Raw genomic sequence first — 288,358 nt, forward strand, 5'->3', positions numbered from 1 at the left:
TAGTTTTTTTTTTTTTCGTCCCTCAGTGAAGCTGCCAGTCTAGGGATTAGGTTGTGGATATTTTTTTAATTAGTAATTCAGTCTCTTTATTATACTGTTATTATAGTTTCTATTTCTGGTTTCAGTTTCACTAGGTTGTGTTCTTGAAATTTATCCATTTCATCTAGGTTATCTAATTTATTGGCATATAATTATTCATAATATTCCCTTACAATCATTTTTATTTCTGTAATATTGGTACAAATGATGTTCTCTCGAGTCTAGTAATTTTTCTTTTTCTTTGTAATGCCACGTGGCTTGCAGCATCTGTTTCCCACCATGGATTGAACCCAGGCCTCCATCACTGAAAGTGCAGAGTTCCAATCACTGGACCACCAAGAAATTCCCTGATTCTAGTAAGTCGAGTCTTGTCTTTTTTGGTTGATCAGTCTAGCTAAAAGTTTGTCAATTTTGTTGATCTTTTTAAAGAATTACGTTTTGGTTTCATTAATTTCCTCTATTTTGTATTCCAGTAGTTATGCTCTTGTCTTTATTTCCTTTTCTTGTCTTGGGTTTAGTTTGAGCTTTTCCTAAAGTAGAAAGTTAGGTTGATTTGTGATTTTTTAAAAATGCAGATACTTACAGCTATACATTCCCCTTCATGCACTGTTTATATGATGTCTTGCTATATTACTTGTTTCCATTCATTTCAAAATATTTTATAACTTCCTTAGAGATTTCCTTGACTCATTATTGATGTTATTAGTTTTCACATATTCATAAATTTCCAAGCTTTGTTACTGATTTCTAATTTCATTCCACTGTGACTAGAGAACATACTTTGTATGACTTAATATTTTTAAATTTGAGAACTTTGGACTTGCTATGCGGTCTATCCTGGAGAACGGTCTTTGTGTACTCTAAGAACATGTATTCTGCTATTGTTGGGTGGTGTCCAATAGATGTTTCTTAGGTCTAATTGATTTATAATATCCTTCAAATCAGTTTGTTGATCTTTTGCCTACTTGCTCTAATCCATTATGGAAAGTGAGCTATTAGTCTCCTACTATTATTGCTGCCTTGTACATTTTTCCTTTTAGTTTTGTTAGTTTTTCTTCATGTATTTTGTGGACCTGTTATTAGATGCACATGTTGATAACTTTTATTTTCCTGAGAGACTGACCCTTCAGTCATTGTAAAATGTTCTCCTTTATTTCTAGTAACATTTGTTTTTTTGTTTGTTCTCAAATCTATTACTCTTTTCCCAGTATAGATATTCTTATGGCTACTTCATACACATTGATATTATCATGTTATCTATGACAGATATGATCTAAATAATTTATACCTAAATAACTCACATATACATATAAATGTATGCATTACTTAGATTATGACCAATCCAACGCAGGCATGTCAAATCAGTGGAGAGGTTATACACTACACACTGCTAGGACAGTGCTTCTTTTTGGAGAAATTCAGATTCCTTGACAAAATAAACTCAAATAAGGGTCTATTTCTAATCTATTAAATTGACAAAGGTTTTAAAAAGTGGAATGAGAAAGCCCTTAAAAATATGAAACATTCTTTAATGGCATGGGAAGATATTAGTATGATATGGTAAATGAAAAAAGGTTACAAAGTGGCATGTACAGTTTGACCTTACTCTTAAAATATGTATAACATGTATATCCAAATAACTCAAAGGTTAGCAATTATGTCTGCATATTCAACATGAGATTTTTGTTTACTTTGTGCTTCTCTTCCTCTCCTCTTCCTCATGATTTTCTATAATATTGTCTTATTTTTAACTAAGAAAAATGAAGAACAATTTTAAAATTTATTATGATATTAAGATGTGGTTATACACACACAATTGAAATACTCAGCCATAGAAAAAAATGAAATTTTGACATTTTTGGCAACATAGATGGATTTGGAGGGTATTATGCTAAGTGAAATAAGTCAGACAAATACTGTGTGATATCACTTATATGTAGAATCTAAAATATGCGACAAGGATATATTGTACAACATGGGGAATATAGCCAATATTTTATAATAACTATAAATGGAATATAACCTTTAAAAATTGTGAATCTCTATATTGCACACTATAATTTATATAATGGGGCTTTCCTGGTGGCTCAGTGGTAAAGAACAAACTTGCCAATGCAGGATACATGAGTTTGACCCCTGGGTTGGGAAGATCACCTAGAGAAGGAAACCTATTCCAGTATTCTTGCCTGGGAAATCCCATGGACAGAGGAGCCTTGTGGGCTATAGTCCACAGAGCTGCAAAAGAGTCAGACACGGCTTACTGGCTGAACAACTGTTTATGTAATATTGTATATCAACCATACTTCAATTAAAAAATGTTATTTTTGCCTGTTAGTAATGGCTAAGATGATTTCAAATGCAATACACAGTATTAGTAAGAAATAAAATCATATATAAAATGTATGTTGCTAATGGTAGAATGACCTGTTAACTAATGTCATCACTGGCACTGGCAACACAAATGAGAAACCTTAAAAACAGAAGTATTTCAATTCTAGGGTTTAAGCAAATCATTAAAGGTGGATGCAAAAAACGAATATATAAACTCAACTGTCCATTTTTAGGTTTTTGGTTAGATAAATTCCATCTTTATAAGCAATATGTATTAAAAATCACATTGCAGCATACTTATTGACATACAGGCCTGTATATTAAAAGGCAAAACAGCAAACATTATGTCCTATATAATAGATTTAATATGAAAATGTTTCCTAAAGCTACCGACAAACTACCACAAACTACATGGCTTCAAACAATAGAAATTTACTCATACCAGAGTTTAGGCCAGAAGTACAAAATCAAGGTGTCGAGAAGGCTGGCTCCTCCTGGGGCTCTGGAGGAGAATCTGCTTCATGCTTCTCTCCTAGCTCCTCGTGGCTGCTGGCAATCCTTGGTGTTCCTCGGCTCGTAGCTGCGTTGCACTGGTCTCTGCATATTGTCTCATGGCCCTCTCCCTGTGTTTATGTCCTCTTCTCTTCTCATAAGGACACCAGTCATTGGATTTACGGCCCTCCTTAATTTAGTATGACTGCATCTTAACTGATTTTATCTGCCAAGATCCTATTTCCAATTAAGGTCACATTCTGAAGTTCTGGGTTGACATGAATTTTTTAAAGACACTATTCAACCCACTATATGTATACATGCTATGCTATGCTAAGTCACTTCAGTCGTGTCCAATTCTGTGCAACCCCATAGACGGCAGCCCACCAGGCTCCCCTGTCCCTGGGATTCTCCAGTAGAGAACACTGGAGTGGGTTGCCATTTCCATCTCCAATGCATGACAGTGAAAAGTGAAAGTGAAGTTGTTCAGTCGTGTCCAACCCTCAGCGACCCCACGGACTGCAGCCTACCAGGGTCCTCCGTCCATGGGATTTTCCAGGCAAGAATACTGGAGTGGGGTGCCACTGCCCTCTCCGATGTATATAATGTACATATAAATAAGATTGGATAGCTCCATGAACAGTATTTCAGAGTAGGTTGATGGATAATTTAAATAATTTTTTATTTTTCTGCATTTAAAAATAAATAGCTATGTTCTGGAGTTGCATTTATGTAAGTTCTAAATTTACTGTGTGAGTTGAACATCACTTGTAGCCAAAAATTACTCTCCCTGCAACTCACTCTTTTTCTTCCTACAGCTCAAAATATATAGAATACATCATTTTGTATGTAATGTATTGCAAAAACATCCAACATAGCCAATTCTTCCTCCAGCACTGAAAATATTACCGATCCTCTGGGTAAGCATCAGATGAAGCAGTTGACTTTTGTTTACCTTATTTTACAAAAATGAAAAAAAAAAAAAAAGATTTTCTAAGTATGACAGTATAATTCAATGTGGTCAAGTTAAATGAGTGAGTGATGAGACTCCACTGTTCCACTCTGACAGTGTGAGGGGAAACAAATTTCTTTTGTATTTACAAAAAGAAAAAAAACAGCCAAACACTACAAACAACAGTGATAAATTAGAAAAGCCTCTAAGACCAAGGGAAAAATAGTTACTGATTTCCAAAATGGATTTCTTTAAGAGGTTAGGTGTATCTCTGAGCCTTTCTGGATTTTTAAAGGTCCAGGAGAAGAGAACTTAAGGAAATAATAACATTGTGGGTATAATTATAGCCTGTTTCTGTCTCTTAAAAATTCTTCCAATGTTCACTTTCCTTTTAAAGATTTATGACTAATGTTTCTTTCATAACTGGAATAAACTACATATAAAATAATAGAAGTATTGTCATGTACAGAGGCTGACATCATGGGTAGTCAAAGAATATGTTTAATAAAAAATAATTAACTTCCATTTGCTCTATAGAACATCATAGAAAGTAATTTAATAAATTACAAATGACTTTTTAAGACGTTTGCTCAACTACAGAAAGCAAATTCAGACTACACAAAACACAACTGGTAAATATTGCAAATGTCCAAAAGAAAAATTGGACTAAGACTTGAATCATGAAACCTGAAACAGGGCTATAAATACAAGGCAATAACAGCTATAATTCTTTTAGTAACTACCAACACATACTTGGATATCCTTTCAACTGCAACTTTAGTATTATGTAATTCTACTGATTTCTTTTTTTCTTGTAACCCTTAACTTTACACAACCATGTTTGCGTGTTTTTTTTTTAAGCTGATAGCTGGACAACTTTTCCCCAATCAGTACTAGATAGAAGTATCTTGAATCCCAAGAGAATGTTTAAAGTTAATATTAGCCTTAATGCTTTGAAAACTGCAACTGCCTTTATTACATAGAAAGAGAATCACTAAGATGTTAACCAAATTCATTTGATCTAATTAGGAAAATACTTTATCTCATAAATTTGATATAAATTAGATTTTACTGACAAGATCTAGGGTTTTTTATTTCCCTTTTAAACTGGAGACAGAAAGGAATGAAGATCATGTGGGCAGGACTAGAGGGAGAGAAGGGAAACATGGATGGTGCTGAAATACTCCACCGGCAACCTAAGTTAACTGTGTTTGAAAACTTTGGCTATCTCATAGGTGTATTCTAGTTAAACAAAAGTGCAATACTGCAAAGGGAAGATACTAAATATGTAATATATCATTTTCATGATGAAGAATTACTACCCACTTCTCCTGGAAGGGCATTATAGTGACTATTGCTAAGACATTGCATAAAGGACTATCAATTCAAAGTACTATTTTGGGAAAATACAAAAATCAATACAATCCCAATGGAACTGATATAATTTTGTAAGTACATGTAACACTGTCTCTCTAATAAGGGATTATTTTACATACAGAAACATAATTTACTGGTAAAGGTCTTGGAAAATCTAATATAATTGCTTAATTCCTGACAAAGCAATAGAGTTGTATCAAAACAAACTGAAAGTTAATTTTTCTGTGGGAGAGAAGTGGGGTAGTTTTCCCCCTAGCAAAGTTTGTCACTGACTTATTTATTTAAGTACCAGAACAATGCTTATCTCTCCTTTGGATGTAAATGATATTTTATAACCAATTCAGCTCTGTTTTCAATGTATATGAAGGTGAACCTGGACCTCTACCTTGTCAGAATAATAGCAGCTTTAGCAGGAGAAACTGTATCATAAATCAAATATCAGACAAATTTTACATGGTAAAGGGTTCTAAGAAATTGATCAGAAACCTTAGGCTTCCTTTTTTTGTGGTTTACAGGAATAATGGATATATTTTTTGAGATTATTAAAAGTGCATTTTCAAAATGGGCAACTCAGTATATTTAATATAAACTGATAACCCAACACTGATTCTGGGTCAACATTTAGTCTGCTTATACCTAGAAACGCAAAATGAATTTAGACTATCTGCATATTACTTTACCTTATTATCTGTTAATTTTGGAATATTTCCATGACATAAAACACAAATAGAAATCTACACAAATAAAGCAAACAAACAATTTCTTTTACATGAAGTATGCTGTGTTGAAAAGTTCTTTTCAGTGGTATTTCATGATTTACCTTTTCTGAACCCTGGAAACAGACATTACTCATCTGAGACATAATTATTTCTAATAGGAGGCCAAACTTTGAAAAGTTAAAACTAAATGTGTCTAGAGGGTGTCAAAGTCACATGACACAGGATTATTTTATGACTTAATTTTACTGATTTTAGAGTTAAGCTCAGCAAAAAGCAAGTCATATTTCTTGCCCGATTAACATGATATATAGGATGTGTTTAAAAAACCCCTGAAAACAAGTATAGAATTAGAAACGAATGTAAACTTCCTAAACTAACTCAGCTGAGGTAACAGGTAGCCAGTTAAATTGGCCGATTGGGAAACTTATTTCTTCTTTAAAACACACTTGTACCTGAATTGGAAATATCAGCAGTGCATCACAACACTAGAGCATTTTCATGTAATTAAAGCAATGGATGGTGATGTAGATTCTACAGCTTTCATGACATTCATTAGCTGCCCAAATTATTGCTGAGTTTTGATCTGTAAATTATAGGTGTCAAGGAGGCTGTAAAACTATATTCAAATTAAATCAGTAATATGCATAAAGTATTCTGTGTTCACTGCAAATATATTAAATATACAACTCTTATTGAGCATAATTTTCATAAAATTAACCCCCAACAAAATTATAATGCCTTTTGTTGTAATTTTACACCTTTATGTATTTGATAGTACATACGAGTTCAGAAACTTATGAATCTTAAGAAATATTACATGCAAAACGTCTCTGAAAGCAGTTTGCACTTCTAAACAAATAACTGAAATGTTCGGTCAGTAAGTTATTGATGCACTCAACACTGGCGTATTTACAATTAATAATTAAAGGGGAAAAAAAAATCCAAAATCAGTTCATAATTTAAGTGCAGTCTGGGAATCAGTCTTCATTACTAGAATCTGAATCCTCGGATGACGATGATGTACTATCAGATCCAGATGAAGCATCGGCTTTCTCTGAACCCTCATCTGTGCTGTTTTCATGGAGAGGACTCGGTTCAGTTCCCCCTTTGTCTTCCTGATCTCTAACTCTGGAATCTTCTTCCTTTACTTCCACAGACTTAGATGAGCCTAAGTCATTGTTTTTGTTTTTCTGTACATCAAAAGTGTTGGACTGAGACAAAGTTGGAATATGAAGATTAAGGCCTGGAGTGAGAAGCATCCCTGGATAAAGAATATTAGATAGTAACAGTGGGTTCAGAGCTAATGGGCTGGCAGCTGCAGCTGTACTTAACGCAGCAGTAGAGGATGCAGGAGAACTCGACACAGAGTTTTCACCGCCGTTCTCAGGGTTTTGGCTCTCTGTCCTTTCTTTTCTCCCTTCTACCTCCTTAGAGTCATTTCCCTTTTTTTCTTCTGTTCCGGATTCTGTCGGCTTTGTCAGGAGCCCTCCCATGCCCAACAGATTTGGCAAGCCAGTCATTCCCGACAGCAGCATGGGGAACATGGCGGCCACATTTTTAGCTTCTCCTCCAGAAGAAAGGCCAGCAGGCATTCCCATCAGCCCTGCAGTCACTTGCAGTGATTGCAAGTTTTGTAGGTTTTGTTGTAAGGCCTGAAGAGTTGTGAGGTCCACACCTGGAAGTAATCCATTGGCTAACAAAGGATTGCCTGAAATACTGGTGGCAGTTGCAGCTGCTGCCGCCGCCGTGGCCTTCGCAATTCCACTTTTAGGTCGTCTCCCTCGCCTGCTTACTTCCTCTCTTACCACGGGACCAGTGAGAATACGTTCATACATACTTTCTGGAAGAAATCCCTAAAAAAAAAAAAACCATCAACAATAACCATTTTAAAATAAAAGCAATAGCTATTAACTTATGATACAAATAAGCCATTAAAAACATGAAACTATTCATAAACTTATTCTGGATTGATACAAAATAACCAATTATGAAAGAGATAACCCAATTTTATCTTATTTTTAAGTAGGGCTTGAAACAGTTCTTCCACTTCTCATTCTATCTTAAGAGAGCCTCTGGTTCTCTTTTATAACTGTGAGGCACAGGTTTGTAAAATAGTTCTGGAAACTGGAAGATCCAAAAAATTGTATTACTGCCATGCCCTTAAATTGTTCACATCACCAGAAGACTAAAGAAATGCCCTTCTAATCTGGAAGAACAGTGTGGAAAGGGACAGAAGTAAGAAATGATTAAAATGAGATGCTTCTGACTCCTTTCTGACTATCACTTTGGGAATAATGGAGATAGAGCCAAGATGGAAAAGATACTCAACGGGGCAAAAATCACTTGGCTCAGAACAGTAGTAGCACCTGCAGACTGGGAAGCACCAAGTCCTGAGTGGAGAACAACCTATGCTACTTTCTTGAAATTCCCCCAAGATTTTCTGGGGTTCAAAACTCCTAGAAGTAAGAACAAAACAAAACAGAACAACCCTCCCTCCCAACAAACAAACCAAAATTCCTAAATTTTAGGAGTTTAGAACCTCTAGATCGGCACTGTCCAACAGAAACAATGTAAACAACGTATGTAACTTAAAATTTTCTAGTAGCCACAATAAGAAAAAGGTAAAATACAAATATGACACCAGTTAGTATACACTGATTCTGCATTCTAATTCAACAAGTATCTGAGAAATCTGCAATATACTCTGTAAAATAAAAACTGTGAACTAAAAAATATTATCACATATTTATGGAATATTTTGTTAATTCTTAACTTAAAATTTAATCTAAGATATAATTAAATGATGTCTAAATTAGTATTCATGAAATACTCACAGACTGCTTAACAACATCTCCCCATTCAGGAGCTACACCATATTCTGCATTTTCTTTCAGGAACCGACACAAATCTTTCAAAGGGGGAGCAAATGCACCTCCAACCTACAAATGAAAAACAGATTCTTAGACACTTAAAAGCATATTAAATGTGAAGACATTTTTTTCTTTTAATCTGTGCTATACAGAGTTTATTTCTTTAAAACACATGTATTCTTTGAACCACCCTGACAATCTTTATTATACTGAAAAGGACTACCACAACCCATAAAAACTATCAATATGCTACATAAACATGCTAACATGAATTTTAGACGTTTCATGTATGTTCCTTGGACAGTAAACTAACTACCATGTACTGTGAAGTTGCTATGTTGGGAGGCAGTGTAACCTTGCTAAGAGTATCCTTTGGAGCCATCAGACTTACCACCTACATGAACTCGGGCAAATCAGTAAATCTCTTTGAGCCTCAGTTTTCTGACCTGCAGAATGGAGATAACAATAATACCTCCCCCATACGGTTTTATAAAAATGAGATAATTCAGCAAAGGGTCTGCTACTGCTGCTAAGTCACTTCAGGGTATGGCACATAATAAATATAAGTTGCTATTATTATATTGCCAAGTATTATGCTAAGGACTTTAAGTACATAATTTATTTTAGCTCTCACTATATCCATTTGAGAATGCATTATTTCTATTTTTCAAATGAAGGAATTAAGCCTCAGAGAAGTTATACAAGCTGCCTAAAGCTAACTAGTAAGTGTCAGGGTCAGCTCTTAAACTCATGTCTCAAAAACCAATGCACTTATCTTTTATGCAAACTGATACCCTAAAAGTTGTATTTGTAGGCATCACTGGAGCTTTTTTTTTTTTGGTCAGGCTGGATGCCAGGCTGAAATGCCAGGCTGGATGAAGCACAAGCTGGAATCAAGATTACCAGGAGAAATATCAATAACCCTAGATAGGCAGATGATACCACCCTTATGGCAGAAATTGAAACAGAACTAAACAGCCTCTTGATGAAAGTGAAAGAGGAGAGTGAGAAAGTTGGCTTAAGGCTCAACATTCAGAAAACGAAGATCATGCCATCTGGTTCCATCACTTCATGGGAAATAGATGCAAAAACAGTAGAATCAGTGGCAGACTTTATTTTCTTGGGCTCTAAAATCACTGCAGGTGGTGACTGTAGCCATAAAATTAAGATGCTTGCTCCTTGGAAGAAAAGCTATAACCAACCTAGACAGCGTATTAAAAAGCAGAGACATTACTTTGCCAACAAAAGTCCGCCTAGTCAAAGCTATGGTTTTTCCAGTAGTTATGTATGGATGTGAGAGGTGAACTATAAAGAAAGCTGAGCACCGAAGAATTGATGCTTTTGTGGTGTTGGAGAAGACTCTTGAGAGTCCCTTGGACTGCAAGGAGATCCAACAAGTCCATCCTAAAGGAAATCAGTCCTGGGTGTTCATTGGAAGGACTGATGCTGAAGCGGAAACTCCAATATTTTGGCTACCTGATGTGAAGCACTGACTCATCTGAAAAAACCCTGATGCTGGGAAAGATTTAAGGCGAGAGGAGAAGGGGACGACAGAAGATGAGATGGTTGGATGGCATCACCGACTCAATAGACATGAGTTTGAGTAAGCTCCAGGAGTTGGTGATGGACAGGGAAGTCTGACGTGCTGCAGTCCATGGGGTCGCAAAGAGTCGGACATGACTGTGCAACTGAACTGAACTGAACCCTGAAAGTATAAAAATAAACATATCCCTTTAAATATTTAAATGATTTCGACCTACCAATTTAATGTAACTTTGGAGTCTAAGGACACTTCTTGAATAATTCCTTTTCCCACAGCTTTTTGAATGAATACATACTATATCTTATTAGGATACAGACAGGGTTTAATGTGGCCAGTTATAATATCTATATTCTTATCTAATTATTTTCTATAGTTTTTACTTAGCCTCTCAATTTTCTGTTGCGATCTCCTTTTTATTATCTCCTTCACTAAGCTCCAGTTTAAACTAGAGGCCCTCTGTATGGTTTAAAGCCTGTAGTCTAGAAACTCAGAATAAAGAAATCTACAAACCAAGGGAAATTAACAGGTCCTTTACCAGGCTACTACAATTAAAAATAAAATTTAGGGTGTTTAATATTAAACCAAGTAAAAATTTCAAAATGGTTCCATTTCCTCAAAACTGGCTAAGACAAATTTATTCATATCTATAAAGGTTAATTTTTGTTATAAGATGAAGTGCAAAGATTTGTAACACAATCTGTGTAAGCACAAAATTTAAGTAAAATGCAACTAAAATGTCATCTTGTTCTTCCCCTAATACATCTGACATCATCTTAATTTACTAACAAAAGCTGAATAAACTTGGGGAAAAAATCAGTATTACTTTTAATGACTTAATACATATAATAATATTAAGATAACTGTTATTTTAAAAATGGTATTCTTCCAATTTCAATACTTCTGGGAAATTAAAATGATTTCATGTATTTTTACACTAGCAGTGAGGTCATTCAACAGAGAGCGAAACAGAAGTAGGGAATTAACTAGGGATCTATGTAGGGTAATTTAATTTGTGAGTGAAGGAGTTCAATGGGAAACTTGATGTTCTTACTTTGAAGGCCATTTCTTTCTTTTTTTTTTTTTTTTTACTTATTGTGCTGCTTGCTCATCAGAATAAAAAACAATAAAAGTGTCAAAGCTATAAACTTACAAAAGGGTGCCTCAACTGTTCTATCATTTACTTTGTGAGGTAAAAGAGACATATACCAATACGTACATAAAACAAAAACAATCTGGGGAAACAAATGTTGAGCCACATTTGATTCAGAAAAAGAAAAACCTGGAAAAACCTAGCTCTTACCATTCATCAATTAGTAAAGCAAGAAGATTAGCAAGGGGTACCATTTGTCTCTAAGATAAGATGTTTTATCTTTGCTTTAAGACATTTGATTTAAGATATTTAATTTCCATCTATCAGAAAATTATGTAATATGCCAATTTTGATAGAAGAAGACACCCCAAGTCCTAACGATGGAATTATCAATACATGATAAATATATATAAATCTGCAATGGCTATGATGAGAATAGTGTTCCCTTTCAGCAGAGTTTCTCAACCTCTGCACCACAGACCATTTTGGATTGGTGTCGTGGGGGCTGTCCTGTGTATTACAGGAGGTATAGCAGCACTCCTGGCCTCCACCCACCAAGGCCAACAGCATCCGGCCAGCAGCTCACCACCTCCTCAACACCCACCTCCTTCATCTAGAGCTAAGACTATCAAAAACGTCCCGATTGCTAAATGTCCCTTGGAGGACAAAGTTACCCCCTTTTGAGAACTACTGCCTTAGACGCAGTGCCCTGGTTCGGTGGCACTGCAAAGATACAGACATATAAAGTAACTTATTTCATTCGACAGCTTAGCCAAAGGTGTGGGATTTGAAATTAGACTGCATAAAATTGTAGTCCGTGTCTTTCCCCTCAAATCTTCTAGATTTAACCCAACTAGGTCTGTTAGAAAATACTGCATAATCAAACAGTGTTCTAGAAACCTCTCACACAGTGCATCAGTATGAAAAATTAACAACAAATATGCAAATACCTTTCTGGCATTTCTTCTGTTAATCAGCTGAACACGTTCTTCTCCAGTGAGACTATTAACATCTAATTTATTGGGGTTTCTGCAGCGATGCCTTTTTTGTTTGGGTCTCCCCTCATGGAGTTGCATTCTCTAAAATATATAGACAAAGAAATAGCTGTAAAATCTTTAACTATGCAAATGGCACAAATAAGCTGATCCAAGTAATTTAACCATGTAAAATTGTAGATATATGGTATATATAACATACAGTAATACAGCTGACCCTTGAACAACATGGGTTTCAACTGTGTAGGTCCACTTATACGTGGATTTTTTTCCCAGTGACTACACAATCCATTGTTGATTGAATCCAAGGATGTGTAACTGAGGGCATGGAAGCTAATTGTAACATTATACTTGAATTTTTGGCTGTGGAGGGTGACATGAGTCAGTATCTCTTAACTCCTGTGTTTTTCAAGGGCCAACTATTTATGTTATATATTTAAGGTATAGTACATACACCACGTTACAATCCTTTTGCTGTAGACATACCACAGTAGCGTGTGAGAGCCAAGAAACCATTAACATCAAGTGCCCTTGGGAAATCATACCAACATTATGTCGTATTCTCTACTCAAACAAATGTGGCTTATGCATTTGTTATAGCAAATGTCTTAAAGTTGTTTTATAACATTGTTATAAAATGTCTTAAAATTGTTTTATAACATTATATAAAACATTGTGATAAAAGGGTTATTTGCAGTGAAAATGATGAATGGCTCTAAGTTTAAAAAAGTAATAAAGACTCCTTTGCAGTAGTAAGAGAAAGCTCTGAGAATCTTCTGAGACGAGAGTATAACTGCCAAAAGGGCAAGGACTTTATATTGTTCACTGTTTTATCTTAAATCCCTTACAACAGTTAACTAGCACATAGCAGTTGCTCAATAAAAATTGACTAAATAAATGAATGTTATTTTCGAACGCATGTACACCTGTGGTGGATTCATGTCGATCTATGCCAAAACCAACACAGAATTGTAAAGTAAAAATTAAAAATAAATAAATAAATTTATAAAAAAAAAAAAAAAAGAAGTTACAGGGTTAAACTAATGATTCTCATTATCTTCAGAATTGCCATACTCATTTTATTATTGCTCATCTTACTGAAATCCTGTACCTTTTAAGAGCTTTATTTGGCTTTTTAATAAAAAGAATTAAGTGGAAGTTTGAGAATTAGTGGCATTTTCTGAAAAAACTAGGGATATGAAAGCCAAGTCTGAGGTTCTTGCACACACACACACACACACACACACACACACACACACACTACAAGTACAGTCACATTCTAGGGACTGGAGCTTTTGTGGTTCTTTTGTATGAAAAAATAAGGCAATTAAATTTTTTTCTGTTAATAAATCACTTTACCTTTATATGGTATCCTTTCATTTTCAAAAGATTTTAATTTACAAATCATCGACTCAGTAAATATTTACAGGGAACTAGATACCATTCTCTGTATCAGAAATTAGGTGCTAAATCCTGGGGCTACAAGGTGAATAGGACACAATCCTTAAGTAGCTCACAGGGTAGGGAACAACATTACTGGGTTATCCAATTAATCTTCATAATGGAGGCAGATAGAGTAAGACTACTAACTGGCATATAGGGGATATGCGACTACTCTTTTACCTTATAAAATACATAGCAACAACAAGGGAGACTGACACAATACCTAGTACATAAGCATCTGAGAGTACAAACTGATATAATACATTTCTTTTTTTTTTTTTTTAATAATACATTTCTATAAGTAAGAAAGCCATATGCCCATAAGATAGTGAGTAGGAAGTATTTACGAGGATAAGGAAAATGCAAATGAATAGACCTAATCTCGTCTTGACTAATATAACCTGTGTACCTGTATTCTTATAAGAACTTAAGAGCAGAGGTTTGGACAGTGGATTTAAGACTTATTAGCTGCGTGGCTTTGCACTATTTAAAATTTCAGTTTCCATTTCTTTATAAAGTTATAACAAGGCCATTCTGATAAAGTTTGGGAGTGTTAAATGAGATAATGCATGTAAGTGCTAAGTATAAAGCCAGGTACAGAGTTAAGTCTCAATAAATGTTTACTACGATCATTTTTATTATTTTAAAATAAACTCCTTGAGGGAAAGGAATGGAGGTTTTATACCTTTGTAACTATCCTTAGGTCTATGATAGTATTCTGTATATGACAGGTGACTTTTATTAAACACATTGAATAGAGAATGAAAAATAGAAAATGATATTATATCATAGGAAAGATGGTCATTAGTTTTTGCTGCTAATCTTTCCTAAATCTTGGGCAGAATACATATTTAATAGAAGTTGGTGAGAATTTATGCTTCATCATTACAGATGTAATCAATCACAGACATAAAATATACTAAGATTTATAAGGTATCACCTACAGGAATAAAAGCTCCTAAATCTTCCACATAACCTGGGTGCTCCTTAAGCCACTTTTCCAAATCCTTTCTCTTCGGTGCATCATCGCCTGCAAGTCTCGTCCCATCTTTAAGGTTAATAACTGGAACAGGAGTTTCTGTATCAGGAATTCCTTGAGGTTGAGTATAGGATAGTGCTGGATTTATCCCTGTAGAAATCTGTGAGGTGGTTAAGCCTAACGTAACCTGTAGAAAAACACCAAATGAAAATTTTATTTCCACGCTTTAGCATTCTGATTTTGGTCCAATGAAGCAGTTCTTTTTGAAGAGAAACAAAAATTGTTTAAAATTTCTTCTAAGTCTTTTAAATTTAAAATTTTCATGAATCTTGGCCAGTGCTGGACTCTACTGAGATACAATCTAAAAAACTATACAGTATACTCCTAATTTTCCAGTTATTTTTATTATTCACAAAAAATTCACAAAGCAGCAATATGTATCTTTACTAGGATGAATTTTGGACTCAAGGATCAGTAGCTTTTAAGCATTACTTTACTTACATGATTAGGTGGTTTATTTCTGTTAAAAAAGAGGATGTCAACACCTTCTACATTCTTCCTCCTTCCCCGCCTTTTTTTGACTACAGGCTGGTTGTCTAATAAAACTCCATTGGCACCAAGGGTTGATTGAATGGGAGTACCTAACAAATTAAAAATGCAAAAGAGTGATAAAAATCTAGTTCTTAGATTAAAAGTAATCACTTTTAGGGGGATGGACTGGGAGTTTGGGATTAACAGTATCATATACAGGATGGATGAACAGTCCTACTGTATAAGCACAGGGCGCTATCTTAGATACCCTGTGATAAACCATAATGGAAAAGTAAGAGTGAGTGAGTGTGTGTAGACAGATATAGACATAGTGACTTACTTTGTTGGATAGCAGAAATTAATACAACATTATAAGTAAACTACACTCCAATAAAACAGAATAAAATAATGAATGCTTGTAATGAGACTTATGATCAAAATAAAAGAAAATGTTTGTTTAAAAAAAAACACATACTTTTTTTTTTGAATTAAAAATACCACCCCACTTCTCATTTAGAAACCAGGAGAACTGCAATCCAGGCCTCTTTCAAGTTTTAACATGTCTCTTCAAAACTTTCCCTTGGATATCCACATATATTTTCTTTCGTCCCCTGTCAGAGAAGAAGCATGACTTTCCAATGTACGAGGCAAACCTTTCCACCTTTTTTGAATCCATTAATTCCTACTTTATCTATTAAGTATAAGTTTGCTTTACCATTTATCTTTGCTCTTTTGGTGCCAAAAAATCTTAATCTACATTAGATTTGTATCAACTTAAAATCATGGCCCAACACAAAAAATAAACTTATTTTGGCTTTTTCATAGCCTTCAAAACTTTTGAAACGTTAGTATCTGTCATGCTCCTCTTTTTCACAACAAACTTCACTCCTCAAATTCCCAAAGTCTGCCCCTGACCAGACTATTTAAGGTATTTTCCCCAAGATCACTAGTGTTTCTTGCCAGTTAAACACTCCTTATTTCAGTAGGCACTCCATAAAAAAAAGTTTGTAAGAGGTATGAATCAAACAGTTCCATGCATTCATTTTTTCCCAATAGATACATATTTTTAAACAGCTACGTACAAAGCACTAGGATGGTTCAAAGGTAAGACACAGTTCCTGTCCTTAAAGAGTACATCATCTAGAATACTCTTATGAGAGAAAATATTATTAAGAATGAAATGTTTGCTTATAATGGTTCAGCTTGTAGTGAGAAATACATTTTCAATCATCTGAGGAGAATCTGAGCAAGTCCTGTGTACTCATGAAAGACACTTCCCTTTCTTTCTTTTTTAAAAACAACAAAAACCCAGCTGCCTTAATTTCTTCTTAAGAGTGATTTTTACAAACATTATTGATTTATTTGGGGCTAGAATCCAAAATGGAAATTTTAACTTACTCTATTTCATAAAGCCTGTGTCTTTTGTAAGATGTAATTATAATAATATTAAAATTTTAAATAAATATCACTTTCTATTGAGTTCCTACTAGGTGTCATCATAAACTAGACTAAGTCTTACAAATGTCTTCTTAAATTACCAAAAACAGAGCAAACAAAACAGAGCGGTATTAAGCCAATTTAATAAATGTGATCAGAAATGTTATGTTGCAAGCCCAATGTCACAACAGTTGATAAATGACAGAATTCAACTCCAGGCTGTTTAGCTCTACCATCTTTTGATTACTATTCCAGGTGGTTTCTGGAATAAACTAAAGACTTATAATTTATGCTATTTTACTTTCTTTCATTAATTAATTTACACTACACAATATCTCTTCATTCAAAGCTTTTAGGTAAAATTCAGACGCATACTCATATAAACATAAAAGGGCTTAATATGAAGAATTACAATAGCATTTATTCAATATCCAATTCTAAAATCTATTTTTAACATCTGTTTAGCATCTAATTATGTGCCAAGTTCCATTCCAGTCACTTCACATGTATTATTTAATCTACCTAACAATGCTACCTTTCCTCTGATCCCACCCCTCACTTCACAAATAAGAAAAGGCTCAAAAATGTTAACAGATTTCCTAAAAGTCCTGTAAGAAGACAGAGCTAGATTTCACATTCAAGGGAATTTCCCTGGTAGTCTAGTGATTAAAACTTTGTGCTCCCAATGGAGGGGCATAGGTTCAATCCCTGGTTGGGGAACTAAGATCCTTCATACCGTGTTGCATGGCCAAAAGAAAAATTTCACATTTGCAATTATCAAGATGAATGAGATATAATTCTTAAATAATTTTATCTAGTTTTAATGTTTTGGCTTTTTAATATTTTGTATAGGTGCCAGTTAGCATTATAATTACTATTGACACTATTAAAACAGTATTATTTACCAAAGTATTACTTATAGGCAAAGGCTGTAGTCTTTGAAAGTCTTCAGCTGCAATAGTAATAAAATGTTCAGATGACAGAAGTTATCAATCCCACTCTATAGTTCTGGCATTATGAAGGTACAAGCAGCAGTATTATTAAACACACTTATGTTGGACAAAAAAATCCCAGAACTTATCTTCCCCATCTCTTCCCATTTTCTCATGGGAAAAAGAAATAATAACAACACTGCCCTTGTAAAGCACAATTTGGGGGATTTATACTTCAGTAAGAGAACTATGGCTCATTCATACTTGTCTGAAAGTCTAGTAATTAGAGAATTACAGTGAATGGTTAATGAAACTATGTGACAAAGTTCTGATGACTCTAATTCATTTTTTAATTATAATTTACAATTAGAAAGTGGTAACAGTAGCTACTGGAAACAGCAATCAATTTAACATCTATAATATAGCATTATTTTCCCAAATTTTAGGAAATTATAAGCACAGGAGTTTTGAAATGTTTTCAAGTATTGGATGGCAACTGAAATAGAGTCCTTAACTTTATGTACACAGAGGTACAAAGGAAATTCCAGTCATTCATCTGCTTTTAAGTGAAAAGATACATTTTTGTATGATTAGTATGTGTGGTCCATACATTTTAAGACTCAACTACTCTTAACTAAAATTCTCAATTGTTCATAGGACACTTTAGGAGGTACACAGACAAACTAAAATACAACTAGATCAACAGAAACAAAACAAATTCTCATGGATGGATTCCTCAGTACCTTTAGAGTACAGAACACATGGGACTAATTCAGTATTTAATAATTACTGATTCACATTGCCAAAAAGTTAGAACAAAACATGTCTCAAGGGGAGATATTATCATTGGTTTCAAAAAGTTAAGATTATCATGCAGACATTTGACTAGGTTATTTCTGTAATGCCTTTAAAGACAAAAATACAATCATTGAGAAGAACCAACTGTGGGCAGAATGTGCTTCCAAAGAAGAAATTTTGTGATATTTTAGAGCTTTCTTATAATAAAAGGGCTGTTTAAAGTATTAACAATCTTGTTCTTGCAAGTATTCTGTGAGTCAGTGAGGATTTAGGAAGGATTTAGGAAGAATGGACTATTTCATGCTGAGGCAGTGATTACTAGCATATTCACCTGGTAGTGATAGGGATTTGGGGAAACTGGCGAGGCTGCTCTCTGACGCACCTTGAAGGTCCCGGAGTCGAGTGAGGTACTGCTGCTGCCCAGGAGCACAGTCTTCACTGTCCAGTGGCCTTCTCTGAGCGAGCCCTTGCTTCTGAAATGTCAACTTCAAACCACCTTCCTGTTAAACAGATGCCATTATCAAGAAAGAAATGATTAAAATCATTGCAGTATAGTAAGAGAGATTTTTTACTTAGAAAAAGTGAGGTAAAAACCCTGAAAAATCAGTCACGTTCTCTTCTTGTTCATACATCAACTAGAGAAAAACATTTAATTAATTTCTATAATGAATATTAAAATTTCTATCTTTAAGTGAAAAAAAAATCTAGGTATTACATACACTTTTCTGAGCAAAACCAAACTTTTCATGTGACAAGTACATTGTAGCCCTTTCAGCAATTGACATATATCTGTGTACATTATTCACATGACATTTTAAGAGATATTACCCATGTTTTAGGCATCAATTCAGCTTCAAAATCATACTGAACAATGAAATGTTACTGATAACAAGGCATGCTAAATATTTAAAACAGAAAGTGCACTGACATACCATTCGAACATTATATAAAAGAACTAAATAATAAGAAATTGTCAGACTGTTTAAGAAAGCATCTTGATCAGCAGAAGGACTATTTTCAGAAGTATAGGTAGAGAAACATATTTAATGATGATCCCTCTAGTAGAATATTCAAGTTTAATAACCTGGATATCAAAAAGAAAAAAACAATCCAAATACCAGAAAACAAGTATGTGAAGGAAGTAAGAGTAAGAGCAGGCAGCCATTTGCAGGAAAAGCATGCTGCACACCGCAATCGCAATCAGGTCCTAGGGCAATAAAAATAAACATACGTCTTTGATTTTCACTGTAAACTCCTTTTCTCGTACATGCTTCTTCACCTTTGACATCTGTGCTGACTGATCATGTTCTTCTTTGACTGCAGCACCTGCAGGAGGGGGCGCGCTGGGCTCGCTATATTCTGTGGCTGCACCAGAGCTGTCCAGCAGCTTTGTGGTATAGAAAGAAGCCACTGCGTTGGCATCGTAACTTCTTCTAGCTGAAGGCCACTTCCCTTTCAGGACTGTTTGACAAATACTGTCCAGCCGGTTGATCATCACACGATCCTACAACAGCATGAACATCAAAGGGTAATTTCAATAATTGAGCCAGACCTTCAGGGATCACAGCTTTGATGGATTTATCCCTGGTACAATTTGTGTGTACTTGCTATGCATACATTTTCTCACATACATATTACAATTTTGTATAAATTTCCATTGGTGAAGTTAAAAAATATAAAGATATTTTGCTGTTCTTTTGTTTTTAAAAGAATAATACAGGGTCCTCATAAAAAATTCAAACTCAGAAGTATACAGAAGAATAGAGAGTTCTCTTCTCTCTCATTTCTAAAGTTAAGTACTCTTCTACTAATCCAGTCACATACTGGAGGAAGGAAGAACTGTCTGAGCTTCCATCATTATATGTACATGTACTTAAACATTTTTCTAAGTCACAACTGGTTTGTAAATTTTCTTAGAGAAGACCCACTTAAAAGCACTTATTTCATAAAGAAGCATCTGAATTGTATGTGAACATAAGCAGTCATTATCTTTTCTTCTGAATATTCTAAGGTTGAGAACCATATACATCTAAGGACATAGATCTAACAGAGTAATAGTTGACAGTAATAGTTGTTACTTTTAATGCTAACACCAAATGGTCATCCCACACATGATAGTGACTCCTTTTTCCTACATAATAAGAATATCTACCATTAAAGACAGACAGAAAAATATCTTTAAAAATGACCTGTATCAGCAAGAAATGATTTACTTACCTTTGGCCAGTATGATGCTGCCAGCATGTATCCACCCTGTAGGATGTAAGCAGACTCTGCGGTCCCGTTGTTCATCTGGAAACTATCCTGGGTCTCATCCTGGGTAGTGCTCAGTGATGCGACGCTTTCTTCATCGTAGGCTTTCATGTGAGGGGTACCTTCTGCTAAGAATAATTATGACCAATTATAATTGTTTTAAAGACTGAGTAACACAATTTTGCATATACTTCTCAAGTTATAGAATTTGCATATACTTCCCTAATTATATAGGATTTGAAAATGAAAAGTTGAGAAGTAAAAAAAAAAATCACCTAGAATACAATAAAGTACTCATTATTTTTAAACTTATAGCGAAAGCTAAATAAGTGGCATTACGGAGTTTGAAGGAAAAGGGTTAACCAAACATCCCTTTCTGCAAGAAGATCTGACCTCTGGTAACTCTCTAGGTCTATTTCCCTGAAAACACATACACTCGTGATTGGTAAACTCAGGAGTTTATCAATCTGGACTGGGAAGGGCACAAATATCTGCTGGGGAGGCTATCATTCTTTCAGGAGGGAACTCGTAATTGGGCATGTCCTGTGTGAAAACCCAGAAAGTCATGCTTGTGGAGTTGTTATAGGAGATGCTTGCTATTGTGGGTGTCAGGATGGCTCCTATGCCCATTTGAAGATGTAAAGACTCATTCTTTACAGTCTTCCTTAGTGGCTCAGACGGTAAAGAGTCTACCTGCAATGTGGGAGACCTGGGTTTGATCCCTTCGTCGGGAAGATCCCCTGGGAAAGGGAATGGCTACCCACTCCAGTATCCTTGCCTGGAAAATCTCATGGATGGAGGAGCCTGGCGGGCCCCAATCCACGGGTAGCAAAGAGTTGGACATGGTTGAGTGACTAATGCACTCACACTCACATTTCCTTACACCTGAGCTGTAAGACTGCAACAAGGACACCCGCAGAAGAGGACCACCTACGACTACTCTATGGACAGGCTGGAGTTCCTCCGCTAGACCTGTATGAGTAGGGCCAAGCAGGGTCTTATTAGTTGGACTGGTGTCTATTATAAAATTATTATCTTTATTTGCTCACTGATGAACTTGTTTTAGGAAAAATACAATACTAAATTTAAGGCAATCACAAAGAAATAAAATTACTGTGCCAAGTCTTTAATCCTCTGACTAACCCATTTTGCAATGTGAATACTGAATACAGAGTATGAACCAGTAATCTAGTTGCATTTTCAGCAGTCCTTTAAGAAAATCTGTACACGTAAAATTTAAACTAACAATTTTAAGCATGCTTAAGCAGTCCGAATCACTTCTCATTTGCATATGAAATGTCTTAAAATAGCAAAAGCACTTTATGCATATACCTCGCTTTTGGACTTCCTCTTCTTCACTGTCACTTTCTTCTGACGAAGATGAGGAGGAGGATGAGGAAGAGGAAGATGAGGATGAGGATGAAGATGATGCTGAAGAACAAGAGGAGGAGGAAGAGGAGCTAGAGCCTGATCGAGAGTGGGAACACGAAGAGGAGGAAGACGAGGAAGAAGATGATCTGGAAGAACAGGATGATCTCTCAGAATCAGAGTCAGAATCAGAACTAGACTCTGATCCTCTTTTGTGGACTCGCTGCTTCTTAGAAGCCGGATTTGGAGTTAGAGGCTCTGTTCTGGCTGCAACCATGCGTCTGTCTGTTTCACCTTTTCCACCAGATTTCTGGTCTCCAGTAGCCTGTGGTAAAACACCATTCTTTGGACTTACAGGCTCAGACTTTATTAGTGTCCTGGTTTCCTCAGAAGACATAGACTCTTCTTCAGAAGACTGAGGCTCCTCTTTAAGGTTTTCACTTTTAACTTTCACATCCTCTAGAATAACAGCTTTAGGATCTAGGAGCCTAGGTAGAGAGGTAAGAGGAGAAGCAGAAAGTGCTACTTGATATTGCTGTAAAAGTGGGGTAGAAGTCCTTGAATGAGCCATCTTACTTTGACTGTAGTTCCTCTGAGCGGCCATAAATGAGAGTTCAGGGTCCCGAAGAATGTGATAGTCTGTTCGGCTCACCCCGTGTTTAGCAGCTCCAATGAGCAAGTCCCTATCATGAGAGCCACATTCCCACCAGACTGGTAAGTCTGGATTTGGATGGCAAAGCTTCAAGCGCTCAAACAATTGTGGATGTCGGAGGGCCTGTTCCCTTACTTTCCTTAGAAGTTCAATGCGATATAAAGTCCGAGAAGCACGTTCTTCTGTGATAGGCTGGATAAAAATACTTGGATCCACCAATTCTAAATTGAGATAAAAACAAACATATTACCCTAAAAAATACTTCATTATAGGTTTAAAACAAATAATGCAACTTCTAAAATATATGTCTACTCAATATCATTGTATAGTTTCAGAATTTCATTTTAACAGTTTTAAATGAGGAGAAATTTAAGGTTTAGAAAGAAGTATTAATAACCATGTAACACATAACACTGGATCTAACTTTCAATTTAACTAGAAAGTTAAATAAAACATTAAGATTACTTTGGAAGTGTGTTAATATAACTAGGAAGAACTTTTAAGAAATTCTTTATGAGCTAATGTCATACTACTCCATTTTAATCAAAGAGAAAAGCACTCAAACTCACTTATAAATACAAATTAAAAGTTAAAATTAACATCCCATAAGCAAACTTAAGTCCGTATATTTTTAAGTGCACTTGACTCACAGGGACACCAAAGTCTTTCTTAAAATTTGATATAAACATAGGAACAACTGTCAAACAGTGTATGACTACTAGTCTGAGACAGTTCCATTTCAACATCAGACCACACTCTCTTCTTTTTGGTGGGGTCATATTTTTATCAGACTTCCCTGATGGCTCAGATGGTAAAGGGTCTGTCTACAATGTGGGAGACCTGGGTTCGACCCCTGGGTAGGGAAGATTCCCTGGAGAAGGAACAGCAACCCACTTCAGTACTCTTGCCTAGAAAATCCTATGGACAGAGGAGACTGGCAGGCTCCTCAGTCCATGGGGTCGCAAAGAGTTGGACACGATTGAGCAACTGCACTTTCTTTATCAGCAGAGATACTGGCAGTTGGGAAGTACTCAAAAAAAGATAGAAGTGTGTTGGAATAATGTAGAGACTACCTAAAGAGGTACTAATGGCCAGATTTGGAACAATCTGAACACCAGAATTAATACGGTCAGTATTGGATTATAACCTACAGAATAAAAAATAAACACTCATTTGAGTGAATATGAATATGAATAAATAATCGAGTAGACTAAGGAGAAAGAACAGCTTTTCCTTGCAGCAGAACTGCACAGTTAAAAACTGCCGCAGATAAGATCTACTAATGTTCACTAAAACCAACGGGTGAGAGTTTGAGGAGAATAGGATTTTGGTCTCAAAGTATCTTCTTAAGACATCTGCTAACTACAGGGGAGAACCTAATTTTACACAGGAGAAACGCAGCACAAACTACCTAAGCTTAACAAAGAATCAAGGGCTACTTCATCAGTAATAAGACACACTGACATCATGAGCCCCTTGATGTTAGGTTCTGAGAAAAACACAACATCAATTCTAAGTTATTCTTGCAAAAAAAAGGCATAACCTCAACACAATCATGTGAAAACACCAGACAAATTCAAACTGAAGGGTTTTTGGCAAAATTGATCAAAGGTATCAGGGTCATTAAAGACAAAACAAACAAACAATCCCAAACTGAGGAACTGTTACAGACTGCAGGAGGTGAAGGAAAAATAACAATGGAATACCACGTGGGCTCTGGGAACAAAAAAGGACATCAGTAGAAAAACAGATACAGAGAAGGCAATGGCAACCCACTCCAGTACTCTTGCCTGGAAAATCCCATGGACGGAGGAGCCTGGTAGCTGCAGTCCATGGGGTCACTAAGAGTCGGATACGACTAAGACTTCACTTTCACTTTTCACTTTCATGCATTGGAGAAGGAAATGGCAACCCACTCCAGTGTTCTTGCCTGGAGAATCTCAGGGACAGGATAGCCTGGTCGGCTGCCGTCTATGGGGTTGCACAGAGTCGGACACGACTGAAGTGACTTAGCAGCAGCAGCAGCAAGATGATTAGTGATACAAGATTTTAACATTACGGGAGGAAAAGTGAGGGATATACGAAAACTCCTCACCTGGGATTCAAAATCAATTAAATTGCCTGAGAATTAGCAGCTCTGATTAATTGCTCTTGTTTTGGTTCTGTTTTCTGAAGGCCTGGGTGGTTTTTCCTACTAAAATGTCTTTTGAATGGAGGCCTCATTTCTTACGAAATCATTTGTGCTAAATAAGCCCTCCAGCACAGTTCCTATCAGACGGACTGAAAATATAGGTTAGTTCTATTTATCAAAAGCTATCCTTTATTTTCCCACCCCTGACAATCATAAATCTAATTCTAAATAAAAACACTGACTATTTTCTCAAAATTAAATGTGCACCTGTATTCTCTTTAGCTCTCGTTTCAATAGTAGAATTAAGGAATAAAGGACTGTTAAGCAGTTTTTACTTACAATTCAGAAAAACTGGTGAAATGTTGAATTAGATGATACTGTATTAAAAAGCTGGGAATTTCTGAATTTTAGTTCTGTTTCTTTGATTGAAACAAAGGGAAAAAATTTTCTTATACATACCTTCTTTGGAAGGAAGACGACAAACCCTCCGACACATAGACATGAATGCGTACAGATATTTCTCCAAGCTATCGTCAGTTTTCTTATGTAGCCGAGCCATAGCCCTAAATTTTGTCCAATCAAACTGGCCTCTGTCAGGATCAAATACCACTCCAAATGTAGATACAACTCTGTAAAAATCAGCTTCTTCTCTCCTTGTCCATCTATTTTGAATTAAAGAAAAAGTCATATTGCTCATGAAATAATGTTAATGCTGAATATAAATGACTATTGTAAAATTCAAAAACATTTCAAGTACCTAACACTTTAAAAGATTAAATCCAGGGTTACTGCCTTATAAACACATTTAAAAATGCTAGTTGACTCATCTCTATCCATGCTTCTTTTCCTTCAGACAATAATGGTTTTTTGCATACTTAACTGTGTGAAAAAATATGTATGGGATACAAGAATGTATAAGACATGATGACCCTCCCTTTGAATAAAAGATAAAACATTTCAAACATATTTATAGTATAAGGTAGTATTTTATAGTTGTATGTATTATAGAAACCACAAGTTTAGGACAGCACAGAAGATGGAAGGATTTGTTCAAACTTGACTAACCAAGAAAGACATCACAGAGTTAACTGGCATTTGTTTACAGCTTAGATAAGACATGGAAAGGAAAAGATGAATGTTATTACAGGATCTTTTATCATTTTTAAAATGACTAGTTTTATTTAGGTAAGTGCTATATGAGTGCAGAAAACAAAGAATACTGTGAGCTAGTCTAGTGCAGGAAAAAACCAACAGAAGATAAAGAACCCATGCTGAACACTGAAGGGATAGTAGGGCCATGTATGGACCAAAGACTTAATAAGAATAGTTTTGGTGACAGAACAACTTAAGTAGAATATTGAATCAAGACTAAGTGGGGCATTCAGGCTGAGGAAATAGTAGTGAATAAAATTATAAATGCATGCTAAGGCCTAAACTAAAAAGACTCTTGAATTAAGGCTTAAGAAGTTAGACTTTATCCTTGTACGAAATAAAGGGCACTGAATATTATGATATTATGAATATTATGATAAAACTAAAACTTTAGGAAGATTATCTAAATCTTCCAGACTGAGGCAAAATGTTATGTGGCAGATTGAAGACAGCCACAAATTCTTTGCCACTCTTCCATTTGAGAGATGCAACTCATTTCCCTTAAATCATGGTTGGCCCTGTGATTCTTTTGGCCAACAGTAGGGTGGCAGCTGTGACACTCTAACTGCTGAGGCTGGGCCATAAAACCCTGCAACTTCAGCCTTTGCCATTTGGAATGCTCCCTCTTGGAAACTGCCTGCAATGAAGGAGACCCAGGTTTGATCCCTGGGTTGGGAAGATCCCCTGGAGAAGGAAATGGCAACCCACTCCAGTATTCTTGCCTGGAGAATTCCACAGACAGAGGAGCCTGGTGGGCTACAGTCCATGGGATCGCAGAGTCAGACGTGACTATACAACTAACTTGATTTTCAAACCCTTCCCACACTCTGGCCAACACCATGGGAAGCAGAAGAATCACCTGGTCAACCCACAGAATTGTGAGAAATAAAAAACTGATGTTGCTTTACATCACGGTGTTATGGGATGGGTGGTTATGCAAGGACAGATAACTGAAACAGTGTATTTACATAGGTGGCGGCATCTAGGATAGCTAAAATCTTAAATGTCAGAGTAAATTCTGGTTACAATGAATGTGCCTCAAGTGAAACAAAGGAACAATGATTTTACTTTCAGAAAAAAAATCCAAAGATCCAGGTTTAACAAGGAGGGCGGGTTATTGCTAAACTTTCTTATTCTTTTCCAGGGATTCTATCCTTTTTAAGAAGTTAAAGTTTTGGGGATGAGAGAAATGTGCCTGTCTTCCTAACAAGATCTCTTGCAAGAAGTTCTACTACTATTTATTTCCCTTTGACATCAGTAGCTTTAAGAGTTCATCCTCTGTAAAAAGCAGAGACAAACTTCTCTTTCATGAATTCTGTACTTCACTAATGCCATCATGTGAAATAAGACACAATGGAATTTATTTCATATAATTTAAAAATACATTTCATTTATAATTTAATTGTTGAGTTTTCACCTTCATTTCCCTTACACCTCACTGTTCATAAACATGAATTACACATAAAATAAGACCTAGTAACTATAAAATGCCATCTCTATTAGTTTAACCATCTTTGTGTGTGCATATGCACATGTGTGTGTGCATAAAGCATTTTGCTGTGACCAACTTTTACCTAGATATGTTTTTAACAAAGTAAGATAATCATAGCCTAAGAGACTTCAGAATGAATAGTATATTTAGATACTATATATTAAAAACTTAGTCTTACCTCTGCTGTCTTTCTATCTTGGCTGCCATTTTAGGGTTAAGGGTGGCTTCTTCATAAAGAGGCTGCATAACACTGGCAGGCACAGGGAAAGTAGGTTGTATCTGCTGGATTTGTCTGTTTTTATTGGTACGCTGATATGCAGTAATGAGACGCCTCAAACGGGTAGTTAAAGCTGACTGAGTAGGCCAATAAATTTTATCACCCTCCATCAGCTGACCATCTACATTTAAAGAAACTCATGTCAATTAAAAAAAAAACACACACAACTAAAAAAAAAACACACACAAAAACTAAATAGATACTATCATGAAGCTCACAAAAACAGCAAAATTTCCTTACTTTTTTCTTTTAATCCAATTAAGTGAAACGCAAAAACAAATCTCTTTTAAAAACTCTTTAATTAGAGCTCTAAAAACTAAAAATATTGTTAAACTTTCAATCAACTATGTTTTATAATGATTGCAACTGTAAATAAATTTCATGTACATTTGAAATATATAATAGTGTACTAGTTTACTTATCTCACGGTATCATGGGAATGCTAATTTACAGTAATACTAAAAGAAAGAAAGAAATGTTATTTACCTCCATCTGCTATAACAAGATCTCCTGGTGAGGAAACATCATCCTTTCAAAAGAAAACAGAAATCTGTCACAGGGAAACTGGGTCAAGATACAATAAGAGAATCGATTTTGTTTATAATACTTTGTTTTGCAATAGAATTTTAAAAATCTATTTAAACTAAAAAAACCCAAACCAACCCATTTCCACCTCATCTCTAACTCCAGCCTCTGGCAAGCACAATCTGTTCTCTTTATCTATCAATTTAGTTTAAAAATATGTTCTTTTTTAGATTCCACATATTAAGAGAGCACACAGTATTTGTCTTTCTCTGACTTATTTCACTTAGCATAATGTTCTCAAGGTCCATCCATATTGTTGCAAATGAGAAGATTTCAGTCTTTTTAAAGACTGAATAATGTTCCATTGTATACATATACACATAAACATATACATGAAAATGTGTGTTATGTATATTTATCTCTCACAATCTCTTCACCCATTTTTCCATCAATTGACACTTAGGCTGTTACCACATCTTGGTTATTATAAATAATACTTGAAACAACATGTGATGGGGGTGCATATATCTTTTCAAATTTGTGTTTTTCTTTAAAGGCTAAGTACCTGTAGTCTGGCTGCTGGGTCACATGACGATTTTTTAAGGAACCTCTATACTGTTTTCCATAGTGACCACACCAATTTACATTCCCGCCGACAGTGTGCCAGGTCTCACTTTTCTCTGCACCCTATCCTTGTTATTTCTAATCTTTTTGGAAACAGTCCCCTGCTTACCAAGGCCATACCCTTAGCCCTAGTGGGGACAGGATCCTTCCCTGGGTGCTGTATCTCAGCCTCAGGAGCAGTGCCTCTTCTTACATTCTTTAGGTTCTCAACACTTCTTTCTAGTCTGTCTCTCATTATTTCAATTCCTCTATCACAATCAGTAAGTCTTTACGTCAAGCTTGCCCTGTTGAAATTACTATGTAGTTTCTCTCTTTTTGGCTCAAACTGATTCATCTATGCTACATTATGGATAATTTCTTCTATATTGTAAATAATTTCTTCTTTCATGAACTGTGTCTAATTTGCTTCTCCAGCACAAGGTTTAACTTATTTGTTGAGTTTTAAATTTCAAGGTCAATATTTTCCACTTCTAAAGTTACATATAATTCTCCTTCACATGTCCCTTTTAAAATCATATGCTTTCTTTTGTTCTTAGTTCTTTCTTTAATGTGTTTAATCAGTAAAAAATTTATTTATTTTCTATTTCAGGAGATCTATTATTAGAAATTCTTAGAGATCTAATCTTGTTCTTTGTTGTATTTGCTAACATACACTCATGGTGAAGTGTTCCTCATAGATGAAGTTTGGGATCTTGACCTTATTTCATGGAAGGCTTTTATCTTTAGGAAGCAAATATAATCTCAACTGAAGTTGTTTCTTCTATTAGTTCTTTATCTTTGTTTGTTTTCTTTCACCAGGTACTTCAAGTGTATTACCAGCTTGGGATCTCTTTTTATATTACATTTTTTGTCTTGAGAATTCCTGAACCATGCAGATTAAATTAAAAAAAAAAAAAATCAAACCATAAACTCAAGAAAAGGTAGGCGTATGGTTATGAGTTCTCAGGGGAGATAATTTTCTTCTTACCTGAAGCCCACGCTGAGATAAATTTCTATGTTTTTATGTGCAATTTGGCAGAAAGTACTACCCTTTAAGGGTTCTGATTTTACTGGATATCATTCTCACTGGTACATACTGGCCTAAACCTCATCTTTCTTCCTCATGTAGGCACCACAGCAATATCCCATTCCCCTGGCAACCAAGGCCAGCAAATCCTACCTGACAGCCATAGCACTTTTAGTCTTTACTATGTTCTCAAAAATACTGGAGAAATTCCTCTCCTCTTTTAATATCATTTCTCCAATCCAACAGATTATTTTCTGTACTTTCAACAACTCTTTTTCTTCCTTTTGACTTTCTATAAATAGAACACTTAGAACTGTGCTTTAGCAGCTCAAAATTCCTCTAGGCTCTACCCTCTATTTCAAACTGTTTTATGGAGGCACAGTTTCTACCTGTTGCTGTGTACCTTTAGTATCTAGTTTTCACTCTGCTTTGGGATTTTGTTCCTAAACACTGTGTTTTTTGGTTCCTAGCAGTGTAGCATGTTGGCAAGTTCCATTTCATCCATATGTCCAAACCAGTCCCAAGCTTGTCTAGAAGGGGAGATCAAGCAGATTCTAAATGCTTATTTGTGATGTCTGGCAACCTAAGCTGGTCACTAACTTCTGAGAAATGATGCATAATAAAAACATATGAAGGAAAAACACACAAAAGAAAAAGCAAACAAAAGAAAACATGGATAACTAGAATTGATGACTTAAAAACATGATCCAAAGCATACCTCTATATCATCTTTAAAGATAGCTGGGGCAGGTTTGTATTCTGGATCTTCCACATCCCTGTTAAATACCAACAAATGCCATAATTATTGTTCCCGAACTTCAAATTTACCTTGGCTGGACAAACAAATGGGGTAGTGTTGGAAAGACTTTTTAATATGTTTTAAAGGTCAGACTGAAGTCTCTGTTCTTTAGCCAGAGGAGCTCAAGTCTATTAGCATGAAGGCAATTACATGGCAAGTCAGAAGAACGCTAGTTCTAATTTACTCTAATTACCCCCAAGTTCACTTATAAATGTGATATTAATCTTAACATAGTCTCCTACTTTTCGCTTTCGGTGAGAAAAGAAACAGGTATAATGAACATCATATTTCTCTTCAATTGTGTATGCTTAGCCTTCTTCTTCCCTCTTACACCTTCAAAATTTTATGGTCTTAATTGCTGTGACTACCAAGAATGGACAAGTGAAGAACTCATCAAATGAATGGGTGTGGGGAAGTTCCAGTCTCTTTCTTCATTTACACTCTGTTTGACAAGTGCTGATTTATTAGACTATCATTAGCTTGTTTGGATTGTAAACTCCAGAATCTCTTACTACTACTTTATTTAAAGAGAAACATCACTGACATAGAACATGCTGATGTTGACAGAGATATACAGAGAACTCATGCTTCTGAAATGCACGTACCCATCCATATAATCATTTGCCCTCTGTTCTGCAGCAACTGCTTTCTCATCAGGTTTTCCCACTCTTTCCAAGAAGCACAATGCTGGGTCTGCTCGGATAGTGTTATACTTTTCATAACCTAGAGGGACCACCAATTTTGTAAGTAAAAAGGATAAAAAAAAAGAAAAACACATATGTAAGTATTTCTCATATTTATGATGGGTGATGTTCCTGGACTAAAGGGACCGTATATTAAAATGATACAGGTTAAACATTTTCTAGAAATTATCACAAACATTTCATGGTCTGACAATAAGTATATTTAGGAATCTAGATTAAATTTATCAGTTAAACTGCAAAAGAGGAAAAATTGATCACATGCAACAAATCTCACATAAAAACTCTTCCTGAGAGGGAATGTTACATGAGACATGTCCGGGAGAAGCAGTTTATATATGCCACCCACTCATAACAAAATGTAGTGACTGATGCACAGTTTGAGAGTGCATGCTTTATATAGTGTGTTCAATGGGTGTTACTGAAATAAAGCTGTAAGTGGAAATCAATAAATTAAGACATAGCTGACTTAACAGTACACAGAGATGAAGACTCTACCTATCTTACTTCTCACTTACCATGTTTAAAAACTCCAATGAGGAGTGACTTATCAGCATCAAAATCCCACCACTCAGCTGGAACTTCTGAGTGGTCTGGTTCTGGGACCCAAACATCAATGTCACTTAAAAAAAAGCATGATATGACTTTATGAGTTACTATAAACAAGTCTAAAAGGAGGCAAAATTTTACACAGCTTCTAAAAAAGCATTGTGGTTTTTAACAAAAAAAGGATATAACTATTACTTCCCACAATTATCACCAATTAAAATTATATATATAATTTATAATTAAAATTATAAAACTGCACAATAACTACAAAGATATCATAAAATGAATTAATACTCTTAAGCACAACAGAAAAAGTAAGTTTCAACAGGTTTACTTTATCCTTAAGGAATAATATTCTTTCCACTGATTTCCTTCAGTTACAGAAAAAAAGGTTCTATCTGATTATGTCAGCAAACAATGTGGCCAAAATCATCTGGTTCAAATATTTTATTTTGTATATGAGGAGACTGAGCCCCTAAAAAAGCAAATCAATTGCTCTACGCTGTAAAACAAGTTATGTCTTTCTTAGACTACTATTGCTAGGAATAGGAAATCAATCCTGAATATTCACTGGAAGGACTGATGCTGAAGCTGAAGCTCCAATATTTTGGCCCCCTGATGCGAAGAGCCCACTCATTAGAAAAGACCCTGATGCCAGGAAAGATTGAGGGCAGGAGGAGAAGGGGACGACAGAGGACGAGATAGTTGGATGGCATCACCGACTCAATGGACATGAGTATGAGCAAGCTCTCGGAGATGGAAGGACAGGGAAGGACAGGGAAGCCTGGCGTGCTGCAGTCCATGGGGTAGCAAAGAGCTAGACATGACTGAGTGACTGAACAGCAACAGCAACAATTGCTAGGAAGTCACACTGAAAAATGAAGCACTGCTTATAACTAGAGAAAAATGCAAGTTTTTGATTAATAATTTGATGAAACCACTCAAAGTGCTATTTTTATGCTGTTTATAATACCATGCCACAAAATGATAATATGATAAGTTAATAAAAACACAATGATAAAGCCATGATGCTCTGGTAATTTGGTGGTTTTCACTAATATAAAGCAACTACAGCACTTATAATTTTATAAATATAACTTTCTCTTCTTTTATCACTTGAAATTATCATTTTCCCAGAAACATTCTGTGAGTAACACACCTCTAAAGTAATATATACCTCTGAAAAGGGAAAGATGCCATGCATAAAAGGACTGAAATGTTCACTTCTTTACCACAGAGATTCAAGCCACTGTCTCCTTCAGCCTAGCACAGAGTTAATAATGTTTGATAAGGATTAGCAAATATCACTAATTTTTATATAAATATATGTCATTCTTTTATTGCATTCAACAGCCAAAGGGGCAGAGATTGAATAGGGCTTGCCTAGTAGCTCAGCTGGCAAGAATCTTCTTGCAATACAGGAGACCCCAGTTTGATTCCCGGGTTGGGAAGGTCTCCTGGAGAAGGGATAGGCTACCCACTCCAGTATTCTTGGGCTTCCCTAGTGGCTCAAAGGGTGAAGAATCCACCTGCAATGCAGGAGACCTGAGTTCGATCCATGTGCCAGGAAAATTCCCTGCAGGAGGGCATGGCAACCCACTCCAGTATTTTTGCCTGGAGAATCCCCATGAACAGAAGAGCCTAGTAGTCTATACTCCAGCAGGTTGCAAAGAGTTGGACACGACTGAGTGATTAAGCACAGCATAATACCCCAGGGAATCAAAATTCTACTTGAGAATTTCTCTATGAAATTGATGAATTATCAGTTTTCAAAGAATCACAGATATGACTTAAAGATACAACACATAAAAAACCCCACAAATTTAGTTGCCTTTCATCTCTTCATCTTAGCATCATAAATTTTATAAATTAACAAAGGACTATGGATGTAAGTTGTGTGACAAAAGTTCATCTATAAGTTGGTTATCTTTGGGAACTCAAAATAAACTTTCATACAGATATAAAATAAGTGATCAGTGTTTCTGGTCTGGTTCACAAGAACCTAATACTTAAACACTAATATAGTTGAAATAAAAGACACTGACAATGAAAAAGAAAGAGTTATAAATTTAATAAGTAAATAAAACATAAGGAAATAACTTTTTATTTTTCATGTTTTGCCAGGAGACTGAAAGACATTTTTCAGCATTCTAAAATGCACATCTCATTATATCTTATTTTGCTTAAAAACAGAAGTGTCACAATCACAGTATTTTTTAGTTTAGTGCAGAAAGAGGAAGAGAGGTTTTCCTGTGATATGGCAAAAGCTGAAAAACAGATGAGAAAAAATACAGTTAAAGAAGAGATTTAGTTTTGATTACACTCCTGGTCAGGATTAATCAAAGCAGAAGCACAGAATGATAAAGGAAAAAGAGGAAAGAACGCTGGAGACAGGATACCCAAAGGGGAATTATCAAGTGGGTCAGATACTGTATTTCCCTATACAAACCAGCAGGTGGCACTCTAAGCTCAAATCACTGACATCTGAGGTGGAAGGTTTTTTCCTTCTTTTGAAGAGTTAAGGAGGCTTCCCTGATAGCTCAGTTGGTAAAGAATCTGCCTGCAATGCAGGAGACTCCAGTTCAATTCCTGGATTAGGAAGATCCCCTGGAGAAGGGAAAAACCTACCCACTCCAGTTTTCTGGCCTGGAGAACTCCATGGACTGTATCCATGCAGTTCTGAAGAGTCGGACAGGACTGAGTTACTTTCACTTTACAGACTTCCCTGAAGCTCAAACGGTAAAGAATCTGCCTGCGATACAGGAGACCAGGGTTCTAGGGTGGGAAGTTCCTCCAGAGAAGGGAATGGTAATCCACTCCAGTATTCTCGCCTGGAGAATTCCATGGGCAGAGAAGCCTGGTGGGCTACAGTCCGTGGGGTGACAGAGTCAGACACGACGGAGTGACTAGTAAAGGGCACTCAGTATATACCTCATGGTTTAAATGTGCCCTGTGCATGTTAAGTGTTCGTAAACTGCTGGGGAAAGGAATACAATAAGGTGCATATACTCCTGTTGTTAATGTCTACAATCTCTTGCATAAAGCCTCTGACTTCCCCTGGCCAGATCATCCATTCAAAATAGATTTAAACAGTATTCACTAGGTGCTAACAATGGCAATAATAAGATAGACAGATCCCTGCCCTTTTGAAGAAGTATCTGCAAAACTTCTTCAATACCTGTGATGAGTGCTGTGACAAGGCACCCAGTTGAGAAGACAGGGAGGCTGATTTGATGTTGCCTGAGGAGTAAGAGAGAGAGAAGGGAGGAAAATGGGAAAGAGAATGTTTCCCCAAGAATGCAAAGGCCTGGAGGCAATGAGGGAGTATGTTGAGATACGTTAAAATCCAAATAAAACCCAAATGAGAAACCAGTGAAGGAGAGAATAATGAAAGAGGATAATTCAAAGATCACAGTTCCTAGGAAATCACAAGGGGGTTGAATTCAATCAGATCAAAGAAAAAGAGGAGCCGATCAGTCAACAACAAATTATATTTACTGATTGTTACTATTTCCCAGGTTCTTGGGGCTAGGAATACGATAATCAATAAGACAGATAGCAGATGTCACCTTCAGTCAGCTTAAACTGTACTGACAGGAGAAATACGATTTAAAAATAAATACAATTTTTAATACTAGTAGGCATCATGAATGAGAGAAAATAAGGTTAAGTTATAGTCAGTGACCAGTGGGCTGCTCTAGCTAGAGTGGGCAGGGAAGGCCTGTCTGCAGAGGTGAAACCTAAGCTGAGACCTGCATGATGGGAGTAGGCACTTCTGTGGAAAATGAGGGGAAAGAGTATTGGGAAACAGCACAGAATGAGCCTAACATGCTGGAGGAACATTGTGGATGAAGGACAGAGTGGAGGTAGAAGGCCCAGACTTATGTAGGTCACTACAGGATAGGTCTTTATTCTAAGAGAAATGAGAAGGTTCTAAGAAGAGGAGTGCCTTGGCCTGATTTTTGCTTTACAAAGATCACTCTGGTTTCTGTATCAAGGTACAACTGTAGAGAGGCAAAAGATGTAAAAATGGGAATTCCCTGGCAGTCCAGTAGTGGTTAGAACTCTGTGCTTCCACTGCAGGGGTCCTGGGTTCAATCCCTGGTTGGGGAACTAAGATCCTGCAAATTGTGGGGCTGTGCCAAAACAACAAAAAAATCCAACTACTCTGGTGGTGCAGAGGTTAAAGTGTCTGCATGCAATGTGGGAGACCTGGGTTTGATCCCTGGGTCGGGAAGATCCCCTGAAGAAGGAAATGGCAACCCACTCCAGTATTCTTGCCTGGAGAATCCCTTGGACGGAGGAGCTTGGTGGGCTACAGTCCACGGGTCGCAAAGAGTCGGACATGACTGAGCGACTTCACTTTCACTTTCACTTGAAAAAGAGGCAAAGAGACTCAATAAGGAGGCCATTGCAAAAGTCTAAACATGAGATAATGGTGGCTTGGACTAGGGAGTCAGAGCAAAGAGTGAAAAAGTGCTCAGACTTCGCATATACTTTGTCAAGCTAACAAGTCTTCCTGTAGGGTTTGAGGAGAAGAGAATAATCAAGAATAATACCAGAGCAACTGGGTGGTAGATTTACTAGGATGGAGAAGGCCCGAATGTGGGAAGGTGGGGAGGGAACAAAAGGAGACAAGATTTGGAAGATGCAGGGGAAGACTGAGATGTTAATCAGATATTTCAAGTGGAAATGTTTGAGGCAGCTGCTTTAGACTTTGGAGCTGAGGGGAGGGGTCTGGGATGAATATGTAAAGATAACAGTCATCTGTGTATAGATCATATTTGACATGATGAGGCCGCATAAGTTCACCTAAGGAGAAAGAACAGGCAAGAAAGCAAGCTGAGGACACCACTCTTGACCAATCCAACGTCTGGAGCTCTATCAGGAGCTGCTGTCATTCAGTCTCTCAGCCACATCTGACTCTTTGCGACCCTGTGACCCTGCCAGGCTCCTCTGTCCACGGGATTTTCCAGGCAAGAATACTGAAGTGGGTGGCTATTTCCTTCTCCACGGGATCGTCCTGACCCAGGGATCGCACCAGCGTCTCCTGCATTAGCCGATGGATGCTTAAAAGCTGAGCTACCTGGGAAGCCTCTATTAGAAGAGTAAGAGCTAGCAAAGGAAAATAAAAAGAGCAACGAGGAAAAAAGAACCACCAGGTGGGTGTAGTAGCATGAAGTCTCCTGAAGACCTCATTTCAAGAAGGGAGAAACAGAGTAAGTTCAGAGACATCTAAACTTCACACTGTAGGTTATTAGTGGCCTTACTAAAAATCATTTCAGTCAAAGAGTGGAGATATAGGATTAACTGGAACAGGCTGAAGAGAAAATGCAAAGCAAAGAGGTATAAGATTATCACCCCACACAGTTCTCTATTTTTGTGAAGGACAACAGAGAAATGGATTAGAAGGATGTATGTATATTATAGTAGGTTTTTGGTTCTTTTTAAAGTGAATGATATTAAGGAATGCACATATGCCAAGAGCATGATTCATTAAAGAGTAGGGGAAATGATGATTCAGGAAACAAAGGTGTAAAATCTTTAAATAGCGGGACACATATGACAAGTAGAACTGAAGGTGGCTCTTGTCTGTTTCTATTTTCTTCATGAAATATATACCAAAGTCATTATTGGAGGGGATGCTAGTAGGATAGGAAGATGGTTTGAGGAGAGAGGTATGGAATGGTCCTCTTGAAGAACTGGTAAATGAACTTTCTGGTCATGTTGGTTAAACAGCTTATTTGTCTTTAATGATCATAAATTTGAAGTGAGTCATTTGGCAGAGTTTGTGTTATTTTCTCCAGCAACATTCAACTGCTCAGATATAGGCAAAAAGGTAAATGGATTTTTAGGTTTAACATGAATTGGGGTTGTGTCAAGTATGTGTCAAGAACAGAGGGAAAAGCAGGCAAAGAATTTTAGTGAGTACAGTGCTGGACTACAGAATGCTTATTTATAATGAGGAAAGTGGGGGATGAAAGTGATGATGAATAGTAAGTGGTAACACGGGGACACCAACACCATGATGAAACTAGAGAATTACAGTTTTAGGGCTTAGAGATGGCAGTAAGAGCCCTAAAACTTAAGTTTCCTCCCTCTTACTACAATGAGGGACTCGTGCATCCTCATGTGATCCATCCAATAGTTGGTCTCTCAGATCCTTGACCTTTACATCATCTTTTTTTTCTCTCTCTACCACAGCCACACATGCACACAGTCATATACTTAATCTTACCATCACCAATAGCAGCATTATCTCTTCAAACTGAATTCTACCTGTCAGTTCCTTCCAACTCAATTAACTTGGGTACTTTTCACTATAATTCTCTAGCTTCATCATGATGTCCCCCATCTTACCACTTACTATCCACCATCACTTCTTCCCAAGTTTCATCCCCCACTTTCCTCATTATAAATAAGCATTCTGTAGTCTAGCACTGTACTCACTAAAATTCTTTGCTGGCTTTTCCCTCTGTTCTACACACATGACATAACCCCAATTCATGTTAAACCTAAAAATCCACTTACCTTTTTGCCTATACCTAAGCAGTTGAACATTGCTGGAGAAAATCACACACGCCCTGCCAAATGACTCACTTCAAACTTGTGATCATTAATCTCAAATGTGATTAAACACAAATAAGCTATTTAACCACCACGACCAGAGAGGGCTTCCCTTGTGTCTCAGCCAGTAAAGAATCCACCTGCAATGTGGGAGACCTGGGTTTGATCCCTGGGTTGGGAAGATTCCCTGGAGAAGGGAAAGGCTACCCGTTCCAGTATTCTGGCCTGCAGACTTCATGGACTGTATAGTTCATGGGGTCGCAAAGAGTCAGACATGACTGAGCGACTTTCACTTCACATGGTAGTAGCAAGCTACTGCTACTGCTATTTTCACTCTTCTTATAATTTTCGGTGACAGAGCCAACAACGAGATTATTGACGAAAGGCAACAAATTGACGAGGATTACTCTAAATTTGGTAGATTTTCCTTTCTGTGAATTTCACTGAATAAAGAGCCACTTAATATACAATTTCCTAGTCATTTAACTTTTGCCTCATCATATTGCTAAAAACTAAATATAAACATGTTATTTACCTTGCATCAACTCCATCAAAAACTTTCTGACACTCATTTCCAATGACTTCTTGCTTTAGATAATACAGCATTCTTACACGAAGCAAAACTCTAAAAATGAAGTGAAAAAATAAAAAGATATTAATCATCATTAAAGAAAATTCATCCATGGGGTTAAAATTAAAAAAGAATTTGTATACAGAATTTTTATAATGAAATAATAATAATTACTTCTGATAAATTAACCCCATTACTACCATATATATATAATAGGTTTCTCCAAAATCTTCACAATCATCATTATTTAAGAGCCAAGAAAGATATAACGAGATCACATGGAGGTCAGTTTTCTCTCTCTGTTGATGAAAAGTGGCACAAGAGGTACCATGATTTGCTGAAGGACACCTTGTAAGATTAAGATTAGGATTGGTCCTAGACCACACTGTCTCTGTACTCCAAATCAGCATGCTTTAAGATTGTTAAAATTCAAAAAAGTAAACTCTTAATGAGTTGTGTTGAAAATACCCTACTACCTACTTATTACAGTGGTGTTTTATATGTTTTTTGTAGCCTTCATCTTGAAGTAGTTGCTCAGGATTGTATTTTCGAAGCCATTCTGCTTTTTGTATATCAAATGAGCTTGTTTGAGTCTTTACTTTCTTCCCTTTTCTACCTCTTGGTACCGGGGCTGACAGGCCTGTTGAAATGAGGACAGGTGAAATCAGGGATAATTTGTATAAAGATTTTCAGTTTGAAACATTTTTATAATACAAGCAACTTCTGGAGGCTTTCAGAGGTCTGTGGAGGCTATACAGAGATCTTTGAAATGTTAATGGTATCAACATTAACTCAATTACAAGATAAGTCAATACAATGACTCCACACATAACACAATTTCTGCCAAACACCCAATTTAATATCTCTAATTAATCATCCTGATTACCCCTATATTCCAAAACATTTTTTTTCTAAATGTAAAAACTGAAAGATCAAACCTTTCCCTGTGCTTTACTTTTTGCTTCCTTAGTTACAAAAGTGTAAGTTGTGGCTAAAAGATCTGTTTTGCAAGAGTGTGTTTACTCTTCTTTCAAAATCATGGTATACTTGAAGTATCTTTTCAAATATTAGTATTTAAAAACTTTTCTTTTTATAGCCTGTTTCCTATAATTACATTTTAGCAATTTGTTTTTAGTCTCTCATTCATGTTGGAGACTTTCCTCAGATGTCTGATACTCTTGGTGATTTGCTCATATTTAAGAATGAAAGGAAAACTGACTGGCCGTCTGAATGAATGGAGTTGACTGTGGACTCTTTGAAGGGTAATCTGGCTGGCTTTTTCCTGTCATTATCTTTAGGTTTTGCTCTGGTCAGATCAGCCAAGGAAAATTTCTTAGTTTTCTTCCTTGAGTATGATACTGTCCATTATACATATTAATTCAATAGCCATTTGGTAAGTCCATGTTGCAAATCCCAATGAAATACACACCGTATTTTATTTTCTCTAGAGAATAAACATTCAGTCAGTCTTCATATCATGGGTACATGGAGCTGAAGAGGGTATTTATGGGTCTGATCTCCCCTTCAGACAACATTTAATCAAAGCCCCTGTTTTTTATACCCACTTTCAGAGGTCATGGATGTCACAAACTCTTGAAACTTTTGGATAATCTATTAAGCAAAATCAGCTGGTTGTTGCCCTTTCCTAATGTTGACCTAAGATTCAGTTCTTTCTGGTTGGTTAAGTTAGTTACCACTTATCTAACACTCCAAGATTCCAAAATTTGTTTCCCACCCTGTCTACTTTTAAAGGTTTATTATTTATTTTTAAATTATGGTAGGCATACACAAAAATAGATAGAATAATACGATGGAGCATCGGGTCCTATCTTCCAACTTCATTATCAATTCACGGCCAGTTTTACTTCATCTATGTTTGCTCCCGGACATCCAATACTATTTTGAAATTAACTGAAGACAATAATCACCTCTAATAAATGTCTGCATATCTTTTAACACATGTAAAAGACTTCCTTAAAAAAAATAATTACAATACCCTACAACATGTCAGCCAAGAAATGCAGTAATACTTAATATTTAGTATTCACGTTTATAATTATCTAATAAAAATAACAGAAAAATTTCCCTGGGCTGCTATTTTCAATCAGGATCCAAATAAGGCTCATACATTATGCCTGGCTGAGGACATTTCAATCTCTTTCAGATTATAGCAAGCTTTTCAATCTTGGCACTACTGTTATTTTGAGCTGCACAGTGTCTTACTGTGGGTGCTGCCTGTGCACTCATGGCCTCTACCCATTAGATGCCACTAACATCCTCAAAGTTGTAACAACCCAGAGTGAGAGCAAGACTGGGGCACAAAATCATGTCTGGTTGAGAACTACTGATTTATAGATACCCTCTCCATTTCCTTCCCTTCTACTATTTAAGAAACTAAAATTTTTACCTGTATACTTCATCAAGCTTAATGCCTTGAATTTTTTGCTCTTTACTGACATTTAAGTTGGGTTTTAAGGAAGAATGAAATTATATTTGTGTAATATACACAATCTTCCATCTTTACCAGAAATCAGTTCTTCACATTAATAATTTCATTCCCTCTTATTGAGATAGAACCCCAATGACCACCCCAAATCTAAACCATGTGCTTTCTGTTGTTCTTGATTTCAGTTCCTGGTTTATTTCCTTCACAGTATTCATCATAATCTAAAAGTATTTAGGTAATTTCATTTTATTGGGCTTCAAAATCACTGAGAATGGTAACTGCAGCCACAAATCAAAAGACACTTGCTCCTTGGAAGAAAAGCTATGGCAAACCTAGATAGCACATTAAAAAGCAGAGATCACTTTGCTCACAAGGTCCATATAGTCTTAACTCTGCCTGACCAGAATGTAAGGTTCATGAGCTCAGGGATCTTGTCTGTGTTGTTCCTTCTCATTTTCCCAGTACTTTGCAAAGAAGCACATGACAGGTGCTTTGACAGGTATTTGCTGATTAAAGGGAACAAAACTGTAACACAAATTTAAGGGCTACAGTAGATGGGGTCACTAAGAGTCAGACACGACTGAGCGACTTCCCTTTCACTTTTCACTTTCATGCACTGGAGAAGGAAATGGCAACCCACTCCAGTGTTCTTGCCTGAAGAATCCCAGGGACAGGGAAGCCTGGTAGGCTGCCGCCTATGGGGTCGCACAGAGTTGGACACGACTGAAGCAACTTAGCAGCAGCAGCATCTTTTTTATCTTTATAGAAAATTCAGTTATTTTATGCAAAAAAGAATGCTCTGTTACAAAGATTACAAAGAAAAATTTCCAGCCCTTTAATAAGACTGTAAGTTGGCATAGCCACATTTGATGGCAAATTAAAATATCAAAAAAAATTTAAATGGATATCACTGTTTTCCAAATTTTAATGTACATACTAACTGCTGAAGACCTTGTTAAAATGTAGATTCTGATGCAGTAAGTCTGTGGTCTAAGATTCTGCATTTCTAAAAAGCTCCTGGGAAAGGCTCACAGACCACATTTTAGATGCTAAGGATCTATATATGCTGTAATTCAACAATTCCATTTCTTGATATTTACTTTAGTGAAAGATTTGTTCCTGTGCACAATGAGCAATGTACAGGGATCTTCAATGATACCTGTTTCTCAATTGTCTAAAACTGGAAATGTCTTAAACGTCCATCATTAAAGGAGATGCTAAATGAATTAAGAAATACCCATACTATGGACTACTAAGCAGGAGTTTAAAAGATAAAATAGATCTACATGGATACAGATGGACAATCTCTAAGAAATACTATTGGGTCAACAACTTGTAAACCAATACATGTTTGATAGCAATATATAAAACTCAGACTAGTCTTTTCCAACTTGGAACTGGTATTGAGAGGGAAGGTTAAGAGTTCTTTACCATTATCTGAAATACTTCAGTATTTTATAGGGTACTATGTTAAGTGCTACAACTAGAGCTGAATTTAAAAAGGAAATAAAGTATGCTCCTACCTAGATGATTCTGTAGCTCTCGTGTCTGCCCGTCTTCAGTTGGAGTAATGAGATCCCATATGAAGCCTTTAATTTTCTCATCTCCTCGGTAGTGAACAAGGCAATATGCTAAGAGGGCTCGGCAAATTATTTCTACATCATGCTCGTTTAGCTGCCTTTTAAAACGGCCATGAGACAGAATCTCTCTCCATCGGCCCCATCTATTTAAAAAAAGGTATATTTACATTAATATTGGATGAAATCCTAGAGAAAAACGTAACTCATGGATAAGGCCTGAAAACTGCAAAACACATATCTTGTCATTAACAGGATTTACCTAATAAAGTTTTTTTGTCCCCACTGAATAAAATGCAGCATCATGGTAATTTCTAGTATATTTTATTCTATAATGGATAACAAAATTATCCGTTTTGTTACTGAATATGCAAATCTGAGAACAATAAGGAGTTTGACATTAGTAATACATTTATAATTTTAAAATTTAAGGTATCTCATCATTCTACTAAATATGTTAAATATATAAATACATGATACTTTAAAAATAATTTTATTGATTCTAACAAGACAAAAAGTATACTAGAATATAGTATATGTTTCCTATAATTTATATACCAGACTACTAACAGTAAACATTAAAAATAATATTTTACCCATAAACTAGCAGATTTTTCTCTACTCTAAAGCATTCAGTTCTTCCATAGCCATTCGAACGCTCACAGGGTCTCCGAAGTTTGGGCTTTTCATCTCCTTCACTTTCGGGTTCAGATAATTCAGCTAACTCATCTTTTGTGGCACTGAAGGGTCTTGTTTGCTTCCTAATTCTTGGAGTGTCAATAACCAAGCTGTTCTGTAAAATTTAACAGCTATTACTTGAAGGTCCTTTTACTATTTTGCTTGTAACAATATTTTACATTTTTACCTTTCAAGCTGTACAAACAACAAAATAATTACATAAAGCCAGAAGAAAGAAAATACTAACATTCCATTGACCTACCAAATCAACTTAAAATTTTTAGTATTTCTTTAAAATCCTTATTACCATTTGTCATAAATTCATATTACAATCATAGGATAAAAAGAATTTGGTATATTACATTATTAATCTGAAAATTATTATACTGTGCTTCTACAACAACCATAAACTATATTTTAAATTGAATTTATGCATCATAATCATTTTCTCTACCTAATTCATAATTTAATTTAGATTGTCTTCAATTTTTAAAATATACAATGCTAAAGTAAATCTTTGTACTTTATCATAAAGATAAGTCCAAAGAAGTGGAATATCCAGAAATACAAATACTGGTCAGAGGGTACACTTTTTTTAATGGATCTGGAATCATGTTTCCATGTGTTCCAAAAGACGCATACTAATCTGCACACTGCAGTCCCTGGGGCCTCAAGGAGTCGGACACGACTGAGTGACGGAAGTGAACCGGATATACAACAAGCAAGGCAGTAAGTGTATGAACCTCACTACGTTCAATACACTTTAATTCATTCAAATCAACTTAAGTTGACAAACTTTTATCTTTATTGAACAATTTCTCTAAGTTAGGCACTATGTTATGGGCTGTAGGCGTAGCTGTGACTAAGACAGTTTTATGCTCAGGAGAAACTGATAGTCTTGAGGATCAGACTAATGTGTAAACAAATGCTTTTTCAGGATACAATACATTATGATACAAGATGGGTTCAAAAAAGTCAGAATGATTTACAAAGTAGTGATTCTTGAAAGAGATTTTCAAGAATGAGAAGTAGTTTGCTAGGCATCCAAGAAAGAGATGGCATTGTAAGTGACGAAAAGAGCAATGGACCTGAAGAGGTATTCTCTGTTTAAGTCCTAGAGCAGGAGAGGGTAAAGGGAGGGGGGAAGCACAGCAGGTAGGTTCTGCTATCTCACAGTAAGTTATGTACACAGGGCACTGAATAATGGATTATAGAATGTTAGTGTGTCATTACTCATGACACTAACCTTATCTATTAAGTTCTTCGACTGCAAACTTACTAGTTTTCCTTGTGTAATTAATAAATATTTTGAAAGATATATAGAAGTTTAGCTTCTCCTTATATTTTAAACTAATTTTAGAATTTATCAAAAGGGTGGATTGAGATATTCATCTCTTTTATTCCTTCTACATTTATTAACTGGCATCTTCTATGTGAGAAAAAGCTGACAAGGACCTAGTGTATAACACAGAGAATTATACTCAATATTTTGTAATAACCTATAAGGGAAAAGAACCTGAAAAAATATATATGTATTTATAATGGAAACACCTTGTTGTGCACGTGAAACTAAAACAACACTGTAAATCAACTATACTTCAGTAAAAATTAATTAAAAACAAAACAAAGAGTTGTATCTTCCTCTGTCCCCACCCCCCGCAAAAAAAACCTTAATTTGACTTTCTTCAGTAAATTTTCAAGCTTTTTTGCCCATAATCTGTAAAGATTTTGATTCATTTCTACCTGTGATCAATTCTCATTAGCACTTTTAAACTGTTTTACAATGTTGTGTTAGTATCTGCTGTATAACATGAATCAGCTATAATACATCAGCTTTTATATACTAAATATACTTTCATATATACTTCTGTTACAAGTAGTCACCAGTCAGCACCTTTTGCCATTACATAATTTTTTGTCATATATTTGAATATGCCAATTATTTCCTTTGTGATTTCTAATTCAGAATGTTTTCCCATCAAATATTTGATAAAATAGAAATCAGATTTCCTATTTTTCATGTGTTGTTTCAAAAATATATTTACCACAAATTGGAGTTTACTTGGTATAGCGCATATTATTAAAATGCTTCACCAATGCTAACTGAATATTCTAATCATGATTTTTACATGATTACTTTTCCTCTAATGCTACTAATTTACATCCTATAAATTGATTTTCTCCTTATTCTATTCTTTGCTCTCTATATATTTCTTTCAATATCTTAATTCCTTTATTATATGTTAATATACTTTTACATTTTAAACATATATACCCATCTGTCTTCATGATACTTCTTGCTGGAAAACATAAAAAACTTTAAACAATGTATAAATCAGAAAACATAACTGCACAAGTGTTAAATGACTATGCTGTTGTTTAGTCGCTAAGTCATGTCCAACTCTTTGCAACCCTGTGAACTGTAGCCCACCAGACTCCTCAGTCCATGGGATTTCCCAGGCAAGAATACCGGAGTGGGTTGCCATTTCCTTCTCCAGAGGATCTTTCCAACCCATGGACTGACCTGTGTCTCCTGCACTGGAGGGCAAGTTCTTTACTATGGAGCCATCTATATGCTTATATACATTTATTTATAAAATCTTGACTCCATAAGATTATCTATAAGGTACTATTGATTTGAGCCATATCTATCATCTCCGACCTAAGCTGTCACCACTCTCAACAACTCCCTATGTTCTGACACAAAGCCTTTCTATTTCTGGAACACACTAAGCTTATTTCAACCAATGGCTCACTGCTGTTCCCTCTACCTTGCAATTTTATTTCTCATGTCTTTACATTGCTGCCTTGTTCTCATCATTCAAGTCTCAGGACAGATGTCCCCTCAGAGTGATCTCCCTTGACCACTTTACCTAATGCTATTCCTTCAGGAGTTCTCTACCATCTTATGATCTCAGAAATTATCTTATGTATTTGTTTACATACCCACCAGAATTTATAAACCCTATTAAAGCTGTGGTCCATCGGTCTCATTCATTTTAGTCATAGCACAGGAATGGTACTTACTTCACAGTGTGCTCTAGCTGGAGCCAGCACAAATACACAAGTGTCTGTGTATTATTTTTACCATTATATACTTTTGAAAAATCATAAACCAAGATCACACTGCAAGTACTGTTCTCTCTGACTCTGAAGTTAACTATCTTATCTTAGGGGCTTTCCAGGTGGCTCAGTGGTAAAGAATCCACCTGCAATGCAGGAGATGTGGGCTTGATCCCTGGGTGGGGAAGATCCCATGGAGGCTGAAATGGCCACCCACTCCAGTATTCTTGCCAGGGAAATCCCACGGACAGAGGGGCCTGGTGGAAAGAGTTGGACATGACTTAGTGACTAAAACATCCTGTTTCAGAGCTCTAAGTGAGTATTTAGGGATTTACATGATGATTTTTACTTACTGCATTAGATAATCACTAATTCATTAATTTTATAGTGGTTTGCAGATGCCATTGACTTTTTAGGCATATAAACATGCCAATATGCAAACAGTAATATTTTAATAAACATCTCTTTTCTAATTTACTTATTTATAATGTTTCACACATAATTATACATATTTCCAAAACATTAAACAGTAATGATTATTTGGCAGTCGCATTATTCTTCATCGTACAGTTTTACATTTTAAAAGGCTATCTATTAAAATGGATCCCATGCATCAATGCTTAATATAAATTTCTTTAAACCATTTAGCAGTTATTTTGACAGTAGTTAAGACTTAGGAACACTGATTCCTATATATAATTAGATAGGTGTCTTTCGAAATGAACAGTTACATTATCAGTTTCATGAATTCTGTGTTAGCTTTTGGCCCTTAACCCCAAAGGGTTTGAAGTTTAAAAAGCCACTTTCTTTTTTCTTTAAATTTTGTAATACTTATTAAGCATAATAGATTCATGTACATAAGCAGAACTGGATTTTAAATTTTTTTAGTTGTCAGAATTTGAAAATGCCACTTTCTTGATTTCTTTTTTCTCCTTTTATGGTTGACTAGATCATCATTAATGAGATCTAACACCAAAAAAGCAAAATGAAGGTTAAAGAGTGAAATAAAAGTAATTCATTATTTGAAGACAATTAGAAAACTTAAAAACACATTATAATTTAAAGACATAAATAACCTCCAAAATTTAACTCTCCCTGTATTACGACCTATCATGTCAGGTATCTGAAGAATTAAATTGAAGCAGTGCCTGGTAAAATATGTTATCATTTAACTGCCTTGTATCAATTTATTTATGCAGATAAATTTCAGTAAGTACATAGCTGAACACCTTAAAATAGTATAATAATAAAGTATTCCAAAAGGTAACTTTTTTTTTAAGGGATGGAAATACTTACTCTACCACTGATGGCATCTATATCTATTTCTGCCTTTTTCGCCCATTTTTGCCAGAAGTTGGGATCATCTAATGAAATATCTGTTCGGTTTCCAGATGCCACAAAACTTGCCTGAAATACATAATGGTAATTTTTCAAAATCTTTGGAGGTTAGAGGAAAAATCTATTAAAGTATATCTAAAATCTTGTCTCCTCATATTTATTGTGGACAGAATCTGAATTCAGCATATACATAACATGTACACTCAAAGGATGTTCCAAACTGCAATGATCTGAAACACAGCACAGCATCTGCTTACGGCAAAAAGCTTAATACCAACAGAGGCTGGAGTTTTAGGAGTAAAGTCAAAAGAGTTATTTAACTTTGGGTAAGCTGGGATCAAATCTTTTTGGTCAAAAAAACCACATGACACAGAATTGATTTTTAAAAATACACAAATATAAAGAAATTCAGTTCAGTTCAGTCGTTCAGTCGTGTCCGACTCTTTGCGACCCCATGAATTGCAGCACACCAGGCCTCCCTGTCCATCACCAACACCAACTCCCGGAGTTCACTCAGACTCACGTCCATCGAGTCAGTGATGCCATCTAGCCATCTCATCCTCTGTCAGCCCCTTCTCCTCCTGCCCCCAATCCCTCCCAGCATCAGAGTCTTTTCCAATGAGTCAACTCTTCACATGAGGTGGCCAAAGGACTGGAGTTTCAGCTCTAGCATCATTCCTTCCAAAGAAATCCCAGGGCTGATCTCCTTCAGAATGGACTGGTTGGATCTCCTTGCAGTCCAAGGGACTCTTAAGACTCTTCTCCAACACCACAGTTCAAAAGCATCAATTCTTCGGCACTCAGCTTTCTTCACAGTCCAACTCTCACATCCATACATGACCACTGGAAAAACCACAGCCTTGACTAGACGTTACAAGAATTTCAAACATATTTGCCCTATACAGTTCATTTTCTAGTATTTCTCCTCCTTTATTTCCATCCCATTTTTAAGTAGATATGTCTCCTTAAAAATGCAATACAGAAGATGAGAAATAAAGAAAAATGAGTCACTGCCTATTTTTATTTTAAAAACTCTTTTCCTAACAACAAAAATACTGCATAAGCACTGCAAAAAATAATTACAGAGGAATAAAAGAAAATAAAAATGATTTATTTTCTTAAATATTATAGAAATTATATAAAATCTTTTAACTAAATCAAACTTTAGACATTATAGTTTGACACTGTGATTCATGAACTGTGATTATCTGCAACTTAAGTTCCTAAAAATAGATATGCTGCTTCAGAGAAAAGTCATCACAGTGCTTTATAAAAATGAAATATGCAGTAAAGATATATAATACTTTAAGAAAAGAGCCTAAACAGTGGCAGATTTTATTTTCATCCTCCAAGATCACTGTGGATGATGACTGCGGCCACAAAATTAAAAGGCACTTGTTCCTTGAAAGAAAAGCTATGACAAACCTACACAGTGTATTAAAAAGCAGAGACATCACTGTGCTGACAAAGGTCTATATAGTCAAAGCTACGGTTTTTCCAGTAGTCATGTACAGATGTGAGAGTTAGATCATAAAGAAGGCTGAACGCCGAAGAACTGATGCTTTTGAACTGTGGTGCTGGAGAAGATTCTTGAGAATCCCTTGGAAAGCAAGGGAGCAAACCAGTTAATCTTAAAAGAAATCAACCCTGAATAGTCACTTGGAAGGACTGATGCTGAAGATGAAGCTCCAATACTTTGGCCACCTGAAGCAAAGAGCTGACTCATTGGAAAAGATCCTGATGCTGAGGAAGAGTGAGTGCAAGAGGAGAAGGGGGCGTCAGAGAATGATGTTTGGATGGCATCCAAAATCAATGCACTTGAGTTTGAGCAAACTCTGGGAGGTAGTAAAGGAGAGGAAATCCTGGCAGGCTGCAGTCCATGGGGTTGCAAAGAATGGGACATAACTTAGCAACTGAACAACAAAACTTCTATGAAAATAAATGGAAGAATATAGTCACATAAAATTATTTTCAAAGGAGAATATAATTAGTGAATGACTGTAGGATAATGGCTAATTATCTGAGGTATAATTAAATGATAAAAATATTCATTTGCATTTCAATGGAACTTTAAAATGAAAAAAATTACACATAGGTAATAAAACTACTACAAGTAAACAAGCCATTTATGAAATTCAAGATAACTGAAAGTTTTAATACTGAAAAACTGATGGATGGTTTCAAGGAATTAGTGGTGGAAATTCCCAGGCAATCCTGTGGTTAGGACACTGCACTTCCATTGCTGAAGATGTGGGTTCACTCCCTGGTTGAGGAACTAAGATCCCAGCCCCCCACACCCCCCAAAAGTGTTTACTATATTTAACTAAGTCTAGTTAGTCTTATTATGCACCCCACTCCATATATGTAGTGAAGAAAGTCAAAGTGTCAGTCACTCAGTTGTGTCCAACTCTTTGTGACCCATGGACTGTAGCCCACCAGGCTCCTCTGTTCATGGCATTCTCCAGGCAAGAATACTAGAGTGGGTAGCCATTCCCTTCTCCAGGGGATCCTCCCAAACCAGGGATCGAACCCAAGTCTCCTGCATTGCAGGCAGATTCTTTACTGTCTGAGCCATGAAGGAAACCTGCTCCGTATATGGAGCTTCTTATCAAAAACTATTTGGTAATGCAAAGAAACATGTATTGGAATTACAGTTACCAAAACCACTGAAAACAACTGAGGAACTGAAGTTCTGGAAGTTCTAGGGAAAAGCCAAAAACAGTACCAACTTAATTCCTTTGGTGCCACTACATAGTAGTGCCATAGCCTACTATGCCAAATGTCCATCATACAGTGGCATTTCCACACAATTATGAAAATGAAAAAAATATAAGTACAGGCTTATGAGGTACCTCTTCAGCTACTGTAGTGTTACCTCTTCAGTAAGCTCTTTTTTCAAATGCAACAATTACTATCTGGTCTGAAGGTTTAAAATAGATACTTAAGTATTTCACATTCTTAGAGTACAGCTGGTTATGATTAGACACCTGAGGAAAATAAAAACTCACAGAGCGCTTTATAGTAAAGAAGGAAAAGGTCAAGCATGATATTATGTTCTCCTTTCAAGACAAGAAAAACTCATCAATGTTAATTGTCCAGGGTCACTAAGCTTATGAGCCAGAATTCAAGTCTTGCTGTTCTGACTTTTCATGATTATTAGAATTAACACTCTAAATGAAGATATGCCTTCATTAATTAAAAAATAATTAAGGAGAATATCCCTATGCTTAGTTTAACTAACAAAGGTGATTTCTATGACTAATACCTTTTGGTTAAATTAATTAAACTTCAGATCATTTCAGGCAAGAGGGAGAAAATACATAGTGTGTACACAGTATGTTGACAACATGAGTAAGGAATCCAAAGCAAACAAGATTTCCTAGGAAAGAAGCTAGACGCAGGGTATATGTAACCAATCATGACTAGTTTTAGATCTTAACCTTATACTTTTACAGTATTTCTTGTTTCCACAATACTACTTTCTTCTGCTTTTTTCTCTACTGACTCCCAAATCTGTATCTGTAACTTAGGCAACTCTCCTGGATATCTCCACTTGGATGCCCTATAAATGTCACAAATATAGCAGCTCCAATATTTTATCTTCTCCATATGAACTTCCTCTTCTGCATTCTCTATTTTACTTTAATGACAGCAGAAATAGGGCTAGAAATTTACATTAAAGTTATTTTTGACACCTCCTTCCACATATTTCTAACTGCTCATCAATTCCTGTTGATTCAAATGGGTCTCCACTGCTCTGGTTAGCCCATCGACACAGCTTACAGAAGTCTCTTATCTGGTCTCTATCCTTTCAGTCTTTCACATTTCAATCTCATTCTCTACACTGCTGCTAGAGTCAAATTTATAAACCAGACAGCATTATGTCCATTTTCTGCTTGACGGGATTTAAAAGCTTTTCAACTGCCTCACGATCAAGTTCAAATTCCTCAAAATGGAATTTTTCTGAGCTTCTCACAATTTAGGTCCAATCTCCCTAACCTTCACTTCATCTCCATTTTAATTTACTCTGCACATCCATACACACCTGCACCACAGTTTTTGAAAACTTCCTTGTAGTTTAGCAACATATAGTTCATTTATGTGGCTTTCTCTTTTTGTAACACAACTAAATTCAAATTTCCTTCCAGAGTCAGCTTAAATGTATTTCTTCTGCAAAGACTTTCTTGATTTGTTGTTCTCCCTTTTTATGCAGAATTAATATTTTCTCTTTTACTCTTTTTCAGTGACCAGAATCCTTTCATTTTAGTATTCCCACCACTTAGTAAAGTACCTGACAACACGATTACATTAGTTTGCTTACTGAATGCAAGAGGAAAAATTTCACTATGAAGACTGATCATTACTTTTGATGTAGCACCTGGACTACCTGCCATACTACACTGATCTCCATAAAGATGTACAAAGACTTCTGGGTTGGAAGTGGAGAGGGGACAAAGGAAGAAAATGCAGAAAGGAAATAAAGTGTGAAGGAGAAATCTGTATGAATCACTATAGGTGGGACAGAATCCTGCAATAAAAAACTCTTTAGAAGAACATAAGATATATGTTTACCAGCAGGGAGGTGGGGGAGGGAAGAAGGGAAGAGGGTGGGCGTAAAGGCGGCTAGTACATTTTTAAAATGTTTTCCCCAAATAGGAATGTTAAAATAATATTTCTTTTGAATACACAAACTTCATCTTACTCTCCCTAAACTTCATTTAAACACTTAAAATGAAATCAGAAATCCTTTCTCTCCTTGAAGTACTCTAAATTATTCTAAGTTAATGTAAAATGATTTAACCTCCTATGCTATGTTACTTATATTTTGCTCTAATTTTCACACGTATGTTCTTTCATTTCTTAATTTAACTTCAAATGTTCTACTCTAATTAATACTTAGAATCATTTCTAGTTATGAACCCTTATTCCATCCATTTCACTAGTGTAAGAATACATGTGAAATACGATATGAGCGAGCGGATAAAAATGAAGGAAAAGAATATGTTACCTACTTCTTTTGAGTAATTCTGTTTATTTAAATATTAAGTAGGTGCTCCTCAAATAATAGTAAAGTAAGAGACCATTAAATTTTTTTTTAGGAGAGAACACTACAGGTATAGTTATAAAATATCACTCACTGTTACCTTGGCAAATGTTGACCCACGTCCTTCTGATTCAATTGTAATGGTTTTTGTACGACGTAGTAAAATCTGATCAATATCTTCTTCACAGAATTTAGAGCCTTCATCTTCTTCTTCCATAATGGCACCATAAGCACCTCTTCGAAGCAGATCTTCTATTTCCTTTTTGGAAAGCTGTTGAATCTAAAGAGTAAAAATTTTGGTAATAATTCTGTAAAGTTCATAAAATGAGAAAGTATTCCTAAAGAACATTAAAAACCACAGAAGTCATGTTTAAATTGCATTTTGGGCTCGGGGAATACCCAGAGAATTCTCTGAAGAACATATTGAAGTTGTTGACTCTACTATCTTTAAACTAAGATCTGCCATTTGCCCACAATAACTTCAGTTAAAACAAAGCCTCTGGGGCAGGTAATCTTTCAAGGTTCTTTTTAGTACTAGAATCCAATAGTTGTTATAATCACAAGGTACAAAAAAGATTTTGAGGGGAAAAAATGCCAAAAACATCATTTATAACAAGACAAAGCCAATGGTTAGTAGTTTAGCCCTAAAGAGACCAATTTGAAAACTTTTTTATAGAAAAAATGTGGAAAAACAAGAAATTCTATTTTGGTGTGTCATAATACAAACATCTTGAAAAAGGAAGAATTTCTTCTTTTCAGAGTAGTGAATTCTACTCTTAGGATTCACAGGTATTGGAGCTATATAGACAGAACAGGTTCCAAAAGTGTTAACTAATAAATACAGTTCTATTCTGAAATTTCTCCTTAAATAAAAATATCTACTTAGTGTTCAATATGGATCAAAATTAAATAATATGCTATCTGGGGTTTAAGTTAAATGTAAACAAAAGCAGGAAAACTCCAAGTAAAGAAGAAAATATACATACACCACCAACATTACTTTCTCTTCCACTCATGCTCTGTAACACAGCCTTATCTAGACCCAGTTTCAGACTGGCTCGGTCAAACATCTCTCTTTCATATGAGTTACGAGTCACTAGTCGGTAGACTTTAACTGCTTTATTCTGACCAATTCTGTGGCAACGAGCTTGGGCCTGTAAAAAATGAAACGTTATAGATTCAATTTATTTTATAAAATAGCATAAAAGGCATTACACATTAAGCTACCTTGAAGGAATATAAAAATATGTGTAAGAATATTTTAGACACTCCTGCTACCGAACTGCATATAACCTTTCTCTGGAAATGAAGGCAGAGCTTACTAAAATGAGAAATGATTTCAAAATCAGGAATAAATTAAAATTTAAATGTATATTTCAGAGAATATGAATCCACGAAGAAATATCACAATCAGCAATGAGTTAAAATTTAAAATATGTTGGAGAACATAAATCCATGAAGTAATACTATTTCTTAAAGAGTGTGTCATCAATATAATTCTAGACATGAACATAAATTCTATGAACAAATTTTTTTAGCTGCTGGCTTTAAACTTAAACCCTAAATTTCTAGTTTTTTTTCTCCCTACTACATTATCAACAATCCTTTCAATATATTTTAGTTAAGCTGGGTAATTCTGAGAGTGCTAAAAACTTAAGGTGAATAACTCTGGAGGCCTAAATTTTACTTAAACATGCAAAGAACAAATTATCTAATATGTAGACATTTTGAAAGTAAAGACAGCAGAGATTACATAAGAGCTTCATATATTATCTCAAATTCCTACTGAACTTAAAATCTGTCTGATAAATTTTGAACTAGATTACACAAATGAAAGGTTAAAACATTATTGCTTATTAAGTCAGGTATATTCAGGTATATTCTCAAGAATAATATCAATTACAGTACTACTGAGACTACTATGAACAATAAAAGAAGAATTTCTCCAATACTTTGTTCTCGTCTAGTATACCTCCTAGAAACACATTTTCTGTAAACTCTAACTCATTATAACCACTAATTAATATTCTCATGCTTCTATAGTCAAGTAGAAGTTGACTTACTTCAAGTAGTCTTAATTTAAATGTGTACATTAATTTTCTCTAGTATTTCATAAAAAGAAAATTCAATTATGTCTCCATTCTATGCATAATATATTATGTAATGATTAAAAAGATGAAATCAGGAGAAGTAAGCACTTATTTTTAAAGAAGTAAAATAAGCTATTCTTAAACTTATTCTAAGCATTTCACAAATATATATGATATACTTTAAATAATTAAATATTATACTCAAGTAAGTAAGCCATTTTTAGAAGATATATAATCTAAATACGTATATTTTATTATATTTTACTGTCATTAAATTAAAATAAAATAATCTCATCTGTTTTATTTGGCACTGATATTTCTTAAGGAAGCATACATCTTAATTGTCCAAATAAAAATAAAACAGGTTGGTTATCAAAGATAACTATGGAAATTTAAAAAAATTCTCTTAGGGAATTTGTTTACCTGAAGGTCATTTTGAGGATTCCAATCAGAATCAAAAATTATACATGTATCAGCTGCAGTTAAATTGATGCCCAACCCACCAGCTCGGGTACACAGAAGAAAGACAAATCGATCTGAATCAGGTTTACTAAATCGATCTATAGCAGCTTGTCGAAGATTTCCTCTGACTCTTCCATCAATTCGCTCATATAAATATCTACCAAGTGAAATGCAATAAATTTAGATAGATAGATATAATGAAAATAAAGTCATTCTATCAAATTGACAGACATATAGCTATCAGTTTTGCTGCAACATTAATGTTTACTACAAAATTAAGAAGCGATATTACCCCAACTAGTTTCTATGGTTTTATAATTCTCAGTGTTTGTGCTAAACAGGAAACACAAAATAATATAAAGTTACAAAATCTCTGCATTACTGGATATATAGGTAAAAAACTTTACAATTAATATACTTTACTGATCTCACTGGGCTTCCCAGGTGGTGCTAGAGGTAAAGAACCTGCCTGCCAATGAAACGTGGGTTTGATCCCTGGGTCAGGAAGAGACCCTGGAGGAGGGCATGGCAACCCACTTCAGTATTCTTGCCTGGAGGATCCCACGGACAGAGGACCCTGGTGGGCTACAGTCCATAGGGTCGTAGAGTTACTGAAGTGACTCAGCAATGTACCAATGTACCAATCTCACTATAAAAAGTGATTTTTTTTTTTGGTGGGGGGCAAGAAGCAAAGGTTTAAATAAAACTTGATACAAGAAGCTTAAACATTTCTCTGTACCTCAATCATGTTACTCTCTCAATTGATATACTTGCCTGTAAACTATAATTTATTAAGAGCAAACTAGAATGCTAATTCTTCAAAGTCATCACTGCCAAATAATTAAATTTTAACTTCTTTTATCCTTCCTCATTTAACATAAAACTGAGAAATTGCTAAACATCAATAAATATAAAATACATAAAGACTTTAGAACTAGAAAAGGAATACACATGACTCTTGCCACACCTCTTTTGGTTTAAGACACTTCTTTCCACCTATAATTTAGTCTTATCAGCAGTTGTACTGTTATCTCTGGAGCCTCTGAAAGGGGGAGTATGACTCCTAATAGTGTTACTTCTGGATCAAAGAAATCTGAGGTTTTCTATGAAAATCATCTTAAGTCAAATTTATCTTTATCTTATAAAGTTCTTTGTGTAAAGACATCAAGAAAATGCAAGAATGGCTATTTTAATACTATTGCAATTTAATCCTCCTTCTACTTGGTATAAAACGGAGAATACAAATTTTGGAATAAGACTAAAGGAGAGAACACTGACACTAAAAGTGAAACTGAAAACAAAATGAAAAATAAAAATGTACTATAAAACATCTGAAAATATAAACTAGCATAGGCTGATCTCTACTTATTAATAAGGGTCAAAATATCATAAACTAAAATTACAGCTAAATCTTCAGATTCTCTTTGATATTAACATGTTGATTTCTAGTTGGCCCACAAATACTCTGATAAATATCCTACTTATCTAAATACTGATTAGATATTATTGCAGAGATTATCTTACTGCCATACACCAAAAAACCAAACCAAAACAAGAAACCCACATTAAACATATGAGAAAAGGTGAAAGCAAGAGCAAATATTATACAGTGTACAATAATTCAAAGTCCAGCAAGTTCAGGTTCTAATTTTAACATCAAAAAAGATCTGAAAAAGGATCTTGAATCATTTACTACAAGGTTAACAAACACATCAAATAAAATGTAACCTAATACACTCATCAATAGGTCAGCAAATATCTGTCAACGTGCAAAATTTTGTTAGTCTCATTAGCCCTGTCTACTATTGCAAAATATGTAGGTTAGGAAAACCTGATACATAATCTTAAACAATCTTTATGTACAGATTTAAATGGATTCTTATCTACGTAAAAAGGAAGACTTGAGTCAAGTTGGGTTACAGTAAACCGTTTTGCAGAAACCTTAATACCATACACTTAGCATAACTTTATAGTTTAATTCATGGTGAATTATATGCTTTACCTTTTATGTATAAGATAGTCCTCCAGGATATCAAGGCAGCGTACCATCTGAGAGAAGATGAGCACTTTATGACCTCCTGCTTTCATTTTGGGAAGCAATTTATCAATAAGGACCAATTTACCAGCAGACTGGATCATTGCTTGAAGATGAAAATCAGAAGCAGCTGGGTTATATGTATCTCTAAATTCTCCAAGTATTTTCTCCTCAGCACCTGTCCAAAAAATATAAGAAGATAGCATCAACTCACAAATGCAGATACTCTGAACTACTTTCTTTTTAAATTAGTGATCTTCTGTGCTTCTTTAACACATTAAAATTTTCTAATGTAGGTACTAGAATTATTTATGTTTGTGGGTAAATCCCCACCAACACCAGCCTATAATTCCACTGAGGATAAAGACACTGTCTTAAGCATTTTTTTAATGTCCCAAGACAACTGGCATAATGTCTTACATAAATTTATGTTTGCTAAATGTTGAATTTAGCAAATGGATGTTCTTAGGATAAGAATTAGTGAAAATACAGTTCTATCCTAAGTGAGTAAACAAACTTTCAAATAAATTACTAGTATTTAAAAACCAATACAACAGTGGTCACCACTGCAAGGTGATCATAACCTAGATGTGTCTATAGGGATCATGCTTGCCATCAAAACAAGCAAACAAGAAAAATTAAAAGGGAAGTCAAGTTATAGTTCTTTGACCACACTTCTCCTATAGTCTAGATCAACATTAAGGGTGCTCTCCTTTCTTCCAGCCTGTCTAGCCATGAGTACCAGAACTGCAAGTGAGTCAGTTACTGGTCTAAGAAATAGCTTGTCTTGCATAAAGAGTATATTCCCAAGAATAAATAAAAATACTCAAATGTACAGACAGATCATTAATAGAGAAGCTAACAAGACCCTAAAAAGTAATGTTATCAGAGCACACAAATTTAGAGACAATAACTAGAGTATCCAGACTGAAAAGAAATCAGGAAGAAAAATGTAAATTCAGAGATTCAAACATGGGCTTTACTGTCTTTGTCCATAAGGAGGATTAGGCTGGTGGAGGAACCGCACTCCACGTTAGACTGAACACATCTCCTGCTTTTGTAATCTGGTGATGCTAACATGGGACACTGTTAAGAAGTAGCTCACACTGCCCCCGACTCTGGAACAACTGTGATCCCACAGAACACCAGGGTGGAGAGTTACAGGGTCAGTGCCTTTCCTTGTAGCAGCTACTACATCTGTGTTACTTTTATTGAGCATTTGTTATTTTTTCATGAGTATTTGTTGAAAGCAAAGGGTTTCTTTGCAATCCTTTTTGACTACCTTTGATAAGATACGGGTGATTACAGCACTTCCTGAGCTCCATCATGGTATTGACTAAGTTGGGTACATTAGTCTGCCCTGCTCCTTTGGATAAAAATGAAAAGTTCTTCTCCAGAATAGCCCGGTAGTATTTTTTCTGAATGTTAGTAAGTTCTACTTCAATGATGGTTTCTTCCTTAGGTGCCAACTTCTTTTCTACATCTTCTTTCAATCGTCTCAACATCATTGGTTTCAAGATAGCCTGAAGTTTCTGCACCTGCATAAAAAAATGATGGAAAATATAGGTAGCATACACATGCATAATTACAATGAGAAGAGATTTAATGTACCTATTTACAAAGACTAATAGGATACCTGTTCTTCTGTTTTCAGATCCCCAAATTCTTGCATAAACGTTGATTCAGAAGGAAACCTTAGGGGCTCCAGAAAGTGAAGAAGACTGAATAGTTCTTCAACTGTATTTTGGAGAGGTGTGCCAGTCAAAAGCACCTTGTGTTCCTATATAAAGAAAGAATAACATGCCAATAACATATACTATCAGGTCCATGTCAAACACCATTGTGCTAAGATGATATGAAAGTTGACATAGATTATCAAATATTTCCATGTTTTTGAAAAGCAAACATTTTTCTGACCATAATTTTCAAGAATCAACTCAAAATATATCTCCACCCACTCATCTTCATTAATTGACTCTGCATTATTCTCATAATAGCTTCCTTTGTCTGCTATTAATTCTTACCTATTGCTTTTAAAAGAAAAATAGTAAATAATTAAAAGTTTATTTTTAGGTTTTTATTCAAGGAAACAGACAAATTCTTGGGGGGGTACTTAGCCATTCTTGGTATGGTAATTTGTATACAAAACAGTGCTCATTCTTTACAATTTAGCAGATAATCACTTGACTTCTTAAAAAAGAACAAGTTTGTACATCATTAAAGTAACAATCCAACAATGTGAAAGGCTGACTGGAATATGTCTGAGCTAGAAATGCATTACAAATTAAACATAATAGTAACAAAAGGAAATAAAAATATTTTAGTGATAATAGTATAACGTATTTAAAATCTGATTTGAAAATACCTCTAAATTCTTAAGCAAAATATTTATATATGTATCTGCATGTCTACATAAGTATTTGATGTTAGTAAATAGTCTAGACTGATATATACCAATCTGTAAATACTAGAGTAAGGAGTGGAGAGTATGAGTGGGCATGGATGAAGACTACGAAGGAGCACTTTACTGTTTTACTTGATGTAGTCCTGTACTTTATGTAGTTCTGTACAAATGTACTTGAGTCACTTGTTCAAGTGCTCATGTACTAATTATGTGATGCTAATTAAATCGAAATGTTAAAAAACACAAAATACTTTGATTTGAAAGCAAACACACTAATAAGATGACTTTCAAAAATCCCATTAACTATAATAAATACATGCTAATTGTGCAGAAACTTTATTCCTCTATGATAAAATGATCTGAATAATATTTGAACTTTGGTGAAAGGGTTTTTTATTGAGGAATTTAGCCTTTAAACTTATACTTTTATTTCTTTTCAATAGGACACTCTCCCAAGGTTTTCCTCTCTTTTTAAATTACAAAATTACTAAAGCTTTTAAGAGAAAAGTACTAAAAAATTTAAGTCTTAGAAAACAGGTGAGATTTTTTTTCCCCTTACTAATTAAAGCAAAATACTCTTAATTATCAGATAGAAATTAGAAATCTGTATTTTAAAATTAAAAAAAAGGAATAAGTTTTTGGCACTAGCTCTTTTTACTATGTAGCTAAGAAATGGAAGTCATTAAAATGACATTAAGTCACTTACCAGATTCATGAGTTTCAGACCTTCTAGAAGTTTACAGTTTTTATTTTTTAACCTATGTGCTTCATCAATAATTACACATCGCCATTCAATTGCATTAAGCTCTCCACAGCCTCCAAGAATCATTTCAAAAGTGGTGATGATGGCTTGGAATCTGTAAGCTCCTCGAATAATACGCCCCTAGAAATTTATTACCAAATGTAATAATTTGCTAGAATGTCTTATTCATAATTTTTAATTTCTATCAAGCAGCATACAAATCACTTAATGACATTTGCTATAAAACATTTTCCATAGAAATTTTTATATATGCAGAGATACTCCTTAAAATGAGGAACCTTAGCATTAAAACTATTAGATTGTAGTTTTCAAGAATGTTGTCAAAAATTTCGCTAAAACAATGATACAATTAATTATATCCAAAAAAGTATTCCTTGATAAGACATTTGATAATTTTTAAGAATCTTATTAACAATGTTAAGTCAAAAAACAAATGGTTATTATAAAATCTAGCCAAATAAATTTCAGTGTTTATTTTTATTATTTATATCCATGACTCCACACATATAATGGCAAATAAGTAGTAAACAGAAAAACTGGCCACTCATGTCATTTAGTTAGCAAGTATTTATTGGGTGATTATGAGCCAAACTCTGTTCTAGCTGCACGAGACAGAGCAGTAAACAAGACAGACAAAACTAATTATCCAAGTGGAACTTACGTTCCAATTATTCAAATATAGAACACAGCCATTAAGGACAAAAGAAGCCCCAAAATTAAAAAACAAAATCAAAGAAATTATGTTAGAAAGTAATAAAGGTCACAGACTCAGATAACACAGGGATGTGTACGGGAAGTATGGCCTTGGAGGTGACCATTCCAACTCTATTTACAATGGCTGGGAGGCCATCACTAAGACGTGTGAGCCAAGTCCTGAAGATCAGGGAGGAAGGCATGTTGATATCTAGAGATCTGGACCAGGAAGCATTTTATTGGTAGAAACAGAGAATGTGAATGCCATAACATGGGAATATCTTTGGCAGTATTCAAATATTAGCAAGAAATCCAGTGAGACTAAAATCCAGTGAATGGAGGGGATGAGGCTGTACAGGGTCTTGAAAGCTGTGGTGAGGACTCTTGGCTTTTACTTTGAGCAAGAAGCTATTAGAGGGTTTTGAGACAAGAAGTATCATGATTTGACATATTTTAAAAGAATTCTTTGGCTGTTCTGGTAAAAAATAGTCTGAAAAAGGCCAAGGACAGGATCACAGAATTCAGTTAAGAGGCTGTTGTAGTAATTCAAACAAGAGATCATCAATGGAGGCCATGAGATTTGGAGGCCTCCATCATCAATGTAGGCCAGTTCTGGATTTAATTTGAAGGTGGAACCAACAGGATTTACTAACGGATAGGAATGGAGTGAGTTTAAGAGAGGATTCAAGTTTTGACTAAACTTTTGGGATCAAACAACTAGAAGCTGGGGTTGCCATTTACTACCATAAGGAAATGCAGGATTTCAGTTTTGGACATGTTATGTTTGAGATGTCTATTAGATATTCAAGTGGAGTAACTGAGTAGGCATTTGCATATGACTCAAATTTAGGAAAGAGGTTAGAATTGGTGATATAGATTTGGGAGTTTCCTGCAGTACAGATAGTAATTAAGTTGTGTGACCGAATGAAATCTCTGATGAAATGAGTATGGATATAAAAAGTAGAAGACTGAGCCCTGGGTCACCCCCAAGTTTAGATAAGACAAGAAGGAATCACTTAAAGGGGGCTTCAAAAGGAAAGTGATACAGGACCAGAATAAAGTCCTAGAATCCAAGTGAAGAGAGTGTTTAAATGGCATTGAAAATTATAAATTATTAGGAGAAATTAAGGGTTAAGAAAGATCATGTGATCTGATTTAGATTTTCAATTCCTATCAACTTAAATTACAGTAATTTTAGAACAATTCATATTGATTGCATATACTGGCCATTAAGCTGAACAATAACTCCAGCAGAATATTAGAATAGTACAAAATATAAGTCTATACAGCTCTAAAAATCCGGGATATGATGCATTCAGTTCCAGTGATATTGTACTGTTTAAAAACAAAGGTTCTTTAGTCTGACTTGGGTTTATTAATACCAGTTTTGCTCTATGATTCTAGGGAAAACAGTATCACTTCTTTTTACTTCGGCTTCCTCATTTGTAAATGAGGAAGATCTCACCTATTTACAAGGTAGCTATTACAAAGATTACATGAAATACTACACGTAAACTGTTTAGCATAATGCATGGCACATGGTAAATACTCAATAAATGTCTGTAGATATTAGTACTATTATCTGTTACTTTTTCCAGTGCAATTCAGAAAATTATAGCATAATTTTGCCACTTCTATGATTTCAAATTATTTAATAATTTGGAAAAAAGCAAAAGTTAAATGTTCATTTAATTAAAAACATATATATATTTGAAAGAGTTAACTCTGAAAGTTATTTCTATATTTAAAGTATAGATCTATTTATCTCATTACATGAGACATCCTTAACTCTTGAAATTTTAAACCCTCCACACAATATTCTAAAATGTATAACATTTACCATAAAATATAATTTAATACATACTATTCAGTTTATAACACAACAGGAATCTTTCAGCTTTCTGGCTATCACATTTATACCAAACTCATGAAATACATATTAAATCTTAAACTTCTAATATTTTAAAAATACCTTTAAAAAGCTAGAGTAAATGGTTTTAATGATATCATACAGCTCTAAAATTCTACAAATGTGCAATTAAGAATAATAAAACACTATGGAAGGAAATCGAACAACTTAAGTTGTCATAGGCTCCAAAAATGCAAAGTTGATAATTTTCAATAGAACTGATTACAGATATGCCTAATTTCATAGAAATCTAATTGTTTCAAACATTAAAGTAGAAGAAAGTTAATTTTACTGATATTCAGCCTTAAATAAGTAGAAAATCAGTTATAATTGGTAGGCAAAGGTAAAAGGTTATGCACTTTATCTTACCTTAACCTATATCATATCTCATGACCTGGCCATATGTTATCATGATACTTATAAAATGTTTAAGAATCAGTAAAAGAAAATAAAATATTAAGGTAGTATATTGAGGCAGAGTGCCATAATCTTTTCTAATGAAACAGCACAATTTCGTGTGAAATGTGTTTCAGTTAACTCTGTTTCTTATTTCTTAGTAAAAGTTTCACCTAAGAAGAGTCCAACTACTACTCAAAACTGCAACTTGGCATTTCATGTTTTCTAAACTTAACTTTCTGCTAGGAAATTCTTTCATATAATGTCATCTCAATTTTATGATCTGTATATTTAGCAGAAAAAGAGGTATCCCTTCCTAAAGAGTAAGTGGTCAAAATTACCACTAGAATATGGAGAACAAAACCATCAAAGCGAGGGAAGGAAGATACAGAGGTATGTGTGTACCAATATACAAAACAACCCAAAATGTCTAACATCAAAACTCACTGAACACACAAAACAACCTACGGTTTCACCTCAATGGGCATTCAGACCCATGGTGGTCAGTGAAGAAGTAAATTTTTTAAATGGAGGGAAAAAACTGGAAGATGATCAAAGAGACAGTTATTATTTTTAAAATAAATTTAATGTGTATTTAAAACAATTAATAAAACAATTATTCTAGCTAAAAAATTAAGTATAAAATAAAATTTGTAACATTTGTATAAATCAGCATACTTCCTTCCAGTAAACTACAGTGTGAACTTGCCTACTTTTGTCATTTCTTTCTTCAGCTACTAAAATTTATTGTAAAATAAATATGATGAATAAATAGATCAAACTAAGATCTAAGGAGGCAATTAAAATCTATCACAAATTTGAAAGTAATTAATATGTAATGCTTATCTTTTCAAAATCTGACCTTTCAAACAACAAACAAAATCACCAATAACACACCTGTGAGTCCCTGAAGTACATCTCATATTGCTGTATCATTTGTCTGCTAATCAGGCTCCCATGATAAACCACAACATTAATATCAGTCCACGTACGAAATTCTCTCTCCCAGTTTGCAATAGTAGAAAGTGGAGCAATAATCAGGAAAGGTCCTCTTATACCAGTCAGAAGGATTTCGTAGAGGAATGTAATTGATTGAATGGTTTTGCCAAGACCCATTTCATCTGCTAAAATGCAGTTTCGTCTGAAATAAACAAATATATTACCCATGTATATTTTGGGTTTTCTGTATACTACAATGTTTTAAAAGATAAAATATAAAAAAAGCAGAGCGATCAGGTTAAAATATTTGCATTTATAAAAACGTGAAAGTTTCTGAAGTGCAGATTTGGTTAAAGATTATAATTTTATTATAGTATTGCAAAGGGAAAACTATAGTTGTTTTGTAGCTCCAAAATAAAGATACCACCTGTTAGATACTTGAGTTTCTAAAAGAACAATATGGCAAGAACAAAGCAAACTAAATGTTATTTATTCAGGAAACATTTATTAAATGCCTTCTTATCTCAGGGATATATATATAAAGAACATGTTCTCTGCCTTCCGGGGGCTTGCATCTATTAGAAAAGCAGACATAAATAAATAATCATGCAACGTGCTATCACAGAAGCACAAATTAAAGAACTGGTTTTCAATTCTGGCTATGTACTGGAACAGCCTAAGAAACAATTACCATGGCCTTGTCCTTTAAATTCTGATTCAATGTGCAAAGCAGGATAAAAGCAACTGAAATTTTTAAAATAAGCTGCACAGATTGTGATATATGGCCAATTAAGAATCATCAGTGTTAAGTTCATTATGGAAGCTCAGGTGAGTATCTAACTGCATCTAGAGAGAAGTAAGACTGCCTTCAGAGAGGAGGTCAGTAATGAGCAGGGTTTTGCCAGAGGGCAGAACAAAGGGGTACAAGTGTCAAGAATACGGTTAACTGGAAGGCAACAGTGGTTTAATATGGTTTTGAGGGAATGGTAAAGGAAGGGATATTACTAAGATAAGCAGGGGTCATAAATAAAGGTTATGGACATCATTATATTGAGAATGGGAGTCACTGAACATTGTTAAAGAAACCTGAAGAGATTAGGTTTGTACTTGAAGTTGACTCTTGTGCCATGGGAATACTAGAAGGTAAGGTGACTTGAAGTTGGGACAGTAACTCAGAAAGTACCAAAACAATAGAGCAAAGAATAGTGGACCTTTGGACTAAGGTAGGAGGGATCAAGAGAAAACTAATTCTAAAGTTAACTACATGTTAGAACGATCTGGACTTAATGATCAATCAGATATATGGAGTGTAGGATGACAGTCAGATTTAAATTTGGGTGACTAGCTAAATTGCATTATTCTTAACCAAGATGTAAAATACGGAAGAGTAAGTCTGATATGGAGGAAACAGGAAATAATAAGGTTAATTGTGAATTTGTTGTGTTGAAATATCACTGAGATAGACATTAAGGAAGCAAGAAGCAAACAAATATGGGCTTGAATTAATGCCTTAGAGATGTTACTGATAAGTGAAGACACGGGGGGTTGTATAAAGTTTGGCTTGGGCAGAACAAACATGTAACATGAGAAGACAGCAAAAAATCAGATGTTGGGAAAGAAAAAAAAAAAACACTGAAAGGGTAGGCAGAGGAAGCAGAACCAGGAAAGACTCCTGAAAGGAACAGTTACAGAGGTACTGGAGAGCTGGAGTGTTAACCCTATGGAAGCTGCTGGAAGTGAGAATGGGAGAAAAGTTTAAAAAAGGACTAGAACCACTATCCAATGCAGCAGAGACAGCAATTTATGGCTGAAAAAACACTGTGAATTAGAAAATTAAGAGTTTCAGAGATGATACAGAACTAAAATCCAAACAACAGGTTTAAGGAGAACTGGAGATAAGAAAACAGGAAGAGTTCATGATGGCTATACTTCCTAGACCTCTACCTTGGAAGTTACAAAGAGGGATCAAGGTAGTTAGAAGGAAAAACAGAGCTAAGAGAAGATTAATCCTTTCCTTTAAAATTTTTATATACAGGTTAAACCCAAATTTGTTCACAGACTGAAGGGATGGCATTAGTCTTAATGGAATAGTTTGAAGATATAACAGAGAAGGCTGATAAGTGATTGAAGTGAGGTTCTGAAGACTGGATGCGATGCCTATCAAGAGTTGAGGTTGTAGCGTCAGTCTTGGTTCTGGGGAGGCACTGTTTAACTTCTGATAGGAGGACAGAGGCATGAATGGCTAAGGATGGAGATACAATTTTAGGCTTGGGTGTGAGGGCAGGCAACAATCTGAATGAATTCAACTACTGGTCCTAGACTTCTCTAAGAAGCAGTCATATATAGAGAGTGAAGGGGGTAGGATTCTGATAAAGTGCTTTAGGAAGATAGTATAGTTTAAAACAAGCAACTGAGAAAGGGTACTGATAGAGAAGACAATTAAAATTTTGTTGACTATTTTACCAGGAGGATTCTCTTGGGAAAAATGATAACACTTAGAAAATATAAACAAGGGGAAAGAGCACTGTGTGGGGTAACAGATCCCCCTCACTCCATCTGACGGAGTTGATGGATGCACCATTGCCGTGGACTCATGACTCACTGTTACTTAGTGAAACAGAAGAATCACGTGACAAGTAAAAACACAGAAGAATGATTCTGAATAAGTGTCATAAGATTTCGCTACCATTACTAATAATAGTACCTTCATTTGCTCTTTTATATACATAATCAGACTTTTTATCAATCAAGATACCATTTTTTACTTCTTTTGCAATCAATTTTCCATCTCACTAAAAAAGGTGACATAATATGAGTGAACTCTGAGAGTTGGTGATGGATAGGGAGGCCTGGTGTGCTGCGATTCATGGGGTGGCAAAGAGTTGGACACAACTGAGCGACTGAACTGAACTGAACTGAACTGAAATATGCCAAAAGATTTTTAACCAGTTCGGAAAATTAATAATAAGTGGAGGTAATTCATTACTAGGTTCTTGTATTTTGTATTCTATTCCTTATCAATTACTGAAAATTTGCTTCCTTGAAGATGTACATTACAGACTTATTTAACTGTTTAGATGAAACTGCTCACACCTTAGTAACTAGATTCAATTACTGGCAGACAGTAGTGTAAGTTGAAAAACATTTGATAACATAGTTGATGTTTGATGATGTTAAGAAAGCTATCTCAAATTTGATTAAGAATCAATATATCAACTTTCTTCTATTCTGACTGCTACATGTTTAAGGGAAGCAACTGTAGTCAAAATTCTAAATTATAATGTACATTATCTTTCAGAGGTAACCACAATTTTGCTGTCAATAATGAAGACTCCATGACAGTAATAATGTAGCAACATTAGTATCAATTTCACTTAATGTATTTTGGAACACATTTTAAAAACACACAACATACCTATTGTACCAATTGAATAAGAGCCAGTTGAGTCCTTCCAGTTGATATTCCCTGAGTTGATTGCCATTTTTATAATCCCTGGATTGATCTATTTTTTTCCAAATATTAGGAGGAGGACGATCCTTTGTGGAAAAACAAATGAATGATGTATTTCAGACTTTTAAATTTTCCATACATCTCATACATGGTAAAAGCACTGTTTTTAAAATAATCATGAAGGGTAACATTATATGGCATTATGATGAAATTTTATAAACATCTAAGGACCAAATAAGTTTTACATAAACTCTTCCAGAAAACTGAAGAGGAAGGCATAGTCTCAACTCATTCTGTGAAACTCTGATATTGAAATTAGACAAAGGAATTACAAGAAAGCTAGAGACCAATATCCTGCATAAACAGAGATAAAAAATTCATAACAAAATTTTAGCAAATGGAATCTAATAACATATGAAAGGGGTAATACAGCATGACCAAGTGGGGTTTTTCCCAGGTATGGAAGGTGGATTAAATTTGAAAATTAATCAGTGTTGATCTGGCTAAAAAAACCTATGATAATCTCAGATTGATGTAAAAAAGGGGATTTGAAAACTTCAGCATTTATTCCTAATAAATAAACTCATTAAATTTTGAATAGAGGGAAATTTCCTCAACTTAATAAGATGCATCTATGAAAAAGCCATCTATCATATGTCCTGGTTAAAAAATGAATACATTCTCCCTAAAATCAGAAAAGGCAAGGATGTCCACTCTCATCACTTCTGTTCAACACTGTACTACAGGTTGTAATAGGAGTAATCAAGCAAGAAAAAGAAATAAAAGTCATCAAGATTAAAAAGGAAGAAGTGAAACTTTATCAATTTCCAGAAGATATAATTTGACTATACAGAAAATCCTGTGAAATCTAAAAAAATACAAACTAAGTGATTTTACCAATACTGCATAAGATCAGTACACAGAAAATTGTATTCTACATTGCAGAAACAACTATAAATAAATTTTAAAAGTACTATCTTACAATAGCACCCAAATATGAAATATTCAGGGTTTACTAAAAACAACAAAAAAAAATTTCTTAAATAGTAGCCAATGAACTTTAAAACAATTAACTATAATGTATTTTAAATTATTGTTTAAAATAATTTCCATATTAAGTAATATTCTCTAATAATTTTCCTTTCAGTAATCCAATCACTATTTCCTTAGTTTAGGAACAAATTTCACTTGTTCAAAAATATGTTTATATGCTGTTTTATTTAATAATAATAGACTGGCAAAAAAAAAAAAATCACTTACCTCCTATATTACTTGACTTTGATTGATTTTACTTTAACTGAAGGGATTAGTTCTATTGGCTACATTACCAAAGACTACAAATGTATCTAAGGCAGTGGCTCTTCCCACCATGTGCATCAAAATCGACTTTTAACACCTGGGGTCCACTCAGAGATATTCTGATTCTGGAGCCAGGATACAGAAATTAGGCACCTCTAATTTTTGAAAAGTTCCAAAGTGGCTGTGATAAGCACCTCTGATGGACAACCACTGATCTAAGAAACAGCTTACTTAATAAGGCTAAAGATCAGGTTACCACTGAAATACGGACCCCACTCCAAAAAGAAAGTTCTTCCTCTTCATAATATCCTTTAGACTGCTCCTCCCTGAATTAATTAACACTTTTCTTTCCTGGCTCAAGAAAAGGCACTTGGAAGACAAAAGGAAAAGAGGTGAGCTGTTATCCTCTTGGTAATAAGCTATGGGTATTATTGGGAGACAGATTAAGAAGACCAGAAGATAAAATGACAACCAGAAAAAAAACTGTTATAAAAACAATATGGTCTCTTCCACAGAACAATTAACTTTCTTCTTTTATTTTACACCTCCACATTTTTCATAACAGCCTTCCTTAATTCTGATTCTAATTGAAAAGTGATCTCCTCTAGTCTTTTCATATACCAAATCCCTCTTCAGTGAAGAAATTTCTATACTCAAATTACATTTGAAAGAGGACTGGCCAAAATATTTAGTTAAAATCATAGTATATCTCTTTGTGAATTTCTTTTGGTTGGTTCTGCAAACTGGATTCACATGGTAACAATCCTATGCTTTAAGTAAAAAAAAAGGTAATTATTAAAATAACACACCTTGCCATATAACTTTCTAGAATTCTGTAGTCTTTGTACTACAAAAATCAATAACTGATTCAGTTTTTTTTTTTTTTAAAGCAAGGAGAGACAAGGATGAATCAATAAGAAACCAGTGTACTTAATTTACGTGGATCTTTAGTAATATTCTATACAAAAGGTTTTCCTAAAAATAAAGCTACTATGGAAGTAGAAGAGCTATTCAGTTATAAAGAAATAACCGGTTTACAGAAAGCAAGGGAAAGGTGGGTATATTAAAGATTTTTCTTTGACAGAGAATTAATAACTTAGGGATGAATTAATGCTTAGAGCTGAAACTGATACCCTTGACATTTTTATAAATGACCTGAATAAATTCAAGATTAAGTAGAAGTATTTGAAACTTTTCTGGAGGGAAATTTAAAAGGAAATACTTATTAAAAAATTTTAAAATATTTTTTAAAATTTATTTGGCTGCACCAGTCTTAGCCGCAGCAGCATGTGGGATCTTTTTAGTTGTTGTAGTCATTGCAGCATGCGGGATCTTAGTTTCCCAACAAGGGATTGACCCAGGCCCCTGAATGCAGGGCCCCTTCATTGGGAGCATGGAGTCTTAGCCACTGGACCACCAGGGAAGTCCCTTCTTACCAAAAATTTTAAATGTACATATGTTCCGACCAAACAATTATATTAATACTTCTGATTTCACTTATAAAGGGTTCCATGTTTCAATGTAGCACTGTTTAGAATAGGAAAAACTTGGAGTATCCACTAGAGGAATAGTTAAATTAACATATATACAATACTATGTAGTAATTTTATTTACTATGTAGTCATTTTAAAAATACAGTATTAATTGCACACCAGACTAAATTCAAAATTCAAAAATCACACTACACCTCTTGATTAAGGAAATGCTAAGATTTCATGATGATAAGGCATATTCTTACCAAATGTCTTGTGTCAGGCCTTGAAGCTTGCAATTGCTCAAACTCTTCTATTTTTGCAAGATCTACATCTTCTTTTAGTTCCCAAGTACTATCTTCATACGGTAATGAGCACCACTTTACTAAATAGTAAATAACAGGCTGCAAAATAAAATTTTTTTCACTTTATTAACTTGAAAAAGAATAGTAAGAAACAGTTTAAACTGAGAATCCCCAGAAACAATTTAAATATATTAATCTTTACTGGTAAAAACTTATGAAACTTTGTTTAGTGTTTTTAGATCATTACCTCTAAAAAAGTAATGTTTTAATACCTGGAAGGTTTTAGATTTTTCTTACTTACTCAAAAAGTATTTCTACCAAATATTTACCTCGCCAGTATCTTTATCTTCACAAAAAGAGACTTCTAACACTCTGTCTACTTCAACGTAGTCTGGGTTAAATGGTTCTTCTTCCATCTAAAATTAAAAGTAACTTAATTGATATTTGACAAAGAAGTAGAAAAATAAAAGTGAATAATGACAAATTTATTACTAGCTATTCACTATAGAATAAACACTTCAGTTTGACTGTAACTGAATTTCAAAAAATGGAATACTTCCATTTTAATTTCTAAAAGATTTCTATGATTTGTTTGTACTATGAATCACCAAGTTATGTATATAAAAAAACTCAACTAAAAAGCACTGAAAAAATGAGGCACCTCAGACAAGTAAGTTACTCTAGAAGGTGTATCCTTTAAAATTTCCTACTTGGAAAAGAGGCTTTCCTTTACCTTTCTTGTGCTACTTTCCTCAGTAGTAACCAGGTCCAAGAGTTGAAGACCAATCACCTAACCTGAAGGCTCCTCTCTCGTTTGTATCAAACGCTATCTGGTGCTGGTTCTTGTGCTCAAGACCCCCTTACCTAACTAAACGCAAACTGTCTGAGCAACCTCACACTCAACTGCATTCATTTACACTTCAACCTGTACTTCTGCCTGTAGTTTCTAATTGGGCTAATGGCCAACCCAGCACCAACTTCATGCCACACTCTACTCCCAGTTACACAAGCCAGCAATGGAGAAGTCGTCTTAGATTCTTTCTCTTCTTTCATCTCCCACCTCCCTTAACTCATTGATTCACACAGATTCTAATTTTGTTTATAACTCAAATTGGTTCCTCCTTCCTCATTCTCACTGCCTCATGTCTTATTTGGATCTTTACAAATAACTTCTTAACTAGTCACCAACTACTGTTTTGCCTCCCTTTATTTTCACACTTGTTGTTCAGTAGCTATGTCATATTTGACTTTTTGCAACCCAACGGACTGTAGCACGCCAGGCTCCTCTGTCCTCCACTACCGTCCAGTGTTTGCTACTGATTATCTTGATTCATGTCCCCACTCTTTCTTAAATATAAATCTTACATTTTGTTCCCTTGCTTCAAATTCTTTACTGACTCCCCTATTTGGGAACCAAGCCCACATTAGTTTCTGTGGAATAAACAGGCTCAAACATTTTCCTCTAGCCTCATCTCCTACTGCTTGACACAGCCATACCCAAGATATTATGCTTCAAAAGTACAAAACCACATGCTTTTCAAATTACATGTTCTGTTACACCTTCATGTTTTTATACTTATTTTTCTCTCTTCTGAATAGATCGCTGTACCTTCTCTTGTCTGCTTAGCTAATTCCTAATCATGCCTGAAAGCCTTACTTCCAAAGCCCATCTCAGTTATCTTTGCTGCATCTGTTCCTCTGTTTAACCGCTAAATGTTACAGTACTCCATGGCTCTGCCTTTAGTTCTCATTATCTTAATCCATTCCTGATCAATACTATCATCTCCATGTACAAGACATGCTTGGTAATAAAAGCACATTTCCCAATACTAGAATGGTAAAAAAGGACTCTAAGAAAATCTGCATAGCTCTGGTTTATCTTGTACCCGAGGCACATTAAAAAAAATTAGCCTTCAAGAAAAATTAAAAGATTATTAGTTAGGTACTTCTAAAATCTTTTGCTCATTGTGTGTGCTCAGTCACTAAGTCGTGTCTATGGACTGCAGCCCACCAGGCTCCTCTGTCCAAGGATTCTCCAGGCAAGAATACTGGAATGGGTTGCCATCTCCTTCTCCAGAGGATCATTCTGACCCAGGGATCAAGTCTGCACCTTCCGCATCTCCTGTACTGGCAGGCGGATGCTTTACCACTGAGCCACCTGGTAAGCCCCATCAGCTCAATAGAGATTTACCAGAGTGAGGAAGAGAGAAATTTTTGAGGACCTCCCAGCATCCATAAGTTGATAGGTCATTTCAATCAACAAATTTTTGAAGTAGACTTTACAATTACAAAGAAATAAAAATAGCTTCAAGGTGGAAAAATCTGCCATCAGATATTAACATAATCTAGTGATTAAAGTTAACACTACCAGTAATTGGGTTAATAGGTATCATATACCTCCTGACACGATTCACTGAGAATGCTGATGCATCATTTCTGTAGTGTTCATTTAAAAAAATGCATGACCTGAAGCTGAGGAAACATCAAGTCAACCCCAAACTGAGGGACACGCTATAAAATAGACCACCTACGTTCTTTAAAAAGAAAAAAGTCCAAGGGATGGAAAACAAAAAATACTGATTAAAGGAGACATGCCAACTAAACGTATTATGCACAGCAGAACTAGACTTTGGATCAGAATAAGCATAAACATACTTAAAAAATTTTTTTCTATAAAAATACTAGTGGAACAATTAGTGAAATATGAATTCAGGTCTATAGATGAGATAATATTACCATGTTTGTGTTAATTGTACTATTATTATGGGAAAATGCTTCTAGAAAATACTGAAATTGAGAATTACCAAATAGTTTAGAAAAAAAATTATGTACATGGGAGAGAGAGGCAGAAAGAGGGAGAGAGGTGCACAGAGACAGAAGAATTAATGTGAAGGACAAAGCAAATGTGGTAAAATGTGAACATTTAGGGAATCTAGTTAAAATATATGTGGGAATATCCAGTACTAACATTTTCAAATAAAAAGTTAAAATAATTAGATGAATCTAAAACTGCTCTAAAAAAGTCTATTAAAAGAAAAATTAAAAAGTTTAGAGCAGGAAAGGATATCCGACTTTTTAAAAAGGCCTGGAAAAGTTAATGAATTTTTCCAATGATGTTCTGTTCATGCATACACAAAGCTGATATAGAAAATATGCAGTATCTTATATACTGAAAAATCTTCTTTTTCATTTATTTGCTATGTCACCATTACTTGAATAAGTTTGCTGATAAAATACTTTAAGATATTAATATACTCACATTCAACTCTCAAAGGTATTGAAATAAATGTTAACTATAGAATACACAAGACAGCTATCATTCTCATTTATTAGTGTTCCTGCCTTTAGCTACTTTCCAAGCTAAATTTAGGGCTTCCCTGGTGGCTCAGACAGTAAAGCGTCTGCCTACAATGCGGCAACCCGGGTTCAATCCCTGGGTTGGGAAGATCCTCCTCTGGAGAAGGCAATGGCAACCCACTCCAGTACTCTTGCCTGGAAAACCCCATGGACGGAGGAGCGTGGTAGGCTACAGTCCATGGGGTCGCAAAGAGTCGCACATGACTGAGCGACTTCACTCACAAGCTAAATTTAGGGGGGAAAATATGCAGACATCATTTATAGTCAAATATCAAAAGTAGAAGCCTAAGAATTAAAATGAATAATACTTAAGTTTTTGATACATAATACAACATGTATTCAGAGTTCAACACGTCTTTTTCTTCTTACGTCTGCAAAAAAATGTGCTCTTTGTGCTTGTCTCAATTTGAATCGTTTGATTTTCTGCTGGATCCTTTTATCTTTCAGCAGCTGCTGTTCTGTGGCCCATTCACAGTGAAGATAAGAGCTAAAATTTTATAAAAGTAGTATATTAGAATGATATAGAAATCATGTTTTGTTTTTAGATTTATTTTAAATCATGGCCTCTAAAAATATTATCTTCAACTTTCTAAATAGGCTGTTCATCATTTCATTTAATGTCAACAGACTCTCATATAATTTCTAAAATAAAGCCACTGTGATCACTGCACAGAATGGTAAACTGAATCATAAGGATAACAAAGATGTGACTTTTCACTTATTTCTTCATTATAACAGTTTTGTCATGACCAGAAAGCAAACTTGTTTTGAAAGCAATGTAATTTTATTTAAATACTTTCTTTCACCAAAGCATACGAAAAAGCTGAACAAAATCTGAAAAGTTTAACAGTATAATATGATGGAAAACATCTATTATTTCCAAAAGCATCATTTATAAATATTCCTGCATTTTGATGTTAGTAAGTAGTTTTCTGGGAAAAAAACAACTCAATTTCAACATCAAAGTCTATTCACTTTTTAATGATTTTTAAGTTCATGCAGTAACAAATATTTTAAAATACAGATAAAAGAAAAATAATTTAACTAATATATTCAAAATATTAATTCATATTGAAATAATATCTATTATTTTTCTAACTCAAATACTTACTAATTCTTGTATTTTACAAAAAATTCTTCTGTATCAATCATCACTCCAGGTGATATCTAAGAAAAAGATTCAATAATTATGAGTTTTACAATCAGGCCATGGCATATAAAGTATAGAATGTAATGATGTATCACTACCTACTTCCTTTTTTATAGTTCTAGAAGATAGTATCTTGTCCACAATTGCAGCATCTTCTTCACTTGGATTCTCCTGTGTGAAGGAGGAAAAAAGTATGATGATACATTCTGAAAACATTTCAGTTGCCACTCTGTATGTCTATAAATATACTGAAATCCAACAAACACTTATTTAACATGTCAGGGACCATGTTAAATGTTAGAAATACAAAATGAAAAAAATCAATTGTTGTTACTGTCCTCATCATCACTGGCATCACCACCATAGTACATATTGGGCTTTTTAATCTCTTATGCATTATTCTCAATAGTTTACATTTTGCAGATTAGAAAGCTCAGGCATAGAGAAGATTAGTACTTGTTCAAGGTGTCAGATGATTCAGCAAGGAAATGAGTAGCTGGGTTACAGTCCAGATAAGGGAGAGTGAAAGAACTCTACAAAGAGGAAAATGCGTATGTAAAGACATAAAGGTGTCAAAATATGGCACTGAGACAACTATGTTCATCAAACCAGAGGACTGAGAGTTTAGAGAGAAGTGGAAGGACATAAAGCCAAAAAATCCATACGAAAGGCTTTATAAGCTGTAAAAAAGTGCATTTTCATTTGTTTCTGATTTAGGACACCGTTAGAGGAGTTTTCAAGAAAAGAAATGTAATTAGACTTGCAATTTAGAAACACTCCACAAAAAACATAGAGTTTGGAAGAGTCACAGGAAAATATATTTAGGAGGCAAAAAACTGAATGTCAAGAAGTAAAGATAAAAAAAGAGAGAACAAATACCTAGGTTTCTGATCCAAATAACTAATGGTTCTATTAACTATAATATGGAACCTAGGAGGAAAAGTTGATGTAGGTTTTAGGAGGAAAGATAATGAAGATTTTTAATTTACACTGGTTTAAAATGTTTTTTATCATATAACCCAAAATCTGTCTTACCACAAATAACTGTAAAGGCTGTTCACCAGGTAAAGGAGCTGAATTCTTTTTTATTTTCACAGAGCCTTTAATCTCTTCTTCAGATTGCTTCCCTTCTGCATCTTCTGCATATTTTTTCCTTTTAATTTGTCGATTTGATCTTCTTTTCTGTAATGAATGATAAGGATCATATTTGCATGATTTAGTTTAAAGGGTCATGTGACAATTTTGTACATTAAATTTTCAAAACTGTATTCTGCATTCATCTTTTCTCATTTTTACTTTTAATTAAAGGAAGATTATAATTTTCGCTTTGCCAAAGATTTGCAATCTTTAGTTATCTTTAGTTTTATTTCCTAAAATGTCAAGTAAGAATGATTAACAATAATACCTTTATTAATTTTCTTTTGAATTTGTTAAGAATAAAAAGGTCTTTTTACTTAACTATTTTACAGACTGGGAAACATGTATTTTAAAATATTAATACTAGCACAGTTTTTGCTTCAAACCTAGAAAGTCATCAGATGAATACTGGTTTAATATCAGGGTTGTAAAACTGAAAGAAATTAAAACTTTGACACAAAACCCATGAACCTGTGTTTAAAACAGAAAAAAACCAAATAACATAAAATGTTTTAAAAGAGATACACAAAATAACAAAGTATGAAATCTACTAAAAACTTAAATGTGAATGAAGGAGGAACCACTGTTTTACTGCCTTTACTAGCTTCCCTTAGAAATAAATAACAGCACTATCATAAAAATGGAAGAAAGCTTTTTAGAAAGTATTCTCTGTAGTAACATAATTTAAAATAATCTAAATAATTTAAAAGCAAGTATCAAATGCACATGGCTTTACTTACCTCCCTAAAAATCTAATATTTGATGTTCCCACTAAAAAACAAATTACACAATTGCCTGAAAATCCCAAAGGACTTAGGTTTAATTTTGTGCACCTCCCTAAAATCTCATGGATGGAGGTACCTTAGTCAATTGTTCTACTACTCAACATTCCTTCTTCCTTTTACTATTCTTCTGTGTATTTAGTAGCTCCCATAACATTTCCCCAAAATGCAACTAACAGAATAACCCATGTGGTCTCCTTTTGGTTTCTGCCAGTGTCTTCAATGTGGTAGGTCTTTCACACTACCATTGCCATAACAAAACTCAGTCAGTGCCGCAGTGTAGGGACAAACTTCTTTGTATTCAGAAAGGCTGCAGTGCCTCTTCTCTTGAAAGTAGTGGAATATTGAGAGAAAGAAAGGCACTACTGTGGTGAGGCAGCTCAGGCAAATGTAGTAGAAAACTCCATGCTTCAATTAGGATGGGTCACCATCTCTTAGCCATGAAGATATTTATATTTTCAAAACTCAAGGTGACAATTGTCACTATGGGAGGCAGGAAGGTGGCATACAAAAATTATATAGAAGGGACTGAACATGGGTCTCCTGCACTGCAGAAAGATTCTTTACCATCTTAGCCACCAGGGATGCCCATAAAGGCTGGGGAGTTCACTCTAAGAAATATACTGTCTTTTGTTTTGTTTACTTGTTAAATCGTTGACCTACTCTTGTGAACTCACGGACTGTAGCCTGCCAGGCTCGTTCGTCCATGGAATTTCCCAGGCAAGAATACTGGAGTGGGTTGCCATTTCCTTCTCCAGGGGATCTTCCTGACCCAGCGATCGAACCTGTATCTCCTGGGGGCTCCTGTACCACAAGAGGATTCTTTACTGAACCACTGAGGAAGCCCAAGGGACTTAAAGACACCCTATTCTCCCACATCCTCTTTTGGAAAAGATATGAAACATTTATTATTCCCTGGGAGAGAAAAGTCTACGGATCTCTAATACCAGGCTAAAGAAATGTGTGGAATTCTATTACAGGCATCAGTTCTTAATGCTGAAAAATACCTTAATTTAATACCATTCAGGACACTTATTGTTCTAACAATAACATATATTATGAATGTTACATCTCATTAGGCACAAATAGTTTATATAATGAAGTCTGGTAATAATTTGGTACACTTTTAGAAGATTCTATAGATGATTTCAACATTAAAGTTTCCTTTCTGATCACTTAGGTCAGGTACTTTGAAATGCCATACACAATCCTTAGTAAGTAGTAAACAAGTGGCCTGAAAGAATCGTTTTAACTCACAAAAATGCACATTCAGGTAATTCTTTATAAGAAGGAATGAATGAGAGCCACATACTGTAAACTGCTCCCTCATTCTATGAAGATTTTTATCAGTCTATGAGTAATTTAAAAACTGATTTCACCAAAACTTACATTCCACTACAGCATATAGATACATATTCAGCAAAGAGAAGTAAGAGAAGTAAGGTGCTACTCTTACCAACTAGCTTTCCCTGTTACATAACAGTTTCACTACCTTAAAAATCCAGAACTAATTTGAATGTCCATATTTTAGGCCAATGTGGGTTGCTTTGGCTTTCTTTTTCTCCATAGTATTTTTCAAAGGACAACTTAAAAGTGACAAACTATTTCTTCAGATTTCTTTTTTCTAACTTTTCATTAATGTTTTAAAGGCTTCAATCAACAGCACTTTACATAAGAGGTCAGAAACATTATGTTCTTAAATGACTAAATATTTCATTATGATAACATACCATTTGTTTCCTATCATAGACCTAATAAAATGTGCTAAAATGTGCTATAGGGGCTTAAAAAATAATTTAAGTCTCTAAATATAGTTAGATTACTGAATTATTCTCTATCAGGTAAAAAATTAAATATCATAACCATATTTAAAAATTTTTCACTTCACTCTAAACCTTCAATTACTTTTCAAGCCTTCAAATCTTGACAATCCATTGTGGTTGAAAACTACTTTTAGATATTTATACATAATTTATATATTAATATATTTAAATATATCAATAATACAGATTTATGATTGTTTACCAGAAAATATTTCTTTCCTTCTCCATTAAAATTTTTGTGTTAAAGCAAAACACTTGTCGAAGCAACCTAGTTAAGTACTGTGAAAGGCATGGAAGAAATATGCATGTTAACCTATTCTACCATTTCATTGTTTGGTAATTACATAATGGAAAAATGGCCAGCATTATTTTGGTAAAAATTTAACTACATTTTCTCATATTGAATAATGATAAGTTTGCCTAAGTTAAGGATAACATATGAAGAAAAAGCCAGGCCATATAATATTAGGAGCTTCAGTCACTGCCCTTACCTCAACTCTTGCAGCAGCCCAGGAGCCTTGAGCCACTACTCTCCCATTGGATAAGAAGCTGCATAAGGAAGAAGAAAGGCCATTCAGGGGCTTTCTGGCCCCATAATGCAACAACTGCCACCACCCCTACGGCCTAGGGTCGTACTTTAATTATTAGGGAGCAGAGGGTGGCCTGAATTATTATGACCTTCACTATATAATTTTTTAACTTCACAAGGTTATTTTGAATATACAGCTATTAAAAAATAAAAAAGAAAAATGCACAGTATTTTTGTCTGCTTTAGGGGATTTTTAATATACCTGTTTATCTTTTCCTCAGTAGAAGCAGACCAAAGAAATTATCTCCAAGAATTATTCAACCCATTTGCTTTATCATTTGTATTTGACTTTTAAAATTAGTATCTCCATCATTAAATTCATTTAATAATGCTCTATAAGTACAGGGTAATAATATCACTAGATACTTGCCATGCTAAAAGCCACCAGGGTCTTTGGATTGTTACTTAAACTCTCTTGGGCTTCAGTCTCATTATCTGAAAACTGAGAGGGTTTGAAGAAGATGTCTAAGTTTCCTCCCAGGTCTAACACTGTAGGACCATACTGTAATAATGTTTTGTCATATAATTTCTATGAAAATAAAATGTACTTTTACCACTAAACTACAGTATAAATATCCATAAAACAATATTATGCTATCTAAATCTGCCAGTGCTTCATTTCTCAGAAAAAAATTTTATACTCACTTGAGAGTCTTCCTCTTTGAATGCATGCTGTGTCATCTGCTCTGCATCAGATATTTCATCTGAAGACTCATTCTTTCTCTTTTGTTTCTTACCCAATGTAATAATGAGTTTGCTGTTTTAAGAGAAAAAGAGTAAACACTAAGATCTCTTTGAATTTCTCCATTTTTGGTCAAAGTAAGATCTCAATGATCAACTTTCTTCTGTTTTTTATCCCTTGAATGTTCAACTTTCAAAGATGCTATTTATCATGAAATAAAAAATGATATTTTCAAATGATAAACTCTATTCCAATGGAACAAATAGAAACCAATAATACAGTTAACATATTTCAAGCTTAGAAATATAGTTAAATTCTATCTCTGTTTCTTTAGGCTCACGATTATTTTTCATGAGAAAAATGTCAGGTGATTTAATTATTTAATAATTAACATAATTCATTTATTTTATTATCTTGGATAGATTTGCAATGAGGGATTCTTTTTCCTTCTACTTCTTTTTATTTCAAATTCCACTTAATTTCTTTGAATCCCACCTATTCTTCAAGTCTCCACTTGTTTCTACACTATAGCAGTTTCCCCCTTACTTAAACAATTAATTGTTCTTTGATTATTTCACTTAAGGCTTTTCTTAGCTACAATCTATCTTTCTAAAGAGTAAGAATTTTTATATTTCTACAGTATGCATACATTTACCTGTCTCTAATATATACACATATATATGTACATTAACACATACTGAATGTAAATGTCTAAAATGAAAATGTGTTTTCTATGTTTGTTTCCTGATAAAAGATGGAAATACATAAGTACAGCCCACATTTTCTTATCTAGTTCAAGAGATGAGATGACATGATCACTATTAGGAAAGTTCTATTTTAGATATCTATATTCCAAACATAGAAAGCTTCCCAATTATATTCAGGCATGATATATTAGAAATATATCAAAATTTTTTTCAATAGTTATTTACTAATGTGGGAAAACTTGAAGGTTAAAAGCACCTACTTTGAAATCATAATTTCAAACATATAAAAGCCTGATGTCACCATTTACTAACTGTCTTGTGTGACACTGGGGAAATTACTTGATAGTGTCCTTGCCTGTAAAACAGGGATACTGCAGTATCTGGAGCCATATTTTTGTTGAGAATTAAGTGGGATAATGTATGTCTGAGCACAGCTTTTAACACATAGTAGTTCCTCAACTAATGGGGAACTACATCTAACTGTAGTTCCTCAACTACATCTAACTGTGACATGCCAGGCACTTTCCTGGGTTCTAGGATTTGAAGGTAAAGTCGATAAGGTTCCTAACTTTACATATCATTGTTAGAATATGATCTCAGCTAAAATAAAGAGGAAGTTAGAACAAGATGTAACGTGAAGACAAAGGAAGAAATGTTTATATTTACTGAAGAGTAAAGAAGGCTTTACAGAAAAGACAATGTTTGAGACAGCGAACTGAAAAATGAAAGGGAGCCCAACCGGGTACATTCCAGACAAGGGGATACCATAGGATATGTGAGAATATGCAACAATAGAGCATGTTCAGTTCAATTCAGTTGCTCAGTCGTGTCTGACTCTTTGCAACCCCATGAATTGCTAGGACCACGCAAAGTATACTACAGGAAGAGCTGGGTCAAGGTCATAGAAGACCCTGTCTTATACACAAGGAGTTAATGTTTTAGTTTAAGGCCATCTTTAAGCTCCATAGGGCAGAAATTGAAAAGAAATCTGTCTTGCTCACCACTGACAACAAATGGCATGGAGATATTTTGAATGGATGAGAAACAGTAAAGCAAACGGAAGACGTAAGAATTTTAAACAAATTCTAGGGATGTAATGTACAGCCTGGTGACTATAGATAATAATATTGAGTTAGATATTTGACAGTCACTGAGAGAGTAAACCTTAAAAGTTCTTATCACAAGAAAAAATATATATAACTATGTGAGGTGACAGATGTTAATGAACTTATTGTGGTAACAGTTTCACAATATATACACACATCAAATCATTGTATTGTACACCATAAACAAATACACTGTGATATGTCAATTACATCTCAATAAAATTGGGGGGAAAATAATTTTAAACAAGGAAATAATGCAACTAGAAGGAAATGAAATGTAAATGAGGGAAACCAGCAATAAGGCTGCCAATTCAGGTGAGAAATGAAGAATGAAATACAGGACCATGGTAGGGTGGATGAAGAAGTCAAGAAAGATACATAATTTTTCATTTTGGAAGCAGAAACAATAGACTTGGTTATTGATTGGATAATGAGATATGAGGTGAGGAAAAATTCTAGAATGATTAATTCCCAGGGTATTCTCATATTGGTTTGATCACCACTTTCAACATGATAATGGTAATTTTTACTTGGTTATCTCACTTGTACTTTTCTGAGTATGTGAAATAAATGACATACAGTAAACATACAGTTTACACTGAAACCAGGAAATCAGAGAAAGTATAAAAGGATACTCTGACACAACATTAAGGAACTACCCACAGTCATACTCTATCCCCTCTGTTTACACAGGTCATCTCTCTAAATTCCAGTCCCTCTTCCTTTACTCTGGTTTCTCTCCTAAAATAAAAATCTCCCTTGAGGTAATATCTACTATTAGTTACCACATCATCTTGTTCTTCCCTCCTTATCCACAGCTCTCGAGTCACTTATACTGTTCCTTTCACTCGTCAATCCACTATAATCAAAACTCTTAAAACAACTTTCCATATTCATAGCTTCCATTTACTCAATGTTTACTGAGTCAACCTCTGCTGACTTTATATGCATTCTCTAACTGTGTGTTCATATAGTTCTGAGAGGCAAATTATACAAGAAGAGGAAACTGAGGCTCAGAGAAATTAAATTACTTGTTTAAAGTCATATCGATAGTAAGAACTGAGATAGAAATTAAATATGCCTCACTCTAAAGACTGACCTCCTAATGTTTAAGGCCACCAATGACCCTTGTAATGCTAAATCCGACAGATTTAAAAAAATTTTCTCTACTAACACATAACCAGTTTTTCCTTGTCTCCACCCTCAGATTCATGACACATCATTCTTCTGGTTCTCACTAAACTTCTTTGGCTCTTCTTTACTTTAAAGAAGTAATCCATTTTTCAGCAGGATTCAGTTTTTTTTTTGCCAGTCCCTTATCCACATGGATATCCCACAGATATTAAAATCTCAAAATGGTCCCAAATGCAATCCCTCAGTTCCCCTTAAAAAGTGTACTAATACTACAATATAATGTAAATTCAGAGAAGTGCACATATCAAGAGAGTATATAGCACAGTGAGTTTTCTCAAATTGAACATAAATGTATAACCAGCTCCTAGATCAGGAAACAAGACACTGGTTTCCCAGAAGTCTCCTGTCATGCTTTTCTCTTCAAGTAACAAACTCCTTCTGAGAGTAACCTTTGTGTTACTTCTGATTATTTAACATAACCTAAGGCACTTGGACAGGTGATCTTCAATGGCAAGGTAAGGGATAACTCAAACTAAAAATGATTCATAGAAATACAGTTTTCATGCACTCCCTTATCTGCTCTCCATCGCCAAACTCAAACATAATTTAGACTGGTTTGTAGATGAGGACAACACTAGCGGCAGGAAAGCTGTTAATAATGACTTCCCATGAAATGCAGATCAAGGCCCATAAATACCCTTCCGTACAGTGTTTAAAAAGGCATTTTATTAGTGTTTGGTATGCTAAATAAATTCTGTATGTGAAATATATAATCTGATATGGTATCTATATTGCTGCTTAAAGACTCAAATCCCACTCAATAAAAACTTTAATGAAATCAGGAGCAGAGAGATTTAAAACTTTATATTTATGACTATGAAGAGATTGTACTTTGCCTTTCTAGTAGATAAAGTAAATAAGTTTCACTCTAAGGACACTGAACTAAGCTGCTTAAATAATATTTTTATAAATAAACATTAACTAAATACTAAGTGCTAAAAAAAATACTAAGTGCTACCAAATTAGTCTTGAACACTCACTCTTTTTGGTGGAGGTGGATAAATTAGATATAAGTGTTTTAATACCTTATATTAAAAAGCAGAGACACTCCTTTGCCAACAAAGGTCCATCTAGTCAAGGCTATGTTCCAGTAGTCGCGTATGGATGTGAGAGTTGGACTATAAAGAAAGCTGAGTGCCAAAGAATTGATGCTTTTGAACTGTGGTGTTGGAGAAGACTCTTGAGAGTCCCTTGGACTGCAAGTAGATCAAACCAGTCCAACCCAAAGGAAATCAGTCGTGAATATTCATTGGAAGGACTGATGCTGAAGCTGAAACTCCTATACTTTGGCCACCTGATGCGAACTGACTCATTTGAAGAGACTCTGATGCCAGGAAAGATTGAAGGCGGGAGGAGAGGGGGACAACAGAGGATGAGATGGTTGGATGGCATCACCGACTCAATGGACATGAGTCTGAGTAAACTCCAGGAGCTGGTGACAGACAGGGAGGCCTGGTGTGCTGCAGTCCATGGTGTCGCAAAGGGTCGAACATGACTGAGCGACTGAACTAAGCTGATAATACCTAAGGTAAACCTTCATTACATTATTTGAAAAATGTACTTACAAACAAAAATAACTTCAAAATTTATTTTTCTTATATTCTGCATTTTCTTCCGATATTATTGTACAGGCCTGGAATAAATCTTAATTCATAAACTAATTAACTATCATTAACCCATGCAAAAGTATTTTTCAAATTCTAACTTTGCAAGAAATATTTCAAATACAATAGTTTCCTACTAAACTTCTGAGGTCCAAATACTTACACACATGGCCATTCTGTTCAAAAAAGCTACATTTCTTCTGTAGAAAAAAGGTTTATTCTAAAACTTGAAGTCATTCTTTACTGACATAATTTTGAGTTTAAAAAATATATTTTTTATATAAAATATACAGTTTATATATATGTACACACACAAATATCCTATGGTTACTTACATAGAACATTGGTTCTTAGAAATAATGAAGTCATATCAGTTAAATAAACATTCTAAAATGGTATATAAGGGATATTACAAAGAACAAACATTTGGTTAGTTTTGATCAGTATTCCTAAACATGTGAGTCAGGTTTCATTAGAAGCTTGTTCGTTAACAATAAAAATTCCAAATTGAGAGACACTCTGCAAAATAAAGGGCTTCCCAGGTGGCTCAGTGGTGAAGAATCTGCCTGCCAGTGCAGGAAACGCGGGAGACACAGGTTCAATCCCTGGGTCAGGAAGACCCCCTGGAGGAGGAATGGCAACCCACTCCAGTGTTCTTGCCTGGAAAATGCCATGGAGAAGCCTGGCAGGCTACAGCCCATGGGGTTGCAAAGAGACGGACACAACTTAGCAACTGAGCAGTACGAAATAACTGCCCAGTAGCTACAAAGAGGAAAATGTCAAAGACTGAAGAATCATTCTAAAATGGAGGAGTATGAGGAGATAAGACAACAAAATGAAATATAAAATCCTTAACTGGATCCTGGCCAAAAAAATGGAACTGACACAATTTGCACTGAGCTGTAACTCAGTTAACAGGATTGTGTTAAGTGTTTACTTCCTGATTTTGATCATTGTGCTTCAGTTAAATATTATTAACATCTGAGGAAGCTGGGTGAAGAGCCTAAGGGAACCTTAACCTATTTTCACAAGTGTGAGATTAGTTCAAAATAAAAACTAACAAAACAAAACTCCAGATTTGTAGGTTCCAATTCCAGAATTCTGATCTAGTAAGTGGGATCCCTCATCAGACTTAGTAAGAATTTCCACCAGGTTTCAGAACCACAGGCTCAAAATAATTAGTGAAGAAAACTCCAGGAACAAATATTCAGCATAATAAAACTATTCTATACTTATAGAATACTTAAAATTTCAAAGTGCTTTTGTCTATAATACCTCAGCTGACCCTGAGAAAAGTTCATATATAGGTGAGGCGGTCATCAGTCCCACTAAATAGAGAAACTTTGATTTCTGAACAACCAGGGATATCTATTGCCTGTACAATGACAACTGATAGCCGTAAATGTTATCTGAAGGAAATCAGATGATCCAAAAGCAGAAGAAAAAAGATAAAATCAGTTAAGTAAAATATCCAATTACTAAAGATCATTCCATTCCTCCATGATGAATTACAGAAAGTTTACTATGTTAATTCTAAAATAAAATGTCATTATAGGTACAATTTTCAAATAAATTGATAGTCTGCTTTTTAGAAATGTCACAAAGTAAAGCAACAAAGTAATACAGACTATAATGATAATAAAGACTTTAAGCAAGTTTTGATTTTTAAAACATTAAAAGGATCTGTTATTAATGTTAGCAAACTGCAGCAACAAGTATCCAGGCATGTAAAAGAACTAAGTATCAAAACATAGCTTGTTTTCAGACAGCAAAGGGCAATTTCAAACTAAGTATAAATCTGAAATGTTAATTCATTTGAAACACATACTAGAAAACCTCAGTGTTTATATACTTGACAGTTATATTTGATTTTCAGATGTAATTTGTGCACTCATCTAAATCCTGCCCACGTGTTATTAGCAGAAGCTGTGTAACAAGCTACATTCTACATGGTGTCAATCTGTAATTGCCCCCTGTAGAGCCTCTCATTGCAATAATTGGACAAACAATGAATCTTATCCAATTTAGTCCATTTGTTGTAATTAATGCATCCAATTCATCAAACATAGAGGAAACAAGTAAAACTACTATTTTACATTTAATTTTCTTTTCTTTGTAAGCCCAGTTGCAGGCACTGGGGCTATTTTTAAAATCATCAGATATATACATGTGTATTTTTTTTAAGAAGAAACATATTTAACTTGATGAAATTATTCCAGTTTAAAGTTCAACTCAAGACTCTAGCTTAAACTTACTTGGAAAAAAACAATCAAGTTTTAAAATGGTTTTTAGTTAATCTTTAAATTTATGAAAGGAGGACTGTATTCGAGGTTTTTAATAACGTGGATTATAAATTACTTCCTGTTTAGGGAATTCCCTGGAAGTTGAGTAGTTAGGACTCTGCACCTCCACTGTAGGGGGCATGAGTTTGATCCCTGGCCGGGAACTAAGATCCAGTACATGATGTGGCATGGACAAAAAATAATACTAAATAAAACAAATAATCACTTCCAGTTTAAGACTGGGCATCAAGTTTTTCAAAATGTTTATTTCACTGCGTTGTTTCATATAAATAGTCACTAAGGTCCAAGTATTAGCTAATCATAGTCAGTATATTTATCAGCATAGTTTAATCTTTATTCTTTAAAAAATTTACTTCCTTTCTTTTAAAAAACATTTATGCTTAAAAATACTGACAAAATAGGAAAATTAAAATCAAATACTATAGTGCCTCTAAAGTACACCTTTCCCCTACATATTAACATCTATGAAATCAAGATTCACCTAATAATCAAAGGTATGCCATAGTTTTAACTGTTAATATATTTTTTCTGACACATAAAATAAAAAAAATAATAAGTGTGTCATAATCAATGACATTTTAGATTAAATGAAATAATCACACACTATTTGCTAGTGATAAACCTTATAATACATCTTATATAAAGATATATATATTAAAAATGGACTTGTAAATCTTAAATTCATAATATATAAAGTATACATTAATTCTTTCTGCAGATGAATATTTCAGATTTTCATTGAACTTAAGTTTAGAAATAGTCAAATCAATAAAACATTTTATCTTCTTAGCATTTAAAAATTATAGAACTTATACAGTCTACTAATGGCATGATTAACAATTAAAAATACATAATAAATTTATACCACACATTTTTGAAAGTGCTTTCTTAATCATATACTGAGAAACATTTAATTAATACATCTATATTTTATCCGAACACACACTAAATTCCTCCTACTCTGAATGTTTGCAATCAGGGTCTCAGTTATTACTTCCTGTGACATGTGATGTAGCTGACTGAGCAGGCATGAACACCTAGCCCTTGGCAGTAGAAGGGTGGAGTATTAACCACTGGACCTCCAGGGAAGGCTCTCATTTGTTATTTCACTAACATGCAATATAAAGTGATAATTCCCAATTTCTGCTGATTCCTCTTATTTTCCCCTCGGATTTTGTTCATGATTTTCCCCTTATATTATTATTTAAATGTGTCTCTCTCTCTAGACACACATATGGATATACTTACATGTTTGTTTTGTTTAAAAATACAAACATACATATATATGTATATGCATAATAGGTAATTAATAAATGTTATTTTGCTTATCCCTTCTTGGACCCTCAGAATGACAATCGCAAAGAAGGGCACAATGTAATTTCCAAATCTAATTAAATGTTTTACTGTTTTTCTTTATAACATGACACCCTTAATTCCAACTTGCTTTGATAAATATTTCCTAATTTAGATGTTTTCTGCTTTAACTAAAGAGAAAAGCTACTCCGAGCACTTGTTAACTGCCACTCGTAACAACAGAAAGAATAATTATGAGTAATACAAAATAGTTTTTTTTAACCTTTAATTGTGAAGGTTTTACCTCTACTGATATAATTTACAGGGCTATAAGAACATTTTTAAGTGTAAAAAGCATTCTACTTGTCAGTCTGATCATCTAAAGCAAAGAAGTAAATTATAATTGACAACATGGAAACAGTTTAAATGTCAAAGCTATAAAACATAATAAACCTAAAAATGCTTCAATCAAATCTAAAAGCAAGCTATAAGAAAATTCTACTAGAAGTCTTAGAATGAATTTATTTTAGAATTTACTTTATCACTACTAAACCATTAGATTTTGTCCCTGTGACTTAGTGAAGGATTAGCTTGCCATTTCTGATTTTAACAAACCAAATGCAACCATTTGGCATCATTTAAAATTTAATCTTCAATTCATTCATTCTTTTCATAAAATTCATTCCTTTCCATTCATGGAGCCTCTATTATGTAGCAAAGATCACTAAAGAAATACCCACTCTTCTATTTGAAAGGTGGCTTGTTATAACCTGACTGCCAAGATCATGAAAAATGTCAAAGCAGAGAAAGTCCTATACCTCACTCTTCATTTTACACCTGCCATTTCCATTTTAACTCACACCATCCCTTCCATATAACGATGTAATTCCTTTCAAACTCCAAGCATGTGTCAAAACAAAATTCACCTGTCCTAAATGCCACTCTAGCTAATCTGATAAACAGAGGCATACAAATAAGAAAAAAATATTAGTAAGTTAAACTACTCTCCTTCTTATCAGTTTTAGCAACTGTTTCTGTTTTCATATTGTCTGCTTGATTTTTAAACTCATCTTATTCAGGAAAAGAGCCTTAATAGAAAGAGAACCTAGGCAGATAGGTGAGAACTTAAGTTCCAAATAAGAGGCATAGCTCCTGGCCTTGGGTTTTTCCTTAAATAGCTAAATGCTATTTATGTTTTCAGAAAATAATGGCTAACGTTATTTACAGGTATTGTTCTATATGCTTTAAATGTCATTAAATCATTTCACCCTCAATATAACACTATAAGGCAAGCACTACCATTATCCTCATTTTATGTATGAGTAAACTAAAACTTGGAGAGGTTAAGTATTTGTCCAGGGTCACACTGCTTTATAAGTGATAAAGGGGGAATGTGAATAAGTAAACCTGGTTCCAAAGTCAAAGCACTTAACCTCATTATCATACTGCATGCCCAGTCTAACTCAGAATTGCTGTAAAGATTAAATGACACTATATCAAAGTCTCTGAAAAGGAAACTCTATTCCTCGTATTTAAAAAGATTAATCTATGAAAGTGAGAGGAAAAATACAAAGGTTTCACGCAAGGAGAGGCAGTATTGGTCTTCTTCAGATTAGTCTTAGTATATAATAATTCCTAGATTATATGATATCACATATGTGCATTAAATGAACAACTCTGACTATAATCATAACTTATTGTTTACAAATTTAGTTATTTTTGAAATTTATGTTTCATTAATGAGCATTCATTAATGCTCATGGTTAAGTTGCAGCACACACTCCCTTTAATTTTATCTGATATAAATCACCTGATACTAGCAAAAGTTCGATTCTTTTAAAACGAAGAAAAACAAAACCTTTACAAAAAAATATTTAATATATCATGAAATACTACTAAAATGATGCAAATAAACTTAACTATTTAAAGGATGGTTGGTTCTTCACAAAAAACAAAAAACTCAGCAAATTCAAAATAATACAATGTAGTGGGCTAACTGGAAAGCACAGTAATGAAATATTTCAAGTGACCAATACAGAACTCCAGGTTGTATATGAATTTCATTTCCATCCACGCTTTTTCTTCCAACATGAAAGTAATCTTTGGTTGTCTAATAAAGATGATCAAAAAACTGTTGCACTCCCAATACTCAATAATATATGGGCAAGCTTCAGTTCTACTTGTCTGCAACTTATAAATTCCTCACCCACTTTCAGCAAGTGATTTTTCTACCGCTTACTCAATACCTGACCATGGAAATATCTTTCCAATATAATTCTGACCTCTTCTCACAAATGCTATCTCTAAAAAACAAGTACTAAATTGATCATGCTGTGCAGTATTAAAATAATTTATCGTTACTAATCTATTTCTAACAAAAATACAAATATCACAGACTAATATATTACTATCCCCTACCATATTAATCTACACTTTGAAAAAAATCCATGTTTTTCTATTATAATTTATTATTTCTAATTTCCCTTTATATATTGTTTTTTTCTTGAACCAGGTTCACCTCTGTTATCTTTTCCTTCCCTCTAGTTATCCTCCCATCCCCCCATTTAAACTTACTGTAACTCTTGAAGGTTCTCTAAGGTTTCCTCTTATGATTATTTTAAATATCCTTTCAAATAGTGCTACTACTTTGTCCATATCCCTGTACAAGTTAAAACTGGAAAATTTTAATCACAGTAACTTTTAATACATTAAAGGATTATATAAGGGGTTTCCTAAATTAAAACTAGACAAAATATTGAAATAAGATACTTTCATACCAAAACCTTTAAACATAAAAGGAACAAAAATCTAAACTTCAAATTTCATGTTAGCTATCTGCAAATAAAATATAAAATCAATAATATTAATTATTTCTCTATTATAACAAGAGAGCCCATATTATTTAAAGATTTGGACTGAAAGACTTCATGACCTAATGATATAACTTAGTTTGATGGTTGCATTTAAAATGCTATGAATAAACTGTTATAAAATTTAGTTCTGAATATCTATATAATATATAAATAATTTCTTAAGCAAATGAAGATTTTAATAATAATGAAATTTCTCCTTTATTGTGTACTCTTTTATGTGGACAAAAGAAATTTAAATACTTTATTAAAATTTCATATAAAGCCTTCAAAACTAACCAAATATTCCCATAAAAACAAATCTAAACTCTGTTGGCCTTAGATTAGTTTTACCCTTGCATCCCTTGCATACATAAAATAAACATATACATAAAACAAATAATAGTTATTACGTTTTCTTTTTTGAAAATAAGTAGTCAAATAAAAAACACCTAGGATTAATGTACCCTCCAAAAGCAATTCTTTATCCTTATAATTCTCTTGGAGCATTAATCCTCACCTGGCCTCTTTATTACATAAAGTAAATCAGAAAGACTATAAAAAAGTAAGTGTAAGAATTGAGAGCTGCTTATTGTTGATTTAAATGGTCTTAGTTTCATTGCCATTCCATTATTTCAAAGTTGTGGGTTTATGAGAAAATATTATATTTCATGTTTCCAAACTATAAAGTACTCAGTGAAGTACAACTAAGAGAGAAATAAATCTATAATTATAAAGTATTTCAAGGCGCTTTTAAATTTTAAATAAAGTAAATTTGGAACTGGCACAGCAATGTGGATTTTTTTTTCTTTTTCTGTTTTATATATAAAATATTTTCCTATTCTAAATTCTTTTTACTAACAAAAAGGTATGTTCACGTATCAGTAAATTTAGTAAAATTCTGGAATATTATTAATACCTAGTTCATTCAAAAAGGCAATGAGGTACACAACTTAAAACTCCAAAGTGAGAGTAAACACATCACACGCAAATCAAAAGTAAAAGATTAGACAGACTGTGCTTTTACAAAAACTTCAAAGGAAGAAGATTTAATTCTTAACCAACTCACCCAATTTTTGTCTTCTCTTTTAACTTAGAACAAGTTTTTGTTTTTTTGCTCTCTTTGTCCTTTGGCTTGGATTTCATCCTTCTTCCTTTCTTTTCCTCTTTTCCTTCAAGTGAAGCACTAGGAAAGTTTTCAGGGCTCATTACTCGTGGAATATTGCGTTCCCCTCGCTCCTTCGCTTTTGCTATGGCCTCCGATATTATACGATTAGCCTTTTCTTGCTTGCTTTCTGATTCCACCTTTTTTCTCTGCTTCTTCTCGGACATGATCCTCACCTGGGTATTCTGCAACTTAGTGTATGTCCCAGAACCATCACTCTTCTTGGAAGATGGAGGCTAGAGAAATCAAAATAATTTTTACACAATATATAAAAGTACATTTAAACAATTAATACACACAACCAAAACTTTAGAATTAAGCTTAAAGAAGTAAAATACATAAGCAAATATGTGTGTTACAGTTTAAAATTCAAACACTTTGCTGATTTAGATATTAGTCTAGGTATAAAATAAAAAGCCGAACTATTGCTTTTAAAAATGAAGATTAAAGAAGGGTAATATAGATTCACTGATATTTTCATAGCATTCTTAATTAGCTGATTCAAATTTTGTCCTATAAATACAGCTAATCCAAATTAAGTCATATAAATATTCTGGGCATTTGGAATAAGTATCTTCTTTCCTCTTCATTCCAGAACTCTGAAAATTATTAACAAATTTAAAATATCAATTTTCATTTAGAATGACTACTCCCCATAGTTTATTATGATTTTTAGAAAAACAAAGCCTTTCTGCTTTACAAGAAACTGGAACTAGAACCTGAAACCATTTAAATCATTTTAATGTGCAGTCTATGCAGCAATATAGCTAGTTAGTAAACAGACAAAACCATACTAAAAATTAGAGAAAGTTTTAGTCCTTCTGTGAAAGAGTTAAATGAGGATTTTTTTCTCTTTCTATATCATAGTATTTTGCTCAAGCAATTCTGGAAAAAAACAAATTTATAGTTTTACGTTAAAATTATTAATATTTTAGCAATATCACAGGAAGCAAATCAACAGCATTTTAAAAATAATATCCTCTTCAAACACACATACATCCACATATTCTTAGATCACAGTTTTGTTACATTCTTACCCGTAAACATGCCTCTGACTACAGCCAGGGAAAAAACCACCAGGAATTTCCAAACACATTTTCATGCTGATTCCAGTGTGCTTCACTGGATATCTTTTCTATACCTGCCTCATCAAAGGTTTCATAGCAGTGCTACAGCACTGAGAAAGGAAGGAGGGTTTAGAATCACTCACTAAAATGCCACCTTAAGGCCTACAGGCTATAACAAATAACCAAGACGCGAGAAAACAGCAACAAGCTCAAGATGGCGATGCAGTACGACTCCCGCAGCAGCAGCCAGTAATAAGGAAGGTTATTCAATCCCATTAGCCTTTTAGCCCAAAGAACCCCTCCTCCTCCCACTCATTCAGGCTTTCACTTACCCTTCCTCTTGGCCTCTTCACTGAAGACATTTTTGGCGTCAGACAAAGGCTTGCCCTCTGCTTTTTCACCACCCCAGGCAGTGCTCAAGAAAAAAGCATTGAAAGAAGATTCCTAAATGGCCTATTTAGCAAGCTGCAACCAAGAGATGCACAACCCTCCACAAATACACACTGTGATTTATCAACACATTTCTGCCTTGGCAAGTTTATATCCACTGTTCATCCTAATTAGATATGAAAAAGGCGTAAACCCCTCCTAAAAAGCTGAGTTTCCTCAATAGCTGTAAGCAGATAGCCAGATTCCAACAAAGCACAGAAAGAAATGAATGCACAAAGCATCAAAATGCATCAGCATGAATATTAGAGATGTCGTTAAAAATACTGACTCCTTCTGCGGAAGTAGGCCAGCAGATGGTGCTACCAGTTATTATTCCATTAGACTCTGCAATTTAACCCCCAATGGACTGTTCTTCCCTCCATGTAACATATTTAACTCTCACTCTACCATTTCCTGTAGTAAAGTTTTTAAAAAATATACGTAAAAACTTGATTTCAAAAAATTATTTGAAAACGAAAACAGTAGTAAAGTGGCTTTATGTAGCTATCATCATTAAAAAAATAAAGTCCAATGCAATTTTTACCAGAGAAAAATACTTTTCTCCATTGATACTCTAAAATATTTAAAGCATAAACACAGCTGAAGAGGAGTGAAGGGTTAAAGAGGAGGTCATGCAAATGAACACATAATAAGTCACTTCTCTTTAAGAAATTAGATAAGGTCTCTCATTATTCTCCTAACAAAAAGCTAACAATGTTATTTTTAAAACAGAGAACTGAAGCTATTTTCATTTAAATTCTAAAAAGAAGCTTAAGATTTTGAAATGAACACATAAGATCTGTCTATAAAGAATAATCCTACTTAAAACTTTCTCTTACTTAAACCTGAATTCATACATTAATTTATTTTCCTAACCTCAAAAAACTCCTAAAACATTCCTGACCTTTACTCTCCACATTCTGTTTCAACTAAACTGTTGAGTTTTTCATATAACAATTTGAGTTTTGGTCCATTGCTAAAAATAAATAAGTAGCAAGTCCTCCTGAATTTGATAATTAATACCATTTTTCTCCTATAAAATATTGAGACTATTTTAGTAGAATGAAATACCTAAAACAAAATTTTCACTGTTTCAAAATTCACATTTACCTCTTTCATTAATGCCATTTTTTCAACTGGTCTTGGCAGATCATCTGACATCTGCATCAAATAACCTGTTTTTAGTTGTTTTTTTTTTTCCTTTTAGGCATCAAAGCTCCCGAAATGTAGCTACATTATATGAATAGTATCCTAGAAAGACTAAAGTAAAGAGCAGGAAAGGATATTAAAGGCATAGGATCATTAATGGCAAGAAAAGGATCTTAGTAACCTGAGAGGTCATCTATGTAAAAATCATAATATAATAACCAATAATAATGGCTAACACCAAATGCTTATTAGGTGACAGGCACTATTCTAAGCATTTTACATGTAATAATCAATTCAATCCTGAATAATAGGGTAATAGTGATAATGGAGAGGAGTAGCAAATGGGAGAGATTCTTACAGTAGTATTTCAAAATGAGAGACTTAGGGGCACAAATAATTTTTTAAAATAATAATAAGAGCTAACACATTTCATCCTTACTATGTTCTAGGCACTATGCCTAATATGACATACACATGAACAATGTGGATTTAAACTGCCTGGGTCCACTTATATACAGATTTTTTCCAATAAATACTACAGTGTTACATAATCCACCACTGGTTTCATCCAAGGATGTGGAACCACAGATATGGAGGAATCACATAAAGGGAAAACTGACTATAAAGTATAATTGGATCTTTCAGTGAGTCTCTAACCCTACACTGTTCCAGGATCTACAGTACAGTAACTCAGTTAATCTTAAAAACAACCCTAGAAGAAGACCAAAATTCAAAGAGATGCATGCACTCCAATGTTCACTGCAACACTATTTACAATAGCCAGGACACAGAAGAAACCTAAATGTACATCAACAAAGAAATGGATAAAGAAGATGTGCTACAAATATACAATGGAGTATTAGCCATAAAAAAGAACAAAATAATGCCATCTGCAGCAACACAGATGCACCAAGAGACTGTGATACTCAGTGAAGAAAGTCAGACACAGAAAGATAAATATCATGAGATTGCTTATTGTGATCTTAAAAAAGGGTACAAGTGAACTTATTTACAAAGCAGAAGTAGAGTACATGTTAAAACAAATGTATGGTTACCAGGGGATGGGAGGGAGGAATAAATGGGAGACTGAAATTGACATATACACACTCCACTGCGGCTGCTTAGTCACTAAGTCCTGTCTGACTTTTTGCAACCCCATGGACTGTAGCCCACCAGGGTCAGGCAAGAATACTGCAGTGGGTCACCATTTTCTTTTCCAGGGCAGATTCCTGACCCAGGGATCAAACCCGCATCTCCTGCTTGGTAGGCGGATTCTTTACCACTGAGCCACCTGGGGAGCCTCATATACACACTACTACATATGAAGGAAGTAAACTAATAAGAACCTGCTGTATAGTACAGGGAACTTGACTCAATTCTCTGTAATGGCCTATATGGGAAAAGAATCTTTAAAAAAACTGGATATATATATATAAATATATGTATAATATTTGCTGTACACCTGAAACTAATGCAACATTGTAAACTAACTATACTCCAATAAAAATGAAAAAACAAAAAATACTCTGTGAGATATATCCTCATTTTATAGCCAAGGATACTAAGGCATAGAGGCTTCCTAGGTGGCGCTAGTGGTAAAGAACTTGCCTGCCAATTCAGGAGATGTAAGAGACACAAGTTGGATCCCTGGATTGGGAAGATCCCCTGGAGGAGGGCATGGCAACCCACTCCAGTATTCTTGCCTGGAGAATCTCATGGACAGAGGAGCCTGGCGGGCTACCGTCCATAAGGCTGCAGAGAGTCAGACATGACTAAAGTGACCCAGCAAGCACGCACTAAGGCACAGAGAAATAACTCACCTGAAACCACACGGTTACTGAAAGACGGAGCAGGGATGAGGAGGCAGAAAGCCTTATAATGGAAACCATGCTCTTAACCACTGTATAATACAAGTAAGTTTTGTATTTGTATTGTAAGTTACATGGATTGGTTCAAATACCAATATATTACAGAGACTGGTTCAAATACCCTAAGTTATAGAGATTAACTTGAATACAAAAGAAAGTAAATGACTTTCTCAAAATTGCAGAGATACTAGTAATGAAGCAAGAAACAAGTTCAGTTTTTTCCAGTCCTCTTTCCAAGATGCAGAAATAAACTATACATGGGTGGGTATGGCTGACAAGCAGGAAGAGTCAATACTTGTTTTCTAGACCAAGTACTAGCACAGGAGAAGATAAAAGAAACAGGAAATCTAGTTGAGAAAGGGTGCATATGGGTACATGATTTAATTCTTTTCACACTGAGCTTGAAATGGAAAGTTTGAGTAATTGGAAATTTGGGACTAGATCCTCAGAAAGAAGTAAGGGTTGGAATATAAAATATAGATTTTTTTGCCATTTTCTTTCAATATCTTAACTCACTGACACTATTCACAGAACAGAGGGTGATTTACAAAATATCTCACTTCTTCTACAAAGCTTCTCAATAGATTCTATTACTCCATTCAAAATCCCATTTAACGATGAATCTTAACAGTAGACAATCAAATATTTATAATCAAACATTCCGTCTACTATTCAGTTCAGTTCAGTCAGTCATGTCCGACTCTTTGCAACCCTATGAACCGCAGCACGCCAGGCCTCCCTGTCTGTCAGCAACTCCCAGAGTTTATCCAAACTCATGTCCATTGAGTTGGTGATGCCATCCAAACATCTTATCCTCTGTCATCCCCTTCTCCTCCTGCCCTCAATCTTTCCCAGTATCAGGGTCTTTTCAAATGAGTCAGCTCTTTGCATCAGGTGGCCAAAGTATTGGAGTTTCAGCTTCAACATCAGTCCTTCCAATGAACACTCAGGACTGATCTCCTTTAGGATGGACTGGTTGGATCTCCTTGCAGTCCAAGGGACTCTCAAGACTCTTCTCCAACACCACAGTTCAAAAGCATCAATTCTTTGGCACTCAGCTTTCTTCACAGTCCAACTCTCACATCCATACATGACCACAGGAAAAACCATAGCCTTGACTAGATCAACCTTTGTTGACAAAGTAATGTCTCTGCTTTTTAATATGCTGTCTAGGTTGGTCATAACTTTCCTTCCAAGTAGTAAGCATCTTTTAATTTCATGGCTGCAGTCACTATCTGCAGTGATTTTGGAGCCCCCCCAAAATAAAGTCTGACACTGTTTCCACTGTTTCCCCATCTAGTTCCCATGAAGTGATGGGACCAGATGCCATGATCTTCGTTTTCTGAATGTTGAGCTTTAAGCCAACTTTTCACTCTCCACTTTCACTTTCATCAAGAGGCTCTTTAGTTCTTCTTCACTTTCTGCCAAAAGGGTGGTGTCATCTGCATATGTGAGGTTATTGATATTTCTCCCGGCAATCTTGATTCCAGCTTGTGCTTCTTCCAGCCCAGTGTTTCTCATGATGTAATCTGCATAGAAGTTAAATAAGCAGGGTGACAATATACAGCCTTGACGTACTCCTTTTCCTATTTGGAACCAGTTTGTTGTTCCATGTCCAGTTCTAACTGTTGCTTCCTGATCTGCATATCGGTTTCTCAAGAGGCAGGTCAGGTGATCTGGTATTCTCATCTCTTTCAGAATTTTCCACAGTTTATTGTGATCCACACAGTCAAAGGCTTTGGCATAGTCAATAAAGCAGAAATAGGTGTTTTTTTTGGAACTCTCTTGCTTTTTTCATGATCCAGTGGATGTTGGCAATTTGATCTCTGGTTCCTCTGCCTTTTCTAAAACCAGCCTGAACATCTGGAAGTTCATGGTTCACGTATTGCTGAATCCTGGCTTGGAGAATTACTTTACTAGTGATTTTAAAACTATATTATATATTTATAAGTATATAAATATATTTAAAACTATACTTTAAAACTATATTCTCATGGAACATCAACGCTGAAGTGTTAAGTAACTAATCATTTTTAATGTAGGCAATTTCCCAATTTATACAAATATACCAAAGGGTAGTTAATAATAACTTTTCTCAATGTTACAATTTTTCTTTTTCCCTCACATAAGCATTCAACAAATTCTGTCCAATCTGCTTAATTGTGCTGTTATCTTTCTCTCAGTCCCAACAGCTCCTGCTGTACTAATTTCCCACTCATTATGGTTACAGTTATATAAGAAAATATTATCTGTATAATATTTATTATCAATAATATTTATTAATACTTATTGTGTGTTAATTGCTCAGTCGTGTCCAACTCTTTGCAACCCCATGGACTGTAGCCCGCCAGGCTCTTCTGTCCATGGGATTCTCCAAGCAAGAAAACTGGAGTGGATAGCCATTCTCTTCTCCAGGTGATTTTCCCAACCCAGAGATCAAACTCCGGTCTCCTGCATTTCAGGCAGACTCTTTACCATCTGAGCCACCAGGAAACCCAAATATTTATTATTAAATAGGAAATATATCAAGTCTTTGGGGGTGATAGAACATCAGGTTTGCAGTGCACTCTCCAATTCTTTACAAAGTAACAGATTTTTTTTTTTGTATTTCATTTGTGATTTCTCTGTAGGTTTGTCACAGTTTCAAAATATAACTTACAAAAAATAAAGGCAAAGGTCTTCCTCCCCAAGGATTGAGTATGCTAAATGAAAAAAAATACATAAAATACAAATATTTATAAGAACAACAAGTCACAGCAAATCATAAAGATTTGATATATATGACATATCAATTATTTTGATAGCAATTGGAAGAATATACGTAAGACCCTGGATGTCAAATTTCAATGTTGGAGAAACTCAAGGATTTATGATATAAGTGTTTTTCAAACCATGGAGCATGACCTAATAACAAGTCACGATATAAATTAGTGGGTCCAGACTAGTACTAAAAAACTGAAGTAGAATAGAATGAAAAAGAGTGGTACCCAGCCTTTAGGAATGCTACCTCTTAAAAATTAGAAAGTTTTAATACCACAGTTACTCCTCTTTTCTTTCATGAAAGCAGCCAAGAGATTTGGGTAAGGAGTTAGAGACGTTAAAACCTGAGTGGGAACTCAATTCTTTTTCCTCTTGGTGGAATGATTTTCCCACATACTGGCCCATTCTCAATTCATCCACTTCAAATATTTTAGTTGCATACAAACAGTTAAAAACTTGAATCACCAGTGTGTAGACATGAATGGAAATCAAAAATCTTCAAAAAGAAGGTGAGAATGGTCACATGACTACCATACATCTACTATTGCCCACAGGGTCTTTTCTTAGGGAAAAACATAAAAAAATTAAAGTTCTATTTCACACATTTTTACAACAATACAAAGGAAGAAAGTATCTCTAACAAAACTGATATAATTCTTTGGTAATAATAAAACACAAAATGAGGAATTTTCAACAACATATTTAAACTGTATTATAGCTAAAAACCTTCTAACTTTTCTCAGAAGAGAGGACTCTCAGGTTTCAGACTTTGGGGATACGGTGAACAGAGCTTCCAATGGAAGAGAATATACAACAGAACAGAGATAATGAAACTTGAGCAAGACTGAGTTTTACTGCCAAGAGACAATACAGAATAAAAGAAGAGAACCAGTAGTGCAGCCCAAAACATAAAGTTCTGAATAGCTGGAGATGAAGAGGAGTCAAAAGAAGAAAAACAAAAAGAAAACTACAAAAATGGTAAGGTGAGTATCACGAGTGTTGACACGGAAGTCAAAAGAGAAGAGTTAAAAGCTCTGCCATCAAAAGGAAAGCAAAGGGACTTCCCTGGTGGTCCAGTGGTTAAGACTCAGAGCTTCTACTGCAGCGGGTGTAGGTTCGATTCCTGGTAGGGGAACTAAGATCCTTTATATGTCTCAGCACAGTCAAATAAAAAAATTTTTTTAAATAAATAAATGTAAAGTAAATATCTGAGAGCAATTTGATATTATAAACCTAACTTAGAAGGCATTTTGGTTTTGTTAAACTGTTTATAGTAAGCCAGGATGCTAGTTTTAATATTTTTATTTTAGGATGAATTATATAATTATTTCCTTAAGTATTCATATTAAACTAAACTCTAAAAACAATAAATTTATAGTTAATTTTAATAATATGTATCAAACATTAGTGGTAACTTCTTCTGCATTCATTACATAACATTATTTCCACAAGGTACCAATAAAGGCTTACTGTTAATGAGAAAAAAAAAGCAGGAAAAATTGATCCAAATTATTATGTCAAAGTCTTCTGAGTTTTACCCATAGATTTGTTTTCAGAGTTTTTGATAGATGTGAGGCAATTATTTTATTTTGTTTTCTTTTCATCTGTGAACTCCCAAGTTCACAAATTAAAAGGCTTATTCTTGCGACTTGTGCTAGTATCCAGGTTTCCACTTTTACCTACTGATGACATTCTCTTTTTTTTTTTTGTCATAAGTCCTGGATTTTACATTGATAAGGTAATACTATTCTTTTTCATTTATTTTAATCATCCACATAGTAGTTCAAACAAATAGTAGATATTCATGAAAAGTTATTTTTTTAAATAAAAATTTATTATTATGTGACAGGAAATACAGAGAGAAAACATGTCAGAGCATACCATGGGAATGTACTCAGCAAAATCCAGAAAGTGGGAATCTTTAAAGACAGATGGCTCAGTTTTTTTACAAAGAAACTATAAGACGCAAAGTATAACCACAGATCAAGAGACTTAAGACTAAATGTAATGCCAAAATTTAAAAAAAAGAAAAGAAAAGAGACACTCAAAATTCATATCAACTGAATGCAATGTGTGGCTCTTGTCTTGATACAGACCTGAGAAAGTGTGTAAGACTATATTTGTTAATACTAGGGCACTTTAACTTTGGATATTTTATTATGAAGGAATAAATAGTTATTGTGTGAAACTAATTTTAAAGTTGTGTTTTAAAGCAAAAACCTTTGTCTTCTAGGTATATAAACTGAAATATTTACAGATGACACAATATCATTGAGGTGTGTTTCAAGACAGTTGCTGGAGGGGGTGGGTATGATAGCCCTAGGGTCATCTAGATGAAAAACTGCCTATAAACTGATGGCTGTTGTAGCTGAGTGACAGATACTCTGATTTTGTGTACACATGAAATGTTATATATAATAAAGAAATTTAAACAGTTATATTCTGGGAATAACAAGTAGTTTGGCATGACAAGAAAACAATGCATGTGGAAAAATGATAAGCAATTGAGACAGAACGGTAATGGGTCAGATTATCAAGTGTTGTAAGTTATGCTAAAATATCTGGGGTTTATGCTAAACTGAAATAGGGAATGAGTAACCGATTACATACAGAGAAGTAATAGGACCAGATTTTTACATTTAGGGTTGCTAAGTGGTTTCAATAAAAATATCAAATATTTCATGAAAACTTTTTTGTTTAAAAAAAGGTTATACATGATATAAAAACAAATCATATTTAACCTATTTTACATTAGTTTGTGTTGCTTTTTCAATGCCACATTGTCAAAACTTCGTCTTTTTGTTTTCAAACAAAATTATATCTTAAACACATTAAATCATAAAATTTCATCAAGTTCCTTACTGACAACATTAAATATACTGAATTCATCAGTCCATAAATTACTAATGACACTAAAAGCTGTTCTCAGCATAATGTTGTGATTAAAGCAAAGCGCTTTGGACTCAGCCAGCCCTGGGTCCCAGTTTCATCATCTGTAAAATGGAAATAATAATAGTGTCTATCTTCTAGGGCTATTGTAATGCTAGTAAAGTGCTTAGTGTGGCATCTGGCACACAAATACTCAGAAAGGTCAGATACTATTGTTACTGCTGTAATGTGATGTTGTGCCCACCTCACTGCATCACCGTATCAGGCTTCACTGGGATGACAGTATGTCTTATAACTGGTACTGTTACCTTTGATCCCTTGGTTAAAGTAATGTCTGCCGTGACTATCATAAATTTCTCCTTTTATAATTATTAAGTATCTTATCAGACTATGCAAATATCTTGCCTCTCATAAGTATTTGCCTAGTTATTTTAGCTAACACTGATGACTCCTGCCTTTAACAATTATTATTACTGTGGTTTTTTGCCTAATGGAAAACATTTATTTCCATCACTCCTTCCACATTTTCAACTGGAATTCTACTACAAACAAACATTGCTTCTTCTCTTTATCTATTCATTCAGTCATTCACTTATTCAATTATTTATACCTGCATAGACTCATGGACTGGTATAGACTTATTTTATTCTATGGGTTATAATCTGATAACATGATTATTTGTCATTCAAATTTTTCCAGCTTTGACCATTTAGAGCTCCTTCAAGTTGGTTCCTAAGCTGTGTTTACCAGCACCATATTTTGAACACTTCTTTAGTTTCTGGCACTGTAAGATATTTCAGGTTACTGGTAAGAATAGTTTAACTGAGTGGTTGAGGTGGAAGCCATATTACAGTAGATTAAGAAGTAAATGGGAAGAAAGTGACAGTGTTAAATACTTTTCTTAAATAGATGAAGGGAAAATGGCAGGCTACAGTGGAATTGCAAACTTGGGGTGTTTACTGTGTAAGAGAGAGAAAAAGAAATTAGAGAATGAGTTTTAGCACAAGTGCAAAATTTAAAGCCCTTTCCATAAAACAACTCAAAATTATCATACCACTAATAAAAAATTAAAATATTAGGGCTTCCCTGGTGGCTCAGTGGTTAAGAATCTGCCTGCCAGTGCAGGAGTTAACGGTTTTGATCCTTGTTCCGGAGAAGATCCCACATGCCTTGAAGGAACTAAGCCTACTAAGCCCATGTGCTGCAACTACTGCAGCCAGTGCTCCACAACAAGAGAAGCACCACAGTGAGAAGCCCACGCACTGCAACTAGACAGTAAACCCCTGCTTGCCGGAGACAGAGAAAGCCCGTGCAGCAACAAAGACCCAGCACAGCCAAAAACAAAAAGAAAGAAAATTATGAAAAAGAAGAAAATGAAAAAGAAACCCTATCAAAAAATGAAAATCTAATATATAAAGATCACTTGGGTAAATAATACAAACTTCCCACAGCATCTCTTCTAAAATGCTTCTTGTTCAGTTGTTCAGTCATATCTGACTCTTTGCAACCCCATGGACTGCAGCACCCCAGGCTTCCCTGTCCTTCACCACATCCCGGAGCTTGCTCAAACTCATGTCCATTGAGTCTGAGATGCCATCCAACCATCTTGTCCTCTGTCGTCCCCTTCTCCTCCTGCCTTCAATCTTTCCCAGCATCAGAGTCTTTAATGTGTCAGTTCTTCGCATCAGGTGGCCAAAGTATTGCAGCTTCAGCTTCAGCATCAGTCTTTACAATGAAGGTTCAGGACTGATTTCCTTTGGGACTAACTGGTTTGATCTCCTTGCAGTTCTAGGGACTCTCAAGAGTCTTCTCCAACACCACAGTTCAAAAGCATCAGTTCTTCAGCACTCTGCTTTCTTTATGGTCCAACTCTCACATCCATACATGACCACTGGAAAAACTATAGCTTTGACTAGACAGACCTTTCTTGGTAAAGTAATGTCTCTGCTTTTTAATATGCTGTCTAGGTTGGTCATAGCTTTTCTTCCAAGAAGCAAGAGTCTTTTAATTTCATAGCTGCAGTCACCACCTGCAATTATTTTGGAGCCCAAGAAAATAAAGTCTGTCACTGTTTCCACTGTTTCCCCATCTATTTACCATGAGATTTCTTGAATATGTTAATTCAAAAATAATTTTCCTTCCCAAAACTTTTCACTATTTCTTATTTGACTTCATAATATTCCTATTAATAAAATTATTAAAATTAATCAAATATTAATTATTCCTAACTGCAGATGAAAAAGTTCAGGCACAGACAAGACAAATATATATCACACTGAAATAATAGCAAAGTTCAACTCTTCTGCTAAGTTACTGTCATAGATGACTACTGATCCAAAGACCATAAAGTATTACATTTAAGACAATGAATGAGGAATCAGTAGCCTTTCCAAAGCAGTAAATCCATTTGCTATTTTCTATTTCTTCCAGATAAAAAGAGAGACTGAAGTGTGGTAGAGGCAGTCTGACAAAACCCATGGGTGAAATACACTCTTACAGCCTTGAGAAAACCTGATACAGTAGAAGGGAAACAGCATAAGCAAATTAACCACCACACAGTTGCATAATTTGGTGGACAACACTAATCATCACATTCTAAATTCTTTGGACAATATTTTCAAAGGTATTAATGAAATAAATACAAAGGAAACAAAAAAAACCCCTCGAATCCTTAAGAGGAGATTGAGAACTGGTTATGTTCAAAGACATTGGTTGTTTGTATACAATGCATTATGAAAACTCAATTTTACTTTCAGAATTCTGAGATATTTAAAAAACTACTTGAACACTCAAGTAATTACTAACATAAATAAAAATGATGGTAAGGGGAGGCTAATTTAAATACATTTGCAATAAGGAAAAAATTTTAAATAAGGTATTTGAATTTGATTTACAGCTTTAGGCAAGAGAAAACCAAATACTGAAGAGTAGCTATATATAAAAAGTCAAAAGCATTTTAGAAATCACAAAATACACTTAATTTCATCATATTAAAACTTCATCTTGCAGAATGCAAAGGAAGTCGTGAGAGAAACTGCATTTCTCTAACCACAAGAGAAGTTATTTGTGGAAGTAGAAGTGATGGGAATTATATGAAAAAACTAAACATGACCTTTTCCACAACACGCTTAGGCATACTAGCTGTGTGTCATAAATGAAGGCCTTTTGATGTTAAAGAAAAAAAAGTATCATCATATGGCCTGAAACTTACAAAAGCACAAGACAGATGAATAAAGTCAGGAAATATAGTTCAGCAAGTCAGGACTCAAAAATCAAATTCCAACAATTCAATAAGAAATGATTCTAACAAGGACAGATGTAGTGTATCTAAAAATATTGGTTGCAAACTTACCGGATTTCAAAACACAGAGTATAAAAGACAGAATTAAGAAGAATGTGAGAGGCACTGACCTGTAGGAATAGTGCTGGGAAGTTCACAATGACTTAAGGTTTTATAAATGATAAAGGGCAATTAAAACCGTTCCATTGACTGCTTTAAACAAGGAGGTTAGGATCTTGAGGACACAGTGTGGGAGGGTGGGATGGCTAGGAAAGGAAAATCAGGGAAAGAAGAGGGGACAGATGCAAGAGAACATAATTCTTCAAGTATTACCACACTCATATCCATACTAAGTTTCAAAGCGAGTAATATTTAGATTCATGAAGGGTTTAACTCCAATGCTAGGTCTGAACCTGGCAGAAATCATGCTACATTTCTTTTAAGAACAGGAAGAAGCAAACCTATGCATGTCAACTGAGATCTTCCAAAATCTGTCTAACAGAGTCTACCTCCTCAGCTTGCACATAGCCCCTCCAAAAGAATGAATATTTTCAGCTTAAATCTGTGATCTGGTCAATCTTCTGGGTTCCTCTAGCCTTTCAATTCAGCTTAAGATCTCTTCAGCAAACCTACCATTAGTTCTTAATTAGCCTCCCTCTTAGATCATACTCAAAAATGCTGATAAAAAAAATCTTAAAAGGCCAAATCTATAAATGGGTATTCTTGTGAGCATGCGTGTACATGCACACACGCACACACAAACACTACCACCTACTTAAAATAAAAAGGCAGGGAGAGAAAAAGTATGTGCAAGAGTTCATGTGAAAAATACCAGGAAATTTTAGCTCACTGTAAACTAAATGATATGGTATAATGAGCTTGCCAAAAAAGTAAATGCAATCTTAGACTGCACAAACAGGAAAGAAGTATAATGAACAAGGGAGGTGATAATTATAGTATACTCTAGTCTCACCAAAAGAAATGTATTCTGTTTGGGGTTTAAGAGGAACACAGACTAGATCACTCATTTAAGACATATTATTTGAGTACATACTACCTACCAGACATGCTGTTTAAATACCGGGAATAAAACAGTAAGCAAGATAAAGCCCCTGATCTAATGGAGCTAACATTTTAGAGAAGGAGATAAGCAAATGGGGGGGAAAAAAATCAGGTAAGGGTAATGGCTATGCCAAGAATAAAAACAGGATGATGGGATTAAAAATGATGGGGTGACTATTTTAAAATGGACTCAAGGAAAGTCTAACTGAGGAGAACACTTATACTGAAATCTGAATGAAAAGAATTAGCAATGCAAAGATCTGAGGAAAGATGAATCAAATTATTCTAAGCAGCTTTGAAAACTTAGCAACAAAGCACAAAACCCAACATTCTGACTTTTATATTTTAAAAATCCAAGTTTCCCTACTGGATAACATTTTGCACCAACTATACTATCCTTTCCAGTCTGTACTTCTGGAGACCACTCCATGCAAGAGAACCTCAATTCTTCTTCAGATCTTATCTGTTCAGGTCCTACAGTTTTAAGCTGGTTCCTTCTAATAATTAGCCATCACTATTCTCAATGGTCTGATTTTCAGAGTCAGGATTTTTAACTATGAACTAAAATCTCATTACAAGCCATCAGTTCAGGGGATAGCCATTAACATTCTTTACAAATGTACTGGACTAGTGTTTTCAGAAACACTGGTTACAGCTTAACACACACACACGCTCCTACATATATACATTGATAAACACTAAAAAACACACCTATGCTGGGTCACAGTAAAAATTTTTGAAATACAGTTCTAAGAGGTTAATGAACGTTTCAATTTTATTTCATAGGGGTTCAACGCAGACTCTTCACTTAGGGTTGGAGGGCTTTGAGTCACCTGGTATTAGTCTACCTGGAGGATGGGATCAACCATATTGATTAGTTAATCAATCAAAGAGATAAATAGATAGTTATAGCTATTTAATGGATATAATAAAAATAAAAACTCTGACCCTGAAGCTCATGTGAGCATCGCTGATTAACAATATCCAATGCATACTGCCACACATCAAACAAAGGTGGGACCACCAAAGATTAACAATATCCAATGCATACTGCCACACATCAAACAAAGGTGGGACCACCAAAGAGAGCGCTTTGTTTGAAACCCTCTGAAGCTGCCTATGCATCCCTTCTTTTGACAAGTTTTAACCCACGACCACAGTCCATGCGGTCACAAAGAGTCAGACAAGACAGCCACACACATACACACACACAACCTATAACCTCCCCTGTAATAAACTGTAACCATAAGTATAATAGTTCTTCAGCGAGTTCTGCTAGCCTATTATTTAAACTAAGGGTGGTTCTGGGAACCTCCAGAATGTGTAGATGGTGTCAGAAGTAAAGGCAGGGGCTTCCTTGGTGGCTCAGTGGTAAAGAATCTGCCTGCCAATGAAGGAGACTCGGGTTTGATCCCTGATCTGGGAATATCCCACATGCTGCAGAGCAACTAAACCCATGCACCACAACTATTGAGCCTGCGCCCTAGAGCCCAGGAGTCGTAAGTACTGAGCGCACATGCCCCAAAGACTGAAGAACGAGCATCCTAGAGCCCACGCGCTTCATCAAGCCACCGCACTGAGGAAGCCCATGCACTACAACTACAGAGGAGGCCCTGCTCTCCACAACCAGAGAAAAGCAGTAATGTCGGCACAGCAGTAACAACCCAGCAAAACCAAAAATGAGAAAGAAATAAACTATTTTTTTTAATTAGAAGAAAAAATGAAGGCAGTCTCGGGACTATGTTAGCTTTGCAGTTTATTTAACTTATGAGTAATACTCTTAAATGAAAACAAAAGTTTGATGAGAAAAATGAAGAGATCTTGATCTGACAACAATCTTCAAATGTTAACCTACTGCAAAGATTTTTAAGTTTTTCCAAGATGTATAAAACTAACAATGATCTATATGAAACCTGGACTGAGAAAACTGTTTCCTTAAATATTCCTATGCAAATCTTAAAATTAAAAAATTTGTACATAAGAAAATACCAACATGCCAAGAAACTCAGTAAAGAATACAGTAGATTTAGCTGTTTTTACAATTACATATAAATCTGCAATTATCTCAAGATAAAAATGTTTAATTAAAGAAGACAGCTTAGGCTTTCCTAAGAGCTCAGAGACAGTCTCCTTCTGGCCTTGAAGAAACAAGCTGCTATGAGTCCTACAGCTGCAAGGAAATGAATTCTGCCAACAATCCTGTGAGCCTAGAAGAGGGTGTGAGTCTTCTATGAGATCACAGCCCCAGTGGACTCACTGGATGCAGTCTTATGAGACCCTAAGCAGAGACACCAGCTAAGCTGTGCCTGGACATCTGACCCAAGGAAACTATAAGATAATAAATGGATGCTGTTTTAAATTACTAAATATGTGGTTGATCTGGCACTAAATTCACATACCCTACAACTGAACAATTTTACCCCTGGGTACACACTCCACATAAATACATAGAAAGTTCAATAACAGGCAAAACTAATCTATGAACGTGTAAGTCAAAATAGTGATTACCTTTAGGATGAGGGCAAGCAAGACTAGCAGGAGGCCTGAGGAGATTTTTAGGATTGTGATAATGTTCAATTTATTGATCTGGATTGGTGAAGTAGATGAGGATGAGTCTCTGAAAATTGATCAAACTATTTACTTATAATTTGTGTACTTTTCTGTATGTTACACAACAACAAATTAAAAGGCTACAACTCTGAAAGTGCCTACTATTTAATCTTACTATCATTAATCTAAGTAAATAACGATTTATTACACCCAGATATTTAAGAAAAAAACCATCTGTTCTAATCCATTGATGTCTTGACACTAAAACCAAATTATTTTTCTTTACTGTGTTAGCATGGTATTTAGTGTTTTTTATCCAAATAAATAGTAAAAAATAAAAAGGAAATATTATATATCTCCTTTAATACTAGGAGAAATCTATAAGATACTGAAAGACATCTAAGAGTTTACTTCAACCAATGTAATTAGTGATGGGGGAAGGCAAAGAAATTTTTTAAAACCTACAATCAAAATGTGAAGGTTTTAAACAGAAATAGGAGAAGGCAATGGCACACCACTCCAGTACTCTTGCCTGGAAAATCCCATGGACAGAGAGAGGAGCCTGGTTGGCTGCAGTCCATGGGGTCGCTGAGTTGGACACGACTGAGCGACTTCACTTTCACTTTTCACTCTCATGCATTGGAGAAGGAAATGGCAACCCACTCCAGTGTTCTTGCCTGGAGAATCCCAGGGACAAGGGAGCCTGGTGGGCTGCCGTCTATGGGGTCGCACAGAGTCGGACATGACTGAAGCGACTTAGCAGCAGCAGCAGAATATTTTAAGTCTATAGTCATTTTAGATTGTTAGCATTTCTGAATAACATGATCATCTTCTCTTTTTCCAGTTATTATCTCCAATTTCCAAATACTGAAATACTTTTTTTTTTTAAGTTATATCAATAACTTTGAATTTACTGTTCTAGTTGTTTGGAGTGCCCTTTCTCTAAAAGGTAGCCAAGCAAACATCTTATTCAAAATTCACTGTAGATATCAATCCTTTTTACAACATGTAATTTTACTGCTATGTTTGCCAAAGCATACTGTAGTTATTTAGAAGTCAAGGTCATATTCGATTCATACCTCTAAAACCTAGCCAGTGTTTGGTACAGTTGCATCATCTATGCAATGAGGATAATCACAGTATCTACATCTATGACAAACCTATACAGTATATTAAAAAGCAAAAACATCACTTTGCTGACAAAGGTCCATATATAGTCAAAGCTATCATGTACCAATGTGAGAGGTGGACCATAAAGAAGCCTGAGAGCCAAAGAATCAACGCTTTCAAACTGTGGTGTTGGAGAAGACTCTTGAGAGTCCTGTGAACTACAAGGAGATCCAACCAGTCAATCCTAAAGGAAATCAATCTGAATATTCATTGGAAGGACTGATTCCGAAGCTGAAGCTCCAATACTGTGGCCACCTGATGCACAGAGTTGACTCATTGGAAAAGACCCTGTTGGTGGAAAAGACTGACAGCAGGAGGAGAAGGGGATGACAGAGAACGAGATGGTTGGATGGCATCACCGATTCAGTGGACATGAGCTTGAGCAAACTCCAGGAGATGGTGAAGGACAGGGAAGCCTGGCGTGCTGCAACCATGAAGTCACAAAGAGTCAGACACAACTGAGCGACTGAACAACACAATGCCCATGTATGCAATCCAGAAAGATTTTACAGATGAGCCTGTTTGCAGGGCAGGAATAGAGACACAGATGTAGAGAACAGACATGTGGAATTGGGGGGAAAGGGTGGGCGAGACAAATATTGGGACAGGAGGACTGACATGTAAACACTACTGTGTGCAAAATAGATCGCTAGTGGGAAGCTGCTGTACAGCACAGGGAGCTCAGCTTGGTGCTCTGTGGTGACCTAGATGGATGGGATGGGGCAGTGGGAAGTTGGTTCAAGAGAGAGTGGATATACATATACATATACCTGCTTTACCTGATAGTAAAGCAATTATACTGCAATTTTTTAAAAAAATAAGAAAAAAACATTCATTACTATTTTTTCATCTTTTCAACCTTAAGAGAGATTTCAAAGAAATAAGGCAAATATGTATATTTAATCTCATTTCATGAAGATTAGCTTATTTTCTCTATGTTAAAAATAGTGTGTAATTAACCATTGACAATAAAAAGAAAATAGTGACTCTGGAGTTAGGCAATCTTGGGTTTAAAACTTCTTTCTGTTACATATCAGCCATGTAACTTTGGGCAAGTTTGTTAATCTTTCTAAACCATAGTGCCCTCATCCATAAAATGTGTATAATACTGGTACCAGCTAAAGATTGTGTTCAGTATTAAAACAAGCTAATTCATGCAGTGTATAGTGTGATAATTGGCTATAATATTTTTTCAGTGCCTATTTCTTAAGCTCTTTACAAATATTATCCTATTTAATCTTACATGTATCAGTCACTAAAAGAGATACAGAACTAAAAGTGTTTGTATATATGATTTGTGGTTCAATTGTTTTGTTTTTTTTTAAGGAAAAGGAAACATTTTATTTTAATGAATGAGTGATACTTACAGTAGTGAGAGATTTGGGAAGTTATGGTGTCACGTACAAGGCTCTGAGTGCCAGGCTAAGTGAAGACATTGGGCAGGAAAAATTATGATAAAAGCTATACCAGATTAACCTAGCACAAAAGTGGAACAAAGCAGAGGCAGTAATTTAGAGGAGGTACATCTAAGTTATCAGCCCTCACTGCCCATCTGTAAAGAAGTCTACATTCAAATGAAAAAGAGGTCTACATTCAAATGAAAAATCTTAAACTAGATTTAAGAAGGTATGTATTTGGGGAGTATCTTCTACAAAGTGATAAAAGAAGGCTTGGGATACCATAAAATAAAAGAAGAAAATATAGAGTGAGAAGCTAAGAGAGCTTTAGACAGAATCTTGGAGAATCTGGATCAGTGTGCAGGAGAAAAAAGAACCACCAAGAAACTGGAGAAAGAATAATCAGCCTAAGACTTTGTAGTGAAACAGATCCATAGAATCCATATGGATTCCTAAATTCAGATACCTGAATCCATAGAAACAGATCCCAGAAAAAGTGATGAGCCTCAGAAATGCAGATGACACCATCCTTATGGCAGAAAGTGAAGAGGAACTAAAAAGTCTCTTGATAAAAGTAGGAGAGGAGGGTGAAAAAGTTGACTTAAAGCTCAACATTCAGAAAATTAAGATAATGACATCTGGTCCCATCACTTCATGGGAACTAGATGGGGAAACAGTGGAAACAGTGGTAGACTTTATTTTGGGGGGCTCCAAAATCACTGCAGATGGTGACTGCAGCCATGAAATTAAAAGATGCTTACTCCTTGGAAGGAAAGTTATGACCAACCTAGATAGCATATTCAAAAGCAGAGACATTACTTTGCCAACAAAGGTCCGTCTAGTCAAGGCTATGGTTTTTCCAGTGGTCATGTATGGATGAGAGAGTTGGTCTGTGAAGAAAGCTGAGCGCCAAAGAATTGATGCATTTGAACTGTGGTGCTGGAGAAGAGTCTTGAGAGTCCCTTGGACTGCAAGGAGATCCAACCAGTCCATTCTGAAGGAGACCAGCCCTGGGATTTCTTTGGCAGGGATGATGCTAAAGCTGAAACTCCAGGACTTTGGCCACCTCATGTGAAGAGTTGACTCATTGGAAAAGACTCTGATGCTGGGAGGGATTGAGAGCAGGAGGAGAAGGGGACAACAGAGGATGAGATGGTTGGATGGCATCACTGACTCGACGGACGTGAGTCTGAACTCCGGGAGTTGGTGATGGACAGGGGAGGCCTGGCGTGCTGCGATTCATGGGGTTGCAAAGAGTTGGACACGACTGTGCGACTGAACTGAACTGAACAGTGTTAAAAACTGAGTAGCTGTGAGAAGTAATTGGTATAACCCTTACTCTACACTGCAAGAAGTCTAGATGGTTTATTCTCACCAGAAGTACCGTCATCTGTATTTCTGCCTTACTATATCACTAAAACAGTTTTCAAGTATTTATAATCTCTCATTCTTCTCTTCCTTTAAAAGAAATCTAAGAGAATGCAGTAACTCACTTGTTTTCCTCAAATTATGTAAATCCCTTTCATTTATCCCAATTTTAGCCAATGTTTTCCCTGAAGGAAAAAGTAAATTTAGAAGGAACATTCAAACAAAGGGGAAAGTAATCAATTTTTTAAATGTCAGAGAGAATTCACAGCTACTTACAGATGACTGTTCCTGAAAGAACATCCTGGCAACAAGAAAATATATAAAATTTGTATGTCAGGATAAATGAAATTGGTATGCCAGGATTAGTTAAAAAAAATTTTAATGACAAAGCAATGAAGACTTGGATATATTTTTAATTCTAAAGTCATGACCAAAACTAAACAGTTCAAACATTTCAGTGGTATATTTAAGTAAAAATGATTTTAAAAATTCAGTAGTAAACTCCAAAGTCCACAAAAATTGGTGTCAATTAAAAAAAAATTCAGTAGTGTATCCTAACAGTTGGAGAAACTTGAATGTGAATAACATTTTAAATGAAATGTGAAATTACTATTGACTATTTTCGGTGACCAACCTAGACAGCATATTAAAAAGTAGAGACATCACTTTGCCAACAAAGGTCCATCTAGTCAAAGCTATGGTTTTTCCAGTAGTCATAATATGGATGTGAGAGTTGGACTGTAAAGAAAGCTGAGCGCCAAAAAATTGATGCTTTTGAACTGTGGTGTTGGAGAAGACTCTTGAGAGTCTGTTGGACTGCAAGGAGATCCAACCAGTCCATCTTAAAGGAAATCAGCCGTGAATATTCATTGGATGGACTGATGCCGAAGCTGAAACTCCAATACTTTGGCCACCTGATGCAAAGATCTGACTCATTGGAAAAGACCCTGATGCTGGGAAAGATTAAAGGCAGAAGGGAGAAGGGGACGACAGGGGATGAGATGGTTGGATGGCATCACCGACTCGACGCACATGAGTTTGAGTATGCTCCAGGAGTTAGTGATGGAAGGGAAGCCTGGCGTGCTGCAGTCCACAGGATTGCGAAGAGTTGGACACGACTGAGTGACTGAACTAACTGATCTTCTGTGTGATACTGGTTGTATTTAAAAACCTATCTCTCATTCTTTAGGAGATTTTAACATGAAGTATTGAGAGGTAAAGTGTTGTGAGGACTGGAATTTACTTTCAAATCATACCACCCCAAACAATAAAATCTATGTACTTATCTATATAAATAGAGAAAAAAAGGCAAAATGTTAACACCTACTGAAATGAAAGAACATTTATTTACTATTTTTACTTACTTACTTCATTTTATTTGTTTTTGGATACTGAATATTTTTCATTAGAAAATAACTTGTCCTAATCCACTACCATACTAACAATTCATTGACTGGAACACACATATGTATTAATAGGACAATTTCACTTTAATCCCAAGAATACTGACAGCTTTGTTTTTAAGAAAATTTTAAAACTATACAGTCTATAAACTCTTAATTCACAAATCAACTATACTTGAATTGACAGATATAAAGCCCAAGGTATGGCTAATGATAAAGATTTCCATAAAGAGAAAATCTTTCTCTTGGTCTTAGACAAGCTAGCTACCTACATCCCTCACTAATTTACCAGCTCTCACCAACAAACTTCACACATCTGTGTCATTGCTTGTAAAGAAAACATCTCTCTTTACATCAGGTGAGAGGAGTCTCTCTTCCTTGAGCTGCACAGTTTAGAGGGTTTGATTCCTGTGTCACACCCCTCCTCAAGGCCAAAACAATGCTCCAGGTATATAGGAATTCCCTACCTGAAACAGTTTCACACACTTGCAGAGCTTACCTGGGTCTATTCCCTAGGTTTGATCTCTCAAGGAAGTCCTTGTTTGGCAAGGAACACTTTGTATGGCAAGGGTAGAGAGATGGGAAGAGCGAAGGGGAGGCTGGATATGCAGGCTGAAAAGTCCACATTGTGTTCGTGAGGCCACCTGAGATACAAGGTAGCGACAGGAGTGGCAAGAGAAGTAGAATGATCCATTTCTGCCATATTCTGGGGTGGAACTCCACAGGGCCCAAGGATTCTATTTTCAAACAAATGCTTCTATTTCTCAAAGAAGAACCGAACATATTTAACAATTTATTGACTTCACAACTTTAAATATTTTGACATACAATTTAAGAGCTTACATTTGTACTCCTTCCCTGGGACTCACAAATTTTAGGGGCAAGCCAGCATAAAAATGAGTTAAGAAATAGTTACATAAGAAAGTAGAGGAGTGTAAAAAAATCTTATGTAAGAAAAAGAACAATAAAAGGAAACAGAATCAGATTTTAGATTATGCCACTAAAAAGTTATGCAGACTGTATATTTGGGCTTCAGTTTCTATAACTATAAAATTTTAAAAAGTTGATTAATAATTAAAGGTCTTTCTAGGTATAATATTTTTTGAAAATCCTTGAAACAAGGAACCATTATCAAATAATAAGCTGATTTACAATTTACAGGGCACTTTCAAAATTACTGTCACATTTATTAATCAAAAATGTTAGAAAAAATGCACAGCCACGTATTACAGATGCAAAAGCTTGCCTAAGATGACTATGACAGTAGATTACAGGGCTAGGCCTCCAGCCCAGGCCTTGTCACTACAAAGTCAGTGCTACCCCTACTCTATCAGAGAGACTGACGTGCAAAACCAGCCTGCAAAATATTTATACTCCGACAATGGGACTGAGAAATGCATGACAGAGACCAAGAACAGGAAAACTAACTTATCTTCTTCATAAATAGCTCATTTGTCTGGTGACAAAAATTCATGAATTAAACTTTCTAGGAATTATGGCTCAATTCAGTAAGAGATATAACCACATGAGTAATATTAAGAAAGTGCTGAAAGAGTACGTTACAAAGGAACAGAGTCAAGCCAAAAAAGAGAAAAAAAAGAAAGTAAAAAACAGCAGTTTTACAAGATAAAATACAACACTTTGGAAATCAGATTATCTGATTAAAAAAAAAAAAAAGTACTATTCCCTGCAGTACTATAATATCTAAGATGCTTATTAATTTAACCTGGAATTATATAAGATTATTTTATAATAAATATTATGTAAATAATTATTAAAACAACTAAGCAAACTACTGCATTATGTATTACAAAATCATGAATTATTTACCTTTTCTCTCTCTTTTTTTGGAGGGGTGGTGACTGACACTTGTTCCCCAACCAGGGATGAAACTCAGGCCCTTGGCAGGGACAGCACAGAACCCTAACCACTGGACTTCCAGGGGATTCCCTCTATCTTTTCTCACTGTCTAGTTTTCTCAAACCCATATTTGTCTTTGCTCTGTGACTTATAAACTGTGATACCTTGAGTTTTAGGCCTTTTTTTTTTTTAATTACAAATTAAGGGGCCATAATGAAGAGTAGGATAAAATGTGATGACATATAAAAATGTATCCAACACTATCTGTATGACCCTGAACAAGCTATATAATTATTCTGTACTTCAAGTCAGTATCTGTAAAAAAAAGTAGATGATAAGATCTACCTCAGAGTTGTTCTGACAATTAAATGAAAAAAAAAAAAAGACATGCTCTTTTAAGTATAACTGCCCAATGTTTATTGGCTACTTGTATTTTTATTATTATTCATAACTGTATAAATTATCAAAGGAAATCTGTACATTTACCTTGATATTCTAAGAATCTAATTATACACACACACAATAATTTCTCTACAAAGATACTTGTTATACTATACAAGGCAAACTGGCTACATAAATCATACTACTTCTATATTATAAATTATTATACAGTCATTAAATGGTGTTTTAAGTCCTCCAATTAAAGCCAAGATGGAGTAATAGGAATTGGATTTATCCTCACACTTAAAACAACTGAAAAACCAAACACAATATATAAAACTAGCATTTCTAGATGGTGGACATCAGGCAACCCATGGTAGTAACCCCTGAGAGAAGGGAAACAATTAAGCCAAGGCTGACTATTAGCCTACTTTAAGCTGCAGAACAGGGAGATCAGGAAGTCAGGTGGAATCTCACAGCCTGAGTTGAGGAGACAGAGCTGAAAGTTCAGCTACCTACTAGTTCAGCTAAAGTTCAAAGCGACTAGTTTGCAGGGGAACATTCTGCAGCAGAGAGAGAACTTCACAGGGAGAGCCTCTGGAGATCTTCAGAAGGTATCCTCCCAAGACTTTAGATAAGTACTGATCAATACTACCAGTTTGCGAAGTTCCCCAAGGCCCAAAACAAGCCACCTGAAAGGAACTGAGCTCTCACACTAAGGCCAGGGATGGTCCACCTTCCCATCAGCCAGAGTGGAAACTTTTCTATGTCACAAGGCATTGGAAAGAGAATTCACAATGCTATTATTGTGTCAGTTGTGGGGGAAAATTAGTCCTAAAGACCGTCCATCCAAACAAAGCTTGAAAACAGGTCTTATAAAGATAAACCAATTTTCAAGTAGCTTAACTCTATCCCAGAACAAAACTCAAGAATATTTATAGAAATGCAAAACTTTCCTAGCACTAAATGGTAAAATTCACAATGTCTGGCATCCATTCAAAAATTATCAGGCATGCAAAGTGGCAGGAAAATACAACCTACATTAAGGAGAGAAATCAATCAATAGAAGCAGGCTCAGAAATGGCACAGATAATAGATATAGTAGACAAGGGAAAGTAACATAGTATAATTATATTTCAAATGTTCAGTAAATTAGAGGAAAGATTAAGCCTGCTAAGTATAGACATGGAAAACATAAAATGAGTGAAAATGAGATTTAAAAAATACATTGGCTGGGATGAACAGATTACACAACAAAAGAAAAGAGTAGTGAATACAAATTAATAAAAACTATCCAAACACAAAACAACAAAAATAAAATTCAAAACTAAAAACAAGGAAAAGCTAAAGAAAATACATACACACATATACACACAGGAGTAAGCTGTGGTACAACTTCAAGCAGCCTAATATACCTATATTTGAGAACAAAAACAAAAAAAATTTCAAAGAAAAATGTTCATGCTTGACAGAAAACTATAAGAACAGATCTAAAAAGCTCAACAAAACTTATGCATAAGAAATATGAAGAAAATCACACCAAGTATCAGAATCAAACTGCTTAAAAATAATAAAAGAGAAGATTTATAAAAGTTAGCAGAGAACAAACATATGTTACACACAGAGGAACAAAGATAAGAATTACAGAAGTCTTCACATCAGAAAGCAAGGCAAAAATGAAGATAGCAGAGCAACATATTTAAAGGATAAAAAGAAAAACCACTGTCAACCTAGATGTCTATATCCAGCAAAAATGTCTTTCAAAAACAGAGGAAATAGAACTTTTTAGACATCAAAAAATTAAAAGAATTCATGACTATCAGACCTGCACTACAAGAAATGTTAAATGAAGTCTTTCAAGCAGAAAAAAATGGTATCAGATGGAAACTTAGCATCTACATGAAGAAATGAAGAATACTGGAAATGGTATACATTTAATTAAATGTAAAATATATTTTTTCTTATTCATAAAATTGTATTCAAAGATAAATGACTGCCTAAAGGAATATTGGCAGAAATTTAGTGTGGAGTTTATAACTTACATAGACAACAACAAAAGTACAAAGGCCAGGATGGTGGGAAATGGAAGTACACTATGGTATCAGTCACATGTATTCAAGATGTATATTATAACTGAAGGTAAACTGTGATAAGTCAAAGATGTATACCATTAATCTTAAAGCAACCACTAAAATTTAAAAAAAAAGTACTAAACAGTACCTCACCAAAGGCTTACTTCACATGCCAGATGTCACCTGGTCACCTCTCAGGTCTAAATCTACACTTCACTGTCTGCACTACAATAAAGGAACTTGTACACAGTTTTCTCTGCCAGTGGCACAATGTTAAGCTTTGCTAGCAGGGGGCATTGGAATGCAACTGGAAGATGATGGGGTCTCAAATCCCAGTTCCAGTGTATTGTCTTCAACAGGCTACAGAAGAATGCAGGAGCCAGATGGACAAAAAAATCATCCCATGTTTAACTTCCCAGGACACCTTTTTAGGCAGTTTCACAGAAGTTTTGAGTCATAAAAACGGTAGCTGGGCACTGTCTCTGCATCTCCCTCAGTACCTCAAACAGTAGATTCCCGATCGTTGTCGTTCAGTCGCTCAGTCATGCCGGACTCTTTGCAGCCCCATGGACTGCAGCACACCAGGCTTCCCTGTCCTTCACCAAGTCCCGAAGCTTGCTCAAACTCATGTCCATCGAGTCGGTGATGCCATCCAACCGTCTCATCCTCTGTTGACCCCTTCTCCTCCTGCCTTCAATCTTTCCCACCACTAGGATCTTTTCCACTAAGTCATTTCTTAACATCAGGTGGCCAAAGTATTGGAGCTTCAGCATCAGTCCTTCCAACGAATATTCACGACTGATTTCCTTTAGGATTGACTAGTTTGATCTTCTTGCAGTCCTAAAGACTCAAGAGTCTTCTCCAACACAATTCAAAAGCATCAATTCTTCGGCGCTCAGCCTTCTTTATGGTCCAACTCTCATATCTGTACATGATTACTGGAAAAACCATAGCTTTGACTACACATAGGACCTTCGCTGGCAAAGTAACGTCTCTGCTTTTTAATACTCTGTCTAGGTTTGTCATAGTTTTTCTTCCAAGGAGAAAGTATCTTTTAATTTCATGCTTGCAGGCACCATCTGCAGTGATTCTGGAGCCCAAGAAAATAAAGTCTGTCACTGTTTTCACTTCCCCAACTATTTGTCATGAAGTGACAGGACCAGATGCCATGATCTTCATTTTTTGAATGCTGAGTTTTAAGCCAGATTTTTCACTCTCCTCCATCACCTTTATCAAGAGGCTCTTTAGTTTCTTGTCACTTTCTGCCATTAGGGTGGTGTCATCTGTATATCTGAGGTTACTGATATTTCTCCTGGCAATCTTGATTCCAGTTTGAACTTCATTCAGCCTGGGATTTCGCATGATGTACTCTGTATAGAATTTAAATAAGCAGGGTGACTGTACACAGCCTTGATGTACTTCTTTCCCAATTTGGAACCAGTTCATTGTTCCACGTCCAGTTCTAAATGTTGGCTTCTTGACCTGCATATGGGTATCTCAGGAGGCAAGTAAGGTGGTCTGGTATTCCCATTTCTAAGAATTTTCCACAGTTTGTTGTGATCCACACAGTCAAAGGCTTTAGCATAGTCAATGAAGCAGAAGTAGATGTTTTTCTGGAATTCCCTTGCTTTCTGTATGATTCAACAGATATTGGTAATTTGATCTTTGTTTCCTCTACCTTTTCTAAACCCAGCAGGTACATCTGGAAGTTCTCAATTCAAGTAGTATTGAAGCCTAGCTTGAAGGATTTGAGCATTACGTTGCTAACATGCGAAATGAGTGCAGTTGTGCAGCAGTTTGAACATTCTTTGGCATTGTCCTTCTTTGGGACTGGAATGAAAACTTTTTCAGTCCTGTGGCCACTGCTAAGTTTTCCAAATTTGCTGGCATATTGAGTGCCACACTTAAACAGCATAATCTTTTAGGATTTTAAATAGCTCAGCTGGAATTCCATCACCTCCACTAACTTTGTTCATATGACAGCTGTCCAAAATATATTTGCTGAATTCATAAACAAATGAATGTCTTATAAACAAAGCTGTCTTAGAACTACATTAGTGCTTAGCATATAGTATGCTCTCAAAAATTTCTATCAACCTTATTAAAAAAAAACTCAAACCCCTCTGTTCAACATGAGTTTAACCTAAATCAAATACCAAGCAAGGACCACATCTTATTTCATACATAACATAGCACCACATGAAATAATAGGTGGTGATAAAGTACTTATGAAAGTGAATCAAAAATTTCTGGATCACAAGGTTCTAACACAAAAACCCAACTAAGAAATTACAAATAGTACTCATATCCGTTACATTACATAGTATAAGCAAAGCAAACGAGCTCCTTAAAAAAATGGCTGATTCCAGCTCTGAGACAAAGCAATTAAATACACCTTACACCAGAAAGTGGAAGTACTTAGAGAATAAAGAGGACACATTAGAAGGGCACAGGGTTGGCCTGCAAAGATTCCCACTGGCAAAATATTCAAAAAGAATAATAAGGGTAATAGACTATAACATATTCAGTGTTTTTTAATCTATGGATCCAACTCTTTATAGCCAAATCCCACTTACTAATTAAAAAGGAATGAAGGTAATTTTAGAAAGAAACAAAGTGTAGTCGCTCGGTCGTGTCTGACTCTTTGTGACCCCATGGACATTAGGATCCTCCGTCCATGGGATTTTCTAGGCAAGAGGTCTGGAGTGGGTTGCCATTTCCTACTCCAGGGAATCTTCCCGACCCAGGCATCAAGCCCAGGTCTTCCGCATTATAGACAGACGCTTTACCATCTGCACCACCAGGGAAGTCCGAAGGTTAATTTTACTAGGTGATAAAACTTAGCATCACCAATAATGAGACAAACTCCTAATATGACCCAAGAGAACTACATCTATGTGGCACCCTCACCAAGAAATGTTTAATTTGAAGTATGAAGAAACAATTAGATAAATACAGACAGGGTCTAGACTTTTTAAAAAAATGGTGACATTGGAAAAGAACAACAAAAAGGCATGAAAACCCCTGTATTAGGATAAAGAATATTAACGAGACATAACTAAATGCAATGCCTGATCTTTGATTGGATCCTGTATTTTAAAATAAACATCTTTAAAAATTACTAGGATAATTAAAAGATATCTGAATTTTGGTCATATGATATTGTTATTGACGATAAGTTTTATTACATAGTAAAAGTAACTTTTATTTAAAATGAAAACAGAGTGAGAAAACAAATGAGGCAAGCAAAAAACTAATGAGTCTATGTGAATGGTACATGGATGTCCACTCTAGTATCCTTTCAACTCCTAAGTTAGGAAAAGTAAATATTACTATAAAGTTTAAAAATTCATAATATTCATATTTCTAATATTGCTTAAGTTGACTGAAAGTCATCTTTATTCTTGTAATATAACAAAAATACAGATTTGCAGGGGTAGCCTTAGAGGTCTCTTTGTATTTGTAATGTCAGTACCCAGCACAGTACCTGATATATAAATAGCAGGTGCTCAATGAATATATTTGTTGTTTATGCTCTTATGAGTTGATGTGGTAGAAAACACAATGAATTTAAAGATTTTAGGTGGGAGGGGCGTTCAGGATTGGGAACACGTGTACACCCGTGGCGGATTCATGCTGAAGTATGGCAAAACCAATACAATATTGTAAAGTAAAATAATAATAATAATAATAAATAAATAAATAAAGATTTTAGATAGATTACTTTCCCTCTTGATACCCCAAGTACTTAATACGTAAACTCTGAGAAATAATACCAACTTATATATACCTCAGGTTATTACTAAAAAATTCAAACAATGTAAGTAAACCACTTAAAATATTATGCAAATGTTTTATTATTTCTATTTCAAATTACATTCAATGTTTATTTACCACATTAATTTTTTAAAATTACTTCTGAAAGTCTTACTTTCATTTGAGGTATTTAGAGGGAAAAAATCCTAGGAAATTTATCTACAATGTAATCTTTTAAGTATAATATATCTCTCAGTAACTAGTTATGTCTCTTTTGACAAAAAAGTAGTGCTAAAAGTTGAATCACATAGTTTTTTTGTTTTTTTTTAAAAAAACAGTTTTGTAACATAACAGTTTGTAATAAAATTAAACAGATTAGAAGCTCAAAAGAAAAGGGCCTGCTTTTTTGACTCTGCCATTTACAAGACAGTTGGATATTATATGTACATACATTATAATACGGATATAAACGCATGCAAAGGATCAAGTAGGTACAAAATGACAAAATGTCATGTAACAAAGAGCTAATCTTAGAAATTTAGAGGAATACCTTCTTTAAATCGGATGGATCAAGGAAATGAATCGTTTATAATTATCACTCATTCAAAATCACTTAGTTGGAGAGCTGAGGAGTGCTAGAAACCTCTGTCAACTGAATCACAACTGAAAAGAGAACACCTCTGAAATTACAATACAGACCAATGGGAAAGTATGACTTAATTTTTCAGTTTGAGTTGTTCAAAGGCAAAGGACCATATCTGGTTCATTGTTGCAACCTCAGTGCCCAGCACAATCTCTTATACCTGGTAGATACCTAATAAATACTGAACAAACAGAAGCAGCAAAAATGCAACATTTCCAAAACACGGATGTTACACAAAATTCAGTCATTCACACATATACAGTTTATATCTACATTTGACAGATACAGTGTCCATTTTTTAACACTAGAAGTATGGTTAAAAACTTAAAATACATTGAAAGATATACATACAAAAAAAAATCCCACACAAAAACAAAACTGAGCAACTCAAAAAATATCAATACTTATAAAACATTAATTTTAAGTGCCTGGCCATTCTCATTTCTGATCACGCTTAAATACTATAGTGTTTAAACTATAAGAAGGAATGCTAGCCAGCTGTATTACAGCAAGCAAAATGACCTGTTTTTGCTTTTTTTCACCCTATTAGGATAGGGTGAAATATTATCCAGCTCTAAAATTCTATAATTCTAGGAAATGTTCAACATAAACTCTTCAGGTACACAAGTGTACATTAATCTAGCAGAAAACTTTGCTTAAAGATTGGTTCTTAGCCCTTATTACCTCATAATAACTTTAAATGCAATATAATCCATAAAAATGTTGAATCACTATGTTGTATACCTGAAATGAATACAATATTGCAAATAATATAAAACTTATATACAAAAAAAGACTACCCTGCTTTCATAATTTGTAAGGTATTACTTGCATAATAAATGTGCAAGTTATTATCTGCATAGTTGACTATAGTAAATTACCAGATTTTATTTAACTGAAAACTGCAGTCTAAGCTTCCTATATGCTTACCATCTCCTTCCATGAATTATTCATAGCATATTGCGTTAAAATATTTCTGTTGTTTAAAATCATTTCAGTCCAACTATCCAAATAAAGAAACCTGATTGCTCATATTTAAATATTCCAAAGTATTCATATTATCATAACAGGAATAAAGTTTGATGGTTCAGTAGCCCCTAACATATTTTTTTCAATTTCAGACATTAATAAGGATAAATGACTGAGAAGTTCTAAGGTATTTGAGAGTGCACCTCAATAAAATTAAGCTATACCTGTAACTTATATGATCAACTGCACTTCCATTTAAAAAAAATAGCAAGAAAGAGTAAAACACAAAAGCAAAAAAACTCAATACAATAAAACTCTGTTAGACCTACTTTGAAGTTTGGGTTGAATCTCATGCTCTTCACACACTGCACAAATCCACAAATTTCTCACCAACTGCCGCCTCTTCCCCACCCCTGGAATTCACTTCCTGTTCACCTCTCACCCTTAAGTATGCATGTCAGAAGTCAACAGCCTTAAAGCTACTGTTAACAACTAGAATGTCATTACTCAGTGCAGAACTCAATCCCTCTAACACATTATAGTACACAGTTTAATAATTAAGATATTTCAGAAGTAGCTAATATTACAAAAATTTCCAGTCCAAACAGAACATTTTAATACAGAAGATTCGACAGAAATGTCAAAACGAAAAAAACAAGTCCATTTTATCTGAAAAAACAAAACCCAACTGAACAGGAAATTCCTTCACAGAATTCTATTTTGTGTATTAGCTTAGACAACTAAGAATTTTGCAACTTCTTATAAGCAATAGCATACCAAATGTATAAAGATGCAAATAAATTTTGATAAATAGAGGGATGTTACTTTATAAGAATTTAAATTATTCAATAAAACAATCTAAATACTACTTAGGCCATTTTTTTCTCTAATTTTTGCCTGGGACATAAATGGAATGACAAATTTTAAAATTATTCATTATATGTTGGCTTTTTGATGTAGGAAAAGTTACCACTATTAAAAAAACCCCAAACCAAAAATAACTAGCAAAGACCTCAGGATCCTTTGAACTCAATGGGTATGAGCAAAGTATAGCAAATTCCTTGCTTTAGATTTACATTCAGTTTTAGGAAGTTTTCCACTTTGTTTTTTAATAGTAATTTCATTTACAGGAAAAATTAGTTGTGCTTCTAAGATAACTTTCAAATATCTAAAATTTTTACTTAAGTGAGGGTGATTCCTGGAGGTGTAACAAAAATTATCACAAATTTGAACATATAAGACCTCCCTATAAAACTTTAAGAGTTTTTTCATCTTTTCTTAACTGATCATTCTACCACCATTACCATCACTCTTGGGGTGGGGGTTGGGAGAAAGCCATATAATTAAAGGTTTTGAAGCTTAATAGAACACACTTCCACTGTCTGGAAAATTTACCCATCTGTGATAAATAATTCCCAGGTATTCCTGGATAGCAGAGAACTTGTCACATGTTTTTACCCTTCTTCATTATTTGCAATTGCCACTCAGGAGCTAAACAGGCAGTATGAATAATACATCTCACAAAGAAACTCAAAATTACAACCACAGAATAGCTGAAAAGAACCTACCAATTTAGTCCATTTTCCACCTCCTGGCTTTCAGTGAAAGTGTTTTACTTCACACTTCTTTACACTAATCTACTTTTCTGTGACTTCCACTTGGTAGATGCAATTCCGGCCTCTAAAGTCCTTCAAATATTTGAAGGTAATTATGAGGTTTACCTTTAGGGCATTTGTTATTATCATCTTAAACACAATCTTATTTTTTAAAAAGTCAAAACACTTTTGGAAGCAATAGTTATTTCACTTTACTTTTGTTCTTTATTTTGGGGTTGTCTTTTCCTCTGATAATGAATAAACTATCTGTCAATATAGTCAGAATATACGAAATGAATGGTCTTCACTTAAAGACTCTAAAGCAAGTTTTTATCTCATCGTTAAGGTATATTACTGAAGGGGTTGAGGGAGGGGGCAGAGTGAGAAGGGAGGAATCACTTAGCATATTATTGTTAAACATCACACTGCATTAATATACTCCAAAATAAAGTGAAAGTAGTTAAGACCTTATATAATGGAGCTAAATCTGATTTGAATCTAGTCAGGTGTGACTTTGGGTATATTAATTAACTTTTCTGTACCTTAGTTTCCTCAAATGGAAACTGAAGGAGTTAACTAACTCCAAATAAAAGGACTGCTGTGAAGGATCAATGTGTTAATAATATATATTAAGTATTTAGAACAGTGTTGGCACAAACATAATGCTCTATCACAGGGCATATTCTAATTTTTGCTTACTATCACATACCTACTTCAAACTGAAGTATTACAGTAATAAACACAACAAAAACATAAAATATTTTAATTACCTTAACTCGGATTTTTCCCAGATCTCAATAACAACTTTACTTTTATATCGCATTTTAGCAACCTTGGGCATCCCAGGCGCTAGTGGTAAAGAACCGGCAGGCCAATGAAGGCAGGAGACATAAGAGACACAGGTGCGATCCCTGGTCAGGAAGAACCCCCTGGAGAAGGGAATGGCAACTCATTGCAGTATTTTTGCCTGGAGAATCCCATGGATAAGGGAGCCTGGCGGGCTACAGTCCATGGGGTTGCAAAGTTGGACACAACTGAAGTGACTTAGCACTCAGCATCCTTAGCAAACTCAAGATGGCAAACTTTTAGCCATTCAAAATCATTTTCAGAAAAATATTTTAGACATGAAAAAATGCCTGCAACATATTAATTTGTTGCAAAATGTAACAATAATTTGTTACAATAATACTAATTACAAAAAAGCAATTTGCCAAAGAGCATAAACTCTATGATCCCAACTTTGTTCTTAAAAATGCAAAAATACATAGGAAAGAGACAGACAGCAGATCTCATTGGAAACTTACAGAATGTCAATAATGGTATCTTCTTGTAGCGATATTACAAGTAATTCATTTTTCATCTGTTTTCTATGTTGTTCAATTTTTAAATAATAATTATATATTAAATTTTTGTCAGAAAAGAAGCCCAGTATTTTCTTATTTATGTATTTGGCTGCACTGTGTAGCCTGTGGGATCTTAGTTCCTCAATCAGAGATGAACCCAGGCCCTTGGCAGTGAAAAGTGCAGAGTCTGGATCACTGGGGAATTCCCCCAAATCCAGTATTTTAAAATGTGCCTTACATAGGCTGTTCAAATCTTTCTCTAAGTTTTTTTAAAGCTTATAAAAAAGGCAGGTTTCCCTACCTTCAGGGAAAATTAAAAAAAAAATTCAAGGTAGTAAATAAAGTTATAAATTCATCAGGATACAAAAGCCAACAAGGAATTATGTACAATTACATACAACCTAAAATTCTATTTCCTATGCTGATAGCTATTTTAGCTATCCCACATATCTTTCACTGCTATAGAACTTTTACAGTAAATTTAATTTACAAACTTTGAAAGATCACACAGTGCTCCATATAGTGTTCCCACTTAACAAATAATCAGACAAAAATGAAAGATTCTGTGTCACTAAAGAGCAGTATTTATCATAAAAAAGCAAGGAAAAATTTATGGTATTACTCTCAATATTCCTTTGCTCTAACAACCAGAGATGAAAAGAAGTTAGTATTTTCTCTATTATGTTTTGTATTTACATTTAGAAATGCTTCCTGTAGCACCTCACTTTTTTCTTTTCTCTTTTTTAAATGGTAAAATTCTAGAGTCAATTATATAAGAAATTTTCTCAGCAATATTCAGTTTTTAGTGACTGACACAGATTCTAAGATTTTGAAATTATATCCACAAATACTCCACCTCAACTGGGGAATAAGAAAACGGAAGGCTTACAGATATTCTTTACATACTTAATATTCTCAGTGAAGCTTTCTAAAATTATAGAGTGCCACCCATGAGTTTTCCAATGATAGATTAATGAATATCTTGTTTTGCCTATAACAATATGTGTCCTTTTAAAATTCTAATAAACCAAAAATTATGCCACTTTCTTAGTTTTTAATCTGTTAACTTCTATATACATAATTAACAATGCTAATTTAGTCCGAAATGAAATTATTGCATTTAAGCGAGAGACTTAAAAAAAAAAAAAAAACCCTAAGAAAAAATTTCTTTTCATAGAACTTGGGGAGAACTGTAATAATACAACATTTTGGCTATGTAGTAACCATTATTGTTCAGAAAATGCAAAAAAATTCTGATAAAAGACTTATATATGCTCTGCCAAAATTTATCATCAATTATACATACTGAATACAGTTTAATTTCACATATTGGGATATCTGACATAATTCTATACATATAAAATCTATATCCAATCCCTATTAACCATATTATAATCTCCTATCTTCTCTACCGATCCATCTCTTCTCTCCACCCCCACAATCAGAAAGTCACAACTCTAAGTCTTAACACAAAGAAATAATAGGAAACTTGAGAACAGACTTTCAGTAAATCAGATAAGTATTCAAAAACATTTGCCCTTTATCAGTTTTTAAACATGTAACAAAAAGAATAAGAAGTTAGCAAAATGAAACAAACACTGAAACAAGAAGATGAGTAGGTTTAAAGAAGGCCTTATGAATGAATGTATCAGTGTAGGTAAGATGATTTATTAAAGGCTGATGGATTGGTGTGAAAAGAATTTCTCTCAGATAGCATTAAGGTTGAGTATTAGTATTAGATTTAGTACTAATATCTAAATATTAGTATTGGGGACTATTTTAGATTTTTATAATTATTCTCCATTCATTTCAAATCTACAGAAGAGAGTCTTCATTTTAAAGTCAGTAGAACATGTTTAGGAAAACATGAATTTAAAAACAATCCTTAGAAAAATAAAATTAAGGAAGTTAATAAATTTCAGATTTAATAACTTCAATTATATGCTGGACAAATTAATTAGTTAAACTAGTCAGAAATATACATAAAAAGTGAATAGATGATCCTGGGTTTGATCAGTAGTTTTTCCCCAAGGTCCAAGATGCCTGACCCTCTTCCAGTAGAGGGAGCAAAATCATAATATTATATTCAGGCAACAAAAAGATGGGGAGAAAGAGAATTTACAAGTTGCTTTTAAATATCTTTAATCTATTTAGGTAATTCAAAAGCTGTACTAAAAACATCATGACCCACAAAGCAAAAGATAAAGATTTTATCCTTTTCAGACACTTCGAAGTTTTGAAATAAAAAAATGGTCCGTAAATACTTAATTTTAAGAACCATGCTATATTTCATTGTCTACCAAATCTCACAGGTAAGCAAGGTATTAAAGCAATTTTATAAATCTTTAACAACAAACTTTCAGAAAACTGATAAAATACTACATTAAATACACCAAAAGAATTTTAAAGTAATACATTCATATGACAAAAACTATAAAAAAGCAAAGGCAAGAAAAGCAATTGTGCTACCCTAAAACAATCTATTTATTTTTCATAAGTATATTTCCAAACTGCTATGAAAAAAGTATAATTAAAAAACTTTTGTTAAGTGCTTATTATATGCTAAGCATGTATTATATGCCAGGCACAGTTTTAAGCACTTTACATATTATAACTCGTTTCATTCTTATCAAAGCCCTATTATTATCCCATATTTAAAGATGAAGCAAATGAGATGCACCGAAATTGTTAACACTTAATAAGCAACGTGAGCCTAGATTCTAACCCAAGTAGTGTGGTACCAGAGCCTGTCCTCTTAACCACCTTACTGGGATCTTAATTTTGAATTATGCTTTTCCACCATTATTAACATATTATTAGTCTTCAAAGTCTTTTTAATGCCTACAGTAGTTCATCCAATATAGATATGATAATAAATTGTGTTGTTTCCAATTTTCCATTTTAGATGCAGCAAGAGAAATATCTTTGGGTATATTACTTTTGCCATATTTGGGTTATTGTAATAAAGTTTTTATACTCAAATATGCCACGTGCCACCAAACTGTTTTCCAAAATATCTATCAATTACAAAGCTATGTGATTCCAATTTCACTATAAATTTGCCAATATTAAGCATCAAATTAAAACAATTTTCTGATATAAATGAAACCACACTGCAGCTGAATTATTACTAAAGTTGCATATCATTCTGAATGTCAAGTTTACTAACCTCTTTTGTGAATTTCAGCTTTTACATTTTATTTATCACCTAATGAGATCTCATCAATTATCAAATTATTTTTATAAGAATATTAACTCTATGTCCATTATATTGGCAATAAAACATTCCCAATCTATTGTTTTCCTTTTAATTATGGTTATTTTTTGTTTTTGATAATAAATCTTTCTGTCAAAGGCAATCATAACTGAAAGTTACAAAAGATGTCTTAATATCTTATAAAAGATATATATTTTTAAAAAATCTAAATAATAGAAGTTTATTGCTTTGAGCAAATCCATGAAAGACTTTCAAATGTAAGACTACTGAAACAATATAAATCTACGTCAAAATATGCACATTCACCTGAGAGCATTATTGAGTTTGAGAAATTCTGAATATGTCTCATGTGAAATAAACTCAGTGAGTAAAACCCCCACGCTACTCCAAACCAAAATAAGAGTTACATACCTGTCGCTGTAAACACAGGCGATTTCTATCATGTAAATGCTGATGATTAGAAAGGGATGAATGCCAACTCCGAGCCTGATTGTGCAACTGAGTTTGAACCATATCAGAAGGCCGTGTTACAAGATGTGAAGTAAATTGCCGATCAAGGTCATGATCTAAAACATGACTTGAATTATCTTGCCCAAATGCTGACTCATCAAACTGGGGAAGGAGACCTTCTTGAAGGAGGTCTTCTGGGTCAAGTCCTGTGAATGGCTCAGTTTGAGATTCCACTTGATGAAGTAAATTCTCTTCCAAAGATGAAAAGCCATTAGTTTCTACATGATCACTGAAATGGCCCATTTGAGTTCCTGAGTCAACAGGATCCGGGAAGTTCATGTGCACAGGAGATAATTTTGAATTGTAATTACCCTGAGGATGTGATGAATGCAACATTTGGAAGTTATTTGAATTCAGTGATGTATTAGGATTTAGCATATGCTGAGTCGATTCTTGCTTGATTCCCCTATGAGGTGAAAAGGAATTACTCCCAGTAAAATCAGATAAAGTCTGACTTGTATGATTAGGTGCAAGAACTGCAGAGGGTTGAAGAAGACTATTTGGTGACACATGATTACTGGAAAAGGAATAATGTGAAGAAAACTGCTGTGAATTACTGACAGAACAAGAAGTCATATTTGGAGAAGGTCCATTAAAATTACCTTCTTGGTGACTGCTACACTTGAGGAAGTGTACTGAAGGGTTTGATGTTTGGGAAAATTGCTGCATCGAAAGGGACTGTTGTGAAGTAGATGCATTGTTCATTTGTGGTGGATGGTTAACACTGACTCTGTGTGGACCAGAAACATTAACATCCATAAAAGTTTTAGACTGACTAAGAGAATTTTGCCCTGGGTTCAGATTATTTCTGTTTTGTTGTGAGCGTAGCGAAGCGCATTGTGTTTGTTGTTCATTGGCCTGAAATAAGGCAAAGTCATGGTGTGCCACAAAGCTTTTAGTTTGATGCATAGAGTGAGAATGTCCTGGTTGGTGAAAAGGAGACCCATTTTGATTTGAAATGCTAGTAGCTGTCTGATGGCCCCACATAGGACTGCCATCTGCTACATCTGGAAACAAACCATTGGGTTGGTTCTGGGGGTGGATTGGAGAACAATTAAATTGAGAGTGTGGCGATAACACATGTTCAGCTGGGCTACCAAAAGACTGATTAACTTGGTGAAATTTCATTGAATCAAACTGATTTAACTGTTCATAATCAGTCATCTTCTGATGTGTTGGAGTACCTTGAACATGATTCAGTGAGTCTATGTGCAAAGGTTCAAATTCTGCACCCAAGTTCAATTCATCAACTAGTGAAACAGGTCCTGGTTGTACAAATGCATCATCTGGCAAACCTTCTAAGGTCTCACCAAACAGATTGGCATCATCAAAAAAGTCCATCATGGGATCTGTCATCTTGAAAACTTCAATAATAATCTGGGCTGTTCACTCCAAATGGAGTACATTCAGTTTCTCTGTAGCAGATATTATTGGATCATTTCCAAAGGTCATCAACTAATCCGTAACAGGTCAATGTTCATTATTGCTCTGGATAATGACATGTCATGAAGTGTCAGAATCCTAGGAAATAAGAACAAAAGCAAAGTTTAATAATGAATATTCATTAAAGTTTTACAAACAAAGTTTATATATGATTTAAAAAACATACAATCTCACTGTATAGTATGTTTTGGTAGAGTAATTCATTGCAAATAGCTCAGTGATATTCCCTACAAGGAAAAAGTTGCTGCTACAGGGGACATGACTATGTATATATATGCATTTGAAAGTAATAACATATTACTTCAGTTTGAAGTTCACATATTATAATGACAGAATGTAAAGCAACCTTGACAATGGAATGTCAGACTCTCCCATACCATGAAATGGCCATCACTCCCAACAGCTCTAGCATGTACAAAATACTTATGTATTACACTTGAAAGTTATGTTGTGCTAAGGCAACCGACAACAGATCCTCTCAGATTAGCAAGTATGTTGTGATCTTTTGCTCTACACCTCTTGAGCAGATAAAGCTACAATTTTATAGGGTACACATGAAATTACAGCAAGAAGAGCAATTGTATGAAGTCATGATAAGCTGGCCCTAAATGAGATAAAAGTTAGCCATCTGGTCAGCTGATAGACAACACAGACATGTGGTATGTTGGAGATGCTGTATCATATTGCTACCATGATTCTCTTGTTCAGCTACCATGGAAGATCAGTCTCCTGAGAGCCAAGTGATACAGACACCCATGTAGCTAAACCAAGCACCTTTTTGTTAACAGCTATATTACTCTACCCCTGTCTCCCACCATTAAATCATTTGGAATATAACTACTGCTTATTATATTTACTAAACTGTGCAAAATAAAATGTACTGATAATCAAGCTGAGGCAAAAACAAACAGTAGCTTAAGCTAAGCAATAAATTAGTCTTAAGATAATTGCAAGAGAAAAAAAAATGGCAACATTTATACACAGACACATCACATAACATACGTAGAATTTACGTGTGGAAAGGATCTAATAGGTTACTTGCCAATTTTGTTTCAGGATTGTATTATTTATTCCAAACCTTTTCAACAAAGGTAATTTAGAGTTCTGCCCTCACTGTCTTGTATACAGAACCCAAATGAAGATTCTTGCTCCTCTACATATTAGTTTATTCAAAAACTAGCAAATGTCTAAAAAACTTTTCCAGAGCTTATATTTTGGGAGGTCCGTATTAGAAAATATACATTTCCTAAAGACAATGTCTGCTCACAATTTAAATGAAAAAATACTTCTGAAATTTTTCTGAGAAGGAAAAACTATGTAAATTTACATTAATTTTACCTGGAAATGGACTTATCAATCACAATGGTATACAAGTACTTTAACAAGTACATAATTTTAGAAAAAGTAAAATACAGAAAGAGAGAAATTATTTTTCCAGATTTTATAACTATGAGACTAAATGGACAGAGGGCTATGTGCTCTAATCTGAACATAGCATTACCCAAAAAAAAGAAAAAGAAAGAAAAAAGTAGGTTAAATCAATTATCTGGAACATATCTTATGTTCCGCTATAGACACTAGACAAGGGAACATCTATGTATACCTAATCCATTAATCAGAGAAAGCAATGTCCTATATTTTTTAATGGATGTATGATCATTTACCAAGAGGGAAAAAGAAGAAATACAACAGAAGTTATGAAATCCAGTATGTTGTCAAATATAAGGTACATCATTAGTTGATATAACATGAAGAAATAAATTATATCACTTTGAATCTTTATTTTATAATCTATCTATAACTTCTAAAAAACATTTTTAGAAGTAGACTTATTATGAAGGATTTGACAGTTTCTTCTTCCAAGAAGTACCCTTTTTGGTCCATAAAACACCTGATTGTTGCTCTGTAAAAAAAAATGTAGAATTGCTGTCATTTCTTCAACAACAAATATCTGTTTCACTAATGAATATATGAATAATGAATTTCAATAATGAATACTCATTGGAAGGACTGATGCTGAAGCTGAAACTCCAATACTTTGGCCACCTGATGCGAAGAACTGACTCATTTGAAAAGACCCTGATGCTGGGAAAGATTGAAGGCAGGAGGAGAAGCGGACGACAGAGGATGCGATGATTGGATGGCATCACCGACTCAATGGACATGAGTCTGAGTAAACTCCGGGAGTTGGGGATGGACAGGGAGGCCTGGCGTATTGCAGTCCGTGGGGTTGCAAAGAGTCAGACACGACTGAGTGACTGAACTGAATATTAAATTTATGCTCTGCTGCTCTGTCTCTGTGAATAACTTTTTGTTTAAAAGCCGAATAACTGTATATCTTTTGAGACCTTTAAAATAATTAAACATGTACAGTACTAATGTACACAGCCCAACTGAAGTGATGGCAACATAAATAGCTATGACTAAGTTTCTGTACACACAGCCAACCGACAACTACTCCCTGACAACCACCAGGCAGACAGTGACTGAGATACATCCTAATTTCAGAGATATTAAAAGGAGAAAAAATATGCATCTTAGAATTGATTAAAATAATTTCTTGAATATATATAGTCTATTACTTCAAGAGTTCAGAACTACAAAAACTACTGCCCAATTGAACGTTGAAAGTAAATCACCTAAAGCATATGACATTAGTTCATATATTCCCAATTACTGTGATAACAGTAAACATTTCCAAATTTATACTATGTACTATAGGTTTGTACATCTGTTTTATTCTTAAGAAATAGTTAAAAAAAAAAAAAAGAAATAGTTAAAGGTTTTTTAGAACACTGTTCTGGAAATACGCTTATGATATAATATTCCAATTAGGAAAGAAATGGTGGTAGTCTTTGAATTTTGTACATTATGATAGGTTATACTATAGCAAAGTATTTTCTACATTTATGTAACCCAAAGCTTATCAAAAATATGAGAAGTTTTAAATAAGAAAACAATTTTGCTGCTTACTCTTCTACCAAACACTTATTGAGAAGCAACTTCCAGGCACTAGGATGATGAATAACTGACCTCTGAAAGGAGATACAGACAAGTAAATATCAATATGATACATTACCAACATAATACAGTATTTGTGCTTTTATTAAAGTACATTCAGAGAATGAACATCTAATGAGGAAAATGGATACCTTATACCTAAGAAGATATACATTTCGTATGCGACAAGACACACGTAAGTAGTCAATGTTAGTTATAAAAATAGAAACTAAAGATAAACTAGAAAAAAGTGCCCACAAAAATCTAAAAAAAAGGTCACCTTTTCTGATTTAAACACTTCATTCTACAACTGACACAATGCTCAATTAAGTTCCTCTTTAAGATCTATCATCTTATTTCACTCTAATAAATGTACTATCTTACAAATTCATAAAAAGATCACATCAGTCCAATTTTAACTTTCTATTTAATTAAGCAAATATTATTGGCTCCATTACATCCAAAGCAACTCTGCAGAAACTACAAAAGCCACTACCCTCAGGAAGTTCAGAATCTAAATGGGGGAGATAAGGAGTAACGGCACAAGAAGAGCACATCATATACTGAATAAAATATGGTAAACATGGCCTAAGAGAAGCAAGCACAAGTTTATGTATAAGGTGATCTATTAACAGAAGAGAGAGCACAGTTGGCAAGGTATTTAGGAAAAGCTTCTTAGAACAATTAGCATTTGAAGGGATCTTATAAAGGGATTGAAAGGACAGGCCAGGCAAAGGATTCAGGAATAAAGAAATGGAAGGAAGGAAGTATATACATATTTAGGCATAGTATGACCATTTCAGAGTATACAAAAGGAAAAAACTGGAAAATAGAGGTAGAAATACAAGTTGGAGAGACACTGTAGGGGACCTTATCATTAAGTACATTAAGACATTTGGGGCACAGAATTTTAAAGTTGAAACAAGTATTCAGAATCAAAATTAAATTACTTATCTATCTTCCTTTCTACAATTATCTGATGTCAAACATGATGATCATATAAAATGGATTCAAAAATCAATAGGGTAGAATCCCTGCCTTCAAAAATTCTAGAGGGGAAGAAAACACAGACACTAATATGATATACATCTTAGCAGAGATACAAAGCACTATATTATAGAAAGCACTATACTGCAGTAGCATGTATTAGACGGTAATTAATTATGTACAGAAAAGATCAGGAAAGGCATAAAGAGGTAACATTTGAGCTGGGCCATAAGAGTAAAAATAAAGCCTCTAAATATGTGTTCTATAACAGAATTTATACACACACACACACACACACACACACACACACACACACACACACACACATATAAACTTACCTCAGTGGTAAATTTACTTTCCTCAGTGTCTAATAGTTGCTTTTTCTTTAAAACATTTCTATATTCTCTAAATAAGTCTCTCAATATTTTTCTACTAAATGAATGTCTTCCCAGTAAGTTCTACATATTAAAAGTTTTTCCAACTTCGTATAATCATTGATCCCTACCAAATTACTCAGTCCTCTATTATAGTCATGTCCATAACATTTTTATACAGTATTAAATTTGTGGTGAATTAATTTTTACTTTGGGCTTCTCTGGTGGCTCAGCAGTAGAGAACCCACCTGCAGTGCAGGAGATGTGGGTTAGACCTCTGAGTTGAGAAAACCCCCTGGAGAAGGAAATGGCAACCCAGTATTCTTGGCTGGGAAATCCCATGGACAGAGGAGCCTGGCGGGCTCTCTCTATGAGGCTGTAAAAGAGTCGAACACAACTTAATGACTAAACAACACAATTTTTACTTTGCTTATGAGCTACTTACAGATATTTCATACTTGTACCTGCAGAAAATTCAGTTTAGGATTCACCTCCTATAAAAAGTCTCTGCCTACTCAACCCTGGTTTAGTAACCTGTGCACACAATAAATAATTTTTCATTATAATAATATATTACCTTTTCTCTCCAGTAGACTCTCTACCCTTGGGAAAAAAGAACACCTTTACAACCTTTGTATCATTATTAGTATGTTGCCTAGCATGGTAGGCATGTGATATATTTTAACTAAATCAGTGAATGACTACAAAGAAATTAGAAAGAACATGATACTTCAAACAAACAAATCTAAGACCTGAGTCCTGGCTGTACCACCATCTAGCTGTATGACCTTGAGAAGATCATATACTTTCTGCTTTCATCTGTAAAAAACCAAAGAACAAAAATAACTATACAAACTATCAACTACAGTCCTATCTGCTTCAAATGTGTAAGATAAAATATTGTCTCTACCAGCAAGCAGTAATCCCTGTTCATGTAGAGAACAGGTCTTTTACAATTCCCTCACTCTCTTGCATGGTACCTAAAATTGGCAAGAGCACAGAGGAAACACTCAAGAAGTGCCCAGAGGTAGGCAGGACAGGACATTTTGGGAACTGCTTGATAGCATAATGTGGCCAGAACATGCTACTAGCCAAATAGAGAGATGGTGAGAAGCAAGCAGAGGTCAGATATCCAGGCCTTTTATTAGCCTTGTTAAGAAATCTGGACTTTATCCTGGAGGCAATAGGGAACTATTTCACCAATTAAAATTTCTTCTCTGGCTTAACACTTAATGAACATTTTTACGGTAGCTACTACTATTTGAAGTTATTGTTAGATAGCAAATAGCACCTCTGCTAATGACAGTGACCAATATTTCAAAGAATAAGATAATGATATTAGTCATTTTAAAGATTTTTCCTGGGAATTCCTGTTTGCTAGATGGGATGCTGCCCAATTCATGAATCATTTAATAAAGCCAATTAGATCTTTTAAAATTAGAAAAGAGAATATTCTTATTTGGGAAAATAAAAAGCTGGCAAACTGGAGTTTGCCATTTCTTTGCTTAAAGAAAAAAAGGTCTGTTGATGTCTAGAAACAAACTCTTGTTAAAGCATTCAGACTATGCTTGAATACCTGTTAAAAACTTCATAAAGTCAAATTTCCTCCTGCCTTCCTAGGCATTTACTTTGAGATTGTTACAAAATAAATCTAATTGTGAGAAACCTTCAAATTCTCGAAGATTTACATCTCCCTTTAAAACTTTTCAAAGCTATCTGAAAATATTCCAGCTTACTGAAATGTGAAAATTTTTATCTCAAATGGTTAAAATAAAAGGTTTAGTGTTAAAGGGATAAACCTTCAACTATTGGCCACATATTACTAATTTCCTTAGGGTTTCTACAGTGCTATTAAGGATACGACAGACAGTACAGAATGTGACAACGTTTACTAGCCTAATACTAGTAAATTTATACTAGTGATCTAGTTTCATTCTTTTACAAGTGGTTGACCAGTTTTCCCAGCACCACTTGTTAAAGAGATTGTCTTTACTCCATTGTATATTCTTGCCTCCTTTGTCAAAGATAAGGTGTCCATATGTATGTGGATTTATCTCTGGGCTTTCTATTTTGTTCCAGGTGAAACCACACTTAAGTAGTACTAATTAATTTTCCAATAGTGTATCACAGAAGGCCTATCATCAGCTTGTCTGAGTGAGTCAGCTTAAACCAAGGTATAGAAACTTTGCTTAACAAGGTGATTTTAAGTTGCAAGGCAGCCTTAATTACAATAGTTAACAGAACTAAGATACAAAACAATCTCAAGAGAATGGGGCAATGGATCAAATCTAATAATTTGTAATCCTGGAGTTCTGTTTTCAGTGCAGATGACCAACTCTACAAGAATATTCAGGCTGCAAATTCTACAGAGGCCATGCGGCTGACATAATGAGAGGAGCTGGCCAGAAGAGAGCTGTGGCTAGTTGAAAAGAACAAAGGGGAAGCCGCCAGGCAATTTCAGTTAGTTGTTGTTTCTAAGCTGGAAAGAGGAGCTGGAAATTCATCCAGACTTATTTGGGAAATTCTCTGATTTTTAAATGCTGATAATTAATTCACACTCTTTACATAAAATGCTCTTAGAGAACTCAACACTATAAATATATAAATTCTCTGTATACTATTATACGTATATGTGTGTGTGTGTATGTGTGTATATATATGAACTCTCTCTATACTAATGTCTGATATTATTGTGGTCTCAATAAAAATTTCAATAGTTTTTTCGAGAGGCAGACAAGGTGTTTCTAAATAGACAAAAAGTAAAACCAGGAAAAGATCTGAAAAAGAAGGACAACCAGGAAGAATTAATCCTACTAAATAGTAAAGCATTATAAAATTTCACTTTTCAAACACTGTGATATTAACACATGAGAAGCCATACAGATACAATAGAAAGTGATTTAGTATCTCAAACTGAGGGAAAATGAATTATAAAATAAACAAGACAATTGGATGGCTACCTGAAAAAAAAAAAGTTAGATCCATAGCTGGAACCTGGACCCACTGCAGTGGAAGCAGTCTTAACCACTGAAACACCAGGGAATTCCCTGAGGTGCTTATTTTTAAATATATCAAGATTTCCTATAAAATACTAATAGCCTATTAGAAAAATGGACAAAGGATACCAACAGTCAATTCATATTCTTATTTGAAATAAGAGAATGTCAATTAGAACTACACTTATATACCATCTTTCACCTATCAGATTCACAATAATTTCTAAGTTTAATAACATATTAGTGAAGTTAAAAAAAAAAAACAACTCTCATACGCTGTGAAAGTTAAAATGGTAAAACCTCTAAGGAGAGAAATTTACTAATATCCGTAAATACTTCAAGTGCAGGACTTCCCTTCCCCAGTGGTGCCGTGGATGTGAATCCACCTGCCAATGCAGGGCGCACAGGTTCAGCCCCTGTTCCAGGATGATCCCACATGCTGCAGGGCAACTAAGCCCACGTGCTGCCACTACCAAGCTGGCACTCTAGAGCCCGTGGGCTGCAACTGATGAAGCCCGTGTGCCTAGAGTCTGTGCTCTGCAACAAGAGAAGCCACCACAATGAGGAGCCCATGCACCACAATGAAGAGTAGCCCCCTCTACCCCACACAACTAGGCAAAGCCTACACAAAGCAACGAAGATGCAGCACAGCCAAATAAATTTTTTTTAAAAGAGTATTAAAATATTTCAAGTGTACATACCCTTTGACTGAACAAATTCTCTTTTAATGATTTATTCTATAAATATGTTCATGTGTGAGTGAAATGGCAGATGCAGGTATTTATTACTTGCTCCAGCAAAAGACTGAATATAGCCTAGATGTCCAACCGGATGCTGGTTAAACAAAATGTAGTAATCACTTATGCTAGTAACACCAAACCTGGGTATAACATTCAAGCTTGACTAAAGAAGAACACAGACAAAATGGGATATACTCAGAGGACAACAAGGAGACTGGTGAAGTTACCTGGAACCATGCTTCTCAGAATTCCTCTTCTCAGTACTCACCTCATTCCAGACATCCTCCCTAGGTAAACTCATTCTCTATTATCTATATGCTGACAACTTCAAACTTTATGTCCAGTACCATTTTTTCAGCTGCCCCCTGGACTTGCCCACAACTATAAACTAAAGATATCCAAAACCAATCATTCTTCTAAAATCTTTCTCTTACATGCTTTATTTGGCTAATGGCACTGTAAAATGAACAGTTCTGCCCCAAATATTTTCCCACTGTAAATCTATCCTGCATATTGTGACCAGAGTAAGTTTTGTAAAACAGAGATTTTATGTTAGTTGCCAATGAAAACTTATTGTTCCCTAATGCTAAATATATGCCCTTCAAAGATTTTCTCATCTCCAGTTACCACCCCACCATCTCTCCACATCCTCCACAATCTAATCACATCAATCTACTTGTTATCTAACATGTCCTATTGTTCATTTTCCACAGTATTACTCATACCATCTGTAAGAACCCAAACAGCTGATCTAGAATGATAAGATACCAGGAAACTATAGGGGAAAGTATTTTGGCTCAGTATAAGAAAGGAATTTGAAATAGAACTATCCAAAGGCAAAGATAATGAGTTCCTTATTACTAAAGTTACATATTCCAATTTTTAACAGACTGAGACCTCAACAGAGATACTGAAAAGGACTCCAGTAGCATATTGTAACTGACTGGACAAGTCTTAAAGTTCCTTCTGATCACTGATACTTTAAGAATCCTGGCATTTGAGGACTCTTGGTCTTAATGTAGTACCTCAAAGTTACTTATTAGTGAGTTTCAACAAGGTTTATAGGCATATAGACCAATCTATGGAGAAGGCAATGGCACCCCACTCCAGTCCTCTTGCCTGGAAAATCCCATGGATGGCCTGGTAGGCTGCAGTCCATGGGGTCGTGAACAGTCAGAAACGACTGAGCGACTTCACTTTCACTTTTCACTTTCATGCACTGGAGAAGGAAATGGCAACCCACTCCAGTGTTCTTGCCTGGAGAATCCCCAGGACGGGGGAGCCTGGTGGGCTGCCGTCTATGGGGTCACACAGAGTAGGACACGACTGAAGTGACTTAGCAGCAGCAGCAGCAGACCAATCTATACTACATCTTTAATTGATCTAAGAATTGCATAGTAAGTACCTCAAATCTTATGATGATATGAAATTACAAAAAATTAGGAAATGCATTTTCCCCAATATCAAGACTAGACTAGGATGCCCACTTTCACCACTTCCTTTCAACACAGTACTGGAAAATTCAGTCAGACAAAATAGAAGAAAAAAAAGAAAAGGAAAATTAAAGGCATATAAAGTGGAAAAAAAGAAATACAACTATCTCTATTCACAGATAACATGATTTTATAGAAAAGTACAAATAACACACATATAGAGTCCATAAATGAATTTAATAAAATTTCAAGATACAAATCTATGCAGAAAAATCAGTTGTATTTCTATAAAGTAGCAATCACCATTCCAAAAAAGAAATTAAGAGAACAATTCCATTTACAATAGCATTTTTAAAAATACTTAGGGATACAGAAATGGTACAGACCTAACAGAAGCAGAAGATATTAAGAAGAGGTGGCAAGAATACACAGAAGAACTGTACAAAAAAGAGTTTCACAACCCAGATAATCATGATGGTGTGATCACTCACCTAGAGCCAGACATCTTGGAATGTGAAGTCAAATGGGCCTTAGAAAGCATCACTCGAACAAAGCTAATGGAGGTGATGGAATTCCAGTTGAGCTATTTCAAATCCTGAAAGATGATGCTGTGAAAGTGCTGCACTCAATATGCCAGCAAATTAGAAAAACTCAGCAGTAGCCACAGGACTGGAAAAGGTCAGTTTTCATTCCAATCCCAAAGAAAGGCAATGCCAAAGAATGCTCAAACTACTGCACAATTGCACTCATCTCACACGCTAGTAAAGTAATGCTCAAAATTCTCCAAGCCAGGCTTCAGCAATCCATGAACCGTGAACTTCCTGATGTTCAAGCTGGTTTTAGAAAAGGCAGAGGAACCAGAGATCAAATTGCCAACATCTGCTGGATCATAGAAAAAACAAGAGAGTTCCAGAAAAACATCTATTTCTGCTTTATTGAGTATGCCAAAGCCTTTGACTGTGTGGATCACAATAAACTGTGGAAAATTCTGAAAGAGATGGGAATTACCAGACCACCTGACCTGCCTCTTCAGAAACCTATATGCAGGTCAGGAAGCAACAGTTAGAACTGGACATGGAACAACAGACTGGTTCCAAATAGGAAAAGGAGTACATCAAGGCTGTATATTGTCACCCTGCTTATTTAACTTATATGCAGAGTAAATCATGAGAAACGCTGGGCGGGAAGAAGCACAAGCTGCAATCAAGATTGCTGGGAGAAATATCAATAACCTCAGATATGCAGATGACACCACCCTTATGGCAGAAAGTGAAGAGGAACTAAAAGCCTCCTGATGAAAGTGAAAGAGGAGAGCGAAAAAGTTGTCTTAAAGCTCAACATTCAGAAAACGAAGATCACGGCATCTGGTCCCATCACTTCATGGGAAATAGATGGGGAAACAGTGGAAACAGTGTCAGACTTTATTTTGGGGGGCTCTAAAATCACTGCAGATGGTGACTGCAGCCATGAAATTAAAAGATGCTTACTCCTTGGAAGGAAAGTTATGACCAAGCTAGATAGCATATTCAAAAGCAGAGGTATTACTTTGCCAACAAAGGTCCGTCTAGTCAAGGTTATGGTTTTTCCAGTGGTCATGTATGGATGCGAGAGTTGGACCGTGAAGAAGGCTGAGCGCCAAGAATTGATGCTTTTGAACTGTGGTGTTGGAGAAGACTCTTGAGAGTCCCTTGGACTGCAAGAAGATCAGTCCTGGGTGTTCACTGGAAGAACTGATGCTGAAGCTGAAACTCCAATATTTTGGCCAGCTCATGCAAAGAGTTGACTCATTGGAAAAGACTCTGATGCTGGGAGGGATTGGGGGCAGGAGGAGAAGCGAACGACAGAGGATGAGATGGCTGGATGGCATCACCAACTCGATGGACTTGTGTTTGAGTGAACTCCGGGAATTGATGATGGACAAGGGGCCTGGCATGCTGTGATTCATGGGGTCGCAAAGAGTCGGACACGACTGAGCGACTGAACTGAACTGAACTGAGGGATGAAGCATTTACATATTTAAATATTTTTTAATATTCTGTAAGATGTGGACACTGAAGACTACAAAACATAGCTGAAAGGAATTAAAGTGAAGTTGCTTAGTCGTGTCTGACTCGTTTCGACCCCATGGACTGTAGCCTACCAGGATTCTCTGTCCATGGGATTTTCCAGGCAAGAGTACTAGAGTGGATTGCCATTTCCTTCTCCAGGGGATCTTCCCAACACAGGGATCGAACCTGGTCTCCCGCATTGTAGGTGGACACTTTACTGTCCGAAGCCACCAGGAAAGGAATTAAAGTACATCTAAATAAATGGAAAGACACCCTGTGAATAATGAAATACAAATAAATCAAAGACATGAATGGAAGACTTAATGTTGTTAAGATGATAATACTACTCAAAGTGACCTACAAATTCAATGCAAGTCCTATCAAAATCCTAATGACATTTTTTGCACAAATTCATATTGAATTTCAAGGGAACCAGAATAGCCTACACAACCTTGAAAAAGAACAAAGCTGAAAGACTCACACTTTTCAATTTCAAAACTTACTACAAAATCACAACTATCAAAACAGTGTGTTACTGACATAAGGCCAGACAAACAGACCAATGGGATGGACCTGAAAGACCAGGAATAAACCCTCACATCTATGATCAACTGATTTTTTGACAAGGATACCAAGACCATTCAGTGGGGAATAACAGTCTCTTCCACAACTAATGCTGCAAAAACTTAACAGCCACCTGCAAAAGAATGAAGTGGAACCCTTACTTTATACCATATATGTAAAAATTCATTCAAATAGATCAAAGATGCTAATTTAGAAGCTAAAACTATAACACTCGGAGAAGAAAACATGGAGGCAAATCTTCATGACTTTGGTTTTGGCAGTGATTTCTTAAATATAACACTAAAGGCATAGGTGACAATTAAAAAAAACACAGGTAAATGGAACTTCACAACAATTGACAATTTGTGCATGAAAGGACACTATGAAGAGAGTGAAGACAACTCACAAAATGGAAGAAAACATTTGCAAATCATTTCTAATAAAGTTTTAATACTCTACAAAGAATTCCTACAACTAAATATCAATACTATGAGACAACCCAACTTAAAGGAATGGCCAATAAACACACGGAAAGATATTAAACATCAGTCATTAAGGAAATGCAAATCAAAATCATTTCATACCTACTAGAGATACTATAAAATAAGAAAACAAGTGTTGAGGAGCATGGAGAAACTGAGACCCTCCTACACTGCTCGTAGGAATGTAAAATGGTACAGCCACTGAGGCAGAGTATGGCAGTTCCTCAAGTAAACACAGAATTACCATATAACCCAGAATTTCTATGTCTAGGGATACAATATACATTCAAAAGAATTAAGAACAAGGACTCAAACAGATATTTATACAGCGGTGTTAATAGCAGCATTCTTCACAATAGCCACAAGTTGAAAAAAAATCCAAATGCCATCAACTGATAAACAAAATCTGGTAAAATGGAATACTATTCAACCACAAAAAAGGGATGGAATTCTGATACCTGCTACAACAGGGATGAACATTTAAACACTAAGTATAAAAGGCAGACACAGAAGGAAAAAAGCAGCATGATTCCTTATACGAAATATCTAGAATAGGCAAATTCAAAGAGACAGAAATATCAGAGGTTACCAGGGGCTGGTAAGAGGGGGAAAGTAGGCAACTATTTCTTAATGAGTAGAGAGTCTCTCTTTGCAGTGATGAAAAATGAAAAACCGGAAATAGTGCTGATGGCTGCACAACACTGTGAGTAGAAATGCCATCGAATTGAATACACAACGTCCAAAAGGGTCTATTTCATGTTCTTATATAACATATATACAAATCCCCCATCACACACACACACACACACACACACACACACACACACACAAGCCAAGCATGCTCTTCCTCGGCCTCTGCACTTGCTGAGTACATTCTCCTCTCATTTTATGTAAATGCTTTTTTCAAAATAACTTTCTTGGTAAGGTCATTCCTGACCAATCTATCTAAAATGTCACTCTCCTCCAACACTTCACATCTCTGTCCTCCCTTTATTCCCCTTAGTATTAACTATAAGTTTTTCATATTTATCTTGTTTAAAGCTTACGTTCTCCAGAAACGTACATTCTAAGAGGTCAGAAATCTATCTTTATCTTACAATAAGCAATAAAAAAATACTTATCCATGGAATATGCACATAAAACTTTCTATCTGGGTGAGGGGAAAAGGAATGCAATGTAAGGCGGAAACTGTTTTTGTCCTTTTTAAAAATCTTACATGAAACTTTCTAAAAAATGGCATTAGTGGTTATCTGGACAATGAGCTTATGGCCTATTTAAAACTATTTTTAATTTTTCTCTTCCAGTTTTATTGAGATGTACTTAACATACATTCAAAAGAATTAAGAACAAGGACTCAAACAGATATTTATACAGCGGTGTTAATAGCAGCATTCTTCACAATAGTTGAAGGTGTACAGCAAAATGCTCTGACATACATTATGAACAGTTATTACATTAAGTTTAGAGATCACTCATCGTCTCACATAGATACAAAATTGAAGAAACAGAAAAAAATTTGTGATGAGAACTCTTAGCATTTACTTTAACAACTTTCATATATGACAACAAACAGAAGTGTTAATTACCTTATCATGTACCTTTTGATGGCCTTCATCCAATTCCCCTCCCTCCAGCCCCTACTCCTGCCTCTGGTAATCACAAATCTGATCTGTTTCCAAGTTTGTTTGTATGTTTTTAAAGTATAATTCACCTTCACTATGTTAGTTCCTGTTACACAACATAGTCTCTTTCTATATATTTCAAAAAGATCACCATGTTAAGACTAGTTATGACATCACCAAAGATATTACTTGGTTAACTATATTCCCCAAACTTCATATCAGTGACGTTTATTTTGCAACTGAAAGTTTGTACCTTTCAATCTCCCTCACCTCTTTCTCCTTCCCCCTCTCCCCGCTATCTTTCCTTTGGCAACCACCTGTTTGTTCTCTGTATCTATAACTCCAGTTTCTCTTTTGTTATGACTTTTGTTTTGTTAGACTCCACATGCAAGTAAAGGCATATAGTATTTGTCTCTTATTTCACCTAGCATATCATCCAGGCCTATACATGTTGTTACAAATGGCAAGACTGCATTCTTTTTTCTATATATATACCACATCTTTTTAATCTATTCATCTATTTGATGGGCATGTGGGTTGTTTCCATATCTTGGCTATTATAAGTAATGCTGCAATTTACACAGGGGTGCACATATCTTTTCAAAAAATTAATGTTTTTATCTGCAAGGTGAAGGTGAAGTCGCTCAGTCGTGTCCGACTCTTTGCAACCCCGTGGATTGTAACCTACTAGGCTTCTCCGTCCATGGGATTCTCCAGGCAAGAATACTGGAGTGGATTGCCATTTCCTTCTCCAGGGGATCTTCCCAACCCAGGGATCGAACCCAGGTCTCCCACACTGGAGGCAGACGCTTTAACCTCTGAGCCAAAGTTTTAATTGTTGTAAAACACATAAAATTTACCATCTTAACCATTTTTAAGTGTATAGTTCAGTAGTTTTAAACATATTGATTTTTGTGCAACCAATCTTCAAAATTTTTTCACCTGGCAACTTGGAAATCTTTTATTTAAACAACTCTCTATTCCCCTTCAATCCCAGTCCCCTGGCAACATCATTTTACTGTCTGTTTCTAATTAATTTGACTACGTTAGACATCTCATTCAAGTAGAATCATATAGTACTTGTGTATGTGTGTGTAAGAGGCTTATTTCACTCAGCATAATGCATTCAAAGTTCATCCATGTTGTAGCACATGTCAGAATGTCTTTCCTTTTTAAGGCTGAACAATATTCCATTTTATGTATATTATGGTATGTATACATTTTACATATACATTACGGTTCATGCTACAGTCCATGGGGTAGCAAAGAGATGGACACGACGGAGCGACTGAACTGATGGTTCATTAAAAATCTGTCCAAGTCTTTGTGAATAAGAAGCATGATATGCTATAGAATCTACCCTGTGTACTACACTTAGCTATTTTATGGGAAGTAGAGTAAAAGATGTCAGGATACCAAACCCCAAACTATGACCCAATTATTAGACCTAAACCTGCTCAGGGCTAACCAAAATATTATACTGTGAAACTGATGAACATGAACTGTGTCTCTGCTTAATTTATCTGGTAGTGCCTTATAAGTCTGAACAGAAATTTTCCAAGTAAACTAAAAGGATTCAAAAGAAAAATGTCCTTACCTAACACTATAAACTAAAACCTATTAGTATTATTTGTTTTCTCCTGTATAGTGCAGAGACAAAAATTCTAATTCCTAGAACTACTTAAATGTGTGACAGCATATTTAACAACCATCTGGCCCCCCCAATTTCCTTGTCAATAACAGGCTTGGACTGAATGCTTATGAAGGTGTCATTAATCAACACTGTATACTTAGTTAACTTCCTACTCACACAAACACCTACCTTAACCAAACTAGAGATATCAGGGGGAAAAGCTTAAAATCTTCTTTACGGAATAAATGCTAGGAAGATAAAAAGTAGTAGGCTCTACATTCTAAAATATTTAGGGTGGCCAAGTTTGTTCAGGTTATTCCATACTACCTTCTGGAAACAACAAACTTTTAGGTCAACCCAATAAACATTTATGAAACTTACTTAAAAAACATTTTTAAAAATATGGTTTATTTTCTTTGCCGGCTGTGCTGGGTCTCCGCTCCTGCGTGGGCCTCTCTCTAGCTGCAGTGAGCAGGGCCACTCTCCAGCCGCAGCATGTGGGCTCCTCACTGTGGTGGCTTCTCTTGTTGAGGAGCACGGGCTTCAGCAGACCTGGCACATGGACGTCATGCGCTGCAGCTCCCAGGCTTCAGAGCGCAGGGTCAGGAGCTGTGGCACACGGGCTAGGTTGCTCTACCGCACCTGGGATCTTCCCAGGTTGGGGGTCAAACCCGCATCGTAGGTGGATTCTTTACTATTGAGCCACCAGTATTGGGAAGCTCCCAAAATACCTCTTAACTTTTAAAAAACTTATTTTTTTTCCTGTGAAGACATCACCCATAATGTTCTATACTTAAATTCGAAAAAAAGAAATTATGCTACAGAAGATTGTTCTAACCTTCCACTATTTTCAGGAATATCACTGTCCTCACTGAAAAAGATTTTCAGGCTAATCTGACCCTCTTACATAACAATATCAATACTAGCAAAAACTAGAATAGAAAGATAAACTAACTTGTTAATAGTTATACAGAAGGATATCCTTCAAAATTTCCCCAGTAGACAAGATTAATTTAGGTCGTTTTGTTAATGTACAACACACTAAATCATCACAGAAGCCCACATAAGAAGTTGTACAAGTCATGTATTCCAATCTCTACTACATTTGCTTATACAACTCTATTAAAGACCATCCTTACCTCTGTTCCCTGTATACTTGGTATGTTTCAGATTAACTGCATTAGGCATCCATCCAGCTAATTAGTTATAAAATAAATTAGATTACTACTCAATAAGAAAAATCTCTGGCAAATACTGATCAGCCATAGCATAGTTGAAGATCAGTCATGAGTTCAAACTCTAACTGCCATTTCTAAGTTTTATAACCTTCAGTGGTTCTTTGAAATTCTTTTTCCTCACCTAATCTTCCACACTGCAGAGTTGTTGCAGTGTTCAGAAGAAGGAAGTCTAAAATATAGTTAACTGCTCAATAAATATGTATTTTCTTCTCACTGATCTGTATAGAACTAGGAACATCTATCAAGATTCTATGTTGCCTTGAGGAAAAAGAGCCTGTGACATGTGATTGTACCTAGTTTCTAACTCATTTAAAAAAGTATTTATACTAACCAATAGTATCATTATATGCCTAAACTCATCTCCTAATATATTTGCTTGCTCATTACATTTCTTTGCACTTCCCTGGTGGCTCAGATGGTAAAGCATCTGCTTACAATGCGGGAGACCCGGGTTCGATTCCTGGGTTGGGAAGATCCTCTGGAGAAGGAAATGGCAACCCACTCCAGTGCTCTTACCTGGAAAATCCCATGGATGGAGGAGCATGGTAGGCTACAGTCCATGGGATCGCAAAGAGTCAGACACAACTGAGCAACCTCACTTTACATTCCTTTGCTGAAGATATCACTGCCTCTCCACCTGTTTTTGCTTCTATTTCCCTATAGGTAATCCATGCTTGGGGCTTCCCAGGGGCTCAGTGGTAAAGAATCCACCTGCAATAACAGGCGATGTGGGTTCAATCCCTGGGTTGGGAAGATCCCCTAGAGAAGGAAATAGCAACTCACTTCAGTACTCTTGCCTGGGAAGTGCCAAGGACTGAGGAGCCTGGCAGGCTACAGTCCATGGATGGCATCGCAAAAGAGTCGCACCTGACTTAGCGACTAAACAACAGTCCATGACTTAACCATGCTGAAATGCTGCTTGAATTCATCAAATTTTCTCACATCTCCGTTAATACACACAGGAAGTTCTCTTCACCTATATCACTTCCCACCACCCCTGTTCCTTCAGCTAATACTGCTCTGATATTAAATTCAAGTTCTACATTCTCTAGGAAGCTAGTACACGGTATACACACACACATACACACAGCCCTCTAGAAAGGTTAAGCATTCATTTTAGGGCTGGTTTGTTTGTTTTGAGTTGGGGGGGGGCCATGCCATGTGGCATGTGGGATCTTAGGTCCCCAACCAGGGATCGAATCCGTGTCCCTGGAGTCTTAGCCAGTGGACTGCCAGGGAAGTCCCAAGCATTCAATTTTTGGATTCCACACTTTACATACTGCATTATCATTCTTGGTCTACTTGTCTGTCTTCCCTACAAAATAAGAGGCGTGCAGAGAATGGTCCTTTCTCATCTTTATCCTGAACATCTAGTGTAATTCCTGCCACATAGTAAATCCTCAAATGTTTTCAAGAATTCAATGTCATAACATTGAACAAAACAAAACCTCTCAATTCTTAATAGCTGGGCCAAAAATTGAGATTCAAAAGCATTCTTTTAAGCAACAATATATCATTTTTATGACCTGAAGTATGCCTCCACTGGACTGCATTAAAAATGGTTAAAATAGTAAATTTTAGGTTATATATATTTACCCTACACACACACACAGACACACACAGACACACACAGACACACACACACAGACACACAGACACACAGACACACACACACAGACACACACACACACACACACACACACACACACACGAGTCGCGTACATGAGAATGCCTCCAGTGATCCAACTGAAGCTTAATGCCCAGTTATCCTACAAAGCATTCTGCTTTCATTGATAAGTTATTCTACAAGGGACCTTATAACACAGCAAGTAAAAGTAAGGGCTTTGAAAAGAGACTGGTCAGCTTTACCACCTGTTGTGTGTGTGTATTCAGTTGCTCAGTCGTGTCAGACTCTGCGACCACACGGACTATAGCCCACCAGGCTCCTCTGTCCATGGGGTTTCCCAATGCAGAATACCAGAGTAGGGCTATGTCATCTTAAGCAAGTCACTTAATCATTTTCAAGCTCAGTTTCTTCATCTGCAAATGGGGAGTGTAATATAATCATACCAATCTCCTAGAACTGTAATAAATCACCCACAAAAAGCACTCTGTAAATGCTGTTTTTAAACTGTGCTCTCTCTAGATTACTGGGTAACACTTAGCCAAAGGAAGGAAAGGCTTTAGACTACCCCTTCCCCCATTTCTTCCCCTATAAGATTTCGCCCTGCATATTCTTTTATTTTACAGATTAAGCTTTCAAGTAGGATCTTTTAAAAACAAAGCATTCCTTGCTTTAAAAGAACTCCAACTACTAATCTAAACAGCACTCAAGTAATGCTTATATTAACATCTCTGGTCTGTAGATCACCACTTACTAAATTCAGTTACTTACTCTGTATGCATTCATACTTAATTTAGTGTTGGTTTACATCTCACAGAAAGAAAATCTTTAAAAATATAATATCATCTCTACTCTTGGTAAAAGCTAACTGGGAAAATTAATTTGAGGCTGATAAAGATTAAAAGTTTCCTATTTGCTACTGAGTCAGGTTAAGTTGTTTAATTTGGTCCTGAATATTAGTCTTACTCATAACCAAATTAAGTGTGTGTGTGTATACTATTAACATTAAAAACAGGAAACTGATTTAAATGCAGAATTTTCCAAAATTCGAAATACACTAAAAACTGAGACTCAGGCTGATTATCACCATTTAACTTGCAAAGTTGATGCACAGTTTAGAAACACGTTCAAAGTTCCTAAAATACAGTAAGGGTTTAACAAATGTAAAACACTGACTGTAAAGAATTGGCCTGCAATGTGGAAGACCTGGGTTCGATCCCTGGGTTGGGAAGATCCCGTGGAGAAGGGAACGGCTACCCTCTCCAGTATTTTGGCCTGGAGAATTCTATGGTCAGAGGAGCCTGGCGGGCTACAGTCAGTGGGATGGCAAAGAGTTGGACACAACTGAGCAACTTTGACTTCCCTCTCATACCTCTCATCTCCTTCTGACTTCCCAAGAACCTATAGTCATCCAAACCTTCTGAAGACTGTGAGACTTCTCTGGACCTCCTCAAACTCTTTCACTAATTATCTCCACTGCTGTCCTCTCATCATTTTCAATACCACTGGGTCCTTTTACACTCACTCAACCCACCATACTTTATTAACATCACCACTGTAACTTTACCTCCTTGCCTCAGTACATTTCAATGAACAATTTCAATATTTATAATATTTCTAACAATTATTACATGCCTGGCACCTAACATTTGCCTTCAATGCAGTCCCTGCTTTTGCTTAATGTTTAAATTCACTTTCCCGGGCTTTGAGGCTATCTCTTTGCAGTTCTTTTATGTTTTTCTCCCAATTCTGCAATCCTAACTTCCCCATTTTCACCACAAACAATTTTGCCTCTTAGTTTTCTGAGGTTTTTTGGTTGAAATTCACCAATCATCTTTTCCAAAGCATGTATCTGTTTTTGACTCTAGTCCTTTTTTCTTCTATTACACTCTTTTCAAAACAGGAAGTATGACTCCTTCCCAAAGAATAATCTTTCACCTCTTAATAGTCACCATTCCATTCAGCCTGTCAAAGGGACTTACATGTCCCACCACTGGAGGATCTTTAATTACCCTCTGCAATTACCTGCTTCCCTTCTAACTTTAGGCAAGAGCAAATATCTCCTACTTTAACAAAGATGTAAATGTACAAATAAAATCATCTTGTTTTCTATCCTTCCACTCAAAAACAAATATTGAAAATAAATTCTACACTAACTCCATTTTCCAAATACCTTGTTAACCTCTTGTACTTCAGTTTCTGCCCCCATAAAATTACTGCAACTCTTTCAAAATAACTGAGAAAATGCAGAAACATACTGAATTCAAGTCAGCTAATTCGATGAAAAAAATTTTTAATTTACCCAAACAGTAGTAAAGTACAAAATTTTAAGACAAAATATTTTATGCAAAATATACAAAACCTAAACATTATCCTCACCACCTTTTCCTTCTTCTTATAAAAACAAAAAAACCTAGTAAGATATATTAGCATTTATCTTTCAGGTGAATAACCACTGATTTCCAATATTCCTTTTTTTTGGGGGGTGTGCCACATGACTTACAGGTCTTAGGCCCCCAACCAGGGACTGAACCAGAGCCTTCAGCAGCGAAAGTAAGAAATCCTAACCACTCGACTACCAGGAAATTCCCCTGATTTTCAATAAAGGGCTGCTGCTTAGTCAGGAACTTAACCTGACATAACCAATGGCCAAGAAAGATAAATATCCCCCTCCTCAAATTTCAAACCATGTCTGTTTGGAGCAATCAGTTCAGTTCAGTCCAGTCTCTCAGGCGTGTCCGACTTTTTATGACCCCATGAACTGCAGCATGCCAGGCCTCCCTGTCCATCACCAACTCCTGGAGTTCACTCAAACTCAGGTCCATTGAGTTGGTGATGCCATCCAGCCATCTCATCCTCTGTCGTTCCCTTCTCCTCTTGCCCCCAATCCCTCCCAGCATCAGGGTCTTTTCCAATGAGTCAACTCTTCGCATGAGGTGGCCATAATAACATCCAAAATTCATTTAGCTAACTTCACTTAATTATGCCAAATTATAACAAAAATATCAACATCTGTAGCTATTTGATAAACAATACAACTACTAACAACCTAAGGTATAATTTTTACTCATAAGCACCAGAAGCCTCATTAAAAATGACATGTTGGGACTTCTCTCATGGTCCAGTGGCTAAGACTCTGAGCTCCCAGTGCAGGGGACCCAGGTTTGATCCCTAGTCAGGGAACAAGATCTCACATGCTACAACTAAGACCTGGTGCAGCCAAATAAATAAATATTAAAAAAAAAAAAGATACATTTACTATCAGGGTACTTACAAGGTAATAACTTTAAAGACTGCTGATTTCCTGAGGATATCAAGACTGTAAGACTTGTATTCTGCACCATCACCCAAGTAATACATAAACCCATCTAATACTACACTCAAGTTTTTTTTTTTTCCTGAAACCTCCGTATCAATGTAATCTACATTAAGTCAAAGTCGCTCGGTCCTGTCTGACTCTTTGCGACCCCATGGACTATACAGTCCATGGAATTCTCCAGGCCAGAATACTGGCACCAGGCCAGAGTACTGGAGCAGATACCCTTTCCTGTCTCCAGGGGATCTTCCCAACCCAGGGATCGAACCCAGGTCTCCCGCGTTGCAGGTGATTCTTTACCTGCTGAGCCACAAGGGAAGCCCAATCTACATTAAGATATTCACAAACATTCAAAAACTGAAGAACACTATTATAAAGGTCATTTCAGTTACCAATTATTCTAACATAAATAGGAAGACTACTCCTTTCTCTCAAAACACAAGCTATGAACATGTCATGGTGTGGTGTCACACACATAGTTAAAGCTATCCTGACTGAGGCATCTACCACTTAGATAAAACCATTGAAGACACTTGTGTATGGACAGTATTCAAAGCTTTCTCACCAAACCTTTTTTCTCGCTCATCTTCCTCTCGGTATATCTCACCACCACCTAATTCCTCAAGCCAGGAACCTGGAGGTCATTTTTGACACCTTTCATTTACATTCAGTTCACCATGAAGTTGTCAATTTCTCTATCGTTCCCATCTCCTTGTCTCTATCAAATCAAATTTTATATATACATATGCACATATCACCTTTTCCATTCCCTCATCTCTATAGCTGCTACCCTAGTTCCAGTTAGCATTGTTTTACCTCAATGATGATAGTAGCATAATGTCTTTGCTTTCACTCTTGCCTTTAGCTCCAATCTAAGCGAAAGTGATTTAAAAATTAAAGTATATCACTCCTCTGCTTCAAAATCTTCAATGACTGAAATGTCCTTAGTAAAACCCAAAAGTCTTTAACGTGCCCTGCACGGCCCCACATGATCTGCTTTCTGCCTCTCTCTCTTTTCATCCTGCATGGTCTCCCTCCATTATGTTCTTGCTATCCTGAACTTCTTTCATTTCTTCAAGGTATTAATCATTTTCTTCCTTCATATGTATTTTTCTCCATTCCAGGAATCTCTTTTCCTGCCTAGCTTCTTAGTCTTGTCGTTGTGACTTAAACAGCACCACCTGAGAGGCCTTCTCTGACCATACACACTAAAACCTTCTCCATTTTCCCCTCTCATAGCACTCTGTTCTCCTTCCTTACTGTAGTCATCCTAAGTTGAAATTTGACATTTGTTTATTGTTTATTCGTTATGTGTTTCCACTATTAGACTGTATATTCTAGAAAGGCAGAGATCACATTATAGTACATATAATAAATTACTAAATAAAAGGACTATTTAATAAATCTGCTTAATGGACGGATAGATGTGTATGACCTGGAGTCCAGGAAACAAATTACAGCTCAAAGTGGCTTTCCCCTCCTTTGGGTTTCTCACCATCACTTTTTCAACTTTCCAATTGCTTCTAAAAGAAAGGAGCAAAAAGTATTTCTGCAAATTCAAAGGCAATACAATAGAAGGAATGCCAGGAAACTATACAATGTCAAAAAAGTGAAACAAATAATAATGCTATGATTTCATGGGAAGGAGAAATCCTTAAGGGCTACGATGATAAGAGATGATTTTACTCACAAGGTGGAATTTGACTTGAGTATTCACAGACTGGTAAAACTCAGAGAGGTGGAATGTATGGGAGTGAAGCCCAAATAAGGAGTAAAGAGACACAAAGTGTTAGAAGACAGTTACAAAACTGGAATGTGGCAACTTATATTTACAAAGTAGATAAGTGTAAAAAAGCTAAATCTGTATTTTGCTAAAACATGTTAATCATGTGAAGACCACACATCTACAGAACATTTGAAAGGTTACAATAAAATCACTCTATCTCAGTCTCCACGAATCCCTTCTAATTCCAGTCTTTGGCTTTTAGAGTTCTTCAAACATTTATGACAACACTCTCATAATTAGTTTTCATAATTCATTTTCACTCTGACCAACCACCTCAAGTTTCTATATTCTCATCACTATGTTTTTTATTCATTATACGAACACCTGATGAAATTTCCCCAGTAGATTATTTCAATCATATTTATTTTTCCTTTTTAGACTTTGATCTGAGACTTTTTTCCCTTTGCTGAGAAAGTGTAATAGTTGACTTTTTCTTGTATTACGTTTCTATCACTGATCCAACTCTTCAGAAAATCTAAAATATTCGTAGTACCGACATTTTCATTTCATTCTATTGGTAGAAGCTTCAATAGGTTTTACTTCTAAATCTGTAATGCTACTCCAGTTCCCCATCCTAAATTTACACAAGCCTCTCCTTCGAGTCTATCTCATTTCCACAGGTAAACTACCAAGGTGTAGTTAGTTCCGTGCCTTATGGAAGGCAGTCGTATTAGATACAGGGTCTGGAGTTAGAAGTATCTAAAGATACTTCCAAGGTGAAAAGGCTATGATTTCATTAATCTTTTCTTGTCGTGGACTTTGTCCATTGACAACACTGCTTTCCTACCTTTATTCATACTTGCTCACTTGAGGTTATTCTAAAAATGTTTCCCAGAAAGGCCAATTTACCTGAAATACCAATATACCACTATTTCTTTCAAAACCTCTGCCTTTTGAAAACTTAAATCCAAGAATAATTTGCATTTCAGAGAAAAATCTTGGGATATTTAGAATCACAGATTTGTTACATGGGAGAAAATGAAGGTTCACAGCATTTAATTAACTGGACTACAACTATACAGCTAGTAAACTGACACAGTCCTGTTTCTCTCCAATCAGCACACCGTCCAAGACGAGAAGGTTTACTGGTTACACCAGCACAATATTTTCTTCCTAATATTATTTCCAAAATCCTTAGGACACCATCTTCTCCTAGTTAATCAATCACAACGGTTTTTGTTTTTAAACTCTACAATACCCACTATCCTAAAACTGTTCAAGGATGACAGAGATACCAGAGGCAAGCCTGGGAGGCAACTACTTTGATTTTCCTCAGATCATTTTATGTCTATATTACATGAGGTGGATTTTATAGGAAACTCCCCAAGGATTGAGACCTGCCAAGACTTTGGAGTATACCATGACTATTTAATGTGAAGGGCTTCCCAGGTAGCTCAATGGTAAAGAATCCACCTTAGACAGCAAGATCAAACCAGGTTGAAGGAAATCAACCCTGAATATTCACTGGAAGGACTGATGCTGAAGCTGAAGTCCAATACTCTGGTCACGTGATGTGAAGAACCAACTCAATGGAAAACATCCCGATGCTGGCAAAGATTGAGGGCAGGAGGAGAAGAGGGCATTAGAGGATGAGATGGTTGGATGGCATCACCGCCTCAATGGACATGAGTTTAAGCAAACTCTGGGAGATAGTGAATGACAAGCTTGGAGTGCTGCAGTCCATGGGGTCACAAAGAATAAGACACAACTGAGCAACAGAACAACAGCAGCAAAGAATCTGCCTGATAATGCAGGAGATGCAGGTTTGAGCCCTGCATCTTTTTTGAGCCTCAAAAAAGTCGGACACAACTTAGTGACTAAACAATAACAAGGCAATATAAACAGAAAAGTCTTGAAAGCTACATGGTAGCAAGATATTTTTCATTTAGTAAATATTTTGTTGTTTAATAAAAAATATTTTATGATTTAACAAATATTATTTAACAAAAAATGTTTTGTTGCTCAGTCATGTCCAACTGTTTTGGGACCCCACGGACTGTAGCCCGCCAGGCTCTTCCCATGGGATTTCCCAGGCAAGAATAGGGAAGTGGGTTGCCATTTCCTCCTCCAGGGGATCTTCTTGACCCAGAGATGGAATTGGAGTCTCTCGCGTTGAAGGCGGATTCTTTACAACTGAGCCACCCAGGAAACCCAAAAATAGTATTTATCAAACATTGGTCACATGGAAGGCTCTGTGCTGTTAGCAAAAAGTCACATTTAAATTCAAGTTCTGTATATCTAACATAAAACAAACACTTAATTCATCCTTTTGCACTGCAAAAACCAAAAACAACAACCGCCCCCCTCCACAAAGAGGAATCCCCCCTTAAGTTCCCCTTCCATACATTCAAGTATTTGTAAACCTAATGGTTCTAAGTACCTGTACAATTATGCAGAGTTTAGGCTAAGTAATATTAACAAAAATTCTGTTCAAGATCATAGATGCTTAAGTAAAACTAGAGACTCTGAAATCAGAGAAAAGCTGAGAGTGCAAAACTAAGAAATTAAATTGTGATAATGATTGCATTCATGAAGATAAAGTTTATTTAATGGGGAAGGGCTCTGAAGTACTTATGAGTATTTCACATAAATTGATTAAAAGTCACTATACAGTCAAATCGTAGTCCAAGAAAGTAACTGTGTAACACTGGTAAATAATCACAATTGGAAAAGAAAAAAAAAAAAAAAAAAAAAACCTCGTCTACTTTGTTCTGAAAAGTTTTATTTTCCTTAAGAAAAGGGGCGGGGGAGGGGGCAAAACAAAACCAAAAAAGGAACAAACAGAAACCACTCTGAGCTGGCGACTGCTACAGGCCAGTCAGACACCCAGGCTTTCCGGGTCGTGCGTGGCTTTGGGATGGATCTCCGCGAAGAGAGCCCTGGAACCACCCATCACGTCCCACACCCAGATGCCAAGAAAGCAGCAGTCACGGCGGAGGCCCGACACACACAGGGGCTGGTGGGGTCGGGGCCCCGCTGCAGACGTGGAGAGGCCCTCGGGGCGGGGTATCATAGAGAAGCACTGCGGTCGTAACCCGGACGCCCAGGCCTGGGAAAGCGCCGGGGGCGTCCCGGGCTCCAAGGCACCCAGCACTCGCGCGGGACGCCTTGTCATGAGTCACGGAGGCGAGAAAGCAGGCGGGAGGGGGAAGAAGCTGCAGGATGGAGGCAAGCCCGACCCTCGGGAGGGAAGCGAGCGGACGGGGAGGCCCGGACCTCAAGCGGGGAGGGTAAGGGAGGGGGGTCCTGCCAACCCACGCCCTGCCCGCCCTGCCCTCACCTCCATCCGACGCAACAGGCTCTGCGACCCGGTCTCGACCCCGGGGTCTGCGGGCTGGGAGGCGGGGGCAGCTGCCCGCAGCCATGACAGGCGCGGGGCTGGCCGCGGGCGGGCTGGGCCGCACGTGCGGGCAGCGCCCCATCCCAGGCCTCCCTGGGCGCCCGCCCGCCCCCGGGCGCCGGCCCCTCACCTAGGCGGCCGCGACGCGGCCCGGCCTGCCCCGACCGCCCCCCCGCCTCACCCCGGCCGTGCGGCGGCGGCGGCGGCGGCACGTACTCACCGCCGCTCGCGGGCTCTCGGGCTTCGCCATGACTGAGGCGCCCCCGCCGCCCCGCGCTTCGACCGAGACTGACACGCGCGGCTGGCCGGGCGGGGGCGGCCTCAGGCGACCACCCGGATGACAGAACCCGCCCCCGCCTCTCCCCACCAGTTGAGCAGCGGCCGCTGCCCCGGGGCGCCCCCGGGGCTTCCTCCCCACGCCTGGGGCGGTGGGTGGCAGCGACGGGTGGCGGCGGCACTTACCGGCGGCGCGGCCAGGCCCCCCTGTCAGCGCGGGGCCGGGAGGGAGCGGAGGGAGGAGTGAAGGGGCACCGCCTCCCCCGCGCCGCCACGCACCCGCCTGATTGGCCCAGTTCACTCCCCCAGCGCGACCCCACCAGCCCCTGCGAGCGGCACTCCGGCAGCACCGGCGCGCCATTTGCATATTTGTGCCCGCGCCGCTGATTGGCCCGGGTTCGGAGGGGCGGCCGAGGCCGCGGCAGCTCCCGCCGCCGCTCCCGCAGCGCCGGGCGACCGGGAAGGGAGGATTCCCCTCTGTCGCTCCCCTTCCCACACGACCCGGTCTGACCTGGGGCGGAGGGCGGCGGGGGGCGGGGTCGCTGCCCGGCTCCAACATGGCCCCGCCACGCCGCCGACCCAATCGCGGGTGCGGTTACTCCGGGAGCGCTGGGCGGCCTCGGGGCGGGGAAGTGTTGGGGCCGGGCGCCCTCTGGCCGGAGCGCGGGGCAGTGCAGTGGCCCGGGCTCCCCTCGCCGCCCCGCCGCGGCCGCCACGTCAGGCCGCGCCCTCGCGGCGGCCTCTCCCCTCCCCGCGGCCCCGCCGCCACGTCAGGCCCGGCAGGCACACCCCGGCCGCGAGCTGACCGGCGGCGGTGTCGGCGCCGAGGTCATTCATTCGCTGGGCATTTCCCCGCCAGGCTGGGGTCCGCCGAGGAACTGGGACGGTTTCCGGAGCCTCCCTCTTGACACTGTAGTGATTTCGGACCCCAGATTCTCCCTTCGGTCTGAGAAGGCGGTGGCACACGCCTGTGCCGTAAAATCGGGAGCCAGGAGAGTGTCGCCGCGATGATACAGCGATTCAGTCCAGGTGCTAAGCACCAATCGCGAAAGGGGCGCCAGGCTAAGGAGAGACCCAGCCCCATGTCCCCATCTAGAGAGACCGCGCGCACCTCAAGTGGTGGAGAGCCGGGCTGACACCTCGTCATCCCTATGATCAGGCCCGCGTTCTAAATTGCACAGCTATGAAGGGAAAGAAAGAACAACCTCCTCCGACTCTCCCGCCCCCGACCAAAGAGGGGAAGGAACTGGTCCAAGACTAGGGAGCGTACTAGAAAACCACTGGCTTACGAAGGCCTGGGGACACCTGGGTTCCTACTCTGTCACTAATTAACTGGGTGACCTACATTAAATCATAACGTGTCCCAAGGCCTCGGTTTTCCCTTCTGTGAAATGAAGAGGGTGGACACATTTTCTAAAAGCCTTCCGATTCTAAAAATTCTACGGGTCTCTTAGGTCCTGAGCTGGCTTTAATACCGGATTAAAACTTTAACATCCATATTTGAACGAGAGAAGACAACGGAAGGTTACAAATTCAGTCGGGCTTCCCTCATAGCTCAGTCGGTAAATCATCTGCCTGCAATAGGCAGCACCACCTTATGTTTATTCCCTTTCCCATCCTGCTGCTGCTGCTGCTGCTAAGTCGCTTCTGTCGTGTCGGACTCTGTGCGACCCCATAGACGGCAGCCCACCAGGCTCCCCCGTCCTTGGGATTTCCCATCCTAGAAGGGTGATATTTAACATAACTTTGAGAAGGGATAGACTACCCACTCCAGTATTCTTGGGCTTCCCCTGTGGCTCAGCTGGTAAAGAATTCGCCTGCAGTGTTGGAGATCTGGGTTCGTTCCCTGGGTTGGGAAGATGCCCTGGAGAAGGGAAAGGCTACCCACTCCAGTATTCTGGCCTGGAGAATTCCATGGACTGTATGGGGTCGCAAAGAGTCGGACACGACTGAGCGACTTGCACTGCACTTTCAGTTGACAGAAATCTCTTGAATTTCTGTCTTCACAAAGAAGGATAGCGCAATGTCACTGTGCATGTTTATGCCTGACCAGAATGGAATGGCTGCAGTATACAGACAGCTAGTTGCCAAGTAATTTCACTCTTTATTAAGGCTGTCCAGAGTAGATCAACACAACATCGTTTAGCTGAGATACTGAAAGGGTTGGGAGAAAACCCTGCTGAGGGAGAAGGTACAATTACAGTTTTGATTCCCCTGGATACTTAGTAACAACTACGCTAGGATAAGAATACACATAAAACAGTTCACCTTTGAGCTCCCTAAACTACTTATTTGAATGCCACTTTAGCTAGCAAATTCTACCTGCTGAGTCAAATCTAAGGCCAGAAACATCTCATTTATCTGGCAAGATACTCCATTTAAATGAAACCTTTACCTACTTTACAGAACTCCTCTCCCCAAGAAAACCCACATTTTCTTGAATACAGCCCTTTGAAAAATACACGCTTGGTGATTAAGGACATCGTTATCATTATTACCATTATTGCATTCTATTAAGACCAATGAATGCCCTTAAAATTATGTAGATCTATGTCTCTATAGCTTCATGGCTGCAATCACCATCTGCAGTGATTTGGGAGCCCCCCAAAATTAAGTCTGACACTGTTTCCACTGTTTCCCCATCTATTTCCCATGAAGTGATGGGACCAGATGCCATGATCTTCATTTTCTGAATGTTGAGCTTTAAGACAACTTTTTCACTCTCCTCTTTCACTTTCATCAAGAGGCTTTTCAGTTCCTCTTCACTTTCTGCCATAAGGGTGGTGTCATCTGCATATCTGAGGTTATTGATATTTCTCCCGGCAATCTTGATTCCAGCTTGTGCTTCTTCCAGCCCAGTTTCTCATGATTTACTCTGCATAGAAGTTAAATAAGCAAGGTGACAATATACAGCCTTGACGTACTCCTTTTCCTATTTGGAACCAGTCTGTTGTTCCATGTCCAGTTCTAACTGTTGCTTCCTGACCTGCATATAGGTTTCTGAAGAGGCAGGTCAGGTGGTCTGGTACTCCCATCTCTTTCAGAACTTTTCACTGTATATTGTGATCCACACAGTCAAAGGCTTTGGCATACTCAATAAAGCAGAAATAGATGTTTTTCTGGAACTCTCTTGCTTTTTTGATGATCCAGCGGATGTTGGCAATTTGATCTCTGGTTCCTCTGCCTTTTCTAAAACCAGCTTGAATATCTGGAAGTTCACAGTTCACATATTGCTGAAGCCTGGCTTGGAGAATTTTGAGCATTACTTTACTAGCGTGTGAGATGAGTGCAATTGTGCAGTAGTTTGAGCATTCTTTGGCATTGCCTTTCTTTGGGACTGGAATGAAAACTGACCTTTTCCAGTCCTGTGGCTACTGCTGAGTTTTCCAAATTTGCTGACATATTGAGTGCAGCACTTCAACAGCATCAACTTTCAGGATTTGAAATCCTTCCTACTCCTTGGAAGGAAAGCTATGACCAACCTAGATAGCCTACTGAAAAGCAGAGACATTACTTTGCCAACAAAGGTCCGTCTAGTCAAGGTTATGGTTTTTCAGTGGTCATGTATGGATGTGAGAGTTGGACTGTGAAGAAGGCTGAGCGCCAAAGAATTGATGCTTTGGAACTGTGGTGTTGGAGGAGACTCTTGAGACCCTTGGACCGCAAGGAGATCCAACCAGTCCATCCTAAAAGAGATCAGTCCTGGGTGTTCATTGGAAGGACTGATGCTGAAACTGAAACTCCAATACTTTGGCCACCTCATGCGAAGAGTTGACTCATTGGAAAAGACCCTGATGCTGGGAGGGATTGGGGGCAGGAGGAGAAGGGGATGACAGAGGATGAGATGGCTGGATGGCATCACCGACTCGATGGACATGAGTTTGAGTGAACTCCTGGAGTTGGTGATGGACAGGGAGGCCTGGCGTGCTGTGATTCATGGGGTCGCAAACAGTCGGGCACGATTGAGCGACTGAACTAAACTGAACTGATGTCTCTATAATAAGTTACCTCTAGAATGCTGTTTTATGATTACTTTAGATTTACATCTGTTTATGTCTCCTTTCTCACTACTGGGCTGACACTTTTCCGTTCTTCTACCTAACAACCTTCTTTCCTGTTTTTGTTTGTTTGTTTTTAATGATTCTATTGTACTATGAACTTAGACACAGATAAACTTCTATTATTAGTTTAGACTTTCAAGTTTTGAGTAACGATTTTCTGTGGGACTGCCATGTGGATTAAGCACATGAGGTTCTGTGACATCTGGTTTAACTGCTCAATAACTAGTTTTCACTTATTTCTTAAATCTTAGTAGTATTTTTGATAACTGAAGTTTCTGAATATGTGCACTCTAGAAAAACCAGTGCAAAGGATGGCTCTACATTTTAGGATTTAGAGGCTACATCAGTAAATACTACTTTTTGCAATTTAAATGAATAAGAATCAATAATAATCAATCAAGAATCAACCCTGGGATTTCTTTGGAAGGAATGATGCTGAAGCTGAAACTCCAGTACTTTGGCCACCTCATGAGAAGAGTTGATTCATTGGAAAAGACTCTGATGCTGGGAGGGATTGGGGGCAGGAGGAGAAGGGGACAACAGAGGATGAGATGGCTGGATGTCATCACTGACTCGATGGATGTGAGTCTGAGTGAACTCCAGGAGATGGTGATGAACAGGGAGGCCTGGTGTGCTGCGATTCCTGGGGTCACAAAGAGTCGGACATGACTGAGTGACTGAAATGAACTGAACTGAACTCTAAATCTAGTAATAATGGCCTCAGGCAATGGAATATCCACAACCAGGCAGTAGCAGTGCTTTCTCCAGGTCCCTCTATCCCACTCTAAAAATGGTTCCATTCCTACCCAAAGTCTTTCAAACCCAAAAGATCCCATATCTGCAGACACAATGTTTCAGGTCTCTAGGAAGCTGTGCTATGTCAGGCAGCTGTTCTTCACACCCTGAATGAAGCATTCTACAAGTGTATCTGGTCGGTACCATTTACTGAAATCTAACTAGTCCCAAGCACTGTGTAAGGGTTTATAAGGGTTTAGCTCAGGAAGCTAGCAACTTCCAGCTTTTTTATAGTATTAATTACATAATTTTATTTTATTTTCCATTCACAGTGACTCTATGAGAAAGGGATTATTCTCCCCTATTTTACAGATGGAAAGGGTTAAAAATCTTGTCCTGGTTACACAATCACTGAGTAGCAGAGATAGGATTCAAACTTTAAAAAGCCTGTAACTCTTAGTCATTATACTATATCCCTCCCTGAGCTTTCATTTCCAATTCCAAGTTTACTAAGGAAACTTACTAACTAATTTGGCACCTTGTAAGGAAGAATTCCCCGCATAGCCATTTTGGTAGAGATTACCAAGAAAGGAATATCTCAAAATGCATATAGTGTATCAAACTTGGCATTTTCTTGCAAGTTTGAGAGGGTATGAACCAATGCTCTGGTACTGTGCACTTTGGGGAATAACTGGTAAAATCAAGATTCTAAGATGGCAAAACTAAGGATTAGACCCTACTTCAGTGAGACCTACCGAAGGGATGCCCACAGAACAGTCAAAACAACCTTAAAGAAAGAAGAAAGTTGGAGGATGCTCACTTCCTGACTTCAAAACTTACTACAGCATTGCAGAAATTGGACAGTGTGGTACTGGTACAAGGATAGACATACAGATCAATGGAAAAGAATTGAGAGTCCAGAAAAAACCTTTACATTTATAGTTAATTGATTATCAACAAGACTGCCAAGACATTTAAATTGAGAATGGCAACTATATGTGCTAGAGAATGAAGTTGGATTCCTACCTCACACCAAATACAAAAAAGAATAAATGAAAAAGGATCATAGACCCAAATGTAAGAGGTAAAATTATAGCACTCTAAGAAGAAAACATAGGAGTAAATCTTTAGGAACTTGGGTTAGGCAATGGTTTCATATATATGATACCAAAAGCATAAAGAATAAAATAAAATATAAATTGGACTTCATTACAATAGAAAAACTTTTGCACAAGCAACCAAAGGAAAAAAATAGATAAACTGAATGTCAAAATAGAAAACTTCTGTGCTTCAAAGGACACTATTAAGAAAATGCAAAGAAAGACACCTACAGAATGACAGAAAATATCTGCAAATCATACATCTGATAAAGGTATAGTATGCAGAATATATAAAGATCCCTTACAACTCAGCCATTTTTTAAAAATCCAATTTTAAAATAGGCAAAGTATTTTTGAATAGACGTTTCTTTTATGAAGATATACCACAGCCAATATGAGAAATGCACTCTAATAATTGGTAGTTATTAATGAAATGCAAATCAAAACCACAGTGAAATATGACTTCACATCCATTAGGATGGCTATCGTAAAAAAGACTGGCAATAACAAATGTCCGTGAGGATGTGGAGAAGTTAGAACCCTCATACATTGCTGGTAGGAAAATATTCAAAAAATGGTGCAGCCACTTTGGTCAACAGTCCTTCCAAAGGTTAACATAGTTATTATATGACCCAGAAGCCCCAATGAGATGAACACATGTGTATAACTTACACACAGATGTTCATAGCAGTGTTATTCATAATAGCGCCAAAGTGGAAACAACCCAAATATCCATCAAATGACGAACTGAACCAAAGTGTTACATCACAATGGAAAATTATACAACCATAAAAAGAATTGATTGACTACTGCTACCTGGTACAACATGGAAGAAGCTTGAAAACATTCTGCAGAATGATAAGAGCCAGATATAAGAGCCCATATATATGGTTCCATTTACATGAAATGTCCAGACTAAGGAATCAGGGGAGAAACGAAGTGGATTAGTGGTTGCCTACGGCTAGGTTGGGGAGAAAGAGGTGAAGAATGAAGAGTGACTGATAATAGATACTTATGGGAGGGTGGGGAATAATGAAAATGTTCTAAAATTAGATTGTGGTGATGTTTGTACAACTAAATACCACTAAAATGTGAATTTTTATGGTAGGTAAATACTATTTCAATAAAGCTGTTTTTTAAAAAGTAATGCCTACCAGCAACTTTCAACTCTCTTACAGTATTACAATCATTAAATTCATATATTAATATATGCTGCTAAGTCACTTCAGTCGTGTCCGACTCTGTGTGACCCCATACTCGGCAGCCCACCAGGCTCCCCCGCCCTCGGGATTCTCCAGGCAAGAACACTGGAGTGGGTTGCCATTTCCTTCTCCAATGCATGAAAGTGAAGTCACTCAGTCGTGTCTGATTCTTTGTGACCCCATGGACTGCAGCCTACCAGACTCCTCCATCCATAGGATTTTCCGGGCAAGAGTATTGGAGTGGGGTGCCATTGCCTTCCCTGATATTTATGTATATATGTATATATATATATATATATATACACACACACACACACATGTTGAGCAAAAGGAATAGATACATTTTAATTATATTTATCAATTAAGCAGCAAATAATTTTTTAAATCTGAAGATTATTGGAGTGGCACTGTTATTTCTCACATTGAGCTCACCAGTTTGGTGACTTCGGGGTAATTTACATGCATTTACTCAGGGAGTTGGTGACAGACAGGGAGGCCTGGCATGCTGCGGTTCATGGGGTCACTAAGAGTCGGACACAACTGAGCGACTGCACTGAACTGAACTGAAATACCCTCACCATGTATGTCTACCAGGCTGGGAACTATGTTGGCTACAGAAGAAGGGATTGTTATTCCCATATAAATAATCATGAATTATTAGTAATAAATACTGAACAAATGTGTGTAGATAAAATATTTTTTTCATTCATCTTCTTTGACATTCATTCACAGGTTGAAGCACTAAGTAAATGTTCTTTCACAGAGTACACTTTTGTAATCTTTTACACATTTTATGTAGATTCATAAAATGTTTTATGCCCCATTATATTATGGGATCTAACATGATTTCCATCTTTCTGCAATTATAAGTAGTAGCTTGAGGAGTTTAGATACTTTTCCACTTTAGGAAAGGAATCTGAAAGGAACTTTAGTTGGTTCATGTGTGTGTGAATGCATGCACTCAGTTGTGTCTGATTCTTTGACCCCATGGACTTGCCAGGCTCCTCTGTCCAGAGGATTTTTCAGCCAAGAATACTGGAGTGGGTTGCCATTTCCTTCAGTAGTGAGTAAAAACTAACTTCACATTAGCCCCTGGGTGTTGTGAAATTTCCTGAATTCCATGGAAAATACAGGTTCTTTTTAGAACAGGGGTAAAGGACATCACTAGAAAGCTCTTTAGCTTTCCTTTTCAGGCTCTTGTTCAAGCAAATAGAAAAGAGGGTCGGCTTTCAGTTGTAGCTTAGAGCACCTCAAAGATCAATTAAAAGTATGTTCAGCACTGTTTTCAAATCTAGAGGCTGCTGATAAAAACATCCAAAGGATATATTCAGCCAGGCGGCCATTCTTCAGACTCTTATCTTAGGCCTGCTTAATCAGGGAAAGACCTTAGAGTCTCTAAATTGTATCTATTTTATCCCCTGCTTTTAGTTAGGAATATACCTCAAAGCATGATCCTGCTTGACAGTTCAAATCTTTCACTGTTTTGATTTTCTACAGTTGCTTGTCCTGGGAATCTCCTGGCGGTTCAAGGGTAGGACTGCATGCTCTCACTGCCAAGAGTCTGGGTTTGATCCCTGGTCAGGAAACTAAGATCCCACATGCTTCATGGCATGGCAAAAAACAACAACAACAACAACAACAACACACAACAGTTGCTTGTCCTAATCTTAAAAGAGGTTTTGCTGTTTTCCTTGATAAGACATCCTGAGTATTTTATTCCCTCTCTTTGTCCATCTGCTTTTCTTTGGGTAACATAAACACTCCTGGAGAAGTTTCTAAATCAAGTTTGAGGGGATGAAATGTATAATGTGCAGCTGCTATTTAAGAAATTAATTCATTCAACAAATATTTAAAGAATATCTGTGAATGGGAATTCCCTGGTGGTCTTGCAGTTAGGCCTCGACGCTTTCACTGCCTAGGGCAGTGAAACCAGGAAAGTCATAGAGATTAAGCCTTCTATAGGCTTATATTTGATTTCTCCATTACAGATATTTGGGCTTCCCAGGTGGTACAGTGGTAAAGAAACAGCCTGCCAGTGCAGGAGATGCAAGAGACAAATGTTCGATCCCTGGGTCAGGGAGATCCCTTGGGGTAGGAAATGGCAACCCACTCCAGTATTCTTGCCTGGGAAATCCCACGGACAGAGGAGCCTGGAGGGTTACAGTTCATGGGGTGGCAAAGAGTCAGACACAACTGAGCACACACACACACACACACACACACGCAGATTTCTGACAAACATCCCACCTTCCAGAAAGTCTGGATGGGTAGAGAACTCAAAAATAGTATGTCAGAGAGTATGTGGGTTCAATCTCTAGTGAGAGAACTAAGATCCTGCAAGCCTCATGGTGCGGCCAAAAAAGAAAAGAAAAGAATACCTGTGAGGCGTCAGGTGCGGTGCTAGGTGCTGGAAATATAACAGTGAAAAAATAGGCATGGCCCTTTGACTTGTGACAAGTTTTGTAAAGTAAATAAACACCCACTAATTAATTACTTTTATTAATTTCCTAATACTTAACTTACAGATACTATGATTGGTGCACTTAAAAAAAAAAAAAGTATGCTCTACATCACAGAGCCTAAGGACTAATGGAGACTAGACATGTATTTTTCTAATCAACGAGTTTGTTTTAGAAGTATTATGGGCATCTTATTTCAAGGAGAAATCCATCCTGGTGCAATTGAAATCCATCTTTCAGATTCAAGAAAGAGAAAATTGCCCCAGGTTTCCTGTGGATATTTCTTGACTTGTTTTTCCTTATTCATTATAGCCACGACTATAATTTGGTCACCATCTTTCCATAATCCGATCGGCCAGGTTTCATACTTCCTGTTGTGTCTTGGAAAGAGCTTACAGATCTCATGTATTATTGCTAAGAATAAAATCTTTAACAATTACTTTAGTCTTGTATTTTTTTAAAAAATTGAGTGTTTTTTTTTTTCTTGCCTCATATGGATTTCTTCAGAAGGGCTATCTTTCTTATTAAGATCATCTTTTAAAGCACTTTTATCAGGGAAACATACCATCTCTTATGTAAAAGCATGAGGGGATTATTGGAATTCTTGGACATTCTGGTTGAGGATACATATTAATTATAGTTGTTTTCTCTGCACTGAACCCCATGGTTTGTTTTGTAGAGAATGAGTAACAACATGCCAACCAGGAAAATTAATTCCAGGTTACATGATTGAAAAAAAATTGTTTTAAATTCAAGAGCAGAGAGGCCTTAGAAAGCTTTGCTGAAAATAAATCAGTGTAGCTTTTTTCCCCTCTGGTTACCATTACACAGTAAGCAGTTAGTAACCCTGAACTTTTTTTTTTTTTTTTTGGCTGCTCTTCATAGCTTGGGGGATCTCATCTTATTTCCCCAACCAGGGATTGAACTTGGGCCCCCAGGAGTGAAATCAAGGAGTACTAACTACTGGACCATCAGGGAATTCCCAGATCCTGCACAACTGAAGTAGAAGTCTTTATGACAACAAGCAAAGGAACTGAGTCAATGTTTCTTAAAACAAGATATTGATAGAAATTAAGCCTCTCAGTCGGTAAAGAATCTGCCTGCAATGCAGGAGACTGGCGTTTGATTCCTAGGTTGGGAAAATCCCCTGGAGAAGGAAATGGCAACCCACTCCAGTATTCTTGCCTGGGAAATCCCATGGACAGAGGAGCCTGGTGGGGTACAATCCATGGGGTCGCAAGAGTCGGACACAACTTTGTGACTAAACCACCATAGGCACAAATTTGATTTCTCCAACATTACAGATATTTGACAAACATCCCACCTTCCAAAAAATTTGGTTGGGTAGAAACCTCAAAAACAGTACGTCAGAAAACTGAATTTGTTCCAAAATGAGGCCAGTTCTGCCACACTGATAGACTGTATTTGAGTGATGGCTAGTAACAAGATAAAAGACTAAAATGTTAGGCCAAATCCTCTGGATATCAAATATATAATTGAATTTACCCCTTTTCACAGTTTATCTCAGTGTCACAGAGGTCTGCCTAGCTTTTTCTCATAGTTAGCAATTTTTTGCTAATCCTGTGGAACCCTGTGTGCAGCACACAGTACCCTGGCTCCTGGGGGACACTTCTCTTTGGGTTCCCTTTGCAGAGTGTGTGCTATTTGGCAGGGACATGCTGAGTGATGTGTGCAAACTATAAGTAATGTCAGGCTAGAGCTTGCTCACTCTCTGCCACTCCCCTTTCTAAATAAACGAAAGGGACTGCAGGCTTTTCTGTTCCTCAAACACACCACTCTCCTTGTTTTGGGATTTTTTTCACCCTCTATTCCCTCTGCGTTACCGTAGGCTCTGGGTTCAGCTGCTCCTTCAGATTTTGCAAAAATGATTCCTCTTAGAGGCTTTCCTCGACGCCTGATTACTCAGTGTGTTTCCTTCTTAACACCACAGTCGAGTTTGTGTGTTTGTCTCTGCCCATTAGAAAGCAAGATTCTGGAGGCCGAGGCAGGGCCAGTCTTGCTCCTGGAAATATTTCCAGCACCTAGAACACGAGTGCTCAGGAAATGTGTATTTTCACTACTGTATTTATAATAGATAACCAACAAAGACCTGCTGTATAGCACAGGGAATTCTCCTCAATATTCTGTGATAACCTGAATGAGAAAAGAATTGAAAAAGAATAGGTACACCTGTATGTATGACTGAATGACTTTCCTATACACCTGAAACTAACACAACATGTTCATCAACTATGCTCCGACAAAAAAAAAAAAAAAAAAAAAAACTCTCATTAAAAAAAGATAAATGTCTATTTTATACTGATGAACTGCTTACCCAACATATCTGTAATGTCCTGGCTGGAAGAACTGTTGTCATTTGGGGTTATCCCACCTGGTTTGGAACAAGATACTGGAAGCCTCGGCTGGAGATTCTTAAACCTTACTGCATACTAGCATCACTGGGGAAACTTAAAAACTACCTTTGCTTAGACCCTGCCCCAACCTAGGGGTGATGGGTCTCAGGCACCAATATGTTTTAAAAGCTCTTTGTGTCTTTGCTTGTGTAACCAAGGTAGAAAGTACTGGTCTAAGTGACAGCGAACTGAATACCCAACTACCATGCTCTTGTCCTCTAGGTGAGTCATTCCTGTGTCACCTCTGTTTAGGGAAACTCAAAGTGTTCTTTAGACTACCTCTGTGGCTTCTGAATACCTGCCTTGTTATCACAAAGGGGCAGAATTTGGCATAAACCAGATGAAAAATTAACTTCTCAGGAAAAAGACAAGGTGTTCAAGTAACCTAGGTTCATCTGTTAGTTGTTATTTAGTCTCTAAGTCATGTCCAACTCTTTGCAACCCAGCGAGGCTCCTCTGTCCATGGGATTTCTCAGGTAAGAATACTGGCGTGGGTTGTCATTTCCTACTCCAGGGGATTCTTCCTGACCAGGGATTGAACCTGCATCTCCTGCAATGGGACAGGAGGATTCTTTACCACTGAGCCACCTGGGAAGCCCTCATCTGTTAATACCTGCTCTGAAAACCTCAAACTCAAAGGGGAAAGTTCCAGGACTTTTCTTCCTTCATAAAAGAAAGTCATCAACAAACTTCTTCATTTAGCTGTAGAAATCAGAGGCAATCACTCAAGTGCAAAGCAAGCAAAAAAACAATGCTCCCAGAAGAGGGATGTGTCCAAATTCCATCTTCTTTGTAAGAAACAGAGATCAAGTAGTGGTTGGCTCAGAAACACTTGTCCAAGGACTTCGCTGGTGGTCCAGTGGCTAAGACTCTGAGCTCCCAATGCAGGGGGCCCAGGTTCCATTCTGGGTTAGGGAACTAGATCCCACATGCTGCCACTAAAGATCTCTCGTGGTTCAGTGAAGACCAAGATCCCCTGGATTGCAACTAAGACCCCAAACAGCCAAATAGATACATAAATACTAAAAAAAAAAAAAAAAAGGAAAAGAAACACTTGTCCATACTTTTTGTTATGGCAAACTCTAAACTTTTAGACCTTACATAAAATTGAGACCTCTTTTTTTTTTTTAAGGAAAAGCAATGGTTATTGGTATTTTCCTCAAACTGTGCAACTTAATAAACTGTTTTCTTCTATATTTTTCAAAACCACCATGAGAACTATTCACAAAAGCTAGATTCATGCTAAAAGTCCATGTTGTTTCCCCTCCAGTTAGAAAACCTAAATAACTATAATAAAATGAGCATACACACAGGATTAGAAGTAGAAATATTTGAGTTACCATTCAGGCCCTATCACTTGCCAACTGAATGAACGGTCAGCAATTTTTCTTGCCTATTAAATGAGAATCAGAACACCTATGCTCCCTGCCCCACATCGTTGTTTCTTGCTAGTAATATTCACAAACTTTCTCTGAAAATGTTGCAGTGTGCAAATGAAAATTACTGGGCGAGAGGGAGGCTCAAGAGGCAAGGGATTCAAGTTGCTGTATGGCCAAAACCAATACAACATTGTAAAGCAATTATCCTCTAATTTAAAAATTAATTTTAAAAAATAAAAATTACTGGTCTCCCGTCTTACAATGAACTTTTAAGCAAAAAACAAACAACTACAAAAAAAAACCCAGTGGTTACAGTAATTAGAAATGTTCACCCAGGATATACGAAGTGTCCAACAAAGTGCTGAAGAAGTTGTCCCTGAATCCATTAAACCAGATCACCCAACAGGGAAAGCCATTTCCTCTGCAACAGGAGAAACTCAGCTCGGCCGAATCCAGAAATAACACAATAAATCCACTTATTCATCCCCAAAAGTCTATTTCCACCCTTTAAAGTTCTTTCATCTTCCGCAAAAGATGTCTAGGCTATGGAAGGGACTATTTAAATTCAGAAAGCCTTGGGGCTCCCCTGGTGGCTCAGGAGTACAGAATCCACCTGCCAATGCAGGAGACAGGGGTTTAATCCCTGACCCAGGAGGATCCCACATGCTGCAGGGTAGCTAAACCCATATACCACAGCTACTGGGCCTGTGCTCTAGAGCCCAGGAACTGCAACTACTGAGGCCCAAGAGCCCTAGAGCCCGTGTTCCCCAGTGAGAAGCCACCGTAATGAGAAGCCCTCCTGCCACAAGAGAGTAGCCCCCTCTCGCCACAACTAGAGAAAAGCCCAAGCAGCCACAAAGACCAAGCACAGCTAAAAATAAATGAATAAAATTATTTAAAAATCAATAAATTCAGAGAGCCTCTATCTAGTCAAGATCAGGGCACTGAACTTGAATAGCTATGAGTTTAAAATTCTATTCCAGAGTTTCAGTAGGTAAGAGGATATAGAAAGTTGCAAGTTGATGGCAGTTTTGCAGTTGATCCCAGGACAGCTTAAAACAGAACTCCTGCCTCCTAACTTCTCAAGGTTAAAAGCAACCTTAGAGGTTGTCTGGCTGAGAATATGCTGGGACAGGTATGGATTAGAATCCTATGTGGTCCTGGTAAGTCTTTAATCTCACCTAGACTTTATTTATTTGTAAAATAGAGATTAAAAACATCTCTTTTTGGAGAAGGAAATGGCAACCCACTCTAGTATTCTTGCCTGGAGAATCCCAGGGACAGAGGAGCCTGTTGGGTGCCGTCTATGGGGTCACACAGAGTCGGACACGACTGAAGCAACTTAGCAGCAGCAGCAGCAGCTGATCTCTGACTCAGCTGCTATACTTGAAAATATAAATTGCATTTATTTTAATAAAGTTTATAATTTTGTCCTTGAGCTATTAAAAAAATAAAAATAAAAAAACATCTCTTTTACAGTGTAAATAATCTGAAGCTTAGAGATGATATACATAAAACCAGCACAAGTTAGGTTATCAATAAATCATAGCTAATTTTTAAAAGTCAATTGAGTGATTTTCAGATCACTGTAAAACGCTGATACAATTTACCAAGTCATGTGAACCAAGAAAAGCTTTGTTGTTGCTGTGTTTGGTCACTAAGTCGTGTTTGACACTTCTGCAACCCCATGGACTGTAGCTACCAGGCTCCTGTGTCCATAGGATTCTCCAGGCAAGAATACTGGAGTGGGCAGCCATTTCCTTCTCCAAAGGATCTTCCTGACCCATGGATCAAACCCGGGTCTCTTACATTGCAAGCAGATTCATTACCATCTGAGCCACAAGGGAAGCCCCCGCCCCGCACCCCACCCCGCCCCAAGAAAAGCTTATTTAGTAGCACATATGACTCTACTGTATATGTATACATAGTATCACAAAAGAACACATCTGGGGACTTCCCTGGTGGTCCAGTGGCTAAGAATCCACCTTCCAATGCAGGGGACAGAGGTTCATCCTTGGTCAGGGAGCTAAGACCCTACATGCCACAAGGCAACTAAGCCCACACACTACAACTAGAGTCCATGTGATACAAGTAAAGATTCCGTATATCACAACTTAAGACCTGACGCAGACAAATAAATTAATTAATTAAAAAACAAAAACAAAACCCACCTCTGTTCATCAAAACAAAGATTTTCTTAAATCCCCTCAAAACAGTCTATTGAGCTGGGTCATGTGTCTAGTCTTCCCAAACTATTTGTTGGCTGCATGTTGATTTGGTTTATAGGTGTAATAGCAGGTAAAACAGACAAGCTGTGGTAGACCAATGGAGAAAAATCCTATCGTTCTGATTAGCTGCAGGCCTCACAGAGTTTGCAAACCTTACCTAATAACATCTTACTGATATTGATAAACTAATTGAATGATTTTGAAATCTTTCTGAAGACAAGGAAATTCTTTCTTTAAAAAGATTATTATTTTTTTTTTTTCCAGAAGCTCAAGATCTTTCACAGAAAAGCAGAAGTCCTGAATGAAAAAACAGAACCAAGGCTGAGGAGCCTTTCTGTAAGCTTAGGCACCCCCTGTCCTTCCCTACCCTCAGAAAGGCATCTCTGAAAACTTCCTGGGCTTGGAGGGGGACATTTTGAAAAATCCCTTCAGTCCAGCCCTTTATTCTTCAGATAAGGAGATTAAACCACAAGGGACTAAGAAATCCACCCAAGGTGGTCCCGTGAGTCTATGAAAACACCAACCCTGGAACCCAGGCCTCTGACTTCTCTGTTCAGCATTTTCTGAATTTTTCAAACAGTATAGCTGGGAAACTTTGATTTATTTCCCAAGATAACTGGTTAAATAGGTGAGGCAGAAATTTGGCAAAGCCAGTCAACTCTCTAAAAAATTTATCTTCTTAATAGAAGGTTGATTAGATGTCCCGCCTCTGTCTACCTCTGCTATCATGTTCCATAATGTACCAAAATTCTCTGTTTTATACCAGACATCATACATGGCCTGCTCAGTGCATCCAACTCTCTTGGGCTGGTTGCTCTCATTTAAAAATCAGAAGATTTTGGCCTAGAAATATGGATTTCCAACTTCTGCTGAAAATGGAGAAATCCTAGCAATACTAAATTCTCATTCCCAGTTAACACTCCCAGGAGCTGAGAAGAGGCAGGCACTCTTTGGTGTGTCTCAGTCCCCACGCATCCCTACCTGTTTGTGTCCATTACCATCTGCCCCCTGTAGACATTTGAATTTGTGACCCAGGGTCTAAAGCTTTTCTCTATAGAAGCTATTTTCTTTCTTTTTTTGAGAATGGGACTTATAGAAACCAAGGTAAACCTAAGAATCAGACATAGGGGATAATCTCATTTCAAAAGATGAGGTGAGGCCTCCCTGGTGGTCCAGTGGATAAAAATCCACCTGTCAATGGAGGGGACACAGGTATGATCCCTGCTGCAGGAAGATCCCACATGCCTTGGGCCAATTAAGTCCCAGTGCCGAAGTGACTGTCCTTGGATGCTGCCACTAGTGAAGCCCGAGCACTCTAGAACCCATGCTCTGCGACGAAAGAAGTCACTGCAATGAGAAACCCTCGCACCACAACTAGAGAGGAGGCCCCGCTCCCCACAACTAGAGGAAAACCCAGGTACAGCAACGAAGACCCAGCGCAGCCTTACAGTTAAAGAAAAAAGTGAGGTGAATGTCACCATATATAATGCTGCTCTCTTTCATTGATTAAGGACTAAACTTTAGAGTGTCCTGACTCGTTTATTTTTCTGAGAGCTGTTAAAATACCCACAGACTAACACTCAGACTTGCTTCCCTGTGTGTCCCCTTTCATATGACTGTCTGTAGCACGACTCCAAACCCTCCGAGCCCCTCGGGAGATGCATTATTAAACCACACATCAGCCTACATCCTGCATCCCAGGGAGCCTCTTTCAGCGGTACAGTTAGGAGGAATCATGCCCAGGACTGGGCAACATGGGCGGGAGGACAACAGGCAAAAATGAGACAATTCTTAAGGAGCATTTGGTCCTTGGCTCCCAGCTGCAGCAACCCATGGCCTCATGTCACACTCTTGCTCCCTGCACGTCCCCAAATCTGTGATTGCCTCACACACCTCTACCAATTCAATCACCTTACTCTATGCCCTCAATAAAATTTACAAAAGTAGCAGATAAACAAATTCACCCTAAGGTTTTAATAGTTCAGAATTGTGTATTTTTTAATTATTTTTTTATTGGAGTACAGTTGCTTTACAATGTTATGTTAGCAAAACTGGATACTTTTTATTTTAGCTTTTTAACCTAAGTGTGTATCACTAATAAAAGAATTTTAGGGATCATGATTAGTTGATGAAAAGAACAGCTGGAAACAAAAAAAGGCTTACCTTCAAATTATACCACAAAGGAGGAAGTTTATTTACTTTGTGCCTGAAGGGTTACCAATTATACCACCTTCCCTCCTCAGGGATGTTGTTCAGATGCTACTCGCTCAGTGAGGCCTTCCCTAAACACATAAATTAAAATGATGACCACCCCCCGACTCACACTCCCTACTGTATCCCTTGTATCTCCATATCACTTAGCACCATATGATACACTGTATCTCATTGTTTACTGTCTCCCTGCCTCCAATAGAACGTAAGCCCCATGGGACCAGGATCTTTGTCTATCCACCACATCCTCCGTGCTGCGGCAGCGCCTGGTCCACAGAAGATGCTCAACAAAGGTTTATTAAACAAATGAACTTGTCATGTATCATGCCCAGGCCTCAGGGTGACAATTATTTCCATAGTTAACAGTTAGATACATAGGAAAACTTCTTGATGATGAGAGTGGCTACATATTTTAAAGCTGGAAGGGTTCTCAGAAGCTGTGCTGTCTTTCCTTTGAAAAGTTGAAGTTAGTCGCACAGTCGTGTCCAACTCTTTGCGATTCCAGGGACTGCAGCCTGGTCCTGCTCCTCTGTCCATGGAATTCTCCAGGCAAGAGTACTGAAGTGGGTTGCCATTCCCTTCTCCAGGATCTTTCCTTTACATATATGTATACATATATATATCGGGCTTCCCTGGTGGCTCAGACAGTAAAGAATCTGCCTGCAATGCAGAAGACCTGGGTTTGACACTGGGTAGGGAAGATCCCCTGAAGAAGGGCATGGCAACCCACTCCAGTATTCTTACCTGGAGAATTCCATGGACAGAGGAGCCTGTTGGGCTAGAGTCTGTGGGGTTGTGAAGAGTTGGACACAACTGTGCAATTAACATCTCCACTTTCATACATATACATACATATATGTTTGAAATATATATATATATATCAAACAAATATACATATTTCCTTTCCTAAATATTTTTAAGGATGAGATAGTCTTTTTTTTTTTTTTTTTTAGTCTAGAATTGACATCCGGTAGCCCATCTGGGAAGCAGGAAACTGAATAAGATGACTTTTTTGTCAAAATGCTACAATGTAACCAAACGCATTTAAGATGTGGGATGTAGGACACGATGTGGTGGCAGTGGTGAGGTGTTTGTGTGTGCGTGTGTGTGCGTGTTTAGTGTGGCAGCTGCACCTTTAGCTAGATTATGAACCGTTCTTCATTTCCTCTGAGCTAACAAAGATGGAATTTAGTTCTTTATCTGAAATGTGTCCTAGTAAATACATATAATAAGACCTAATTTGAAAAAGCCACAGAGGATGTTTCTGGCTATTTAACTTTGCAGGCCTATTTAACTTACAGCTGTCCTTTGGGAAAAACTTTATTATTTTTTGTTGTTATTGGTATTTGTACCTTTTACTATGCTTCTTTGAAATCTTCGAACAGCATGCATGGGAAACTTGGATTAATTCCCCAAATACAAACAATATGAAGCCTGAACTTCTGGTTCAAGTGTTCTAACCTGGCACCAAGGTCAGAACACAAATTCACTGATGGACCCCAGACTAGATTAGATTCATGGTGCTAAAGTAACATATGCATTATTTGTATGGAACTAACTGGCTAATGTCCGGAGCAGGGGTGAGCACAGGGTATCCGTGAGAAACAGACAGTTTCAGCACAAGAAAGTAACCTCTTCAGAAAAGTTATTTTATCACCATTGTCACCAGAGACATCACCAGTGAAACTTTTAAGACATAGAGCATATAAGATTAGGTTACCAACCCCAGATCAAAGGAGTGTAGAAGAGAGACAAGAAATGACCTGCTTTTTAAGTACCTGAACTTATGAAACCTCCCAGATACAATCTTACAATAGAACCTCATTTCTGGTCTCTATTACAATCCATTCTAAGGAATAACACATGTACAAGGTTATTCATTACAGTCCATCAGTAAAAGTTTAGAAACAAAAGTTTGGAAACAAGTGATCATCTTGGGGGCCTGGTTAACCAAATTATGGAATATCCATACAATGGAATACGATTAAATAATTTTTAAGATGAGAATATTCTTTATGAATGGAATTACAATGATTTCAAGTGACAGAACCAAGATGTGGAATAATAGTGTATGTAATCATGGGGATAAAAGGTAAAACAAGAATGCATACATACAAGGACTTCCCTGATGGTCCAGTGGTTAAGACCAGTGCTCATAATGCAGGGGGCCTGGGTTTGAGCCCTGAGCAGGGAACTAGATCCCACATGCCTCAATCAAGAGTTCACATGCTGCAACTACGACCCTGCACAGCCAAATAAGTATTAAAAAAAAAAAAAAAAAGACTGATCTAGGAACATTTTAAAAAATAAAAATAGAAAACCCAAGAATACACACATACAGTTATATTTTCTTGTGTATATATGAAATATCTTTGGAAGGGTGCATAATAAACCGAATCACTGGCTTCTAGAAAAAGTACAAACTACTGGGTGTAAGATAGGATGTATTGTACAACATGGGGAATATAGCCAACATTTTGTAACAACTGCAAATGAAGTGTAATCTTTAAAAATTGTATACAAAATTTAAATATTTTAAAAGTGAATTAAGCCCTTCTTAATCTAGGAGGTACCATTTCTGTAGGTTTGAAATTTTTTCAAGATGAGATGATCTAGCAAAAACAAACAAACAAGAATATGCTCTGCTCTGGGGTAATAAGTTGGGTGCCTCCAGCTCAAAGCTATCAAGGAAGGGGAAGTGCCAAAGATAATTTGCTTGCTTCAGACGAATACTTATGTTGGCCTGCAAGCTGAGGGCAGAGTGGAAATCTTTTCTTTGCTGCCATCAGAAAACGGGTTCAACCCCCCTGGCGATGCGGTTTCTGATCTTGCCATCTGAATCAGGCACAACCTTCTTTAACTGAAAATGGCCAGCTCCCCACCTTGGGCTGGTTACACACAGGTGAAAAAACAAAATGTCACAGTTAACCTTTTCTCTCCATGCTTTGGCCACCCAGCAGATAAAATGCTAAACAGAGAGTACAGGACCTAAATGGAGTCAAAGCTTCAGTTTTGGAAAAGTTTTTCTTGGCAAAACCCCTGGTAAGAAGGGCAGCCCCTTGGGGACTCATAGCAAACAAGGGATTTCCTCTGTATGGGCTCAGCAAGAGTCAACGTGCAGGGAGGTAGTTTTGATGGAGGGATGCTTGGATGAAAAAGGGAGGAGAGTCAACAAACTCGTGTTTCAGTCCTGAATCTACCTCAACACTTACCACAGGATCTTAATTTTTAAAGCCCGAGTACTTCCCTGGTAGTTCAGATGGTAAAGAATCTGCCTGCAATGCGGGAGACCTGGGTTTGATCCCTGGGTCGGGAAGATCCCCTGGAGAAGGAAATGGCAACCCACTATAGTATTCTTGCCTGGAGAATTTCAGGGACAGAGGAGCCTGGAGAGCTACAGTCCATGGGGTCGCAAAGAATTGTACACGACTGAGTGACTAACACACACACACACAGCCTCCTCTGTAAAATGGAATCACAGTCATTGCCTCATCCACCTTCCTGGACCAAAAGATAAAAAAAGAATACAAAGCTTTTGTTTGCTTGTTTTGGAGTGCACACGAGGCATGTGGGATCTTAGTTCCCTGACCAGGGATCGAACCCACACCCCCTGCACTGGAAGCCCAGAGTCTCAACCACTGGACCACCAGGGAGGTCCCTACAAAGCATTTTTAGAACTCTCTAAGGCACTACAGGCAAACAATACATTACCTTTAGAATTGGACATATCGTAGCTTTCTAGTCCTCAACCTTCATCTGCTGTGTGACCTAGGACAAGCCCCCTACCCTCTCTGAGCCTTAGTTTCCTCAATGCAAAATGCTGTTAATGCTACCTATTTAACAAAGCAGCTAGCTGTGAGAATTAAGTGGAGGAACCTACCCAAGTAGAGAGCTCACCAATTCCTTTTCCATGTATCTTCGGTAATGAATCATGGTCTCAATCAAAGGATACTTCATTTGCTGATTTGCTACGTTCCTCAGACTCTCTGTACTGTTGGCTCAATTTTTCTGTAAATCTAGAAGTTTTCTAAAAAATAAACTCTACTAGTTAAAAAAAAAAAAGATATTTATTGAAAATGTAGTGTATTGAAAAGGGGGACTCTGGAGCCAGACTGCATGGATTTGAATCACAGCCTCACCATTTACTCGATGAATGGGAAAATTTAGTAACAGCTTTGTACTTCAGTTTGCTCATCTATAAGCACTACGTAAATTTTTGCTATTAATATAAAACAATACTAATGATTACTTTTAATATTATTACATTGTACTCAACAATGAGAATACAGTGATGGACAAGGCGATTTAAGCAAAGCACTTTGAAATCACCCACTGTTATCTTAAATGTAGGCCCAAAGAGGTTAAGTTACTCCACCAAGGCCAGTAGCTAGTTATTAAGACAGGACTTAATGGGCTCCCCAGGTGACGCTAGTGCTAAAGAACCCGCCTGCCAGTGCAGGAGACATGAAAGACGCAAGTTCAATCCCTGAGTTGGGAAGATCCCCTGGAGGAGGGCATGGCAACCCATTCCAGTATTCTTACCTGGAGAATTCCATGGACAGAGGAGCCTGGTGGGCTACAGTCCATGGGTCACAAAGAATTGGACACAACTGAGAGACTGAAGCACACACACACAGAGAACAGCCAGGGCTAGTGAGAGAATTCTAGACTGCGAGCCACTGTCTCTCCACTGTTCTGGGCTATGCAACCTGGACACTCCCGAGTCCTGGAGGTACCAGAGTGGATTCAGGAAGTCAGTTGGAACTGGTCCAATAATTCTGCGCATTACTGACCTCTACCCTCTTTCTACATCCCATTCCATGGGGTGTTGTCCTTGCCTGGCCTACATGTGGACCTTCCTGCAAATTTCAGATTTGGCATCCATGGTGGAGACTACATGGAAAGGCCACACCTCCCACACCATGTGGACTTCTTTCGTGCTTGTGAATCTTTAGCAGAATAATGGTTGGGTCTCTCAGAGACCTCCTGCAAAGGGGCAGATCCAGGTTTGGTGGGGTTTGAAGTGTAAATACTGTGGGCTCTCTTTAAGGAAAGAATACATAATTATGAATTAAAAATTAGGTATCAGGCCTTGGAATGCATGCAAATGAAAGGCCCTAAAGTTTAAGCATAATTAGCTTCCTGGGAAATCAGCTCTGCTCTTAAAGTTACTAATTCCCTTCCTTCCTTCTCTCTTCCCTTCGTCTTTGCTTCCAGCCGAGTCACCTGCACCTGCCCTTCCCTCAAGCACCCAGTGGGCACCAGGTGGTAGGTAGCTTCCTAAGTTTACATTCTGATGAAAAAAATGGACTTTGCTCCAGTCTACAGATTATTGTCCAAATTATGATACAGACATGGCTTTTCTTGGTATGAAAGAATAAAACGCTGTACAGTTAACCTGTGGGTACTGTGTAATCAAGCTATGTGGGGCTTAGACCACAGTGGAGCTAGAAACTACGGTTTTCTGTTTACATTTGTGAACACCCCCAGAGGCAGGCTCTTCTGTCTGGGACATTCAATAAATAAAATGATCCTCTCAGAAGGGGGGCGGGGGATAGAACAAGCTAGAGAAGAGAGCATATCCTTGTTGTTGTTCAGTCGCTCAGTCGAATTGGACTGCAGCACGCCAGGCCTCCCTGTCTTTCACAACCTCCCGGAGTTTGCTCAGATTCTCGTCCATTGATTTGGTGATGCCATCCAACCATCTCACTCTCTGTCACCCTCTTCTCCTCTTGCCCTCAATCTTTCCCAGCATAAGGGTCTCATCCAGTGGGTCAGCTCTTTGAATCAGGTGGCCAAAGTATACAGTTATACATAATGATACATGATTGACAGAACATTTTCACACATATCATCTGATCTAATGCTCACACCATCTGATGTATGTGGTGTGGCTTTATTAAACCCACACCCCCAACGACAGACTGGAGAGTGAGGCCCACAGTGACTGAAGTTTGGTTCTGAACTCTTCCCTGTTAAACTTTTTCCACAGCGCTGCTTCCTTCCCCCGACCCCTGTGGCCGCTACCCCACCCCACGGCCTCCCCCAACCCCCCCAGTTATCCTCACATCCCGGGGACACAAAGCCTGAATAGACAAAGAACCCACAGACAAAATAAGTCGGGTTCATTCTGTGGGGAATTCGGGGATGGGAACTTGTTCCTGGTAGCTGGGGTGGGGTGGGGGTTGTGTTCTGAGCTGGGATTAACCAGATGAGTCATCCGGGACGAAGTTGATCCCAGGGTTTGCATAGTTCCTCACCTTTCCCCTCCCCTTGGGGAGCCCTTTCGGCCGACCCTGGAGCTGGGATGGCATGTGTCCTTCCCTGCCCTGCCTGTCCCCAGCAGCCTGCTGCAGTCAGGGCTTGGCACGGAGCCAGGGACTCGGGCTCCGAGCAGGAGGGGAGGAGGCCCGTCTCCCAGTAGCTGTCAGCTTTCCCAGCTGACTCAACTCGACACCTCCCTACCCCGCCAGGCACACAGCCTCCTAACTTTCCATTTTTCCAGCCCGTCTGGTGGTTCTCCTTCTCGGCCCGGGGGATGGTGGGGGAGAACCACCCCCTCCCACTGCCCCAGGACGCCTGCTCAGCAGCCTGGGGCTGCCAGCAGCGGGCACCCGGGCATCCTGCCCGCTGGCCCTGGCGGGCCCTCTCTGGAGACCATTCAGATCCGCTGTCCTGGAGAGTTCGGAATATAGGTCAAGGTGCTCTCAGAAGGGCCCAGGGCAAGATCACCTGACAGGGATGGGGGTGACTCAGCGGGAAGGGACGACAGGGTGGGGGCTGGTGGAAGAGGTCAAGTTGTCTCGGTTGGGCTGCCGGTCAGGGGGAGGGGAAAGAAGCTGCTGGAGGCAGATGGAAGGATAAAATGACCTCCGGTGACCTGCAGAGGGTGGAATTCACATCCTCCCCGGAGCTGACTGTCACCCTCTCCCTGAGCTGAAGCCACTCCCAGGTCAAACTGCCACTGTGGCTGCAAAGAACCAATTAGCTGCCTCCCCTTCCCCAAGTGAGAAATCACCAGAACAGAGAGCTCAGGACTCCAGCCTCCGTCCACCTGGGCTCCTAAAAGAAACCCAAGGTCCTGGCCTGGCAGGCAAAGGCGGACATCTCTGTAGAGGCGATCTGGTTTTTCCCCCAATTAATCCTGAATATGAAAATTACTAACTCCTTTTACATCTCCACGCAGCGGAGGGTGGGGTGGGGGTGGGGGTGGCCTCCCTTCAAGGGTGCTCGGCAGGGGCTGCAGTTGCTGGAACAGCAGCTGCTCTGTCTGAGCCTCACTTCCTCTGGCTCCAGCTGCAGGTTCCTCCAGGCCAAGTGGGGAGTTTCCTCATTCTCGGGGCTTTTGGCTCTGAGAAGGCAGCCACCCTCACCTCCCACCCTCACCTCCCACCCGTCCCTGGTGGCTCGCCACCCTCCGAGGGTAGCGAGTTTGGGACTCCCTGGTTCCATGAGTCAGAGCCGGGCTGGAGACAGACAGCAGGCTTCCTTTATTAAATCAGCCTCCTGCTCTGTACACCACAGAGGGAAGCTATAATTACCCGTTTGGCCCGGCTCTGAGAACTGAGCCACAGATGCTTAACTGGGAGGGGTGGGTGGTTCCTGATTCCTGCCTTTATCCAGTGCACCCCAGTCTGGAATACGACTAACAGCCAGGGGCTCAGGCCAGTTACACACGTCAGGTGTTTTGCACATATAACAGAGGGCACTGGACCTGGATACTGACAGAGACTGCTAGAAAAATTCCTGTATTGAAGTTGCCAGGAGCTTTTTTATTTATTTTTTTAAATGCCTCCTGCTAGTCTCATTTGAGGCAGGCTGCTCACCGCTGATGTTTTTGGTTTTTAAGAGATAAAGGAAAAGGCAACAGAACATGGTTTTGGATCCTCAGGACTGTTTTAGCCATTAGGCACAGAGACACAAAATCTCTGGCCTCCCAGACCTATAGAATAGAAATGCTTGAGATCTGAACCCTGAAAAAAATACTTGGCTTCAAAGGAAAAAATGAAACCAGCAAATCAAAATAACATAGCGATTTGCATTAGCTGTTCAATTTAGTCTTCATGGGCTTATTCACTCATCCACCCATTCATTCCTGGAAGCATATGTTTCTGCCATTCATTCACCAAATATCTGTTGAGCTGTTTCTTTGGCCATGTACAGTTTTGGGCACTAGGGTCACATCAGCGCTAAACCAATTAAAGAGGGAGACAGAGCTGAGCAGACAAATATTCCTGTCTTCGTGGGAGAATAACAGATACAACAATAAGTAAATTATATGGTAGGTTAGAGATAATAAGTGTGATTGATAAGAGGAAAAAATAGAGCAGGGTTGGGGAATTATTGGTAAAGGAGAAATTCATAAACATCTTATGACATTTAAGGAGAATTTGTAGGTTAGAGCTCTCTCACAGTGGGACTTCTCCAGTCTGCATAATGATTGCTGAGAAATTATAACCAATCATAGATTATGAGTTGCATTTGACTGGAGTAAAATTATAAAAATCCTCTAAGCTTTGTTTATAACCAAAATACAGGTGCGTGTTAAATAATCTGATAGGAGATAAAAAGTGACAAGGCATCTGACCCTGCCTCTGGTTACCTGTAAGTAAAGACACTTCATTCAAGTATTATTGGACACCTATAATATCGTGGTTAAGGGCTTGGATGTCAGATGCCAGGGTTCAGGTACAATAAATGCCTCCATCATTTACTGCTTGTGTGATTCTGGGAAAGACAGTTAACATCAGTTCCCCCTCTTTTATAAAGGGGTAATATAGAACCTACTTTATAGAGTTTCTGAAATGATGCAACAAGATAATAAAAGTAAAGGTGTTAGTCAGCATAGCATTTGGCACTTAGTGCTTAATCTATTTTTATTATTTTTAAATTGTGCTGGGTCTTAGTTGCTGCATGTGGGATCTTTTAGCTATGCCATGTGGGATCTAGTTCCCTGACCCCAGGAATCAAACCCGGATCACCTCCATTGAGAGCACAGTCTTTGCTACTGGATCACCAGGGATGTGCATCCTTAGTCGCTCAGTCGTGTTCAACTTTTGGGACCCCCTAGACTCTATGGCACCCCACTCCAGTAGTCTTGCCTGGAAAATCCCATGGACGGAGGAACCTGGTGGGCTGCAGTCCATGAGGTCTCGAAGAGTTAGACATGACTGAGCGACTTCACTTTCACTTTTCACTTTCATGCATTGGAGAAGGAAATGGCAACCCACTCCAGTGTTCTTGCCTGGAGAATCTCAGGGACGGAGGAGCCTGGTGGGCTGCCGTCTGTGGGGTCACACAGAGTTGGACACGACTGACTCGACTTAGCAGCAGCAGCAGCAGCAGCAGCAGCAGACTCTAGCCCACCATGCTCCTCTGTCCATGAGATTCTCCAGGCAAGAACTGGAGTGGTTGCAATTCCCTTCTCCAGGGGATCTTCCTGATCCACAGATCAAACTCAGGTCTCCTGCATTGCAAGCAGATTCTTTACTGTCTGAGCCACCAAGGAAGTCCCCTTTAATCTATTACCACCATTGCTGGTATGATGGTAACTGTGTGGCACGATGTTGGGTATCAGGGACCTAGAGCTGAACAAGACAGTGATATGGTCCCAACTAGAAGAGGCTTTTGCAAGCATTCTGTGCTTCATTAAATCTCATGGTCTCCTGGCAGATTGATCCCCATTGTACCACTGACCATTGTTAACCATACTTGGATGAATAAAAATGAACAGACCACAATGAGACACTATTTGATAACCTTTCAGCTGAAAAAAACTTAAGAAGCCTGATAATGCCAAGTATTGGACTGAATGTGGATCAACAGGATTTTACACATTTGTTGTTGGTGAGACTGTAAATGGGTACATTCACACTGTTTTCCATAAGACGGGTGCAAAGAAGTGAAGTGAAAGTCTCCCAGTTGTGTCTGACTCTTTGCGACCCCATGGACTATACTGTCCATGGAATCCTCCAGGCCAGAATACTGGAGTGGGTAGCCTTTCCCTTCTTCAGGGGATCTTCCCAACCCAAGGATTGAACCCTGGTCTCCCGGATTGCAGGCGGATTCTCTGCCAGTTGAGCCACAACAAGAATGTTTAACTCAGCCATTCACAGTGGAAAGCTGGTAACAAAGCAAATGTTGATTGACAGGAGGATAAATAAATACTTGTGGGATATAACAGTAAAAGCACTATAATAGTGAAAACAAAGAGACCATAGCTCTATACTACAATGTGGATCAATTTTAGCAACATAACATTTTGAGAAAAAAAGTATATTCCAGAAGGCTACACACAGCAGAATATTCTCTTAAGCAATATGAAAACCAATGGTCTAAAGGAGGCAACTTTCAGAAAAATACACTAATATTAATTTTTAGAAATACAAAGGAATTGGAAAGTCAAGATTCAGGATGGGGGACTTCCCTGGTGGTCCTAAGAATCTGCTTTGCCAGAATTGAAAGAGACATGTATACCCCAATGTTCATTACAACACTGTTTACAATAGCTAGGATATGGAAGCAACCTAGATGTCCATCGGCAGATGAATGGATAAAAAAAAAGCTGTGGTACATAGACATAATGGAATATTACTCGGCCATTAAAAGGAATGCATTTGAACCAGTTCTAATGAGGTGGATGAAACTGGAGCCTATTATACAGAGTGAAGTAAGTTAGAAAGAAAAACACCAATACAGTATATTAACATTTAGAAAGATGTAACAATGACCCTATATGTGAGACAGCAAAAGAGACACAGATGTAAAGAACAGACTTTTGGGCTCCGTGGGAGAAGGTAAGGGTGGGATAATTTGAGAGAGAGCATTGAAACGTATATTAACACATGTAAAATAGATCGCCAGCCCAGGTTCGATGCATGAGACAGGGTGCTCAGGTGCACTGGGACAACCCAGAGGGATGGGATGGGGAGGGAGGTGGGAGCGGGGTTCAGGATGGGGGACACACGTACACCCGTGGCTGAGTCATGTCAATATTGTAAAGTAATTAGCCTCCAATTAAAATAAATAAATTAATTTATACACACACACAAAGAATCTGCTGTGCAAAGCAGAGGACTCGGGTTCAATTCCTGGCTGGGGAACTAGGATTTCATACACCTTGGGGCAACTAAGCCAACAAGCTGCAACCACTGAGCTCATGCACTCTAGAGCTTGTGCTCCACAGCATGAGAAGCCCAAATGTCACAACTACAGAAAGCCTGTGTGCTACAGCGAAGACCCAATGCAGCCAAAAAAAAAAAAAAAAGGATTCAGGATGGATGAGGGCGGTCAAGTGATGGGAAGGGCAGAAACACATAGTGATACCCTGCAGGGCCCTGTGGGCCTCCTGGGCATAGGGCCTTTCTGTGTCCCCCTTTTCTTTGATTATAGGAAACAGGCTTCACTCAGCCTCCATGACGTTCGCTGAGTTTCAGTGGGCAAGCAGCTGTTAATTAGAGAAGGGAGAAGATGGGAGACCAGGGAGAAACACTCAAGAGAAGACTTGGGGCAAGGTCCTATTTCCCCACCAAGAGATACACACAACAATATCTCTGAGCTTATTCGCGGGTACTGAAACCCCCTCCAGGTGGGAGAAGTTAATGATTAATGATGATATGCTGCCCACAAACATGTAGACCCCAGACCAGTTGGACTTGAAGGTTGATATGTCAACTATTACTTACCTCAACACCAACCCATCAGAAGAATGTCCACGAGCTGACCACACCCTCTTAGAACAATTAATATAAAACTTCTCACTATCTTCCCCAAGTGAGGATATATGGTTTTGAGGACATTAGCCTGCTGTGTCCCCCTTTGCCTGACAAACCAATAAAGCTACGCTTTCCTACTTCACCCCAAACCCTGTCTCCGAGATTCGATTTGGCACCAGTGCAGAGAGGCTGAGCTTTCTGCATCAAAAGGAAGTAGGTGGTGGGGATCACAGGTGTCTGCGTGCATGTGTGCCGTGTTGCTTCAGTTCTGTCCGACTCTGTGTGACCCCATGGACTGTAGCCTGCCAGGCTCCTCTGTCCATGGGATTCTCCAGGCAAGAATACTGGAGTGAGTTGCCATGCCCTCCTCCAGGGGGTCTTCCCAAGCCAGGGATTGAACTTGCGACTCTTATGTCCTGCATTGGCAGGCAAGCCCCCTCCATAGATGTTTACCATATTATAAATAAATAAGTAATCATAGATAAATAATAAATAATTAGATGCATGCTGTGCAAGGTCCAAATGAAGATGAAAGCATATCATGAATCAAAGATTATGAATGATCCTGCATACTTGGAGTCAATAAAAGAAAAAATGCAACTCTACTCTTCGGATGGGTATGAAGCACACCTTGGAAAGGTGTGGGCTTGTTCAGACAGAGGAATAAAGGACCCTAAAGAAGGACAGGGCTGTGTGAATTTCCATGAGGATTAGGCAGCGCTGACCTTGAGGGTGGGGGACCCTTCACCAGTCGTGCTGCTGTGTAGATTCAGATTTTTCACCCGTGGTCAGAGGGCCAGGGTGAGTGGTCACTGTGATGGTGTCAGGCAAATGCCCTGGGCAGAGCCCTGTTTGAGTCCTGGGCATCTTCGAGAGGTGGTTGGCCTGCAGTGCCCTTTCCATGGGGTTTTTGCTAGGCCTGCCCTGTACAGACTTTCAGTTTCTGTGTGTCTTCTCAAACAGGACCAGTCCTGCCTGGCCTGGCCTTGACTCGGGAGATGATCCTGGCTGTGTGTGGAGAACCCCGTTCTAGCTGGGGGTTCTGACATCTCCCCAAGGAGATGCAGTTTGGTCACTGAGCCCACAGTCCCAGCCCTTCTCTCTCTTGCTCTGGGGGGAGTCCAGGGGAAGATGCTCTGAGACAGCTGAGCTGCCTGTTGTCATAGCCAGGCCCACGGGCCGCAGGCTGGAGCAAGGGCTTTTTCATTAATGAAATCATCTCAAAGCCCTGGAAACTGGCACCTAGACAGAGAATACGTTTGCATGTTAGGCACAGTTGACTGACTTCATGGACAGAACTAACTGGGACTCTTGGAGAGGCACATGGAAGGCTATCCTCTCTTTCTCTTTTGTTCTACTGTTGGAGGGGTCAGGGCTTTCAGGCTCTTGTTCAGTTGCTAAGTCGTATCCGACTTGTTGTGACCCCATGGACTGCAGTACACCAGGCTTCCCTGTCCTTCACCATCTCGTAGAGTTTGCTCAAACTCATCTCTGTTGAGTTGATGATGCCCTCCAACATCTTATCCTCTGTTGCCCTGTCCTCAATCTTTTCCAACATCAGGGTCTTTTCCATGAGTCAGCTCCTCACATCAGATGGCTGAAGTATTGGAGCTTCAGCCTCAGCATCCATCCTTCTAATGACGACTCAAGGTTGATTTCCTTTTAGGATTGACTGGTTTGATCTCCTTTCTGTCCAAGGGACTCTCAAAAGTCTTCTCCAGCACCACAGTTCAAAAGCATCAATTTTTAGGCGCTCAGCCTTCTTTATGGCCCAACTCTCACATCTGTACATGACTACTAGAAAAAGACACAGCTTGGCTCTGGGAGCTGCTTACAAGCCGCTCACCCATCCCCATGCCCGGGAACAATCACTGATATCTCAAGAGACTGGAATCAGAAAGACTCCAGACCAGGTTGTGGGGGGGGGGCGGCGCAGTTTCTAATTGTCACATTAGCTTAATTCTCTAAACCCAAACAGAGATAATCATACGGCTTCTGCTTGACTAAAAGGCATCAGTGAGAACATGACATAGCTGAGAACAAAGTACTTATCAAACAGAAAGATCTATACATTTGTGTCAGAACACATGTCTGTGTGGGAAACAAATTTGACCCTTTCTTTGCTGGATTCCTAAGATCAAGGACAGTGCCTGGCACATAGTAGGTGCTCAACAAAAATACTTCTGGAATGAATGAACTGGAGTATTATGGATTAGAGCCAAACTAACGATGATGAGGCTAATTCTTTATATGACATGATAATTAATCGCGTCCTGACTACGTGCCAGGCAAAATGCCAAAAGCTTTTCCACTTAAGCTTCACAACAACCCACTGAAGGAGGTGCTAGTATTATTCCCATCTTGCAGGTGAGTTAATGCGACACAGGGAAGTAGGTGATTTTTCCCAAGGCCACACCCTGGTGGAATAGGTTGTTACCCAAGAAATATAATTTAGGGGGTTCAGAGAGGCTCAAGCCCTGAAAGTGGAACCTAGATGGCCTTGGTATCTGAGAGGTCACTGTGATAATCATGGATTTCACCACCTTTTTCATGCTTCAAGATTCCAAATAAAAGTGCAGATGCCTCTGGAAAACAGTTCAACATAATGTCTAATCAGGGAGTAATCTGGTTTATCTGTTTGCTTCCTAAGTGTGGATGGTAGAGATCTCTTGTAGGGATGGGATTCTAGGGAGATGCCTCAGTGAGTGGGGATTACACGTGGCAGACTGGAGGGCTGCTAGGAAGGGGGCTGAGAAAGGGTCCAAGATGCACATTGATTGTTCTGTTGAGAATTGGCCTTGGGGCTTCAGGAGGGCAAAGGGGGATTTGGGTCCCTAAATCGCTTTTATGGGGCACCTTTACAGAGCAGCTGGAACACACTGGAAGAAGGTTGTCTCAGAGAGAAGTAGCACTGTTGGTCAATGGTCATAGGAGCCTCACTTTTCTGCTTAAATTTTTATCAGAATATATTCACATACTACTTGTGTGGTTAAAAATCTATTGAGAGAAATGAAAAACGAAGTGAAGCAGGGGTGGGGGAAGGTTAAGAAAAGGTCGTGGGTTGGATTCTCCAAAGGGAACGCAGCTTCCAAGCCTGCACAGCCTGAGCCAGGCTGCAGTTCTCCAGGGCTTGGCTGATTTACTGGAGATGAACGGCAGCCCCCGGCCTTCTCAGGGCACGGCGGCCAATGAGCCTGATCCGCAGCTGGGGGGGAAGTATTTGCCTTTGCAGTTGGCAGCATCTCCGCGCCTCTGAGCCTTCCTCATGAGAGACTCATTATACAGCTTGGTCACATGCCCTATGCATTTTAATGAATGAGTCAGGGGACAGACTCAATTTGAAAGAGGAATCGCAGCTCTCGGCTGGGTGAAGGGCTCTCAAGGGGTACTCTCACAGCTTTGGAGGACAAGAAAAGGAAAGAGGGAAGCTATTTTCATTTAGCAAAACGAAAGTCAGAAGGAAGGAAAGAAGGAAGGAGGGAGGGAAGGAAGGAGAGAGGAAGGAAGGAAGAGAAGGGGAAGGGAGCAAGGAAGGAGGGGAGGAAGCAAGGGAGAAGAGAAAAAAAGCAGAAAGACTGGAACGGTCCAGAGTTTAGAAAACAGCCCAGGAGCAGATGCAGCCACCAGACACTCCCTAGCCCTAGCTCCTTTACCCTCCACTTATTTACTCAGAACACTTAGTGTGCTTTTTAAGTGCCAGCTACCATGCTAGGTGGGGGAGTTAAAAGATAAATGAGATAGAGTCCTTGCCCAAAAGGTCTCTGCAATAAAAAAACAAAAACACAAACAAAAACCCAGTTTAATCAAGTCAGAGCAACTACCCAGGGGTCTCTGTTGGGAGGTGGGATGGGCCAAATAGGTGATGTTCCCTCCCTTCCTGGGGAGGAAGATCCCCTCCTGATGGTCAAGGGCTACCATCTCTCCAGCATGCCCCACTTGCCAGACATGGGGTGAGCGTTCCACAGTGAGCATCTTGCTGAATCCTGGCAATGAGCCCATGAGGCAGATCCTGTTGCTGTCAAATTTTTTTCATGAATAGGAAACCTAAGTGTAGAGAGAGCAGCCTGCCCAAGGTCACCCAGGGATTTGAACTCAGGTCTGTCTGACTCCAGAGCCCTTGGCAGCTCGGGTCTCTGCTGTCGGCCAACTGCTGCATGGGGAAGGCTGGGGAAGGCCTTTCCCTTCCCAGGCTTCCTTCCAAGAACACTCTGAACCCCCAGGAGGAAGAGGTTGGGGTGAGTCCAGATGCAGTCCGCGCCAGGCAGCCTGGGAGCGGATCTGAAACCTCCCCGCGCGAGGCTCTGAGACCTGCAGCCCAAGGGCAGCGGGGAGAGGAAGGAAGCGCAGCCCCGCGGTGGTCAGTAGGGGCGGCTTGCCCGTTCTCAGCCTCCACACCGCAAAACACAGGGCAGCAGATGCTCGGCAAATGGGTGTGTGGGAGGGAGCCATCCCCTCAGATGGCGGGCGGGCAGGCAGTGTCACGGAATTACTCAACAAAGCCACCTCAGCTTTGAACTTTGAGCCAGGCTCTGCTGGAACAGGGCCTGGGGGTGGTGGGGTGGGGTGGGGGGAGGAGGAGGGCTCCCACCACTGCGGAGAGGATGTCTGCCACCCCACCCCACTCCCTCTACCCCCCAAGTGGGGAGAACACAGCCTGGGAAGAAGCCAAGAACTGAGAAGCCGCTGCACACCCACAGTCTCATGAATTTTTACAGCTGGAGAGAAAGAGCCCGTACACAAACACAGCGGGACTCAGGGGCCCTGGGCTTCAGTGCTGGAGAGAAAAGCAAGGCCACCTGCCATGAACCTGGACTCTGCACAGAGACAGGCAGCTTTTACTGAGTGATTACTACATGTCAGGGCTATCACACACAGTACCCACCCCGGCCAGTCCTTGCCGCCTCCTTTGCGAGGGAGGTACTGTCATCACCCATTGTGCCCAGAAGAGACGGATGCCCAGAGAGATGAATAACTTGCCACGATCACATGTTTTCTCCACTTCTGGTTTCCATGAGGAGGGATTTTCCCTAAATAAGCTTTGAATCTTGACTCTCACTGCCCTTGCCCATGGAATGACATCTGACTGGAAAGCTCAGGAAGGCCAATCCGCCACGTTCCGCTCAGTTCCCTCTGCCTTCCAGGTTGTTAGGAAGCCAGTTTTTGTCCTTCCACTAAGTGACATCGCCCATGCTCGCTTTCGTGATAATTAAGGTGGTACCTTGGCTCTCTGCCATTCCTTTGTCTTTTTATTCAGTGTGTTAAGAACTTGGAGGCAGAAGAGGGGTGCTGTGTTTTGGGAGGCTCTTTGGAGAGCCCAGGACTTCCCTTGTGGCTCTGATGGTAAAGAATCTGCCTGCAGTGCAAGTTCAATCCCTGGGTCGGGAAGATCCCCTGGAGAAGGGAATGGCAACCCGTTCCAGTATTCTTGCCTGGAGGATTCCATGGACAGAGGAGGCTGGCGGGCTACACTCCATGGGGTCACAAAGAGTCGGACACGACTGAGTGACTAACACTTGGAGAGCCCAACAACACTTAGGAGGATCCCGAGGACTTCTGGCCAAACCACCCCCATTTGACCGGGGATTCTTCTCTCCCTCCACTTCTTGGCAAAGGACACTCTTGGCTCTGGGACCAATTTCCCTTGGAAGAAGTCAGCCCGGCAACAAACACAGCCTTAGCCCTCCCCTACCCCTCGTTTTTTTTTTTTTTTTTTTCCTTTTTTTTTTTTTTTTTTTCTGGGATGAGGAAAACTGAGTCCTGTACTCAGTTTATTGTGGTAAAGGGAGTGGGTCATGAGAGGGTGTTCTTGGGGTGGCAGAGGCTTGGCCCATGTACCAGCTTTCTCTGCTGCCATCTGCCAGGGCATCAGTGATGGGTACTTGACCCACCCAGGCTGCTGCCAGTCTACACTGCTTACTTTGGAACAAACCTGGGCAGCTGATCCAAACTCCCTGTCAAGTCCTGATTAACCCATACACGGTACATCCCAGTTTCCAGTTCCAGCGGGTCTGCCGGGGAATTCAGAGCCAGTTATGGTGGCAAGGTGGTAAAGAATCTGCCTGCAATGCAGGAGACCGGGGTTCTATCCCTGGGTCGGGAAGATCCCCTGGAGGAGGGCATGGCAACCCATTCCAGTATTCTGGCCTGGAAAATTCCATGGGTAGAGGAGCCTGGCAGGCTGCAGTCTACAGGATCACAAAGAGTCAGACAGGACTGAGCACATGCTCTTGTGTTAAGTGGGCTGTCGGCCATCACACCCTTATGATCTTGCCGTGTGACTGTGGCCAAAGTCTACCTGTTCTGTGTTCTGATATCCTCATCTGTAAAAACTGATAATACCTGTCCTCCCGTCTCCTAGGACTGCAGCAGGATCAAAGAGGTAGCACATATTTGAAAAACCCCCACTTCCCTGGTGGCTCAGATATTTGAAAAACAATAAAAATAATCCATGAGATAGAAGGGAATTTTTAAAAATCATATTCATGAGCTTTGATAATGTGCCCAAAGATTTACAAAGCATCTAAAGTGAATATCTTCAATACTGTCACCAGTGCTTAGCCACATTTGTTCTGGTAACCTTGCCCAACTCCCTCTGCAATTTCCTTCTAATAATCACCTATACACACATCCCTCCTCCCCGGCCGCCCAGTCATACAGATCCAAGGACTCTGCCTACGCAAATGAGCGCATCTCATTTCCCTGAATCACGTGACTGTGTCACAGATAGTCATGTGACCCAATCAGGATCAGTGAAACTTTTTCTAGGACTTTTGAGAAAGAGATTCTTTCTGAAGATCTGGAAAGGATACAGGGGCTAAAACAGATGTTGTCATCTTCTTTACGACTTTAACCCAAAACTCAAGTTGAAACATAAAAGATGGAGCCAAGAAGCAGAGAGAAATCAAGTCCTGATTTTGAGATTAGAACCCCAAACCCAGCCAAGGCCACCGGTGATAATGTGATTTATAATAAGAAATATTTGGTCTTTTTCCATAGTTGCTGGCATGGAGGTCCTAAAACTCTTGGAATCTCTTAAGTGAACAGAGCTATAAAGGTGTCCTTTGTTATGTTAATAATGTGGCTTTTGGAAAGTGCCTAAGGATGGGGGCTGGTTACCAAGAGAACCAAACAAGTGATTAGAAGATTGGAACTTTCAGTCTCACCCTTGTGGACTTCCCCGGAGGGGAGAGGGTTGGAGACAGAATTCATTTCCTTGTGGGCATTGAATTAATCCATCAGGCCTCTGTGGTGAGGCTTCCAAAAAACCCCAGAAGGACTCCATTCAGAGAGCTTTCTGGTTGAACACGTGAACTGGGAAGAGTGGTGAGCTGGAGACTGTATGGAAGCTCTCCACCCTTTCCCTTCAACTTCCTCACGCATCTCTTCCATTTAGCTGTTCCTGAGTTACATCCCTGTATAATAAACTGGTAATCTACTAAGTTTCTCTGAGTTTTGTGAGCTGCTCTAGCAAATTAAAAACACCAGAGGACGAGGTCCAGGGAATCTCTGATTTATAGCTGATTGGTCAGAAGCAGAGGCTGGACTTGTCATTGGTGTCTGACATGGGGTGGGCTTCGTAGTCATGTAACCTGTGGAATCTGGTACTATCTCCAAGTAGATGGTGTCAGAACTGAATTGAATTGTGGGATACTCAGCTGGCATCTCAAAGAATTCCTTGTTGTTGTGGGGACCGACCCCAAAATCATACAATGGAAATTGGGTCTGAAACCTTTTCACCACCCCTGGACTTCTCAGCTTAAGATAAGCCCCTAAGTTCCTTTTTTGCCCAAAGGTGTCTTGGGTTGGATTTTCTGTCCCCAGTTATCAACAGAATCCTAATGGATATGGCATTATCTCATTTAATCTATTCACCAACTGTGAGCTAAGTACTGGAACCTCTACAGATGAGAGAGAGAAACAGGCACAAAGAAGTGATGTAAGTGGTAGAGGTAGATTTGAACCAGGTCTCCTGGTCTCCGGAGCCTGCATTCTATCCACTCTCCAGGGGTTGGGAATACATCCAAGACTCACAATCAGCTCCATCACAGACTCTAGCCAGGCAATGCAGAAGACCTAGGTTTGATCCCTGAGTCGAGAAGATCCCCTGGAGAAGGAAATGGCAACCCACTCCAGTATTCTTGCCTGGAGAATCTCATGGACAGAAGAGCCTGGTGGCCTATAGTCCATGGGGTCCCAAAGAGTCAGACACGACTGTGCAACTAACACTGTCACTTCCAGAGCATCTTCTGGCAGAGGAGAGCCCTGATTCTCCTTCAGCCAGTGGTTGAGGGGGGACCTAATTCACTTGGTGCTCTCTGCCCCCCATGTGCCCTCTTCCTGGAAGAGAAGCAGCAATAGAGGAGGAGCTTAGTCAACTTCTGCAGGGTTTAAGCTTGGATGTCAAAGGCCTGGCGGGCTTGCAATGGCCCAATATCATCTCCTCCCAAGGACTGATGCTTCAGTGTCTATGTTTTTGACTTCTATTCTCTCTCTCTTTTTTTTTTTTTTTTGGCCACACCACACGACATATGGGATCTCAGATCCCCAGCCAGTGATGGAGGGGAAAGGGTGGAGAGTTTCCATGCCCTCTCCAGCTCACCCTCTCCCCAGTTCATGTGTTCAACCAGGACGCTCTCTGAAGAGAGTCCTTTTGGGGTTTTAAGGAGGCCTCACCACATAGGCCTGATGGATTAAGTCATTGCCCATAGTGGATTGAACTCTTTCTCCAGCCCTCTCCCCTACCCCCACCTGTGGAAGCATGGGGTCCCAAACACTGGACCGCCAGGGAATCCCCTAGAGTTCTACTCCTTTCCCTGCAGATCCCTGAGTCTGGTAAAATCCAGGGCTTACAACCTCAGCTGACAGTTTCACAGGAATAATGGCTTGGAGAGGGGTTTAGGGTACTAGTATATGGTGGGGCTGGAAGAGGAAAAGGGTGCAACAAGGGATATCTGAGAACTGGGTACATTTCAGTTGGTTGAGGGAGCAAGTCAGTCATGTCATTTTGATAATGGGATCAAATAAGCTATCTGAGATATGCTACAAAATAACGGGGATGGGGAAAGGAGGTGGAACTATAGATGAAATAAGATTGAGCATTAGTTGGTCTTTGTGGAAGCGAGGTTACCAGTGTGTGAGCATATGTTTGAATTTTTTTCCATAGTGATATTTTAAAGTATAATGAATAATTTAAAAAAATATGTTTTATGCTTTTATTCTTTGCAGAGCCCTTGATGCATATCTTGTGTGCCCTCACAAATGATTTTTTCCCTCATTTTAAAGATGGTAAAACTGAGACTCAGAGAGGCTAAGTCACTTACACAAGGTAGAATCGAACCCAGGCTTTCCAACTCTTGTATTCTAAGGTTAGTCTGGGGTGGAGGGCAGCAGAGGCAGGTTGGCAGGCCCTGCTTGACAGGGACTGACAGGCAAGGATGGGGACAAGATGAGCCACTCCTGTCCACATCTGTCTTGCCTGGAGGCGGCCCAGCCTGTGTGTAACTGGTGTGGCACAGATGGTGGCAAGGCCTCAGGGTTAAGAGTGCCAAGGGGGGAAGCTCCCAGCCACAGATTTCACGTGTTCTGATTTCACATGTTCCGATTTCACGTGTTCCTCGGTAGTTAAGAAAACACTGGGTCTGGCACAGCAGGCTCTGGCTCCAGCCCCTTTCATGGGCATCCTGAGGACTGTTGCTTGAACATCTGGGTCTGATAAAGCCCACGTGGGGTTCCCTACCACCTCTGCCATAACCGTTTCCGCACATACCCTTGAAGCTCTGTGAGTGTGGCTGGTCTTTTCTTTTCTTTCCTCCCAAACATATGGATTTCCAGCTCCGATTTCAAACTCAACGACTCCTCTGCTATAAACTCCCCCAAAGCTCTCAATTTCCTTTTTCCATTGCTCATTCTTTCCTAAAGTGCATGAAAAAGCCTCTCTTAGCTCTGTTCCAATTTCCTTGTTTATGAAAGAAGGGCAAGGAGAACAGTGATTTCAGTGATCAAACTTAAGCAAGGCCTGATTCCTTCCTTAGGAGAATGCACCTCTATGACCCGGCAGATCCTGACTTCCCAGGTATAAGAACAAATCACAGGAAAGCCCTGACTGCCCCCCCCCACCCCCTCCCCCCGCCCCCCCTCCCCGCCGCCGCAAATGCTCACCCTGCAGGAGGTCTGATACAGTGCAGTCTGCTTCCTTTATCTGGCTGAAACAAAACATCCACTTTGAAAGTCACTAATGGAATAGAAAGAAGGAAAGTCACGGGCGTGATTCCCGGAAGGTTATTGCTGAAGTGGGAGTGTATTATCTGGGAAGGGAAGAACAGGTCCTTGCCTGCTCCTTAGCCTGTGGCCTGGTATTTCTTCATGATGATGGCAACGTACGACTTACAGGCAGAAAGAACCCAGTCCTGGGCACTGAAATACTGGACACGTCAACATCAACAGGGTGAGGGAGGAGGAAAAGGGGCTCCTGAAACATCTGGGGGACAGAAGATCCCCATCCAGGGAGAGACCTGCAGGTGCCTTCAGGCGCCCAGCAGGTACCATTAGTGACGAAAGGTAGTGGACACTGGTTTCAGCCTGGAGGAGGTGGTGGTGGTGGTTTAGTTGCTCAGTCACGTCTGACTCTTTTGTGACCCCACTGACTGCAGCCTCTCAGGCTTCTGTGTCCATGGGATTTCCCAAGCAAGAGTACTGGAGTGGGTTGCCATTTCCTTCTCCAGGAGCTCTTCCCAACCCAGGGATCAAACCCTGGTCTCTTGTATTGCAGGCAAGCTCCTACATTGCAGGTGGATTCTTTACCAGCTGAGCCACCAGGGAAACCACCTTCAGCCTGTTTGAGCCCGGGCAGTAGCAGTGGGGTCTGGAAACAGCACGTCCTCTCAGGAAGGTGCAGCAGCTGCTCGCCTCTGGCTAGTTATTCCTGTGGGAGAACGTGAGCCTGGTGTTGCCAGATCTTGCATTTTTCCGTAGATGTGGAGATCTGGATTTTATATGAAGTCTTCCAATCTGGGAACTGATTTCAGACGAAAAATATTGCAAAGGCTGACATTATGAGCTCAGGAAGATCTGTCCGGTGGTTAGTCCCAGTTTGCAGCCCCAACCGAGGGGCTCTACACGTGGTCAGCACACCACTGGGAGAAGCAGCCAGGAGGTCAGATGCAGCCACGGGGCAGAGGGCCCCGCCTGGCCCAGGAAGGAGGTGGCTCTGCCTGCTGATCCCTGGCTCATAAAACACTTGGAGCCTTCTGTCATGTTATCACACTGGATCAGCTGCCAGTTGGGTCCTTACCAATCACCCTCCCATCCCCTTTAGAAATTCTGCTCCCCAAGGAAGTTCACGTGGCCAGCTCAGAACTCTTTCTTTGGGAGAGGCAAGTCGACACTTCAGCCTCTAGCCACATTTGAGATAACCTTCAAGACAACTTAAAATTCACCTGCCTGTGGAAGAGCAAGTGATACCTTCATATCTCTCAGGCTCAACAAAACCATGACCAGTATATGCATATTTAAGGAGCTCTTTTCTTCCCCCTAGAAAAGTCACACCGTGGCAGCCTGGATGGCGGGGAAGAGTTTGTGGGGGAGAATAATACATGTATGAGTATGACTGAGTCCCTTTGCTCTCTACCGGAAACTATCACAACATCGCTAATCAGCTGTACACCAATATAAAATAAAAAGGTTTTTTAAAAGTCACATGGTGCTTTGAGGCCAACTTCTGTTCCTCTCTGCGAGACAGAAAAGAGGCACAGAGTTGGGAGCTATTTGCCCAATGACACATTTGTGAGGACTCTGAGTAGCTGGCAGAACCATGCACTAAGCTTTCTCTTCCTTTTTTTTTAAGTTCAGGTGTCTTCCTGATTTGTACATAATAAAGGTAAGTAGAATGTCCTCACAATGGGATGGTGCAGTAATATAGAGGGCAGAGAGAGATGAGAAAAGATTTTAGGCATGGGAATTCTCAGAGGTCCAGTGGTTCGTACTCCTTGCTTTCACTGCAGGAGGCTTGGGTTCGATCCCTGGTGGGAGAACCTGGATCCAGCAAGTCACAAAGGTGTGATCATAGAATCTCTTTCCCTGGCATTACCTTTACTCTGCCAGTTAGGTTTGCAATTTCCTGTATACATGGGAGGAGAAAGCTACATGGGAGGAGTTGACAAGAGCAGAGTTTCAGACCAAGGGAAAGTACATTGCACAAGCAATTGCCTGCAGCAGGGTGTGTGCGTGAATCTCAGGGTGTGTGTGTGTATGTGTGTATGTGTGTAGATTTGCACGCTTCATTTGTATGCAAGCCATTCTGGTAGGAGGAGAAAGGAGAAGTGTTGTTTCTATACTTCAGTAAATACAATACTCTCCTAAGAGAACCTTCTTGACGCCTGTCTCTCTCATCTCACCAACACACTTTTGCTATTCATCTAATCAATATATATTTATTGAGCACCTTCTTGGCATATGGCACTGTGATATGCACTGAGATTACATCGATGAACAAGAAAGACAGTCTTCATCTGCAGGGGGTCCACAGTTTATGAAGGAGGCAGACAAGTGAATGGGAAGATGCCATTCTCAGATAGGGGACGTGGATAAGGAAAAGGCCATGGAGGAGAAGGCGTGGCCTGATAGGCTTGGGGGCGGGGTGTGGGAAACTATTCTGAGAGAACTGAGGTCTAAGCTGAGATCTGAAGGATGAGTTAGAATGAGCCAAGCAATAGGGAAGGGGAGCATTTCAGGCAGAGGAAATAGCATGAGCAAAGATCTGAGGATCACATTTCCCCTGCATTGGATGAAAACCTGCTGTTTGAGCTAAGGTGAGTTCCATCTTGTGTATGTGTGGCGGGAGTGAGGTGTGGTTTGTGGAGTTCTGGAGCCAAGTATGGGACCAGCATGGCACTGGTCAGAAGCCAGCCTTGAAAATCACTGTTCTCTGATTAAAACTGCTCAGTTAAGAGCATTTAAAATGCTCCCCAGGGACTTCCTTGGTGGTCCAGTGGTTGAGACTCCACACTTTCAATGCAGGGGGTGTGGGTTTGACCCCTGGTTAGGGAACTAAGATCCCACATGCCGCATGGTCAAAAATTTTTTAAAAATAAAAAGTAAAAAAAATAAATGAAATGCACTCCAGTCATTAAGGTGCTCAGAATACAACATGGAGAACAAAGTGTTCAGGGGACACAAATATAGACTCTTATTCTGAGCAAAGACACAAACACTAAGGGTAAAGCCCGGAACCTGAGTCAAACTGACTTTTAAATTCCAATTTACAACAGAGGACATTCATATTGCTGCTTTGACTCTCTCCCTTTCACACACTCACACAAGTGTGCAGGAGCACTCACCTGGTGAACTAGGCAGGTTAGATTTTTTTTTTAATGTTATTTATTTATCTGTTTGGCTGCACCAGGATCTAGTTCCCTGACCAGGGACTGAACCCGGGCCCCTTGGTTTGGGAGCGTGGAGTCAGCCATTGGACCACCAGGGACATCCCTATGCTATTTTTTACAGAAAAAGAAACTGAGGTTCAAGGAGGCAAAGTATCCAAGATCATGGGCTCATTCATTCCTTCACTGACTCAGCAACCATTAGTCGAGCACGTGCTGCTGGCAGGCTGGCCCTTGGTGCTACAGAAACAGCGGGGAATGACGCACACACACCCAACTCAGGAGTCATGGTTCAAACCCACTGCTTCCAGTCCCCATCCCAGCGCCCCTCCCAATACACTGAACTGCAGTTGCATATGTGGCCTCTGGGGTCAACATTCCAGGAGACAGGTGTTTTTGTCGGCACTATCCCCATTCCTAAACATATCATCGAAGCAAAAACAGCAGAGCTGCTACACAAATGTATCTTCAAGGCAAGGTGCAGACCCAGACTTTCCTTGTAAGCCCCTCCCCTTTAGAAACTGTACCCACCAAAGGCTGTCCTGGCCCTGGTGGTCTCTGAGTCACAGAAATTTCCTGTTCCACTTCCACCCCCTGTACCAGCCCAAAGCGAATGCTTTTAAACCCTCACCTTGTCCAAGCCTTCCCTCTAAACACTGTCTCGTGGAAGTCGGGATGGGATAAAGGTTCTTTCAAAGCAAAATGGGGAAGATTGAGGGGAAGAGCAGCAGGGAGCGAGCAAGGGAAAAGGAGACACCAGACCCACCCGGCTTCCCGCACCACAGTGATGTGAGCCAAAGCTGGCCAAGGTCGGATACTAGCAAAACCCAACCAGACAGACACCCAACCAGACAGACGGCCCTCAGATGCCTGGGAGAGGCTGGTACATCTCCCCAGAGCCTGGGCAATGTTATTTCCTGGGGCAAAGCAAGTCACAAAGGATGAAAGCTGATGACTGAATGTCTGGGGCTGGGTGGGAGGCCCTGCCAGGAGGTGGGGGTGGCGCGGTGGAAAGGGAGGAGGGGTGGAAGCTTGGCTGGTTTTGCACAGACACATCTCTTCATTTTTCCAGACTGGAAAAAGCTGTTTGGGCTGTGCACATTTGCAGAGAGTCACGGTATTTACTACGCTTCCTGGCTCGACAGATTTCTTTCTGTCATTCAGTTGAACGCAGCTTGTATTTTTCAGAGCCAGAGCTGAACAGACCGTGGAGGCTCTTCTTCCCCCACGTTATGTTCAAAAACACAGCACGAGTGACTCAAAAAGCCAGGCTCGCATGGGTAGCAGGAGCGGGCGGGGGTAGCATGTTGTAGAGATAAAGACCCGTGTTTAGACAAACAGTGTCTTCCCCTTGGAGGGGCTGAATGATGCTCCTTGTTTTCTCAGCCCACGATGTTTTTTGAGCAGCCGGAAGAGCCAACTGCTGTAGTAGAAACTGATGCCTTCACTTTGCACGTGACTCTCTGTTATCAATACTGATGGTGGTGGGTAGTTCAGAGGACTGCAATGAAGCAGTGAATAATAACACAGAAAATCCTTTCTTGGAACTTCCCCGGTGGTCCAGTGGTTAGGACTCTGTGCTTTCACTGTTGGGGGCCCAGGTGCAATCCTTGGTAGGGGAACTAAGATCTCACAAGCCATGCAGAGCAGCACAACAAAACAAACCAAAGTTATCTGTCAAACTGCCATATGCTAAGACATTAATGCAACTCAACAAACAGTAACCGAGCACATTTCATGCACACGGTATGGTGCCAGTGGTGGAATGCCCTTTACCTTTTTAATAGAAAACGGCTTGTGAGCCCAATGGCATTCACAGCCAAAGGTGGAATTCCAGGCACCAGGGATAGGCCAAGTCAGTAAGGAAAGTCTTGGGGTTGGGGGTAGGGAGGGGAGAGCTTTGTCAAACCCCTTCACATCATTCTCCTGGGTTCCTGTACGTGTAACGCCAGCCTGACCGGCCAACCTACCACACTGAGAGTGTAGTCATCAAATCTTGCTCAGAACCTCAGAGTCATGCTGCCCAAGAGTGGGAGCTTCATCTTCAGAGATGACATAATGACATATTCCGACAACCTCTGACCTCACCAGCCACGGGGAGGGTAAATAAACAAATACCACTAATGACACAGGTTAGCATTACATGATGCCACGGTAAAGAGCCTCTAACCTCATACTCTTCTTGAATTGGCAAAGCACAGAGTCCTCTTGCATTAATTTAAAGAGACAAAGAACTCACCCAGGCTTCTCCTCAAACCTGCTTTTGAGTCAGGAGCCATGGGGTGTGGGAGGGGTGGAGGCAGGTGAAGGAAAGTGGTGGAGGGTCTCCGTGAGACCAAGGGAGTCGGGGGAGCTAGGAATTCTGTTCATCGTCAACAGTCTAAGCTGACGATGCCAGATGTAGCTCAATTTTTTTTTTTCTTTTAAAAAAACTATTATGGGTTTCCTTTCCAAAGTGGAAATGCAGGAATAGAAAAATGAGTTTCGGTTGCCATGGAAATAGGAGTTGGCTGGGGCCAGCAGGAGCAGCAGCTGGAGCAGAGCTAGTGGCCGGGAACCTGGCCCCATGACAGAGGGGGCTTCCGGCTGGAGATAAGACAACAACAGGCTTTAGCAGGAAGGAGAAGGAGGGAAGAGGACAGAAGAGGAGACAGAGATTGTGTCTCCAGACACCACAGCCTATAAATTCTGCAGACATTTGGAGTGCTACAGAACGGGGGGTGGGGGGTGTGCACACGTGTGTGGCTGTGCTGTACACGTGTCTTCACAGGCCACAAAAATGAGAAGCAAAATAAATCCAGTGCCTGAAAAAGGACGGCTGAGAAAAAGCTAAGACAGCTGAAGGTCTGGAGAGGACAGGCCTGCCATTTAGAAGCCCTTCCAGGAGGCTGGGGAAATGCCTGAACAGGGACTGGCTCTCACACGTTGAACTCTTTCACCTTTTGTCTTCACTCAACTCCTCAAACTGAAACTGGCGTGGGCCAGTAACACAGCCGATAAAATCCCCACCGGGTTAGCGAGACTATGGGTGCGGGTAAGCTGGCTGTTCTATTTCATCTGTACCTCTGGCTGACTGCTTTTGTTCCAGGGAGAAGGTATCCGGGACTGTGGGGTCTTCTAGCCTGAGGCTTTAAAGTGGTCTGGAGGTTCTCAACATCACATTCTGGGAAGATGCTTTGATAAGGCCTCAGGGACTTCAAGCCTCTCCTGGATCCCTCAGCGGGGCCCATCTGAAGGAATATTTTGTCATTCCCACACCTACCCCAGTAACAGGAACCACTCAGGCTCTTTCCTCCCATTACAGTGGGGGATAGTGGACAGGGAGACCTCACATTCATGAAGGGACTCCAAGTTAGGCTTTTGTCACTATATAGTCCCATTACTATATGTGCTGTCCCTGAGAGACACTAAGAGGATCATATGGTTTAAACTGACCACCATTCTGGTATCTTGTTTTATACTTCTTCATTTTGCAATATATCAGGAGCTTCAAAAAGCACAAGTGAGCACAAAAAAGAATAAAACACTTAGGACTAAACTGAAAGAAGGAGGTGAAAGATTTGTACACTGAAAACTGCAAAACATTGCTGAAAGAAATTAAAGATAAAAATAACTGGAAAGACATCCCATGTTCATGGATTGGAAAATTTAATATTAAGATAATACTCCTCAAAGTGATCTACAGATTCAACTGGAATCTCTACCAGAATCCCAATAAAATTTTTTTTTTTGCAGAACCAGAAAAATCCATACTGAAATTCATAAGGAATCACAAGGAACCCCCAAAGCCAAAACAATCCTGAAAAAGAACAAAGCTGGAGAACTTAGACTTAGGATTTCAAATCTTTCAAAGGTATAGTAAACAAAAGAACATGTGACTGCTATACAGACAGATAGGTAAACCAGTAGAATAATAGAAAAGAGAGCCTAGAAATATACCCTGGAATATACATGGTCAAATAACCATTATGACCTTATTTCAACCGGGTGTCAAAACAATTCATCCAGGAAAAGATGATCTTTTTAACTAATGGTGTTGCAAAAACTGGATATCCATATGCAGAAGAATGAAGCTGGACTTTCACTTTATACCATATACAAAACTTACCTAAAATGGACCAAAGACTTAAACATAGGATCTAAAACTGTAAACTCTTACAAGAAAACATAAAGGAAATGCTTTATGTCATTGGAACTGGCAATGTTAGGGTTAGGGTAATGATTGCTTGGATATGACAGCAAACGCAGAAGTAACAAAAGAAAAACTAGGTAAACAGAACTTCACGAAGGATACTACTAGGTAAATAGAACTTCACAAGGACACTAGTGAAAAGGGAGAAGGGAGTGAAAAGGGAGAATGGGAGAAAATATTTGCAAATCACATATGTGATAGGGATTAATATCCAGAATACACACAGAATGCCTACAACTCAACAACAAAAAACTCAATCTGATTGAAACTTGGACAAAAGATCTGAATAGACATTTCTCCAGAGAAGATATTTAAGTGACCAATAAGCACACAAACAGATGATCAACATCCTTAATCATTAGGAAAATGCAAATCAAATCTACGAGATCCTATTAGAATGACTATTAATGAAAAAACAAATAATCAAAACAGGAAATAACAAGTGTTGGCAAGGATGTGGGGAAATAGGAACCTCTGAGCATTGCTGGTGGGAATGTAAAATGGTACAGCCATGGGGGAAAATGGTAGGCTGTTTCTCAAAAAATAAAACGTAGAGTTACCTTATGATCCATTATGGGTATATATCCAAAAGAGTTAAAAGCAAAAATATCTGTACACCCATGTTCATAGTAGTATTATTCACAACAGCCCAAAAGTGGAAGCAACCCAAATGTCCATCAACAGAAAAATGGACAAACCAAAAGCTGTAGGTGCATACAAGAGAATATAATTCAGCCTTAAAAAGGAAGGAAATCCTGATATATGCTGCAACATGAATGAACCTTAGGAGAAGGAAATGGCAACCCACTCCAGTACTCTTGCCTGGAAAATCCCATGGACAGAGAAGCCTAGTAGACTACAAATCCATGGGATCGCAAAGAGTCGAACATGACTGAGTGACTTCACTTTCACTTTCCATGAAAGCAGGAAGAATATAGTGCATTAAAAAAAAAAAAAAAAAAAAAGAATGAACCTTAAAGAGATTATATCAAGTAAAATACTCCAGTCACATAAGGACAACTATTAAGTGATCCATCCTTACATGTAATGTCGTCAAAATCTAGAGACAGAAAGTGGAATGGTGATTGTCAGAGGTTGGAGGAAGGAGAGAATGAGGGAGGAAATTAAAACTGATTAAACAGTTAAATCCACTGTTTAATGAGTATGAAGTTTTCATTAGGACGAAAAAGTTCTGGAACCACCTGGAGAGGGATTGTGGTGATCGCTGCAATTGTACTTAATGCCACCGAACTGTATACTTTCAAATGGTTAAAATGGTAAATGTTAAGCCCTGTATATTTCACCATAATTTAAATAAAAAAAATATATATATATATATACACACGCATACGTATATAAAAGTTGGAAGTGACCTAGGGTCCCTTCGACCTCTGGGAAGTCCAATTAGGCCCAGTAAGCTCTGAGGAAATGGCCTCTCCCCTGCTTCCTTTGTCTTGTCGAAACTCAGTACAGGTGCAGACAAGACCGCAGACTGGTGTCGGGGGCTCAGAGGGTGCAAGTGGGATAGAAAGATGAACAAAGACGAGGACTGTTGAGGGGAGGACTCGGGGGTCTCAAGCGATAAGGGCTGTTGGGCAAGAGTAGGCACAGCAGGGCTCTGGCAGTTGGGAGGCAGAGGGAGGGGGCACTTCCCGCTGGGCTGCTGGGCGGTGCCCCAGGAAGTGGTGCCGAAGCAGGGTGGAGGGAGTGAGGATACGCAGCTGTGTGAACTGCTGGGGGGCACTCAAGGTGGATCGTCTGGTGGGCGTGTGGTGTGACTGAGAGGCAGAAGCTGAAAAGGAGGATGAAAACGTTGTGGAGCCGCCTGGAGCCGGAGAGAAGGCTGGTGGGCGGGGAGAGGAGGTGATCTGGGAGAAGAGGACCCCTTGCAGGAACTCTGGCCACAGTCATCTGGGAAAGGAAGTGCTTGTGAAGCCATAAGGATGCCTTCATTCCTTGTGAAGGATGTTGGCCTTCATTTCTAACCATCTGGAGCCAGAATCAGATGGAATGTGAATGCCAAACTAACAATAATAACAACTTATATTGACAGAGGACATACTAAGTATGTCTTTAAAAAAAAAAATTGGAGTATAGTTGCTTTATAATAGTGTGTTAGTTTCTGCTGTACAGTGAAGTGAATCAGCTATATATATACCTATATCCCCTCCTTCCTGGACTTCCTTCCCATCCCCCCAAATCCTACCCGTCTAGGTCACCACAGAGCGTCGAGTGGAGCTCCCTGTGCTATACAGCAGCTTCCAACTAGCTATCTGTTTCACTCATGGCAGTGTACATATGTCAACCCCAATCTCCCAATTCATCTCACCTCCCCTTTCCTTCCCCTGACCCCTGTGTCCACACATCCATCTCTACGTCTACATCTCTAATCCTGCCCTGCAAATAGGTTCATCTGTACCATTTTTCTAGATTCCACACATATGCATTAATATATCATCTTTGTTTATCTCTTTCTGACTTACTTCACTCTGTATGACAGACCCTAGGTTTATTTGCTGTTGCTGTTGCTAAGTCACTTCAGTTGTGTCCAACTCTGTGTGACCCCATAGACGGCAGCCCACCAGGCTCCTCTGTCCCTGGGATTCTCCAGGCAAGAACACTGGAGTGGGTTGCCATGTCCTTCTCCAATGCATGAAAGTGAAGAGTGAAAGTGAAGTCGCTCAGTCGTGTCCGACTCTTTGCGACCCTATGGACTGCAGCCTACCAGGCTCCTCTGTCCATGGGGTTTTCCAGGCAAGAGTACTGGAGTGGGTTGCCATTGCCTTCTACACCTCTACAAATGATCTATTTCATTCCTTTTTTATGGCTGAGTAATATTCCAAAACCATCCCAAAGAAAAAGAAATGCAAGAAAGCAAAGTGGTTGTCTGATGAGGCTTTACAAATGAGCGCCAAAGAATTGATGGTTTCGAATTGTGGTGCTGGAGAAGACTCTTGAGAGTCCCATACACTGCAAAGAGATCAAACCAGTCAGCTTAACAGAAATCAACCCTGAATATTCATTGGAAGGACTGATGCTGAAGCTGAAGCTCCACTCCTTTGGCCATCTGATGGGAAGAGACTACTCACTGAAAAGATTGAAGGCAAAAGGAGAAGGAGGTGGCAGAGGACGAGACGGTTAGATAGAATCACCAACTCAATGAACACGAATTAGAGCAAACTCTGGGAGACAATGACAGACAGGGAAGCATGGTGTGCTTCAGTCTGTGGGGTTGCAAAGAGTCAGACATGACTTAGTGACTGAACAGTAACAACAGCAACAATATTCCATTGTATATATGTACATCTTTATCCATTCATCTGTCGAGGGACATTTAGGTGGCTTCCATGTCCTGTCTACTGTAAATAGTGCTGCAACAAATACTGGGGTGCATGTGTCCTTTTGAATTATGGTTTTCTCAGAGTGTATGCCCAGTAGTGAGATTGCTGGGTCATATGGTAGGTCCATTTTCAGTTTTTTAAGGAACCTCCATACTGTTCTTTATAGTGGCTATATCAATTTATAAACAACCCAATGAAAAAAAAAAGGGTGGAAAACCTAAACAGACATTTCTTCGTAGAAAACATACAGATGGCCACAAGGCACACGAAAAAGATGTTCCATAGCACTAATTATTAGAGAAATGCAGATCAAAACTACAATGAGGTTATCACCTCACACTGATCAGAAGGGTCATCATGAAAAAAATCTATGAACAGTAAATGCTGGAGAGGGTGTGGAGAAAAGGGAGCTCTCTTGCACTGCTGGTGGGAATGTAAACTGAAACTAAGTGCATCCTAATAACCCTAAGTGGCGGGCAGCAATCTCAGCTCCATTTTCAGCTGTGAAAACCGACGCCCCAGTAGTAGAACAACCTGCCAAGAACACACACACAGCCAGGAAGTGGTGGAGCTGGTGTGTGAACCCAGGCCTACATGGGTCCCAAACTCCAACATGTATAAAAAAGGCCTCGGGAGCTACTTTAAAGAGAACTTTGCAGGTGGCTCAGTGGTAAAGAACCCGCCTACCAAAAGCAGGAGACACTGGTTTGATCCCTGGATTGGGAAGACTCCCTGGAGAAGGAAATGGCAACCCACTCCCGTACTCTTGTCTGCAGAATTCCATGGAGAGAGGAGCCTGGTGGGTCACAAAAAGTCGTACACAACTAAGCATGCATCGGCAACGTGAACAACGCGTGCGAGCTAGTTTAAAAACACAAACTCCATTCCTAGTGGCCAAAGCTAGAATAACTTGAGCAACAAAACAAAGTAACATTGGATTATAGCCTGGGGTATAAGATAACATCCACAAGTCCATAGTATTACTAATAACAAGAAAAATTAATCAGTGGGAGAGAGGAGTTCAACCTCCCCTCCACAATTCTAAACTCTGGCTTCCCTGGTGATCCAGTGGTTAAGAATCCACCTCCCAGCACAGGGGATCCCCGGTCGGGGAACTAGGATCCCACACGCCCCGGGGCAACTAAGCCTGCAAACCACAACTAGAAAGAAGCTCTTGTGCCATAAGAAAGATCCCACACATTGTAACTAAGACTGGACAGCCAAATAAATAAATAATGTAGACACATGACCCTACAGGAGGAGGGGCAGAACTGTACATAATAATCTTCCTTCCAAGAGAACGGTATGACAAAGGCAACCTCAGCCGGGTGATCCAGGGCCGCAGCCACGGTGGAAAGTCATGTGGCTATCACAGACACGTGATGTGATGAAAAGAGGCACTTTATATCTGTGGGCTTTAATTTCACTTTATTTCCTCGCCAAAACCTATAACCCGAGTCCAACTGTGAGAAAAAATATCACACAAATTTCAACAGGGTGGTATTCTGACAGTACACTCACTTGTCTGGCACCCCTGAAAACTGGCAAGGTGAGTCAGAACAAGGGAATTCTGAAACATGGTCACAGCAAACAGGAGCCTAAGGAGACGTGACCACTAGGGGACGACCCTAGAGGTCTGGCGGTTAAGAATCCGCCTTTCAATGCAGGGGACGCGCGTTTAATCCCTGCTTGGAGAACTAAGGTCACACAAGCAGTGCCACAACTAGAGAGCTCCCCACCCCCAGGCATCACCATGAAGACCCAATGCAGCCAAAAATAATCAAATGAAATCACGTAGGTCAGTGGGTGAGATCCTGGAATTTTAAAAAGGGCGCTAGGTAAACACTGAGAAAATCTGAATAAAGTGTGGGTTTGGGCTGTCCATCCTGTTATCAGTGTGGCCCATTAATTAGAACCAATGGACTGTGGGTTACCAAATGGTTAGTAGGGGAACCTGGGTATGGGGTGTATGGGAACTCTCTACTGTCATCACAAGTTCTCTGTAAATCTAAACTGGTCAAACAAAAACCCAAAGTCTACTAAAAACAAATTCCTGGGTTGACCCTCAGAACCCTTGGCTTTGTGGTGCGCATTTGCACAGCTGTAGCCGGGCTGTGAAGGAAGCCAGGCCCACCACCTGCCTGCTGACAGACTGAGGAGGAGCAGCAGATACAGCCAGAGCCCGCAGGGAGGAGAGGCCTTCACTCCAAGGTCGCTGCAGGAACCTCCTCCATCTGACCCCCCAAGGTGAGGGGCTGCGCCTGTCTCATTAGACTGGCAGGCTTCTTCAAGTGAGAGGTGGAGCTCCCTGGTCAGCCCACGTTTCCTCTTGAGGTGCTCCAGGAGACCCTTCTCTAAATGCATTTTATCTTCCTTTATGTAAGTCAAGGTTCTTTATGTGGATGGGAAAAGAGGTTATGTGCAAAGTGCACATTAAAAAAAATTTGAAGGACAGTTAATTTACAGTGTTGGGTTAAGTCTCAAGTGCACAGCAAAGTGATTCAGTTATACATATATAAGTAGTCTCTTATTGGGCCACACAGTGTGACTTAATTCACCTACTAGGGACTGAACCCACACCCCCTGCATTGGAAGCATGGAGTCTTCACCACGAGGGAAGGAGTTTTCACCATGATCACCAGGGATGTCCCAACAAAATGTACACTTTAAAACATATATTTTTATTTATTTGGCTGCATTGATTCTTAGTTCGAGGCATGCGAGCTCGTAGTTGTGGCATGTGAAAGCTAGTTCCCTGACCAGGGATTGAACCCAGACCCCCTGCATTGGGAGCTCGGACCACCAGGGAAGTCCCCCAAATGTACATTTTTAACGGCTGGCAAAAGGTCTCTTTGCTCCAAAACAACAGGGTTCCTAACTCCTTGTGTTTTGCTTTAAAAACTTCTTTACTTCTTTTTGGCTTTGCTGGGTCTTCGTCGCTGTGCTGGCGGCGAGCTGGCGCTGCTTTGTGTCCTGGTGCTCTCGCTTTTCTCTGGGGTGGCTTCTCTCGTTACAGAGTGTGGCTCTAGGGGTGCACGGGCTTCAGTAGTTCGGTTCCTGGGCTCTGGAGTACAGGCTCAATAGTTGGGGCACATGGGCTTGGTTGCTCCACAGCTAGTGGGATCTTCCTGGACCAGGGATGGCACCCTTGTCCCCTGCTATGGCAGGTGGATTCTTAACCACTGAGCCACCAGGGAAGCCCCACTCCTAACTCTGTGGATAAGCATAAGTGATGGTCACGAGCAGCACACTCCACAATGTATTGGGTTTACTGTCTTAAACCTCCTCTCCTGGCCCCTCTCTCTTCAACACACCTTGTACCCCAGTCCTCAGGCATAGACGAGTGATAACAGTAGTAACAGCTTAAAACTGTGATCCTGCCAATTCTATAATGGAACAAAACTCAATATCCTGGAAAGCTGCCTCTTGATTGCAAGAAGCTATGACATACAGGGACACAGCAAGTCATCCTGAAATGTGGGGGCAGTATATCAGTTGTATGCACACGAAATGTCTGTGATTACTGATCTGCAAAAGTTCTTAAGGATAGGACAGGATGTGCGTCTGGTCAAAGCAGGAAGAGCAAGGCCTGGAAATCAAATCAAAACTTGACAATGGGAGGGGTGGGAGAGGCCAATTGTATGAACGTAAACTGAAGGAATGTTGGGTAGAGAGACATGGTAAACTTGTGAGGAGCTGAGAAAAAAGGGTAAGAAAGAGCAAGCCTTTGAGAGTCTATCTTGTCTTTCATATTGTCCACAGTAGTGGAAATCCCTTGAGCCTTATAGGCAGCTCAGAGCTTCCTGGAAGTCTTTTGTGATCAGGATCTTAAGATTGGTCCAGGGAGCAGTAGGAAGGCAAAGATTGGTTTATTGATTGGTCGTGAGCAGGAGAATTAGGCCGGGAGCCATTCTGGACTCCTCTGTCCCTCAGAGGATATAAATATCTCGGGCCATCCTGGCTATGAAAATCATTCATCTTGCTCACCTTGTTTGGATTCCATGAATACCAACCTCCTGGCTGGAATCTGGCATCCCCCATGACTTTTCTACTGGGGAAAGAATGTGCTGACAGGCTGACATAAAGATTTCAGGCTGCTTCACGGTGCTTGTCCTGTCTCATATATTTGTGATCTGGCTTCCTAACCAGGCTGCTGTGAACTTGGTGAGTCTGTCCCTTTCAGCCTGATCAGCTTCAGGTGCACTAAAGGCTCTCCCTCTGTAACCTGCAAAGAATGAGTGGCATCACCAGCCTCCAGCTTCCCCCACCCACCCCTTCACCCCGCCCCGGTCACGCTGGCCCTGAGGGGTTCTTCTCCCGACATCACCAGCCAGCTGCTCTTTGCCACGTCAATCATCCCGACCACAGCCATCTCCCCTGAGCCCAGAATGAGCTGTGGGAGGCCTGCAAAAAAAAAAAAGTGCTAGAGCTACCAAAATAAGTTCTGATGAATAGAAAAGAATAAGGAAGAAAGAAATCCTGGGCTTGGGGGGTGGGGTGGGGGAGATGCCAAGAACACTTGATAGAAAGCAGGCGGAAGGAACTGGCAGTGCTTAACCTAGAGCAGGGAAGATCCCGGAGGGCCAACGGGCTCCAAGTCATCAGATACCTGAAGGACCGCAGTGATGCAGGGGCATAGATCTGTTCCCTGGGGTTCTGGAAGAAAGTACAGCAACTATGGAGGGGGCAGATACAGGGAGACAGGTTTCAACAAGATAAAGTAGAGAAACTTTAAAAAAAAATTTGGGGGGGAGCACATCTTACGGCATGCAGGATCTTGGTTCCCCAACCAGGGATCGAACCTGGGCCTCCTGCCTTGGGAGCATGGAGTCGTAACGACTGGGGAAGTCCCCAAAGAGGAATTTTTAAAGGTAATAGTCCTTTAATATCAATCCTTCAAATATCATCAAATAAGTTCTTTAAAGTTTTTCTTTTAATGTGGACCATTTTTAAAATCTTTATTGAATTTGCTACAATATTGCTTCTGTTTTCTGTTTTGGTTTTTAGGCTGCAAGGCATGTAGGGTCTTAGCTTCCTAACCAGGGTTCAAGTCTGAACCCCCTGCATTTGAAGATGAAATCTTAACCACCGGACTCCCACGGAAGTCCCAAATATTATCACTTTTTTTCTTCTTTCTTTGTTGGGTTTGTGAGATGCAGTGTAAGTAATCAGGAACACAGATTGGAACTGGAACACCTGGGTTCATTTTCCAGTTCCGTCACTTTTTGTTGGTGGTTAGTGGCTAAGTCATGTCTGACTCTTTGAGACCCTGTGGACCCAGTTCTGTCACTTACTAGCTACGTAACTTTGGGCAAGTTACCTTACTTTCCTATGCCTGTTTTCTCCACTGATAATTGTACCTACCTCAAATAGTACCTAACCCATGTGGTTGTGCTGAGGACTGGTTAAATTATACATGCAAAATGCTTAGAATAGAACCCAGTAAGCAGTATGTTCTTAGTAAGTGGTAGCAATTATTACTATTTTTATTACAATCTAATATCACTTATACTATTATGTACTATTTTTCTTTAAGCAGACACATTATTTCTATAAATTCATTTGAAAGGAAACTTTATATTACTACTGTAAAAGCAAAGCCAGAAGCACTTGCCATGTACAGATGGCAACTGTACAAATTAATATAAAACAATGTTATTAAATCTCAGCTAGCTACTGTTGCCTGTTCCATCCCCTAAATTTGAGGACCACTGCTTTTTCCCTAAGAAGGGAGACAAGTAAGTGTTACAAAAAACGGCCTGGTACTTCACTGAGACTTCTTTTGTTGACTGTGGTCAAAAGGAAATGAAGTGTTAGTCACTCAGCTACGTTCGACTCTTTGCGACCTCCGGGACTGCAGCCCGCTAGGTTCCTCTGTCTGTGGAATTCTCCAGGTAAGAATACTAGAGTGGGTTGCCATTCCCTTCTCCAAGGGATCTTCCCAACCCAGGGATCAAACACGGGTCTCCTGCCTTGCAGGCAGATTCTTTACCCTCTGAGCCATCAGGGAAGACTGTGGTCAGAAGGGAAAGTCTGGCAAGTTCAAGGTAGTGAAAAGCTGCAGCTCCTGCTCTGGGGAGAGACAGCAGCAAAGTGCTGGGGAGGGAGGCAGTGCAGGATCAAAGAGATGGTTTAAAAAGGAAATAACCTCTTTTTCTTGAATGAGGTTTCATGATCTTCAGTGCCATGATGGTCTGTCACATGAAATCATCTCAACCATCACCCAGTGGTATGATGGTTGTATTTTAGTCGCTAAGTTGTGTCCAACTCTTTGAGACCCCATGGGCCATAGCCCGCCATGCTTCTCTGTCCATGGGCTTTCTCAGGCACGAATACTGGAGTGAGGTGCCATTTCCTTCTCCAGGGGATCTTCCCGACCCAGGGATTGAACCCACATCTCCTGCATTGGTAGGCAGATTCTTTACCGCTGAGTCACCAGGGAAGCCTGGTGGTATGATCAGTTCAGTTCAGTTCGGTTCAGTCACTCAGTCATGTCCGACTCTTTGCAACCCCATGAATTGCAGCACACCAGGCCTCCCTGTCCATCACCAACTCCCAGCGTTTACCCAAACTCATGTCCATTGAGTCGGTGATGCCATCCATCCATCTCATCCTCTGTCATCCCCTTCTCCTCCTGCCCCCAATCCCTCCCAGCATCAGGGTCTTTTCCAATGAGTCAACTCTTCGCATGAGATGGCCAAAGTATTGGAGTTTCAGCCTCAGCATCAGTCCTTCCAATGAACACCCAGGACTGATCTCCTTTAGGATGGACTGGTTGGATCTCCTTGCAGTCCAAGGGACTCTCAAGAGTCTTCTCCAACACCACAGTTCAAAAGCATCAATTCTTGTGTGTTCAGCTTTCTTCACAGTCCAACTCTCACATCCATACATGACCAGTGGAAAAACCATAGCCTTGACTAGATGGACCTTTAGTTGGCAAAGTAATGTCTCTGCTTTTGAATATGCTGTTTAGGTTGGTCATAACGTTCCTTCCAAGGAGTAAGCGTCTTTTAATTTCATGGTTGCAATCACCATCTGCAGTGATTTTGGAGCCCCCCAAAATTAAGTCTGACATTGTTTCAAGTGTTTCCTCATCTATTTCCCATGAAGTGATGAGACCAGATGCCATGATCTTCGTTTTCTGAATGTTGAGCTTTAAGCCAACTTTTTCACTCTCCTCTTTCACTTTCATCAAGAGGCTTTTTAGTTCCTCTTCACTTTCTGCCATAAGGGTATGATCTGCTGCTGCTGCTGCTGCTAAGTCGCTTCAGTCATGTCTGACTCTGTGCGACCCCAGAGACGGCAGCCCACCAGGCTCCCCCGTCCCTGGGATTCTCCAGGCAAGAACGCTGGAGTGGGTTGCCATTTCCTTCTCCAATGCATGAAAGTGAAAAGTGAAAGTGAAGTCACTCAGTCGTTTCTGACTCTTAGTGACCCCATGGAGTGCGCAGCCTACCAGGCTCCTCTGTTCATGGGATTTTCCAGGCAAGAGTACTGGAGTGGGGTGCCATTGCCTTCTCCAAGGGTATGATCAGTATGCTTCAAAAAGCAAAATTAGAAACACGTTGTAGACCACCATACTCACCAGCGCTCACAGAGGACACCGGCAGCAGTTTCCAGTCACACCTGCTGCCTCTTACTTCTTTCTACCTGAAGGCATTTTTTGGCTATAGGATGTGTTCTTCAGACTGCATGCAGAAACTGGGGGGAATACTGGGACATACAGTCTCTGTAAGAATCCCCAGAGAGGCTGAGCCCTTTGTCCCACAGTAACTCATTCATCAACACATCCTTTATTGGATTTCCTTTCTTCCCCAGTCCATTTCAATCTCACTGGGCTTTCTGGGATCACCTTCCAGATAAATTCCAGGCACCCAAATCCTGGTCTCATGATGTGCTTTGGGGAAACCCCAACTATGGCACAGTTTAACTATGGCGCTGAAGAAATGGCTGGGAGTACTCCATGGAGATTCATGAATTGGGAAAGAATTCAAGTAGGAGGACATTTAGTATCCTTCTGACACTTAGGTCCATGATTCTAGATCAAGAGTCAGCAAACTACAGCCCATGGCCCACAGGGACCCTGTCCCTCGCCTGTTTTTATACAGCCTGTGAGCTAAGAATGGCTTTTACAATTTTAAATGGTTGGGGAAAAAATCAAAACAAGAATAACATTTTGTGGCCCATAAAAATGATATAAAACCCAGATTTCAACATCCATCAATGAAGTTTTATTGGAAACACAGCTACACTCATTCATTCCCATACCATCTACGGCTGCTTTTACTCCATAACTGCAGGGTTGAGTAGTTGCAACTTAAACCCTAATGGGTTTCAAACAAGTCAATCCTACAGGAAATCAACCCTGACTATTCACTGGAAGGACTGATGCTGAAGCTGAAGCTCCAATACTTTGGCCACCTGATGCGAAGAGTCAACTCACTGGAAAGACTCTAATACTGGGAAAGATTGAGGGCAAGAGGAGAAGGGGGCAACAGAGGATGAGATGGTTGGATGGCATCACCAATTCAATGGACATAAGTTTGAACAAGCTCTGGGAGACAGCGAAGGACAGGGAAGCCTGGTGTACTGCAGTTCACGGTGTCACAAAGAGTCAGACACAGCAACTGAACAACAACAGCAACAGCTGAAACTCTATGGTCTGCAACACTCAAAACATTTACAGAAGGGTTTGCTGATCCCTATTCCAGATCATTATCCTGCGGGGACAAGAGGCAGACTGAGACCTTGTTGCCCCTGGGTGGAAAGCCTATCACCAGACCTAGTATTGAGGGTTTTTTTGGATCAGCCACTCACATTTCCTTTTCTTACATCTCTGTGGCCTCCCTCTGCTCTCTGCAGGTACTTAGGACTCTTCTTCTGAGACATTAACGTTTTAACACCAGGAATAATTTTATTTTTAAAAGGACACGAGATCTTGTCTTCTCCCACACTCTGCCCACTGTCCCAGGTGGTTTCATCCGCTCTGGATGGCTTCATTCAGTAACTGATTTCTCCCCAAACCAAACCAAATCCCTGGACCAGGATCGTGTCCTGAGATCTCAGACCAACACTCAAGTCTGTTCAACATTAGATTCAGATAGGGTTGGGGAGGTGGGTTTTACCACTTACCAGTGGTGTAACCTTGAGCAAGGCATACAGTTGCCCAGGGCATCAATTTCATCACCTGTCAAAGGTGAAACCCATCCTGCCTCACCTGCCAGGATTACTATGCTAACTGGACGAAAGGAGAGCTGCCCACGAAACACTGCCACCTGGCCCCAGCCTCCTTCTCCAGCATATTATTACAGTATTAGACCTCTGCTTCCTCCACACGCCCTGCACACTGGCTCTTCTTGAGCTCCTTGACTTTGCTACCTGTTGGCCTTTGCACATGCTGTTTTTCCTCTCTGAAACATTTTTTCCCCATCCCACCCTCTGTCTGGCTGCTTCTCAGCCTTTTTAACCCTCAATCCAAGGCAGGCCCCTTCTGTATGCCTCTCCAACTTTGTGCTGGATTCTCTCACTGCATGTGTGGTAATTTCTAATTAGAGTAAATTCTCATTATTCACAGTGGTTATGTTCTCCGAAGCTGCCACGAACACAAAATTAGCAAATACTGAGCCACTGTTCCTAAAGGGAAAAACCTAAGGGTAGGTTTCTGCAAGCCTCTGGTCACATTTTCATCAACAGATCAATATCTAACCTTGTTTTATGTGTGTTTCTATTTCAAGACCCCTTATTTAATATATATTGTTGATTCATTGACATTGAACTCACGGCCAGTACCACTACAACTCAGGCCTGAACAAAGCTTATCAAATACACATTTTCCCCATAAGGCACAACACAGCCTTCCTGGGCTTGGGAACACTAGATAGCAGCAATTCAGCAGTATGTTTGGGGGCTGATTTTTTTTTTCCCAAACTTATTTTTAATTGAAGGAAAACTGCTTCACAATATTGTGTTAGAAAGAAAGTTAAGTCACTCATTTGTGTCCAACTCTTTGCAACCCTATGCACTGTGGCCAGCCTGGGTCCTCTGTCCGTGGGATTCTCCAGCAAGAGGATTGGAGTGGGTTGCCATTTCCTTGGCCTGTGCCATACATCAACATGAGTTGGCCAGAGGTATACATGTGTCCCCTCCCTCTTTAACCTCCTTCCCCTCCCATCCCATCCTATCCCTCTAGGTTGTTACAGAACCCCGGTTTGAGTTCCCTGAGTCATGCGGCAAATTGGTCTTGGGGGTGATTTTTAAACAGCAAAAATCACCAACAAAACACACACGAAAAATGCAAAAACAACAAGAAACAACCCATGGCACTAAACAGACCATAAAAGGGATGCTTGCTCACAGTTCTGAGAGTCGGAACAAGAAGGCAGTGTCATCTCGTTTCGACCTCGGGTGGGAACAAGTGTGTTGAGCGACTTGAATTTTCTGCCATCCTGTTCACGTCCATGAATGACCATGAGAAGTGCTGCAGATACTGATTTGGGGGTTACAAATCAATTTTAGCGAGTGGGAGAATTCGCAAATACAGAGTCTGCAAACAAGGAGGATCCACTGTGCTTCCTTCTCATTTCTCTCATTTACTAGGGTGTGAGTTCACTGAGGGCTGGTTTGCCTCTTACCCACTGTTGCATCTGTAGCACCTGAATTACAACCTGGCACACAGTATGCTTTCCACAAGAAATCCAGTTTAAATGAACCCAGGAGTCAGTTCTGTGAAAATGCTCCACTGGAAGCAATGACAGCTAGTGTTTGCGGAGGAGGCACCATGAGCTGCCCTGTGTAACGTGCTTTTTCTATGTTCCCTCCATCAAAAAGGGAAACAGCAACTCATTGTACTTTTGCCATGGGCTCTAGAATCATTCTGCCTGGGTTCAAACATAGGATCTGCTTCTAATTAATTATTTAACTCTGAGCACGTTCCTTGGCCTCTCTGAGCCCCAGTTTCCTTGGCTGTCAAACGGGGTAGTTAGTATAGTTAACGCCTTGTAGGTCATGGTGAGGAGTAGCTGTGGCCCACACACAGGAAGCATTTAGCATCGTGCCAGGCACAGATGAGCACTTAGGAAACATTACCTCTTGTGGTCAGTAAGTTCCATGGCAAATCTAAGAGTTTTATACAATCATACCCATTTTGCAGATGAAGAAACTGAGGCTAAGGGTGATTCTATGAGTTTTTGAGGGCCAGACAGCCCAGGGAGGGCTGGCTCTGGGAACTCTAAGCCTAGGCTCACTGTAAACATAGCATTTACTAAAATGATGAGGGCTGCTCCAGGAGGCCCCTTGAACTTCTATGGGATCAGGGTAAGGACAAGCTCCCTTTTCCCCAAGAGTCTTCTCTTATAGTCTACATCTGTATCTTTCTGTTCCCTGCCCACTTTCGAGTTCAACCCTTTCAGTACCAGCCCTGTTGGGAGGGAGGATGTTGGTTTGTTATCTTGGCTTTGACAGCTCAAAGGCGGAGATATTTCCTGCTTAAAAGACTCCCTGAAGAAGGAGGAGGAGGAGAATCAGCATTGTGGGCTGCAACAACCGTCTTCCTTTTCCTCCAACCCTTTGGGTCAAGGGTCCTCACCCTTGGCTGCTAGTTGGAATCGCCTGGGAAGCTCTGAAATATCCAGAGGTCCAGGCCCCAACCCAGACCACTTCCATCTGAGCCTCGGAGCGGGGTTGGGTGGAGGGCTACGGGGCACCGGCAGTTTTTTCATGCTCCCCCAAGCGATTCCAGCGTGCAGGCAAGTTGGAGAAATGGTGCTTTTGGATCAGCCCTCGGCTCCAACGCTGAAGTCGATTTGGGGAGCAGTAACTCTTTTCTCCGCCTAGGACTGGCTGCTGGGGGATTCGGGCAGGCTCTCCAGAGGAACCAGCCAGTGAAGGATATTTGCGTGCGAGCGATCTGGCGTCCAGCTGTGCCCTGAGGCCCAGCTTGGAGACGGCGGGTCTCCGGGTCCCCGCAGGCAACGACACGTGCGGCCGCTCCGACCTGTCTGGTTATCTACCGAGACCGCCAGCCGACCTCGGCGGCCGCCGCGCGGCCCACCCCGACCACAGAGGTTCGCAGGAAACGCCCGGGGCTCGGGAATTCCTACCTTGGCTGCCGGCGCTGCCCTCCGGTCCCCGGAATCCTGCGACTCCGGTTCGATCTGTCGCCGGGGCTCCGCGGTCGCTTTCGTCTGCGCCCAAGAGGCGCCCACTAGAGCGCAGGCGCCACCTAGTGGGCGCGGGGCGGAGGCGCGGGGACCGGGCGGGGAGGTGGGAGAGCGGTCGGTCCCGGGCGGAAATGCTGCCCCGGCTGCCCACGTGGGCGGTTTTCCAGCACGCTGCGCACCCTGGGCGCAAATCCCGGCTGGGTGGGATCACCTTCACTCCCTAGAGGGCACTGGAACCTGAACTTGCTGAACTTTCTCTTGGGGGCACGGAGGGGCAGCCAGGCCCTGGCTGCTGGCCTGAGATCCATTCTGGGATTTTCCTGGCCGGACTCAGGGATCTTGCCTTTCATCCAGAAGCTTTCAGTACACCCCGATTTGGCAGAGCCGAATCTTTTAAATATATTGCGAGCATCAGAAGATGCAGGGGACTGGGCCTCTCTCAAACCCAGGGAGGCCTTTGCCCTACAAGCGATTCGTTTTTTTAGCCCCGCCTCCCAGCCCCCCCACCCCCCGCCCCCGCCCCGATTTCCTATCCTCCCACCCCCTAGCAGTTACCTTTCTTTCCCTGTTCCCTCCAGTCTCTTTCGCTGTTATTAAACATCTAGTCTGTATCACACCCTGTGTATAGAGTCCAGAGACACAGGCTCCTAAGGAGTTGGCAATGCAGGTTATATTTCTGACCCGGGCGCCTTTGACATTGACATTTCTTTGGTTGGAGCCATTCTGGCACTGCAGGACATTTACATCTCTGATTCCTTGGCGCTAAATGCCAGTAGCCACCCTGAAGTCATTGTGCCAACCAAAACCACCCCTTCATATTTCCAATTGTCTCCTGGGTTGGGGGAGCACCGCCCTAGGCTGAGAACCTGTTAGCTGCTTATTAAAATCAGGAAAATGGTGAATTATTGAAAGTGTGTACATTTCATTTATTTTTTCCCCTCCAACCCATGTTAACTGAGCACTTACTATGCGCCAGACACTTTCCTATGAATAGAAGATACTAGGAAGGACAAAACACTTTGAAATCTCTGCCCTTATTGAATTCACCTTTATGTAACAAATTAACTTTTAGCACACACACAGATGCAATGCAGTGTAACTGAGCTCTTGGCGGGATAAGTACAGGGTTTATTTATTTATTTTTTAATGTAGCAATTGATAGGGCACCAAAGGTGGAGAGTGCCCTGGTGATGGAGGCAAGTTTGGCAAGCCTTCTTTTAAGGCAGTTTATCTCTGGGGTGATAGCTGGGGAGAAGTTGACCAAAGTGGAAATATTAGAGACAGTTAGTGACAGTTTGGGTCATTCCCCCACCCCCACCTGCCTCTGCCTTTGGTCTCTCTGTCCTGGTGTCATCTGGTCAAAGTGGCCATCCAGGACAGGAGGGGGAGGGAGTATTGTCTATGGGCAGCACCTGGAGTGACGAGGGTGTGTGTGTGTGTGTGTCTGTCGTAGGGGCCACCCCAGCCTACCCAGGGCCAGTTCGTGCCCTGGTCAAGGTGAATCTGTCAGAGAAGTGCTGACAGGCACGCTTCCCATTCTGTCACTTTAAAGTGCCTCTGAGTCACTTTCATGCCTTGCAGGAGCTCCCTTCTCCGCCCCACACACCACCCTCCTGGGCCCCAAAGCTTGCCCAGGCAAGGACCTAGCTTTAGAGCATAACCTCTGTGATTCTGATGCCAGGCATCACCTGATGAGGTTAAAGGTTTCCTAAAGAATGTCTCCTCTGGGTTCTTCTAGTATTCTGTTCATTCCACTAATTACAGAGTTTTGGGGACTGTGGTTGTCAACCAGTCTGTTTTTATCCACAGGTTCTCCATAAATGATCTCCTTGAGGGCTTGAGCCATGTTTGATAGGTAGAAGTAGTGTCAATAATAATAAAAATAATTTGTAACATATTAAAGTGAAGTCACTCAGTCATGTCCGACTCTTTCCGACCCCATGGACTGTTGGTTACCAGTCTCCTTCGTCCATGGGATTTTCCAGGTAAGAGTAGTGGAATAGGTTGCCATTTCCTTCTTCAGGGGATCTTCCTGACCCAGGGATCGAAGCCAGGTCTCCTGCACTGTAGGCAGATGCTTTACTGTCTGAGTCACCTGGGAAGTCTTGTAACATATTAAGCACTGAGAATTTTATTTGGCTGTGCAGCTTGTGGGATCGTAGTTCCCCAACCAGGGATTGAACCCAGGCCCTTCGTGGTGGAAGCATGGAGTCCTAACCAGTGGACCACCAAGGAATTCCCAGCACTAAGAAGTTTTTAAAAATTATTTTTAAAACATTTATTTTGGCTGCATTGGTCTTAGCTGCAGCATATGGGATCTTTGTCGCATCATGCAGGATCTTTCCTCTCTAGCTGTCGTGATCAGGCTCCAGGGCCCGCGGGCTCCATAGTTCTGGTGTTCGGGCTTAGTTGCTCAGTGGTTGCAGCACACTTAGTTGCTCCATGGCATGTGGGATCTTAGTTCCCCAACCAGGGAGCGAACCTGTGTCCCCTACACTGCAAGGCAGATTCTTAACCACTGGACCCCCAGGAAAGTCCTGGCACTCAGAATTTTAGGTCAACTGGTTTAATAATAATAATAATCCTATGAAGCAATCACTATTATTTCACCCATTTTACTGAGGAAGAAATTGAGGCCCATAACACTTAAGTAATTGCTGTTGGGTAGGAGAGTTAGCAAGCGGTGTGGCCAAGACCTGAATTTGGATTGCCCCCGCCTGCACAGCCTTTGCCTTTGAGCACTTCACTACTGTTGACTGAGCACCTGGACAACCGCGCTGAACACCACGTCTTAGATATGGGGCGGGATGGACAAGGGCCTCTCATCTGCATCCCTCTGCTCCTGTTCGGTCCATTCTTTCCTTCAAAGGGAGAATTTTCTTTGCTGCATTTTGTTTTTTAATAAAGTCATGCTGTGAGATGTAACCTATTTTTTTAGTAGGTAAGAGCTTATTTGTCTTCTACAATGATGTTCCATTATAGAAGGTGATGGGAAGCCCCTGGCAGTCTAGTGGTTCAGATGCAGGACTTTCACTGAGGGTTCAATCCCTGGGCAGGGAATTAAGGTCCCTTAAGCTGGGTGGAGAGCCCCCACCCACCAAAAGAGGGTGAGAATCCTCTACCCCTCAAGGTGGGTGGAGCTAGAAACGGGGGCACTGGGGGCATGGGCAGGAAGTCAGGACCCTGGCAGAAGGAGGGGTAGAGAAGAAAGGAGGTGAGGATGCCAGAGACCAACAGGAAAGGGGCTGGTACCTATCCCAGGAAGGGCATTTGCTCTTGTGAGGCTGGCCCTTGCACTGAATGGCAACTTGACTTTGGGGGTCCTAGTATGTTTATGGCAGAAGTGAGGTCGGTCACTTTCTGGTCACGGACTGCACATCCAGACCCTGCCAGATATGAGATGTATTAGCAGGATGACATATATTCTGTGTCATTGATTCTTTCCAAAAGCCCAGGAAACTGAGAGTCAGAGAGGCTAAACCACTTGCTGTACACGTATAGCATGCGCACTATAGAGCTGGTTTTCAGTCTCAAGTCCCTCTCACGCTGAATTGGGATGCTTCTTTCTATTTGTTTATTTGGTCGCGTCAAGTCAGAGTTGTGGCATGAAAGATCAATCTTCGTAGCGGCCTGCGGATCTTTAGCTGTGACACGTGGACTCTCAGTTTCACCATGTGAGATCTAATTCCTTGACCAGGAATGAACCTGGGGCGCCTGAGGAGTCTTGGCCACTGAACCACCAGGGAAGTTCCTGAATCTGATGCTTCTAACCCTATTAGTTGCTCAGTCGTGTCCAACTCTTTGCAACCCCATGGATTATAGAGTGGCAGACTGCTTTGTCCTTGGGATTGCCCAGGCAAGAATACTGGAGTGGGTTGCCATTTCTTCCTCTAGGGGATCTTCTTGACCCAGGGATCAAATTCACGTCTCTTGCACCTCTTGCGTTGGTAGGCAATTCTTCACCACTGAGCCACTTGGGTTATTAGCTGTCTTTCCACAAATGAATGATGAAATGAACAGAACTCCTCAGGACGGATTTGCCTTCTTCGTTTGGGCCAGGATATCAGTCCCTCCTCTACCAGCTAATTTTCTGCTCATCTCTGGGAAGCCACTCCCTCTCCCCTTTCCCTGTACTAAAGCACTGCATTCTGCCTCACAGTTTAGCTCCCTGCAGAGATGTTGCCCCTCTGCAGATTCTGTGCCCTTGAGAACATGATCCACGTGGATTGTGCTGGATGGTCTGTTTACTTTTCCACATCCGTTCTCCTTTTCCACCCTGCTCTGCATCCTGGGGGACTGACCTAAATGAGCAAGAGCCAAAGGCTTCTGTGTCCACTGGCTTCAAGTTGGGTTTGGCCGACAGGAGACCTGGGAGGGACTAGAAGGAGAGAGGACAGTGAGGTTGGGCTCCCTTCCTGCAGGGTGCTTGGGCTGGCCACTCCCCTGCCTGCAGCCAGAGCTTTCACGTTATCTTCATACAACCCCCTCTGCCTGCACATCCAGGCCTCCTTAACTGAAATTCACTAAGGTTCTGGAAAGCACACGGCACCCCAAACGGAACCTTGTACCATGTGGCTCAACCAGCAGCTGTCAAGGTAAATTAGGGGCAGGTGTGTTTGTTTGTTTGTTCAAATGAAAAGCAGGAGAGAAAGGATTTTAAATGATCTGGAGTACTAGGACCAGATGGCAAATAAGCCCCTAGGCTCCTGGCAAAACAGTTTTTATTTATTTTTGTTTGCTTGTTTGGATGCTCTTAACATTTTTTTTTTTTTTTGGTTAAATTAATATACAGCAAATTTGACTTAAAAAACATTTTGGTGTACAGTTCTATGAATTTGAGCACGTGTATAGATTTGTGTAACTAGCATCACAAACAGGACACAGAAAACCAAAAAAAAAACTCTTTCAAGCTATAACTCTGTAGTGACACCACTGATCTGTTCTCCATCTTTATATATGGTGCGTGCTAAGTCACCTCAGTAGTGTCCTATTCTATGTGACCCTGTGGAGTGTACCCGCCAGGCTCCTCTGTCCATGGGGATTCTCCAGGCAAGAATACCGGACTGGGTTGCTGTGCCCTCTTCCAAGGGATCTTCCCGACCCAGGGAGGAAACCCACATCTCTTATGTTTCCTGCATTGGTAGGTAGGTTCTTTACCACTAGTGCTATCTGGGAAGACCTACATATCCTTGTACCTATGTATATATATACATATATATGTGTATATATATATAGTTTCTTGCCTAATTGGTATGTGGGAGCTTAGTTCCCTGACCAGAGACTGAATCCGTACTCCCTTGCTGTGGAAGCACAGAGTCTTAACTGCTGGATTGTCAGGGAAGTTCTCTCTATCCTTATATTTTTGTCTTTCTGAGAATGTCATGTGAGTGAAATCAAGCAGTAGATAATCTTGAGACTGGCTTCTTTCACTCATGAATATCTTGGAAATTCATCAAATCTGTTACATCTAATTACAATTTTCCTTTTTTATTGCTGAGTAATAACCTGTTGTCGGAGAAGGCAATGGCACCCCACTCCAGTACTCTTGCCTGGAGAATCCCATGGACGGGGGAGCCTGGTGGGCTGCAGTCCATGGGGTCGCTAAGAGTTGGACACGACTGAGTGACTTCACTTTCACTTTTCACTTTCATGCATTGGAGAAGGAAATGGCAACCCACTCCAGTGTTCTTGCCTGGAGAATCCCAGGGACGGGGGAGCCTGGTGGGCTGCCGTCTCTGGGGTCGCACAGAGTCGGACACTACTGAAGCGACTTAGCAGCAGCAGCAGCAGCAGCAGCAGCAGCAGCAATAACCTGTTGTATGAAGGTTTATCTATTGTACCACTCTTTATCTATTCACATTTGGGTTGTTTCTAATTATTGATTATTAATAGAGCTGCCCTAAATGTTCATGTACAGGTTTTCATGTGAGCATAGGTTTTCTGGATTTCAAAAAGGCAGGGGAACCAAAGATCAATTGCCAACATCCGTTGGGTCATAGAAAGTGCAAGAGAGTTACAGAAAAGCATTTACACCTACTTTACTGACTATGCCAAAGCCTTTGACTATGTGGATCACAAAAAACTGTGGAAAATTCTTCAAGAGATGGGAATACCAGACCACCTTACCTGCCTCCTGAGAAATCTGTATGCAGGTCAAGAAGCAATAGTTAGAACCAGACATGGAACAACGGACTGTTGTTCCAAATTGGGAAGGGAGTACTTCAAGGCCGTATATTGTCACCCTGCTTATTTAACTTGTATGCGGAGTACATCATGCAAAATGCTGGACTGGATGAGCCCAAGCTGGAATCAAGATTGCTGGGAGAAATATCAATAACCTCAGATATGCAAATGACACCACCGTTATGGCAGAAAGCAAAGAGGAACTAAAGAGCCTCTTGGTGAAAGTGAAAGAGAGTGAAAAAGCTGGCTTAAAACTCAGCATTCAGAAAATGAAATCATGGCATTTGGTCCCATCACTTCATAGCAAATAGATGGGGAAACAATGGAAACAGTGACAGATTTTAATTTGGGCGGTTCCAAAATCACTGCAGATGGTGACTGCAACCATGAAATTAAAAGACGCTTGTTCCTTAGAAGAAAAGCTATGACCAACCTAGATAGCATATTAAAAAGCAGAGACATTACTTTGTCAACAAAGGTCTGAATAATCAAAGCTATGGTTTTTCCAGTAGTCATGTATGGATGTGAGAGTTGGACCATAAAGAAAGCCGAGCACCAAAGAATTGATGCTTTTGAACTGTGATGTTGGAGAAGACTCTTGAGAGTCCCTTGGACAGCAAGGAGATCCACACAGTCAATCCTACAGGAAATCAGTCCTGAAAATTCATTGGAAGGACTGATGCTGAAGCTGAAGCTCCAATACTTTGGCCACCTGATGCGAAGAACCGACTCATTGGAAAAGACCCTGATGCTGGGAAAGATTGAAGGCGGGAGGAGACGGGGACCACAGAGGATGGGATGGTTGGATGTCATCATCGACTCAATGGACATGAGTTTGAGCAAACTCTGGGAGTTGGTGAGGGACAGGAAAGCCTGGTGTGCTGCAGTCCATGGGGTCACAAAGAGTGGGACACAACTGGGTGACTGAACTGAACTGATGGGTTTTCATTTCCCTTAGGTGATGTTATGGCTTGAACGCGTCCCTCCCCAAATTCGCATGTTGAGTTTAATCCCCAGTGTGCCTGCGTTTGGAGATTGGGTCTTCAGGGCTTCCTGGTGGCTCAGGGGTAAAGAATTTGCCTGCAGTGCAGGAGATGCAGGAGATGTGGGTTTGACCCCTGGGTCAGGAAGATCTTCTGGAGAGGGAAATGGCAACCCACTCCAGTATCCTTGCCTGGGAAAACCCATGGAGAGAGGAGCCTGGTGAGCTGCAGTCCATAGCGTCACAAAGATACGACTGAGCATGTGAGCATGCACCGAGGTAATTAGGTTAGATGGGGTCCTAATCCCATTGAACTGGTGTCCTTATAAGAGAAAGGGCCTTCAGAGTTCTCTCTCTGTTTGTGAGTGCAGGGGAAAGGCCATGTAAACATACATCAGGAAGGTGGCTGTCTACAAATCAGGAAAAAAATATCCCCCCAGAAACCAAACTTGCCAACACCTTGCTTATGGATGTCTCAGCCTACAGACCTGGGAGAAAATGTCTATTGTTTAGGCTACCAATTTGGTGGCATTTTTTTATGGCCGCCTGAGTAGACTGATATGGGTAGTCTTATGGTAAGTGTATGTTTAAGCGTATGAGAAGCTGCTGGACTGTTTCGCAGAGTGAGGTTACCAGTTTGCATTCCCACCAGGAACATATAAGAGTTCTGGTTGCTCTGAAAGATTGCCAACATATGATATCTGTAGTTTTTATTTGTAGTTTTTTTAACCAGGGATTTAGTTTAGTTTCCCAACCCTGGACTGAACTGGGGACCTTGCATTAGGGAGTCTTAACCACTTGCTTGACCACCAGCAAGTCCCTATCTGTTCTTTTTTAAAAATATTTATTAATTATTTTTTTTGGCTGCATGAGGTCTTAGTTGTGGCACGTGTATCTTCACTGTGTAACATGGGATTCTTCATCATGATGCTTGGGTTCAGTAGTTGCAACACACAGGCCTAGCTGCTCCAGGGCATACGGGATCCCAGTTCCCCGACCAGGGATCGAACCTGAGTCCCTGGCACTGAAAGGTGGACTCTCAGCTGCTGGACCCCAAGGGAAGTCTCCCTATTTTTTCTCTATGTTGGTATCTTCTGCATGCTACGTTGTATAGGTAGTAAAAGTTAAGAAGGCATTTTAAAGCTGAAAATGTATTGAAATTATCCTACTGAAGTCCCATCCATTATTGGGTGGTCCATATCCCATTTCTCTTTCCTTGTCTTTCCACTGCCTCATTCTGTTCCTAGGGCAATGTCCCCTAGGCAGAGCCAGCTAGTGATCTGGCCAATTACAGTCTTCATCAGAGGTGAATCCGTTTCTGAAAAAATTAGGGAAGAGGTTAGGTGTGGGCAAGTCTGGCTTCATGGGCCTTTATGCTTCATTTAAAGTTCTATTCTCACCGTCCTGAAATCCTTAGTAAGTTTTGAACAAGGGCCCACATTTTAATTTCACATGGGCCCCATGATTGTGTAACCTGTCCTGGGTGTTGGCGTCACAGGCAAGGCAAGGCTTCTCACCAGATTCACTCCGCAAAGGGCCCTCATCTGTTCTCACCAACCACACCTCTAAACTAAGCCAAGCCCAACCTGAGGGTTTTACCTGTCTCCTCGCTGCTCCTGCTGCCTGTCTTTTGTGCTGAGTTGGTATAAGCATGATTAATCTGGAGGTTTCATGAGAGAATCATTGGCTTAGCATCTCAGTATCACAATGAGCATTTGCCTTAATTAGGGCCTCTAATTAATCGGAAGGCAAGTGCAACCTCCTTCTCCCACCTTGACACCTCCAGACTGCACTTTGGGGTTTATACAGGAGAGGTAAATTGACAACATTAAATGTCTTCCTAATTGTCATTCTGCCAGGCTGGTTAGCAAAAAGCTCATTCAAAGGCAGGTGATTTATAGGGAAAGCTTACCACATTCTTGTGGATCACTGAGTGCCTAAGTCCTGGAAGATAAATGGCATGAACCAAAGGCAGTGGGGGCGGGGGCAGGGGCAGGTGGGGACAAGGACTGGGAAGATTCCAGAGCTTGCAGGCAGCATCCTGAACTGGAGTTGACCTCAGGCCATTGACCTGGACTCATAACCACTCTGGACTCAATTATTTCACCTCTAGAGTGGCTTAATAATACTCCGGCATGGGGCTGTTTGATTGTGACGAGTAAACGAGAGGACTTGTATGAGATATCCGAGGCTGGCATGTACCCACCCCTCCATCAGTGAATGGGAGCTAGTGTCACTTTCGATGGCTTTGTGCACGCTTGGAAAAGAGTGCCCTCTGTGCTTCTCTGAAAAGCTACTTCGTGGACCTGCCTGATCCTCTTTCTAGCTTCCTGGGAGCTGGGCCAGAATATCGGGCTCCTTTTGGAGTTAGGAAAAGAAAAGCAAGATGATCAGAAATAAAATAGAAGTCAAATATAGAGTGTTTGGCTTCCCTGGTGGTTCAGTGGTTAAGAATCCACCTGCCAAGGCAGGGGACGTGAGTTGGATCCTTGATTCGGGAAGATCCAACATGCCTCAGAGCAACTAAGCCCATGTGCCACAGCTACTGAAGCCTGAAATCCCTACAACCTGTTCTTCAAAATAACTGCAATGACAAACCCACGCATGCAACCAGAGAAAGCCTGCTTGCAGCAACAAAGGCCCAGCACCACCCAAAAAAAAAAAAAACATCCAACTTAAAAATATACAGAACATTCGTTCACAGCTTGAAAACCTTTACTCATATGTCCATATTAAAGAGCAATGACAGGCCTCCCAAACTGATGACACATATCATGGTGCATGAAGATGGTCTGATGGAGACTTTAAGATAAATGAGAATGGTCATAGAGTGGACTCTGAGGGACCCCAGTTCAAAACCCACCCCTGCTATTTCCTGGCTGTTAGACCTTAAATAATTTATTCAGTCTTTCTGAATCTCAGTGTCTCCATCTGTTAAATGAAAGTTAAATAACACAACCTACCTCTTGGGATGGTTGTGAGGATAAAACAAGATGATGAATGTAAATTGTGCTTGGCCCAGAATAGCACTTGGTACCTGCTAATTTACTTATTTATTTATTTGTTTATTTTTCTTCCAGGTGTATTGAAATATAACTGACATAGGGCATCCCTGGTGGCTCAGTGGTAAGGAATCCGCCTGCAGTGCAGGAGGTGCAAGGGACTCGGGTTTGATCCCGGGGGTGGGAAGAGTCCCCGGAATAGGAAATGGCAACCCACTCCAGGATTCTTGCCAAGGAAAATTCCATGGACCATGGAGTCTGGCGAGCTACAGTTCATGGGGTCGCAAAGAGCCCAACACAACTGAGGCACTGAGCATGATTGATAGCACCCTATGAATTAAGGTGTACAGCCTAATGTTTTGACTTTCCTATATCATGAAATAATTAGCACAATAAGTTTAATGAACATCCATCCTTTAAACAACATCCTCTAAAGATACAACATTAAAGGAACAAAAAATTGTGTGTGTGTGTGATGAGAACTCTTAGGATTTACTGTCACCAACTTTCATATTTAACATACAGCACCGTTAATGCTAGTTCTTTTTGTTACTTACTTCTTTGGGTAACCCCTGGAATCCACGATCTTAGGACTTCCCTTCCTATTCTTCTTCAACCCTGGGTGGAGGTGGCACTCTAGGGTGGGGATGGCCTCTAAGTGGGGGGTCTGAACTGAATATGACCCTGGGACAAGGAGGAAGGGCACAGCTAGTTGCTTAGTAACAGGGCTTTCTTTGCGTGCGAAGAGAGGCCTGGTGTTTACAGGTAACTAGGTGGGGGGCGTTGTAATTTGTAAAGAAGTTACAGGTTAAACAAAAGGGAATTCTTCCGATGGAATGAATAGGGCTTGGTTCTGAGAACTAGTTGGCCTAGCCGGAAGGGCCTCCTTCCAGGCTCAGCCCACCCCACAGATGCAGAGGGAGGAGGGGGTTAGGGGGCGGCGTTGTCATTATGCAGATTGGACTGGTGTCTCCCGGTGACCATGGAAACCAAACCCGTTCTCTTTCAGCTGTGCTCTGAGGAAGGGTTATTTAACTCTGGCCCCGGCGGATCAGCCGCACAGACTCTACTCACCGCAGGACCTCCCAGGGCGCTGGCCCTCTGCATCCGCTGAGATGGGGTGCCACTCCAGCAAAAGCACCGAGGTGGCGGGGGAGTCCCAGAAACCCGCAGAGCAGCCCGAGGGAAAGGAGCCAAATCTGGGGGCTGGCCCAGAGGCCGCGGATGGCAGAGACACCTCCTTGAAGGATGGCGCCCCGGAACAGAAGAACTGAGATGCTTCGCTCTGGATTCGCGGACCCTCACCTCATCTCTGGAACTGCCTTTGGCCAGTGAAACTCAAGAGGAGCCCCGTCCTGAGAAGCTCCAAGGAGAAGAAGAGGGAACCTCCGCCTTCGGGATCCAGGCTTCACAAGTCACCTTCACCAGGCTTTGCTCTGGAGCTGTGAGGGGTCGCAGCCCCGGTAGCCCTACTTCCCCAGCTCCCCGATAGACAGAGAGGATGAAAGAAGTCTTCTCATATGATGGGACTTTTCCCTGAGCCCCCTGGCTGACGGCTCTGACTCTGATCAGTCTCTGCTGCTGAGATGTGATGGTCCTGGGACCGACCCCCCCATCCTTCCCCGTGTTTCACTTTTCTGAACTCTGAAAGCTCTATGGCCATAGTGTTGATGGGGATGTGTGGCTCTCAGTTTCTTGTTTTGTCTTGTTTTATCCCTCCCTCTCCTTTTCCTAATAGCTGGCTGAATAGCCAGTGCCCCTCACAGGAAGTTTTGGGGTTTGGCTCAGTCCACACTGTTTGTTTGAGCACTTCAATATTTAACTTGGAGAACTGTTAATGAGTTATGGGAACAATCAGAATCAGACTGGGATCATGGCAATGGAAGACAACAAGGCCTTGATCATCCAGTAAGTGGAACCCTGAGTACTGGTGGGAAGGAAGGAGGAGGGTATCCCGTTCCTGGTGTTTTAATCCCCAGAAAAATGCCCCTCTGCTGATGTTCCTGTGTCTCTTCCCATCAAGAGTCTGTCAGCTTGAACCCTCGAGCGTTTGAGCTCTCTGTATCCAGCCTTGGGAAATATTTCGCTGTTTACTCACATGTCTGTCAGCCTCTCTCTTTCCCCTCCTTGCATGTGTTTTCTTTTTAATGCGACTCAGAAGCATTTTAATTTGAAATCAAACAGACATGTTTGCAAATAAATGATGACACAACAGGTTTGAAAGACAGGACTGGGGAGCTGAGATTAGAGGATCAGCGGGGAAGGGTGGGTGTAATTCAGTAGAAGGTGGGTGAGAAGCGGGGCTATGAGCCTGTACTTGGTTTCAGGCATCACGGTGAGGATTTACATGAGTGGTTTAATGTAACCACCACAACCATCCCCATTTAATAGATGAGAAGGTTGAGGTAGTAAGAGATTAAATAACTTGCCTGAGCATGGCCAGCCAGGATGGGGCAGAACCCAGATTTGAGCCCCAGATTTGACTCCCCCGCAGCAGCTGAATTCACCCCTGCAGAGTCCTGCATAAAGTGTGGGGGGTCTTTCCCACAAGTAAATGGAAATCCATGTCCTGTTCCAGCCTGTGTGTAGTGGGGGGCATTTATCTTTACTCAACTGAATCTACTTACCTAGGGGGGAGGCAACTGGTCAACTAGGATCACCGCCCCCCCCCCCCACTTGCAGGCTGGGCTTTGTGTGCTTGCTCAGTCGTGTCTGACTGTTTGTGACCCCACACACTGTAGCCTGCCAGTCTCCTCTGACCATTGGATTTTTCCAGGCAAGAACACTGGAGCAGGTTGCCATGCCCTCCTCCAGGGGGTCTTCCTGACCGAGGGATTGAACCCGTGTCTCCTGCACTGGCAGGTGGATTCTTTACCTCTGTGCCACGGGTGATGCTTTGAGGGCCTTTTATTTACTACTCGGAGTGTGGGGTGTGTTGGGTGATGAGAAGCAGGGAGATGGAAGAATGGAGAAAAAGAGGCAGTATGCTACTAGAAATGACCCTTGTTTTGGCCATCAAAACCTCAGAAACTGAATAGGATTGTTTTGAGAATCTGGCAGTGAGGGTAAAGAGAAGAAGGAAGGACCAGAAGTAAAGCAATTTGGCCTGCAACTTGACTACAGAAACGCTCCTTTTGCTTCCGCAGAGCCTGAAGTCTTTCAAGGAGGGAGCAGGAGAGATGGGGCCTCCTCAGCTGGCCCGAAGCCCTGCTCTTTCCCGGGGGTGGGAAACTTGCAGTGGGCCAGGAAACAGGCCTGGGCTTGCAGCTGGGGATCAGGAAGTTTGGGGCCTCTTTCTGCAGCTTTCTGGGCATAGGCCAAGCTCTGGTAACTGCTTTCAATTTTTTTTTTTTAAATACAGTTCTGTTTTTCTCCCTCCTCCCTCCTAATGGAAATTCACCCTGCAAAACAGGATGGTGTCTGGTCAGAAGCTGCTCACAGTGTCCACCCTCAGGACTCTTGGAAAAAGTTCAGCTGGTGGTGAGGTTTGAAGGCAGGGTGGTGCTTATTTCCATCAGCTCCTGAGGGGCAAAACTCACTCAACTTCTTACCAACTCCAAATGAAGGGGACTCCAGGTCCTTAGAAGTTCAGAAACAGGGTGGTTTGTTTGGCTTCCTCCTGGGATGGTGTAAAATGCTCTTTTAATTTAATGCGAGATCTCTGAGGGTTTTAAAAACAGGATTCTTCATCCACCTCCAGCTGTGGCAGGCATGTTGCAATTTGCCAAGAAGTTAATCTGCAACAGGAAAAAGGACCCAGTTTCTTTTTAACGATATTCCAGTTGTGCCACGGGGGCCCAGTATCACCCATCTATCTCCCTCTGAGGCTCAAGTGCCTGGTATAAATGGCGAGAATTATGTCTACGCAAATGAGCTTTAAACCCTTTAAAGGAAGGTCTGCATAGACTCAGCCCATAATTTGAAAGCCATTTCTCTGGCCTACTTCCACAACTACTCGAGGAGGAGTATTTTGCTTACTAGTCACCTTTCTATCCACTTATCTCTCCATCTATTCACCCATCCCTCCCGTTCATCCAGTGCATTCAATCCATCTATCTGTCATTTGTCAGTTCGTCTATCTATCTATTTATCTACCTACGTATGCTGTTTACCTTTACCCTGATGCTGGAAAAGATTGAAGGCAGAAGGAGAAGAAAGTGACAGAGGATGAGGTGGTTGGATGGCATCACTGATGCAATGGACATGAACTTGGGCAAACTCCAGGAGATGGTGAGGGACAGGGAAGCTGGGCATGCTGTGGTCCATGGGGTCACAACGGGTTGGACACGCCTTGGCAACTGAACAACAACAACCGATACGTTCAGCTCTTCCCTTGGATTTTTCAGTTCTACGAGTCAATCAACTTCCCATTTCAAACCAAATTCATTCATTAAGCAAATATTTATTGTTTCTACCACTCAATCACTTATTCCTTGCTCTATCCGTCTATTAATCCAGCAGTTACTGGGAGACTGTGCTGCTGGGCTGTAGTTAGCTGCTCAGTCGTGTCCAGCTCTTTGCAACCCCATGGACTTTAGCCTGCCAGGCTCTTCTGTCCATGGGGATTCTCTAGGCAGGAATACTGGAGCGGGTTGCCATGCCCTCCTCCAGGGGATCTTTCCAACCCAGGGATCAAACCCAGGTCTCCTGCATTGCAGGTGGATTCTTCACCAGCTGAGCCACCAGGGAAGCCCAGGAATACTGAAGTGGGTAGTCTATCCCTTCTCCAGGGAATCTTCCCAACCAGGAATCAAACCAAGGTCTCCTGCACTGCAGACAGATTCTTTACCAGCTGAGCTACCAGGAAAGACCTACTCAGAGACTCCTCTGTGCCAAACACGTCATTGTTAATAACATGTTGAGGTAGTCCTTGTGGGAGCACCGCCTGGAGCAGCAAAGTCAGAGAGATCTTTCCAGCTTTGATGAGTCCTATATGGAGACTTTATGAGTAAGTAGGAATTGGCATGACTGAAGCGACTTAGCAGCAGCAGCAGGAATTGGCTAGAGAAAACAGGGTGTTTCAGGAGAAGGGGAATGTATGAGCTGCAAGGTTGTGATGCAATGATGTGGGAGGGAAGGGCCCATCACACAGTGACAGGGAGGTGAGGCTTAATAAATGAAAAGGACCACAGATCATGGAGGGGCTTGTGGTTCATACTGAGAGGCTAAGTGTTCATCCTAATGGTGATGAGGAGTTCATTGGAGGACTTTAGGCAGAGGAATGATGCCAAGACATCACTTGCTTTTGATTGCTTTGTATCTTGCCTTCTGGTAACAAATCCCATCTTTTCCTCTTGGGGAACCCTTTTCTTATCCACTCTTGGTTTACATGATGTGGTGGGGCTGATCCCACTCTCAGGTACAAGGCTGAGCACTGCTTCTCCCTGGTCAACGCGACTAATTCAAGGAACGGCATCCAACCCAAATCAGTACAGTGAGTCTTCTGGGAGACTTTTTGTTGGCACAATTATGAAAGACGTATTCACTTTCTTGGCACCTCTTAATGGCATTTTCCCCACCGGGCTGGAGAGGGTCTGCTTGAGATTGAAGCCACAGAAGAGAATGGAGTTCTGAGAAGGAGAGATGTATTCCCAACGAGCTTGTTTGGGCAACTGGATCCAGCCATCTGAGAAGTTATGACCACCTCTAAAGATTTACACAAACCAATAGATTCTCAGTCCCCGCCCACCGCCCCCACCAAGAATGATTTGAATTTGGTTTCTGTCATTTTCAAAGAATTATGAGTAAGTCAGCTCAAATCAGATTTGCACTTTAGGTAGAGTAGCCTGGTAGCCATTTGAAGGATGCAATTAGAGGAGTAAGGCTAGAAATGGAAACACCAACTAGGAAACAATTGCCTGCCCTAGGAAAAATGCATCAGGTATTCCTATTAATAGCTGGGACTTCCCTGGTAGTCCGGTGGCTGAGACTCTGCGTGTCCAATGCAGGGGCCCTGGGTTTGATCCCTAGACAGGGAACTACATCTCCTATGCTGCAACTAAGAGTTCACATGCCTCCACTAAAGATCCTGTATGCTGTGATGAAGATTGAAGATCCTGGGTTCTGCAACTAAGACTCAGTGCAGCAAAAAAGAAAAAAAACAACCCCAAACGATTTTGCAACCACAAAATCTCAGTGGCATGCAGGCATAAGCTTTTTCTTCAAACTCGTGTGCCTATGAATCGCTGTGGTTCAGGCAATCAAGGCTACCTGAGGAGTGTTCACATGACCGTAGCAGGAGCATAAGGGGCTGAGCCCAGTTGCACAGCTACAGTCAAGTCTAACACTATTCCACTGCCCACGGTGAGTCATGTGGCCAAAACCAACATCGACGAGATGGGGAAGTGCTAAGCAATAATCAACTCTGACAGAAAAGCGAGAATGAAGAGAACAAACTCAAGCAGTATTTAGGGGTTAAAATGAACCAGTTTTAGTGGTTGATTTTACATGGGGTATAAGGGGAGAGAGAAATCAGGGTTTCTGCTTGGGTGATGGGGCTGGTGGTGGTGCCACCACATGAAAAAGGGGCTCTGGGAAGAAGGAAAATGGGAGGAAGGAAAAGTTTATCTATTTTTTTTATGACTTAAAAAAAAAAAACTGCACCGAGAGGCTTGGTGGGATCTGTTTCTCGACCAGGTACTGAACCCGGAAATTTGGCAGTGAAAGCGCAGACCCCAAACCACTGGACTGCCAGGGAATTCCTGAGGGACAGGTTTAGAGAGAAGATGAGTTTGGGAATGCTTGAGTTTGAGAAGCTTATAGGACACAAAAAGATAATTCTTCAGCTTGGTGATTGATGCTATCTAAACATACTGTGGTGATCATTTTGAAATATACCTAAATGTTGAATCATTACTTTGTACATTTGAAATGAATATAATCTTATATGTCAGTTATACTGCAATAAAAAAATAACAATAGGAAACACTTGTATCACTCTTACTGTGTCCAGGCATTGTTCCAAATGCTTCACACATAGGACTTGTTTAATCCTTTCAATCACTCCATCCTCTTTCTGCATATTGAAACACAGGAGTAAGTAATTTACCCCAGGTCTTTCAGCTTTCCCAGACAGAGCTGGAACATGTACTAGGCAGTTTGGTTCCAGAGGGTGAGACTTGGAGAACTCCTTTGAGAATTGTGGCGATCCTCTTGGACCCTCAGAATTGGAAGATTATTTTAAAGTGAAAACATTTGAGCACAGAAGGTGCAGAAATTGATGCTGTGTAAATTTCCTTTAGCTGCCTGAATCAGAACCATTACAAAATACAGCTGCCATTAAACCTCCTCCTAGGCAGTTTCCTGTGAATTTAGCTGCCAAGAAGAGGGACTGTCCATTCTCATTAGCATCAAAAAGCCGAACAGAACCTTTCATACTCTCCCACTGAAGCCCTAAACCCACTGCTCTTTGTTAAATTGGTTTATATACACATTCCTGGAGAAGGAAATGGCAACCCACTCCAGTATTCTTGCCTGGGAAATCCCATGGAGAGAGGAGTCTTGTGGGCTAGTCCACGGGGTCATAAAAGAGTCAGACACAACTGAGCAGGCACGCACACACATCTATACCTTTCCTGTGGGTTATTTCAAGAGTTTTCCATGACTGGGAACTCCCACAAGCTTGTGTGAAAATTAATGTTCTGTTTTCTCTTGTTAACCTGTTTTTTTTTTAAATTAATTAATTAATTAATTTTTTATTTTACTTTACAATTCTGTATTGGTTTTGCCATACATTGACATGAATCCACCACGGGTGTACATGCGTTCCCAAACATGAACCCCCCTCCCACCCACCTCCCCACAACATCTCTCTGGGTCATCCCCATGTACCAGCCCCAAACGTGCTGTATCCTGCATCGGACATAGACTGGCATTTCGATTCTTACATGATACTATACATGTTTCAATGCCATTCTCCCAAATCATCTCACCCTTTCGCTCTTCCTCTGAGTCCAAAAGTCCACTATACACATCTGTGTCTTTTTTGCTGTCCTGCATACAGGGTCATCATTGCCATCTTTCTAAATTCCATATATATGTGTTAGTATACTGTATGGGTGTTTTTCTTTCTGGCTTACTTCACTCTGTATAATCGGCTCCAGTTTCATCCATCTCATCAGAACTGATTCAAATGTATTCTTTTTAATGGCTGAGTAATACTCCATTGTGTATATGTACCACAGCTTTCTTATCCATTCATCTGCTCTTATTTAAATTATCAGGCCCTAACTGTTGGACAGAAGCTGGAAAAGTTTTCTTCCCAAGACTTTTGGCAATAAAGATGGGATGTTGGGATTCTCCACTCTCAGGGGACTGCTGCTGAGATCCCAGCGAAGGTAAACTTCATTTTACCAGTCAGAATCCTGGGTCTCCGCCAGACTCTGCCCAAGCAAGGACAGTAAGAGCCTCTCCCTGCCTTTCCGAAAAAGATTTTCCAAATTTTTGATTTACAGAAGAAAGTTTTTGGTTAAAGCCAGTTCTTTGCTGTTTTTAAACAAGGGAGGAACAGCCAAGAAATCACCCAAGGCAAGATTAAAGGGACCAGGGAAACTTACCAAGATTAGGAGACTGGCCACCTGGGAGATGAGATGAAGGGACTGCCAACCCTGCTTTTGCCAGAGACCCCAGCTTTGAACCACTGTTCTCAAACCCTTCATCAAATTCTCTGGGGTGGAGACCACCTGAGACAGGATTAAAGGAGTGCAGGCCCTGCGCACACCCTGATCTTGAGAGGAACCCCACCCTTAACTTGTTCCCATAAAGTGCGTTAGTCCCTCAGTCGTGTCTGACTCTGCGACACCCCCAGACTGTAGCCCGCCAGTTTCTTCTGTCCATGGAATTCTCCAGGCAAGAATAGTGGACTGTGTTGCCATTCCCTTCTCCAGCGGATCTTCCTGACTCAGGGACTGAAGCTGGGTTTCCTACATTGCAGGCAGATTTCTTTTTTTACCGTCTGAGCCACCAGGGAAGCCCCTTGCTATAAACTCCTTATCAAATCCTCCTGGGTTGGGACTTACACTTTTTGGGGGGCAGGCACCCACCATGTCCCCCTTTGCCTGGGAAAGCAATAAAGCCATTCTTTTCTACGTCATTCCCTCCCAGTCCACTCCTCCCATCCCCGAGTTCTTTGGATATTGGGACTTTTGTTACAGGTAGCTGTTCTGTCTGTCTTTTGTGCTACGTTTTGTCTTGTGATAGCTAAAACTGTAGCTATCACAGTGTAGCCTTCCAGGCTCCTCTGTCCGTGGGATTCTTCTTTCTTGAGAACCTGGTTTTGGAAACTGAAAAGTTTACTCTGGTTTTCTACCTGCTTAAGGGTAGAAATGGGGCTTCCCAGGTGGTGCTAGAGATAAAAAGCCTGCCTGCCAATGCAGGAGACTTAAGAGTTGCAGATTCGATCTCTGGGTCGGGAAGATCCCCTGGAGAAGGAAATGGCAACCCACTCCAGTATTCTTGCCTGGTAAATCCCATGGACAGAGGAGCCTGGTGGGCTACAGTCCATGGGGCCGAAAGGAGTCAGACACGACTGAAATATGGGTGTTCTGGGTACTGCATCTGGAGTGCGGTAATACTGACCATTAGCAACTCTCAGGGAATTCATCGAAATCTAAATCTTGAAAGGTCTCATCCTGTGAGGACTCTTGTTTCTCTCCCTACTGCCTGTATTCATCGCTATGGCAATGAGATGCTTCTTTCCTTCCTCCTTGGCTACCTTTGGGTGTGAGGGTTGATACCTTCTGTGTCCTCTTTGATTTTTGGCCCTGTGAAGTAAAAAAAGTGAAGAAAGCGAAAGTCGCTAAGTTGTGTCCAACTCTTTGCAACCCCATGGACTGTAGCCCGCCAGGCTCCTCTGTCCGTGGGATTCTTCAGGCAAGAATACTGGAGTGGGTTGCCACGCCCTCTTCCCAGCCCAGGGATTGAACCCAGGTCTCATGCACTGCAGGTAGATTCTTTACCATCTGACCCACCGGGGAAGATACTTATGTTTGAGTCATAGTTGAAATGAGTGTACTTTCTGAAGCTGAGTTACAATCTAGCGTCTTTGTTTGGAAGATACCTCTTGGGCTCGAAGTTCTCCTTTCTGGTTTTGCTTTCAAGGCCTCTCTATTTTCCCTACTTGATCCTGTTCCTCTCTGGGAACTTTTCAGTAGACTAACTCCTTTTCTCTCAAACCCCACTGATTTATGTTCTGCCACCAAGGCACTAACTCTGCCTGCCTCCTTTCTTCTTGGTGTGACTTTTCTAAGGATAATTGTGCCTTTGGGAAAACAAATCTCCCAAGCTGGATTTTCTATCTTTCCATTTTAGCCCTTCAACTCCCTAGAGTCACTGGAACTTCAGGTAACCCTTGGTCCTCTTCAGGGGCTCTCAAGGGACTCTTAAAAGCAACCACATGAGGCTGAGAAAGAACAAACAGACTAATGGCAAACAAAATTTAGTCCATAGCCTCCTTAAGTTTATATTACTATATCAAGAAAAAAAGAAGAAATCTTAAAAATCTCCTCTACAAATATTGGACAAAGCTTTAACCCCCATATTGAGGAGGTGACAGCTTGTTCCATCTGCCAGAAGCACAATTCGGATAAAAATATAAAGTGGAGCAAAGACGAGGACCAACTTTTGTATGCAAACATGTGACGTTTGTGTTATTGTGTGTCGTAGTCAGTTTGGGCTGCTTTAACAAGATATCATAAATTGGGAGGGTCACACAGCAAATATTTATTTTGCACAGTTTCAGAGGCTGGAAGTCTAAGATCAGGATACAAGTGTTCTGGGATTGTGGTGAAAGGTGATTTTCTGGCTTATAGGCGTCTCCCTGTATTTGCACATGAGAAAGAAGAGGAAGGAAATAGAGAAAGAAAGAGTGAAAGAAAGAGAGAGTGGGAATTCCCTGGTGGTCCAGTGGTTAGGACTCCAAGTTTTCACTGCCGAGGGCCCGGGTTCAATCCCTGGTTGGGGAACTAGGATCCCACAAGCCAGGTGGCACTGGTTAAAAAAGAGAGTGAGACAGAGTGCATATGCGCAAGAGAGCATTTTCTCCTGTTTCTTCTTCTTTTTTTAAAAACATTTATTTTATGTATCTATTTGACTACATTGGGTCTTAGTCACAATGCACAGGCTGACTTGCCCCACACCATGTGGGATCTTAGTTCTCTGACCAGGGTCGAAACCCATATCCCCTACTTTGGAAGGTGGATACTTAGCCACTGGACCATCAGGGAAGTCCCCTTGCCTTCTTTTTTTTTTAATTAAAAAAGTTTTATTTTTATTTTAAGTTTTTTATTGGAGGAGAGAGTAAGGTGGAAACTTATATTACCATATGTAAAAGAAATAGCCAGTGGGAATTTGAAGGTAACTTAAACAGGAGCTCTATATCAACCTAGAGGGGTGGGGTGGGAAGGGAGATGGGAGGGAGGTTCAGAGGGAGGGGACATACGTATATCTATGGCTGATTCATGTTGACGTGCGGCAGAAAACAACATAATTTTGTAAAGTGATTATCAATTAAAAGATAAAGAAAAGATAATTACAACATTGTGCTGATTTTTGCTATACATCAACATGAATCAGTCATAGGGTCTAAAGTACAGAGCGAAGTAAGTCAGAAAGATAAAGACAAATATTGTATATTAGTGCATGTATATGGAATCTAGAAAGATGGCACTAATGAAACTATTTGCAGGGCAGCAATGGAGTTGACCTGACTTCTTATTTTTACATAGAGAATAAAGATACTTGGACCTGTTAATAAACATGTTCTTTTGCCACATTGGGAAATTGTACTATAAGGAAGCATATGGCTCTAGAAATTGTGAGATGGTGTATTCATACTTTTGCTTATCAACTACTGAATGCTGGTATATCACCATTGTTTATTTCCTAAGGTTTTTTGTTTTTTTTGACCTGATCCCTGGATTTCATTAAGATGAAGTCACTGATAATTATGTAGAAACTACTTGCCTAAGCTGATCACTGGATTTCATTAAGATGAAATCACTGATAATTACATAGAAGCTACTTGCCTAAGCCCAAATCTTTGAGATTCACATGAACTTGATTACACAATAAATAATATGTTCAAAACCATAAGGAAATATCCCGATGCCCAGGTGACGAAGGCTGGGGTGAATGAATCTGCACACTTATTTCAAGTTGTTAACCAATTTGTAGGTCATACAGTGGTCCCTCACATGCAAGAAGTTGAAGAGCTCCTCTGTGCAGTCCTCCTCTGCCTGTGACCTGGAGGCTACACGCTCTTCTCAGAGCTCTAGCTGTTCATGAGCCTTTACACATTTCTCCAGCTGCTCGCCTTGCCCTCTCACTGCTGTAAGGGGGTCCACTCATTCCTCCTCCTCTTCCTCCTCCTTGGGGTCTCCAGACCCAGTCAGCAGGTCAGCATCCTTCGCACATCCTCTAGCCTCCTGTCCGGCTGCGGTTCTAGACTCAACACAAGCAGCAACAGCGGCATCTATTCCACTACAGGATCAAACACTATTTCCTAGTTTTCTCTTTAAAAAAAAAATCTAAGGATTGAGAATTATAATCAGTGTATGTAAGAGACACTACTAGAAATAATAAGGATGAAGGAAAAAAATCTATGCAAAACATGCCAGGAAAGTAGGATATGTTTTTGATTAAAAAAAAGTATACAAGGTGTTAAGGCTATGTTTCTGTTAAGGAAAAAAAGAGTAATTTCATCCTAAAATAGTTGTGTCAAAGTTGTTCCAGAATAAGAAAGAGGAAAATGTAAGACAAGAACTGAATGGGTCTAGAAACTTGTAAAAGGTTTGTGGGAGAGAAAGAGAGATAGGGGAAGAGAGAGAAAGAGAATATTTAATCTCATGTGGTCAAACTGGATAAGCAAATTTGTTATAAGATTTTAAAGTGAACTTTAATATCGATAGTGCACTAATGCAAAACTAGAGTCTGATTTTTCTCTCTCTTAAGGACAAAATGTGTTGAATTGTAGGCCTGTTTTCAGTAAGAGATTGTAAAAAATTTTCTCTACCTTTTGATTAATCCACCTAGGAGACAACTCTGAATCTTACCACAATAATTTCCTGTGTTGTCTTTATCATGTCCTCAATTATTTAAGAGAAACAATTCTTCTCACTTTTTATAAAAGCTGCTTTTTTTTAATAACCATGTTGCTCCCTATATTTACTTTTGAAAAATTTTATTGTTATTTTGTTTAAATTGACAATTAATTATTGTTGCATAGTGATCTGTGCTTCTGGTTAATGAAGTGTTTAAACACTGACATTTTTGACAACTTCACCAAATCAAATTCTAAATGAAATCTTTTTGACCTTCAACTGACTTTGAGATTTCACAAAAGGCTCCTAGAACATCTCAAAGGGTGTTTTTTTCCTCTCTTTGTAAAAAGAAAGATGTTAAACTAATTAGGTTTGTTTGATGTGTTAAACTGCATGAATAGCATTGTCAAATAAAAAGTGATGCTTAACCTTCCCTAGGCTTTATTTGTATGGATAAATATTATTAATGTATGTATTCAGAAACTGTATGAAATTTCTAAAAATTTATCAGTACCTTCCATGAAATATCCTGGCATACTATTAGCAGTCATAATTCCAATTATTATTTAGAATGTTGTATATCACAGAAACAACCAAATTGTGTTACTTTTATAATAAAATTTCATCAAATTTTAAACCATGGTCATGTTAAGTCTCTTATTATTTACAAATAGTGCTTTATAATCAGGTAAAATCCAGAATGCTTCATCTTCAAAAAAAGGACCATCTCAGGCTCATAGAAAGGGCTATCATGTGCTTTGGGGTACAGACTTCTGATGGTATTAATAACTTTGAGATGATTACACTGGACTGGGTAGAGAACTCTATTTGCAACTGGTAACCCAAGAGCAAGTAGAACAAGAATTAATTACATGAGACTGATTGAACTCATGAAAATTTATTATAATTTTTATGACTTTTTTAGGGGAACATTGCTGGTTCTTTAATATTACACCTTCTGGATATAAGGAACCCCTTTCTCATTTCTCTTAAGATATTTATAACTTACAACAATTTTGTATATTAAATGTTTGTAAACAAAAACTGAAGCACCTCTCTTTTTCTCCCTTCTTGATCCTTCCAGAATTCAGATACATCTTTTCGAGTGTTGTTATCTTCACGGTAATATAGTTACTTCAGTTCAGTTCAGTCGCTCAGTTGTGTCCGACTCTTTGCAACCCCATGAATTGCAGCACGCCAGGCCTCCCTGTCCATCACCAACTTCCAGAGTTCACTCAGATTCACGTCCATTGAGTCAGTGATGCCATCCAGCCATCTCATCCTCGGTCGACCCCTTCTCCTTCTGCCCCCAATCCCTCCCAGCATCAGAGTCTTTTCCAATGAGTCAAGTCTTCGCATGAAGTAGCCAAAGTACTGGAGTTTCAGCTTTAGCATCATTCCTTCCAAAGAAATCCCAGGGCTGATCTCCTTTAGGATGGACTTATTGGATCTCCTTGCAGTCCAAGGGACTCTCAAGAGTCTTCGCCAACACCACAGTTCAAAAGCATCAATTCTTCGGTGCTTGCATAAGTTAAATAAGAACCTGGCTTCCGTTTAATTATATAGTTGGAAAAATTGATCATATAACCAAAGTTTTTACTAGAATGCCGTATTTGAGAATGATGTACATGAAATAAAATACTACCAGAAAGTTTTAAGGAAATAGAATTGACTTTATGGAGTCATTGCTTATGAAGCTCTCTTGAAACAATTGGGTTATTCTCTGAATTACGGGATTCCCAGCCATACAAGTCGGAGAAGGCAATGGCACCCCACTCCAGTACTCTTGCCTGGAAAATCCCATGGACGGAGGAGCCTGGTGGGCTGCAGTCCATGGGGTCACTAAGAGTTGGACACGACTGAGCGACTTCACTTTCACTTTTCACTTTCATGCATTGGAGAAGGAAATGGCAACCCACTCCAGTGTTCTTGCCTGGAGAATCCCAGGGACGGGGGAGCCTGGTGGGCTGCCGTCCATGGGGTCACACAGAGTTGGACACGACTGAAGCGACTTAGCAGCAGCAGCAGCCCTACAGGCGAATAAGGAAAGTCACTTTCTGGAGAGTGCAGGAAAGAGGATATCCTGGGGACCTTGAGAAGAGAAGATTTTATCCAAACCTTTAGGCAGAGTAGATAGTTGATGGCAAGTTCTTGGCTTGACTTTCTAGTCTAAAGTACACTTTCAGAAGTCCAATCTGAGATTTTTTATGAGAAGTTCTGAAGCAGGAGGGAAGGGGGCAGGGCACAAACTTGAAAAGATGGGACATAGACCAAGGACATTACATAAACTGATTAGAACCAAATGGCTCCACGATGGAGGACAGGTTGACTTCCACTAGACCTTGAGCCTTAGTATGCTGCTGCTGCTGCTAAGTTGCTTCAGTTGTGTCCGACTCTGCGCCCCATAGACGGCAGCCCACCAGGTTCCCCTGTCCCTGGGATTCTCCAGGCAAGAACACTGGAATGAGTTGCCATTCCCTTCTCCAATGCATGAAAGTGAAAAGTGAAAGTGAAGTTGCTCAGTTGTGTCCGACTCAGCAACCCCATGGACTGTAGCCTACCAGGCTCCTCCGTCCATGGGATTCTCCAGGCAAGAGTACTGGAGTGGGGTGCCATTGCCTTCTCCAGAGCCTCAGTATACGCTCATCTTAATACATCAGCAAGCTAAATGACACACCCACTAGTGCCACGACAGTTCTGAGGCCAACCAGAGACCAAAAAGTGAGTAGTGGCCCATTCCTGAAAATCCCCACCCCTTCCCTGAAATGGTTGGAATAACCCTCTTACTCTTTAGCTATAAAATTACCCAGCCCATAAAAACTAACCATGCCGTATTTCAAGGCTGCTCTTGCCTTCTGAGATGGCTCATGCTCTGTCTGTGGAGTGTGTTTCTCTCTAAATAAAGCCACTTCTTAACTATCACTTTGTCTTTCACTGAATTCTTTCTGTGATGAGACATCAAGAATCTGAGTTTCATTAAGTCCTGAGACCAAGTACAATCTCAGTTAAAAGACCACAGTTTCCGTCCCAATCTCAGTAACACAGTTTTGTTTCCAGCAAAGCAAACTTTAATAGAACTGTGGCATTGGTTGCCATTCTTGCTGCATTTACGTAAATAAGCAGGTCAAATTCAATGAAATCAGACTTTGTATGCAATCAATAATGATCTTACTTTGATTGTTTTTGATGAAAATAGGTGATTGTAGGAGAAATTACATGTTTCTATGGAAAACTATAACCCACTCTTGTGGGTTTTCAGATACTAGTCCCGTTTCTTGTCTTTGAGCTATTTTTCTTCTTTTTGTAAACTGGATCCTGCTGTCGCTTGCATTTTGTCAGTAGTCAATACTTCCAATTTTTCTCCCACTCTCCTGACTTGACATGATTGAAAACTAAAACTGCCCCTTTCTGGAAACCCTGAAAACTGGAGCTGGACTTGATAGAAATTCAAAGGGTCTATGAGGGCAGGTCACTCAGAGTTCACTGGAAAACCTATGTCTTCACGCTCTGCTACAGGAAGTTACCATGACACTACTCTTAGGGGAAACACAGACTGATACCGCCCACCCCGGCCAGGCACCATAGTAACCATTTCCGTGAGTTATTTTATGACAGGAGGTCCTGGTTAGGAACACAGAGCTAACAAGCCACTGCCAACCAGAAGAATTCTTGAAAGGTCAAAAAGAGATACCACATGTCCTACCAACATCCCAGAATCCTCCTCACTGGAATCCATCTTGGTTGAGCAATGTGTGTGCCACCAGGAAGGACCCCGGGTCACAATGATTGGGCAGAGACAACTGGAAACTAATCCCATCACCAGAAAGCCTGAGAATGCAAGCCACACGGCAGAGCAGTCTTCCTGGTTTCCTTTACCCTCCTCCTCTCCACCCAGGCTCCCCTTCCCGATAAAGTCTCTTGCTTGGTCAGCACCTGTGTCTCCTCAGATAATTCATTCCTGAGGGTTAGTCAAGAGCCCACTCTCAAGCCTTGGTAGGGGTCCTCTTTCCTGAAACACTGCCACTAAACATCTTCCCTAAAGATGCTTCAAATCCAACATCTAGAAGTTGGAACTGAGCTGTACCTTGTGGGGCTGTCTGGAATACAGAGCTCTTTCTGTGTTCCCCATTTCTTGTGTTCAGAAAAGGACTTTAGTCTCCCAGGTCCCCCTCGAATTCCAAAGAGCAGATCCAAGCAGTTACTAATTAGGAAAGTGAGGGAATGAAACGGCGATCTGTGTGCTAAGTCACTTCAGTCATGTCCTACTCTTTTTGGCCCCATGGTTCATAGCATACCAGGCTCCTCTGTCCACAAGATTCCCCTGGCAAGAATACTGGAGTGGGTTGCCATGCCTTTCTTCAGGGATTCTTCCCAAACCCAGGCGTCGAAACTGAGTCTCTTACATCTTCCGCATTGCAGGCGGGTTCTTTACTACGAGTGCCACCTGGGAAGGCCCAGAACAGAGTCTTAGTTCCTTTTCAAGAGATATACATAAGATCTGAGTTGTGCAGAAACTAACACCCTCAAGTACTGGACCTCAGTTGGATTGGAACCAGAAGATTGATGACTGAGATTCTTGAAACATCACCATATTATCTTGCCACTAGCCAATCAGAAGAAAGTCAGGCACCCTGTAGCCTTCACCCCAAATATTGCCTTTAAAAACCCTTGGGGAACCTGCTGCATAACTCAGGGAGCTTAGCTTGGTGCTCCCTGGTGACCTAGATGAATGAGGGGTGAGGTGGGAGGGAGTTCCGAGAGGGAGGGGATATATGTATACGTATAACTGACTGACTTCATTGTACAGCAGAAACTAACACAATATTGTGAAGCAACTATACCCAATAAAACAAAACAACCCTTATCTGAAAGCCTTTGGGGATTTTGGGTCTTTTGAGTGTGTGTGGTCTGCTTCCTCTTCTTGCATGGTCCTGCAATAATAAACCTTTCTCTGCTCCTAATTGCAAACACTGTGCGTTGGGCAGGCAAACTTGTGTTCAACAACAAAATCTCAGCTGGCTGCCTCCTGAATGCAGAGACTGCATTTATAGTTTACTTCAATCATTTTTCTTTTTCGATTTCTCATTCGAATCCCTATTCTTCACTCCCTTCGGAGGTCTTTTACCTTGCAACTTCTCACTTAGCTCTCCATAGCAAACGACCTAGTTTCTTTTCTTGTGTGTAAAACTTCTAGGGGAGTTTCAGATGAGGCAAATGTGGAGATTCTTTCGGATCCCCAGAATTAGTATAAACACTAATTTTACTTATTTATTTAGGCTGCATTGTGAGGCACATGGGATCTTAATTCCTCAACCAAGGCTTGAACCTGTGCCATCTGCAAGCGGAAGCGCAGAGTCTTAAGCACGGGGTCACCAGAGAAGTCCTGTTAAAGCGAAAACATTAAAACATGTAAAGTGAGCACAGTCATACAGAAAGAAATCTTATCTGAATTTTCTTTATCTGCTCAAAGCAGAGCCTCCTGAAAATATAGGAGCTTTGACCTCCCTCCTAGGGAGTTTCCTGAAAATTCAGTTGCTAAGAAGACAGACTGCCCATTACCATTAGCATTGAGAAGCAGTAGAAACTTCCATATTCTCTCACTGAAACCGTAAATAAAACCCCCCTCTTTTGTTAAGTTAAATTGATACATACGTACACTTTCCCTTGGGATTTTCCATGAGTTTTCCATTATTGAAAATTCCTGTATGCACGTTTGAAAATAAACCTTGTCTTTTCTTCTGTTACTCTCTATTTTTTATTTTTATTTTTTCAGTTAAAATTTTCAGGCTCCCAACTGCTGGATCCAAGTTGAAAAAGGAAAAGTTTTCACCTCAACAGTCATCAGAACACACATACCCCGAGAGGAGGAGCTGCCTGCGGCAGAAGAGTAGGGAAGAAAGAACTCTTGGAAAAACCAATATTTAAAGAGCAGGTTGGATAGAAAAGCACAGAAAAGCCAGAAAAGGATGAAGGGTTAGACTGATGGGAGATGATGATCAATGCCTCCAAGTGGGGACACTTTCCAAAGGCCAAGCAGTGTGCTCAAAGACTTTACAAACATTACCTAATTTGCTCCGCAAGGCCATAAAACTCACACATGATGGGTGAGACAACACATTTATGAAGGTCAGGTGAATTATTCAAATTCACACAACTACTGATGCTGAAAAGATTGAGGGCAGGAGGAGAAGGGCACGACTGAGCATGAGATGGTTGGATGGCATCACCAACTCAAAGGACACTAGTTTGGGTAAACTTTGGGAGTTGATGATGGACAGGGAGGCCTGGCATGCTGCAATCCATGGGGTTGCAAAGAGTCAGACACGACTAAGCAACTGAACCAAACTGAACTGACTTAGGTTAAGACAAGAATTTGAACTCTAGCATACATGCTTACTCGCTTCAGTTGTGTCTGACTCTTTGTGACCCTATGAATGATAGCCCTCCAGGCTCCTCTGTCCATGGGATTCTCCAGGCAGGAATACTAGAGAGGGTTGCCATTTCATTCTTCAGGAGATCTTCCTGACCCAGGGATCGACCCCTAGTCTCCTGCAGTGCAGGCAGATTCTTTACCAACTGAGTTACCAAGGAAACCCAAACTCCAGAGGCCGTGGCTTTAACCATGGGAGTGGGTTGAAGAGTATCCTCTGCCATTTATGTCCAGAACCTTGGGATATAATCTTATTTGGAAATACGGTTTGAAGAAGTAGTCAAATTAAACTGGGTTCATGCTGGATTAGAGTGTGCCATTCGTCCAATGACTGATGTCTTTTTAAGGGAAAGAAGAAGATCTGGATATGGAGACACAGGAGAAGACAAAGTCAAGGAGGAGGGTGAATTATTTGAAACATAACAGAGCCCTCAGGAGACTGAATGAGAGGTATGGTAGTTTCATGACAATGTCTGTTTGGGTGTGGGTAGGGAGAAAGATCAGAGTTGCTTTGGGGGAGGGATTTATGACAACAGGTTTTTTTTTTTTTTTTGTAGAAATCTTGCTTTTAGGCTGTCGAATTAATTACACAAGGAGGCCACTGGACTGAGGCAGCTGTAGTGGTGTGGTGGCCCACATAAGTGAATCAAAATCCAGTCCTGTAACACCCCAAGTTTAAGACATAGAAACACTAAGGATGACCAGTCACAAACAGCCAAACGGGCTTTAAACTACAGTCAGTCAGATAATTTCCTTCCTTTGCTTCTTCATCTTCTCTGTAGAACCTTTCCCTTAATCTTCGGTCAGTAGAGTATTCCTGACCACTTCCTGTTTGGTGCGGCCCGGTTTTATTTTTTTCAAATTAACTCTTGAAATTTTTAATATGCTTGGTTTATCTTTTAACATGGCAGATAAGAGATTCCAAGAACTCAAATGCCTTGTTACTCAGTTGCTCAGTCACGTCCGGACTCCGTATGGGCCCCATGGACTGCAGCACGCCAGGCTTCCCTGTCCTTCACTACCTCCCGGAGTTTGCTCAAACTCAAATGCCGTGAACTCAACCTAATTCCTATTGCCAACTATAAATTGGCACTTGCCTTCTACCTCTACAAGGACTGAATTATAAACTGCCAGCTGCTGACCTTCAACGCCCCCTGAAAGGAGTTCAGGGTGGAGGAGATCAGGAATGAGGCACTCTGAGCTCTGGGAAAAACTGGCAGGACAGAACTTCAGATAGTTAGATACTTTCAGGAGAAGATTTTATGAGCCCAATTCTTGTATCTCCCCATATCTAGAAAAGCACTAAAATACTTCATGGCGACATCTGCTGCTCATGACTAGTAGTAACCTTCACGAGACAAGCAGCAACCTTCTGCAAAAAAATATGTGCTTGAGAGAATGAATCACCAAAATCACACATATGCTGAGCATCCCCCCTCCCTCTTTGGAGTGGTTTCTCAGAACTATCTGAAAGGCAGTGTTCTGCGTTATAGTCCTCATTTTGCACCAAATAAAACTTAACTAACGACTCTCTACGGCATGTTATGGGGTGGCAAACTTTAATCCCCCTTCCAATGAATTTTTTTAATGCCCTGGCCTAATGTCCATCTGCAGTAGATGGAGGATATGACGAAAGAGGAATGTCAAAAATGCAATCCTCCTAAACCCCACAGCACAAGATGCCCAGTTTTATTTTTATTTTTATTTTTAAAATATAAGTTTATTTATTTTAATCGGAGGTTAATTACTTTATAATATTGTATTGGTTTTGCCATACATCAGCATGAATCCTCCACAGGTTCAAAAAACCAGTCTATGAACTAAAATTAATTGAAAAGTAATTTCAATTGTTACTGCCTCACTTCAAGAACCTTAAGAAAGATCCATTTCAAAACCCACGGCAACACATATTAAAATTCCTTTCCCTCTCCTACTCAATTCTCCTGCACCCAAAACTGCCCTTGAAGCTCTTGTCGAATGCCCTCAAAACTCTTTCCCAACTTCCAGTTCCTGGTACTTTTCTTTTTTTCATCCCTCTCCATCTTCCTCCTTTTTCTTTATTCTGCAGATCAATTTTGCCTTGCTATTTTATTTTGTGTTAAAGTTTCTTTACCTGGAAATTCTCCATAAGGAAAAAGAGGCTAGGAATTAAGGAAGTTAGATTCTCTCTCCTGTCTTCTCTCTTTTGCAGAATCACCTCCATGTCAATATCACAAACCTCTGAAACCAGTAGGCAAAGAAAGAATTCTTCAGTGTGGGAGTACTGGGAATGCTCACGCTTTGATCAACGTATTTCTGTTACACAATTACATAATTCTGCTTTGTCCTAAGATTTCTTTCTTCCTTTTTAGAACTTATTAAGCATCAAATTCATTTGTATATACTTGTTCCAAAGTGCATACGAACACACACGTCACACACACGTTGTCAATCCCTTTCTTTTTCTCCATCTCTCTCTGGGCCCCCAATGATTAAAAATTTTGCTTTCTTTCTTTGTGCCACTGTGGAAACTAGGAAATCTTCCAAGAGAATGTGAATGAGGCAAACCATTTATAAGACCTATTTCAAGTCCTGCTTTACACGCTAATGATAGTCCACTTCTTTTTTTTAAAAAACAAAACAAAACAAAGACTGTGATCAGAGAAAAAGACAGGCATTACATATGATAGAGAGGTCAGTGCAGAAAGAGGATATAACATTTGTAAATATGACCCCAACGCAGGAGAACTTAAATTTTAAAGCAAATGTTAACCAATCTAACATTTGTCCATGGGTTTCTCCAGGCAAGAATACTAGAGTGGGTTGCCATTTCCTTATCCAGGGAATCTTCCAAACCTAGGGATCAAACCTGGGTCTCCTGTATTGCAGGTGGATTTTTACTGACTGAGCTACCAGAGAAACCCAAAGAGAGAAATACCAATGCATTAACAGCTGGGGACTTTGATACCCTACTTTCATCAATGGATTGATCATCCAGACAAAAAATCAGTAATGAAACATTAGCCTTAGACGCATATTATACCCCATGACTTAGACAAATATAGAACATTACATTCAAAACAACAGAGTACACTACATTCTTCTCAAAAAGTACGAAAAAGAATGAAATCTTGTCATTTGCAACAACATGCTGCTGCTGCTGCTAAGTCGCTTCAGTCGTGTCTGACTCTGTGTGACCCGGTAGACGGCGGCCCACCAGGCTCCCCTGTCCCCGGGATTCTCCAGGCAAGAACACTGGAGTGGGTTGCCATTTCCTTCCCCAGCAGCAACATGGGTGGACCTCAATATAGTCCACTTCTAAAAATATAATTATAATTTGGTTACCTTCCTGACAGCAGATGGAAGACAAGCAGCTGTCTTCAAATATTTGAACTGTTCCTTTATAGAAATACAGTAGCTTAATCTATGTCATCCCTGAGGTAGAAACTAGAAATAATGAGTGGAAGTTACATAAAGACAGATTTCAACTCAATATAAAGAACTTTTTAAATATTTAAAGATATTCCATAATGAAATATGCTATTTGAAGAAATGGGGAGTTTCCTATTTTGGCAGATGTATAAAAAGACATTTAAGGACTTTCTTGAATGTCCAGTGGTTAAGACTCCCAGCTTCCACTGCAGGAGGTGTGGGTTTGATCCCTGGGTGGGGAACTAAGATCCCACATGCTGTATAGCACGGCCAAAATAAATTTAAAGAAAAAAAAAAAGACACTTAAAAAAAAAAAGGGAACGGGACAATTCCTAGCCATGATTTTAAGGGTCTGTTCAAGCATGGAATAGGATTTAGAGTAGAGTGGAAGCCGTATACAGCAATGGTTAAGAGCCTTCATTCAAAGCCTCATTTGACCACTGACCCGTTATATGGCCTTGGAGAAATTATTTACCCATTCTAATCCTCAGTTTTTTAATCTGTTAAATATTATGTAATATTATAATATGTATATGTCACATATACATATATAGTAGAAGATATACATTTATAGAATATTCATGAAAATATAATATCAAGTTGTTTGACAGATTAAACAAGATGATGGAAAGTAGATGACATAGAGTAGATAATAAATAATAGTGTCTATTATTATTTCCATTATATTATTTACATGTATTGATCAGAATGTATTCCCAGGTATATTGGTATATTGGTAAGTATTACGAGAATAAAAGTTTGGTGTTTAAATCAATTTGGAAATATATTTCTCATAGAGTTTCAACAAGTTCCTTTGTTGTAGGATTTTTTTCAGTTCCTTCAATGTCTTGATGTACATCATAACATTTAAAACGAGCAATAAAACATAAAAGATTTTTTTCAAGCTTTTTGGATTATGGTATAATTTTGTTTCTGGGTATCTTCAGAAGACAGTGTTCCATGGAATTCACCTTGGGTGACTTCCCTGGTAGCTCAGATGGTAAAGCATCTGACTATAATGCGGGAGACCCAGGTTCAATCCCTGGGTTGGGAAGACCCCCTGGGGAAGGAAATGGCAACCCACTCCAGTACTCTTGGCTGGAAAATCCCATGGACAGAGGAGCCTGGTAGGCTACAATCCATGGGGTCACAAAGAGTTGGACATGACTGAGCAACTTCACAAGGCTAGTGAGACAGATCCAACTAGATCTAACTAATCTCCCTTCCTCCTCAAGTCTTGATGTTTCTCTAATTCTTCTGCTTAAGGACTCTTTTTCTTCACTACCTCCTCAAAGTTCTTGACTCTTAAGTCTGGGGATTTTCAGGGAGAAATGCTTCCCAAGGTCTGAGCACGGTTTGAGTGAATAATAATATAAGAAAGCATTTTACATTGCTTTCAACGTAAATGGTCTCGCTGGGTGCCCATGTGCATGGAGATACTAGGACGACATCTTAAGACTGGGTCCCACCTAGCATACTCCGATTTGGCTTTTGAATAATGTCACAGAGGACATGAGGGATAGCTACTTTGGCAAGGCACAAGAATGAAGGTAGGAAATGGAATCTCTCGGTCAAGAGACATTGAGTTCAGTATCTCATGGATAACTGGGTCTCAGAAAAAATTTATTGAATACTGACTAGATTTTCATCTGCCTAGTGTGGGGAAAAAAAATGTTTCCTTCTACCCATCTTAGTTTCATTGGCTGGGGACCTGGCAATTAGACTAACAAAAAGATAGATTAATAAGAGAAAAATCACCAATTGTTTATTAACGTGTACATCATACATCATGCATACACCCAGGAGTACTCAGTGATGAGTAATTCAAAGGCGTGATTAGAACTTGGGCTTAGCTAGCATTTCAAGAAAACATGCATAATTTTGTAGAAAAGTGATGCGACAAAGAAAACGACTGATCTTTTAGGGGTGGTACCTTTCCAGAAGGCAAATATATGAGGAAACTAGTGATCGATAGGGCCTTCCTCGGTGGCTCAGTGGTAAAGCATCCGCCTGCGATGCAGGAGCCACAGGAGACTTGAGTTCGATCCCTGGGTCAGGAAGATCCCTTAGGGAAGCCATGGCAACCCATTCCAGTGTTCTTGCCTGGAGAATCCCATGGACAGAGGAGTCTGGCAGACTATAGTTCACAGAGTTGCAGAGTCAGACACGACTGAAGCGACTTGGCACAGGCAGTGATAGATAAGGCTTAGCTAGTAAGATTTGTTGGTAGAGACTTTTTCTCAGGGGCATCACATCTCTGATGATAAGACTGTTTTTCCCTTCTTGGTATTGGAAGGAGTGGGGGGACACCTTCAGGAGGGGAATTTATGTTCTGCATTCTGTTAGACTAAGGGAGGGTAGACAACTTATTTTGTGTCTGTTTTTTGTTAATTATCTTTGGCTCAAAATAATTCTTATTGTCAGAGTGGAGCCCTGGGGATGAGCTATAACATAAACTCTATAAGGGAAAAAGTCTATAATAGTACCTGACATGTATTAAGTGATCAATAAATGCAGTTTAAAAAATTATTTGTTGAATAAATGAACGGACCAACATATCTACTTGAATGTCCTAAAGGCACGTTAACCTTAATTTGCCCACACCAAACTTGCTCTCCTCTCACTGCCTGCTCTCCTAAATCTGTTTCTCTGACAGTGTTCCCTATCATGGGAAATGGTACCACTATCCATCCTGCTACTCTGCTCAGCTGGTAAAGAATCTGCCTGCAATGCAGGAGACCCTAAGTTCAATTCCTGGGTTGGGAAGATCCCCTGGAGAAGGGATAGGCTACCCACTCCAGTATTCTTGGGCTTTCCTAGAGGCTCAGATGGCAAAGAATCCGCCTGCAGTGCAGGAGATCTGGGTTCGATCTCTAGGCTAGGAAGATTCCCTGGTGGAGGGCATGGCAACCCACTCCAGTATTCTTGCCTGGAGAATCCCATGGACAGAGGAGCCTGGCGGGTTACCGTCTGTGAGATCAGAAAGAATTGGATATAACTGAAGCAACTTATCATTCACACACCATCACCTATGTGATCCCAACAAAACAAAACAAAAAAGAAGCTTTCTTCAGTGGTTTCCATAGAGATCAAAATTTGTATGTGGTCAGCAAGACCCCGTAAATACTGTCCTCCAGTTTCCTGTCCAGTCTCCCATTCTTACTTTTTTTTTTATATCCTAGCTACATGCAACTTCTTTTGCTTCTTCAAATGCATCCCATTTTCTCTTGAGATCTTGGATGTGCTCCTCTCTGGCCTTTTGGACACTGTAATTCTAACCCTGCCCTCTCGGTTTCCTCTATTCTCACTTCCCCTGGGAAGCCTTCCCTAACCTCCCTGCCGAGTCGATTCTCCACGGATCTGTCCTCTGCATCACTGTCGCAGCTGCACTTTCTCATTCATTTATGAGGTCTGTTGTCAGTCTCCCAAGCTAGGTCTCCATGAGGGCAAACACGGTTTTCTATGATCTAAAAGGTGCTTATCCTGCGGTAGCACTTGATAAGTATTTGATAAATAGATGCATGGACAGACTTTTAAAATATTTTGAACTAAGCTTCCCTGGTGGCTCAGACGGCAAACCGTCCGCACACAAGGCGCGAGACCTGAGTTCGATCCCTTGGTCGGGAAGATCCCCTGGAGAAGAAAATGGCAACCCAAGCCTGGAAAATCCCATGGATGGAGAAGCCTGGTCCCGGCTACACTCCATGGGGTCGCAAAAAGTCGGACACGACTGAGCGACTTCACTTTTCACGTTCACTTTCAGGGTTTAATACAAATATGGAAAAGTGAACATATCATATATGTTCAGTGAATTTCCATGAAGTGATGGGTGGATTTGTAAAAAGTTTCTTTTTAGGTTTTGGGTTCTTAAACTTCGCCAAAGGGAAATGGTGTCTAAAGATAACTATAGCAAGTGAACACTAGAGGGCAGTAGAGGCAAAGGAATGCCGACTCAGCTCCGTTAGGCTGTGATCCAGGAGAGCAATGGATGCCCTGCCGGTTCTCAGAGGTGCAAAGGATTCTGGGAAACTCCATGGTCAACCAGTCCAGCCTCTGGAGGCAGAAGGCCAAAGCGGCCTCCTTTGCGATGCTCAGCAAGCAGGAAGATGCCTTATTATTGCCGTTGTTTCACTGTGCTTGTCTGGTATCCTTTAGGTACGACGATGGCATGAATGGATAATCTTAGGAATACCCAGAGAGGTGAAGGAGACAAATTTGTCCCAGCAGCCGCGTAAGGAGAGTCTCAAAGAACTGGAATGAGCTGCAATAATGATCTGGCCATCTTGTCACCCTGAAGAGTAGGCATCTGCTCCTCCTAATTTTGTAATGCTGTTGTACTTACGACTTTTCTGTCTCTGCTTCTTTTTGAATGCTTCTCCCTCTATTTTCCACTTCCACTACTTCCTCTTCATTTCTGCTGCCTTCTTGCAGCCCTCCACCCCCAAATACCTTACACCAAAGTCTGTTTTGAGCTGCTGACTAGTAGTGATCAGGTCGTGATCAAGTAAGCATCCACTATCCGCCTGGTTGTAACTGACTTTGTGTCCAGCCTGCTGTAATCAGCAGTGTGGACAGTATAGATGGTCACACAACACTAACCACCGCAACTTGATGGAAGAAAGCCCTTGTGGCCTCTTTCCTCAGGAAAGTGCTGACTTATTCTCCAAAACACTTGAAAATGAATTAAAAGCGTGTGCCAACCCAGGAATATATCAAGTCTGCATATTGTCACCCTGCTTATTTAACTTATATGCAGAGTACATCATGTGAAATGCTGGACTGGATGAATTACAAGCTGGAATCTAGATTGCCAGGAGAAATATCAACAACCTCAGATACGCAGATATACCACTCTACTGGCAGAAAACAAAGAGGAGCTAAAAATTCTCTTGATGAGGGTGAAAGAGGAAAGTAAAAAAGTTGGCTTAAAACTCAACATTCAGAAAACTAAGATCATGTTATCCAGTTCCATCACTTCATGGCAAATAGAAGGGGAAAAAGTGGAAACAGTGGCAGCTTTTATTTTCTTGCACTCCCAAATCACTGAGAACGGTGACTGCAGCCCTGAAATTAAAAGATGCTTGTCTCATGGAAGGAAAGCTATGACAAACCTAGACAGTGTATTAAAAAGTAGAAATGTCACTTTGCTGACAAAGTTCTATATAGTCAAAGCTATGCTTTTTCTAGTAGTCAAGCACGGATATGAGAATTGGACCATAAAGAAGGCTGAGTGTCAAAGAATTAATTCTTTTGAATTGTGGTGCTGAAGAAGACTCTTGAAAGTCCCTTGGACAACAAGGAGATCAAACGATTCAATCCTAAAGGAAATCAACCCTGAATATTAATTCAAAGGACTGATGCTAAAGCTCCAATACTTTGGTCACTTGATGTGAAGAGCTGACTCATTGGAAAAGACCCTGATTCTGGGAAAGACTGAGGGCAGGAGGAGAAGAGGGAGAGGAGGAGAAGAGGATGAGATGTTTGGATGGCATCACTGACTCAATGGACATGAGTCTGAAGAAACTCCAGGAGTTGGGGATGGACAGGGAAGCCTGGCATGCTGCCATCCATGAAGGTGCAGAGAGTTGGACACGACTGAATGACTGAACTGATTATCCACCCAGCTAAGCAGCTTCAGGCTACACTTCCTTTAATCATTATCTTTCTTAATTATTGAGTATACTCTACCCTCCATTCATTCTGGTCTAAAGGACTTTGAGGCTCACACTTTTGTTTGAGTCTATATTAGGCCACTTGCAAACTGTGTGTCTTTGTGATCTCAGGAGGTCTTGGCCTGTGGTGGTTTAAAACAGGATTCTGGTTCCCTAGCCAGAGATTGAAGTCAGGCCGTGGCTGTGAGAGCTTTGGATCCTAGTCACTAGACCAAAAGCCAGTGACAAGATCTGGCCTGTCAGCTGTGTAGAAATGAATTTTCACAGAGAGAAAATAGTGAAACAAATGAAGTGTTTATTAGGAAAAAGGGGGACAGTATTGGTGGCTGGACATAGGGGCAGGTTGTGAGAGCGTGGTGCCCTCATGGTACTTTGAATCATTTTCATGGGGCATTTCTTCCCTTTGTACACCCATGGGTGTCCTTTGGCCTATCATCTTGCTTTGCCTGGTTCTGAGTTCATATTGGGTTTATCTCAGGCTCCTCTCCTGTGTGCATGTGCTTCTAGACAAGATGGATTCTAGTGAAGAGGCCTATGGGTAGATTGACATCACTCCCTTTTTGACCTCCAAGGAGCTTTTCTGCCTATACAGTCAGGAAGATCTCCTTGACCTCAAGAATGAGAAATGCGTGGACTCTTTTATCTGGGCAGGGCTCGGCTCTTCCTCCTCTTCATCTTGGAGCATCTGTTGACAGGGGACAAGCTCCTGCAGCTCAGTCTAGGACCCATCTATGTCCTGCCTCAGTTGGGCAAGTCACTTAACTTCTCTGAGCCTCAGTTTCCATTTCTGTACAATGGGGGTGATCATTACATATCTTAGAATTGAGGTAAGAGCTCTTTCCAAGCTGCAGACCAGTGCATCAGCTGTACATCAGAACCACTGTGGTACTTTAAAAATATACAGATGTCCAATCCCTACCTCTAGAAATGTTGACTTACTAGGGATATTTTGCTGCTTGGGTGGCATGTTTAAAATATGCCATATGTGATTTCATTGCATATGTTAAGCGGAAGAATCTCTGCACTTCACCAAAGGTAGATGGTATTTTTATTATCTAATAAAGCCAAAGAGCTGACGCCATGACTCCTGCCCACTCAACTATCCCCTGGTCTTCATTCTTGGCAGAAACTAGCCTGCATTAAAGTGCTAAGTTGCATCAGGGATCCCACTTCAGAGCATATAGACCAAGACAAACCCCTTGAGGCCAATGACCTTGGGCAGGATGAAAGTCATGGGTAGGGCGTGTAAAAGCAGACATTTACACATCAGGTGAGTTGAAGTCCAAGTTCAGGGCAGAACTATGGAGGGAAAAATAACTCCAGAGAAAGTCAAACTGAATGCAGGTGAGTTCAGTCCCTTCTCTTGGGAAGGAGGAGCCTTAACATCCCCTGAAGCCCTACCACCATGCTGTTTCTAATGAGCTGGCTCAGAAAAACCCGATTTCCACCCATGAAAACACAGATTAAACAAAAATCAATTCCAATTTAAATGCATTCCAACCTTTTCATATTATAGTTGTAGAGCTAATTGCTCTGAATTGTCATATGCTGTAAGGCAGAAAGGCATCATTAAAGCACTAAAAATTCTTTCCATGAAATGGATTTGTGCCAGAGAGAAGGCCACTGATGAGTTCTGCTTAAGTAGGTTTCATTGTATATGGGTTTATTTTTAAGGTATCTTTGGGAATAACTCTCACATTTGCAAGAGGGGACACTTTGATGGAACTTGTGCAGTTCTTTACAAACAGTGACTGCAGGGGTCTGTGCTTTGGAGGGTTCATTGATCTATCCCTTCATTCATTCTTTTTTCATTAATTCCTTTTTATAAATCTGATGGATATTCTGTGCTTATTCCAGATATACATACATCTATATACATATTCCAGGCTTTGTGGACCCTAGGGATCCAGTGATGAGAAAAATAAGACATAGTTTTATTCTTCATGGTGTTTATAGCCTGGTAAGGATGCTAATCAAATAACTGTGGGATTACAACTGTGACAAATATGTTGAAACCAAAAATGGGGGAATCTGACTGAGGGATGTCAGGGAAAGCTTGCTCTGAGAAAAGCATTGTGTGTGTTGAGATCTCCAGATCTCAAAGATTAGTAGGTATTAACCATGGTAAAGGGTCAGCATGTGCAAAGGCCCTGTGGTGGGAGGATGTTTGACTCCTGGGAGAAGAATATCAGTGTTCTGGAGCTGAGAGAGAAATAGGCATGGATGTAAGATAGGTTAGAGGGAGAATGAGAGACCACACTTTGCTGGACATTAGACCACAGTTATGCTGCTGATTCTTATCTTGAGAGCAACAAGGCCCCTCTGTTGTTGTGCTTCAGTCACTAAGTTGTCTCCGACTCTTTGTGACCCTGTGGACTGCAGCATGCCAGGTTTCCTTGTCTTTCACTATCTCCCGAAGCTTGCTCAAACTCATGTCCATTGAGTCAGTGATGCCATCCAACCATCTCATCCTCTGTTGCCCCCTTCTCCTCTTGCCCTCAATCTCTCCCAGCATCAGGGTCTTTTCCAGTGAATTGGCCCTTTGCATCAGGTGGCCAAGGTATTGGCGCTTCCGCTTCAGCATCAGTCCTTCCAATGAATATTCAGGGTTGATTTCCTTTAGGATGGACTGGTTTGGTCTTCTTGTAGTCAAAGGGACTCTCAAGAGTCTCCTCCAGCACTGCAATTTGAAGGCAAGACCCTCTGACATGGCTTTAATCAACATGGGATGTGATGGAGGAGGGTATGAGTGCTAAGGCCACCATGCGGCAAAACCAGTTAGGAGGTTATCACTGCTCCCAGAGATGAGGACTGCTCAGAGCAGACGGGGTGCTTCTCCCAAGGCCAGCATGTGGGCAGTTTGTTCCTCTGGGGGCTGGGGCCAGGTGCACTCAACAATGCCTCTTCCTTCCCTCAGCATTCTTCACAGCATCTCAGGGCTACACAGCAAGGCTTCACCAGCTCCTCCCTTTTCCAAGAGGCGTGAGAAGAGAAAGGGCTTTTGCAAGTGTATCTGGTTTTGTGCTTGTGGAATTCATTTGAATTTCCTGGAGACATCCTGGTGAATGTGAGCCAAAGGAATTGAGTAATAGTCCAGAACTGGTGAGACGAGCTCAAATAAGACACAGTCTCTTGCTTTTTCTTTTTCCAAGTATGTGTGCATACTAAAAGTCATCCACTAAGAGATACTAGATGAAAATTTAGGAACATGATGTGATTGGCTGTATTTTAATCTGTGTTAGTCTCTTTTGTCTATATCATAAAAAAAAGACTTTACTGAGCTATAACTCCCCTACCATAACGTTCACACTTTTAAAGGGTTCCATTCAGTTCTTCTTCTTTTTTTTTTAAATATAATGTAATCAGAGGGTTAGGCAAATATCCATTAAAAATAGTGCCATTTTTCCTTTCACTGAAAATTTTTATTTGTTTATTTTATAAGCTTCAAACATATATAAGTTGAGAGGCTAATAGATGAAATTCCTAGCGCTTAGTACCCAGCTTTGGCAACTGTGAACTCAGGCCAACCTTGTTTATCTCTCTACCCTCCTTCTCCACTGGGTGATTTTGAAGCCAGTCTCAGAGGTCATGTCATTTCAGCTGCCAATATTACACCATGAATCTTTTGTTTAAGAAAATAAGGAGAATCTGTTATTATCAACCAAAAGTATTAATAAAAATTCCTTAACTCATCACATATCCAGTGAGATTTCCCGGATTGAGTCCTCTTTCTCTCTCTTTTTTCCTGCCTCTCTCCTTTACTCCCTCCCTCCCTTCCTTTTTTCCTCCCTTCCTTCTTTTTCTTTTCTCCTTTCCTTTCCTTTTCTTTAACAAATGTCTTATTTGGGAGGCAGCTGTGTTCACTGCTATACCACCAGTTCAGTTCAGTTCTGTACACAAATGGCTTGTTTGAATTAGAATCCAAGCAAAGCTCATTCATCATCTGTGGTTGTTATGTCTTTTTAATTTACAAGTCCCTCCTCTCCCTCTTTTCTTTGCAATCTATTTTTGAAGAAATTGCTCTATTTACCTGATCAAATTTGCCAAAAGTATTTATTTAAAAAATACTTATTTTTAGTACCAGACCCAAGTAGGAGGGAGAACAGAGTTTGGCGCATCTGGAGAGGCATGTGTGTCTTGGTTCAGTTTCCGGCTCTGTCCCTTACTTGGTGAGGCCCTGGAGAACTGCTCCTCTCCCTCAGTGGGCACAGAAGGGGCATCATGCTGAAGACTAAGTAAGAGAATGCATGGAAAGCGCAAGACACGCAGAAGGTTCTCTATAGACCCTCCTCCTCTTCTTTTTATTTTTATAATTTATATTACAATGTATGTTATTTCTATTTATTACATTAACTACACAATGAAGTTATTTGTATACAATTGTGTAACATGTTATTTCTTCCCAAGTGGTGCAGTGGTCAAGAGTTCACCTCCCAACATAGGAGCCGCAGGAAACACAGGTTCAATCCCTGGGCTGGGAAAATCCACTGGAGGAGGAAATGGCAACCCACTCCAGTATTCTTGCCTGGAGAAGCCCATAGGACAGAGGAGCCTGGCGGGCTACAGTGCACGAGGCTGCAAAAAATGGGACACGACTGAGAGACTGAGCATGCACGCATCCATGTGACATGTTATAAAATGAGGTACGTACACATAATGATTTACATATAATTATAAAATACGTTTTATGATTCTTTTTAATTTTCATCATTATTTTACTTTCACTTGGAGACTGAAGTCATCAGTCCTCAGTCCTGGCTTGAGAAATTGGTGAGCAGTTATTCTTTGGATTTTATAGGAGGGCCCGAGATCCGGGAAGTGTGGTACTGAGGAGTATGACTCAAAACAGATTCCTCTGCGGAGGTGGGGGATTTCTTTCTCTCCTTTTTCTAACATCACCCCTCATTTAAAAAGAACTTACTTACTTGGCTGTGTTGGGTCTTGGTTGGCACACGGGGTATTTGTTGCAGCGCGTGGGCCCCTCTCTAGTTGTGGAGCCGGCTCCAGAGCTCAATAGTTTAGAGGCGCAGGCTTAGTTGCTCAACGGCACGTGGGGTCTTAGTTCTCCAACCAGGGGCTGAACCCGCGTGCTCTGCATTGCAAGGCAGATTTCTAACCACTGGGCCAACAGGGAAGTCCTGAGCTGGGAGGATTTCTTCATTACTACTCACCCTGACACCACCTTCTACCATGCTCTTGGACATGTCTCATGTCCATTGTCATTCCACAAAGGTTCCACAGTTTCCTGAGACTGGAAAAGGCAGGCGATAAACGAACCCATGCTGACATATTAGCCATCCATATCTTGTCCCTTCAAAGAACATTTAAATAATGCCAAAACCAATACAGAATTGTAAAGTAAAAATTAAAAATAAATAAATAAATAAATTAAAAAAAAAAAACTTAGAAGAAGATAATATTTAATTTAGACAAAACCATCTGGGAATATTGGGGAATATTCAGGCCTTGTGAGATTTGGAGGGAGAGAAGATTTTTGATGTAGTGGGCAGTCAGATCCTATCACAAAGATGATCTTTGCATGAGACCTACAAAGATAATTCAGTTCAGTCGCTCAGTCATGTCTGACTCTTTGCGACCCCATGGACTGCAGTACTCCAGGCTTCCCTGTCCATCACCAACTCCCGGAACCTAATCAAATTCATGTCCATTGCGTCAGTGATGCCATCCAACCATCGCATCCTCTGTCGTCCCCTTCTCCTCCTGCCTTCAATCTTTCCCAGCATCAGGGTCTTTTCAAATGAGTCAGCTCTTCACATCAGGTGGCCAAAGTATTAGAGTTTCAGCTTCAACATCAGTACTTCCAATGAATATTCAGGGCTGATTTCCTTTAGGATGGACTTGTTGGATCTCCTTGCTGTCCAAGGGTCCAAGAGTCTTCTCCAACACCACAGTTCAAGAGCATCAATTCTTTGGCATTCAGCTTTCTTCATAGTCCAACTCTCACATCCATACATGACTATTGGAAAAACCATAGCTTTGACTAGATGGACCTTTGTTGGTAAAATGATGTCTCTGCTTTTTAATATGCTGTCTAGGTTGGTCATAGCTTTTCTTCCAAGGAGCAAGTATCTTTTAATTTCAGTCACCACCTGCAGTGATTTTGGAGCCCCCCCAAAATAAAGTCTCACTGTTTCCATTGTTTCCCCGTCTACTCTCCATGAAGTGATGGGAACCGATGCCATGATCTTAGTTTTCTGAATGTTGATTTTTAAGCCAACTTTTTCACTGTCCTCTTTCATTTTCATCAAGAGGCTCTTTAGTTCCTCTTCACTTTCTGCCATAAGGGTGGTGCCATCTGCGTATCTGAGGTTATTGATATTTCTCCCAGCAATCTTGATTCCAGCTTGTGCTTCATCCAGCCCGGCATTTTGCATGATGTACTTCGCATAGAAGTTAAATAAGTAGATGACAATATACAGCTTTGACATACTCCTTTCCCGATTTGGAAGCAGTCTGTTGTTCCACATCCAGTTCTAACTATTGCTTCTTGACCTGCATACAGATTTCTCAGGAGGCAGGTCAGGTGGTCTGGTATTTCCATCTCTTTCAGAATTTTTCACAGTTTGTTGTGATCCACAGAGTCAAAGGCTTTGGCATAGTCAATAAAGCAAAAGTAGACGTTTTTCTGGAACTCTCTTGTTCTTTTGTTGATCCAGTGGATGTTGGCAATTTGATCTTTGGTTCCTTTGCCTTTTCTAAATCCAGCTTGAACATCTGGAACTTCATGGTTCATGTACTGTGGAAGCTTGGCTTGGAGAATTTTGAGCATTAGTTTGCTAGTGTGTGAGATAAATGCTGTATTTTGAGCATTCTTTGGCATTGCCTTTCTTTGGGATTGGAATGAAAACTGACCTTTTCCAGTCCTGTGGCCACTGCTGAGTTTTCCAAATTTGCTGGCATATTGAGTGCAGCACTTTCACAGCATCACCTTTTAGGATTTGAAATAGCTCAACTGGGATTCCATTACCTTCATTAGCTTCGTTTGTACTGATGGTCCCTATAGTGCACTTGACGTCACATTCCAGGATGTCTGGCTCTTGGTGAGTGATCACACCATCGTGATTATCTGGGTTGTGAAGATCTTTTTTGTATAGTCCTTCTGTGTATTCCTGCCACCTCTTCTTAATATCTTCTGCTTCTGTTAGGTCCATACTATTTCTGTCCTTTCTTCTGCCCATCTTTGTATGAAGTGTTCTCTTGGTATCTCTAAGTTTCTTGAAGAGACCTCTAGTTTTTCCCATTCTATTATTTTCCTCTATTTCTTTGCATTGATCACGAAGGAAGGCTTTTCTTATCTGTCCTTGCTATTTTTTGGAACTCTGCATTTGAATGGGTATAGCTTTCCTTTTCTCCTTTGCCTTTAGTTTCTCTTCTTTTCTCAGCTATTTGTAAGGCCTCCTCAGACAACCATTTTGCCTTTTTGCATTTCTTTTTCTTGGGGATGGTGTTTATCACTGCCTCCTGAACAATGTCACAAACTTCCATCCATAGTTCTTCAGGCATTCTGTCTATCAGATCTAATCCTTTGAATCTATTTGTCACTTCCAGTGTATAATCATAAGGGATTGGATTTAGGTCATACCTAAATGGTCTAGTGGTTTTCCCTACTTTCTTAAATTTAAATCTGAAGATAATTGCCTTTCTGTAAATTCATCCATCCATTCCTCCATCTATCCATAATTTATTCATCAGCCAACATTTACCTCCTATGTGGATAAACAGACAGAGTCTCTGGTATCTATTTTAAGTTTAGTCTAATGCCCATGTGGTCTCTTGACTCCACTCTGCACCCATTTTCAAAGACTCTCTGGCTTGAATATGAACTCAAGTGCATCTGGGTGACAGAGAAGTGAGATGACCCTGATTCCTCCACAGAGTCCAGTGCTGGACTCTGTCACATGTTCAAAATACAGCTTCCTTTCATGACTACTTAATTATTATGGCTCAGAAGGCCATAATACTAAATTAAAGTGAAATGTAATTGTTCTGGCAGTTTTCACATCTGGTAGAATTCAGCTGATAACCATAGGATTCCATGTGCATCTCTAAGTAAGGATTTGCTGTCAGTGACTGGAGGAAGGAAAAGAAAATGAACTTTTTTCCCACATTTGCCCTGCAGCCAGGCTGACACAACAGAAATGGAAAACAATTGGTACAGGCATAAAATTCTATGACAAAAGGAAACTTGTGAAATAGAAAAATGGATTTCTTGCGAGAAAAATATAACTTCCTCTGACAACACTGTATTTAGGAAAAGAATTCTGTAGTTTGAGGATATTAAGGTCATTAAAAGTTGCAGGATTTTTGGGGGAGGTGGGCATGGAGGCTCTTAATAACCTACCACCTCCCCAGTTTTCTCCTTCAAATCTATATTAAAGTTAATCATCAATTGAAAGCCAGGAATGATATTGGAAAATCATTCTTTTACAAACGGAAACTATTATAATTTAAAAGGGTGCAAATGAAACCATACATTTTCAGAAGGAGATCAATGAAAAGCACTTTATTAGAAAATATAAATCACTTTTTAATTTCAGATGCAACAAGAAAAGAACTCATTTTTTCAGTTTCATTGAAATTGATTGGTACACCTGCAGAGAAAAGCAGCTTTATCATCTCGTTATCAGCCAATTAATATGCAGGTCTAAATGTGAATACTATTCCAGTTAACTAGAAATGGATGATTTTATTGAAGTCTTAATAGACTAGGAAAAGCTGCCTTCCACCCTGCTAAATGAGGTCAGCTGAGGAAAAAAATCAGAAGAGCATTACTTGGGAATGGGTGGAATATAAAACAATTTCTCTAACTCTTCAACCACAGAGATATGGAAGCAAAGTGGCATATCTGAAAGCAGAGGGACCTGTTTTATAGAAGAAAAATCAGAATATTGAGTTGTCTTTTAATTGGAAAAGAGAAATATTTGGGTTTAATTCTGAAGTTTGACATTCTCACTATTCAAAACATGACAGTCCTTAGTTCTTACTCGCATCTCAATTTTAATCTAAAGGCAAGCAAAATTGTAAAATGGATGAAGTCTATTTACCATTTCCCATTTTTTTCTTTTTTGTGCTCATTTTCTGCCCAGAGATGTTCTCTCAAACGCATAGAAGACATGGCATCCTCAAGTTTTCTGTAACCCTTCCCCTACCAAATCAACTAAGTGACCTTGGGGTAAACTAATTCACACTCAGTGTTGCTATTTCCAGGGATATTTTAAAGGAGTGTAATCTGAAGCAGAGTTCAGCAAACCTTTTCCATAAAGGGCCAGATAGTAAATGTTTTCCATTTTGCAGGCCATAGAATTTCTGTTGTGAGTATTCAACTCTGCCATTAGAATGCAGCCATAGACAATACACAAATGGTGTAGTGTGTTCTAATAAAACTTTATTTACAAAGCAGGTAGTGGGCTGAATTAGGCCTGTGGGCTGTAGTTTGTCAATCCCTGATCTAAAGCAATGAGGCTGGTGTGGAGGAAAAAAAACCCTGTTGCACTGCTGGTGGAATGTAACTTGTTGCAGCCACTAAAGAGAACAGCATGGAGGTTTCCTAAAAACAGAACTACCGTACGACCCAGCAATCCCACTCCTGGGCATATACCCAGAGAAAACCATAATCCAAAAAGACACATGCACCCCAATGTTCTTTGCAGCACTATTTACAATAGCCAGGAAATGGAAGCAACCTGGATGTCTGTTAACAGATGAATGGCTAAAGATGTGGTACATGTATAAAGTGGAATATCACTCATCCATAAAAATAATGAAACTGGCTCATTTTCAGAGATTGGATGCACCTAGAGACTGTCATACAGAGTGAAGTAAGATGAAAAAAGAAAAACAAATACATTAATGCCTATATGTGGGATCTGAAAAAATTGATAAGACAATCTTATTTAAAAAGAAGAAATAGAGACACAGAAGTAGAGAACAAATGTAATGATACCAAGGGGAAAAACGGGGTGGAGGAAACAGTTGAGAGGTTGGGATTGACATATATACACTATTGAGACTATGAATAAAATACAGAACTAATGAGAACCTACTGTATAGCTCAGGGAACTCTGCTAGGTGCTCTGTGGTTACCTGAATGGGAAGGAAATCTGAAAAAGAGGGGACTTACAGCTGATTCACTTTGCTGTACAGCAGAAACTAACACAACATTGTAAAGCAACTTTACTCCAATAAAAAGTAAAAAAAAAAAAAAAGTGGCTCTCCCACTTCCATTTTGAGGTCAGTAGTAGGACATTCTTCTAAGAGCCCCATCACTTTCCTGGTGCCTCTCATCCTTCCTTGCATGGTGTATTACTGTTAGGGGCTGAGAAGCCAGAAAAGTGAGGCTCTTAGCATTCCAGGAGCTGGTCCTGATGAAGGCTGAAGACTTGCCTATTTGTGTGTTCCTCAATGGTGAATTTCTCCACATGCCTTTCAACAGCTCTCATTCATAGAGAAACCAGCCTATTCGAGTCACCGTTGAGAGATCACGCCCTGAGCCTTTGGAGGAGCAGCACTGACTGCAAGACCCTACACTATCAGAGAACTAACCCTGGGGAATATCAAATAGTGAGAACTCACACAAAGGAAACCACTTGAGTACAAGAGCTGGCATCACCCAACCACCAGTAGCACCCTGTGCAAGATGCCTCATCTAAACAACAAACAAAACAAAAATACAAACCAAATCATTAGCAGACAGGATTACCACTTCACTCAGCCTTTCCCATAAGAGGAAAGGCAAACAAACAACTCAGCACAAATCTCACCTTATACAAAGCTTATACAAACCACTGGAACAACCTTAGGAGGGCAGAAAGCAAAAGGAAGAAAGAATTCAACCTTGAAGCCTGGGAAAAGTAGACCTATAAACACAATAAGTGTAAAAAAATAATGAAAAGGCAGGGAAATGCTACACAAATGAAGGAACAAACCAGAAACACAGAAGCCCAAATAAATGAAGAGGAAATAGGCAAACTATATGAAAAAAAAACACCTTGAAAACAGAATGGAGAAAATGCAAGAATCCTTTAACAAAGACCTACAAGAATTAAAGAATAAACATACAGAGACAAACAACACAATTACTGAAATTAAAAATACTCTAGAAGGAATCAAGGGCTTCCCTGATAGCTCAGCTGGTAAAGAATCTGCCTGCAATACAGGAGACCCGGGTTCAATTGCTGGGTTGGAAAGAAATGGGTCAACTCTTCACATGAGGTGGCCAAAGTATTGGAGTTTCAGCCTCAGCATCAGTCCTTCCAATGAACACCCAGGACTGATCTCCTTTAGGATGGACTGGTTGGATCTCCTTGCAGTCCAAGGGACTCTCAAGAGTCTTCTCCAACACCACAGTTCAAAAGCATCAATTCTTGTGTGCTCAGCTTTCTTCACAGTCCAACTCTCACATCCACACATGACCACTGGAAAAACCATAATCTTGACTAGACGGACCTTAGTCGGCAAAGTAATGTCTCTGCTTTTTAATATGCTGTCTAGGTTGGTCATAACGTTCCTTCCAAGGAGTAAGCGTCTTTTAATTTCATGGCTGCAATCACCATCTGCAGTGATTTTGGAGCCCAGAAAAATAAAGTCAGTCACTGTTTCTGCTGTTTCCCCATCTATCTGCCATGAAGTGATGGGACCGGATGCCATCTTAGTTTTCTGAATGTTGAGCTTTAAGCCAACTTTTTCACTCTCCTCTTTTGCTTTCATTAAGAGGCTTTTTAGTTACTCTTCACTTTCTGCCATAAGGGTGGTGTCATCTGCATATCTGAGGTTATTGATATTTCTCCCGGCAATCTTGATTCCAGCTTGCGTTTCTTCCAGCCCAGCGTTTCTCATGATGTACTCTGCATATAAGTGAAATAAGCACGGTGACAATATACAGCCGTGACATACTCCTTTTCTGCGTTGGCCACCTCATGCAAAGAGTTGACTCATTGAAAAAGACCCTGATGCTGGGAGGGATTGGGGACAGGAGGAGAAGGGGATGACAGAGGTTGAGATGGCTGGATGGCATCACTGACTTGCACATGAGTTTGGGTGAACTCTGGGAGTTGGTGATGGACAGGGAGGCCTGGAGTGCTGCAATTCATGGGGTCACAAAGAATTGGACATGACTGAGTGACTGAACTGAAATGAGAAGGAATCAATAGCAGAATATGTGAAGCAGAAGAACAAATCAGTGAGCTGGAAGACAAAATGGTGGAAATTTCTGAAGAGCAGAATAAAGTAAAAAGAATGAGAAGAACTGAGGATAGTCTCAGAGACCTCTGTTCAGTTCAGTTCAGTTGCTCAATCATGTCCGACTCTTTGCGACCCCATGAACTGTAGCACGCCAGGCCTCCCTGTCCATCATCAATTTCCGGAATTCACCCAAACTCACAGACATTGGTTGGTGATGCCATCCAACCATCTCACCCTCTATCGTCCCTTTCTCCTGCCCTCAATCTTTCCCAGCATCAGGGTCTTTTCAAATGAGTCAGCTCTTTGCATCAGGTGGCCAAAGTATTGGAGTTTCACCTTCAACATCAGTCCTTCCAATGAACACCCAGGACTGATCTCCTTTAGGATGGACTGGTTGGATCTCCTTGCAGTCTAAGGGACTCTCAAGAGTCTACTCCAACACCACAGTTCAAACGCATCAATTCTTCAGCGCTCAGCTTTCTTTATAGTCCACCTCTCACATCCATATACGACCACTGGAAAAACCATAACCTTGACTAGACAGACCTTTGTTGACAAAGTAATGTCTCTGCTTTTTAATATGCTATCTAAGTTGGTCATAACTTTCCTTCCAAGGAGTAAGCGTCTTTTAATTTCCTGGCTGCAATCACCATCTGCAGTGATTTTGGAGCCCCCCAAAATAAAGTCAGCCACTCTTACCACTCTGGGACAATATCAAATGCACCAACATTCAGATTATAGGGGTCCCAGAAGAAGAGAAAAATAGAGTATGAGAAAATTTTTGAAGAGATTATAGTTGAAAATTTCCCCAGCATGGGAAAGGAAACAGTCAGTCAAGTTCAAGAGGCACAAAGAATCCCATACAGGATAAGCCCAAGGAGAAACTCTCCAAGACACATGCTAATCAAACTAACAAATACTAAACACAAAGAAAGAATATTAAAAGCAAGAGGAAAGCAACAAGTAACATGCGAGGGAAACTCCATACGTTTAACAGCTGATCTTTCAACAGAAACTCTGCAGGCCAGAAAGGAGTGGTAGGATGTATTTAAAGTACTGAAAGGGGAAAATCTACAACCAAGATTACTGCACCTGAAAAAGATCTCATTCAAAATCAATAGAGAAAGCCTGCTCACAGCACCGACATAAAACTTACATATTCTTCACAAAGTATCATCTCTCCTTCCTTGAAAAGAGTAAACTTCTTTAAACCTCTTCTAGCAGTTAGATTGTGAGTCAGAGGGCTGACTTGAAGTTCCATTTCTGGACACCAACTTTGTAACTTTGGATAAACAACATTACTTTTGAACCTCTGCTTCTCTGTTAAGACAAAGGAAAAAAAAAAAGGAAGAATAACTGCTGATAAAAACAGGCTGTCTCATTTAATTTCATGGCAATCCTATGTAGACATGCTTTAAAAACAATAAAGCACCTACAGAAGTAAAAAAAAAAAAAAAAAAAAAAAAAAAACCAAAAACAAAATCGATGGAGAAATCAAAAGATTTTTCAGACAAACAAAAGTTAAGAGAATTCAGTATCACCAAACCAGCTTCACAACAAATGTTAAATGGACTTAAATAGTCAAGAAATACAAGAGAAGAAAAAGATCTACAAAAGCAACCCTAAACAATTAAGAAAATGGCAATAGGAACAAATATATCAATAATTGCTTTAAATGTAAATAGACTGAATGCTCCAACCAAAAGACACAGACTGGCTGAATGGATACAAAAACAAGACCCATATATATGCTGTCTACAAGAAACCCACTTCAGACCTCAAGACACATATAGACTGAAAGTGAGAGGATGGAAAAATATATCCCATGCAAATGGGAAGCAAAAGAAAACTGGAGTAGCAGTCTTCATATCAGACAAAATAGTTAAAATAAAGAATATTAAAAAAGATAAGGAAGGACACTATATAATGATCAAGGGATCAATCCAAGAGGAAGGCACACAATTGTAAGTATCTGTGCACCCAACATAGGAGCACCTCAATACATAAGACAAACACTAACAGACGTAAAAGGAGAAATTAACAGTGACACAATCATAGTAGGAGACTTTAACACCCCACTCACACCAATGGACAGATCATCAAAACAGAAAATTAATAAGGAAACCCAAGTCTTAAATGATACATTAGATGAGATGGATCTCAATGATATCTTCAGGACATTCCATTCAAATGCAGAAGAATTCACCTTCTTCTCAAGTGCACATGGAACATTCTCCAGGATAGACCACATCTTGGATCACAAATCAAGCCTCAGTGAATTTAAGAAAATAAAAATCATATAAGCATCTTCTCTGACCACAATGCTATGAGACTAGATATAAATTACAAGGAAAAAAAAAACAGTAAAAAACACAAAGGCATGGAGATTAAACAGTACATTTCTAAATAACCAACAGGTTACTGAAGAAATCAAAAGGGAAATAAAAAAATTTCTAGAAACAAATGATAATGAAAACATTACAACTCAAAACCTATGGGATGCAGCAAAAGCAGTTCCAAGAGGGAAGTTTATAGCAACACAATCCTACCTCAAGAAACAAGAAAAACTTCAAGTAGACAACTTAACTTTACACTTAAACAACTGGAAAAAGAAGAACAAAAGACCCCAAAATTAGAAGACAGAAAGAAATCATAAAGATCAGAGCAGAAATAAGTGAAAAGGAAATGAAAGAAACAATAGCAAAGATTAATAAAACTAAAAGCTGGTTCTTTGAGAAGATAAACAAAATTGACAGACCTTTAGCCAGCTTCATCAAGAAAAAAAGAGAGAAGATTCAAATCAACAAAATTAGAAATTAAAAAGGAGAGGTTACAAGAGACAATGCAGAAATACAAAGGATTATAAGAGACTATTATGAACAACTATATGGCAATAAAATGGATAACCTGGAAAAAATGGACAGATTCTTAGAAAAGTTCAATTTTCCAAGACTGAACCAGGAAGAAATAGAAATTATGAACAACCCAAATAAAAGCACTGAAATTGAAGCTGTGATCAAAAATCTCCCAAAAAACAAAAGCCCAGGACCAGATGGCTTCACAGGAGAATGCTATCAAACATTTAGAAAAGAGCTAATGCCTATCTTTCTAAAACTCTTTCAAAAAGTTGCAGAGAAAGGAACACTTCCAAGTTCATTCTACAAGGCCACCATAACCCTGATACCAAAACCAGACAAAGACAACACAAAAAAAGAAAACTACAGGCCAATATCACTGAAGAACATAGATGTGAAAACCTCAACAGAATTTTAGCAAACAGAATTCAGCAACACATCTAAAGGCTCATACACCATGATCAAGTTGGGTTTATTCCAGGAATGAAAGGATTTTCCAATATATGCAAATCAATCAACGTGATACACCATATTAACAAATTGAAACATAAAAACCATATGATAATTTCAATAGATGCAGAAAAAGCCTTTGACAAAATTCAGCATCCATTTATGACTAAAACTGTTCAAAAAATGGGCATAGAAGGAACCTCAACATAGTAAAGATCATATATGATAATCCTACAGCAAGCATTATTCTTAATGGTGAAAAACTGAAAGCATTCCCCCTAAGATCAGGAACAAGATAAGGGTGTTTACTTTCACCACTTTTTAAAAAAAATTAATTAATTTATTTTAATTGGAGGCTAATTTCTTTACAATATTGTGGTGGTTTTTTCCATACATTGATATGAATCAGTCACAGATGTACATGTGTCCCCCATTCTGAACCCCCCTCCCACCTCCCTCCCCATCCCATCCCTCTGGATTATCCCAGTGCACCTGCTTTGGGTGCCCCATTTCATCCATTGAACTTGGACTGGTCATCTATTTCACATATGGTAATATACATGTTTCAATGTTATTCTCTCAAAGCATCCTACCCTCACCTTCTCCCACAGAGTCCAAAAGTCTGTTCTTTCTATCTGTGTCTCTTTTGGTGTCTCGCATATAGGGTTGTCGTTACCGTCTTTCTAAATTCCATATATATGCGTTAATATACTGTATTGGTATTTTTCTTTCTGACTTACTTCACTCTGTATAATAGGCTCCAGTTTCATCCACCTCATTAGAACTGATTCAAATGTATTCTTTTTAATAGCTGAGTAATATTCCATTGTGTATATGTACCACAACTTTCTTATCCATTCTTCTGCTGATGGACATCTAGGTTGCTTCCATGTCCTAGCTATTGTAAACAGTGCTGCAATGTACATTGGGGTACATGTGTCTCTTTCAATTCTGGTTTCCTCAGCCACTTTCACCACTATTATTCAACATAGTTCTGGAAGTCCTAACTACAGCAATCAGAGAAGAAAAAGAAATAAAAAGAATCCAAATCGGAAAAGAAGAAGTAAAGCTCTCACTACAGAGGACATGATACTGTACATAGAAAACCCTAAAGATAGTATCAAGAAATTACTAGAGCTAATCAGTGAATTTAGCAAAGTTGTGGGATACAAAATCAATACACAGAAATCACTTGCATTTCTATATACTAACAATGAAAAATCAGAAAGAGAAATTAAGGAATCAATCCCATTCACCATTGCAACAAAAAGAATTATATATCTAGGAATAAACTTACCTAAGGAGACAAAAGAACTGTACACAGAAGATTATAAGACACTGATGAAAGAAATCAAAGACGACATAAAAAGACAGAGTGATATTTCATGTTCATGGGTAGAAAGAATCAATATTGTGAAAATGACTATACAATGAAATGCAATCTACAGATTCAATGTAATCCCTATCAAATTACCAATGGCATTTTTCACAGAACTAGAACAAAAAAATTTCACAATTCATATGGAAACACAAAAGACCCTGAATAGCCAAAGCAGTCTTAAGAAAGAAGAATGGAGCTGGAGGAATCAACCTTCCTGACTTCAGATTATACTACAAAGCTACAGTCATCAAACAGTATAGTACTGGCACAAAAGCAGAAATATAGACCAATGGAACAAGACAGAAAGCCCAGAAATAAACTCATGCAACTATGGGTACCTTATTTTTGACAAACGAGGCAAGAATACACAATGGGGCAAAGACAGCCTCTTCAATAAATGGTGCTAGGAAAACTGGACAGCTATGTGTAAAAGAATGAAATTAGAACACTTCCTAGCACCATACCCAAAGAGCAACTCAAATGGATTAAAGACCTAAATGTAAGACTGGAAACTATAGAACTCTTAGAGGAAAACATAGGCAGAACACTTGATGACATAAATCAAATCAAGATCGTCTATGACCCACCTCCTAGAGTAACGGACATAAAAACAAAAGTAAACAAGTGGGACCTGATTAAACTTAAAGGCTTTTGCACAGCAAAGGAATCTATAAGCAAGGTGAAAAGACAACCTTCAGAATGGGAGAAAATGATAGCAAATGAAACAACTGACAAAGGGTTAATTTCCAAAATATATAAGCAACTCATACAACTCAATACCAGAAAAACAGACAACCCAATCAAAAAGTGGGAAAAAGATCTAAACAGGCATTTCTCCAAAGAAGGTATACAGATGGCTAACAAACACATGAAAAGATGCTCAACATCACTCATTATTTCAGAAATGCAAATCAAAACTACAATGAGATATCACCTCACACCAGTCAGAATGGCCATCATCAAAAAGTCTACAAACAACAAATGCTGGAGAGGGTGTGGAGAAAAGGGAATGCTCTTGCACTGTTGGTGGGAATGTAAATTGGTACAGCCACTCTGGAAGACAGTATGGAGATTCCTTTAAAAATCTAGGAATAAAACCACCATATGACCCAGCAATCCCACTCCTAGGCATATACCCTGAGGAAACCAGAATTGCAAAGGACACATGTATCCCATTATTCATTGCAGCACTGTTTACAATAGCTAGAACATGGAAACAATCTATGTCCATCGTGGTACATATTCACAATGGAATATGACTCAGCCATAAAAAGGAATGCATTTGAGTCAGTTCTAATGAAGTGGACGAAACTAGAACCTATTATACAGAGTGAAGTAAGTCAGAAACAGAAAGATAAATATCACATTCTAATGCATAGATATGGAATTTAGAAAAATGGTACTGAAGAATTTATTTGCAGGGCAGCAGTGGAGAAACTGACACACAGAATAGACTTATGGACAAGGGGAGAGGGGAGCAGAGGGTGAAATGTATGGAACATGGAAACTTACATTACCATATGTAAAATATATAGCCAATGGGAATTTGCTGTATGGTTCAGGAAACTCAAACAGGGTCTCTGTATCAATCTAGAGGAGTGGGATGGGGAGGGAGATGGGAGGGAGATTCAAAAGTGAGGGGATATATGTATACCTATGACTGATTCATGTTGAGGTTTTACAGAAAACAACAAAATTCTGTAAAGCAATTATCCTTCAATTAAAAAATAAACAAATTTTTAAAAAGTGAAAAAATAAAGCAATGGACTAAAAGTGGTGTCAGGGAAGAGCTGTAGGGAGAGAATGTTTTTTAGAAGATTGTTGCTGTTGTTCAGGTGCCAAGTTGTGTTTGACTCTTTGTGACCCCCTGGACTGCAGCAGGCCAGGCTTCTCTGTCCTTCACCACCTCCTGGAGCTTCCTCAAACCCATGTCCATCGAGTCAGTGATGTCATCCAACTATCTGGTCCTCTGTCGTCTCCTTTTCCTCCTGCCTTCAATCTTTCCCAGAGCATCAGCTCTTTGCATCAGGTGGCCAAAGTACTGGAACTTCAGCTTTAGCATCAGTCTTTCCAATGAATATTCAGGGTTGATTTGACTGGTTTGATCTCCTTAGTGTCCAAGGGATAGTTCAAATAGCCAGAAGACCTCACTGCCATTCTTCAACCACTTTTGATTTTCTTGAAATTCACTAGTTGACTTATTCAGCCTTCAAGTCTTTAATTTGAAAAACTATCTACTCCCTCTGCTAGGAGCTCTACCTTGGGATCCGTGGCCACAGTTACTGTCCTTGAGAAGCTCACTTGAGTCCATGCTAACACTCCTGTAGCAGGTTTTAGGCAGGCCCCTCTGATTGCTAATTTCTAGGGAATTAGGAATAATGGGCCCAAGTGCAGGAAACAGGTTCTGCTGCTGGAATGTGTACTCAGAATACGACAAAAGTGTTCATGATCATAAGACCCATTTTTCTACACTTGAATCAGTACTTACAGATTAATCTCAATTTTTTCCTCCAATAATTAATTGGCAGGTTTAACCCTCCCTAGATATTGCTACAACTCTGAAAGTTTAAAAAATTGCAGAGCATATGGAATGTTATTTATTTTGGAATGTGCTTTTTCTAAAATTTATAAATGTGACTGTTATGTTAAAGAATGTTAAGAAAATAGAAAGATGAAAATAACATCATATATAATCCCCAAACCCCAACAATATGTGGCAAATGCCTGGCACAGTAACTGGTGCCTAAGAAGTGCTCAGAAATTATTTGTTGAATGAATGAATAGATGTATATTTCTTTTGAAAATCCAGTGAGTGACAGATCTTTATACTTCAAGGGTGAATTTCATTTTTGGAAATGGCCAATAGCCCTTTTATGTCAAGTGTGTTGACGTGGTGGATTACCAATATGGGTAACACTTTCTGAACATAATGAGGCTTGACTATCAAATATTGGGGACAACTGGGCTAGATATTAGAAGATTTGGATTCTAGTCTTATCTCTGACATTACCATGATCTGTAATAGTGGAAATCTATTAGTGCACCCATGCTTGGCTCTGTCTAGCCATCTCAGCAAGTAAGAGAGCCACGGTCCTTGTTGTTTTGGAGTTTATAGTGTAGTAAGGGAGAATACAGGGCTTCCCTGATGGCTCAGCATTAAAGAGTCCACCTGGTGACCAGGAGATGCAGGTTTGATCCCTGGTTTGGGAAGATGCCCCTGGAGAAGGAGATGGCCACCCACTCCAGTATTCTTGCGTGGAGAATTCTAGGGACAGAGGAGGCTGATGGGTTACAGTCGAAAACGAGTTGGGCATGACTTAGCGATTAACCAACAACAATAAAGGAAGAAGACATTGGTTCTTCCATGGGGCAGAGGGGGGACAAGATTAGGGACACATGCTAAGAATGGAAGGATCTCAACTTCCTCATCTGTAAAACAAGAGACTTGGACAGTTCTGACATGGTATGACTATGGTTAAGTTGTTCGTCTTGATCAGAAAGCAATTTTTGAAATAGATCCGTTTCACCTTGCATAGACAACTGCCATAGATTTGGCTTGAGGCTTTTCAGGGGGAGTTAGCAGGGACTGTGGTGTTGGAGAAGACTCTTGAGAGTCCCTTGGACTGCAAGGAGATCCAACCAGTCCATCCTAAAGGAGGCCAGTCCTGGGTGTTCATTGGAAGGACTGATGCTGAAGCTGAATCTCCAATACTTTGGCCATGTCATGCGAAGAATTGACTCATTGGAAAAGACTCTGATGCTGGGAAGGATTGGGGGCAGGAGGACAAGGGGGCGACAGAGGATGAGACAGCTGGATGGCATCACTGACTCAATGGACGTGAGTTTGGGTAAACTCTGGAAGTTGGTGATGGACAGGGAGGCCTGGCGTGCTGCGATTCATGAGGTCGCAAAGAGTCGGACACGACTGAGCGACTGAACTGAACTGAACTGAACTGAGCAGGCTAGGAGCTCCCTGACCTTGATTATCGCTCCTTTGTTGCTCAAGGGGGAAATTCAGGATGGTTGCTGAGGCCAGTAGTTATACTGGATCTAGCTTTGCTGTCAGTTGTCTACAAAAAAATTCTTTACATCATGAAGGGACTATGGAGCAATCTAATGACATGGATATTCTAAGTGGTGTTCAGACTTTAGCCACAGTCAGATGGCCTCTTTGCATCAAGCTGAGGCTACGTATTTTGACCTTGGCCACTGATCTGATCTGTGCTTGGACCTTGTACAAATGAGGCATGTAGTTTTGTAGATATTTAGGCATCAACTCTAGCTAGAAAGTGTGCCCTGCTGGTTCCTTCTCCATGCCCAATGTACCCAATTCTTGACACATTGCTTGAATGAGAGGATGATTTTGGCTTTGTGTAGTTGCAACCTTGGTTTTCACAAGAGACTTACCAGTTATTGTAGCTGTGTGAATTTGGGCAAGTCACTTTTCTTTCTAGGACTCAATTTTCCAATATTTCCAATGAAAGGGTTCCATTAAATCATTGTGGAGTCTTCTTATACCACTAAAGTTCTTCAGTTCTAGAGGTGACCCCAAGTAGTCATACCATATTTTCCCATTTTTAAAAGCATATTGGCAAACAGGATAGAAATCCAGAATGTTGGGACTGAATACATATTAGGCTTTATTTTTAGATTAAATTTTCAACTTATTTATAAAAGTAATGGGCTTCCCAGGTGGTGCTAGTCGTAAAGAACCTGCCTGCAATGCAGGAGACATAAGAGTTGTGGGTTCGATCTCTGGGTCAGGAAGATCCCTGGAGAAGCACATGGCAACCCACTCCAGTATTCTTGCTTGGAGAATCCCATGGACAGAGGAGCCTGGCAGAGTAGCCTGCCAACTCCATATAGTTGCAAAGAGTTGGACATGACTGAAGCAACTTAGCATGCACGCATAAAAGTAATACTAATCAGGGCACAAAATATGGAACATAAGACCAGAAATACTAAAAAATATTATATATTATCTATTCAGAATATTGCATCACTATCCCACCCAGAGATAATCACTACATATATAGATTAATCTATGTTTATTGAAAAATAACATAAATTTTATCTATTTGTTGCTGTTCAGTTACTAAGTTGTGTCTGACTCTTTGCGACCCCATGGACTGCAGCACACCAGATTTCCTCGTCCTTCACCATCTCCTGGAGTTTGTTCGGATTCATATCCATGGAGTCTGTGATGCCATCCAACCATCTCATCCTCTGCTGCCCCCTTCTCCTCCTGCCTTCAATCTTTCCCAGCATCAGAGTCTTTTCCAATGAGTCAGTTCTTTGCATAAGATGGCCAAAGTATTGTGGTTTCAGCTTCAGCATCGGTCCTTCCAATGAATATTCAGGACAGATTTATGGACTATGCCAAAGCCTTTGACTGTGTGGATCACAATAAACTATGGAAAATTCTGAAAGAGATGGGAATACCAGACCACCTGACCTGCCTCTTCAGAAACCTATATGCAGGTCAGAAAGCAACAGTTAGAACTCCTGGTTCCAAATAAGAAAAGGAGTATGTCAAGGCTGTACATTGTCACCCTGCTTATTTAACTTATACGCAGAGTACATCATGAGAAATGGTGAGCTGGAAGAAGCATAAGCTGGAATCAAGATTGCCAGGAGAAATATCAATAACCTCAGATACACAGATGACACTACCCTTATGGCAGAAAGACAAGAGGAACTAAAAAGCCTCTTAATGAAAGTGAAAGAGGAGAGTGAAAAAGTTGGCTTAAAGCTCAACATTCAGAAAATGAAGATCAAGGCATCTGGTCCCATCACTTCATGGGAAATAGATAGGGAGACAGTAGAAACAGTGGCTGACTTTATTTTTTTGGGCTCCAAAATCACTGCAGATGGTGATTGCAGCCTTGAAATTAAAAGATGCTTACTCCTTGGAAGGAAAGTTATGAGCAACCTAGATAGCATATTCAAAAGCAGAGACATTACTTTGCCAACAAAGGTCCATCTAGTCAAGGCTATGGTTTTTCCAGTGGTCATGTATGGATGTGAGAGTTGGACAGTGAAGAAAGCTGAGTGGCGAAGAATTGATGCTTTTGAACTGTGGTGTTGGAGAAGACTCTTGAGAGTCCCTTGGACTGCAAGGAGGTCCAACCAGTCCATCCTAAAGGAGATCAGACCTGGGTGTTCTTTGGCAGGACTGATGCTAAAGCTGAAACTCCAATACTTTGGCCACCTCATGCGAAGAGTTGACTCATTGGAAAAGACTCTGATGCTGGGAGGGATTGGGGGCAGGAGGACAAGGGGGCGACAGAGGATGAGACAGCTGGATGGCATTACCGACTCAATGGACATGAGTTTGAGTGAACTCCAGGAGTTGGTGATGGACAGGGAGGCCTGGCATGCTGCGATTCATGGGGCTGCAAAGAGTTGGACACGACTGAGCAACTGGTCTGAACTGAACTGAACTGATCTCCTTTAGAATGGACTGGTTTGAGCTCCTTGCAGTCCAAGGGACTCTCAAGAGTCTTTTCCAACATCACAGTTCAAAAGCATCAATTCTTTGGCACTCGGCTTTCTTTATGGTCCAACTCTCACATCCATACATGACTACTGGAAAAACCATAGCCTTGACTAGATGGACCTTTGTCGGCAAAGTAATGTCTCTGCTTTTGAATATGCTGTCAAGGTTGGTTATAGTTTTCCTTCCAAGGAGCAAGCAAGCGTCTTTTAATTTCATGGCTGCAATCACCATCTGCAGTGATTTTGGAGCCCCCCAAATAAAGTCTGTCTGTTTCCATTGTTTCCCGATCTATTTGCCATGAAGTGATGGGACCAGATACCATAATCTTAGTTTCTGAATGTTGAGTTTTAAGCCAACTTTTTCACTTTCCTCTTTCATCAGGAGGCTCTTTAGTTCTTCTTTGTTTTTTGCCATAAGGGTGGTGTCATCTGTGTATCTGAGATTATTGATATTTCTCCTGGAAATCTTGATTCCAGCATGTGCTTCATCCTGCCTGGTATTTCACATGATGTACTCTGCATGTAAGTTAAATAAGTAGGGTGACAATATACAGTCTTGACATACTACTTTCCCAATTTGGAAGCAGTCTGTTGTTCCATGTCCAGTTCTGTTGCTTCTTGACCTGCATACAGATTTCTCAGGAGGCAGGTCAGGTGGTCTGTTATTCCTATCTCTTTGAGAATTTTACAGTTTGTTGTGATCCACATAGTCAAAGGCTTTGGCATAGTCAATAAAGCAGAAGTAGATGTTTTCTGGAACTCTTGCTTGTTTGTTGATCCAGATCCAATGGATGTTGGCAAGTTGATCTCTGGTTCCTCTGCCTTTTCTAAATCCAGCTTGAACATCTGGAATTTCATGGTTCACATACTGTTGAAGCCTGGCTTAGAGAATTTTGGCATTATTTGGCTAGCATGTGAGATGAGTGCAACTGTGCAGTAGTTTTAGCCTTCTTTGGCATTCCCTTTTGTTCGGGATTGGAATAAAAACTGACCTTTTCCAGTCCTGTGGCCACTGCTGAGTTTTCCAAATTTGCTGGCATATTGAGTGCAGCACTTTCATAGCATCATCTTTTAGGATTTGAAAGAGCTCAACTAGAATTCCATCACCTCCACTAGCTTTGTTTGTAGTGATGCTTCCTAAGGCCCACTTGACTTCACATTCCAGGATGTCTGGCTCTAGGTGAATGATCATACCATCATGGTTATCTGGGTCATGAAGATCTTTTTTTGTATAGTTCTTCTGTGTATTCTGCCACCTCTTCTTAATATCTTCTGCTTCTGTTAGGTCCATACCATTTCTGTCCTTCCCATCTTTGCATGAAATGTTCCCTTGGTATCTCTAATTTTCTTGAAGAGATCTCTATCTTTCCCATTCTAGTGTTTTCTTCTATTTCTTTGCATTGATCACTGAGGAAGGCTTTCTTATCTCTCCTAGCTATTCTTTGGAACTCTGTATTCAAATGGGTATATATTTCCTTTTCTCCTTTGCCTTTCATTTCTCTTCTTTTCTCAGCCATTTGTAAGGCCTCCTCAGATAACCATTTTGTCTTTCTGCATTTCTTTTTCTTGGGGATGGTCTTGATCCCTGCCTCCTGTACAATGTCATGAACCTCTGCCCATTGTTCTTCAGGCACTCTGTCTATCAGATCTAATCCCTTGAATCTATTTGTCACTTCCACTGTATAATCATAAGGAATTTTATCTAGCTCATACCTGAATGGTCTACTGGTTGTCCCTACTTTCTTCAATTTAAGTCTGAATTTTGCAATAAGGTGTTTGTGATCTGAGCCACAGTCAGCCCCCAGTCTTGTTTTTGCTGACTGTATAGAGCTTCTTCACCTTTGGCTGTGAAGAATATAATTAATCTGATTTCAGTATTGATCATCTGGTGATGTCCATGTGTAGAATCTTCTCTTTTGTTGTTGGAACAGGGTGTTTGCTATGACCAGTGCATTCTCTTGGCAAAACTCTGTTAGCCTTTGTCCTGCTTCATTCTGTATTCCAAGGCCAAATTTGCCTGTTACTCCAGGTATCTCTTAGCTTCCTACTTTTGTATTCCAGTCCCCTATGATGAAAAGGACATCTTTTTTGGATATTCGTTCTAGAAGGTCTTGTAGGTCTTTATAGAATCATTCAACTTCAGCTTCTTCAGCATTAATGGTTGGGGCATAGACTTGGATTACTGCGATGTTGAATGGTTTGTCTTAGAAATGAACAGAGATCATTCTGTCATTTTTGAGATTGCACCCAAGAACTGTATTTTGGATTCTTTTGTTGACTATGAGGGCTATTTGATTTCTTCTAAGGGATTCCTGCCGACAGTAGTAAATATAATGGTCATCTGAGTTAAACTTGCCATTCCAGTCCATTTTAGTTCACTGATTCCTAAAATGTTATGTTCACTCTTGCCATTTCACTCTTGTCATCTCCTGTTTGACCACTCCAATTCACCTTGAACCATGGACCTAACATTCCAGGTTCCTATGCAGTATTGTTCTTTACAGCATCGGACTTCACTTCCATCACCAGTCACATAAACAACTGGGCATTATTTTTGCTTTGGCTCTGTCTCTTCATTCCTTCTGGAGTTATTTCTCCACTCTTCTCCAGTAGCGTATTGCACACTTACTGACCTGGGGAGTTCATCTTTCAGTGTCCTATCTTTTTGCCTTTTTATACTGTTCATGGGATTCTCAAAGCAAGAATACTGAAGTGGTTTGCCATTCCCTTTTCCAGTGGACCACAT

The 288,358-nt window shown here is 39.3% G+C and overlaps 1 protein-coding gene across 10 annotated transcripts; it reads right to left on the minus strand.

Annotated features, from left to right (window-relative positions):
* Positions 1 to 4,292: 4,292 nt before the first annotated feature.
* CHD9 (chromodomain helicase DNA binding protein 9) lies at positions 4,293 to 223,561 on the minus strand. Of its 10 annotated transcripts, none has more exons than XM_040253575.1 (39): positions 223,451 to 223,561; positions 131,940 to 133,559; positions 93,205 to 93,536; positions 81,043 to 81,154; positions 77,102 to 77,248; positions 76,169 to 76,237; positions 76,028 to 76,083; positions 75,286 to 75,403; positions 71,889 to 71,975; positions 71,521 to 71,658; positions 68,448 to 68,569; positions 64,991 to 65,234; positions 61,039 to 61,215; positions 59,565 to 59,708; positions 59,211 to 59,466; positions 57,896 to 58,106; positions 55,855 to 56,050; positions 54,328 to 54,495; positions 53,442 to 53,621; positions 48,256 to 48,366; positions 43,815 to 44,011; positions 43,165 to 43,364; positions 39,676 to 39,835; positions 39,160 to 39,249; positions 32,027 to 32,130; positions 31,413 to 31,530; positions 30,727 to 30,784; positions 28,340 to 28,382; positions 27,755 to 27,974; positions 25,392 to 25,594; positions 22,114 to 23,022; positions 20,746 to 20,909; positions 19,760 to 20,032; positions 18,860 to 19,028; positions 15,332 to 15,471; positions 14,796 to 15,017; positions 12,364 to 12,492; positions 8,745 to 8,849; positions 4,293 to 7,763 (listed from the first exon to the last, which is right to left on the minus strand). In XM_040253575.1, the coding sequence occupies exons 2-39, from the start codon at positions 133,392 to 133,394 to the stop codon at positions 6,888 to 6,890; spliced, it is 8,703 nt and encodes a 2,900-aa protein (XP_040109509.1). In that variant the 5' UTR covers positions 133,395 to 133,559; positions 223,451 to 223,561; the 3' UTR covers positions 4,293 to 6,887. The 10 variants fall into 10 exon arrangements, with proteins under 10 accessions (XP_040109509.1, XP_040109514.1, XP_040109516.1 ...); XM_040253580.1 differs by having other exon boundaries at positions 19,808 to 20,032; positions 20,746 to 20,906; positions 223,451 to 223,536; XM_040253582.1 differs by having other exon boundaries at positions 18,911 to 19,028; positions 20,746 to 20,906; positions 223,451 to 223,536.
* Between the last annotated feature and the right edge of the window lie 64,797 nt (positions 223,562 to 288,358).

Source organism: Oryx dammah, unplaced genomic scaffold (assembly GCF_014754425.2).
Source record: "Oryx dammah isolate SB20612 unplaced genomic scaffold, SCBI_Odam_1.1 HiC_scaffold_13, whole genome shotgun sequence".
NCBI classification, from domain to species: domain Eukaryota; kingdom Metazoa; phylum Chordata; class Mammalia; order Artiodactyla; family Bovidae; genus Oryx; species Oryx dammah.

What these genes read in the sequence shown, in the direction of transcription:
- CHD9 (XM_040253575.1), bottom strand. Translation starts at nt 133,394, where the DNA reads ATGACAGATCCCATGATGGACTTTTTTGATGATGCCAATCTGTTTGGT. An exon ending in GACTATCTTATACATAAAAG is followed by an intron (nt 56,051 to 57,895) that starts GTAAAGCATATA and finishes TTCACTTGGTAG; the next exon opens with ATATTTATATGAGCGAATTG. An exon ending in GAAATAAACCACCTAATCAT is followed by an intron (nt 15,018 to 15,331) that starts GTAAGTAAAGTA and finishes GTTTTTCTACAG; the next exon opens with GTTACGTTAGGCTTAACCAC.